Source organism: Camarhynchus parvulus, chromosome 20, assembly GCF_901933205.1.
Source record: "Camarhynchus parvulus chromosome 20, STF_HiC, whole genome shotgun sequence".
Taxonomy (NCBI): domain Eukaryota; kingdom Metazoa; phylum Chordata; class Aves; order Passeriformes; family Thraupidae; genus Camarhynchus; species Camarhynchus parvulus.
The window spans coordinates 14562696-14799631 of NC_044590.1; the positions used below are offsets into that span (position 1 = coordinate 14562696).

At 45.0% G+C, this 236936-nt stretch overlaps 6 protein-coding genes, 1 non-coding gene and 2 pseudogenes across 11 annotated transcripts; 7 read left to right on the forward strand and 2 right to left on the reverse strand.

Moving 5' to 3' along the window:
• Nucleotides 1–1807: 1807 nt before the first annotated feature.
• Nucleotides 1808–1879, forward strand: TRNAE-UUC. The gene has a single exon. It is a non-coding gene; the product is annotated as a tRNA-Glu (tRNA).
• A 2041-nt stretch (nucleotides 1880–3920) lies between these two features.
• On the forward strand, nucleotides 3921–32102 carry RBM39 (RNA binding motif protein 39). Of its 3 annotated transcripts, XM_030963598.1 has the most exons (18): nucleotides 3921–4246; nucleotides 7410–7472; nucleotides 7696–7768; nucleotides 9332–9381; nucleotides 10596–10790; nucleotides 16159–16224; nucleotides 16333–16386; nucleotides 17778–17895; nucleotides 18490–18642; nucleotides 19184–19321; nucleotides 19804–19869; nucleotides 20894–21098; nucleotides 21309–21386; nucleotides 26869–26901; nucleotides 27925–28000; nucleotides 28149–28254; nucleotides 30938–31016; nucleotides 31105–32102. In XM_030963598.1, exons 8-18 carry the CDS (start codon nucleotides 17833–17835, stop codon nucleotides 31203–31205), a joined length of 1098 nt encoding a protein of 365 aa, XP_030819458.1. In that variant the 5' UTR covers nucleotides 3921–4246; nucleotides 7410–7472; nucleotides 7696–7768; nucleotides 9332–9381; nucleotides 10596–10790; nucleotides 16159–16224; nucleotides 16333–16386; nucleotides 17778–17832; the 3' UTR covers nucleotides 31206–32102. The 3 variants fall into 3 exon arrangements, with proteins under 3 accessions (XP_030819458.1, XP_030819455.1, XP_030819457.1); XM_030963595.1 differs by lacking the exon at nucleotides 7696–7768 and having other exon boundaries at nucleotides 3922–4246; XM_030963597.1 differs by lacking the exon at nucleotides 7696–7768 and having other exon boundaries at nucleotides 3922–4246; nucleotides 16336–16386.
• Nucleotides 32103–33315: 1213 nt separating this feature from the next.
• Nucleotides 33316–35904, reverse strand: ROMO1 (reactive oxygen species modulator 1). Of its 2 annotated transcripts, none has more exons than XM_030963600.1 (3): nucleotides 35826–35904; nucleotides 35089–35219; nucleotides 33316–33537 (listed from the first exon to the last, which is right to left on the reverse strand). In XM_030963600.1, exons 2-3 carry the CDS (start codon nucleotides 35217–35219, stop codon nucleotides 33429–33431), a joined length of 240 nt encoding a protein of 79 aa, XP_030819460.1. In that variant the 5' UTR covers nucleotides 35826–35904; the 3' UTR covers nucleotides 33316–33428. The 2 variants fall into 2 exon arrangements, with proteins under 2 accessions (XP_030819460.1, XP_030819461.1); XM_030963601.1 differs by lacking the exon at nucleotides 35826–35904 and adding an exon at nucleotides 35595–35739 and having other exon boundaries at nucleotides 33346–33537.
• On the forward strand, nucleotides 35768–50331 carry NFS1 (NFS1 cysteine desulfurase). Its single transcript, XM_030963599.1, has 13 exons — nucleotides 35768–36068; nucleotides 36166–36233; nucleotides 36971–37087; nucleotides 38431–38514; nucleotides 39180–39332; nucleotides 40233–40326; nucleotides 42922–43056; nucleotides 44458–44615; nucleotides 46024–46129; nucleotides 46301–46382; nucleotides 47735–47818; nucleotides 47946–48035; nucleotides 48648–50331. Exons 1-13 carry the CDS (start codon nucleotides 35930–35932, stop codon nucleotides 48709–48711), a joined length of 1374 nt encoding a protein of 457 aa, XP_030819459.1. The 5' UTR covers nucleotides 35768–35929; the 3' UTR covers nucleotides 48712–50331.
• Nucleotides 50332–55171: 4840 nt separating this feature from the next.
• RBM12 (RNA binding motif protein 12) lies at nucleotides 55172–67169 on the forward strand. Of its 2 annotated transcripts, none has more exons than XM_030963547.1 (3): nucleotides 55172–55300; nucleotides 58038–58120; nucleotides 62555–67169. In XM_030963547.1, the coding sequence occupies exon 3, from the start codon at nucleotides 62577–62579 to the stop codon at nucleotides 65214–65216; it is 2640 nt and encodes an 879-aa protein (XP_030819407.1). In that variant the 5' UTR covers nucleotides 55172–55300; nucleotides 58038–58120; nucleotides 62555–62576; the 3' UTR covers nucleotides 65217–67169. The 2 variants fall into 2 exon arrangements, with proteins under 2 accessions (XP_030819407.1, XP_030819409.1); XM_030963549.1 differs by having other exon boundaries at nucleotides 55178–55300; nucleotides 58070–58120; nucleotides 62555–65216.
• Nucleotides 67170–83677: 16508 nt separating this feature from the next.
• CPNE1 (copine 1) lies at nucleotides 83678–97215 on the forward strand. Its single transcript, XM_030963550.1, is given in 5 exon segments — nucleotides 83678–83939; nucleotides 84598–84681; nucleotides 85131–85172; nucleotides 85174–85221; nucleotides 96505–97215. Coding segments are annotated over 5 exon segments (318 nt in total). The 5' UTR covers nucleotides 83678–83858; the 3' UTR covers nucleotides 96568–97215.
• An 11622-nt stretch (nucleotides 97216–108837) lies between these two features.
• Nucleotides 108838–162245, forward strand: LOC115912178 (annotated as a pseudogene).
• Nucleotides 162246–167708: 5463 nt separating this feature from the next.
• LOC115912179 lies at nucleotides 167709–172520 on the forward strand (annotated as a pseudogene).
• A 467-nt stretch (nucleotides 172521–172987) lies between these two features.
• Nucleotides 172988–200185, reverse strand: ERGIC3 (ERGIC and golgi 3). The gene is made up of 13 exons (XM_030963199.1): nucleotides 200095–200185; nucleotides 199906–199976; nucleotides 199302–199389; nucleotides 199064–199183; nucleotides 197725–197818; nucleotides 196405–196570; nucleotides 194722–194779; nucleotides 182146–182177; nucleotides 181399–181495; nucleotides 179684–179748; nucleotides 178739–178875; nucleotides 177847–177902; nucleotides 172988–175272 (listed from the first exon to the last, which is right to left on the reverse strand). The coding sequence occupies exons 1-13, from the start codon at nucleotides 200180–200182 to the stop codon at nucleotides 175193–175195; spliced, it is 1152 nt and encodes a 383-aa protein (XP_030819059.1). The 5' UTR covers nucleotides 200183–200185; the 3' UTR covers nucleotides 172988–175192.
• Between the last annotated feature and the right edge of the window lie 36751 nt (nucleotides 200186–236936).

A 236936-nucleotide genomic window follows, 5' to 3' on the forward strand; every position in this document is an offset into this window, starting at 1 on the left:
CTGCTGCCACACAGGGCTGATGTGAACTGGGGCTCCTGGGCTGGGCTGGGGCACAAGCCCTAAGTGAGGCTGGCCTAAGGGCTTGTTAGTGCTCTTGGGGCCCTGAGAACAGCTTCACAGACCAGTGAGATTAACAGCATGAGCATGGCCAGTTGAAATTAAGCCAAAGTTCTGCCTCCCCCAGGTCCCGATCTTCAGGGATGGTTGACAAAGTCAAATGCCCTTCCTTCACATGCAATTCCTAAGCAAGCAAAACTGGAGGGGCACTGCTGCTCATATTGACATCTCACTAGGCCTTCTGGAAGGAGAAAGAGATTAATCTAGTTCTAGAAGTAGAAGAGAAGCTGAGGACAGGAAGGTTGATACATAGAAGAAGCTCAAATCTCTCCACCACTGCTGTCAAGTTCTTGGGGAGCAAATTTCCCCCTCATGTCAAGACAGACTAAGATCATTGTGTGCCAAAAAAGCTGGGCTGTCTGGCTGTCACCCAGACCTTGTCCATGTCTTTAGCAACGTCATGGAGGTCAGTGGGCTGCATTTGGGATCCATGCAAGGAAAGAGAATCTGTTCAAATCTACCTTCTGTAGTTACTGTCAGATTAATTTGATAGTTTATAACCTATTCAGGATTTTCTCTGCTGGCATATGGACACGGTCTACGCCACCTTCACATTTTGAAGGGTATTTTATCTTTAATTTAATATTTCCATAACCTTTTTTTTTGGTGCTTTGTAGCCATAGCTTTTTCTTTGTGGTAATACAAGTGTTCTGAGTAATTTTAGAATCTCCATGCTTCTTACAACCATGTTATCCTTTCCATTTATTAATTTTTTAATAAGCTCTTGAGGTAGGAATTTCTTTGTTGATGTTGTTCTTTCAATGTCACCAGATAGAGTACATTATACTCATTGCTATGCATGACTGTTCTCACAGCCCCTCACAAAACTCAGCATTAAACCCAATCACTTCTTTTATGTTCTCCAACCAGCTGTTCCAAAAATCAAACCTTTGTGATATCTAAATGTAGCAAGCACATGATATGCTGATGTAACATTTACTCACTCAGTGTGGGGGTAACTGGAGACTTTTCATAATGATGTTTTCTGCCTTGGTAGCAACTCTGACCTCCTAAATACATTAATGTCACTGCTGCTGGTTTTACACTCTGTTCACTACAATAGTCCTAATTCTCTCCTTTGCCTATTTAGGTCTGAATTTTCCACATATAGGGGTTCAGTTACATCTTGGAAGATTAAAATGGTTTAGGTACATTGATTCTGAAGTTTCTTCAATATCCAGCATTACTCCTCCACATGCTCAATAGTTAGTTCTTCCGGCACATCCGCAGCCAGCCACTTCAGTGTCCACCTGTTGCCTGCCGTGTACCAGTGTCTGATAACGTTGTCCTCGGTCAAAACTGGGTAATGCAGTTGTTCTGCCTGCTTTTGGGGTTGCTCAGATTTGTTTCAGAGCACATCGGTGGCTGTTGCAAAGTTTCTGTGCCTTTTTAGGTCGTACTTCATTTCTTCATCTTCCCATTAGTAACTTCCTACTTCAGTTTTGTCAACTTCCAGCCTCATCTTTTAAGTAAGCGAGGGAGTGGCCGTGCACCCCTCACCCCACTCCCTGATCCTGACCAACGGTGCGAGCAGTGAACAGCGGTCAGCCGGGGGCAGGGGGAAACGAGCGGTGGGCAGCGCGTCGTGCGGACGGGCGGCGCAGACAGGAAGCAGAGCAGACAGAAGACAGTACAAGAACGAAACCATGCAGGAATTGGCTGGCGCAGGAAGCAAAAACCAACCATGCAGTCCCACATGGTCTAGCGGTTAGGATTCCTGGTTTTCACCCAGGCGGCCCGGGTTCGACTCCCGGTGTGGGAAAAACAAGTGCTTTTATTTCCTTCGCCTGCTTGCTTTTTGGTTGTTCTGCGCGATCCCTCCTACCCCTCGCAGCGCAGCTAACACAAACTCCCGACCGCAACCCTGGACCCTGAGGCGAACGAACTTCCTGGCGCGAGTACGGAGCCAGGTTTAGAGTAAGGAACCCCGGCGATAGGTCGGCATTATGTCTCAGCACTGCAGAGCCAGTCTCTCTGAATCAAGCCATTCCACAAACAAGAAAACCTTTTTTAGGAAGTGTGTTGCTGAGAGCTTCCCCTCAGCTCCAGAGGTGAATCCAGCCAAGTGCGTACTGACCACACCAACTGCCCTGCGGAGCTGAGCGTCGACAGCTGATGGGTCAGGGCATTGCTGTGATACGCCGGGTCTGGCAACAGGGCTGGCTTGTGCAGCTATTTGCTACTCCGGATCCCTCATTAGCCATCTTCACCCTCTCCGTGAGTACTGTTAGCGTGGGGCTGCATCCTTTCTCCCACAATGCCTGGGCACCAGCCACGGCCAAGGGGTGTTAGTGGAGTAGATAAAAAACCCCGTATCTGTGTACCCCCTTCCAGAGCCTGGCTCCACAGGCAAATGGTGATAGAGAAAAGCCGGAGGTAAATCCACCAACGTGAGCCTCTGTGCATACTTTAGTCACATTCACAGCAAGGTGAGGGAACAAGGAACATGGAGATGGTTATACCAGACCTGGTGGTTGACTGGAAGCCAAGGAGTAAGAGACAAGCAACCTTAGCAGTGCATGGGAACAAATACAACAAACCTCATTTTGTCTGTAAGAACACTAGTAATTTTGTTGACAACCAAACGGTACAGAAATTATTAGGTTGGAAAAAACCCTATTATAATCATGCTTTGTTTTTAATTTTAAACAGATAATTTTTCCTATATGTTCCAAACTCTACTAGATGACTACTTCATCTTAGAAAGACTTGGACACTCCGGGCAAGAGCCGCAGGATCATTTTCTGCTATTAACATTTCAGAAACTTAGTTAGAAATGAAATTAAATGAGACAGTAGCCTGGGATTTTCAGAAAAATTATAACTTCAGGAGGCAAAGTTTGTTTAGAATTTCTCTTTCAGCTGTTTCATATTTCTAAAACAACAACAACAACAAAACAACCTAAAATTCCCCAGCAACAATTTATTTCATGCTGATTGCAGCAGGAAACTTACTTAATGCTATCTGTCCTACCTTGAACAATTGCCCCAAACTGTATTATTAAGTTTAAATACAAATGAACCATTCTGTGAGCTCTCAGGGAAACAAAGCATTGTTAATGAGACAGCGTGTCGAGCACTGTTAAAGAGGGGCTTTTTTCACAAAACACTACTTCCCTTCTGAGCTAAGCTTCAAGGCTCCAGCAATCTGGCTTGGGCCAAAAGCTGCACCTGAAAAGCAGGTCATTGACAGATTGTTTTACTTGTAATTGAAGCGGCTAAAAAAATCTGCAAGACACTGCCAGCCCATGAAGGGAGGTGTAGTTTCTGGCGGAAGAGTACGGCCGAAGGCGGGCACTGTTAATCTGATCGAACCACATCAAGCCCTCAGCCAAATGGACGAAGATCAGACCACAGACGCTATTTAATCATCACGTCAGAACAATTTCTGGTGAAGGAACACAGTAACTTCATCCTCCTGTCCACTCCATAACCTAATCCACTTTAGATTGCTGGAAACCAAGAGTCTATGAAAGGCCTCGGCATGGGGCTCAAGAATGTCTTTGAAGGATCTGGACACGACTCTTCCACAGCCAGGGAAGGAACGGGTGCTCCGAACGCACCGGAATCCCACAAGCCCGCAGGCACCCGCCCCGCGAGACCACTGCGGCGGCCGCGCCACGGCGGCCTCGGCTCCCTCCTCCCGGCCCCGGCCCCTCCCGGCGGGCGGGCAAGACCTCGCGAGAGCGCAAAGGCGCGTGACAAGGCCACATGGCTACCCAAGTCTCGCGAGCATTTGAGCCACTGTTTCCGGGCGCGATATCTCGCGAGAGGCAGCGAACTCGGGCGTGTAAGGGCTTGTTTGGCAGTGCGTCTCGCGAGAGGCCCCTGTGCGGTGCGCTGGGCGCCCCCGTGCTGTGCGCGGAGCCGCGAGCGGCCGGGCGCCATTTCGGGAGCAGCCGCGGAGCCATAGACGGAGTCAGACCGGCACCGGGATCGACTCACGACCGCGCCGCCCCTCGCCGCCCGCTCCCCGGGGCTGCCTGAGCGCCGCCGTCCATTTAAGATTCAGACGCCTGGAGAAGGTGCTCAAGCCCTCGGGCCCGTTCCCCACCGCCAGGGTAGTGACGCCAGAGCCGCTACTGCCGGACCTCGGGGCCCTAGCGAGGATCGCACCGCCCGCGGCGCAGGTAACTGCGGGTGGGCCTCGGGCCCTGCCGCCTGGCGAGCGGCGGCCTGGTCCACGGGGTGCTGCGGCCTGGGCGTCTGCGCACCTCCCGCTGCCGTGGCTGCCTCGGCCCTGCCCGCCGGGCCGCGTTGCGCCTCACCAGGGCTAGCGCGCCCAGCGATCCCCGCCCCGCGGCCGGGCCCTGTGCGGTTTGGTTATTCCCGTGGCCGCGAAGCGGGAAGGCCCAGCTGCCCCCGGCGTGGTGCTGCCCCGCCCCGGCTCCCCCCGCTCCAGCTCCCCCTCTCTTTTCGTGATGGCGCTGTGCGGAGGGACCGGGCGTGAGCAGCTGTGGGGCCGTTCGCGCAGGGAGACGGGGCGGAGGTGGAGGAGCACCGGCCGCCGCGAGCGGGCGGGCGGGGAGTAAAGGCCTTAGGAAGAAGCGAGGTGGGAGGGCGCCACGGCGGGGCAGGCAGCGCTGGGCATCACTGTTTCTGGGAAAACCGAATTCGGTCCGCTCGATCCTGTCAGGAGTATGTGGGAATTGAGGAAATAGGGAATTGCAGGCTGGGGACCGGCCCGCAGGCGTATGGGTCCTGCTGAGAGGCTAGCTTCTCTTCTGAGGCGTCGGAGTCCTCCCTAAAGTTTCCTGATGTTCTTCCCGGACCCTACATGGAAAACGTGTCGAATTGTCATTCGTTGGATTTCTAAAACAAATTATTTTGAGAACGGGACCCTTTTAATTTCCTTTGATGTAGTATAGTTTAGCAGAAAGAGAATTATTTCTTTCCAAATAGTGATTAGTTCCGTTGCAATAAATTTCATGTCCCTTTATGTGTTCTATAGATCCACAAAGTTTCAAGTGTAGTTCATTCCTTTTTTATTTTGATGTTTTGGCATGTGTTTTTGTTGGTGTTTTTCGTGTGCTTGTTTGGGTGGTTTTGGTTCTTTTTTCCCCTTTACAAACGAGTTAGCCATACTTAGCTTTTTTGAGAAAGCTAAAAGGCTTTTAGGAAAATTATTTGGAGCGTTGTTGTTTAATGAAAGATACTTGAGAATCTGTCAGGGTTTTCTAGTAATTTGAAATTATTAAGGGCTTTCGTTTGCATTTTTTAAAAAAATACTTCGAACTTTGTATGAAGCATGATTATATGCATTACATGTATGCATCGTAGGGCTGATAGCAGGACTGGCGCACACATAGAGAAGGAATTCTGGTAACATGGTATTGTCTCAGTGGAAGTGTTTTGTAAAGAGTACAAAGGGTACAGATTACTGGGGTGAGGCCAAAGGTCCTTGCAGCTCAGGAGATCCAATTATGGTGGCCAGCAGTAAATGCCAAAAAAAGAATGAACAGCGCAGTCACACATTGACACTTCTCTCTGTGTGCGCTTAGTTGTCAGTTAGTTGTAGTTCAGGGTCATGAGGCGTGCCTTTGTTTAATGAAAATCTTTTTCTTTAAACTTTTATGGTTTGGTTTGTTTTTTTTAAACATTGTATGTGCTTCTTTTTCTTTGTTAGCATCCACAGTGCCCTTCAACAGTGAATTCAATGGTTAAATGCTTTGTGTATAAGGACCATTGTTTTGAATCCACTGGATGATAGTTCATTCACTTATTATTTGGGGGAATGCAGTAATAGTCATTCCCTCTGCACTTTTCCATGCCAGTCAGGATTTGGTGGTCCCTATTATGGCCACCCCTCTTCAGGATGAAGAATTCCTCCCCAAGTGTAGCTCGATATGTTGGCTAAATCACACGTCTGGAAATGTAATTTTGGGTGGGAGCTGTCACCAGGGGGAATTTTTTTGTAGAAATCTGGGTTTGCCTTTTTCATGCCTTTAATCATACTGATGTACTATTTATACTACATCCTGGTAGAACAGCTGTGAATTAAATCATGTGCATGTATGTAGATGGCTTGAAAAGCTGACTATAAATACTGTAGTAAAAAGTAAAATTGAGCTATTACACTTAAAGGAAGGACAGTTATATCTGTAAGCGGTAGCACTGTAGCCCAACAGGTAATAATTTGAAAATGAGGTTAGTATGCCTCAATTAAGTATTGAATGTGAACTTCCAGTGTTGTGATCCTTCCTGAGGATGATGTTTTATTCTAGAATGTATCCCCGGGCCAGGGTCAGATGTGCTGCAACTCTGACAAAGCATTCTCAATTACGACATTTTAAGTGACTGGTGTAAAGGATCTTGATGTGTTGGAGCGGTTTTTTACTATTTTGCTGAAGTCTTGGGACAGCACAGTTCTACTGCCTGTAGACAAGGTGCGAGAACTAATCGGAATAATTGAAAATCCATTTTATGGTGCACACACAAATCTTCAGTGTTGGGCTGTCAGACTCGGATCTAGAGGACTGGCCATTCTGGAGATTAAGAAAGAAAAAGAAGAGAAACTTCCACGAAGAGGTTTGAGGAAGTTGAATATCTAAGTTTAATGCCAAGAGTCTTGAGAGGTGCTTAGTAGAATACCTGCATAGGGAGAGGAAATCAAGTGTCAAAGTAATTCAGAGTATAGTGAACATAAAATTATACTGAGGGGTTGAAATTAGAAATAAGAGGGGCAGCTAAACCTGAAATGTCTGTGGTGTCAAGTGTTCCCTGGTGTGATGGATGTTTTTGTTTTGGGATGTGAAATTCCAGACTGGATGGACTTTTTGTATGCTTTAGTAGCTCTTAGTGCTGGAATCATAACTGTTTTCCTGTGACCCCTGTAATGGAGGAAGCTGCATTTCTTAAAGCACCATGGTATCCCCATCCTGAGATTGGTAAATGATGGTGGCAAAGGCTAGGAGCTGTGAACTGGTTTGCCTGATTGTTCATTGTCCTTTGCTGAAGCTCTAGCACTTCTCAAGATGGCCACCAGAGCTGTGTTTGTGTCTTAAATATGCTGTGCTCTTTGTTTTGAAAGAAATTCATGGAATACCTCTGGATTTTGTCTGGCTAATAGTGTTCAGTCACATTTTGTTGTTTGCAGCTGTAATTATTTTGCACACATTTGTTACTATCTCATTGGGCAAAATTTCATTCCAGTTTTTGTTAGAGATACCTACCAAATTTGTAAATGTTTAGTGAATTCGAGCCAATGCAGTGATGACCTCTTAAACAAAAGCTTTTGGAATATAAAGCACAAGGGTGTTTCCCAACCCAGGTGAAATTTGCTTCTTCTTTCAGGTGTCCTGAAAAATGGCTGATGATATTGATATTGAAGCAATGCTTGAAGCTCCTTACAAGAAGGTGAGAAAAAATATGCCAGTGAGGTCCTGTTTACCTTAATTTAGCATTATTCATGAAACTACTGCTGAACTGTAAACTAACATCCCTGGAGCCCTCATGATTTATCTTATTGGACATACATTACATGTAACTTTCAAGTTAATATATACTGTTAATGTAATTATATTGTGCAGTAGTTTCACTTCAGCGTGATGAATAAATGCCCATCTATCTCTCTTTGTAGACTTGCCTAACGATATCTCACCTCTACTCCCATGAATTCACCTTTGATTCCAGTGTGAACTGTCAATCATAAGGTAGTAATTGAGTGACGTATCGCTGTACCGTGGTCCCCTAGGTTAAAAAAAAAAACAGCCACCAAACACAATCAAAACAAAACCAAAGAAATCCACCCAAAAACCAACTAAACAAAACCAAAACCAAACAAACCCCAGAACCCAAAATCCTAAAGCCTTTTCTCTAAAATTGTGAAGTCTAGTTTGGTATAGCAACAAGGTGAATGCAGTGTTTTGGGAAAACAGCGGGGCTCCAAGAATAACCTTTTCACCAGTCCCATGGCAAGTAAATATTTGAACAATCTGCTCAGTGCAAGAAGAGTGGGACTTGCTTTTAATGCAGAAGGCTGCTGGCAGTTAATCTTTCAACAGGGCAGATGAAAATCAATTGCTGAGTGAATGAATTTACAGAAATTCTTGGATCCCTGAATAGAATGTTCTTAGCAAGTAAAAGACAGTATCACAGTCTGCGGTATCATTCTAAAAGAAGCTCTTGTGTTCTTCTGTCCTAATTGTTTAATTAGGAAATGTCAATTTTTCTGTAAAATTTTTATCAATTAGCTTAGTGATGTCCTTTACTTAAACCAGCAGCAAATGAATACTGTCTTTTTTTGTTTTCCACCAGATGGTGGTGAAGTGTTAACAGACTGCATGCTTTAGCTACTGATTTTGGAAGAAATGTATATTAAGTTTAAATCACCTAGGAATTGTACCTTTGATGTAACCAATGTGATTAAACTGTAAAGCCAGTATATAAGTTATATAGCAGCTGTTGTCAGTCTGTTCTGCAGTGTTTATTACAACCATGTCGTGTATTTTTGGATGAGCATTTGTAAGTTTTTAGTGGTATATTTAGTTAATGTAATATTTAGCAGTTACGTTTACATCTTGAAGAAAAATTTGTGAACTGTTGTGTTAAAATTCTTGTGTCCTGGCTTAACATGGATATTTTCCATGTAAACAGGTATGGAAATAGGGGATGTTTAGGCTGGACTGGTGGATTATTGATGGCTTTCTTGGGAGTCGACGTTACTAAAGCAGTGTGAATCCCTGTTTGCTTCAGGGCGAGATGTGTGACAGAGGTGACATCAAGCTCTTACAACCCTTCAACGAAAATGAGTGAAGATCTCGGGAATGGCATCGGTCACAGGAAATCGATAGTAGCTGGCTGCTAGTGTAGCCACGGGGCTTAGGCAGAGATATAGCCTTGGTACTAATCAGAGGGGCTCACAAACACCTCAGACTTCCTCTTAAATTTTATAGAAATAACATTTAGTCGCTTGAGTGCTGAATTCTACAGGATAACTTGCTCTCTAAGCCATGTATGGAAGTATCTACAATTTAATACATACTTTTAAATGATGTAAGTCTTGTATTTTGTAATTGTATGACTTAAATTTAAGCAGCAAAGTGGTTAAACATGCCTACCTAAATTTTCTAAAGCTTTCCACATTAAACTGTAATTAAGTAATTTAGTATTAAAATTTTTGTTTTTTATTTTCTTATTCCTATTCCCATTACCCTTTGACCACTTGAAATATTTCCACTTCGTCCTCACGATGTTCTTCTATCAACCCTGCTTAGGATGAGAACAAATTGAGCAGTGCCAATGGCCATGAAGAACGCAGCAAGAAGTAAGTATTTTCTCAGTTCTCTGCATTTGGGTAGAGGCTGCTGGTTTTTGTGGACTTGTGAATCCGTGTCAGTGGTGTTCAAGGAAATAATTTGGAAAAGCTTGGAATTTGCAGTTGCAGCAATTTGAAAATTTTTTTTTGTTTACAAATGTACTTAATACCCTTTGCAACTGATGTAATCAAAATTGCAGAAACATTCACCTAGCATCAGATAAAAATACAGACTTAGTATGTTCAGCGTATTTAAATTACTTTTGTTAATTTACCTATGCAATGGATTTTGCATTTTAAAAATTATTTGCTGTAGAATTGTGGTTTGGAGCAGTGGAAAGCCGTTAAAGACACCAGTGATTTCTTGAAAAGGTTTAGGGTGTTGAATCGTCTTGCTCTATTCTCTGCGTTCCTGCCCTTTGAAGACATCTAAATTTATAATACAAGTTTTTTAAAAAACAAGAGTACAAGCCCACTTTGCTCAGCAAGCGTAATTCCAGGGTGTGTACACCTGGATGTGATACCCAAAAGGTGTGTAGTCTGTAAAATAAATTCCTTACCTTACAAGCATCATTTGGTGAAGAGGTTATTGATGTAAAGAGAAAAATTACAAAGTTGATAGTTAACAAAACAGTAAAAAGTTAGCTGTGTATTACAGAAATGCCCTGAAGTCAGCATGTATGCTGCTGTCACCTGGAATCATACAGATCAGATGCTTTTACTTGTGTTCTAAATAGTATGAGTGGGAGTAGCAAGTAGGAAGCAAAACTCTTAAACAGCATGTAAAAGACAATTGGCAGGGAGTATTAAGAGGAAACAGCCTTCCTTTCCCCCAGACTTGCCTCTTTCTTTCTGTTTTTGTTGCATTTTGTTTTACTTTGCTGTATAATTTATGCTTAAAATCATGAAGTATGTTCGAACACCAGATGAAGTACTGCAACTGCTGTGTACTAGGTCTAACATAGGAAATGGATTTTTAGTCCTTTTACTCCTCTGAAAGCATTCTCCAGCAATTAAAAAATTTAAAAGAAAAGTCTGCTGTTGCAGACTTCATGTGGTTCATGAAAGGAGATTGCTGACACGCTTAGCCACCCATTTACAATAAAAAGTGCGAATACCATCAGGTACAAACTTTTCCCATCAGTGTCTGTAACATCAGAGGGAACGTGGGGTAGATAACACTGAACTGTGCATGTATCTCAAGTTGCACTTTTCTTTGTTAGGAGAAAAAAGAGCAAGAGTCGAAGTCGAAGCCATGACAGAAAGAGGAGCAGAAGTAAGGAACGCAAACGGAGCCGAGATCGGGAACGGAAAAAGAGCAGAAGCCGGGAAAGGAAACGGAGCAGAAGCAAAGAACGCAGACGCAGCCGGTCTAGGAGCAGAGATCGCAGATTCAGAGGCCGCTATAGAAGTCCCTAGTAGGTTATTTGTTCAGAGTTGCATGTGTGCTGCTTCAATGTTACAATGTGGAAGGTTGAAGTTTCACTCTCTGCTTTCTAAATCGGTCAATAATTATAATTGAAAAGAAAGTGAGAGGTGAAGTTTGAAGAATGTCAGTAAATACAGAGTGAAAATGAGGATAGTAATATTCCTCTTCTAGTTTTCATTCTTAGCCAAGACAGAGATGGGAAAGCAAATGAAAGAATGTGTACAGCTTGAGTGGAAAACTAAGTTTATCACAAAATCAGTATAACAACCAAATTCTCTCTATGTCCTAACTATTTAAAGTATATGAACTTGATGGCTTAACTGCCAAAAAATTAATAGTAGTCTGTTAATTTGGTTCCAGGCTCGTACCCTTTTTTTTTTTGGTATTACTAAAGATTTTTACTGTCTTGCTGTTCTTGAGCATTAACTCCATAAATGGATATTCACACAAACATATTCCATGTTTATGCATCCAGACTGGGAGCGTCTTGTCTTAGTAATGCCCATGTGTTGCAAATTTGCCCTGCTTTTTTCTCAGACTTGTTTAGAGGCTGACAATTCCTCTCAGATATTTAGCTTGATAGAACTTCAGCAGTAGGTGGTTCCAGGCATTTGTAAATCAATTCTGAAAAGATGTTTTTTCATCAGTATTATTTCTGATGGTTTGTACTGTGGCTCTCCCCTGTGCTTCCCATTGCCTCTTTCTGCAGAAGCTCAGTGAGAACTGGCCTGTGTACTTGACTGTCATTGATTACTTGAGGCTGCTGTTTGTCGCTGCTGTTGTCTGGGTCTCATCTCAATTGCTGTCAAATCTTGGAATGAAAGATCATGTTATAAGAAGGCATTTGAAAAGGATGTATTTTTTTAATCATGACATATAATGCCATCCACGATAGAGAAATCTCTTCAAGATGTTTGAGCAGACACTGTTTACCTTCTGATAAATTGTAGGCTTGTGCAGTTTTATGAACAGTAATGTTGTTCTTCAGGCTTTTTGTACTCTTGGACTACAAACAAAAACTTCCTGAGGTCTCAGGGTCTCACTCTTGTGCTAAGTCATCTGGATGTTGGCATTTTCATCATGAAAACCTGCTGCAGTTCCTGGGTCCTCTAAGGTGCAGTGGCATCCTGTGCATCATCAGTCCTGTGTACGTGGGGATCATAATATATCAACCCTGCTTTTCCTTTGTCTTGAGTATCAGAGCCTCTGTACACTGCTCTGGACTTCAGCTGTGAAGATTTCAGCAGTGCAGAGTAGTTTTCCTACAACTCTATTGCACGTGTAAGATGACAGTAGCTGCTTGGGTTATGCCAGTGCCACTGTTGTGGCTCAAGGTACAGAGGACCTTGATCAAAAACTTCAGCCTTCTGTGTATGGAGCCTGCTGGCATCCTTCCCTCCAGTGCAGCGTTGTGTGGAGAGGATGTCCTTTGTTTCATCTTGTAGTTGCCTGGGACCTCTTGGGAGTTGCTGCGTTCTTCCAGCTGTGTTGGAGGGTTTTATTCTTTGTTTTTCTTGTTGTCACTGGGTGAGAACGTTTTTCACCTGGAGAAATTTGGGAGTTCCAGTGTTCTGGTCTTCCAAAATAATTTCTGCAAGTAGAGGTTGAAAGTATTGATGTTTCTACAATAACCCATGCCTGTTTTAATGCTCTGAGATATGTTATGGCAGAAAGGTAAGTAGTTGCAAGGAGTCTTCTTTGCTATCCTGACACTGTCGTAGCTGTTCTGGGTGGTTACTCTGGTGTTGAGATACAGGGAACAAGAAGTAGGGATAATGTAGCATGCTCTGAGGGTACATAGTTGTGCTATTCATTTGATAGCTTGTTCACTGCTTCAGTTGCCAAATCATTGCTTTCACTTAACCAAGTAGAATTCTAGTGTGTTTAGATGGTTTTGTGGAAAACTGGTATAGGGCAAGCACATGTGTCCCAGAAGGTTTGGTGTTGACTGATGGCAGTCAGCAAGCAGTTGCTGTCATTCAGTTGTAGAGGATGAACAGTCCTGTTAAAATGATAAACATGCTAATGTGATTCCAGAGTTCTAGTTTTGGCTCTAAATGTGTGAAAGAGAAGGGATTGTGAAGAGTTCCTGTTCAGGGCTCTTAAAATGCAGGGACCCACCTTTAAATCTGTGTAACAGATGCTGAATTTTAGAGAGGTGAAAACTTTGGTGATAAAGCGTCCTGCATCACCAGCCACCTTTGGATCTACCAATACTGAGCTTTCATTTGAAGAAGTTGTCTCTGTATCAGTGGCATAAGTTCAGTGTTTCAAAAGTGACTGCCAGAGTACTCTTTCTGGCTGGAGAATTTATTTCTGGAATCTCTCCTTGTGGGGCTGTCTGGTAGTTTTGGGTTGGAGTTATTGCTGACAGGGTTGTGGCTAACCACAGTATCTAGATCAAATTGCTTAATGGCTTCTATTTTATCTTATTTTTTACTCTTCCTCCTCCTTGTAATCTTCCTCATGAGCTTTATAAAGGCTCATTTTCAAGCTGATTTTCTGTAAACCAAGATGGTTTTATTACTGGGAGCAATTAGGAGGCATCTGAGCAGTAGTGAGGAAGAAGGTTTAGTATAGATAATTCTGAAGGAAAAGGAGAGGAGACTGCTACAGGGAACCTGAAAACTTCGAGTTTCTCACTTTAGGCTTGAAATGTGGTTAAATGCTTTAATTTTAAATTAGGTTAAAATTAGGTGACTGTCTTGCATTGGCTTAGTGTTCACAGGGGTTTTTTTCTCATGTTATTTTCACATATGTTGTCCTTTAAGTGTTACACAGCTGTATTATAAGGTCTCTTAGGAGAAAGAACTTGACTGAGTAGTCTTGCTTAGACATCTGCTGGGCAAATCCCAGCTGCTGCTAACATAAAGTAGCAGTCACTTAAACCATCCTGTTTCTATTTTGAAATTACAAATTTAGACAAAGCTGTTTGGAAAACAGGTTTATTACAATGATGACTGAAAGTTCCTTGTGATTCTCCTGGACTTTGTTAGCCAGAGTTTGCCTTGTCCGACATTTTTTTGTTGGAATCTTGAATATGAATGAGTAGGTAAAAGCTGATAATTTGCTGGCTGTCTTCTGACCTGACCATTATTGGGCCCTGTGGCATCTCTTAGGTTTTGTGGAAGTGTGCGCTTTGGCTGCACATGGGACTTTATCTTACAATGAAGATGACTCCTAGACATAGAGATTAATGGCTTGTGACATGGTGTTTCTGTACAGGTTATCAGGAACTGGGCAACAATTGTAGAGACAGTAGAAGCAATGCAGAAACTTTACTTGGGATCTGCAGCTTTACAAGGAAGTCTCCTTAGAAAAACACAGGGAGAATACTGTTGAAAAGGGTGTACTGTTGATTTTGAGAAGGTAATTTGGGCTCTCACCTTGCCCTAGCCAGTTTTCTGCTTGGTCTGTTCCAGTGGTCTGGGATTTCTTGATGTTGGTCTCATGGAGTTCTGTAAATAAGATAGTACTAGTCAAGAAAGAAAATGGAGATTTTTGGAGTTGTGGTGGATTGTGGGTTTTTGCTGCCCCTTTTTCCTCCTTCCTCCTCCCCCCACCCCCACTTTGTGCATGCATTTGAAAACTGTTACTTCTTAGTTGTTTGTGTTTTGGTTTTGTTATTCATTAGATTTAGATGAATACTTAAAATATTTCTTTCACCTTTTCCTTGAAAACTCATGGTGTTAACTATTTATTATTGTTTAGTTGGGTCTGCATGTTAGTGTTCTGGAGTCACTGTAATTGGTTTGTCTGTCTGCATTTGAATTAAAATAGAGAGCACCATGTGCTACCTCTGATGTGAAAATGCAAGGTAGTCCTATGTCTGATAAGAAGGTAGCCTCTGGAATTAGTACCAGTATTTCCAGATGCAGCTTTTGGCAGTTGTTCCATAGATACACAAGAACCTGAATGTACACTCCCGGCAATAATTTGTCTGGACTTGAGCAGGAAAGGGAGTAATTTCTCCTAGGCAAAAAAAAAGTCTGGTTTTGATCAATTGTGATCTAATCTCAACATGTGTCTGTGTTTTATGTCTTATTTTCTCTCAGTAAGTAGTTATCTTCTCTTCCAGTGTTGTACAGGGCCATATTTCCCTTGCTTTAACCTGGCCAGCACGGTTTTGGATCTTGGCCCGCTACTTCCACCTCTGTCATGACATGCTTAAAAAAATGGGCATCCTCCTCCTTGTGGTGGATGCTGAGTTTAACTATAAGCGTTGATGCTCCACTGAGGACCAAGAAGACGTTTTTCAGACAAATTGTGTGGCCAAATGGATTTAGTGAAAGACTACTTAATGTCTTCAGCCCGCCGTGTCTTTCAGGGTGTTTTACATCAATTTGTAGCAACAGCAGAAAGAATCAGTTGTGTACAGATGGAAAGCCAAAGCCCAGTGCACAGTGTTCAGTCTGTGCAGAGTGCCTCTGCGCTTGGTGGAGATACAGGAAGAATGTTAACAGGTGTTGTTCTTTGCCTTTTGAACAACTCTATCAGGAGATGAAATTCAGGGAGAGCACAATAGGATGAATCTTACTGCTCATGTCAGTCTCTTCCTGGGTTGCCCCATTAACTAGCAAAAGGACTGTCCTTAACATGGAAGCAAAGGGCAGATTACTGTTTGTTCTAAGAGACTCTGATGCCTGGGGAATTAAATTAGATTCAGTCAAGAGATTGGATTCCTTTTGTGGTTACATGTCTGTATACAGCTGACTGCTGGGTTCACTGCTTCTGTGGTTTGATGGCCATTAGGAATTCTAAGGAAGCTTCATTTATATATTTGCAGCACTTCAGTGGTTAGAGCCGAGACACCATTAGTGAACATGTCCCTTGCAGGTGTCTGCATGGAGCCACTTTGGTTTGCTCTTGCACCTTAAATTTCTTGGAACTTTTGATTTTAAAATGTTACACTCGAGCACTAATCCTGCCAGCACCACTTGGCATACAGCTCTGAAGCAGAGTTCCAGGCCATGAACGTTATGCTTTGCAGTCGTCAGTATGTAGAACTTGCATGTGGACAAAAAGACAGGTGAAAATGGTTACAACAGTAACTGTAGCTCAGAATAGTTTGCATATACAAATGTGCCATGACTGACTGTCTCATGAAGAGTCCTGCATATTCTGGGATTTTGTGGTGTAGGTGAAAGTGGGAGGGGATCATATTCTGTGCCTTATGGTCTGAAGTGCTGCATATATTGGTAACCAGCTGGTTATCTGATGCATGCTGTGAGTGCTGCTAATGGAAATGCTGACAAGTTCAGAGGCAAGGGTGGGTGAGCACTTGGAGTGTCGTGTGAGTACAGACAGGAAATTTTGAATTCAAATACTCAGGTGTCTTGTCTTTTCTTCTGCCATAGTTCTGGTCCAAAATTCAACAGTGCCATCAGAGGGAAGATTGGTCTGCCTCACAGCATCAAATTAAGGTTTTTGACTTTTCTCTGTTTTTCATTGCATCATTAATAGGTTTTGTTTAGAACCAGGAGTGGTATATTGGAAGGTTTTCTTCTAATCTTATTGATCTTTCTTTTTAGCAGACGTCGCTCTAGAAGCAAAAGTCCTTTCAGAAAAGACAAAAGCCCTGTTAGGTATGACTTTTTATCTATGTTTGGGTTTGTTTGTTTTTGTCTAGTTGGAGTTGGAAAAGTGATGGTGAAATAATGTATGACTACTTGCTCTCCAGCTTACACTCAAGTGATGCTGTAATTCATTCAGAAAGCCAGTGAAGAAAGAGCATTGGTAGTATGTTGGTTTCTCCCCATGTCATAAAAGGTTGTAAATAATGTCAGTTTGCAAAACAAGTCTTGATTAGTTTGTTTTTTGTGTTTCTGTATTTTCAATCTTCTCCCCATTAATTATGATTTAAATGAGCTTTTCTGCTGAATCGTACTTAATAATCTAGAGTATGAAATGGGAAAGTACAAATGCTTCTTTTTGCTGTCCAGTATTTATTAGTGTTATTTGTTGAGAGGCTGTATGCCTCTGCAATCCAGGAGCTGCTAATGCATTCTTAGTCTTCTCATTTAAGGGAATAGGATTTTGATAGCTGCTAATGAGATTATTCTCTTACGTTGATGCAGTCAAATTTCACCAATCTCATTTTGTTTTTCAATGACTGGCAAACTCTTACTAAGATAATGATGTTTAAATTTTTATTGTGTTTTCTAAGTGATTAATATCTATGTGGTTAATTTAATAAAAATACATACTACATGGATGGACACTCAATCCAGGATACACCATGCTACTACTTATGTACTTTGTACTTGAGTACAAGTCAGATTTGTTTAGATTTGAAGCTTCAATATGTTAACAGTGGTGCATCTAATTTCAGCTAATAAATAAAATTATTGTAGTTCTTAACGTATTCAAGGATCAAAGTAATTCTACTATTCATTCCAGATATTCAATACTATTCATACTTCTTTATGAGTTAACAAGCTGAAACTATGGAATGAGGACTGCGAGTTCTATTTACATGGCTGTCAGTCTTGTTTTATGTGGTGGCTGTAGTGACTCCACAGTGACTGGGTAAATGCAAGATGAGTTGGTAAAGCCTAGCACACACTGCTTGTCTGAGAATTTGGATAGCCAGTCTGTGCTAGTTTGCCCTGTTTGCTTTTGTATTCTTGTCCTTCCATCTTTTTGATGAAAAGGACATGTAAGCTCCATAGTGGTATCTGGTACCAGTTCTGGACAGTAGCAGAATGGTACCTCAGTTTATACTTTTACACATAAAATAGAATTTTCCAGTTATATTTGATGCTCACAGGTGAAATAGGATATTCCGTCATGTTACAACTTACCAGGTTAATATTTGGTATTCCCTTCAGTTCTTTACTCTGCCTTTTTTTTAATACAGCAGGCATTTTTTTTCCTATCAGAATGTGAAGTACTGGTTGTTTAGTGTATCATGTGTGGTCCAAAGATGAATTATCTTAATTCAGTTGATTTTTTAGCTGAACTTTACTCTTTCCAGAGAACCTATTGATAATCTTACCCCTGAAGAGAGGGATGCTCGAACAGTGTTCTGCATGCAGTTGGCTGCAAGAATTCGGCCAAGAGACCTGGAAGAATTTTTCTCTACAGTAGGGAAGGTAATTGATAAGGAAGTTAAAATAATTTTGAATTTTGCCACAAGCTGTCCTAGTACAACTTAGTACAGGTTTGGTATTTTTTCAGAATTGTAAGCATGTGGCTTTCTGGAGCTTCCTGTGCATGTGCAAAGAGAGATTAATGATGAACTAATTGTTAAAACTTTTGAACATGAAAATGTAGTTTCTCAGTAGTTGCTTGTTCATGTGATGTGAGGCGAAACATGTTGATGCAATTCTGACTCAACTTCATTATTCATATTTTCTTTTTTTTTTTTTAATTAGGTCTGTCAGTTATAGTGTCATTTGAAAATTCATGTAACTTCTAAGTTGGAAAAACTTCATTTGTTCTATCAGCTGTAAGGTTCTGGTGTAAAGCATTAGAGTGCTGCAAGTTCTGTCACATACAAAACAAAACAGCTTTAGTGCTAGCTTGCCTCTGGGATATGTTTGTTACAAAAGGTGTATGCTGCTGTAGAATTAAAGCTGTTGGCTTGGCAAATAATTTTCAGTATTAATATGTGTCTGAGAAATAGGCTGCATTAAGTTTTTTCATCTTTCTTTAAAAGTATTTCCATCTCTGTTGTTGCCTTTCAGGTTCGTGATGTGCGAATGATTTCAGATAGAAATTCCAGACGTTCAAAGGGGATTGCTTATGTTGAATTTGTTGATGTTAGTTCAGTGCCCCTGGCAATAGGACTGACTGGACAGAGAGTCCTGGGTGTACCTATCATAGTACAGGCATCACAGGTAAGGAATTGTAAACCTCATTTGTGTTCATGCAGAGTTATGCTTCTTTTATTTTGATGAGAAACTTAATGTTTGAAAATTTGGCTACTACTGAATGTTTGGAAAACTGTAACAAGGATGATTATTTAAGCCAGTGATAATGGATTTTTGTTGCCAGTAGATAACGGGCAAATTAAAGTGATTGAAAGTTGTGTAAAGGTATTAGGAAAATGCAGATCTTAAGCAATAACAGTAAAGAAATTGGTAATAGTGTTACAGAAGTGAAGGCTATATTGTGTATGCTTTCTAGATAATTTCCTAGATAGAAGTCAGAGTTTTGCATGAAGTTGTTCAATTTGAAGGCTTTTGGAGTCTCTTGTCTCTGTACTTGGTCATGGTCTTGGGTTTTGTAGCTCTTAAGTTCAAGTCTGATAGACTGCAGATCATGCAACAGCTTCTATATGTTTGGTGAATCTTCTAGTTTGGGTCTGATAGGTATTTACTTATGTTAGGGGTTTTTTATTGATTTCTTATCAAAGGTGAATTTTTATTTTCTCCTTAGGCAGAGAAAAACAGAGCAGCAGCAATGGCAAATAATCTGCAGAAGGGCAGTGCTGGTCCTATGAGGCTCTATGTGGGATCATTACACTTCAATATTACTGAAGATATGCTTCGAGGAATCTTTGAGCCATTTGGCAGGGTAAACTTTAATTTGGCATGTTGTGTTAGAGTAGTTTATTTGAAAAACCTAGCTTAGTTGTAGAGCCCTAGCAGCTTCTGGAAATAATTCAGCTTCATCCTCACGAAGCACTTGTCAGGCATACTGCTTTTCTTAGTTTGTAAAACAGAGTGTCTCAGCATATGAAGTGCCATAATGAGTGTGTTTCAATTACGATCTGATCATGTCTGCGTGCTTATGCTGCTAGAATTCTGCATCAAGCCTCTACCCATAGATGAGCTCAAAACCGTTATGTTTACCTGCTTCTCTTACTATCCAAGTACCTATTTAGCTGTCTGTATACTAATTTTGAAATGAGGAAGGAATGAGAAACTAATTTTAAAAAAGTAATAGTTTCACATTCACGTACGTGTTTTTGACAAGGCTGTTTTCATGTTGTGTTCTGGTATCTTGGAGTTTGTTCCAAAATGTCTGTTAATAAATAGCTTTATTCTTATCTTCAGATTGAAAGTATTCAGCTCATGATGGACAGTGAAACTGGGCGCTCAAAAGGATATGGATTCATTACGGTATGACTAGAATTGCCAGGTTTCTAAGATGATTTCTGAGTGTAATCTTCCCATGTAGGAGTATATATCTCTATATGTGAACCTTCCGGTGTATATCTATGTGGTTATATAGTAGCAAACTAAACATAATAAACTAAGCACAATCTAAATTTTTTTACATATGCATGGGAGGTACTAAATTGCTACTCCATAACTATGTATCTCATTTCAGAAGTGTCATATTGCAGGATGCAGCACTGGCTTTTTTCTTTGTTTTCTGATGGTTGTCTGGGTATTGAGAATGGGCAGTGAATATGTTTAGATGGGAATAGTTTCCTCTGTAGTCAGTGCCTGCAAAAGCAAACACTATCTTCTGCAGGCAAAGACACTAGTAAAGACTGGTGTTTTTATAGCTGAAAATAATTTAATTTGAGCTTTAAAGGGAAATAATAGGGGCTGAAACTTTCAGTTGAAAACATCTTTCCTCTTTACCCTCAGGTACACAGTTTTGTGAACTTGAGTTTCTTAACTGACCTGGCAATTTGTCATGAGGAAAAAAGTCTCGGCTGGGACCTCTGGCACATGGACACAAATGAAACCAAACTTGCTATATAGTTCATACTTGACGGTTTTAACACTGATAAAATGCTTGTGTGTTTATTTTGATGTTTCGCAGCATAAAGCAGAATATCTGTTAGGAATAAACTGTAAATATTCCATGGCAGTTGTAAGGTTGCAGAGGAATTGAGTGTCACTTGTCACTCTTGAAAGACAGCCACAGTCATGACTTCTGTTGATAGCAGTATCTAGATGCTATAACTTCAACAATATATTTAAGTATATAGTACCTAACCATGAGAAAGTAAATACCAAAATATGCATGTGTTTAGTTTAAATGAAAAATTCTGAGCACATGTACATTAGCTTGTTGCTGTTATCTTAAAGAGTTTCTCCTGTTTGCGCAATTGTGGATATTACATATAGTAGAAGCGTTGCTGAATCCTGTAGACAAGCATTACTGAATTTGTGTTTTTCCAAACCACAGTTCTCAGACTCTGAGTGTGCCAAAAAGGCCCTGGAACAACTCAATGGATTTGAGCTGGCTGGGAGACCAATGAAAGTTGGACATGTAACTGAGCGTACTGATGCTTCCAGTGCTAGCTCATTTTTGGACAGTGATGAATTGGAACGGACTGGAATTGATTTGGGAACAACTGGTCGGCTTCAGTTGATGGCAAGACTTGCAGAAGGTGTGTGCAGTGTTGGATAACAAGTGTGTGAAGGAGTTTGCAGAATTTGAATTAAAACACTCCACAGAACTGTTTGGATAAATGAATGAAATGTTTAAATGCATGGTATTTTTTATCTTTTGACAAGAGGAATATTTATGATGCTTCTGTTACTGCATCCCTAAATGAATGAAAGGGCTTGCTCCAAGGTCTCTCTGTGTTCTGTTCCAGGTACTGGTTTGCAGATTCCTCCAGCTGCACAGCAGGCTCTGCAGATGAGCGGATCTTTGGCCTTTGGAGCTGTGACAGGTAAGAAATGATGACTTATATATATTTTTAAAAATTTATAAATTTGAGACAGGAGGTACTTAACTGTTTTTTTGTCTTTTAGAATGAAAATGCATTTTGGTCTTTTAAAATGAGGTATTGCAGCATGTTTTACAAACTGTAGAACACGCAAAATCATAACTAATGACAGTATATCACAATTTGGATGGGTGTGATTCACTTTGCATATTTTTCCAAATTTGCTGGTTTTCACCCCAAACCTTCCTCTCTTCACTGTTCTCTGTGCTAGTGGGGATTTGTATGTTCTACTGCAGTATACGTGTTGACTATTGAAAATGGCAGGCTCAGAATTGGAAGGGGATTGACCCCTGTAGAAAAATTAGACCTGTGCGAAGGGCAGGAAGGTTATTTGGACTTTATGGGGGACACATCATAAAGATGGCAGCAGTGTTTTTACAGCGTATGTCCTTGTGAGGAAAGACATTTTATGTCAGGGAATGTGTCTGTTGCTTGGATTTGGCTATAGTTGTATGTGTGTTCTGCAGGTGGGTGTGCTGGAATGAGGCTGAGGGATGTGATTGCTGCTGCTTAGTTCATAGCTGGTCTGAAAAGCAAACTATTCATGGGGTCTTCAGGACTAGAGCAGGGAGTAACCTCCCTGAATGTTTTTTTTTTTTGCTACTTTTGATTAATGCTATGAACAAGGGATATGAAACTCTCATAACAGTAGAAAGGACCTGAATGTCACAAATAACCAGATGCTGGAATGTGTGGGACGTGTCAGGAAAGTAGCAAAGAAAAGGTAGCATTCTTGTTTGCCTTCCAGCAGAACTTGTGATGGAAATTATTCAGGCTTAATAAGATAGGTCTGAATCATGTTACTGAAGGTCAGGTGCAGTCTTAAGAGCATACATATGAAGCTGTAGACAATTGCTAAAAGAATATAATAGAGTTGTTCTAGAGATGTGCCCTTGGAAGGAAAAGGAACTGACCAGTGACAGAAAAATGTCAGTTGCCTGTTTGAGAAGGATGAAAAGCATACAGTAGTGAGGAAAAAGTGTGTCTAGTCCAGAAAGAGAAGGAAAGCTAACCACCGCTGAAGTTAGATCAACATTTACGCAGGTTATAAAGTGGTGTGGCAGTCTCATGTAGAAACATGTCAGCAATTAGAAATGAGAATAGTGTTTTTAAAAAGCACCAGTCCTTTTCCTCCCCTGCATTTGAAACAAACAAGGTAAAAGACATCCAAGCTCATTAAATCAAGAACATGGACAGAAATGTCTGACACAGCTGAATGGTTCAGGTAGTATGCAGTCAGCATGAGAAAACATGATTCTCTGCGGAGAAATAAATGAGGTTGAATACAGGTGTTAGAAGAAGATGCATGTTAGCAACTGTGGAAATGAAGGTGGTAGGGATAGCATTGTTCTTTTCACTTGTATTGTACAAAAGGAATAATGCAGACATGTGCAACTTAAGTAACTTCGGAAAAAGATAAAGCTTTTTGCTGCCATAGAGTCATGAGCTATCCCCAAAGTGAGATTTGGTTATGGATTAAAGATCTCTTTACTCTTGTTAGAGAAAATTACTACCAGGAATTATGTCATTGTGGGAGACTTTAACTTCCCCGATACAGATTGGAGAAGAATTGCTAGTAATAATGGTGGGGCCCAGATATTCCTGGATGTGATATCCGACAAATTTCTTCATCAAATACTCACTGACTCATGAAGAGGGGATGCTATTTTAAACTCAATTTGGTAAGTAATGAAGATGTTACGGATGAGAATAGAAATGACCATTGACTTGAGGGGTCATGAGTTGTTCACATTTAAATGGAAGGATACACAAACAGGTCTAACTGATGGTTGAAGAAACAAGGCAATTAAGTCATCTGGTCTGAGCAACTTGGGTGTTTGAACAAGCAGGATGTTTTACATTGCTAATGCTGTGTTGGATCTGTATTCTATAGAAAGAAGAAAAAGTTCTGTTAGTGTGGGCTCCACACTGAACCTGGGTGATCAGCTACCTCAAAAGAAATAAGGAATGACCACACAGCCTATGAAGAATAGGAAAAATGACTGATAATAAAACAGGATTTTTAGTTTGGGAAACAGATAAAAAGATAATTGTCTGCCAACAGTCAGATTGAGTTAGACATCGTTAAAGTCATGAAAGCAATAGATGAAGGTTTACCAACTCTTGAAGAAAAAAGGAAGTGGGACTCAGGTGAATGAAAAACTACTCCCAAGATGTTTCTATGTATTTAGCTGCCTCAACTTGTAGTGGGGATACTGGTCATAAAGTTTGGAATTTGAGGAAGGTAAGCTAGGAATATGTAGTTCAAAAATAAAAAAGGAAAATTATTCCCAAGGTAGAAAGAAAGCTATAAGTAAGAGGCTAACGTAAACAGTTCAGAGGAATAAAGTCCCATGAAATGAGTGATGGAATACATGTATGAAACACGAGGTCTCATCTCTGGTATTGTTGATAAACATTTTAAGTCCATGATATGGTATATAGCTGAAACATGTGACTAAATTATACTTGAAGTACACTTGAAGGAAGAAGAATGTGGTCTGGCCAGATTCTGGTCCTGTTACTGAGTAGACTTTGCTCCTTCGGAAGGGTAAACTGGAGAGTATTATGAAAGTATAGCATACTGTCAGAAACTGTATTTAAAGACCAACAGTCATTGATTAAATTGCCTTTCCTTGGCAGAGGAGGAGCAGCTTCTTGCTGATCTTTAGACTCCTGTCATTTGGAAGGTATTAAACTGGAGAAGTGAGTAATACAGGAAGTACAAGGTGTGTCAGGAAGCTGGCTCAGAGAAAGAAGGATTTTTTTTACACAGGTGAAAGCTGGGAAAGTTGGAGGCTATTGTTAAAGCCAAAGTTCAGGTGTTGGGCTGGTCTTGAGTAATATTTACACAAATGAAAATGGTCAGCAGTAGAAATGAGGTGAATAAATGCATAGGAGCTGTCGACAAGAAATTCTTGGGGTGTTGTATATTGTTCACCTCTTCAGGGTTAAATAAAATTCCACTCCGCATAGTCTGGGAGCTTAGCAATGGAAGAATGGCCAGGGAGGAGAAAAATATCTAAATGCTTCAGTTTATCAGTGCCAGAACATGACCTGGCAGCATGATACATAGTTAAAATATTAGCTGTGTTCCTAGAGGCAAGTAGGCCTCAGCATCTGAGGTGCAATATATACATCCGCAAACACTTCTGATAATCCATGTTCAAGAGGGAGTCAGTAAAACTCAAGTAGGGAAGGTAAAGAATTAGTTCTAGGGGACACCTGAGAATTTGGCCATCCAGCAGGAAAAAGAATTTGAAGCTGAACAGTTGTCACTGTGTACTCCCTGTTCTCTTTCTCAACATAGGAAATCTAAAATAATCAGCCTATAGAACATTCTTCTAATGTTTGGTGGGACAAAGCATTCCTTACTTGTGGAAGGAGCTGTTTATGGAAAAAATTGTTATGGTGTGCTGCAAAAGAGGAAGAGATAGCTATTATCATCCAGGACCTCTATTTGGTCTCTGTTCTAAGAAATTACTCGAGATGCTAGGCAATGTTTGGCAGACTTCGGCCTATTTAAAGCCATCTGGATTTCAAAATAAACTTTTTATTTTAAGACACAAAATACTCTGATAGATTTGTCTGTATTTGTGCTTTCTGTGTACACTTAACTTGTACTCCCATTGTGCTAAACTTGCTGCTCTTACAGGTGTTACATAAGAATATACTGAAAAAGTTACTTTGATCTGAATTGGTCAGATGTATTAATTTTAGTTTCTGCATACTGTTTAAAACTATGTGTAGGGAAACATGAATTGACTGTGTAGAGTGACAATTAATTTCTTAATTCTGAGTGATTTTAGAAGTGAGAGGACAGGGCTGTTCTTCAGTCATGAGCAACACAAGAATCCAGTTCGTTGATAAAAGATACGGTGAGCAGCAGGTTATGTTTCAAACGTGGTTAATAATTAACCTGTGAAACTGTTGCACAAGATAGTGGTGGCTGACTTTGCTGTGTTTAGAACAGATCTTACTTGGCTGTGGACAGAATTGGCATTGATGATATGTGTAGGTTTACCATATTAGGTGCAGGGATTCTGGAGCATTTGGCTGTAGAGCCCCAGGCTGACCCACATGGGTGAGTTCTGCTGGACATGATGGATTGGAATTGCAGCAGGAAAAGGGTCTGTCCTCATCTAAATTGGGAGTTTGGATATTTGCTGTTTTCTTTAAAAGGCCTTTGTTTTCACAAGAGTCTGAATATTAATTAACTAGGTAATTAGTTACAGATTTGGCCAAGACCATGCCGTTTCTTCAGAGAATACAGACAAAGACAGCCTTTGCTGTTGTGATATTTCTCATTCTATGGAGGTGAGGACTCTGTGGGTTCAGATCTGGATGGAAAACATGCCAAATATCACCAGCTCTTTTTACAACTCAACCTTCAGAGCTTACTCCTTCCAGCCCTTGCTTTTCAGTATGGTTCCTGGTACGTGTTCCTTGCAAAAACGCTTGGAAAGGCACGTGAGGAAAATCTAGAGAAAAACATTTATTTCTGTTGGCTCTTCAGTGTCGTGGAGGAGGTTTTATTAGAAAGGGGAAAAGTATGTTGATACCTGGTGCCTTCAGGTATTTCCAGGTAAGCTTGGAAGCATACTTGGTGCTCATCGCTTTGCTACTCTCTAAATGAGTGAATTAAGGCGATTGTTTGCTCACACCTAGTGTCTCTTAAATGGAACCATGATTGAAGGGGCTTATACTTACAGTTCTTGAATTCTGAAGTTTTCTGTTAGTTCAAAGATGTCATGTTACTTGGAAATGGCTAGAAAGTCTGCATTTGTTTGTTCCCATCACTTTGGAGTGGGACAAGTGTATGTTGTTAAACAAGTAAATCATGTTTTCTAGGCAAATCACATGTTTGGAACACTGGAAAATGTTTTGAATTTGAAAAATACCAAAGTTACTTGTATCATTATGCCATCTGTGTGAAAGCAAAGCAGACAAAATATTGCCTTATTCTACTTGAAATGAGATTTGATAACTGCTTTAAGAATGTCAGGTTTGGATAGCTGTGTGCTTAACTGCTTTCTGGTAGTAAAGATGTTGGTATTGACACACACCTCTAATGCATGTCAGAATTGCTGTAATTATTTTCTTATGGGGTAAAACGTGTCTTTTAAAGACCCCAATCACAGCAAAAGCAAGTTGGGAGCAATACACTGAATTAAAGGCACATGGCATGTCTGTCCTTTTAAGGTATTGTTGCTCTTTAAAATGCTTTGTTGTCACAGAATCTGTCAAGTACAGAACATTCTAGTACAGAAGCTGAAATTAGTGAAACTACTCACAACTAGAGAGGAACAGTGATACTGAAATAAGCTCTTAACCACAGAAAAACAAGCTGAACAACCTGGCTGGCAGGTGATGATACAGTCATGCTAGCAAACATTCTAATTAACTTCTCTGTATCTTTCTTTAGATTTACAAACGAGACTGTCCCAGCAGAATGAAGGTAAACTAGCATTTATTATAACTTGTAATTAGTAGATTTTATTTCAGGTGTCCGTAGGGGAAATTCTTCTGGTATAGGGTTTGCCCATACCTGAGAAATTGTGTTCTCTTAGTTGTCTAGTTGTCTGTGGGGAAGTGGGGAATCATCCTGTGATTTTTTTGACTGCAAATTCTTGGTAGCATTTTCTCCAGTGTTAGTAGCATTCCCCAGCCATGTACTAGTCCCAAGAAAATGCGTGGACTGGTATTTGTGGTTGGTTAGTAGTGTTCTCCCTGCCTTAGAGGGGTTACTTCAGAATCAGAAGTTTGGGTTTACTGTCTCTGAGTTTCTCATTATCTGACTGCACAACCCTTAATGTCTGAAGTATATGGGGAAGGCAGCTGTTGCAGCTCCATTGACAGAAGCGTGAAGCCTATGGAAGGGCAGCCTGTGGGACAGTGTTTAATGCAATGTACTGGCATGATGAGCAGCAATAAATGACAATAATTTCACTGTTATAGGGAAAGAGCAATTTCAGGTGTCAAATGTTTCCTTCAGTCTACGTTTTCAAGGGATGAAAGTGCAGGTACACTTCTGAAGCATAATACAACATGCTTAAAACAGGTTTTAAGAATTCCCCAAGGTTGTCTGTCCTTTGTTGTCCAGTCAGCTGGGGTGGTGCTGTCCTGAGCTGCTGCTGGGCTTCTATGAGGACCAAAACATTAAAGGTGCTGACTACAACTCAGGCAGACATTTTAAATGCAGATGAAGATGCATGCCTTTTAATGTTCAAATGGAAAGTCTGCCAAAATCAATGTACACGATTATATTGAAAACCTTTTCAGGTTCAACTGTGATTCATAGTCTGCTGGCTTTTGTATTGATCATTTTAAATATATCTGTCATCAGTAGTGTCTGGTTTTGAGTTTTGCTTTCCTGCCTTCAATTTCTGTTTAGTCAGAGCTGCTGCTATTATGCTGAATAAATTAGAGCCATGCATAGTGGGTTCTTAGATATGCTAATTTTTTTTTTCCATTACAACAGTTCTGGCTGCAGCTGCTTCTGTACAACCACTTGCAACACAGTGCTTCCAGCTTTCCAACATGTTTAATCCTCAAACGTAAGTGATTTATCGTTGTCTGTTTGGCATTTGTCAATGACTTTAACATGTAAGAAAGAAATCAGAATGTTGCAGGCATGTGTTTAATGGGTTTTGGGGTGGATTTTGTGTGAATGGTCTCTGTCCTGTTTTTCCTTCCCCTGTACAGTGAAGAAGAAGCTGGCTGGGACACAGAAATTAAAGATGATGTGATTGAGGAATGTAACAAACATGGAGGAGTTATCCACATCTATGTTGACAAAAACTCAGCTCAGGTATGCCTGCTTCTGGGGGACACACACTGAGCTGATGGTAGGAGCTCTGTTGCTTTCTTTTGTCTAGGGGGAGCGTTACAAATATGGGGCTTTTCCTAAACTGTAATTAAATTTCTTAGTTTGTGCAGAATGTAGATGGTTCTCTCCTGTTGTGAATCATTGTGTAACTTGGATGAGCAGCTTTCTGGTGCTGCTCTTGAAGGTTTACCCAGCTGAAGTTGCTGTAGAAGAGCAGTGACTAGTTCAGGCATTTGGCATTTCCCTTAAGCTGTGCCTTTTCCCCCAAGTCAGGGACTTCAGTTTCCTCTTTCTAGAGCACAGGCTTCAGTAGAAAAGAGCCCTTGCTCCAGCAGAATTACAGCGTAAGGTAAATGTGTGCCTCATCCCATGCTTAGAAACAGTTGTGGTCTCTCATGACATTAAAGCCTTGCAATGGGCAGTCTCAGGGCCTGGAGTTAGAACAGGGAAGAGAAAGGCCGCTGACTGAATTCCAGATTATTGCCTGCATCTTAAACTGGTGAATATATTTTTCTTCTGACTTCACCTTGTTTACATAAACCCCAGACTGGTTACTTCTTCTCTGTATTTGAGCTCTTAGACTGTATAAACTCTGGAAGATCTGTAAATAGATTAACTCTCTTGAACCCTTTTTTAAAAGAATTCACAGCCCAAACAAAAGTTCAGTTTTCAGATGGTTTCACAGTTGGGTTAATTTCTTTCTCTTTGACCCTAAAAGTATAATCTTGTGTTCCATGCTAAGGTATAAGGCTGAAACCCATGTTCCTGCTGGTGTGCTTTGGTGGGATTGTTCTGCCCTGGTGATCCTCTTAGCACTCAACCATTGCTGTCTTGTGCAGCTGCCCCAATATCACCTACAACCCTTTCTTGTGGGTTACACAGAGGTTAGATAGGAGCTGCAGTCTAGCACATAAAACAATGTGCTGCCTTACCTAGCATCTTGTAATCTTCAAGATCACACCTGTGGTCTTGGACCATTGGACTGGTGAGAGGCAGAAACCTTCCCCATAATGTGTTTGTTATTTAGAGAAAATGAAGTGTTCTTTAACAGGAAAAAAATCCAAAATAACCAACAACCCATAACACTTCCCACCTCCAAAAAACCCTCTCAACAACTAAACACACAAAAAAAATCACTGCACAACCCCCCAAAAAGCCACCACCCCCAAAACTACACCAGCCCTCAGGATACCTCACATAGGTTCTAAGCCCATGGAGCTGCAAAATTCTGTTTCACATAAGCAGGTGGATTTAAAAAAAGAAACTGCAACATACTGAGTAATGAGTTTATGTTTCATAAAAAATGAAATCTGTTTTGTCATAGTAGCACAGCAGTGACACAGCTATAAAATGCCCACTGATAGTGTTTCCATTGTATGATTCTGTTTTCCAGGCTTAGATTCTGGGCACCTTCAGGGCTCTGTCCCAGACTTCTGTGCTGAGGGCTGTCAAGGGTTGGCTTATGAGCATGTGATTTTTTGTGGATTAAACGGTTGCAGTCCCAGCTGAGTGTATGGCTCTTGTACCACATCTGTGTGTTCTGCTGGCTGTTAAGAAAACCACAGCTTTTTGTTCCTGTACCTCATCTGGGCATTTAAGCAGTTTAGGTGCCTTGGCAGGGGGAGGCTGAGAGCACAGCTCTGTATGTTAATTGATTCTTTAGTGCCTTAAACACCAGCCCCTAAGCTCAGGTTCGCCCCATGAGAAAGGAATGAGTTAGATTGCAGTGGAAAGAGTTAATACCGGCTGACTAAAGCTGCTAAGGAAAGGCTGGAATCTATTTTTTAATGTACTATTTTCCTGAAAAATCTGTTTCAGCTAGACTCAGTCTTCCTTGGGTATTACTGATGGTCTGTTTTTAAGCAGGTAGCCAGAAAAATGCCGCACATTACTGTGGGCGTCTCTGTGTCTTGGAGTTGTTGGGTGTGACTGTTGTGGTTCTCTGGATTAGGGAGGCACAGTGCTTGATCTGCAGATGGCAAACTCCAGGTGTCTCTGGTGAAGTTCAAAGATCAGTCTGTCATGTGCCTTGGGAACAATCTCACGCTCTACCTGCCCTCCGGGGATGGGATTTTCCCTTTGCCTCAGTTCTTGTTCAAGTAACGACAGACATGCTGATGTTTATAGAGGAGAATTTTTAGGGACTCTGTCTCCCTTGAAGTGTTGCTTCTGTCTGGGGGAATGGGGAGTGCTTGGTTTTTGTGGAATACAGGCTGTGAGCTTGCATGTTTAGTGAAGCATATGTAGTTGAGGTTTGTGGCTTATAGACCTTGGCAGGTCGGCTGCCTTGGGGGCAGTCAGACCCCTTGTGCTGTTTTCTTTCACGTGGTGTTAATGATTAGGAGCCTTTAGATCCTTTCTGTAAAAGGCTCTCAGGAGCAGATCAGCCATTCATGGCTCAGTGATTGCTGGTTAAATGCATGTTTGGGCTATCTTGCAAAATCCTATTTAGAAAAACTGAAGGTCACAGTAACTGCCACAGTGGAGTAGTGCCTGCCAGTACCACCATCCACTTCTCTCATGCTCATTCTGTGTTATGGATTAATCCCAGCGGGTGCCTGGTGGAGCAGGTGTGGCTCTGTCCCAGCCAGGCCCAGGGGTGGCTGAGGAACAGCACTGGGGAAGTGTCTCTGATTCCCACGGGCTGCACTATTCTGTCTTGCAGGGCAATGTGTATGTGAAATGTCCCTCCATTGCTGCTGCCATCGCCGCTGTCAATGCTTTGCATGGGAGGTGGTTTGCAGGTGAGTGTTCCATGTACACGCCTACATTTAGTCATCCATTATAGAAATGACAAACACTAATGTTTACTTTTTTTCCTCTTGTGATTAGGTAAAATGATTACAGCAGCATATGTACCTCTTCCAACATACCACAGCCTTTTCCCAGACTCTATGACTGCAACCCAACTACTGGTTCCTGTTCGACGATGAAGATTAATTTAGTCAGTTTTGTACATAGGTATTTTTTGGAGGAAGATTGAGTTATCTTTTATTTAGATAAAACTAAAGGAAAGGATTTAATGTCATTTGTGTACACTTCCTGCTATCTTTAAAAATAAAATGAAGTAAGCAGAAATGCAGTGTGTTCATTCTCCCTAACTAGCATTTCCACTGTATACAAAGCTGTTGACTTCTTGTTCTGCCTTGTAATTCTTGTACATTGACAAAGGTGATCTGTAGGAACTGAGAAGTAGCTCATAGATAACAAGTACTCTGTAAAAGGCAGATGGGACATAATGACATTTTTAATGTTTCATAAGCCTTTCTTTTAATGCAGCAAAGACATTTTACATTTCACTAAATGTGGGTGATCTGCTCAAGGGTAGTATCAGAGAGAGACTGGATGAAGGGACATATTTAGTGTTTTTGTATAAATGGAAAATCCAAAAGGCTACTGAATGCTGACTGCAGACAGCTACTCGGCTTGCTTTGTGCTGAATAATTGGTGAGAATAGGAGGATTGAAGGGTTTTATTTCTTGATGGTAACTTTTGATTATTGTATCTGTAAAAGTTTCTTTGTAAATACTGTGAGGTGTGTCTAAGTTTCCAAACAAAACATCTCTGCATTTCCAGATGAGTTTCCACACGTGCAGTGGGGCAGAGCTGGAGGATTTCAGCCAAGTCTGAAAATGGGTAGGAAATACAGAAAAGTGTTTTGTTCTGGTTGCATATAATCTTTGCTCTTTTTAAGCTCTGTGAGCTCTGAAATATATTTTTGGGTTACTTCAGTGTGTTTGACAAGACAGCTTGATATTTCTATCAAAGACTTTCATATTGCAACAATCTTTGTAAGAACCACTCAAATAAAATTCTCTTAAAAAGGCCTTAAATGAAGTTTTATTTCTCTGCTCTCCCAATGTGATTTAGGCAGTGTGTGCTTAGGCCTGGAGGTGAGTGATAGATGCTGTGCAGTGCCCAGGGTCTGGGATACGACTGCACAGTATGCAGGTACGCCATGGGGTGTCATGTGCTCAGAGTACGTGCAGAAGCTGTTCCCAGCCCTCTGTGCAGTGTGGCCATGGTTGCTGAGGATCTAGGCACAACTCCTGTCCTCCTCAGGCATGCTTAAAGTTCAGTCCAGAGACAAAGCCCTCATGCCCACCTCCACTCCCATCCTTCACAAATGGTTGAGAGTCCTGGGGCTGGAGGAGTCAGTTACATTTGCTTTCAATCTGGTTTCTAGAGGGAACCTGCCCCTGTGCTTTGCTCTTTCTATCCCTGTCCCATCTCCCTGGCCTTTTCAAACACTAAGAAAAGACCAAGGTGGAGAGAGTAGGGAGAACAGAACATTCCTTTGCAGCAGGTGAAGGTGGGGCAGGCAGCAGTGCTGCGGGTATTCTATAGTATTGTGGCGAGAGGATCTGCTCTGCAGCCTCTAGGGCTGTAGCTGTCCTTGAGCTGCAGTGGGGCAAGAGCCTGTCCTTAACTTGGAGCAAGCAAAAGGCAAAGGTGGAACAGAAAGAGGCCTTATTTCAAAAGGCAAGTAGTGGAAGACGACAACACCCAATACCTTTCCTAGGTCAGCTGCAGGCAGTGCTGCTGGGGCTGGGGAGGATGAGGCGGGATTCCCATGCTCTCCTAGGGAAGTCCTGACCACCTCATAGGCCTGCTAAACCAGAATGAAAGAAAAGGCTTTGTTTCTGGGAGCACAGCTCTTATGGGAGCTGCCTGGATCCTGGGGTCCCTTACACTGTTGAGGGCACCTGCCCCATGACACTTTGAATTTAGAAATGTGATCAGCTTCAACCCACCTATTTTTGCAAGAAGACAGAAATTTGATAATTAATCTGAAGTACCCACCATCTAACTTTCCTAGACTGAGGACCGCAAGAAGCGACAAAGCAGCTCCACATCCACATTGGCAATGTGAGCTGCCCAAGTGCCAAAGGGAGACACTTTTGTGGTGTACTTTATCTGTAAAACAGGAACTTCAATGTAGTAAAAATGATTATTAATTCTCATTGTTTTGGGAGAAAGAGATGGGAAGAAAGTAGAAATTTTGTAAAAGGTGTGCTTACAATCAGCAGAGCACAGAGGGTAGGACTGTGCTGTTTCATTAAGAGCTCTCACTTCCAGGTATCTAAAGATTTTATTATTGTACAGTGGAGGAATGGCTGGGTGGGGGCACTCTGGGATAAATCCCAAACTCCAGATTAGCAGCGTATTCCCATACCAATGGCCATGAATGTCCCAAACGTCCCACCGCTTTGCATCATCGTTTTGCCAACTCCACCCATCAGCTCTCGTCCTCTCATGCCAATCCTGAGATAAAGAAAATCACAGGGATTATATAAAAGCTGAAACCTGACATCACAGACGTGCAGCAGAAAACATCTGAGACAATCAGCTTATGGTTGCAAACTGAACACATCTTCAGTCTAAATCTGTGCAATTGTACAGCTGCCTCCCCAGAGACTGGGTGCAGTGCCCTGTGCTACTGCAGGGGCTCTTGGGTGGCCCTCAGCTCACATGGCCCATGTGTATTTTTCCTGCAGTGGAACCTTCCTGCCACACCCTTAGCAAGCACAGCTTTGCATCCTGGTCTCCCAAATACCCTTAATATGGGAAAAAAATGCTGACCAAGTATTTCACTTGCCAGAGCACAAAGAGTTGTCTGAGCTGTTGTACTGCCATCCTCTCTAGCTGCAGTGGCAGTCTTTTTAATATCACCAACTTTAAATTTTTATTTACTACTGACTCTGTGTTTTTAATATGGGACACCTGAAAGGCCTCAAAACTTCAAAAAGTGTTTCTGTTCTCCATTTTTCACTTTTCTGAGGTCAGACTAAAACAAAAAGAATTGTTCTGTCTCAAGAAGCTCTTGTAATATTTGGTTTTTAAACAGTGCAGTGATTTAAGGGTCTAAGGAATTTCATGCACTTCATTCTTAAAACATGAGATTTTCTCTCAAAAATAGAACAGCAGAAGTATTGTAGCTGTGTCATTCAAGTACAACAGAACCACTCTCACTGATTCTTCTAAATGCCCTTAATATGTATCTTCTGCCAGCATCATGCTGCTTACCCTCTGGGAACTGAGAGAAATTAGAAAACTTCAAACTCCCATTGGATTAAGATTTGTACCTCTTCCTCCTTCACCTCACTACCAAATCATCTCCCATGTTTAATCACAGGTAAAAAACATCAGAGTTCTGTGAAGTATGAAAGAGCTGACTTCAGTGATTCTTTGTCATAGATGATGTGCAAAGCCAGTCAACAGTACCAGAGCAAACACAGAGCAACAAACACAGCTTGTTTTCATGTCAGCATGCTGAGTCCCAGGGGAAGGTGGAATATTGTCACTCTCCATTGCACAGTGGGACTGTGCCAATGCGAGCCATGGGTGTACCCACACTCCTGCAATTCAGACTCAGGGTCAGTTTGGTAACTGCCTCTATGCAGGGCATGGGACACACAAAGGGACCACGATGCAGACACTGAGGGCTTACAGAGCACCTCAGGAAGCCTTAGGGCCAGGAGAGGGCTACACATGTATCTGCAAAGACAATTCATCTGGAGGTGATCCTCCACAGCCTCAGCTTCCCAATGAACCTTCCCTACAAGAGGCAAGAAAAGGTCTGTGAAACTGTGACCTCCCGGCATACAGGGCACCCAGAGGTGATGCCCTGCCAGCACCACACTCACATTTTGTAGGCCAGGGGCTTACTGCAGTAGCTGGGAGTCACAGACAAAGTTCCACTCATGGGACTGGCACAGGACCAGACCCAATCCCTTCCCACCCCACAGCATGACCATTTCTCTCTGGCTATCTCCCTGTCACCACTTGTCTGTGGAAGCCATTTCCTTGGCATACCTGAGGCAGGAAAATGTGCCGAACAGCGCTCCTGCAGCCATGCCCACTGCAAAGCCCATCATGAAACCCATCTTTATTCTGTCGAAACAGCTGGGCTGCGACTGCCCATATGGGCCCACGGTCACAGGCATCTAAAAAAGAAAGGACAACACCCACATCGATTTACTGCTTTGTCTAACAGACTTCTATAACCAAACTGGGCTGGCAGGCCAGGCTGTGCAGCTCAGAGCTTCTCGTGCGTGCAGTGCAGGAGGTTGTGCTGGCTCCCAGGCTTGTTTCCTTGCCTGTCAGATAGGAAGGACAAGGAGGGAGCGACGGCCTCGTTTTCCCTCAACAAGCTCCTGCGAGCGCCGCTGTAGCTACCGAGGCTGTTTCGGGGCCTCACCCTGTGTGTTGTCAGTCCCTAGCGAGCAGCACACGCGGCACCTGACTGAGCCTCCACTGCTGGCCCGACCTTCCCGGCTGCCGCTTGGTCTCGGAGGCAGAGAAGCGGGCAGTGAACCCACCGTTAAGGAGATCGAGGCCAGGCCGAGGACTTAGTGCAGATACTCAGGCCGTGGAGGCCGTGGACTCCCCGGGAACGGCGGCCATCTCCGTTGCGAGGCACAAGAGCTCTCAGAGGCGAACCGGGGTCCTCAGCGCGCGCTTCACCTCACTAGCGCCCCGCCCCCCCCGTTCCCGTTCCCGTTCCCGTTCCCGTTCCCGTTCCCGTTGCCGGGTCCCCGCCCCGCCCGTACCTCGCTAGGCCGCACCGCGCCTCCGCCTGTCTGGGCCTCGTTTCCGGCGCGCGTCGTGACGTACAGGAAGAGGGGGACACGCCCCGCTCTGTCCGTCGCGCGCTATGCTGCTGTGGCGGCGCTTGGCGGCCCTGAGGGGCGAACGAGCCCCGCGGCGGTTCCGAGCGGGGGGACCGAGACCGGGACCGAGACCGGGACCGGGATCGGGATCGGGATCGGGATCGGGATCGGGATCGGGATCGGGTAAGGCCGCGGTCGGGCAGAGCCCCTGTCTGAGAAGGAACAGCTCCCCCGCTCCTGCCGGCCCCTGACAGCAGCTTTCCCCCTCTTCTCCTCTCAGGGCGAACCATCGATGGAGGCGGTGCTCCTCGGCCGCTTTACATGGATGTCCAGGCCACCACCCCACTGGTAAGGGCCGTACCGAGCACGGGAAGCGGAGCGGGGCCCCCACACTCCCGGTTCTCTTGCCCGAGCCGTCGCGTGTGTCTCGAGCTGCCGTGGGGGACAGAGGCGGCGTTCGGCGCCACTGTAGCGACACAGGCTGTTCCTGTCACCACAGGGCAGTTCGGGCATCCCCCGGAAGGCCTGTGGCTACGCCGGGGCAGCGCCCTGGATAGGCAGCCCCAGTGCCTCAAGGCCGGAGCGGAGGGGCTCGCACCGACCCCTGCGGGAGTGGAGGCAGTTGAGAGAAGCAGGAAGTGAACTCAGCCAAAATACTGATCTGACATTTTTCTTAACATTTTAAGACTTTGGTTTTTTTCTGCTCAGAAGAAAGGCCAGGTTGGATGGGGCTTGGAGCAACCGGACCTAGTGGAAGGTGTGTCCCTGCCCGTGGCAGGGGTGTGGAACAAGATAAGCTTTAAAGTCTTTTCCAACCCACACTGGTCTGTGATTCTGTTTTCTCAAATGATGCTGTTCTTCTTTGACCCTCGGTGCAGATCAGGGTTATGTGCACAGAGTATAACTGCTGAATACCTGTGTTACATGTAACATGTAATAGCCTCAAGTTTTTAAGGTCAGGCCTAAGCTGAAGCAAGACACTGCCACAGAAGTGCTGCTGATACTCTGGCAAGGGGGTATGTCCACAGAGAACAGATGTAGTTTCCCTTCTCCTTTTCTAAGGCTGAGTGGTTTGTGTTCCACAGGATCCCAGAGTCCTGGACAGCATGCTCCCATACCTGACAGCCTACTATGGCAACCCCCACTCCAGGACCCATGCCTATGGCTGGGAGAGTGAGGGTGCCATGGAGAAAGCGAGGCGGGTGAGTTGTTCGTTGTTGGTTGCGTTGGTTTTCCTGCTGCTGAGGAAAATCAGGGTCAAAAGAACCTAACAAAAAAAGGAAGAAAAAAAACCCTGTTCTCTGTGGGCTGGATTTAGCAGCTTCCTCTTTGCTTAGCTGTACTTTAGTAGATTTATTGTAGGAAAAGATAGACTCATAGAACACTTCAAGTTGGAAGGGAACCACAAGCATCATGAAGTCCAACCCTGGCCCTGCACAGGATGCCCCAACAATCCCACCACCTGAGACCATTCTCCAAACACTCCTTGAACTATGGCAGGCTTAAGGCTGTAACCACTTCCTTGGTTCCAGTGCCTGACCATCCTCTGGGTAAAAAACTTTTTTCCTACTATCCTACCTACACTTCCGCAACACAGCTCTATCTGCTTCCTCAAGCCCTGTCATTGGTCACTGAGAGCAGAGAGCTGCCTCTCTGATGCCCCTCGTGAAGAAGCTGCAGCCCCCAGTGAGGTCTGACTTCAGTTTCCTCTTCTTCAGACTGAAAGAACCAAGCGACCTCAACTGTTTGTTTTACAGAGTCTCCTCTAAGCCCTTAACCATTTCATGGCCCTCCTCTGGATGTTCTCTGATAACTTCATATCCTTATATAGATTTGCCCCAAACTGCCCCCGGGACTTGAGGTGCGGCCTCCCCAGTGCAGAGCAGAGCAGGACGGTCTCCCCCTTGCTTGATTGGCAATGCTGGGCCTGATGTCCCCTAGGACAGGCTGACCCTTGGGGCTGCCAGGGCACTGCTGGCTCCTGTTCCACTTGCCCTCAGCCCAAACTTCCAGGTCTCAGATTTCTGTGCTGCTGCTCTCCAGCCTTTTGTTCCCCAGTCTGTCTGGACTCCCAGGGTTCTGCAGTCCCAGGTGCAGAAGCTGGCACTTGCTCCAACAGTGAGATTAGAGCAACTGAAATGGCAGAAACCAATACTTTAAGTGCCACAGTATTATTGGTTTCCTGGAGTCACAAGCACGTTGCTGCAGTCATTGGACTAACTTCATATCTTATCGTTCTTCTGATCTTAGGGAAGGATGTTTTTCTTTTTTTTTTGAAGTAATATGTAATGGGTTCTTGTCTACTTAAACTTTTATCTGTGTTACAACAGGTTAATGCCTTAATACCACTTCTAATGACTGTGGATTCCTTGTGTATTTTATAATTCAGATATTTAGACTATTTTTAGCATAACTTTGTTAGGTACCAGCTGTAATCCTTTGAAGCTCAAGGGAGTATTCTTGAAAACATTTCACATGTATTTTGCTGTAGTGAATTTATTGTATGTTTTCTTAACAAGTCAAATTTGTATTTCTTTTTAAACAGCAAGTTGCAGATTTAATAGGAGCTGATTCACGGGAAATTATATTTACCAGTGGTGCAACAGAGTCCAATAATATGGCAATTAAGGTAAAAAGTTTATACTGGTTCTTACTTATTATGTTAAAATTTTGTATTTAAGAACTGTAGGCATCTCTCAACAGTTTAAATGTAAATAATATGTTGGAGTATAACATATTTGCATTTCTGGATTTACTTTTTGTGATACTCTGTTACATACGTGGAGGAAATACATGGATGAATGTTTTGATGCCCGGGACATGATTTTGAGGGCAGTGTAAAATATTTGATGTTTATCTCGCATGCACTAAATACATTCCTTCTGCTTATGTAATTAAAATCTTTATTGTGAAATATAGTGGACATGCAGATTAGAAACCTTTTTCTTATGAAGACTAGGTTTTGTATGTAGCATGTGGTTGTTCAGACTTCTCAGTGTTTATGACTCCATTGCAAAAGTTTTCAAAAAAATGCTTTGGTTAATGGCTTCTACAGCTTAACAGCAATAAAGATTTTCATAGAGTTTTTGAGAAGTAAGATGCTTTGAAAAGCAGGTACTGATGGAGATATGTAGTGTGGATTATCTGTCAGTACCTTTTAGATTCATGACTTGGGTCAAACAGGAAAGATCCAAATGAACTATATGTAAGTAGTAATTTCTTATTTCCAATCATACTGTGTAATGCCTACTTTCTTCAGTGGCCAATTTCTTTTTCATGGACTGTGCCTGACAGGGTGTTGCAAGGTTCTATAAATCCAGAAAAAAGCATATCATTACTACGCAAACAGAGCACAAGTGTGTGTTGGATTCTTGTCGTTCCCTGGAAACAGAAGGTTTTCGCATCACTTATCTACCTGTTAAAAAAAATGGGCTCATAGATCTGAAGGTAAGTTGTTACTGACAGAAAGAAACTAAAAAAAGAAGAGGTTTTTGCTTCAAATTGATGCTCAAAACCTTGTGTCCTCTAAAAGGATAATAAATATCACAAAGTAGTATGAGAATCATAGTTAAATCTGTCAGATCTGGAGAAGGATTTTCTGTTCTGTCTGACATCCTACACTTTTTCTCAACCAGAACATCCACCTCCTGTCCCACCATTCAGCTGCTGCTGTGCAGGTGGAGCTGTGGAGTACCCTATAAGGAGCCCAGTACTTGAGGCACTGTTTCAGTGATTACAGTACTTCCTATGGCTGTCCATGAGCCAGCCCTTCTGTATGTACTGGCTGCAGCTCTAAAATTTAGAAGTTGTATGTTTTTAGTTCATCATTGATGTCCTGTAGCACAGGGCAGCAACAGTTTTATTCCCAGTCCCTCACCTGCCATGGAGAGCAGTGGTTTGTGATGGGACCAAGGGATCAGCCTGTGGGCAGTAATGAGTGGTATTTTCTGAGCATGTTGCTGCAGATGTGATGTGACTTTGTATAAAGAGCAGTTCCTTTACAGCCAGCCTCACCTTGGGAAGAGGCTTAAGCTGTACTGTGGGTGGTTAATTCATTAAAGAAAATAGTTCAGAGACATATATGGGATATAGCAAAGCCTGTTGAGATTTGATTTAATCAGGTGCATTGAAGGGTTAGGACATGCAGAAACACAATTGATTCGCTCCTCTTCCTACAGGCATTTAATGTTCACATGGGTTAGTGTTTCCCCAGGGCTGTTTGTCAGAACCCTAGGTGTTTGTTGCAAATGAGGGACTGGTGGTTGAGTTGCTGGTAAATTGAAGATGTGCACAGGAATCCTGGTTCTCTGTTAGTCACAACTTTTGTCCTTCTGAATCTTTCACCAGGAGCTGGAGGCTGCATTTCAGCCTGATACAAGTTTGGTTTCTGTAATGACTGTAAATAATGAAATAGGAGTAAAGCAGCCAATTCATGACATTGGTAAGTGCACTGTGGCATCTAGATGCCAGCTAAGGTTGCTTCTGCTTCATTTTAGATAATGTTTTCATCTCCAAATGGTACTGATGCAAAAGCTTAGGTGTAATACAGGTAAGGAAAAAATAATAACATAAATATTTTAAAATAAAAAATGTACTATAAATAAATAATACTGCGGTCCCAAATAAAAATTTATTTCAAAAGGGAAATGGGAATGAAATTCACTACCTTTATGGTGAGCATTGCAGCAATCATTGCTCTGGATGGATCAGCTGCAATTCATTGGATTGTACGATGGATTAAAAAAACAGAATAACTGGCCAAAATTGAGTTTATATACTATAATGATTTATTGAGCTCTTGCAGTGTTTAAGAGGAGAAATGTGCAGGATTTGGAGCGGGAGAGGATAGGGAGCACCACACTTGGACAATCCTTCCCCTAGTATTGTCGTATAGAGTCATGAACAATTGCTTTGTAGGCCAAAAGCCCGCTGAAGCACTATGCTTCTGGAACAGGAGGCAGGGAGAGGGTGAGCCAGGCTCTGAGCTGGCAGGTGGAGTGACAGGGACCTCAGAGCAGATGAAGGGAGACCCTGGAGAACCACGGTTGTTGGAGCAAGCAGGGTGAGCAGGTGCCTCCCTGATGATCCTCCATATCCCTGGATCCCAGGTGATTTGTTGATAGTTTACTGTGACAGTAGCAAAACATATACAGATACCCTTTCTGATCTGGTTTCACCTGAGCTGGCAACCAGGCACCTTGCAGCCACTCAGTCACTCCCCTACCAGCAGGATCGGGGAGACAATTGGAATGGTAAAAGCTAGAAAACGCATGGGTTGAGATAAAGACAGTTTAATATAGAAAGCAAAAACCATGCACACAAGCAAAGAAAAACAAAGAATTCCATACTGCTTTCCATGGACAGGCAGGTGTTCATCCACCTCCAGGAGAGCAGAGCACTGCCATGCAGTGGTGACTTGGGAAGACAAACACCATCACTCCAAATGTCTCCCCCTTCCACCTTCTTCCTCCCAGTTTTCTATACTGAAAGTGTATGGCATATGTCATACGGTCTGAAATATCCCTTTGGTAAGTTTGGGTCACCTGTCCTGGGTGTGTCTCCTCCCAGCCTCTCACATACCTGCAGCCCCCATGCCAGTATGGCCATATGAGGGGCAGAAGAGGCCTTGGCTCTGTGCAAGCCCTGGTCAGCAATATCAGAAACATCTATTATTACCCCTGTGTTCAGCACAAATCCAAAACACAGACCTATACTAGCCATTGTGGAGAAAGTTAGCTCTACCCCAGCCAAAACCAGCACACCTTCATATTCAAGATAGCCTGTCATAAGATGTTTGAGTTTTTGGACAATATTTGGACTGCTCTGGAGTACATACTCCATAGGGTATTGTTTTCTTAAGCTGTGGCAGGCACCTCATGCATCTGGTTTTCTTCCTTAGCTGCTGCATTTATTTCTTTCTTCATTAAGCTCAAAGCAGCATTTTTGCCAAAGTTTTTCAAGGTTGGTTCTGTTTCTTTGTTGACAAGCATTTGACCATCAGTGAGTTGCTTATAGCCCCAAGGATTCTTTTTTTCCTCCTATGCTTATATTGTCAAGGTCCTTACTACGGTCCCATGTTTAAATGCCAGAGACAGCTGGTGCCAGCTGTAGTTCCCCTGGTATGTCCTCCTAACACCTTGAACAGGTCCAACAGGCCAGGCCTGAGGCCTTGCAGAGGGAACCTGAGGCCCTGTTACTGTGTGGCCTGTGGCCTGGTATTGCCTGTGGCCTGGTTGCCTGTGGCCTGGTATTGCCTGTGGCCTGACCTTGCTGGACCACAGGGGGGGTTACTTATCCTGTGAAGTACCGTGTTGAACCTCTTGTGCAGAGGAGAGGCCTCGGATGCAGCTGTGCAGATCCTGTGGAAGATGTATTGTGATTTTTTTGATGACACAAATAAATAATAGTTATGTTTACTGCCCATGAACAATACATTATTTCTTCATATATTTTAGCCTGGTGACCAGCTCAACTGACTTCATGTGGTAGTAATAAGTGTGTGTGTGACAATTCTGAGAATGTTTTTGAAGCTGAGTGTTGGAAAACTTGGAAAATAGAGGGAATGACATAAAAATATATGGCAAATAGAAACTTGAAAGGAAGGCTGGCTCATACTGGACGTTGAAAAGAAAAAGAACCAAGAAAAACCAATATTTTCCAACTATGGAGTAATTTCTGTCTGGAGATTTTGATATTTCATGTAACCATTTGTTCTTAAACTTGTTAGGTGTGGGTTTGGAAATAATCTCAATTCTTAACAGTAGAAGACTTTAACTTCTCAGCTGGAGAAATTCACTGTAGTCTTACCTGCCTAAACCTGTGCCAAGGCATCAAACTACAGTAGCCCCTGCACAGCTTTGGCCACTTCAGTGTAAAAGAAACATCACAGCCCCCATTTCTGCCTTTATCACCTCAGATAGCTCAATAACTTGCTGTTGGTTTAGATTCAGTCATGCTTTAGATCCAGTGCTGGAATCTTTGGGATCATAGCAATTAGTTAAGGTAATCTGGTTTTGGTTTGGTGTTTTTATTACAGGTGAGATCTGCCGTGCACATAAGGTTTTCTTCCACACGGATGCTGCACAAGCGATTGGTAAAATTCCTATGGACGTCAACAACATGAAAATTGACTTAATGAGCATCAGTGGCCATAAAATTTATGGGCCCAAAGGTACTCACTGAAGTGCTTTATAGGGAATTGTTGTTTCCATACCTACCTTAAGGTAACAACACAAGGTGTGAAGTCAAACCCATTTGTCACAGTGTCCGTTACTTAAGCTATAGAAAGCTGTTCTGAATGGTGTTGGACAGACTTCATAGTAGCTCAGGCACTGCTGCCAGTGTAGAGCTGCAGTAAGTAGATCCTCAATGCTAGATGCGTTGAGGTGGCTTCACTGAAAGAAGAAAGAGTGTTGTATGATGGTGGCAGCATAGCAGCAGTGGGTTTTTCAGAAGTCATCTGCTTGGTGTGAAGCAGAACTAATGCTGAAATTATTGAAATGAAATCCCTTGGTTATAGAGCAAAGTTTAGACCAGAGTGTGATTTGAAACAAGGAGACCAAAAGGTAACTGATTGGTGATTTTTGATTGTTATCTACTTCCAGTGGCTCCATTCCAACAATTCCATTTGTGCATTTTCTTTGCAGAATGGGGTTTAATATCCAGCTATACATTTTCTGGTTGACTGACAAATACTAAAAATCCAGCTATTGTTATTGTCAAGGTCTATTTGGCTTGTCACAGTGGGTGTTAAGAGAGCCAGAAATCAGGTTTCCTGTATGCTATACATACAGCATTTTAACTTATAGCATTATATTATATATAACATTATATATATATAATATTATAACTTTTGTTATCCTATTCAGAAACAAAAGACAAAATTCTTATTTTTCAACAAGGGTTTTTTTTTCTTAGTTCTGCTGAGAGCTGAAGACATTATGTCTGGACAAGGACTAAGTTTTCAACTAGTAATTTTGGACAGGTGATAGGCATAAATTTTCACCATTTGTTATGCCAGGAAGTTGCAGCTGTCCTTCCTCTGGTGACAGTCACTTATTAAGTGTACCAGGGCACTCAAAGACATGAAAATTTGGTTTCAAGGTAAGGAGAGTAGAGCACTAAATGACTGACTAGCAAAACTGGCTTATCTAATCCACTGCTGAAAATTGTTGCCACTAATGAGTCTTCCTAATGAGAAGAAAGGGAGAGGACTCCTGGGACTGGTGCTAATCTAGTAATCGAGGGAAAGAATTTGGAAGTCAGTAAGAGAACACTGGTGAATGCCCATAAAAACTTTAGTGCAAGAGGCTGAACTTCAGCTGTGTACAGGAATTGTGGGAAGGAGGAGAAGCCCTGAGTCCTTGGGTGACTGAAGCAGAGTGGAAGAAGCTGAGCTCCCATGGCTGAAGCTCTGCAAGCCTCAACATGGTTATTGGGGACAAACACCATTTCCTAGAAAATAATACTGAACTTGTTCACTTTATTTTTCTCCAGTTAAGTGTCCACGTGTGTGTTTGCTGTAATTTCAGAACTCTGGGCATATGGTAAAACAGCTTTCCTTGTTTCCAAGGGGTTGGTGCTCTCTATGTTCGCCGTCGACCACGTGTCAGGCTAGAGCCCCTGCAGAGTGGGGGAGGCCAGGAGAGAGGACTGCGGTCTGGGACTGTGCCCACACCTCTAGCAGTGGGACTGGGGGCAGCATGTGACGTGGCACAGCAGGAGATGGAGGTATGTGCAGCAAGATACTTTTCCCGAGTTCCAGAAAATAGTGTAAAAGCACCATTTAAGTTTTGGATTTCTTAGGTCTTTTTGCATCCATGTAACTGAATTAAATTTGATTCTCATATTTTAGCATTAAGTGAATGTTTTGAGAATTTAAGGGATGTTTTTGGGTGATTGTAAGTTCTTTCTAAAGTTTCTTTTTTCTTGAACAGTCATAGTTTTCTACAACAAGGCTACAATTGACAGTTTTAGTGAAATATGGTTTTTATGTGCTTGTATTTACTTCTCCATTATGCACCATGTGTATTAGCAACATCTTTGAAATGACTGTCATGTTTATGTAATGTATATTGAAAAAATAAGACTTCCTAGTCTGTTGTTATATGTATTACACCTATTAAGTACAATTTCAAGTTTACTGCAGCTTTGCAACTAAGAATGTGTTTTCTTTTTTTTCCTAGCTTGGACAGTAAAGTTTACTTGCTAGGTCTGGTGTCTGAGCCTCTGTATGATGCTACATTGGTTTGTGGGCACCAATGCCTTCCTTACAGCTGGAATGTAAAAATACTTACAGTGACAATGGGATGCATAGGCCAGATACCTGCACCCAAGGATCGCGCTTCCTTCCAGGAGATAGGCAGAATTCCACCATCTGAGCTGTGTGGTTATGGAAGTTGAGGCTAGGGAGCCTGCAGAGTCTGAATTCTGCACAAACCTCCAATCTGGATTCTCCTCCTTGTCTGGCAGAGTTACGGCATTTTAAAACCAACTGGTGTTGGAGCTAGCCTGGTTTTCTTTTAACTTTTTCAAGTGTAAACAAGCATGAATTGCATGTGTGCATGTGGCCAGTCCTGTGTGCCAAAGCTGATCCTACACCTTGCTGCTTTCTTAGTATAAGTGACCTCATTTTTCAGTCTAGAACAGGACACTGCACATGGGCAATTCTCACCATGCAGGTTACTTATTGTAAAAGCCGAGTTCATAGTCATTTGCAAGTCCATGTCTTTCTGTGGTACAGTTAGAGAGCTCCTGGGAAATAAGAGTCACTTGTAGTAATAGGAGCCCTTTCTTGTGTGCAAAATGCATCATCTTCTGCACTGCCTAACTTGTCTTTAAACCCAAAGAACTCAATGCTGTTATGAAAGTCAGTTTGGCAGCTTGTGTAGGTAGATCTTTCTGAATGGTTTGAAACATTTGTGAAGACTGAGCTAGCTACAAGCCAAGGGGTTATTCTCTTTTAAAACAGTGTCTAGAGCAGGCAAAGTTTAACAGTTTAAGTTTCAGCTATGTTCATTTCTTTGTCTGGCCAAACCCAGTTACCTAATTCTGCTTGCAGCTGGTGACATGAAGCAGTTTGAGTGAGGTCTGACTGTACACTGTTTATTATTTGTGTCTTTTGTGGTTTCTCTGTTAGTATGACCATAAGCGAATCTCACAATTGGCAGAACGATTGGTTACAAAAATAATGAGTGAAGTTCCTGATGTGGTGATGAATGGAGATCAAAAGCATCGCTATCCAGGTAACTCAAGCAAAATTTTGAGCCTGTTAGTACTGTCTGGCTCCTTGGTGTTAATGGCCATGGCTGAATAATGCACTTGAGTACATGATACAAATCCTGCCTTGCAGGGGACAATTTGCCTGAGATTTCAGTTGATGGATTCTTTTTTCTATTTCATTTATGTGTATGTAGGATGCATCAATTTATCTTTTGCATATGTGGAAGGGGAGAGTCTTCTGATGGCTCTGAAAGATGTGGCTCTGTCTTCAGGAAGGTATGTGGAATGTATGGGAAGGATAGCAGTGTATTTTTGAGAGAAAATAGCATGTGCTAATGAAGGTAAAAGCTAAGTAGTAGTTTCCTCTGTGCCCTGTATTCGCATATTCACTTAATGAGTCAGCCTGGCATTGATTACATTCTACAGTGGTGTTTAGGGACACATTTCAACTGAAGGTCAAATTTATTTATCCTGGAAGAAAAAAACAACAAACAAAACTAAACAAAAACCAACAAAAAAATATCCTAACAGAAAGACCCCCACAAAACCACAAAATTAACCCAGAAATTCCTACCTACTAGCCTTGCAAACTGGTTATTTGAGTAGCCTTAACTTCTACTGGTGACACTTTTATTCTAAAGGCCACCAAGATTTGAACAGCTTGTGTCCTTCGGCAGATTTTTACTGCAATTAGTTAAGCCGGGCACATATCTGAATTAAATCAGCTCATAGTTCCTGTGTTAAATGCAAATGTGATAAAGAAAATTGCATGTGCTTTTATGGAGCTCTCCTGACTACAGGAGCCATGAGGAATATTTCAGTTACCAAGACAAACCTGATGTTCAGGATGAAATGAATGGAGTGTAAAGATGCCCCTCCTCTCCTTCTCTCACCTTTGAGAACAAAGCAGTCAACATATCCTAATTAGAAACTGGTTGGCACTATGAGGAGGAAGAGCAAGTCTCCACATGACTGTCCCTGAAGCCAAACACTTCTGGAATGTGAAGGTCTCTTTTGAGTCTCTACTTAGTACACTGGGGAGCTTTTTACGGCTCCCCAATTGGCACTGCATGTCGCTACCTGTAAAAACTGAGTCACAGCTAACTGAGTCATGTAACCAGTTCTGTATACTGCTGCAAAGTGGAAGCTCTCTCTATTGACAACTGCAGTCATCTTGCTCTGGATCTCTCTGTGCACTGTTTTTCATTTATTTGTTCTGCTGCCAAACAGCAGCTTGTGAAGTCTTTTTTTTTTTTTCCTTTTATGTTCCTAGTGTGTTACCTTCTCTGGATAGCTTCTGTCTTTTTTTCACAGCCTCTACTTCAGCTACCTCTTAATCTGCATTCCTGCTGCCTCTATGTGGCATTGTGTTTATTCTTGTGTATTACCTGCATTCTCTCTCCTTTCCTTATACTCCTAATTTATTACTCTCATTTCTCAATAATGCCTGCTTCTTGTATTCTTTTTTTCTTCAGCAGCAGAAATATCACTTTACTTGCTTGTATTCACTTGTGGTTTCTAGGAGGCTGGGGAAGTTGATAGACGGTGTTGTAAAGAGTTAAGTGACCTGTTCTTTGTTGGAGGAGATTAAGCAAAAGTCTGACATTTCCCTGCCTACCCTTTCCCAGTGCTTGCACATCAGCTTCTCTGGAGCCTTCCTATGTCTTGCGGGCAATCGGAACAGATGAAGACTTGGCTCACTCATCTATAAGGTGTGTGGTGTGGTCTGCCCTTATGCTTCCAAATACTTTTCTTTCCTGATAAAAATAAATGGTAGATTTGTTCCACCCTCTTCATGTACTTGTTATTCAGTTCCTTAATGATTTTCTTTTGGTTTAGGTTTGGCATCGGTCGTTTCACTACAGAAGAAGAAGTGGATTATACAGTGCAGAAGTGCATACAGCACGTGAAGAGGCTGAGGGAAATGAGGTGAGATATTGTCTCATTGAACGCAAAGACTTCTTAGGTGGGGTAATCATGGGAAGAATTGGATTTATTTAGTTGCAAGTAATTGTTTGCTTCAAGAATCTGCCGGTGTTTCTCTATATCAGCAACATTGTCCCTCAGATGGGTAGGAGCCTGATTTTAACATGAGTGACAAATTTCTAAGGAAACAAACCTGACACCAAACCTTTTCTATTCAGAGAAAGAATATGAGTAGGGCAGGCACATAGGGCAGTACCTAGGAGATTTTAAGCCAGAGATGGTATTACTGAGTTAATGTATTGATAAATTGTTTTATTCTAATGAAACTGAAAGACTGGTGACTAATCTGGACAGTAAAAATGCTAAGGCTCAGTCTCAGAGACACCAGTGCTTTATGCTGAAAGTAGGAACAGGAAATGAGGTGGAGCATCTGCCCTCTCATCTCTTGTATTTTTGGTTGAGAACACAGTTGAGGGCTCACTGACCTCCAGAAGGGCAAGACAGGCAGATAGATATCTCCTAATTGCTTGTGTCATTGAAAAAAATCTGTTTAATTATTGTTGATGATGTCCTGTGCATTTTAGCTAGCCCTCAATTTTCTCCTTTTCTTTACAGCCCTCTCTGGGAAATGGTGCAGGATGGAATTGACCTCAAAAGCATTAAATGGACTCAGCACTGAGAAAACATTGCTATCCATGGACTAGATATGGATTAAAATGCATTTTTCTGCACAGTCTTGAGCAAATTATGCAGCACTTCTGTTTTCTGACACTTGCAGTTTGACTGGAGAACTACCTTTTCAGACCACAAAATCTAAGAAGCCAAAAATAAAACTAGTTTTTAACATGGAAAAAGGCAGGCTGATACAACACACATTGTGCTTCTACTGACACACAGAAATTTATGCTAAAATGTAATTTATTCAGAAATGAATTTTCTAATGAGAAAATTAAATCACCGTGTTACTCCTAGGCCAGTGAATTCTGGCAAGAGGTTGCTTCTTGGTGTAATTCGTCCCAAGTCACTGTTGTGTTTGCACCACAGACCTGTTGCAAATTTGTTATCTTTGAGGTAGGTATCCTGCAACATCAGCTGGGTTTTGCCTCTCAAATGCCTTGTACTGCAAGAAATTCTCAGATAGGAGGACACTTGGATCTCTAGAGGAAAGCGATGCCTCAGTGTGGCTATGTGCCTTCACAGATAAGTTTTATGTATAGTTAAGAACAATTTTTTTCTGAAATTTAGTATTTTTGGCCTATTTTCCTTGGTTCTTTTGTGTGTGCATCTTTTTGTGTGTGTGTGTGCATTAATTCAAAAGATTCTTCTGTGTTCCAGAGTTTATGATACAATCATGATGCACTTTGCTGTCCCCTCCATTGGTTTTTTTCCATGCAATTTTTTCTTAGTGAGGTTAGAAAACTTGAATGACTGGGGCAGGGGATAGGCAGAATATGTCAACTTTGGTGGCAGCACCAGTTTGGTGGCAGCATGAGTGGTAGAGGTGGTGGGGAGAACAGATACAGTGCAATGTCTTAAGGCAGTCTGGGGTTTTGGGGTTTTTTTCCCTCCCCTTGTCATGAGATCTTTGCTGTTACTTGGTTTGCCTATGGGGCCTTTGGTTTCTGTCGCTGCAAGCAGTCTGCCCAGCTCAGCCAGTATATTTTGACTGGACATAAGAAAGATAAGAACACCTGGCACTGAAGTTTGTATCCGTGTTTCTCTTTTCTTCCCTTTGGTGATCTTTCCATTAAGAAACCCAGCCCTGTATGGCAAAGTGCCTTTTTTTCAATGCATAAACAAAGAGCTCTCAAATTAGTTGTGTTGATTGATGGATGCTGTGTGAGCTGCTGAATTTGGTATACCCCATAGACAACATGTTCACCTTCAGTATGGGATGGAAACTACCTCGAGGATCAACCATGTTGTGTAAAACCTGAAGCTGAATCTCACAAGATGGACTGTGTTACAGAAGCTTGTGCATTTTTCTAACTAAGGACAGATTTAGCTGTTTGTAATGCAAAGCTAATCCTTGGTTGTTCTATTCGAAATTATCAGCTTTAGCAGTTTTAATATTGTAGTGCTGGCACCTTATATTTCATCACAATATTTTTTAAAATACCATATGCATAAATACATTTTAGCGGTGTTGTATGTACTCTTTCTCATGCTTGGGCCCCATGTATTTTCTGGATTAAGCATGTGATAACATGCTTTCTTAGCATGTTTTAGAAATATATGTTTATGACTTGTTCTTTGTGTTTTGAGAGTGATAAAAAAATACACGTAAGAATTAAACTTGGCTACTGTCAGTCTTTTTGGATCCGCTTTTTTGGGTGAACCATGCAGGACAATCAGTAAGTTGCTGTATTGCAGGTTTCATTAGGCAACAGAAAAGGGTAAGCTTTTCTGTGAACATTGTAAGAAGTTTGCCATCATCGAGTTGACATTTGACTTTTGAAGAGTCATTCTCCTCAAACTCAATGCCTGTTCTGAGCTAATTTTTTTTAAAACTCAAATAACTTAAATTGTGGTTATTTTGACAAAAGGGAACCTCAAATCTTGAAGATTCTTACTGCTTTTTATTTGACAAGATTTAAAATAAAAAATCTACATGTAAAGGTTAGGGAAACTCATTCACACTAGTAACAAATGTTCATTTGAAATGTTTATAGGACAAGATGAGGAAAAATGTATAGTGGAGATACTTCCCTCATGACAGAAAGAAGTAATGCCAAGGATGAACATCTAGCTGTACCTCACTGAATGCAGATAAAGCCTTTGGGGAATGGGAACTTCAGTCTATCCCACTCTTACCAGTTGGATGCCAATAAACGGTGGCGCATCCCCCCCCCAGGCTGCACCATGGTCTGAAAAATGCTTACTAGGCCTTGGCCTTGAACAACCCTTGCGTTCAGTTCCTTTTGGAGCTTATCAGAAAAACTGCTTCAGGAACTGGTCCTGTATAATGAGTTCCTGGGATTTTTTGGTGTGGTTGGTTGTTTGTTTGTTTGTTTGTTTGTTTGTTTTGGTTTTTTGTGGGTTTGTTTTGTTTTGTTTTTTGGTTTTGTTTTTTTTTTATAATGGCATAATATTCTCCCACTTTCAAAGAAAGTTTCTGACCTGAAGTGGGGCCAGGATGGTTGTGACTAAAGCACATCTCTTGTGGCCCTGTAAACAGTGGCCCTGAGTGAGACCCTTGGGGCTCTCCTGGGTTGCAGTGACGTCCCTGTGCTGGGGCCTCTCGGAGCTGGGAACTCTCCCATTTTCTGCACTCAGAAAATCCTGAAAGGATGCGTCCTGGGCCAATACCCTACTCCTCAAGGCTCTGCCCTTCACACAGTGAAAAAAACAAAGGTATCTAAAGTGAGAACCATTTAAGTTAGAACCATTCATGTGCCTGCAGGGCTGTGATCTTATTAGCAACAAGGAAATGTGTTGGGATGACTCTTGCGACTGGAGGGTTGGAATGGAAGGATACAGGCAGGGGAGAAGAGAGGCAGTGTTGCTCTTCATGCCAATGACCAGCAGAAGTGCATGGAGCTCCATCTGGGGATGAATGAGGAACTGACTGAGAGTTTAGGAGTCAGGATTAAATGGAGGGCAGGGACAGGTGACATCACAGAAGGGGTCTGCTGCAGGCCACCTAAGCAGGAAGATGAGTCAATGAGGGTCATCACAGACCAACAGGAATAGCCTCATATTTACAAGCTCTAGTTTTCACGGGAGAATTCAACCACCCTGATGTCTGCTGTGGGGAGAACCCAGCAGGGCACAGGCAATCCAGGAGGTTTGTGGAATACACTGATGTCAACTTCTTTCTCCAAGTGGTAGAGGAGACAATGAGGAGAGGTGCAATGTCACCATATTCTCACCAAGGACAGGCCAGTGGGGAATGTGAAGCTCAAGGGCAGCCTGGGCTGCACTGACCATGAAATGGTGGATATTGAGATCCCTGGGACAATGACAAGGGTGAGAAGCAAGCCCACTGTACACAACTTCAAGAGAGTAGACTTTGGACTCACATGAGATCTGCTTGATAGAGTCCTATGGGATAATGCCCTAGAGGGAAGAGGAGCCCAAGAAAGCTGTAGCAGTGGGGAACAAAGCGACACAGATCCCCTCATGCATCTGAAAGAAGATCCCTTTATTACAGAAATTGCCCCTTTTTTATACCTTCAATCGCCACCTTCACAACTGAAACCAAACCGAGGCCTAACAAAACCTAACAGAAACAGGGCACCCATTGGCTTGCTCAACTGCAGTGCTGCTGTCACTCGTCCTGTCACCCAATCAGCTTCCTGCTCATACACTGTCCATGCGTTCCTCCAGCCAATCACAACCTGGCTCCCAGCTGTCACTCAGCTGACTTTCTCCTCACTCATAAGGGCCTCTCACCCCTCCGCCGATGTGCCGCTGCTGGGCTTTTCCCACAGGGCCTTCTCGTGAGCATAAGACTTAAAAACTTTAACAGTTATAACCCAGTATCCTACATCAAACTGGTTGATATCAAAGGATCCGCTCTTTGAACTCAGCAGCAATGCATCCCAGCAAAGACAAAGGCAGCAATGCCAGGAGGCCTGTATGGAACTGAGAGAGGAAGTGACTAAGCACAATTCATCAGTTTGAGAAGTTGTGGCAGTCTGGTGAAGTTTTCACTGACTGGAAAATATCCCCCATTTTTAAAAAGGGAAATATGGAAGCCTTGGGGAGCTACACCTCCCTGACTGACTGGCTGGCAATTCTCTCTCTGCTGTGACATCAGTCATGGGCCAACTGTTTCCAGTCAAATTGTATCTGCTAACATGTATGCTCTGTGCTTTGAAATGGTACAGTTTCCCAGTGCTGCGTGCCAAAAAACTGGCCTGAGACCTCTACTATTGGCAGCTTTGATGAAATTTCAGGCTGGTGAATAAGGTCCTGCACTAGAGGGAAGAAAATGCCAGTTTTTAAAACAGACAATATGAGTGGCTGGGAGAAATGATCCCTCTGACAGCTGATCCAAATCAGTCATAAAAAAGGCAGGTACAAGATGCTCTTATAAGAAGCAAAGCTCATACTAATGAACAATCAGAGTGGGCTTGTGCTAAGTAGGCATAGTAAAACCAACAAAGTGTTTGATTCTAGGAGTACCTACACAGGATCATTAAGCCAGATCATATCTGACAGATTTTAAGTAGAGATTGAGATGAGGAATGAAGAGAGTGTTTCTGAGAGACTCTGTGAGGATTATTTATCTTGAACAGTTTTCTAAATGATTTGGAAACAAGATTTGTGGTTGACATGTAGTTATTGGAAAGGAAAACACAAAGTAGTATGAATCATTTAGCAAACTGAGTTAATTCATCCAAACCATAGATGAAGGAATAGGTTTAGAGGCTGTATTTATGGAATGATACCTTTAGGGTCTGGAGAAGCAAAGAACCCTGGATTTGGGGGTAATACTTCCAGACTAATGGTGCAGTAAAACTAATATTGCAAGGAGGAAAATATATTTATTTCATATGTGCAATTGCCACAGTGGATGCTGGTTTCCTCAAGCTTTACTTTAAAATGTCTTGTGTAAATTTTCTTCCCCTGGTTGCATACCTAACACCTTTCTTCAGTTTTGATTTAGGTAAAGGAAACATAAATTGGTGTGCTCCCAGTGCTTTCCTAGTGTCTAGTAAAGGAAAAACCCATTATTTTCTAATGCTTTTTTTCCTCTGCTTTTCCCCACATGCATGTTACAGGGAAAACACTGGACATGGTTACATGATCCCTTGTCCTATAACCTTCTGTCTATCAATGTTTTGCTTTCCACAGATAGTTTCCTCTTGCTATTGGTAACTATCTGCATCATGCTGCTGACTTGTCTTTGGTACTCTCAGTCCTTTGGCATGCTCCTAATGGTCCACACAGTAAACCTCACAAGTATCTTCACCATACTTTTTTTGAACAACAAAAATTAACGTCGTGACTCATCACATTGCACAAAAGCTGAAAAGTCTTATTTTTCCTCTGACCTGGGGTATTCCAGCACTGTCCTTTTGTTATCCCACACTGTCTCCCCCCTGCAGGGTGGCTGGTGCAGCTTGGGAAGTGCTACGGATGTCACCGAGTGAAGCCCTGAGCTGCAGATGCTCCTGCTACCCCTTGCATGCTCTAGGCAACCAGGTCTCCAGGGAAGCTGGCAAGCCTGGCTATTGATGCCTCTGGTGACTTCAGTCACCTGCTTTTCTGGGCTGTGTCAGGGTGCATGGTGACAGCCAACCCTATCTATTGTCACTAATGCTATAGAAAGGTGAATTACTGGATACTGCCCACACTTGCTTAGACCAGAAGGAGATATTAGCTTGGCAGAACTGGTATTTTCAGGCCATCTATTATCATAAATGCCAAATATAATACAAAATCTAAAAACTGGGGTTAATAGGGAGAAGATAAGCACATGCGCGCTGTTGTCTGGGAGGGGATGAGAGTAGTAAAGTAGAATTTCAGAGTAAAAAGAAGGGATATACAGGGAAACAAATGGAGTGGGGATGATTGTGCTGCTGAGCAACCCCACGCTGGATCCCTCTGCCTCAGGAGAGCACAACCGTGACAATCTGTTGGTTTTCACCCTTTAAGAGAAACCAGGGCCAAAGTTAACTGAGTTGTTGAACTCCAACATTCACTGCAAAAGCATTTGCAAAGGCAGGCAATTATTTATTTTTATCCGTTTCTTGCAGAGGACTAAACGGGGATTTTTACCGTTGGAAATGGCTGGTGCTGCTGGGCCTGTGTCCGTTGAAGCGCAGTGACGGAGAACCCAGAAGAGTCCGGGGGTCCCTGAGCTCAGGGCACTGCCTGGTTACCAGTGTTGCATTCAGTCAAGCCAAGGAGACAACCACAGAACGGGGCATCGGCTCCCAGGAATCTTTCATTTTTATTCTGCAACTTGGTCTTACATCCAGAGGTTAGAAACAGCCGCTCTCAGGGTTGTTTTCTTCGTTATTAGTTCAATGCTCTCCCGAAACACCCGTTCCCTCAGCAACAGTCCTCAGCAGCGCCGCACGCACAGGGCAACCCCGAGCCGGCCCCGCCCGGTCCAGCGCACGCGCCGTCCGCCCGCGCGCGGCCCCGCCTTCGCCGTGCCGCCCGCCCGTCCTCCGCACCGCCCGGCCCCGCCCCCAGCGGCGCCGCATCGCGGCGGCCATTTTGTGCTGCTGCGGTCGGTGCGCGGGGCTCGAGCGCCGCGGGCCCGGGCGGGGTGGCTCCGTTCTAACCCTTTTTCCCGTACAGATCCCTCGGTAAGAGCGCGGCGGCGCCCGGGCAGGCCGGGCCGCCTGCCCGATCCGGCGCTGCGGGCACGCGGCGCGGCGGGGAGACGCGGGGAGGGAGGCCGGGCGGGCGCGTTCCCGCGCACAAAGGGCCGGGCCGGGCCGGGCGGCGCCTCCCGCCTGCGGCCTCGGGGCGCCGAGCGGGGCGCCGGTCCCGCCTCGCCGCAGCCCGGCGCGCTGAGGCCCGCGGCTCGGGCCGGCCCCGGCCGCTCTCCCGTCCCTGACTCCCTGTCGCCGCCCGCGCACGCCGGCCCGCGGAGCTGGGCGGGCAGGTGAGTCTGTGCGGGCCGAACGCAGGCGCCGCGGGCCCGTCCGGCGAGGGGCGGCCGAGTGACCTTGCGGCGGCGCCGGAGCCCGAGCCGGTGCACGGGCCGCATGGCGGGGGCTGTGCCGGAGCCCGAGGCGGGGATTTGACGGGTCCGGAGTGGCGCCCGGCGGGCCTGGTGCGGCGGGGTGCTGTGCGGTCCCGTTGTCGGCGCGGGGCCCCGGTGTGTCTGGATCCCGGGGGTGCTGAGGCGGGGCGGCTGCGCCTTGCCCCACCCCGGGGGACGAAGCGAGGCAAGTACTCCGCACCTTGCGGACGGGAAGGTCCCCGGTGTCTGCGGCGCTACCAACGCTCGTCGGGTGTACCCTATAAATACCAGCGGAATTGCTGTTCAATAAAGTCGCTTCTGCTAGAAAAGATCAGCTCCGCTAAAAAAAAAAACCCAAAACAACCAAACAGCAGCAACCAACCAAACAAAATACCACCCCACTCCCCCAAGATCGACAAACGAAAAAATAAAAAAACCTTAAAGACACTTTTCCAAGAAAAAAAAAAACAAACCCAAAGCGAATTAGCGTTCAAATGAGCCCCGGAAATACAGTGTGAGTTTTCTTTCGATAAAACCTTATGGCTCTGGTTTTACTCACTCCTAAACCTACTTGTTATTCTTAGTGGTTTATTTCACCACCTTGATCTACTGGTGTTAGGCAGGCATATTGGCTGGTTGTTTCCTTGGTGGCTTCCTCTGGTTAAATAATTTGTTGTGTGTCCAGTGGATGCTGGATCTTTCTGTACAGCGGACAGGGTGTTGTGGAGGTTTCTCCAGAGAACTCTCAGAGATGGGGTGCCTGCTCTGTGTGGGAACGCCTGTGCTCTAGCTGGTGCTTGTCTAGTTAATGTGCTCTTGCGTATTCTGTTGATTGGAAAGGTTATTTTTGCCTACAGAAGGTATGGATGGTTTTCTTTAAAGTTGAGAGATGTGACACTTGAAATTAAAAGTAGATGGTATTTGGTGAAGAAAAACACAGCAAAGTGGAGTTTTGCTCCTGTTCTGAATGCTGCCTGGTTTTGTTTGTGTTGTCTTAGTCCACTGCAGATCTTCAGCTTGTTTTCAGTGTTGTGAAGGGGAACATGGTTGCTATACTGGAAATCCATCTAATGATTTAGGCTTTTCTTCTAAATGGGAAGTTCCTTGTGCATGAAGGATTTATCTGCTGCTTGAAGCAGGTGTGGTTGTGCATGAAATGGTTTTTCAGGTGGTTGCATTTCTTTCTTTCTTTGTAAAATGCTGGTTGATGCTGCTATACATGAAACTATGTAGTTGAGTCCTTCTAATACCAGATTGCATGTTTCTCTTAAAGGTCTAATAAACAAAAGTCTTATTTTTCTAAATGTGTTTGCCATTTTAATATAAGTGTAGTTTTATCTTTCTCACTTGTAAGTCTGCCATTAATGTCCTGGAAGATATGTGAATAGTTACGTTTGTTTTAATTCTCTCTGTTAGGGAGTTTGTGAAGGGTTTGTTAGTACTTCTTGCTCTAAGTTCACTTCGGTAATGATGCTTGTAACGGAAACCAGCTTGTTGGGGTTGTGTGAGAAGGAGGCAGTTATCTGTTCTTAATGAGATTCATTCCTCAATGACTTTCCAGAGAATCACAGTTTTAGTGTGAGGTGGTCTGCCAAGTAATGAAAGAACAAAGGTTTTCCATCCTATCTTTCAATACAAAATACTTGTGTTGCCACTTACAATGCTTGGCTTTTTTGTTGAGTTGTAAACCTGGGAAGATAATTTTTATAAAGGAATGAAAAAAATGGGCATTTGATGAGAATTTGAGTAATGAAATGGCAGATTACAAATGAAAGTAGAGTATGTTATGGGAGTTCTTGCTGTATGCTCTGTGGAGTTGACTGCATAGACATGGCTGTGAAATGTCGCTTAGTTTTACCCAGCTAGTGTGACTCTTGAAGAATTCTTGAGGTGCAGTTCTGGGGTGGTTTTCTTAGGCATGTCTTACTCTACCTTACTTGTTCAAGTAAGTAGATGCACCGTTGGAGGAAGGAATACCATTATTAATGGAGCAGGGTTTGGTAAAATTCAGGGCTTTCAAGTATTTAACTCTTGTTCTTTGCCTTTGAAAGAGAGATTTTTTTTCACCTATTGGTGATAGGAAAATTTGAAAGACTCTTAAAATGCTTTCTGGCTCTTTCTGTAGTCTTTGTGGAAGGCATTTACGTCTTGAAACCATACAAAAGCTCTACAATGCAATTGCCAGTAAGTCATGTAGAGATAATCTATAGAAAATGCACCCTTATGATTCTTTTATGTTGCAGTGCCTTGTGGTGGTTGCAGGTTTGAAATTCTGTGTATACAGTTCTTTGTGGACTGTTACTGCTGTTGTGTTGCCTGCATTGATTTTTGCCTCCATTTATTCTTTATTGCAGTCTAAAAGTTGGTTTTAATTGGTTGCCCACAGGATTGGCTTGGCTTCTGCTACTTGTTAAGAAAAAAACATCTGTCTTTGCAGGTAAGAGCTTTTGAATTGAAGACTTCTTTTTATGCATATTGAGTATATCCTAAGAAACACATGAAGCTTTTGGAATCAGTAAATTTGTGTCAAAAGACTTGAGTCAAATAATCTATAGCTTGTCTACTCACCACCGGTGATGGTGGTTTTGGCAATGTTTTTCTTGTAAACAGAATTTTCTGCCAAACTAATGTTCTGTTGTTTCATCAGCATGTGGTAGACTGGAACACTCTCCCATTTATTTTGCACTGTTGGCAAATGCAGTTACTTTGCTGTAAGCCACAGGTCTGTGTGTTTGTAATTGTTGGAGTGTAGAAGTGTAAATCAATTGGTTCTAATTAGGTTTTGCAGTACTTAAAGGGGTCAGATAGTTTTGAATTGGCTCCAGAATGACTATAACAGGTTGATTTTAGCCTTAAGTAAAAGACAAAACTGTAGTTTGCAGTTTTAACTTTTGTGAGACAGTTCATACTTAAAATTCCTCCTACAGTACCAGTGTTCCTGCAGTTCTTAGTCTTCAGTCAAGAATTGCCAAATATGTTTGTGTGTGTGTGTGTGTGTGTATCATGTGGGTATTGTACTTTAAATACTTCCCAGGGACTAGGAGGAATCTTCTGAACTTTTCTATTGCAAAATCCATATATCTTAAAAGGCTAAGCTGGTGTGCTTACAAATTTATATGTATGACCCAAATTATTATTATTTTACTAATGAGCACATTGATGAGATAAATAGTATTGTCATCTTTTACACCTTTTTTTTTCCAGTGTAACATCAACATTTGTAAAGATATTACTTTAAGACATGTTAAAATTCATCAAGTGAGTTGAATCAGATTGGTTGTCCAGCTTTGATCACAGCTTGCTAATGGGGATGGATTGTCCATAGTACACTCGTAGGATGTTGTCTTTCCACAAATATTTGAAACACAAAAAATGGCAATAAAACCCACTTTTGCCTTAAAGTACCTTTTTGTACTCGGAGAAAAGCAGGCAGCCTGAGAACTGACAACCCAACAAAAAGCCTTCAGTGCCTGCTGAAATGATGTGTGGCCTGTTTTGTGTCTGAAGTTAATATTGCCTCTGCATGTACTGGTCTCTGCAAGTCAACAGTGAAATATTTGAGCAGGCTTTGCATTTTCATTACTTGGAAAATTTGAGCAAGTGGATTGTTGTCTCCTAACTGCATTTTGGAAAAAATGTGGTTTGTGAGTGTTTAGAAATTTAAAATTTGGCCCTTTTTGTCCTTGAGATTTTTCTGTAAGTAACAGAACTGACACTACTACTTTGTCTAAGTATCAAAATTCTGAAAAAATGAAGCAGCTGTGTTACATGTCCCTTTATCAAAAATATTTGATTAGTCAAGTCCTTAAAATTCTTTTTATTCAGACCATGGTATTATCAGCTCTTGCTTAACATTAAGCAAGCGTTTGCTTAATACTCTGCATGGAATTAACTACATTGAAGTCATTGCAGATAGGTTTTTTAGTAATTATATGCCTAAGCAGCTCTTTAGATTTTTTTGTCAATAGTGATTTAGTGGATCTGAATAGAGTACTTAGTAACAAGACTTCAAGTACTCTCTTACCATTTATTATGAAGTTTTGAATTTAATGTGAGACTGAAAGATTTGCATTATCCCAGAATTTATGTAAGTGTTCAAATGCTTGAACTCTTCTGTGACGTCATCTGTTGATTTGTCCTCTGGGCTGAAATAATGTATAAATGCAGTTATCTAGCAGGTGTCAGTTCTGTTAAAGAAACTAAGGTGTTCCAAAGCAGCAGACCTTAGTTCAAGGTCTTCCAACATCTTCCCAAGTTGCTTTTGTTCAAGCAATGGCTATATCAGATTATCATCCCTTTTGGATTAAGGAAATAGCTAAAAGCTATTCTTCTGATACATAAAAATTTCTGAAACTAATTTCTATGTATAATAGATAGTAGAAGAAATCTAAATCTCCTGGCAAGATTTGCTTTTAGTAGTATTCCAGTTTTGAAAGCATAGGTGCCAAGCCAGGGAAACTTTTATACTGCTTGCTTGCCTCAGGATCATCTAATTCAGAAGCAATCCTGTAGCACAACATGAACTTTGGGTTTACAATACTCTTTAATATAGCTTAACGGTGGCAGAATTTTAATTTTAACTTTAATTTCAGAGATTGTCATCAATGCTAGGGAAGTTTAAAATAAAACAACAGAATCATTATAAAACACTACTTTTTAAAACAGTTCAAAAAGTCTTAGATATGTTTTTAGATGTTTTAGATAGCATAGGTAGTCCTTACTTTGACTTGTGTTTTTTTTTCCTCATGGGCAAGTTATTTTGTTGTTGGAAAATGATTGGGCAGTGAATTTTATTTTCAGATTAAATGTAATTCCCCTATAAGAGCTAAAGGCAAGATGTTGCTTCTGTTGCCTCACCATGGAGATGAGAAAGTTGCTTTCAAAAAAAATTATCCCCAAAACTTAGTAAAGTATAAGTCTTAGTATAGTATAAGCCTTTCTGTTGCTGTCTTTCCTTGGTGGAATAGGGGTTTTCTTACTGGTGTTTTTTCTCTTTTTTTTTTTTTTTTAATCTTATATTATGAACTGCAAGGATGGTGCAGTAAGGAATCCAGTATTCATGCACAGTGACTAAAGCCGCAGAACTGACCTTATGCAAATGGACTTGTTTGCTGCTTCCTTGAGGGAGAAAGGCCCTCCACATTTTTCTGGTGTCTGGTGATAGTTGTGGGGCAATGCCCTATAATACCCCAGGATGTTGCTTGAGTTCATTAGTGTGTTGAAGGACTTAGCTCTGGTGTGTTGGTCAACAGAACAAAATACTTTAGGACACATTTTAGTAATCCTAGGTTCCATTATGCAAACAAAAGAATTGTTGCTTCTTCACCCCGTAAAAGAATTGTTACTCCTGTTTTCATTAAGTACTGGATTCAGCCTTACCTGATTAAATTGTGGCTTTACCTAGTCATTCAAGAATTGTCTTCTCTAATGTGTTCGGATGACCTGGACAAACAAATGGAGCCAACTTAGAGATTTGACTGTATGCTAGCATATAGCTGAGTTGCTGGGAGATGGTTATTGATTGTGTTTGGTCAGAGCTTTGGTAATGGCTGGGAGTCTTTGATGCATAGCTTTGCGGTGTTGCATTGGGGCATCTGGTTGGACTTGGTCTTTAAGGTCTTTTCCAGCCTAAACAGTTCGGTGATTCTGTGATCTGGTTCATCCTTGATTTCAAATGATGAGTTAACACTACTGTTATGTGAGTTAGGGGAGCTTTGGAGATCTTCCATACAGGTACTGAACTGGCTTGTACTTAGGAAGTCCAGAAGTTTCAGAGATTAAGTGGCTCAAGTGAAGCATGGTGCTATTGCTGATGGTTTAGGATGAGAGACTGGCTTCTGAGATGTTGAATTGTGCTAATATTATTTAATATCATGCTTTCAGCCTTTGCTGAAGGTTTGCCTAAGTGACAACTATCTAGTTTCCTCTTTATATTCAACTTCTGATATGAGCTTGGACTTCTGAGGTCACAAGGTGACTGTTCAGATCTAGCTGTTCAGAATTACCTTAAGCATCTACTAATGCCAGCTGTGGAGATAAAATTCATTTACTTACATCTGAGATGTAAGGGGTCATGGTAGACAGAATATCTGCAACTTTTAAAAAATACCTTGTTTTTGAAAATTGTGAAGGTCATATATCTATCTAGATATGCATGGATGTTAATTTAATTTAGGTGAGGTCTCTGTTGTCACAAAATATCTGGGGCTGGTTTATAATAGTAAGCTTCAGGTCACCTGGACCTCTTGCCTTTGCTAGGAGAAAAAACATCAGGTCAGTATAATATAGATGCTCTCTGTCAAGATGTCTTGTGAGTCTCACAGTTGCTAGTTGTCCGTAATGGGTTTTTGTTCTTTACCAACACACTGTTACGTTTCTAATTGTCTTCAGCTGGCAGGAGGTAAAATCCTTCCCCAAATTAAAGGGAACTGTTTGTTTCCCATAGCTGTGCAGAATTTTTCAGCCACATTGTCAGGTACAGTTGATACCATATCAGGGTATGGTAAATTAATTTTGTTTTGTCTGGCTAAAATACTCCTTTTGCTTACATTCCGTTAATGAACTACTGATGTAATAGTTACGATTTTTGATGTTCCTTTGTTTTTTTTAACTGACACTTGTGGGTCTTAGTATAACAGCTATTTTGGAATTTCTAGTGCAAAATGTATACTGATTGTGTTGATAAATGTTTAATACTTCAGTCTGTATGAAGTAAACAAACATGAATAAGGAACTTGGAATATAAACACGCTTAATCTTTGCAAGATGTTATTAGGTGTATATAAACAAAAATAGTAGATGGTGTCTGTAGGTAATTGCATGGTGCCACGAACAGTAGTCTGACATAGCCGTTGCCTTTTCTCATCTGCAGGTGTGTGTTGTTTCAGCGCAGCATGGCTGTGGTCATCCGCTTGCAAGGTCTCCCGATTGTGGCGGGGACCATGGACATTCGCCACTTCTTCTCTGGATTGACCATTCCTGATGGGGGCGTGCATATTGTAGGGGGTGAACTGGGTGAGGCTTTCATCGTTTTTGCCACTGATGAAGATGCAAGGCTTGGTATGATGCGCACAGGTGGTACTATTAAAGGGTCAAAAGTAACGTTGTTGCTGAGCAGTAAAACTGAAATGCAGAACATGATAGAGCTCAGTCGTAGGCGTTTTGAAACTGCCAATCTAGATATGGCACCAGCAAATGCTAGCAGGTCAGGACCACCACCTAGTTCTGGAATGAGTGGAAGGGTTAACTTACCTACTACTGTACCTAACTTTAATAATCCTTCTCCTGGTGTAGTAACTGCTTCTACTACTGTGCATGAAAGCAATAAAAACATATCCACATTTTCTACTGCCAGTATTGGCACTGCACCTCCAAATCTTGGGAGTACCTTTGGTAGTCCAACATTTAGCTCAACCATACCTAGCACAGCATCCCCAATGAACACAGTACCTCCTCCACCAATCCCTCCTATCCCAGCTATGCCATCTTTGCCACCAATGCCTTCTATTCCCCCTATACCTGTTCCACCTCCTGTACCCACACTGCCTCCTGTTCCTCCAGTTCCTCCAATACCCCCTGTGCCCCCTGTACCTCCAATGACGCCTCTGCCTCCCATATCAGGAATGCCTCCTATGAATCCTCCACCTGTAGCACCCTTACCCACTGGAGTGAATGGGTCTGGAGCAGCAGTGAATATGAACAGCGGCTTGAATCCATTGTTTATTGGTCCCATGAATCCTGTAAATCCTATCCAGATGAATTCTCAAGGTAGTGTCAAACCAATTTCAATCAATCCAGATGATTTGTATGTCAGCGTTCATGGAATGCCCTTTACTGCAACAGAATCTGATGTGAAAGACTTTTTCCTTGGGCTCCGTGTGGATGCAGTCCATATGCTGAAGGATCATGTAGGTCGAAATAATGGAAATGGACTAGTTAAGTTTTTTTCTCCTCAAGATACATTTGAAGCACTGAAGCGAAACAGAATGCTGATGATTCAGCGCTATGTTGAAGTTAGTCCTGCAACAGAGAGACAGTGGGTAGCTGCTGGAGGCCACATAACTTTCAAGCAAACCATGGGTCCCTCTGGGCAAGCACATCCTCCTCCCCAGGCTCATCCTAGGTCCAAATCTCCCAGTGGACAGAAAAGGTCACGGTCAAGATCTCCCCATGAGCATGGTTTCTGTGTTTATTTGAAAGGTCTTCCCTTTGAATCAGAGAACAAACATGTGATAGATTTTTTTAAAAAGCTGGATATAGTTGAGGACAGCATTTATATAGCTTATGGACCCAATGGGAAGGCAATTGGGGAGGGGTTTGTTGAGTTTAGGAATGAAGCTGATTATAAAGCAGCTTTGTGTCATCATAAGCAGTACATAGGGAACCGCTTCATTCAGGTACATCCAATTACTAAAAAGGCAATGTTAGAAAAGATAGATATGATTCGTAAAAGATTGCAGAACTTCAGCTATGACCAGAGAGAAATTCTGATGAATGCTGAGGGAGAATCAGGCTTGCCAAAACTGTGTGCGCATATATCTAATATTCCATACAATATAACAAAAATTGAAATACTTCAGTTTCTAGAGGGACTGGCAGTGGAAGAAAACTCTGTACAAATTCTTCTTGATAATAATGGGCAAGGTTTAGGACAAGCACTGGTTCAGTTTAAAGCTGAAGATGATGCTCGTAAGGCAGAACGCTTGCACCGTAAAAAGCTGAATGGAAGAGATGTTAATTTGCGTTTGATAACTGTAGAAGAAATGAGAGATATTGAGAGAAATCCAGCATCTCAAGGAAAAAAGATCCTGAAAATACCGATCCAGGGAAATGCAGCTGTGCCAGGAGCACAGGGCCCTGGTGGGGATGAGCATGCCTTCTTGGGGGGAAATGCTAAAGAAGCAAATAATGCTCCTCCGTTTAACTTCCCTGGTAATTTCAGTGGGTCTGGCACATTTGGTCCCCCTTTACCGCCACCTGGAATAGGTGGCTTTCCTGATTCTAGACCAGGAATACCAACAGTTGCAGCTAGTGGTTTACCTGGTGCAAGTATTGAGGTACCAGGTTTTGCAGGTGGTCCTGCTAATTTGAGTGGACCAGCAGGTTTTGCAGGGGGTCCTCAGACATTTGGTAATGGTCCTGGCAATTTAAGTGGGCCCCCTGCCTTTGGTGCTGGTCCTCCAGCAATTGCTAGTGGTCTTGGACATTTGAGTGGACCTCCAGGTTTTGGACCTGGACCAGGAAACATACATATTGGTGGACCCCCAGGTTTTGGAACAGGGTCTGGGAAGCCAGGGCCAACTGTCATAAAAGTGCAGAATATGCCCTTTACCGTTTCGGTGGATGAAATTTTGGATTTCTTTTATGGTTACCAAGTGATCCCTGGTTCAGTGTGCTTAAAATATAATGAAAAAGGCATGCCCACTGGAGAAGCAATGGTTGCATTTGAGTCTCGTGATGAAGCTATGGCAGCTGTTGTTGATTTAAATGACAGGCCTATAGGTTCCAGAAAAGTAAAACTTGTATTAGGGTAGCTGTTCATCAAGTAGTTGTAGAATAGATATTCATAGTGCTGTGACAAATGCATCTAGATTGGTTTTTATAGTATTTCCAGGATAGAACCTGTGGATTGTTTAAATTGTAAAACAGATGGGTTTTGATAAACAGAGCACTGGGTTAGCCATTACATGAGAAACACTGCAAGGAGAGAGGTGTGGTGGATTTTCCTCGTACAAATATGTGGAGAAGCTGAACAGATTCTTATTTGTCATAAAAGTTTGGTAAACTCTTCCGGACACAGTGCTTATTGAGAAACTGAGATTGGTTTGACATAGTTTTGGATAAGGGAAGTAGATGAAGTCAGTGAAGCTCTTCAGTGGTGTTCTTGTAAGCCATTGTAAATTAGATAGCTATTTTTAGATTTGGTTATAAGCTGGCTGAATTCGCTTTGTTCACAGGTCAAAGCTTTGTTTAAAGTCCTGATTTTATTCTGCGACTGAATGAATTCTCAGTGTACACAGATCAATTGTTTTGTGTATGTATCTTTATTTTTTCCAGAATTCTCACTGTATGAACAGTTGAATTATGCCCTTTGCTGATGTGTCTACCAAACTAATTCCTATGAGTATGAGCAGAATCGTTCTGTAAAATTCAAGCTGTTCTGTGTGGTATAACCTTTAGTTATTTATATATTGCAATTATAACTGTGCAGAATAAGACTTTTGCCACAAGTATAGCTAACCTCAACATAAATCATATGAGTTTTATAGTACATTTAAAATGTTTTCAGTTGAAAATAATCATTATTGTTTAAGTAGCTTGATTTGTTAGGATTACACAAATCAGTTGAGAAAGGATCTTTGACACTAGTTGGATATTGGTGTTTCTCACATGTCTCTTGAACTCCTCACATAGAGTCTCTGCTAAGAGAACCAAAGTGGTGATTATTAGTAGAAGATTGGAGTCCATATAAAGTTTTAAATTAGGTTATAATGGAAGAAACTTGTATCTTCAGCAACTCTGTTGTGAATTACTGCTGTGGGTGAATTCAGAGATAAAATTTATTTTTCTCCAAAACTTGAAAGTACTGAGTTTACTATATATTTTTGCAATAAAGTTGTGCTGTTGTATTCAAAGTCTGTAAAGAGTTGCCATTTTCTTTGTTGTGCAGTGAAACCTTCCATGGAAAAACAGAGAAATGGAAAGGAAGTAATTACGTGAGTGAAAAGTAGATTTTTTTTGGTTCATCCTTGCTTGGCTTATGATAAATTTTAAGACTTGGGCGTTGCCTGAAAAAAATCCTGCTATTCCCTGCAAATCATTGTACTTAAACATAGCAAACTTCAAACTGTTCTTGGTTTTTTTTGACAAAGAAAAACACTGCTTTTTGGTGTTGCATTCCATGGAACACTGAAGTGCATGGGCAGGCAAAATTGAGAGGTGCAAGTGGCAACAGTTTTATTCATGTGGTGTGTAGGAGAGATTTGCAAACCTGTGCAGCGCTGCGTCCTGAGAGGATTTCACAGTACAGGAATCCATGGAAGGATTGTATAAAGGTGTACTTCAATAAAGAGGCCGGTTGCATTACACAGATGCTTCTGTAATTCATTAGCATAATTTTGTTTTGACAGATTACTAGGTGGTCCCAACTTTGGAAAAGTCATGTGATTTGTATATACTGTTTAAAATTAAGCCTCCTGTTAATAAAACTGTCTGTCTCTGAAGCTTCATGTTATGCATTTCAACAATCTTTGGGAGTAACGTTTCAACAGCAGATCTTTGTTTCTTTCTTTTTTTTTCCTGACAGTCTGAAAGTACTCTTCCTGATGTCAGAAAGATGTGTGTGATTAGGAGTCAAGTCAGTTTATTTTAAAATTTTGCTCTTTGTTTTTTAAGCAACTTTTATTAAAGTTTCATACTATATTGGAGTTTTTTGGGTGCTTGTTTCTTCGTGTTTCACATTAGAATAAAATTGCTGAAAAGGAAAACTTGGCTTCATTGTTCACAGAATTGATTTAAGATATTAGTGTGTGTTGACTCACCAAAACTGGTGATAACTGCTTTTTCAAGTTCAAATGCATCACAACAATGCTTGCCTTGTTGTGAAATGTAATTAAACTACAGGTGTCTGGAATTAGATACACAGTTCTGTGTTACTGTCTTTTGATTTCACATCGTGATCCTCTTGATAATGGATCCAAGGCTTCTAGTGTTTGTGTTAGACACAGCATATGCTGTGAAACATGCTTGTGTGCCTGTTCCTTTGGACTTGCTAAAAGTGCAGGTTTGTTTTGGAAAGCTTTTTTCTGATTCTTGATTTTTCAGTATGGTCTAAAGATGTTTCAATGCTTATCTTGTGCTAAAAAAAGCACAAACCAGAAAGCCATGGGGGTTGGGAATGTTGACTTGGATGGAATGTTTAAATGGAGGATTTGGGGTGGGGCAGGGGCTCTTCGTTTTGCCAAGCAGTTGATTCTCCTTATCTTGTAGCATAAATCAGTTCGTAAATATCCCCTCTTCCTTAAGAGTAGGCTCTTGGAAAAAATAGGAAGTCATAGCATGCTTAGGTTTTCTGTATGTATCAGAAACAGTACATCAACTCAAATAGTTACAGTTGATCCTTTAAAACATAGAGAAAAGTTCATTATCAAGGATCAATGCAAACTGTTTACTGTAACAATGTGGTCTCATGTTAGAAGTAGCCTTAAACTGCATGTTATGCTAAATTATGAGCAATACCCGTAGACTACATGTCTAGACTTCATAAAATTGGTTACTTAGCGCTTGTCTATATTCATGAACAGCCTTAAAAATAGGGGGTAGGACCTCTGAGGTCCCATCTCCAATGTGGAAGGTGTGAAACTGCCATTGGATATAATGCCCCAAGCTGATTGCTAGCGAGAGGTAGCAGTAGACAGAATCAGCTGATGGATGCTGCTCAAATCCCCAGTTGTTTTGACCTTGATGCCTTGAGTGTCAGGAAGTTAACATCCTTGATGTCCCGATTTCTCCAAATAATGGCAAGAAGGTACTTGTGTTTATGTTACTGGCTAAGTTGATATTTTTAGCAGTTGCTTATGTGTGTCTAAGTACTACTGCTGAAAAAAAAAGTTGTGAATGTAACATTTTACCACATGATTTGTTTAATGTATGGGGTTTTCCCCACCCTAAATAGTAATGTAATTAGTCAATGATAAAATTGTGACTTACATGAAAGAACTTCAATAGTTGTGTGACAGTGTGACTTAGTATTACCAAATTTCAAGCAGTTATCCATTAATGTCACAGTCAGATTTTGTTGGCGTTCTGTAATATCAGCATTAAAACCAGTTCTTTACCAGTGAATTGTTGCTATGGTTTGAATGTAGATTTATGAGATGTTTGAGGCTTTTTAGGTTTAAAGAAACCTGAAGGATGATTTAAGTAGCATTCCTTTCATAGCATTTAGTATTTTCCTTGAGTGTGTATGCTCTGAATTTGTGTTGAGTGGAGAGAAAGATCGATGCAAAAATGAAGACTGTAGTTGTGTAGCAGATGACATTGAAGTCTGCCTTTTAAAAATATATGTGTTGCTCAGTTCCCCATTGCTCATGCTGTCCCTAAAGTCATTGCCCATACTTGGTGAAATCAGCAGCTTGTTTTGCTGAGAGTATTTTGGAGTGCTGAAGACTGTAGACTCTATAAAAAGAGTATGTTTCTAGTTCCTAGGCACACCAGTGGTGCATTAAATGTAAATAATGATTATGGTTTCTTTATTTTGTTTCTCCTTAGTCTTCTGCTGTGGTGGTTCCTAAGTTGCTGCTTGTAGCAAGTGCTGTTGACCCTCAGCAGGTTGTTCAGCAGCACTGAACCGTGTTGGCCTTCTGATCTGCAAAACTGAAACTACTATGTATTATGGACCATTTAAAACCTCTGGCTGGCCAATAGATCACTGTTTGAGAGCAGTTGGTTTAGGTTCATTATTCAGATACATGGATTAGACTCTGAAACAAAGGATTGCAATTCCTGTTCAGTATGGACTCAAGTGGAAGAAAACAACTAGTTGCTATATTTGCTAATTGGTTGGAAAGAAACAGTTTTGAAACTGGACCTATTAGGAAACATTTAGTTGGAGTTCAGGGAAATAGACAAATTAGTTTTATGTCGGTTTGCTGCTTTAGATGTGCATGTCTTTGAAAAGAAAATGAGATGCTAAATTCTGTTGCTGTAAGGTTTTTCATAAACTCTGCTTTGGCCTGGAGGCAGAGTTGCCAAATATATTTGGTTATCTTTGCTCTTTTCCAGGTTTGCTGATGCTCCTTGCTGCTCTGTGGCTGTATTTTTTTCATGGCTTTGGGAATACTGAGCTAGAGTTCGTATACAGAAGGAGAGGAAGGGAGGCTGTTTAATGCTTCTGCAGGAAGAGTAACTTCAAAGTGTTCTCTTCCTATCTGTTTTTTTGCAGTGAGAGTGTGATTGCAGTTCAAAGATTTATTTTTTCCGCAGTCTGGATTTTCCATGGAATGAAAACCTGTTGGTTGGTAGTACGCACATTGATTTGTGGCTGTGTACTGAAATCCACCTCTCTTTCCTATGTCATGATCAGGTAGGTCTAACTGTGGCTAGTTTTCTATACAAATGACATTAGTAATTTTCTTGGATCTTTGTTGCTAATTGGAATGTTTGGGTGTTGTTTGTGCAAGGAGTGTTTCCCACCTCCCTGACCTGGATGCTTTTCACTCCTGGCTATAAACACCAAAAGGAAGAAAAAGCATCCCTAAAAGCAGCCCAGTTCTTTTTTGGTAGCTCCAGCCTGAACATGGGTGTCAGATGGTTTGGCTGTGACTCCTTTCCCTTGCTGGTTATTCACTTCTGTGCAGATTCCTTTGTTATCATTCTGGGTTTGTTTGTGTATTCACAGCATGGCAGCTTTGGAGAGAATTAGCCAGATGAGTTCTACCTGAGTTCCTTTACTGCTTCTGCAGAGGCAAAGCTTACTCCTTTGTGGCTATCTTTCTTGTGTGTTCTCGTGTCTACGGCCTGAAATTCAAATGGTCTTACTAGTTGCTTCCCAAGTACCTTAGGTAAGCTTTGAGAAACAGGGAATGTGTTTTCTTTCAGCATCAGTTCCACAAAATCAGTTTGTAACTCTGTATTTGCTATTCTCACATCAGTTTCACCATTTTCCTCAACTTTTGAGTTCTTTTGCTATGAATCAGCAGTGAATTAGACCTGGTTGATCATAGTCAGGAAAAACTTCGGGGCCTGGAGTGGGGATTGCCCTTATGTTCCACAGTACACAGGAGTGCTAATTTAATTTCATTGTAAAGTTTAAAACCAAAAAGTAAGGACTTTTAAGGCTTTCACAGGGAAAATAGGAGTTAATCCTGCCTAAAACTGTCTCTGGCATAGTGTGGCCTTTTGGGCTGGTCACTACTTCAGGAAGGCTGGTGACACGTACAGCTCTTCATGTTGTAGTTACAATATGGTTAAACAAGGAATTGATTGGATTGTATGACTCTGATTTCTGACCATCTAAAGGAAGGTGGAACTTCCAGCTAGCAGTTTCAGAGTTTGGAACCAATAGTTTAATGTCGGCTGTTTTCCATTGAATGCGATACGTGGATGTAGCACTGCTCTATGTGACAGTAGAAAGCTTAGAAATGCTTTCTAGTCACTTAGGCAAATTTGGGGAGGAAAACAGTGATATAGTCAGAACCTAGACTACTTCAAGAATTCCTTTTAGATAATTTTGGTTGAGTGTCTTTTATGATGAAATTCACAGGATCTCTCTCATTAAAATTTGAAGCCTCTGTGTAGCACCCATTTGTTTAGTGTGACCTTGCTGTGGTGACATTTGCCAGAATGTGCTTCTCAATGAGCTTTTTATGCAACTTCTTTGTTTTCAGCAGTATAGCCAAAGCACTGCTACTTGTTTTGACGGGAGGATGGATATGGGTTGTGGAAAGTCCTTGCTTGTTTGATCAGGAAGCTGAGCTCTGAAGTGGAAATGATGGTTGCCAATCCTTTTTCATTATTGGGCAAATGTTTCTAATACAAGGGCAGAATTTATAAACCATGTGTGTTTGAGCAACACTAGTGCAACCAGCTATAAAAGTGAAGAGGCTCATTAAAACTAACATTAGACACTGGCAGTTCACTGACTGAGTGTATGGGAAATCCTGTTCCTTAAGGAGGGGAGGCAAAGTTATTAAATACCACAAATTCATCTGTCTAGAGTTCCCCCACTAGATTCCATTGCTACAGAACCAGTTTTCTGTGTTGCAGGTCCAGTCTTACATGAATACATGAGAGTGTTTTTAATAGCACTTAGAGATCTCTTCAAATACTGACTTGAGTGCTCTTGGGAGGTATGTGTCCAGAGTGGTGGTGGTATAGCTACCACCATGGTTTTGTCTCTCAGTACCCAGTATGCAAGTGGCAGAATGTTTTCAGCCTCACTTTAAGGGGACTTCAACTTTATCATCAGAGATGAGGCAGTAGGGGGGAAATTGAAAGGTTGAGGCCAAACCATCATGCTTTGGCTATAGTGAAAATAACAAGTGTTGCACTGATCTAATGAAGAATGGACATGGGTTCAGAAACTTCAGCACTGAGTTTGTGTGAAAAGGAGCACAATAAATCGGTGACTAAATACTTACATTTTTAAACTGATCTGAAATGTAAATTCAGCTGTTATGATAGAATGGATGAGATAGGTAATTGATCTAAATGGGTTGCTGTTAAACAGTTAAACTTGAGCTCTGCAGAGTCCTACGTTTTCTTAGATTGTAAATCAGAATATTTTTGATGGTAAGTCTTTTTTAAAGTTTTTTTTTAAAGACAACTGTAGTTGTTATCACTTAAATCAGCATGTATATTTATTCTGGATGCATCTCTTCAAAAAGCCTTTCAGGTGTATGTGGAAAATTACGTGCACACCACCACGACCTACTGCACAAATGCCCTGAACTTTTTGAAGGCCTTTTTTTCGTCATCCAAACACTGAGCCCTAACTTTGGATAACTGACACTGTAATTTTGTTAAGCCAATAACCCAGATGGCACTTCTTCCTTGTAGCTCAAGCACTGCATCATGCTACTTCTTTGAATGAGTAGGCAGTGTTTGGTTACTTTCGTGTCTCCAGGATCAGAAGACTTCGTAGTCTTTTCCTTCTGCGTTATTGCTTGTGTTACTTTTTGTATCAAATTTTGTCGTTAGCTAGGTCTGTAAAAACAGCTTCAAACAGAAGCGATAGTAAATTTTCTGAAACTTCAAATGCTTAGTTTTAAACTAAATAATAAGTGAATGTACTGTGAATCCTAATGAATCTGCAGGTAATGTATCTATATGAAATACCAGCTATTTCAGTGCAGTGACTGGAATGAATTTATAACCACAGGATCACTTAATTTTGTTATTATGAAAGGTGAGAGGAATCCCTGTAACTGTGTTCTGTGCTAGCCATAGTGTGGTGATGTAGAAAAACCTTCTTCTCTGTCTTGTTTGGATTTGAAGAAGTAATTTAGGTAGGAAGAACCTGCTTTTTGAATTTCTTTGGGCAGCTCACAGATACTGTGTTGCAGTGTGAAGCAATGTCCTGGTTTTATCTATCCCAGTTCCTCCCAGGTGTAGCAATGCCTCCTCCCCTCCCCTCTCCCTGCCTCCTGCTGAGAGGTGTCCATCAATCTCAGTAGGTCAGCAAGGCTGTCGTCTGATAGGTGAAGTTCAAAAGATGCCTCTCAGCTCAGATGCTTTAATATTTTTGTGCTTTTCAAATCCCCCTGCTACTGCATTAGATTCATTCATTAGATTTGTGATGGACAAATGACTCTGGTGCTGAATTCAGTCTGATGTTTGACCTGACTGCTGCCTGGTTGAGACAAGTTGTGCTCTGCAGTTTGTAACCCAAGTTTGCGGGTTCCGCCTAGTGGTGGTAACTCCGAGTCTCTCTGCTTAGAGGGAATATAATTTCATTATTTTGTAGCTGTTAAATTTAGTCTAGATTTTTCATCAGAGAGGTTGCTTGGAGAATTTGGTCTGCTTCAGTTCAGTCATGTTTCTTACAAATTTATTGAAACTTTTAATTTCATTTTGAGGAAAGAAAGAAGGTCCCTGGTGGGAGTTGCAGGGGTTTTCAGGTGCTTGGCTTGCAGAGATGTGCTTTCTCAAGGGTGTGGAACACCTTTGTAGCAAATTCAAACCTAATGACAACAGATTTCTTCAGGGCATAGATTAGAAACAGGGCGTATACTGTGGATTGCAGACATGGAAGAGCATTGAGGAAATAGGTGTCTGCCTGCAGTTGTGTAGTCTCTTCTCCTTTAATGCAGGAAGATTGTGTCATCATTTGGCCCACTTGTCTCTGACACAAATGGAGTGGCTTGAACCCACAGTTGTAATGGGTTTGTGCTTTTGTGAAGGCACACTGGCAAGAGAAGCTGGATCTGGAACAGAAAGGGAACATGAGGTCTGTTTTGTGTTTGTGGCCTTTAAATTGTTCTATTGCTAATCTGAATGGGCAAGAGAAAAAACTTTTAAAATCTCTTGCCGTATCCTTCCCTTTATCCTACTTCCTTGATGTCAGGCTTTTGTGGTGGTGGGATTTTATTTTTTTGTTTGTTTGTTTTGAAATATCATTATTTTGTAACAGATTAGGATGGAGAAGTTAAGATGTTCGTGTTGTAGATAGTAATTATTAGTGACAGAAAAGTAGAATGAGTGGGAATCTCTTAAAAGGGACCATATACTCAAAAGCAGAAAGAACTGAAAGAGTATTGGCAATTAGGCTGAACTTGCAATGAATAAGTCAAAGAAATAAATTTCCTGGGAGTACTGCAGAATTAATACTAAGGTTTTGGATTTTTTCTGGGTCATATTTCATGAGCTAGATTCAGTATTAAAGTCTATAAAGAGGAAAGCCTGACTTATATAATGTGAAGGGGTAATGTTTTTAAAGTGTGAGAAAATGAAAGGTTCTGCTTTATGTCCTTACTAATTTTTTTAGGCAAGAGTTGTCACTGTGCCATAATAACTTCAGGGTGACTGGGAATAGCATAAAGAATTCCTCTGTAGTATTTCAGTCTTTTCTGGTGATTATTCAACAAGTGCAGTGAAAAGAAGCAGGTATGACAAGCTTGTCATTTATTAAATGGCTGTTGGTACAATGTAGCCACTAAAATTCTTATGTGAATTTGATACAATAGCAAAGATCAGTAAAATGTATTGCTGGCATATTTAAAGTCTTACTTTGAACTCATGCTGTTTACACAGTATGGACTAGTCTAGATAGATGGACTTACTGAATTTCTGCCTTGAAGTCACCATGCCTGGTTTCAGAGATATGGGTAAAATTATATCAATGTAGTATAACTACAGGACAATGGTACTATAGTTTAGATTTCCAGAGTTTGGGAAGGGTAGAGGTTGTGAAGGGGAAAGCAGAATGAATGTTGAGGAATCACTTTAAAAATCATGGGTGCATGTAAGTAAGAATTGGTGTGTGGAGGTACTTGCTGGTGAAGCTGTAGTGCAGTTGAAAAACCAAAGAAGAGGAATATGGTGAAGTCTTTGATCTCAGCTTAAGGAGTTTGGATGGAAAAATGGAAGACTGAGTGATAGCTGGATTTACCTGGGGAATGGGACAGAATGTTTAGGCCTGAAGTAGAAATAGCTGGAGTTTAAGGGAAAGAACAAGATTAAGTTGTTCTTCAGGTTTTAGTAATAAATAGTTGAGAATCATGGTGAGGAGAAGGAAAAAGCAGGTGAATAAATATGAAAGGAATGGGAAAAATATCTTACTTGGTGGGAGGAATCAGTGAACACTTTTAGGATTGCAGTTACTATTGTAGCTTAAGTCCAGTGACTGACTCCAGAGCTCTAGCCTGTGTTAAGTTACTTTTTCAAGGAAATGGGTTTTGCTATTCTGCTATTAAATCCTATGAAGAACTTTGAAATGTTTTCTTTGTATGAAGAATTTGGTTTAGTAATAGGTTTTGCTTAAGTCCAGGTGTTAATTTGAAACCTTTTGTGATTTAATATGTTCCAAACGCATATTTTAAATAGTTTCAATTTTGGCCTATCAGTTGCTTATTTCTCAGAAAAGTGGAGAATAGATGTATAGTGAAGGCATATATGATCATTTCTTTGAGTTTATTTGTTGTGATTAAGAGGCATATTGGTGGTGTACAAGTTAACAGTGAACGTTGTACAGGTGGAAAGGTGAATTTGTAGAAGGTACTTTTTCCCCAGAGTTGGGACTTGTCTCTTGGGTAGGGGGGAAGCTGCAGTAAAGATGACCTGATTGAAGTTCCTGTTTGCATTTTTTCCTGGAAATTACCAAAATTACCATGCCAGTTGTGATTGTTGGGCTTGGTTTCAGCTTCCCCCAGTGTTCTAAGCTTGTTATTTTTGTTATAACTTTGCCTCCTCAGTCAGTTTCTGGGAGCTTCTTGGAGGTTAGATTGTCAGAGCTTGTACCCGTTGGCTGACTTTGGACATACCGCCCCCCCAACCCCCCCATTTTCAGGGTGATACTGGAGCTTCAGTGTTAATGTGGAGGAGGCTCAGTGGATAGAGCCAGGTTGTACCTTCCTGTGTGTTTAGTGGGCCCATAGGTCTGCAGTGGTCAATAAAGTGTTTGATGAGGCCTGCAGTCCAGTTCTGGGGGTCTTACCCTTGGTCATGGCTCAGAGTTTCAGCATCAGCACAGCCTCCACTTGGCTCTGCAGGAATTGTGTCTGTCCTCCCTGGGAGCTCTCATCCCTGGAATTAAGGCTGGCTGATGAACCATGGGCACTCTTTACCAGGACTGAATCAAGTTGACAGCGGTTTGTTTAGAAAGTTTTTCTTCATGGTACTCACCATTCTTTTATAACAAGAGATGCCTTTTGTTTCAGGTTATATGTCAAATTTGTAACAGTTAATTAACCCCTTGTATGTATGGTGACAGCTTGGAACACAGTGTGGAGAATATGATTTATTCCCTGCCTGTAGCAATAGTGATCTTAATGCATTTGCATCCCCGTTGCAAACCGCCACAAATAATGAAATTATAGAAAAAATTGGAGCCATTTATATTTTCTGCAGAACATCTCGAGCTGTGGAATGAGGTTCTGTGGCCTATGGAAGAGCTGAAGTGCTGGAAAAGGCCTGTATTGACTAATAATTTGTGGACTGTGGTCCTTCTCATTAGATTCCCTTACTCTCAGTTTAAAATAAAGATGGATTTTAGTGCATCTTTACAAAACTAGCTATATGATTTCTTTTAGAGCCTTATGGTGTTCAGGAAAGAAGGATCAAATGATAACTTTTATTCTGATAGCATTCAGCAAGTGATCCTGACCTCAGCACTAGGATCAGTTTTGTAATATCAAAACCCAAAATGTAACAGGCTGCCCCCTCAAAATTGAACTAATAATAAGAGAAAGCATTGCTTCTGCTGGTCTGCATATTTTGGGATCACAGCAGAAAAAGAGAGAAGAGCTTTGAAAAAAGTTGGGTGATAACTGGAACATGTGGGATTAAACTAAGCAATAGACGAGGGGGAGAGGGTTTTTGATGAGTACAAGATTAATTAATGGAGATGCTGTGTTACATGTGTTGGGTTAATTTCTTGAGTTGTTGGATAGCAAAAGGCTAAGATGATGAAAATTGCAGTAGGGACATCTTGCAGGCATGATTGCTGACAGTTGTGCTGGGTTTGTAAGCAGAATATAAGGCAGGAGTTATGGCCAATCCAGTAAAGAATAAATTTTTTGGAAATCAGTTGTCCTGGACCATATGCATTAAAACTTCAAGTTTGAGTTAAACAAGGTGCTAAATTAATGTGTAAAATTTGGCGTACACTGCTATAGAGCTGGTTGGGTATTTTGTACAGTATTTAATGTGAATTTATTAGTGTGTCTAAATACAAAAATCCTGTGGATTTTCTTGGGCTGAATCCTTGCTTATATTTCATTTTATGCAGAGCAGCAAAACCAGGCTGGCCCACGAGACTTGTATTCAGTGATAGTACTACCATTTTCTCTCAAGAAGATGCCACCTCCTGGCACTGCTAAAAATACTGCTGATGGTGTTTGATGCCATGAAGTTACTAGATTTTTTTCTTGTTCTCTGGGTGACTGTGGCTACTGTGACTTGCCATGCTGGAGTGATCACAGTGCCCCTCTTGCCCAGTGCTCGCTGTCTTCACCTCATCCTCCCAGCCTGAAGAGTAGCCTCTGCCCTTAAGGCTTACTGAGGGATGGAAGTATATAAGACAATGTAATTCAATAATTCTCACCTTAGAGTGTCCAGCACTTGATCCTTAGTTGGCTAAATGGTGGCACTCATATAGGAGGGGTAAGTAAAGAGAAGTTTATTTATGCTTCAGGCACCCATATGTGGCATTTTGGGGAAATGCAAGACCCTCCAAAGTTCTGAACTGGGACAGTTAAAGCCTTCAGTCACACTTGATTTGGAGTTTTCTTCAACCATAAGTGTACAGTGCTTTCTTCTCTTACAATTGACTTGCTTTAAGCTTTGGTTAAGCTCAATCACTAGAGGAATAATAAATTTAATGTTATAGGCTTGTAAATGTGTTGATTTTCTTTATGTTGGAAGTGTTCTTTTTTGTGTGGAAGGGGGTTGCTTTTTCTGCAGAAATGTGAAAAAATTGGAAGTTCTGAAATGCCTATATGAAACTCCAGAAAGTAGCAGGTAGTTGCTTATTCTTCTGAGTGTGTAGCATAGATGTCCTGTGTAATTTTCCTAGAAAGCAACTTTTTATTTTTCATCTTAGTTTGATTAGGACCATATTCATTACTACTGTATTTCATTTCAGTGTAGAAAAATATTGAAAAGTTGAGATTTATCTTTTCGTATGTATTGTACAGCTATTGGAGTTTATGATCAGCTTTACAGGTAAAAGCTGGTATGCATAGTAAAAATGATTTTGACTTTTTAAACTGGACCTCATTTTGGTTGTCTGAGCACTTCTTAAAGTGTACCTCGTATGGAGCCATTCTGTGTTTTACTTAAACTTCCCCAATAAGTGGGAATGACATCTGGTTGGGCAGTGAAAGACTTCCCTGAAATATGTGCTTGGGATCTTGCAGATTTCTATGGATAGTATTTTGCTGTAGTGTTGGTAGGGATAACATGGGTGATGTATTTTTTTTTTCTTCAAAATGTGGTGTTATGTGCAATTCTAAATAAGAGCGAAAAATAGAGGAACCTGATGGATCTGAAGCTGTATGTTGGAAACTCTTCCCTTGAAGGAGTGTACAGAATTTGGCTCAAGATGAAACTTCACAGGTGATGCCTCTCACCAGTAAGATCCCCAGGTTGTGGGAGCAGTGGATCAGATGTTTGTGGCTATTGTCCGTATAATCGTCGATCATGAGGGTGTAGCACAACCTCAGCTGTATTTTACAAGCTCTTTCAAGCAACAGCACTTACCTGGTGGCTTGCTTATGGTGCCTTTTCGTTAGAAACTACTATGATGAGATGTACCCAGTAGGTCAGTTTTCTGTATTTTAAAGAGAGTTTGAATTTATTACTGCTTTTGGAGTTAATTTTCACCTGGTAATCTGAATTTCTGTGGCTAGATTAGTTTTGATACTTCGAGATCATGCTGTACTTTAATGATCTAATGGCAGTTGGAGGTTGTTAAACTGTTATTGTTGCAAGCTGATCAGGATCAATGTATAATAAATTCTTTGTAAATTAAATGTGATAACTTTTTGGAAAGTAGTTTGCTCTAGCTGCTAGTTTTCCTTTGGAAATACCTACTGTCTTCTGTAAACCAGAAGATTCAAGTCGTAGACATCAATATTAATTATCAAGGGTAGTTGTGAGGGGAAAAATAGGAAAACAGTGCATTTTAGAATTTCTGAAACTGTTGGAAAAATTTTTGTTGCAACAAATATAAATAATATTCTGTCATTATAAATACTGTTGTAAGTCTAAAAACTAAGGTTATTTTTTTGTGTATGAATGAATAAGTATGCTCTATGAAAATTCAGTGATACAACATGAAATGTGGTTTTGAAATGTTGATTCCAGTCTGCAAGCTTAATACAGTTGGTGTTCTTGAATGCATGCTGAGGAAACAAAGGACGTCGGTTAATAAAAATAATAAAACCCCAAGTCCTTTCAGTGTAATTGCAGCAAACTGTATGTTTAGCCTGAGATCAGAGCCTTTGTACACTGTTTGAGCTTAGTAACCACTAGAAGATTGTTCTCTGCTCATGTGTCTATTGCACAGTGGTGAAACTGGTAAGTGGTGAAGTGTTACTGCTCCGACAGTGTCAGCACTGAGTGGTGGTGCTGTAGTGCCTGTCCCTGGCAGTGAGCTGGCATGTGCCAGCCTGGCAGCTTGGAGTAATGAAATGCCAAGATGATGTTGCAGCGTTGTGTGGAAGTGGAGAAGCATCATAGGCTCCAGCTTAAAGAGGAACAGGGTGGGGGGTTGTGTTAGGTGTTGGCGTATTTGAAAACTTTTGGAATTGTCACTTCTCTTATAGGAAAATAACTGGGACTCTATGGAAAGAAGTGGAGATGAAAGTCAGCTGATAAATTTCACATAAACTATTCACTTTTTTATAGAAAGATGCAATCACTATAGTTTACTATGAGAAATGAAAGTAAAGTCTAGAAATCTTACTTTATGGAGGAAAAGAAAAAAATTAAGGTAATATTATCATAATGAAATCCTGTTTAAAAAATCAAGTTGGAGGTAGGTTTTCTAATTGGTGAGGAACTTCACTATTTTTTCTTCCAATTCAGGTTTTTTTTTGTTGTTGTTTGTTTGTTTTGTTTTGTTTTGTTTTTATATATATGTGTCTGGGGATGAAAATATGTTAAGCTTTTAATCTTTCTAAGCTTTTCAAATGCAGGCAGATTTCCAGAGATTTGTGCTGCTCAGTTAACTGCATGAGCAGGGTAACTGAGCAAAGTTGCTTCCCTGCAGACTAAGCAGGTCTTCCAGCTTGGCTGAAATAGATGCTGTGTTTTAGCAGACCAACTACTCATCGCTCTTGCTGCTGGGATGTCTATGACCAGGATTTTCTTCTGCTGCTATTCAAGGAATGGACTGATACTGTAGAACACCATACAGTGTGTTTGGGTAGCCACAAGGTGAAAAGAAGGTTGTGTGGGCTCTTTGAGGACATCCATAGGCAGTAATCTATAAATAATTGCTGGCTGAGGTTCAAACTGGTGTCTTCAGGTTAATTTTTTTTAAAAATCTGAATCTGTTAAGGAGCTCTCCCTCTTTTCATAAGGATTCAGTCTGTAGTTGTTAAACCTGTTTTCTTGTTATCTCCCGAGTTGGTGAGGAAGGGTGTATGGCCAGTTAGGACAGTTCCTGCTCAGCTACTCCAAACAGCTGGCCTGCTTTGTTGTGTCTTGGTTGTTATGTGTATCAGTGAGTGTCCTATGATCTCCTGATGGAGCAAGAGGATATAGTGGGAAAGGATCCCTTGTAGTTTGTGTATGTCCCCAGTGGTTCAGCAGAACATCTGGGCTGTATTTCAAGGGAAATCCTATGCCATTACTAAATTTAAAACAATCAGATGAGATAGCCTTCTGGGTATTAGGGTACTGGAAGTAAAATCTTTGAAACAGTGGACTATTTTCATAATTTCATTGCTGCTGATCTGGAGAAGAGATTCAGGTAGCAGATAAGAGGTGATTGGGTTTGAGGACTTGCGTCCCTTCACCTCCTGGCTTCATTGTGTGGTTTAACAGTTGCTATCTCAAACTCTTCCTTTTTGGTGTCTTTGTAACATGGAATAAATATATATGGGCTTGTTCTGTATGCAGCTTAAGATATGCAGTAGTGGTTTCCTCCCAGAAAGGAGCCACTGCTGACTGGGGATGCTAAAGCTTATGGGGAGCTGTTTCTTTGAGGTCAACTTAACTCCTGATGCTTTGAGCTGTAGTGGGGAGGAAAGGTTCCTCTTGGCTAGTACAGAAGTCTCTGTTGCAGTAGAGAAAAACAGAGGCAAAATGTTGGCAAAGGAGCCCAGACTGGATGTCCTAATCTTGTTGTCAAATAGTGGGTGTCAAACAAAGTTTTGCTGTTGTCTGTTTGCACCTATGTGAGTCTGGGAGATGAAAGCTGGTCTGGTAGGACAATATATGTCAGTTAAGAAAACCTTGATACCTGTGACTTGCAATTTTACAAGAAATGTATTTATTAAAGTCAGTGGTTTCTTTGTGAATCTTGGGGTTGAAGGCAGCTGAGTAGAAAGTGGATGGCTTCTGCCACTAGTTTTAACAGCTGACCACCAGACCACTTCAAACAATTTTTAAAAAATATTCTGGTGTTAAAACAAGTGATGATGATGACCTTAGTTTAATGCTGTGCTATGATTGTCTTTGCCCAAAGCTTTGCTAAATTTTACTGACTTTTGTCCTGTCACTATCACTGGAGCACCATGCACTGGCATGTTAAGTGACTTCGTTAACATTTGTCCAGGGATTGCTGGCTGGGATGTCCAAGGGATTAAATGTTGTACAACAAAAGCTCATCTCTTTGAGTTAAATATATTCCCCCTACAAGTATGAGGAAGCCATGGGGTACTTGGGTACTAAAAAGCCAAAGCAAGTATTTCCTTATTTTCCAGACTTAGAAGAAGAAGCTTCTCTATAAAATAATCCCATTTAAAGCTCTAGTCCTCAAACTGTCCAGTCTCTGAAATGTTTTGGTGCTTGAAGGCTTATCTTCTAATTCAGTTTTAAGAATTATAGCTGTTCCTCAAACAGAAACGTCTGCAGTTTAATGTCTAACAAAATTTAGTTATCCCCTGTTTGCGGGATGATGTTGTGGTGTTTTGGAAGCCAACACGGCAAAGCACGGGGGCTCTGTGGCTCCCGTGGGTGAGCAGGGGGGGCTTTGGCAGTGCTTTCACCGCGGGGGGCGACTCTTCGGCGCGGGGCGGTGGCTGCGGCGCTGGCGGGACGGAGGTCCCAGTCCCTGTGCAGGGCTGTGAGCGGCGGTCCCGGGGAGGGGACAACAGGCCCGGCCCGTTGTAGAAACCTGAGGCAGCAGCACGCACCGTGGCGAAGGGAAGGGCTCCTGCGGGGGGAGCGGGAGCAGCGGGGAGAGGCCGGTAGAACTAGGTGAATTCAAGAGCCGAGGGGCGAGGCGGGCCGCAGTTGGTGCCTGGCCGCGCGGAGGTACCGCGCTCCTCCGCACCCGCCGGGCCCGGGGCGGGAGGGGCCGCGGAGCGCCGGTAGCCGCGGCCCCGCCCCGCCCGCGCGTGCCTCCGCTCCGCCGCATCGGGGGCACGCCGGGTCCGGGCCGGGCCGTCTGACGCTGTGCTCTGCCCGCAGATGGCTGCGTGCGTGTCCCGGGTGGAGCTGTCCCTGGCCTGGCGGAGCCTCCTCGACGTAACCTGAGCTCCAGGTCGGACTCCCTCTGCGTCCTGCGCAGGACGCGGGCGATGGCCGGTGGTGGGCTGAGGTAAGAGCGGCCCGCGCGCTGCTGGTGGCTGTACAAACGCTGAGTCTCCCCTTTTCCATCCCGTAGGTTTTCCTGGCAGGTGTGTGACGTACTTAATTCAGATTTACGATTGGTGAGCAGTCACATTGTCCACACTCAAACCTTCAGTATTTTCTTTAATTGCTGACTTGTTTGCTCAGAGTTGCATCAGGAGGTTCATTTGCCTGTAACGATGTGACTTGCTGTAGAGCACAAGCTCCAGAATACATTTTTTCAGCAGTCTTTTGCCCCTAGTTTCCAGAATTTTCCCATACAATAGCGTTTTTCAATGCCATTTCCTTTCTTGGTGAGCCATCGGTCAGCCCAGTTTGTCGCTGAGCATGAGGCATGGTGCAGGTTGTGTAGCCTTGCTGATGCCTGTGTCCACCTGGTGCAGGTAAAAAAGCTGTGTGGGAGAATATGGGCTTGTTACTCATTGTCAACAGCTTTGCTCCTGTGTTGTTGTGCAGCTAGATCACACGGAAAAGGTCAAGAACTGCCAAGACCCTGAATTCTGCAGGAAACTGTTTGTGGACTACTACTTTGAGAAAGTACAGAAGCTAAAATTTGGCATGTATGATATTGATAACAAGTCGTTTGATTTAAATGATGATGACTACCTGGGACGGATTGAGTGTGCACTGGATCAGGTACGTGTAGACGTGTTAAATGATGTACAAAATAGCAGAGGGAGTTGGGTTTATTATGAAAAATGAAGCGAAAATGTGCTTTGTCAAAGGCTGAAACATATTCAAATTTGGAAACACTGTTAAACATGTTCGTTTGTGTTACCATTGAATGTGGTTAGAAAAATCGTTATGTCGATCACAAAGCAAAGGTTAGAAATACATGTATTTTGTAATTAAGTGCTTAACTTAGGAGGCACTTCAAGAGTAATTCTTTCCTCTTTGTCTAACATGATATTTTTATTATCTGTCTTCTAACCTTAGGTTGTGTCCAGCTCAGTGTTCACCCAACTGCTGGAATTGAAGCAGGAAAAGCCAGCAGGAAAGGGCACTATTACGGTAGATAAGGTTTTTGTTTGAAAAACCTCTCTCAATATGTTGTCTGGGATAAAGTGGCTTTTCTGGTTTCTTGTCAGTATATCTTCAAATGCTACATATATACAGGAGAGGGATATTTAGAAGAAATTACAGTTTCTTTTATGGACAAAATATAAGCAAAACTCTGTGATTTCTTGTTTACATTTTTTCCCCCCTAAATTTCCATGGCAGGGATTTCAGCAGAGGAGATTAAGGATGCCAGGTTTGTGTACCTGGAAATTGAAGCCCAAAACTTGGACAAAAAGGTATTGATTTTTAAAAAAAATATCTTGCATACTTCTCTAGTAATTACATTTTGTGCCTTTTGGTCAGGAATCTCTGTGTTTGCAGACATTAAGCTAAGCCAGTAATCCATTTGTGAGCAAAGGCTTGCTGTGTTTTGTGTTATTTACAGTGGAGTAAGATGGAGATACAATTGCATGTTGAAGTCCACAATGTCAAACTAGAAACTCAACTGCCAGGTTTAGGTTTTAAGGTATTATTTTGGTTTTGGAATATTCTGTATATGAATACCAATCACTTATATAATTGTCTCAAGCAAACTGATATTTCAGAAATTTTGTTAAAGAAGAAAAGGTGGAAATGTAGGTGTTCTGCTCAATGTTATTTTAAGACCAATACAGGGATTTAGTCACCTAACTCTCAGTTAGCAAAATGATGGAATTTGTAGGGACAAAAGTGGTTTGAAGAGGAGATCTTGGAATTGGAGCTTATAAATGCTGATGACTTAAAGAGTGTAGCATTTTTTTAAAGGAAAATAAAAAAGGAAAGAGGAAAGAAAATTAATGCATAGTTTGTTTGACTTCATTATTTTTTGAAGTATTGTCTACTATTTAGTTAATTCTTTACTCATTTTGGTAAAATATAGAGGAGGCTGATTACTTCTGTTTTTTTTGTGTGCAGGATTTCTTAGGTAAATCGGATCAATTTCTGGAGTTGGACAAGCAGAGCAATGCTGGAGCATGGCAGCTTGTGTACAGAGCAGAGGTAGAATTTCCACACAGTGTTTTCCTTGATCAGACAGCTTATTCTTACTCAAAGTGAGAGAGAGTCCCACTACTGGTCACACTTTGCATCAGTTTTGCAGAGAAAGTATCCTATAAAAAGGTATTCTCCTCACAATGGCTGCAGCAAATTGTTTATTTGCTGCCTGGTGACTGGATGGAGCTACCTGAGTAAGGAGTCTGACCATGGACAGCAAGTGAGAAGAGGGTCTCTCTTCCTTCTCGTTGGTGTTGAGCTTGGCTGTAAAATGTAACTTCACTGAGAGCATCAAGCTTTTATTTCTTGCAGAGCTGTTGCTTGGCCATTGATACATGCCAGGATTGAACTGGTTGAAGCTGTTCTTAACTTGCCATGAAGAGTCCTCATGTCATCATTCCTAGTGACTTGCATGCTGTATTCCTCATGTGACATTATGCTGTCATATTTTTAAGGTCATCAAGAACAACTTAAATCCATGCTGGAGGAAGTTCAGTTGTTCCCTTGCAAACTTTCTGTGGTGGAGATTTTAATAAACCTATCAAGGTACAGCCTTTAGAAATTCTCTTTGTTGTTCCAAGTCATCAATTTTCTGTTGATGCTATGAGTTATCACGTTGTCTAGTCATATTTAAGTTATTAGATTGCCTTTCTAGAATTGTAGTGCAGCAGATAAGGGATTATACGTCTGTTTTAAAATATGACGAGTTGTCAAATTGAGAAGTCGCGAAATGCAGAAGTGACACAATTTCCAATGATTAGTCATAAGAAGAATTGTGACTGTTTTTTTCAGTATTTTGGCCAGGGTTTCAGATTGAGCTTTGGTGGTGGTGTCTTGTTTGGTTGGGTGGTTGGTCGTTTTTGGTTTTTTTCATTGCAGCTTTCTAGCACTGTTTCAATGTTAACTGAGAAACTTGCAGATATTGGAAAAACTTAAGCGCCTTGGGATACTAACACAGAGAGGTCTTTGAAGTATCTGTCAGATTTATCCACTCAAGAGACTGGAAGGTTTTCCCAACTCTTTTTCTATCTTTTTCAAGTAGAAATTTAGTTTTGAGTCAGAATTGCATTCCCCTGTGGTCTTGTATATGATAATTAATTCTCTGTGTCCCTGGCTTGTGGAGGTATAGCAGAACAACTACATATTTTAATATGTTTCTACAAAAGAAAGATCTGATAGCAACTTAATACGTTAATTTTTCTTCTAAGCAATGCATTGATAATTTAAAGGCATTTGAATACATAGATTGTTCTGTGTGAGTGTAATTTCTGTCTACTTTTCTAACACGTAAATGCTTTACATTTGCAGAATTTTACTTCTTCATCCTCTCTCTGAAGAGATCTCATGCTGAAAGCTTGATATGGAAGATTTAGCAAAACGCATGCATGCTAATGTTGTTCTTTGTGCAGTATGGTAGTTCCTAATAATTACTGAGATTATTAACCTGGAAATAGGTGTTGTCTTGGTGTAAAAGACAGGTGTCTGCCAAAGAAGGCGGGAACCTCCCTTGGAATGGAAAATATGACCCCCTTTCCTCTGAATTATTATAACTTTGAAATGACGGGACTTTCAGGCAAAGATACCAGAAAAGGAATAGCAGTTCCTTACTAGCGTGTGTGTGTGTATAACAAGGCAAACAAACACCAAGCCCGGCAGCACAGATGAGCAGACGCAGAGCCCCAGGGCCGGCCTTGTCCCGGCTGCAGGCACCTTCCCCTGCGGTGCAGTTCCGGGCACAGCCAGCAGGGGCGCTGCTGGCTCCCGGCCGGGCAGGGCGGGGCGATGATTCCCCCGGGGCTGCAGGGGGCGCTGTGGCGCGAGCTCGGCCGCCTCTCTGCGCACGGCAATGGCGGGCGGGCTGGCGGAAGGGATGGAGAAGGGGCTTCGTTGGCAAACTCACGGGAAGCAGCCAGGCAGGAACCTCAGAACAGCAGGCTGGAACAGCAGAGGTGAGCAGACTGTGGGTGGCGAACAAAGTGTAGCAAAAGCCGAAGCTGTGGCAGGAGCAATGGGGGTCCAGCAGTGGCAACCTGGCTCCCACAAGCAGCAGGGAGGTGCTCCCTCCAGAGGCGGAGAGGGGTACTGGGTTTCCCCTGAGGCACTCAAACACTTGATGAGGGTCTCTTCCAGTGAGGTTGGTTGTTGAAAAGGTCCCAGTTCAACAGCTGCTCTTACGAGCAGAGTCTCACCCAAGGTAAGGAGAAGCAGTGAAGGACAAAACTCCACAGTGGTAAAGCCTTTGGGCAGCAGCAGTCCAGCACCAAAACCACAACCATGACCTCTGATCCCAAGAGCGAGGCTGCAAGAGAGGGCTGAGCCCAGGCCCTGGCCCCCAGCTAAGTCTTGGTATCTCTGCACTTCGCAAGAGAAAATCCCCAGCTACCAAGCTCACTCCCCAGCTAAGAGACTGCAGCCAACTACACCCCTTGTCCCCTCCTCCCCATATTGGCCTCATCTTTTGTCTCTCTTAGGCAACAAATGGGAGGAAAATTCCCTGAGAGAAAGAAAAAAATAGAAAAATCCAAACCTCAAACAGGTGTGCTGGACTTGTTGATAGGTGGCAGTGTTCTAAGTGGTGTTTGTGAGTTGTTATTGGTGGGGAATCAACAGTCTTAGGTCAGAAAGAAGTCATCTTTGTTCAAAGTGTGCAGCAAGCATATAGAGGAGATGACTAAAAGGTGCATATTGTCATTGGTTAGAACTGACATGGCATGGTCAACACATGCTGTTTTGTGGGGCTGTATTTGCTATAGCCCAAAAATATTGCATTGTTACTTTGTTTTGTTTGTTTTTTAGAAGCTTTCTATGCTTTGGAGTCCACTTCAGAATTATCTACTTCTTCAAAAGGATAGCTTTTTTCTGTTAGTTCATTTAAGCCAAAATTCTTGATGTATGGGCAAATAATCTCTGAAATTTCCCAATGCAGCTGTGAAAAAGGATTAAGCTGTTCATATCTTTAAGATGCTGGGGAAGTTAGTCAGGGGAGTCTAGACTGATAGTCAGGAGTTTCACTAACAACACTGAAGTATATAATATTGCACTACTGTTTTATTTTTCATTTGGAATTTGTTCCTTGAAACCTCTTGTTTGAGGCTTCCAAAAATTTACCTAGTGGTGAAACTTTGGGCAGTGTACACCATTTTGGTGTATCCCCTAAACAACAACTTTGCCAGCTCTTCATGAGGATTAAATGCTCAATATGTGTGTGAACATAAATCTTTTGATCAAATGTTATCTACTGTTACGGCAATTCTTTCTTCATTGTGATTCAGAGTGATGTTCTCCTTGTTCTGTGTTAAGAACAGCTCATATTTGTGACGCAGCCTAATCTTTGTTACAGTTTTATGAAAAATAAGTGAAAGCAGCACCTCAGCCCCATAGTTACTTAAATAGAAATAACAAATGTAGGAAATAGAAGTAGCAAAATAGAAATTTGTATTTGTTGGTATTCTCAGGTTTAATGGCATATACACAAAGGCAAAATAATTTTCTGTGGATTTTGAAAGTTCCTCCTGTAGATGAAAGGGGCCTTTTCCTTGCTGACTGTATTCCATGGCTTGTAATGAGTATTGGAGAGTTTATTTGTGAAGAAATAATAAATAAGTCAGTACAGTGTCCTGCAGTATTGGAGGGTTTTGTGTGCAGCAACACCACTCTTTGGGCTGCCTGCAGTGAATCTTGGCCAGTCTTAGAAAAAAACCCTTGTAAAAAGAGTTTGTTTTAAGCCATACCATGTTGTGAACTAATAACTGAACTGGTCCTTGGCATGGCTGTGAGGGGAGTAGGAGCAGGAAGGAGGGGAGAGGAGATGTGTGGAGATGGCAGTGGCTGGATTCCCTGAAGCTCTCCAGGTGTACTGGCATACAGGAGACTCTTCACTGGGAGTCTGCGCCCTGGCTTCTGCACAAGAGAAGGCCTCCCTGGCATGATCCAGTCACTTTTGGGTGATGTGCAAACATCAGAAATGTTGGGAGAAGCTGAGTGAAGTTCAGGGAGGAAGAGTGGGAATTGCTTCATGGTGGAGTGTTTAGATGAGAAGAGCAGAAGTTAGGTGGGAAAGATGGGGGAGGAGAAGGGGGAACAGTCTCTGTGGTATCTTTTGCCATTAAGACACTGGAAGATGCCATGGTGCTTCCCATTTAGGTGACTACATTAAGCCATAATTCACCTGGCTGTTTGCATGGGTTTTCCACTGATACCAGTGGAAGACACCCCGTAGATCTGAATAGTTCTGTAAAGAACCCTGTGTCAAATTCAGATATGTAGCCGTTGAATTTGACATCCTTTTCAGGGTGTGGAATTACCCATGGGTTCATCTTGTCCCATTGTCCTTAGGAGAAAGCTGTCACTGTGGTTTATACTGGAGTAACATCAACTTGATTTCTGAAGGCAGATATCAGAAAGAGAGTTCCTGAATCTGTGTGGCATGTGAGCTTCAGAGGAGGAAGAGGCAGCTGCTTACAACTGTCCCTTAGTTGACTGCTTCTGGAATTACTTGTGTTCTGCAGTTGAACATGTTAGAAATGCTCGTCACTGGTGATTTTGTGGAGAGCTGTGACACCATGTTCCTGTAAACCAGTTATTAATGTATTTTTATTTGTATATGCATTGCTGTTCTGCATTATCTGGTTCTGAAGCCTTCATTCTGACATAAAAATTACTGTTTATTAATAAAGTATTTATAATTTGGTTGGTATAAGATGCAGAAAGAGACAGACTTACTGTTCCATGGAAATTAGAATTTCCTTGTAAATTGATACTCTTGTTGAACAGAAAAAAGGAGCATAGTTTGGATAATAAAGTTTTAATTGCTTGTTCCCATTACCCCAGTTGCATATCTTGTCCTGAATGACCTCATATTTAGACATTTGTACTGTGAAATGTTGGGGGGTTTTAATGTTTCTTTAAAATATTTATTTATTTATTTGTTTAATCTCTTCCATTTAAACCAGGGGAAGATTTTTTTTTTTAAGTTTTCACCATGCATACTTAAATGGGTGAGGAAGTGAACATGTTCCTCTCTTGAGATTCACTCTGGCTGTGTGTCTTTGCTCCTGGGTTTCAGTTAGTGGTGTGGCCAGCATCCCCAGTCCTGATGGCATGGGGGAGTTCACCAGCATTGAAGCAGAGCTGTCAGACAGGAGATGGGGCAGTAAGCCATGGCCAGTCTCCCTAATGCAGGACACCTGCCCATTGCCTGCTTCCGTCTCCTTTCAGGTGCAGTGTGCAGATCATGACAGTGATGGCTCACATGACTTGTTAGGCACTTTGAAAATGACCCTGGAGCACATGCAGACAGCTGGTGCTGCCTCTCTGGTGAACTTCCTCAGCCCCTGCTAACTTAGTTCAGATTTCAGTCTTTCAAACCCTTTCTAATATTGACCTCGGATATGAACTTTTAGTTATTGCCTCCAAACGTCTATTTTTGTATTATTAAGCCAACATTTTAAAATAATAAAAACTGGTGTGGGAATTATATTTCTTTGTTTTCTTTGGGTTCTGTTACCATTCCTATTTCTAAAAATATCCTTGAGCCTGTTATCTGCTGACCCTGTTGTCCGCTAAGCTACTTTTCCCAGCAGTTCAGCTTGCTTTGGCCTCTGCTGAATTAAGTGAAAATAGAAGTGCGTTTTGGTGCTCTAACAGATGAGTCCAGAAGCACAGCTTGTCTCATATAATGTATGTGCTGGAGCTGGTCCCCCTCCTGAGCACTCTGGTCACCTTGCTTGCTAACAGTAGTCCTTCCAAGGGGCACTTGTCTTGGTCATCCAATACTAGAGTAAGTTGAGTCACATGCTGGTGGTGCTGGTTTTGGTTTGTTTGCAGTGAAAACCTGACATCTCATTCTCCTGGAGATTGAGATTCACCTGAATTGAGGCAGCTGTATTTGCACACAGGATGTAGCCCAGGACTACTCCAGTTGCCAGCCAGCTTGACTGAGCATAATACAAAAGCGGGTGGAAGGTTCTTGCCTTTTTTCTAGCCCTTGTGAATTCAGAACCAATGTGAATGAATCCAACCAGGAAAGCACTGCCACTGGGAACCTGTGGTCCAGGCTTTTTTAGCCTCCCCACTCTGAGAGTTTTGCTTCCTCTGCCTAGTGCTGGTGGCAAAAGCACTCTGTTTAGCTCATTAGACAGTGGCCAAAGTAGTCGCAGACCTTTCAAAATTCGATTTCTTAATTCTACTGGGTATTTTGGTAACTCTGAGACTGGGGGATGTGTGGCACTGTCTGTTTCAGTAATTTGCTCTCCTGTAAAGGCACATATTTTGGAACTTGCTTCTGTGCTTGCTTTCTGTAAGTGGAATATGAATGCATTCATCCTGAGAAAAAAACAAAAGAAAAACAACTACAAAAACTCTGGCATTATTAGGATAAAATCCTGCAAGGTAGGAAGATTTTTGTTGGGTTTTTTTTCTTTTTTATTTTCTGATCATAGCAAAATGAGTAGGTGTTACGATGTCTGTTCCTCTAGATTGAGACAGAATATTCATTTCTGGACTATGTGATGGGAGGCTGCCAGATTAACGTTATGGTGAATTGTTCCCCACTGCTTGTATTGGTAGATGACAGGACAAAAGCAGTGAGGTTGTGTTCAGTACTTTTATTGGCAGCATGAGTGACTGCAAATGCAGTATGAATTTGCAGTGATGAAGTCCGCAAAACACTAAAGGGTACTGTATTTTTGTTTTTTGTGATCAAGTAGCACTTTAATGGAGCTAAGGCTTCTTAAACTTCTTTTGAGAAATTGGTTTGTTTGGTCTGTCAGTGGAAAGGATTGGTATGGGTTGGAAATACCTGTACCCAAGTGGGAAAAGGGGTGCAGGCTTGTGTGCATGTCCCTGTGTAGGGTTGCTGTGTGCCTGGGAGAAAAGGAACTGTGTGGGCTTGAGCTAACTCCCTGTTTCTGGATATAGTTTGTTTGTTTGTGCTGACATATCAGTGACTTGCTGCCATCATGTTGCCTGATCAGGTGGGTGTAGACTTCACTGCCTCCAGTGGAGATCCCAAGTCACCAGATTCTTTTCACTACGTCAGCCCAGATGGCATAAATGAGTACCTGATTGCCATCTGGAGTGTGGGAAGTGTAGTCCAGAATTATGACACATATGTAATGATCTTGACTGATCTAGTCACCATGTCAAAAATGTGACTAGAACAGCTTGTTCTAGCCCTGCACTGTTTTAATGATTGAGGGGCTGCCTTTCCTTGGGAGATCCCTTTAGGAGCTGCTACTGTTTCCTCTTGCTTCTGTGAGTGCTAGGGAGGGCAATGGCAGCCCTTCATAATTTGCCGTATTTACTTGGCTTGTCCCTTCTGAGTCCTTTGATGCTTCAGCTGGGCACTGATCTCTTGTTGCAGATGATGCACTGCAAACATGAATGTCCTATTTGGTTCAATGGGAATGAACATTGGGAGCAATGGGAGCAGTCATGTTTGTCTGCTTTGTCCTGTAGCCAGGCTGGGAGTGGTCTGGCTTTTCTCTTGCTGCTTTGGAATCTCCTGAGAGTCCTGTGGGGTGCTGCACTGAGAGAAGTTATCTAACTCTCAAGCCCAAGTCTGAAACCATTGGATACCTGGTGCTAGGCCATGGGCAGCTAGATGATGTACCAATTCTTTGTGGCAGGAATTCTGCCTTGGTCTCCAGCTACTTTTGGTGAAGAAAACTGAAGAGTGAGTTATTACAGAATTGCTCTTTCTCATTTTTATTGTTGCCCTCTCTTTCCAGTGACAAGCTGTTTCCTGCATTTGGGTTTGGAGCTCAGGTTCCTCCTAGCTGGCAGGTAGGGCCTTCACAATGCTGGGCCCTTGCTCTGTCCATGTCTGCATTCCGTAACTGTTTGTAATGTCCCATTTCCCAAGGTATCTCATGAGTTTGCTTTGAACTTCAACCCCAGCAACCCTTATTGCCAAGATGAGAACACCTCTTTATTAATAATGCCACTGAGTGGGGGAGATGTTTGAAGTCCTGTGTTTCTTTCACAACTGGTAGAAATTAAATGCAGCACCAAGACATGGGGCAAATATAGCTTTACTCTCACCTTGATGCTGACAAAAGCAGATGTGTGTTGATGCAGGCAAGCTCCATAACCTTCAGTGAAGGGGTCTAGATTTAATTGATTGTCAGTCTGTACTGAATTTTTTGTTGCTTCAAATTGGTTACTTCTGCTGGGTTACAGGTGCCAGTGGATTCAGCTCAGCCCTTTGCCTGTGCTTGTTAAGATTCCAGAGCCACCATCTGCTGAGGCTTTTAGAAACCAGGATTTCCCCACCAGCAATGTGGATATGTTTGACCGCTCTCTTTTCAAGTTTGTCTTAAAAGCTTGCTTTTCTTCATAGCCATCTTCTTCAGAGGAGGTGGTTTCAGGTTCTATTTGGTTTGTATGACAACGTTTTGGTAGTGGGGGCTACAGGGGTGGTTTCTCTGACAAGCTGCCAGAGTCTTCCCTGGTATCTGATGGAGCTGATGCCAGCCAGCTCCACGGCAGACTCATCACTGGCAAAGACCAAGCCCATCAGTGATGATGGGATAACAGATTTAAGAAGGGGGAAAAAAACCCTGTGTGACAGCACTGAGAGGGAGGGAGTGAGAATATATTAGAGGATCAATACTAGAGACACCAAGGCTAGTAAATAAGAAGGAGGAGAAAGTGTTCCAAGCACTCAAGCGGAGATTCCCTTGCAGACTGTGGTGAAGACCATGGTGAGACAGCTGTGCCTCTGTAGCCCATGGAGTCCATGGGAGAGGAAACACCCACCACCAGCCCAGGGATGCCCTTCCCTGGAGCAGCCTGTTCCTGAATGAATGCATCTTGTGGGAGGGACCTACACAGGCAGTTCATTAAGATCTGCAGCTTGTGGGAAGGACTCATATGGGAGAAGTTTATTGAGGATTGTTTCCTGTGGAAGTGACCCTTTGCTGGAGCAGGGGAGGAGTGAGGAGAGACTTTCCTCTGAGTGAGGAAGGAGCAGCAGAGATGACGTGTGAACTGACCACAGCCCCCATTTGCTGTACCCCACTGAGGGGGGAGGAGAGAGAGAATTCGGGAGTGAATTTGAGCCTCAGAAGAGGGGACGTGAGGGGAAGATGTTTTCATGATTTAGTTTTTACTTTTCTTTATCGTATTCGGATTTGATTAGCAACAAATTCAACTGATTTCCCCATGTCAAATCTGGTTTGCCTATGATGGTGGGTGCTGAGCAATCTCCCTGTCCTTATTTTGACCCATGAGCCTTATTGTATTTTCTCTCCCTTGTCCAGCTGAAGAGTGGGGTGATAAATGGCTTTGATGGGCATCTCATATCCAGCCAGGGTCACCCCAGCACACTGCTGTATTTAAGGGCAGCTCCCAATGCTAGATCATGACTTTTAAGGGCTGAGATCTCTCAGCATGCTGTCACACAGAATTGTTCTTGAACAAGCATTTTTCACTTAGTTTTTTTCCTCTGGTCTTAGGCCAACAAAAAGTTGAATTAGAAATTCAGTGCTAAAATCCAAGCATTTCTTCTCAGTTCAGCCTTGTCTGCCTCACTGGGATCTGGGTCTGTGGTCTTTTAGGGTCTTTGTGCAGCAGTTTTGAGTAGTACCATGCTAAAACCTGATGATGGACAATGTAAACAGTGACAAATGAAGCTCCATTGATACAAGCCAGGAATAGGCCAATTTAGATGGATCCATAGAAGAGTACGTACCATATAAAATAGGACTTAAAAAAATTGTTTGGTTAACCTGAAAAAAGCTTTTTGCATTAGAAAATCCCTTACAGATTTCCATTTCTGTTACAGAAATGGTTGAATCTTCAGTCAGGGATTGTTTTCTCACTTCTGCACAAAGAAAATGAAAAGATAGTGTTCCCAAGAGCTTCTGACCTTGTCTAATTAGGACATAACCAATTAAACAAGGTAAATTGACAAGGTAGAAAGGAAGAGTAAACATAGTCTTCAGCATATCTTTGCTAGGTTATTTTTCCTGCAATTTCATAGAATCAGAGAATGGTTTGAATTGGAAAGGACATTAAAGATCATCTAGTTTCAGATCCCTGCCATGGGCAGGGCTTTTTCTTTCAGATTTAAACCTAACTATTTAAATAAAGAATCAGCAATTGGGTACAGCAATTTATGTTAACTGTGCTTTGGAATTGGAAATTCAGTTTTCTCTTATTTTCATTGTGTTTGCTTCCTTTTAAGTCTGTTAATAGCTACTATAAAACAGCAGTTGCTCATTTCAGAACCAGGTACTAAACTTCAGCTTCTGGAAAATTATAGAAATTATAAACACTTTACCACACTAAGACATTGGTTTGAGGTACTCCTTTCTTTCGGGAAAAGCCCTTGTTCCCTTCATGTTACCTCTAGAACCTCTCATGTTATTTATCACTGCTGTGTTTTGGATGTCTAATACTTCTAATGCTTCTAATTAGACACACCTGAATTAAATTATTGATAAAAAAAGAACCAAGGCTTTTTGAGTTATACTGCAAGGATATTAAATATCTCTAGCCTTTCTGAATGCCAGTCAGTAAAACAGCACCTATCAGTGAATTTCGTATGCAGCTGTGTTTATTTAGTAGTACTTTTTGTCTCTAGTACTTTTTGCCTATTGATGTAACTGTTCTTTATAAATTGAACTTAATAGTTTCTCTTTTTTCTAGTACAGAGAATATTGGAAGTGCACAGTGAAAATCATTAGGCATAGGAAAAATGCGAATGAACATAAGTTTCTTTAATGTTCTGGTTTTGTCTCATGCACAGCAACATCTGATTTCTTTCTTAGCATAAGGGAGTGCTCTATCTGCCTTCAGTTATGTGAGCTCTGGTGTTGAAATACCTAACTGTATGCTTTCTCGTGTTTTTCAGCAATACTTTATCTTGCTGATCATCACAGATGGAGAGATCACTGATCTAGACCAAACTAGGCAAGCCATTGTTAATGCCTCTAATCTGCCCATGTCCATTATCATTGTTGGTGTTGGTGAAGTCAGTTTTAAAGCAGTGGAGTTCCTTGATGGAGACAGCGGTGTTCTGAAATCTGTGACAGGAGAGCCAGCTGCATGAGACATTGTCCAGTTTGTGCCTTTCCAACAGTTCAAAAATATATGTTTTTTTTAAATTCAGAAGAGTCCCATTGCCAGGATGTATGCATCCTAAAAATGACCACGGTCTTGACAAGGCAGCAAGCTGCATGCTCAGAGGGCATGCCTGTGCTGCTTGTTCCCAATGAGAGTTGAGATGTTGGCTTCTGTGTTCAAAGCTGTGTCTTGCTGTCTTGCCGTTCTTGAGAGCCTTCATTGTGTAATTGATTTTGCATACTGCTTCTTGGCTATTGCAGGATTAAAGGGGATGTTCTCTGTCCTGGGATATGAACATTTAGCAAAGAACTGAGATACTACTGTCACTCTCTGATGTTGAGGCCCATGAGTGATTGAAGTTGAGGTCAGTCTTCCCTGCTGTCAAAAGCAGTCCAGTCACTCACCAGCTCCCTGACTTCCTCTGCTGGCATTGGTGTTCATGCATTTTGCATAGTCAATTGGCTTGAATGATTCAAATAAAAACCCAAAATGAGAGACCTTGCTAGTGGCTAGGGCAGTTTTCACTCAGACTGGGGCCACATAAGGGCTATGTGAGTCTGAAGTTGAGGTGAGAACAAGCGGTTTTTATCAGCAGCGCTCACTGAGACTGACTGGAAGTGCTCCTAAAGCTGTAGCAAGCAATTCTTAAAACAGAATGAGCAGGGCAGGTGTTCTGAATTCTCTAAGAGAGTGTTTCACTAGGCTACCAAATCTGTTATTTGTGGCATTTTTGATTTATTCTCCCCATTCTCTTTTCAGGCTTCCCAGGAATCACTTTCCCAGATAGTTCTGGCTGAAGTGCCCAAGCAGCTAGTGTCATAATATGAATGGCCGGTATGGCCCCCCCGAAACTGCCAGAAATCAAGGTGATGTAGATTCAGCTAGCCCTGGCTACCTGTAGCACTGGGGTGAAGGAGAGCTGCCTGCAGCCACACTCTCCCTTACACGCTGTGGATGCTCAGTGCCTTGAGATTGCACCAGTCACACCACTTCTTTCACCTGTTTGCACTCAGTCTTTGATCGTTCAAAGATTTCTATTGAAAGAAATGTAAATACAGAAAAACCTCCAAGTGCTGGAAGTTTTTGTTGCAGAAAGATTGACCTTGTTTGTTTTCTACCTTGCAACAGCGACACTTTGTGACACATCACACTGCACATAGTTGCTTGACACAGCCCATCTGCTGCTCACTATCAGGGTAGGCTTCTGAACTGAGCTGCTCTAGTGCTGAGCTTGGTGATAGAAGTGTTGCACCTGTGTTTGCTGTAATGACACTTACCATGTGCTCCTTGATAGGTGTCTTTTATCAAGCTGCCTTTCAAATGGACGTGACCAAAGACTGTTGGTTGGATGCCTGATGTAGTTCCTGTTGTCTTCATAAAGTGCCAGTATATTTTTTTTATGTTTCAGTGACCATACCTTTCTGATAATACCTTTCTTTTTAATCACATTTTTCTATTAGCAAAATTTTTTTGTGTTTTTTGGTGGGGTGTTGTTTTTTATCGGTGACCGTACTTTTTTTTTTTTTTTTTTTTTTTTTTTTTTTTTTTTTTTTTTTTTTTTTTTTTTTTTTTTTTGTTTTTGTTGTGAGTTTTTTTTTTTATTAATAATATTATTTTTATATTACAGATAATTGTATTTATTTTTTTTTTTTTTTTTTTATTATACATTATAAAAAAGGAAATTATATTTTTTGTGTAACAAACGGGGGAAGGGTGCCCGATGGGTGGTGGGGGGTTTTTTTTTTGTTTTACGTGGGACTTTGGAGTGTGAAATTGGTATAAGATAAAAAAATTTTTTTTTTTTTTTTTTTTTTTTTTTTTGTAGGGGTAGAGGGAGGTGTGTGGTTGTTTGAGCACAACGTGTGTCACCATTTTTTTTAAATTATTTAAATATCTTATTTTTCTTATGTAACATTTTTGGGTTTTTTTTTTCTTCCTGGACTTTTCCCTTTGTTTTCCAGCAATGTGGATGGTGGTGTTTCAGTATCTGAGTGAGCCTAGGTTCAGTGAGATCCAAAAAAAAAGCAGAGCCAGTTGTCCATCATTGTTAATTTTGTTCGCTTTTTTAAACACATCCAGGGATGGTGACTCCACCACCTCCCTGGGCAGACCATTCCAGTACTTTATCACCCTTTCTGTAAAAAACTTTTTCCTATTATCAAACCTATAATTTCCCCTGATGTAGCTTGAGACTGTGTCCTTGGGTTCCGTCAGTTGCTGCCTGGAGAAAGAGACCAACCCCCACCTGACTACAACCACCTTTCAGGAAGTTGTAGAGAGTGATAAGGTGGCCTCTGAGTCTCCTTTTCTCCAGGCTGAACAGCCCCAGCTCCCTCAGTCATTCCTCACAGGATTTGTGTTCCCAGCCCCTCCCAGCCTCGTTGCCTCCTCTGGATGCCCTTAAGCATCTCAACATCCTTTCTAAACTGAGGGGCTCGGAACTGGACACAGCACTCAAGGTGTGCCCTCACCAGCGCCGAGTATAGGGGAAGGGATGACCTCCCTGCTCCTGTTGGCCACACAATTCCTGATACAGGCCAGGATGCCATTGGCTTTCTTGGCCACCAGGGCACACTGCTGGCTCATGTTCAGCCAGTGTCAAACAGTAACCCCAAGTCCTTTTCTGCCTGGGCACTGTCCAGCCACACCATCCCCAGCCTATAACATTGCAGGGGGTTATTGTGGCCAAAATGCAGGGCTCAATATTTGTATTTATTAAACTTCACCTTGTTAGACTCTGACCATCCATCCAACCATTCCAGATCTCTCTGCAGAACCCTCCTACCCTCCAAGAGATCAACACACGCTCCCAGCTTAGTGTCGTCTGCAAACTTACTAATGAAAGACTCAATCCCCTCATCCATGGCATCAATGAAGATATTGAACAGAGCTGGCCCCAGCCCAGAGCCCTGAGGGTCACCCCTGGTGCCTGGCTGCCAGCTGGATGCAGCACTGCTCACCACCACTCTCTGGGCCCAACCAGCCAGTTCTAAACCCAGCACAGAGTGCTCCTGCCCAAGCCACGGGCTGCAGGTTTTCCAGGAGTGTGCTGCTGGAGACAGTGCCAAAGGCCTTGCTGGAGTCCAGGCACACAATATCAACAGCCTTTTCTGCATCGACCAGGTGGGTCACTTGGTCATAAAAGGAGACCAGGTTGGTCAAACACGACCTACCCCTCCTAAACTCCTGCTGGCTGGGTCTGATAGCCTGACCATCCTGTAAGCGCTGTGTGATGACACTCCGTATAAACTCTTCTGTAACCTTACTGGGAACTGAGGTCAGGCTTACTGGCCTATAATTAACAGGATCCTCCTTTCCACACTTTTTGTGAATGGTTGTCACATTGGCCAGCTTCCAGTCATCTGGAACCTCATCAGCGAGCCGGGACTGTTGGTAAATGATGGAGAGCAGTTTCGCAAGCTCATCTGCCTGCTCTCTCATCACCCTGGGATGGATCCCATCTGGACCCATGGATTTATGAACATCCAAGCAGCTCAGTTCTCTGACTGCCTCCTCTTGGATAATGGGGGACCATTCTGCTCCCTGATATCATTGAGCAGCCTAAGAGGACAGTTGTCTTGAAGGCAAGCCTTCCCACTAAAAACTGAGGCAAAGAAGGTGTTAAGCACCTCTGCCTTCTTCTCATCTGCAGTTACTAAGTTCCCTTCTGCATCTAATAAACAACAAAGGTTGATCTTACTCTTCCTTTTACCATTAATATATTTATAAAGGCATTTTTTATTATCCTTTACAAAAGTCAACGTTTTAAGTTCAAGCTGAGCTTTGGCCTCCCTAATTTTTTTTCCCATGTGCTCTAGCAGCCCCCTTGAATACTTCCTGAGAGACCTGACCCTCCTTCCAAAGATAATTCATCCTTTTTTTCTATTCCTAAGTTCCTCCAAAATCTTCTTGCCCGTCCAGGCTGGACATTTGCCTTGTTGACTCATCTTTCGGCACACAGGGACAGTCTGGTCCTGTGCCCTCAAGATCTCTGTTTTGAAGCTCACCCACCCTTCCTGAACTCCCTTGTTTTTAAGGGCTGCTTCCCAAGGAAGTCTCTGAATAAGTCTCCTGAATAGGACAAAGTCTGCCCTCCGGAAATCACATGTGAAAGCCTTATTAATGTTCCTTTTGATTTCAGCAAATATAGAGAATTTTATAATTTTATTACTACTGTGCCCTAAGTGACTTCTGCCCACCATATCTCTGACCAGCCCATCTCTATTTGCAAATAACAGATCTAACATTGTCCCTCCCCTGGTGGGCTCACCCACCAGCTGTGACAAAAAGTTGTCCTCTGCAAACTCTAAAAATTTCCTGGATTACCTTTTTTCAGCTGTATTGAGTTCCCAAAAAATGTCCGGCAGGTTGAAATTGCCAGCAAGAAAAATGGCTGATGATCCAGAAACTTTCTCTAGCTGTTTATAGAATGAATTGTACCACCTCTTCCTTGTTGGGTGGACAATAACAGACTTCCAGTGGGATGTCAGCCTTGTTGGCCTTCCCCTTAATTCTTACCCGTAGGCATTCAACTTCATAAGTTTCAATGCCCATCATATCAAAAGCCTCCCAAAGTTGTAGCCATCCAGTGCAGCACTCCAGCCATGTGGGTCATGCCACCACATTTCTGTGATGGCAATTACATCATTGCTTTGCTGCTGTACCATGGCCTCCAGCTCTTGTTTGTAACCTGTGCTGCGTGTATTGGTATACCTGCACCTCAGCTGGGCTGCTGATTTCACTCCTGTCTCAGGCTTACCATCCTTGGGCCTGCTTCCAGACAGCCCAGATGCATCCCCTTTCCCCTTCAGACCTAGTTTGATGTCCTTTCAACAAGTTCTGCCAGTTCATGAGCTAAAAACCTTCTGTCCTTAACAGAGAGATGGAGCGCATCTGGTTCCAGTAGAGCAGGTGCTGTAAAAGTTGCCCCATGATCAAAGAACCCCAAATTCTGCTGATGACACCAACCTTGGAGACACTCGTTGATAATGTGAGCTCTCCTATTCCTTTCACTGTTTTTCTCAGCCACCAAAGGGACTGAGGAAAAGACTACCTGTACCCCTATCCTATCAACCACTTGTCCCAGTGTCCTAAAGTCCCTTTTAATTGTCCTGACACTTCTCTTTTCAATCACATCACTGCCAGCCTGGAATATCTGCAGTGGGTAATAATCAGAGGGCTGAATCAGCCCAGGAAGTCACTCAGTGATATCCCAGGCCCCAGGGAGGCAGCAGACCTCTCTGTGGGGTGGGTCCCTCTTGACATGTGGGGCCCTCTGTTCCCCTTAGAAGGGAGCCACCCACTACAATTACCCTTCTTTTCTTCCTGATGCCAGAGGTGGTAATCTTTCTCACAGATGAGTCATAATTGGGAGGCTCACTGGGCAGATAATTTTCTTCTAAATCATCCGGCTGACTCTCTAGATAGAGGGGTTCATCCCTATTCTGAAGTGGCACCTGACTTGGGGATGGGGGTCGGGAGGAATTTTCATTATTACCTCCTCAAGTAGGTATCCATTTCCACTCCCCTTCACCTACCAGGTGTCCTTCTATTGTCTGACAGTGAGAGGCATGGGAGTTCTCTGACTCTTGGTGGGCTTGACTCAAGGATGGAAGGGCAAATCCACCCATCTATTTTCCTTTCACTCTCCTTGATACTCCTTAGTCTTTCAACTTCCTCTCTAAGCTCAGCCACCAGTGAAAGGAGATTGTTCACCTGTTCACACTGCAGGCGGGTTTCCTACACAACGCCCCCTGAAACTGCTGCTAAGCTCAAACACTCTGCACAAGAATTGGTCTGGACAGATGCAACCTTTTTCGAGGGTTCCATTTGATTATGTACACTTGTACTAACTACAGTTTTCGATCACGTAAAAACCATTAGTAACACAAACCCCAAAAACCACCAACCAACAGAAACACTGCAAACAACACACAGCTGCACCCCATCTACCATTACGTAGCTTGTGCTTGAAGGGCTGTGGGGCTAGAACCACTGCTGAGCCAAGGTGAATCTATTCTAGTTTTTTATTCAAACCTATTTTGACTATGTTATGTTCTCTCATGTTACATAAACAGCAGCCAGCTTCCTCTAGAGAAAGTTGGACTGTCTTTCTTGATGCCTAACCTGCAGCACCCCATTTTTTTGCACTTCTTGCACTAAGTCTTGCACTTCAAGACTTAGTCTTGAAGGAAACCGAGCAGCCTCTCATCTTGCGTGGCTGTCTAAACTGAAATGTGTTACAGGTGTGGAAGAGAGGGAGGAAAACTGCCAAGTCATCTCTGAGAAACTTCTCCCTTGGTTGAGAACATCCTTCACTTGTGTTTTCAGTTGCTTACCGCCTGTAGACAGAACTCTCTTTCTGTTATACATACAAGAAACCTAAGGCTTTTTTTTTTGTCTGTGTGTATTTTGAAGCCCATTTTACTGCTCCTTGTTAAACCTCTGCCAGTTCCCATGCAAAAGGGAGTGAGTGTTCTTTGTCTGCCCTGTAAAGAGTGAAGTCACTGTTCTGCAGCAAGCTGAGGTATCTCCAGGTATAGGACTCATTTATGGTAGAAGAGACCTTTCCTGTTTTGGGGAGGAAGAGGCCAAGAAGTGTTAGGGGCAGGTCTGAGTGGGGTCTGGGGGAGTTCTTTCCACTGTGGGAGCAGACTAGAATTTGAAGGAGATGCTCCTTACCCACAGGTAAGTGGCTGAAATGTGAGCAAGAAAAGGGACACAAGTCCTGTAGTTGTAACTTAGGAGGAAGAGCTGCATGGGTATGGGCCCATGTGAAAAGCCATGGGAAGCTAAATTTAGAAGCTACTGACCTAGGATGGCAAAATTTTGCCTGTTTTCTGTCTTTTACTCTCCTCGGGGCTCCAGGTTTTAGAGGAAGTGCAGACAGCTGCTGAGCACTTTGGTGGAAGGATGGTAGGTCTGTTTCCTGCCACATGCTGCCCTGGGTGTAGCTGGAATGCAGATTGATGGCACGGCACAGCTGTCAAGTTAGAGGAGAGGTCAGGTTATTTTCCTCAGGACAATGTGTTGTGCATGCTCTCTGTGTCCCCCAGTCACTGGCTTGATTTATCTTCCTGGTGAGCACAGGGAACACCCCAGAAATCTTTTTACCCTCGCCAAGATTAAACAAGCACCTTTATACTTGTGATCACCAAAGGTATTTCAGCCTCGGGGCTTTAAAAAAATCAAAAGCTGTTGCATGTGGGAGCTCAGTAGGGAGGGTTCCTTTTGCTTCCTGGACATGTGGCAATAAATATCGGTGACATTTCATGCCAGGCTATGCCACACTACCCAGCAGGCAGTGGGACATAATGCCTTTTTTGCCTGTATAACTGGTTGGGTTAATGGCCCTCCTTGAGGTCTAAAATACACAGGGGACAGTTTTGCTAAAAATGAGGCACTGTCTTCAGGTGGGTGCAGTCATGAGACTGCTCCAGGTGCTTGAGGAAGCCACAGAAACTCCACAGTGTTATAAATGATCAATCGAAAGCCAAATTATCAAAAATGTGAAAAGATTTTATTTTTCTTTTTCTGTGACCAAAATACAGTCCTCAAAACCACCGCAGCCAAAGAGACAGCGTCGAGCCCGGGATTGGCACTGGGTGAACCTAGATCTGACTTCTATCGCATCAGATCTACCCCCATTCAGGAGCGCTGCTTTTTGCAGGGCTATTTTATACAGTTTTTTTATGCCCAAGACAGAGGAGTCCCAGTTTCTTTTGTAACTCTGCATATTCAAGACAGTTTCTTTCACTGTGCAGAGCTGGACAATTGCTGTTTCCTGGTTGATAGCCGGTGTTAATCGTGTCCAGGGAAGTCATGTATTCAGATGTATCTTTCTGGCGACTCCTGCTATCTTGATTGATGGTATCAACAGGGCAATGATTGTCCTTGGGCATCTTCTGATCACTCGGGATAGCGGTGATCATTGCGCTGGCCACGTCTATTCATAAGTTAACTGAGTATTGTTCTCCTGCCACCTTCAGGAATCTCGGAATTCAAATAGACGTCTATCTTTGGGCTGCTTGTGGTCAGATACTCGTTTGGATTTCACAATCTTATAAAATACATCCTCTCTATGTGAGAAATGCATGTATTTTATGATTGGCTTTTCGCAAATATTAAAATGAATATTATATGTGTTGTGTTAGCAAGTAATGCTGTATTAATTCTCTTAAGTACTGTATAGTTTTAGGTTATAAAAAATTGTTAAAATAGAAACTATGCTATATAAGATGCTTTGTTTAAAAGAAAGGACTCGCAGCGAGATAGCAGCCACAGGACACCTAAATCTTTCAGAAGAGAAGAATTTATTGCTTTCCTGTCAGAAGAAACAAACTGCTTCCCGCCTCAAAGGCGCCATGGGTGTTAGAAGGGAGAAGTTGACACTGACCAGACAAAAACCCTGTGTTTGAATGGAATTTATGCATCATGTATGAAGTGTATGAATATGCAACAGGCTATTGCTCTTAAAGATTACTCCTTTTGTTAGAGGGGGGTCCTTTTTCCCCGGGCTCGTGCTGCCAGGAAAAAGGTACCCGGACGTCTGTAACTCTTTGTCTTTATTGTCTCATATTGTCCTAACTCACCTTGCACAAATTATTATTACTCTAATTGTATTACTATTTTTATAACAATTTTTTTATTACTATTAAACTTTTAAAACTTTGAAAACAAGTGATTGGCGTTTTTCACATCTATAAAGCATGAATTATTTCATAACATATATTACCATAGGGATGTGCTTTCTTCTGACCGGCTTTGAGCAAGTACTGGATCCACTCAGCAGCAGGATAATTTGATGGTGTGGATGTCTCATTAAACTTCCTAAGTTGCACTCCTCACTCAACTCCACTGATGACTGGATGTGGGGTCAGCACATTGAGCTTTTAGTCTGTTTTAAACTGATGAGCTCACTTGGGTTCACAAAAGTTTTGCCAAATGCTGTCAAGTCTGCCATGTTTTGTTGTTGCATGGTCGTGCTGGTTTGGAAGTAAACTGGTGTGTCAAATGAACCCACTCAACAGCCTTAAGAGAGATTGTTATAAACAAAATTCTGCCAATTTTTTTTTTGTAGAAAAAGTTACAAAAGCAAGCAGACCAGTGTTGCTGCTGCAGTGCTACCTGTTGTTATGATAATCACAAGTCGTTAGAGTTAATGGTTCTTTTTGTATCAGTAAAGGCCCTAGCTAGGGCTAAGTTAAGGTCTCTTCTCCCCAGACGGTGAAGGGAGGGTCCCTCCCTGGACAGTGAGGGGAAAGGACCAGACGTGGGAGGGGGGCATCAGAATATGCAAATTAATTTCGGGATCAGCATGCCATGGGAAGTGTCAAACTTACCGAAAAGACCCCAAAAACAATGAGCCAATGCAGAGTTGGGAGATTGGAGTGATGCCTGGATGTGAGGAACAGAATGCTGAGCCAGCAGAGATGCTGTAAACCTTTGTGCCCCTTGCCCTGACTACAGAAGTCATCTTAAACCAGGACCTGGAGCCGGGAGGCGGGTGAAAGCAGAGCGGTCAGGGTTGTGCTCAAGCTTCCCACGAGCACTAGCCCCCCAGCTCTGCCCCTAGTGGGCAAAGCTGAGCTTATCCTCCTTCTCCGAGTCACCCTAAGAAAGAAGACGGAGACTGCAGACCTGTCAAGCTTCCCAGTCTTGAGCTGTTCACTTTTAGTAAAGGCATTAAAAGGAGAAAAGTCCCTTGCCCAGTTTATTTGAGAGGTTACAGGTCAGAGTTAAAATTTATTAAAGAGATGATAATAAATACAATAATACAGAGAAAAGTGGTTTTAACCTACAACGACTGAATACAACCTGGCACCCTGTTGGTCAGGGTGATGGTACCAGTCCTGTCGAAGTTCTGGTCTTCCTCTAAATCTATCAAGTGGTGGTGCCAGAAGTTCCCAGGCCTAAAGATTTTACACACTCATGTTTGTTAGGAAAATTAATCCACAGCGCCAGAGGTTTATGTCCGAAAAGGAAACAGAGGAGTCCTGTAGCTCTATTCATGAATGAAGGGGGAAGATAATGGGGCATTTTCCATAAGGTCTCTCAAAATGATGGAGGATGCAGCCTCCTTTTTATCCTGATTTCCCAGCCAATTTTCCCTCTCTCTTTCCCAATTGGCTGAGGTACTTGAGAAGTACCGACTTCCCTAATGGTCTAATACAGACCCCCTTCCAATGTGCACACCACACAACCCCGAGCCCCCACCCCTCTTTTCTTTATATCTCTGTTCTGTTTCTCTAAGTCCAAGAATTTAGCAAAGCTTGGGTGAGCAACAGTGTCAATTGGTGGAATTCCTCTGGAATTTATGTTTCTTCCCATTGTTTTTTTCACCTATTGATATCTGGCCTTATCTACAATCAGGCCCACAGTTTGTAAAGACACATCCCTCTCATTCCCTTCAGGTTCAGGTGGGGATGCCCAGTACCTCTCTCAGGGCGGAGAGTTTCACAATTCATGAGGTAACACTGTGTGAGTCATGGGATATTTTGAGAGTCCTTGATAGTTTAAGTGTTGCAGCTGCCCATACTGCTGTCCCATTGAGTCCTTTATGGCCCATTAGCAGAGATGACCCCTGAGGCTCTCACCTCACCATCTGGGTGTGACTGTGCTGATGTTTCCTCAGTGGGAGTTATCACAGCTGAGTCATTGGCGTGAAGAAAAAGGAGCTCTGCCCTGTGTCACAGGGTTTGCCTCTCCTTCTTATTTAACACCCGGCTCATAGTTCTGAGGGGTCGGGTGTGCATTGGGCAGCTCCTGCAAATGATCCATCATCAACAGTTCATCAGAAATGGAGGGGTGTAGAATACACCTGTAGCTAGGACAGTGGTAAAACTGCATCCTCCTACAACATGGAGCATGCTTCACCAACATGTACATGCTTCACGAACATGTACAACATACAGCATGCTTCCACCACCCCCAGCACTGCTTTTCAGATGGTCCAGGAAGTGCTTGCGTAAAAGGGGAATAAAGGGAATATCTGCAGGGCCCGCTTCGAAGCAACTGGCATTATGCAGTGTGAAAAACGCCAATCACTTGTTTTCAAAATTTTAAAAGTTTAATAGTAATAAAAATGGTTATAAAAATAGTAATACAATCAGAGTAATAATAATTTGGACAATCAGGATTTAAGACAATATGAGACAATAAAGACAAAGAGTTACAGACGTCTGGGTACCTTTTTCCAGGCAGCGCGGGCCCAGGAAAAAGGACAGCCTTTAACAAAAGGAGCAATCTTTAAGAGCAATAGCCGGTTGCATATTCATACACTTCATACTTGATGCATAAATTCTTATTCAAACACAGGATTTTTGACTGGTCAGTGTCAACTTCTCCCTTCTAACACCCATGGCGCCTTTGAGGCGGGAAGCAGTTTGTTTCTTCTGATAGGAAAGCAATAAATTCTTCTCTTCTGAAAGATTTAGGTGTCCTGTGGCTGTTATCTCACTGCGAGTCCTTTCTTTTAAACAAAGCATCTTATATAGCATAGTTTCTATTTTAGCAATTTTTTATAACCTAAAACTATACAGTACTTAAGAGAATTAATACAGCATTACTTGCTAACACAACACATATAATATTCATTTTAATATTTGCGAAAAGCCAATCATAAAATACATGCATTTCTCACAGCAGGTATGATTCACTCCTTGGTGTTTGTGGAGCTGAATAAGCTGCTCTGGCCTGCTGCAAAGCACTCTGTACAGCATGTGTGGATGGAGTTGTATGGCAAATCACGCTATGAAAAGCCAGTGTCCACAGAGAAACAGAAGAGTCCTGAAACTTTATTTCAATAGAGGGAGAGAGTCCACTTTTCTCTCTTGAGGATTTGCAGGCCACAGCCTCCTTTTATCCTAAACTCCTGGCCACATATTGCCCTCTTCCTCTGCCCGTTGGAAGGTACAGGAAGGTACAGCCCTCCTGAATTGCCTACCACATATTCCCCCTTGAACCTGTCATTTTACAGCAAAGTTCAGAAATTAAGGCTTGTGTAGATCCACTTGTCTGTTTCAGGAGCCAAATTGTCTGGGGTATGCAACAAACCAAAGTTAGTAGAGACATGAAGACCCATTTCAAGCGAACACCCATACCTTCAGTCATCAAATTCTTTGTAAAGACATTAGCACACATCTTTTCAATAACAAGTGTTTGGTACTGGGTGCTGAGAGGGAGAAGCAGACCCTCAGGAGGAAGAAATGCCCTCCAAAATCTGCTCAGCTCATGATTGTTCAACTGCTTTAATCTGGTCTGAATTTGTGCTTTGAAAGAACTCTGGCATCTCTATCAGCTCTCGAGTAGATAGGACTAGCTAGATTAGGCCTAGGGGCTGCATCAGGGAGCACAGCCAGCTTCTGGCACCATGTGCCCCAGGTCTCCCTCCTATCCCTCCTTGTGAGGTTGCCAGCACCCTGTGGAGCAGCTGAAGCTCCCATCCCACTGTCTGTGGATTGTCTCTGCCCTGCAGAGATCTGGCAGCTGGTGTGCTGTCCCAAAGTGCTCTGGCATCCCACCTCCACTGAGTAGTACCTGAGGTCGCTGCTCAGGAGGCTGCTGAGCATGTGCTGTTTCCTCATGTCAGAGGAGCCCAACCCTCACAATCTGAGCTGCCCTTTCCCACCCTCGCTCTGTTTGTTTTGGAGGGTTTTAGCTGCAGGACCTGTGATTTTGTGCTGGGGACAGTGCAGGGCTGGGGCTGAAAGCAGAGCCAGGCTCTGTATTCACAGACGGTGTTTCTCAGTTCTGAATTCAGCAGCCCATGTCCTTCCAAGCACCGGCTTCAACATGGCCATGTGATGGCTTCACTTCCCCTGCTGTTTCCTGCAGTGCTCCCTGGGGGTCCCTGTGGTCCAGGGCTGTCTTAGCCAGCAGAGGTGCATTCTGGGGGGCTCAGCCCGGTGGGTTGAGGGAGGGAGGCAGTACAGTCAGGGCTTCCCCTCCTCCCCGTGTGCCTCAGCAGGGGGTGCCCAGCCCATGGGCCACTGGGGTGTGGAGTGTCTGGCCGGACCGGCTGGGTGAATCGAGGTTGAGTCACTTTGGGCAGTGCACGCTGAGTGAGAGGCAGCAGGGGCCCCCACCAGCTGCATGGCGCTCAGTGTTGGTGTCTGGCGGCTCTCCCAGCTGCCGGGCCATGGCGAGCGGCAGGTCCATCTCAGCTTCCGAGGTGGGCTCAGGTGGCCGGGAGGGTGGGGGTTTGGGGATTTAGGATTGGGGACTGCCTTCTCCTGCCAGCACCTTACACCTCCTCTCTACTTCTCAAGGCTTCACCCAGAAGACAAGAAAGGTCTGCTGTGGCCCAGAGGCCACCTTCAAGGAGGTGAGGAAACTGGGATCATGTGGAACATGTGGGACTGGGATGGGACAAGTCAATGTCTCGGTCATAAAATCATAGATTGGTTTGTGTTGGAAGGGACCTTGAAGATCATCTCATTCCAACCCCCACACCGTGGACAGGGCCACCTTCCACTAGACTGTTTTCTGAGAATTTCTCTGCTGTCTCCTTCTTCCTCTCTGCTTAGAGGGGCAGATGGATTCCTCACATTGTGTATGTGACCTACAAGCCTCCAGGAAAAGAAATTCAACTGAATGACATTGCCTGGAAGCCTGGGCATATCAAAGCTGAAGGCAAAGCTGCCCCTGCCCTCAGAAAGCCAGACTGTCACTGCAGTTGAGGCCTTGTGGGACAGGAGTGGGACTTGTGTGTTTGAGTGCATGTATGTGTGCATATGTGTGAGTGTGCAGGGGCAGGGATGGGGTGGCCTGGGAAGCATGTCCGTTTCTTCAGTGCCATCCCCACTGAAGCCTGTGACAGCCCACCTGTGCTGTGCCAGTGGGTGGTTCCCACCTGTCCCTTGCTCAAGTCCCAGTGCAATGTGCTTCCTGGGGAAAGGCAGTGAAGGTGGCGGGGGCAGGAGGCACAGCCACTGTTTTTGATGTGTGGTGAGTTGAAGCCTCACGAGTGCAGCTTTTCTCTAAGCCAGATGACTCCCTGCCTGGGTGATCACTTCTCCCCAAGCACCTCTGTATGTTCCCATGTTCTGTCTCACTCCACAACCTGCCAGCTCAGGAACCCCAGCAGGCACAAGCATCCTTCTTTTTCCAGGGCAGTGGTGCTCTGACTTCTGTAGCAGCTGGCTTGTGGCTCTGTGCTGCTGGAGGGGCTCTATGCCTGGCCAGCAGGAAAGTAACTTTCCATCACAGCTGCTTTTCATCATATCCATGGACTTGGTCACCTCACAGAGGATCCAACCAGCCATGAGACATGGGAAAGTGTGGCTGAGAATGAGTTCTCATCTCTTCCTGCTCCATTTGTTTGCAGCTCTTTCGCTGGCCACACTATGGGAAGCTTGTCATGGGCGAAATGCTGTCCATTAAGGTTTACAACTGTAGCAAGGTTTTCAGTAACAGGTGGGTCCTTCGATTGTTTGGGTGACCAGTACAGGTGGGGGAGAAGACATACTGGTCTTTACATTGTCTTCCGGCAATAGAAAATGTTTATTGAAAATTTGATGGAAAGCAGATGAGCAGAATGCCACTTATAGAGGAAGGATGGAGCTGGTTGTTCTGGTGGGGCAGCAATACTGTATATATTAAGTTAAATAAGGGAAATTATTTAGCTGTGCCAGCAGTAACAGGGACTACATAAGGATCCAGATCAGACCCTCAGCTGGGACAAAGGTTAAACAAGGCCCTAAAAAACAGCTATAAAGGCACCTCTTGCTGCAGACTGAGGACCTACTGTCATCCTGAACATTCTTGTGACTGTGACCATGCTGCATCCAAGTTCAACATATCTGTTGGTGTAGAAAAGCCCTGAATGCATTGTGTTATTGTTTAACCTTTAATAAGACAGCAATTTCAATTTAAAAGATCAGCCAGAATTTAAAAAGCTTCTAGGTGGCACAGGCACAACATTGTCAACCCAGGGGCTATTCCAACAGTTGTAAAACACTGCAGGGAAACCCAAGAAGGAGATGACAGATTGAGTAGTGGAGCAAGAAAGGCAACAGAGGCACGTTCTTCAGGACATGTGAAACATGAAGATACAGGGAAAGGTGCCAGCTCTGATAAGTGAATTTTAAGAACTGAAGGAAAATGCACCAGCCAATAACGCAAACCTAATAAATTTGCATACAGCTAATAATGCAAAATTTCAAAGATGCCAAAGAGGGCATGGAGAAAACAGATGAGCACAACACATGCAAAACACAGGTGACAACAGAGCATAAAGTGTGGCAGAATGTTGTGTCACGGTTTCCTGGATGATTTTCTTACGGGAGCTGGATCAGAGGAATTGTCTCTGACTGAAATGTCAACAGAAACTGCTGCAGGACAAAGAGATACCACAAACAGTAACAAAACAGTAGGACCTGACAGCCTGAAGCAAAGGAGTCCAGTGGGAAATGGGTGGATTGACACTATATCCACACAGCTCCACTGCTGGGGAGCAGCATAATAGCAGGTGACAAACAGTACAATTCAAAAGCAGTTGGTTTGTGCACTGGGATGGTAAAAGTTAAATAGAAAGAGAGTGTGGAAAGACGGAAGGGAAAAAACTTGTTACATCGCTGTATCTGTTTATGGTCTCTGAACTTCTGTGTGTGCATCATTTCTGTGGCAGCAGCATCAAGCTGGCAAAGATGGAAAGCAGGAGGATGAGCAGACAGACTCCTTCTTTGGGGGTAGGAAGTTGGACAGGATTTGTGTCTCAGAGGAAAGGGAGGTGAGAAGGAATACAAGAGATCAACAGCTCACAGCTGAAATTGAGATGTGTGGGGAGCAGTTCCTCTTGTCTGAGTCCTGGGTAAGCTTTTCCAGTGGTGACGCCCAGATTGCATAGGGAAGCTCTGCTTCATGCAGGGCTTAGCTTGGCCGCCAGCAGAGATGCCATGAGGAGATGGAGGTCCATGTACACACGGGCGCAGACAGTGACACACAAGCCAGGGTTAGGATTGGCAAATGCTGTCTTGCATGCCTTGCTGCCACTTGCAGGAGCCAGAAAACCTTTCTCAAAGGAGAAGCCACTTTGGAGTAGGTAAATTTTGGCCTGACTTGCTGACATTCTTGTGGCCATAGCTTTATGTCCTAGTTCTGTATTTTCTTGTGTAAATCTTCTGTTTCCCAGTTTTTTTCTGAGAAGAGTCTCCCCAGCTCTGCTGGGTGCCCAGACACAGACTGGCTCCTGTGAAGCCCAACTCTGCTGATGGGGAGATCTCCTTCACACTCCATGAGTCTGGATCTGCACAAACCTTTAACCATCAGTGGCAGCTCAGTTGCAAGTAGCTGCATGGGCATGACTGGGGAAAAGGCAGGACCTGCTGCAGGGTCAGTCTCAGGTATTCAGCTGCCAGACTCCCTATGAAAAAACACTTCGGGCAGCTCAGAGGGGCTGTGAGTGGGAGCGTGGTGGTCCCAGTACTCCCCAGGATGTAGGCACTGATGCTATGTACAGTGTTGTTGCAGTCTCTCTTTTTCTTCCAGTGTTAGGAAAATTAATCCACAAACCCCAGAGGTTTATGTCCAAAAAGGAGACAGAGGAATCCTGTAGCTTTATTTGAATAAAGGGAGAGGTCATGGGTGTTTTCCATGGGGTCTCTCAAATTGTTAGAGGACACAGCCTCCTTTTTATCCTGATTTCCCAGCCACATTTCCCTTCTCTTTTTCCCCATTGGCTGGCGTACTTGAGAGATACAGACTTCCCGAAATGCCTAATACCTATGACTCCCTTGTAATTTGTATACCCCTGCCCCCTTTTTTTCCCCTTGTGTCAATCTATGGAATTTCTATGGAATGTATGGTTCTTCTTTTATCTCTCTGTGTCTAACTTTATTTATCAGCAGACTCACTGTTTGTAAAGACAAATCCCTCATTCCATTCATCAATCAATGGAATCCTTCCCATTGTTTCTTTTATCCTGCAGTACTAGTTTTATCTACCAGCAAACCCACAGTTTGTTTGTAAAGACAAATCCCTCATTCCTTTCACCAGGCTGCTTGGTACCCTTGTCCTCAGCCTTCAGCACCTGATGACATCTGGAAGACTAATCCTGCGTGAGTCCCTTGTGGACAAGAGCAACAGAGTCACTGATGTAAGTTCTCCATGGACAGCCTAGCTATCAGCAGTCAGTAAGGCTTTTTGGGAAACTTCACGTGGTAGTCTCCAGGTGGATTGGGGACTGAGGGGGAATCCAAAATGCTGTTTGAGCTGGAAGCACTGTGGCATTTATGCCATCTCTGCACAGACACTTCACATCCACCAAGAGGTTTCTTGGAGCATCTACAAATGCATGGGTTGGGCTGGGGCTCCTGGAGAACTGTCAAGGGCCTGAATGAACAGAGGGAGGCTTTGTAAAAGCTTCTCAACTCTGGGAAATGGATGTAGGAAGTGGCATCTTCTCTGCTTCATGCACCATGAAGTGCATGTGTATGGGCTGCTGCAGTGAATGGAGTGAGGTGGAAGGTGGTAGCGTGCCTTGGAACCCCCAGCAAGCTTTTGGGTTAAACACTAGCACTAACTGGATGGCTTAATGAGTGTCTGGGACAGCATGAGTGTCACTGACACCTGACTGCCCCTCTGCTCTGCAGGTCCTGCTCTCCTCCAGCCCTGGCACTGGGGCTCAGTCAGTCCTTTGCACTTGTAGAAGATGAACACCACCTTAAAATGAGCTGTTTCCTGCCAGCTGGGTGTGCAGGCACAGCTCAGTGGGTTCCAGACTGCCACACTTGTGCCAGGGCAGCTGGCAGGCAGGAAGAGCGGAGGTGGAGGCAGTGGTCCTGCAAGGTGCTGCCTCTCTGCTTGCTCTTCACACAGGCAGTATGACTAAACCACATGGTGGCACATGGTATGCAAGCTCTGTGGCCACCAGACCACCAGCCTGAGTGGCACAGGCACAAGTTGCTGGTGTTACTGGACTCCTGGAGCAGGTCCAGATAGAAATTGGCCATTTCCAGGATAATTTTTAGCCCATGCAGCTCACTGGATAAATGTTCATGCCAGCAAAGAGACAGGGATTAGACTCACCTCTTGGTGCTGGTGATGGTTTGAAGGGACTCCATTGTGTAAGGTCAGAGGTACAATGTGGCCCAGCCCTTTGCCCTGGGTGCCTCTTCCCTTGTGCTAACAGCAACACATGTGTAAGAGCCTAAATGAGAGATGCGTGACTCAAGGTGGCTCTCCAAAATGCAGTTTATTCCATCCAAGAGGTCACAGCAGTCCAGGGTCGTGGGTGACAGAGCTGTGCCTACAGCTCCAGCTGCAGGCAGGCCTGGAGACCCTTTGGTTTTGGCTACATTGCATTCTGTACTTTTCTTTGCTTAGCATCTTAATACAGTAGAACTAATCTATACCTTAACTATTATCTATAGCCTATCATAACTACTGTAATTACCATATTCATGTTACAATTCTCCAATCACTAAAAGTTAGTACATTACAGTTTAAGCTAGAAGTTGTTATTCAGTTTTCTTGCAGTGGAAAATTCTGAGACCTTTTTTCTATTTGCCACATCAGCAGGCTTGTTTGCCTGTGCTATTTTCTTGCTTGGTACAAACATCTTCTTGTTTGAGGTGGGCTTATCCTTTGCTCTAAGTCATAAAAACCCCTTCCAACCAACATACCCTTTGCCTCCTTGGTTATCCAGTAATACTGGCTCAGCAATTCTTTTCTTCTATGTCAAAACTTGCTTCCATCTCTATTCCTTCATCAGACTCTACATTTAAAAATCTTTCTGCTAAGCATACATATTTGTGAGACTTTCTTGTCAAACTTTCATCCTTCCCAACACACATGTGCTGGTGAGCTGCTCCAACAAAAACCCAACCACATTCAGTTTTGCTGGGTTAGTTTTGGATTGTGCAACCCTGGCTGCACAACAGCTGCAGGGAATAGAAATAGGGCTGACAAGACTGCTCATTCAAGAGCAGCCTGGGACCCTCTCAGGTCAGCTTGGAAGAGACATGGCCCCAAGAGAGAGGCTGCTTCTTTAGAAAAGTGGGAATAAAGCCATTAGTCTTCCTGCTAGTTCAAATCCAGTTCTCCTGTGGGACTAGAGTTACTTGCACCTCTTCTTCTCCTGTGATTTGAAGGAGTGTTTTTAGGCCCTTAGCTTTTCATCCAGCTTTGCCTCAGGCTTCTTCATCCTCCAGCCTTTTCTGCTGCCTCTCCTGATCACCGTACTGCTGATTTCTTGGGCTGAATTTCTTTTCCCAGAAATATGCATTTTCCAGGGATTGAGCTCTGAACCCAGAGTACATCCCCTTCAGCCTGCTAAGGAGTGATCTCCTCCATGCTAGTGTTTTTGGCCTCTGCTGGGAAATCATTTGTGGATGTGTTGGTTTGAGATTGGGCTGGCCACCTGCAGACCAAGGGTATTCAGACCTGTGTTGGCTGTGCCAATATCCAGCGTGCTCTGTACGTCTCTGGCTGTGCTTCCTTGTCTCTTGTGATGCAGGCTCTTGATGTGCTGGTGGCTTCTCCAGCATTTTAATCCAAGCTAGGGATTCCTAGCTTGCTAGGATCCTCTGCCAGCTGTCTTGTGCCTCCTCCAGAGAGACTGCTCCAAATCCCTGCATGTTATTGTGCAGGGCTCTCCCCAGTTCCCTTGTAAAAAATGCCTTGAGGCTATTCTCTGGGCCTCTTTATGGTAGATTTGTAAAGTTGAGCCAGCTTTTATTCAATGAAACATGGAGTTTGAGAAGCTGTGGAGGAGGGAGTTTTGTTATGTCTAGCCTATTGGTGGAGGCAGACAATGGCAATCTGGTATAAATATGCTTCTTGTGGGGACGCTTCTCACTTCTTTTTTTCTTCCATGTCCCTCTTTTCTGTGACATTATTGCCTTTGTTTTGTAGCTACCAAACTCTCAGGCCCTTTCACTTTCTGCTTTGTAGATCTACATTGAGTTGGATTTGCGCTACCAGCCTCCAAATAGCTCAGTGGGGAGCTGGGTTGAAGAGGATTTTCTCTATCTTATGAAAGACAGGTATGGAAATCCTAGGAAGAGCAAATTTCCAGGCAGTCTGTACAGCTGCCTTTGTCAGTGGCAGCCTTTGGGATGCAATCCAGCCTCATTTACTCTCCACTTTCTGGCCAGGCTGATGCATCTCAACTCTACAGCAGCAATAAGGGAGCAGGACTCTAAGATAAAGAGATTCCTTGTTATCACAACGAGCCTTTGACTGCAATGATCCACTGTAGGTGCTGGGGGTCCTGGGACTCCCTAGGAGAGACTTGAGAGCATTTCTGCAGCCCTCCTGGCTTGTGGCTGCAAAGTTGCAGAGAGCATGGTTTTGGCCTCCAGCAATTCCATGCACCATGCATGCTGGTAATGCCCAAAGCCAGGGGAGTTGTAGGTTTCTGGGCAAACAGGATGACAGGCAGTAGTAAGGCCTGCAGAGTGTCACTTGTGGAACTAGAGACAAAACAGCAGACGCATGGGGTGGACAGTGGATAAGCTTAGGAAAAAATTGCTGGTGTCCCTGCCAAAAAATAAACAGGAGAGTGTCTGGGGCACTGTTCCTGAAATGAATCAGAAAACAGCCGTGGCACACTGGTCTTTAGAGAAAAGCATCTTTTGTTTTTTACAGTTCGGAGTTAATCATCCACAATCCTGGATTTGAGCAGCTGGAGTAAGTAGCCCTTGAATGTCTTGGCTCACCTCCTGGATGGAGGGCAGTGCACAGCCCACTTGTGAGGGCTGATGTATGGCTCATGGCATGCTGTGGGGCTTGCAGGACTGCTGAGTGGCTGAGCGAAGGAACTGGACAAGAAGGCTGCTGCACTAGGCAGGAAGCTGGCAAAAGGTCTGGAGACTGATGAAGAAGAGGAGGAAGATTTCTATGATACATCTGAGATTGAGGACTCAGGCATAATCTTCAGCACTGTGAAGAGGTATCCATGGCATGGTCTTCTCTCTTGCCCTTGCTTGGGTCCTGGTAGAAAGTGCCATACCCTGAGGAATTCCTGCAGCTCATGACAGTCTGCTTTGGCAAAATGTCAGAAAACTTCCATCTCTAAAGGCCCTAGATAGGGTGTGTTGGGGATTTGCTCATTCCCAAGGCAATGAGCCAGTATTTGTGAGGTTTTCTGTTGCTTCCCTTGGTGGGGACTTACTCAGGGTTCATGTTGACAAGGACACCTGCTCACCTGTGCTTTTTTTTCTGTGCAGCCGCTCCAGACTCTGTTCTGCATGAGACCTCTTTGCCATCCCAATGCCACAGAGTTTCCAGGTACTGCAGCACTGGGTGCAGGTCTCCATAGCTGCCTCTAGCCCTGCAGCCAGTCTCTTACTGCCTTGCTGAAGGCCTGGGCTTCTCCAATTGCCACATACTTTGCCAAGGCCTCTAGCATGAAGACCATCATGCTTTGTGTGACTGCCCTGGGCAAGATGTAAGATTCCCTGCATCCATGAACGGCATGCAGAATGAACTGCATCCATGAGTGCTGGCCACAGTATCAGTAAACCCATGTAGTTAGCTATGGTTAAACAGGAGAAGGGAATCAGCTACCTGTGCCATTGCAAAACACTGCCTGAGCAGAGCTTCAGAGAGTACCCAGGCAGGGCTGGTGCCTGCCAGCTTTCTGCCAGGGCCTTGTCTGACTTCCTTAGGGACAGCTGTGGGACCCAGGGCCGGAGGGCTATGTGGGGGCTTGCTTGGACATGCCAGAAGGCTGTTAGGAAGCTGTTAGGCTCTGGCTGATTATCTCACATCAGGCTAAATTGATTTCAGGGCAAGTCTCCCAGCATGGCTGTGGATATAAATCCTCCTCTGGTTCTAAGTACACATGGACTCACATTTTGTCCTATCAACCAAGCAGGAAGTTTTTGTGAGGGTTGAATTTACTGCCATCATTCTCTTGAATCAATCATTCTGTACCTTAACCATGGTCTAATTGCCTGTACTAAGAGCAAATGTGAGAACATTTCTTTTATATCTTAGACTTGTAAGCAGTTGCAGTAAATGTAAGTAAATGGTAAGCAGCCACATTCCAGTCTCTCCAATGGTGTCCAACTCAGGTGTCCTGTCTCAGCGGGATTCAAAGAGGAGTATTAACAGAAGATACAAAAAGCATCTTCAAGATGCTCTGTGGACCCTCCCATGTGGGAGCAGTGGATTTTCAGCCACTTGGGATCAGAAACTGAGGGTACAAGTGCTGCTGGGAAGGTCAGCTCCTGTCAAAAGTATTGGGGCTCTTACACTTTATTTCCTTGCTTGTCTGAAAGAAACCAGTATCTCAAATACTACTTTGGTCTCTCCTGGCTGTAGCAAATTTCAGCAGGCACGTTTTTGCCTGCCCTAGGCATCCAGCTCTGAATTAAGACTGCCCTGTACATATGCATACTGGTATTCTTGAAACAATCTCAGGATGGAGGTGTAAACAAGGAGAGTGCTGATTCTGACAAGGAGAGTGCTGGTTTTCTCCCATATTTTCTCAGGTTGGGATTAATGTAATTGAAGCACGGAAGTTGGTGGGGGTGAACATCAACCCCTTTGTTGTAGTCAAGGTGGGAGAAGAAAAGAGGCATACGGCGACACAGAAGTCAACAAACTGCCCCTTCTACAACGAAGTATGTGACATGGACAGAGGCTCTGTCCTTGCTCCACCAATGTCCCGAGTGCCTGGGACCATCCTTGCAAGGGATGCCTGGAAGCCTGAGGCTAAGCTGTCTTGCTCTTCTCTTCCAGTATTTTTTGTTTGTCTTCTATGAGCCAAGGGACATTTTATTACACAGACTCATAGAGATCTCGGTATGTATGTCCTCCTCTTCATCTTTCACTGGTTAGTGGTACAGCCTGATGCTTCTGTGTGTAGACATTGGGTGCAATGGGCAAAGCAAGGCTACCAATACCATTGAGGTGTTCCAGCTGGAATCACCTGCCCACAGAGAGCCACAGGGCCTTCCTGTGGCTGCACTGGGGCAGAGACCTAGCCCTGCTCTGATCCAGTGCTGGGCAGTGTTGCCTTCCCAACTCCTCCAGGTGAGGATTTTTCGTCACCCTATGACTGCAGTGGGGCCTCTGGGGCATTTTCTTGCCTTTTGCCTTCTTGCCCTGCTGCTTGGCAGCAATTCCCTACTGCCCCCTTACCCTGGAGTCTCATCCTGCAGGTCCTGAAGGTAAGTGACTGATGTGAGGGGAGCTCAGAAATTATTTGTGCTGTAGAAAAGCCCAAGCAGGCAGAGAGTTTGAAAATCCCTTGGCACAAAGCACAAAGACTTTCCCAAGACACAAGGATATTCTGAAGATAGCTAAATCCAGCCAGCACGCCCTTGCCAAGTGGTCTCCAGTACTTTCCTTGTGAAAAGCTGCTGCAGAGAGTTCAGCAAGAACTGAGCAAGACTTGGGTTTTGGGAGAGATGCTGGCCTGATGAGGTCATGGCTCTGCCCTAACCCAGCAGGATACGGACGCAAGGACTTCCTGTGGGAAAACAGATCTGTCCTATCTCCATTGTTGGGCTGTGGCTTACCTGGGACTGCAGAAGCTGAATTGTTTGCACATGACTGCCTCGGTCTAGGTTTGACTGTGGGCTATGGGCTGGTGGGCTTTGTGGGAATGGTTGGGCAGGAAAGGGTTAGTCTTACAGCTAACACAGATGAGTCAATCTGCATGAAGAGCTTGCAACCACTGCCTCAGCTGTGCTTTGGAACACCTCTTGGCAGCCCTGTGTTCCTCGGAGATACCTGGATGTGTCACCTGGCTGTCCACACCTCATGGTGCTCAGGGGAACTTGTGATGTCTGCAGGTTTTTCATTCAAAGAAGATACCATTTCTGGGAACTTGCATAGGAACGTTCAAGATGGATGTTGAGACAGTGTACAGCCAGCCAGGTATGAGAACTGCACCACATACCTGTGTCTGATCCTGGCTCTGTGTGAAACTGCTGTTTCCTTCATGCTCTGATGGGTCTGGTCAAGGCCCTGGTTTTAAAGCACTTAGTTTGCATGAAGATCTGATCTTACTTCTCCACCCAGCTGTCTGAAGACAGGTGACACCTCCTGCACCTTCAGAAGCAGGGTCAGGGCCAGAGCAGTCTTTGTGTGGACAGAGTTGGATGTGAAATGGTAACCTAGCTGCTCCCTAGGGAACTCCTCCTCTTCCCTCTCAGATCACAGGTTTTTCCAGAAGTGGGCAGTTATCAGTGACCCCATGGACACCCAGGCAGGTGTGAAAGGCTTTGTGAAGTGCAACATCTCTGTCTGTGCACCCGGGGATATTGTAGGTTTCCTTCCCACCTATTCCAGGAACCAGGATGAGGACATCGAAAGGTAGGTGCAGTGGGATCTTGCATGGCCCTGGGGAACACTGCCATGTCTCTCTTCACACAACCTTTTTTCCCCCATTTTCCCCTCTTCTGATGGGCAAAGACCCAGTGAAAAAGACCTGTTGTGAGTCAGGATCCAATCTTCCTGCCGGTCAGTGAATTTCCCATCATTGTGTTCCATGGACTCCAGGAGAAAGGCAGAACATGAATTTGTCTTTCAGGAATCTGCTGCTGCCTAAGACAGTCCCTGCAGAGAGACCCTGGGCCAGGGTCTGCATCAAACTCTATCGTGCTGAGGGCCTGCCCAGCATGATAGCAGGCATCATGGGTGGTATGTCCAAGATCATAGGGGAGAGAAAAGTCTTTATTGACCCATATGTGCAGGTGTCATTCTGTGGGCAACAGATGAGTCTGAGGGGAAGCTGTGTTGGGACAGGCTGATTCTCCCTTGGCTGTGTGGCAGCATGTGGTGGGCTCATGGTGCCAGCAGCCTCCATGAGGCACAGCAATCCCACTGAAAACAGGCTGGGAGAGCTCAGGTGTTGCTGCCTTTAGCAGTGGTCTGGGCTGTGTGGCCATGGCTGTGCGAAGTCTGAATGAGAAGGCTGTTCTCTGCTTTTGTCTCTACAGAGAGCTGCTTATAGGACATCCTCAGCCCCAAGCACAGCTACTGGCTGAGCTGCTGGCCTTCCAGGCAGATATTCATATCCTTAAATATAGGGATAAATGCTGGAGCAGAAGTCCTTTTTCTGTGTCAAGCTGGGCTCAGCCTGAGACCTTTGAGAGACTTTACTGAGATAATGACCCAGTTTTTGCACACAAGGTCAGGCTTTTTGATCCCATAATATCCATTAATATGATAATCAATCCCTGATTGGCAGTATTGTGGGCCTGGAGTGCTCCAGGCAATCCTTAGATACCTATGAGTCTGCTGCTCGTTTGCATTCCCTTGATTGTGTAGGTCATGCCAGGGCCTTGGGACAGCCCCCCATTAATGAAACAGAGAGGAATTGCAGGAACGGGGATAGGAGCAGGGACACTGCCACACCCAGAGCCTGCCTGGCACTGTCTGCAGGTGGTGGTACAAGAGTGCATGCCATTCCGAGACAAGCTTTGAGGCATCCCTTTCTCTGGGCACCAGTTGGGACAGTGACACTTTCACACCTTGTCCTTCCCAGGGGGAAACGTCAGTAGAGACCAGCACCACTGAGCCCGAGTGGAACGAGCAGATCAGTTTCATTGAGATGTTCCCACCTCTATCCAGGAAGATAAAAGTCCAGGTGCTGGATGATGCCAATGTCGGTGATGTGGCCATTGCTACGCACTACATTGACCTGCAGGAGATTTCGGACCCTGACAGGAATGGTGAGGTTTGGCATGGCTGCCTTGGGGCAGGATGTCTTGGGCAGCCATGTGCCATGCACTTTCTGCTTGGCATGCTGATGTCCTGGGGCTGGGGGCAAGAGTGGCTGAAGCACCCTGACACTCTGGTGTCCTGGGGAGTCCTTTTTGGGGAGGTCTTTCTGCAGTGGCACCCTGGAGCATAGTAAAACCCTGTCCCTGTCTCTGCAGGCTTTAACCCCACATTTGGCCCAGCCTGGGTGAACCTGTATGGCTCCCCCCAGAACTCAACTCTGCGGGATGTCCACAAAGACCTCAATCAAGGCATGGGTGAGGGCATCTTCTACCGTGGGTGCATCCTCATGGCCATCACAGTGGAGATCTTCAACAGCCCCAGTGCAGCAGAGAGGAAGCTTGGGTACAGGATGAGAGGTGCCCTGAGAAAAATGAAACTGAAGAAGAAAAGTAAAAAATCCAAGGAGAAAACTAAAGAACTGAGCCAGCTGCAGGGAGAGGGGGAGGGTGGGAGCTCTCAGGAGGCCGAGCAGCCCAGAGAGGTCACTGTGGAGGTGGAAGACCTTCATCCACTCCCTGAGGTGAGTTCTATGCTGACATGGCTGATCCATGCCAGTCTTCGGCATGCACATCTGTGAAGGGAAAGAGGCAAGGTGGGAGGCAGCTGTGTTGCAGTAGCCATCCCTTAGCCTACAACCTGCTCAGTGGCTTCATGCGAGCATCAGCTAATCCATGGCTCTGCACCAACACCTCAGGCTTTCCAAGAAATCTTATCCTGCTTCTGTCAGACCAGTGGTAATCTCAGCAGCATCCTGCTGAGGTCCTGTGGAAGGGCTGGCAGACATCAGTTATACCCTGGTGCTCAGGCAGTTCTTTGGCACACGAGGGTCTCAGGCTGATTTCTGTCTCCTTGCTCAGAATGTGTTGGGGAGAAAGGATGAATTCCTTCTCTTTGCTGCCTTCTTTGAAGCCACTATGATGGACTCCTCTCTCAGCTCGAAACCTGTCAACTTTGAAGTCTCCATAGGTGCGTATTCCCCAGGGCCCCACGTCCAGAAACTATGGGAACAGTGTGAATCTCCCTCTGACAGCCAAGTCAGTTCTTCATACTGCCCTGTCAAGTCAGCTCAGGAAGTTGGGAAAGATGAGGAATGAGTCCAGGGAGTGTGCACAGTGCTTTACTAGAACCCTGAATCTCTTCTGTGGGACTGGAGATCTGCCCCATTTGCGTGAAATACCTGTTTTGGGAAAGTTTGGGGAAACTCTTCTAGTAAGTAGGACTACAAAGAAGTAGAAGGATTTGGTAGCAAGAACGGGAAAAAAAGGAGGGAAAGCTGGGATACTGGGGTTGGCCATGTGGCACTGAGGGGATGTGACAGCAAGTGATGGGGAAACAATGGTCTGAGAGTGGGTCAAAGCCCTGAGCTGCTAACCTGGACGGGTGAAGATGCTTGATGCTGAGATACTACTTGAGGAGCTGATCCCAGTGTAGGGATGTAGATGGTAGTCTGCAGGCACTTGGTGGAGCTGGTAGAACTGAAGAAGGCATACACAAGGACCTCCTTGCAGTTGCCCAGCTCCCTCTTGGACCTCCTGGTTGTCCATGTGATGTGCCAATGGTTGGACACAACTACTAGTTCACAAAGAAGTAAATGCCTCTGTGGCTGTCTTTCTGTCTATTCCACGTTTCTTGGAGCTGTTACATCTTCCCACACTGGTTGTTCCAGGTGTTATTAGAGGTCTGCTCAGCAATGCATCATAGGTTTCTCTTCCTTGCAATCCTGCAGCTTGCCATGGCCTAGCTGGCTGGGATTTCCCACTAGCTCTACGAGCCCTATGGTGTCTGCTTGATGTTTGCAGATGGCCAAGGATGGGGTCCCAAGGAAACTGAGACCTGTCAAAAACAGCCATCCCTTTTCTGCTTCACAAACAAGTGTCCTAAGGGCTTATTTCCAGTGAGGAAGGAGAGGAGTACTCTTGGCATATGCTATCCTATGTTGAGCAGGCAAGACACATACAGAAGCTCTTCTGATGCTTGTTCTGGGAATTATATTGCCTAGTTTGTCGCATAGGCCTGGCAATATCTTAGTCTTTGTGTTGTGAGGCCTGTGCCTGCCACTACCTAGTCCCATAGCAGTGAGAAATCTTGGCAACTTCCCATGCTCCTGTCAGCCTCGTTTGTCTAAGCATGTGCTGCTGTCTCTACTAGAAACCTTCTGTGCTAGTTTGGGATGGCAAAGGGCAGATCCAGCAGCTTGCACCCATGTCCATGGTGCAGACCCCAGAACAGCCAATTAATTCCCTGTGAGGGAGACAAAGTTCAGCCTCTGCTCCCTTGCTGGATGTGCAAGTGCATGTGTTATGATATGGCATTTGCTTTCTGTAGCAGTAGCCATAACCTCCTCTGCCTGCTGTCCTTAGGTCATACAGCTGCCTGCCCATGACACATGAAAAACCCTGCGTGTATGCATGGAGCTGCTGGGAGGATCACACCTGGAGACTCTGCATTTCCAACCGGATTGTCAAACTGGCAGAGTGCCTGGTAGCATTTTCAGGGTGTTTGTCTGTGTCATGCTCCTTCCTGGTGTGCTTTGTTGCATGTGCAGTTGCTGTGCGAGATGTTTGCTGTTCTCACCACCCATGCAAGTCCATGTCTCTCACAGGGCTTAGTCCCACCTGCCCTTTAGACATGATTGGGTAGGCCACATGGACTCATGCTATGCAACTGCTAGTGGTGGTTCCTGGAGGAGTGAGTGATGTGATATGATGTCTATGACAAGTTCCTCTGCTGCCAGTCCTGAGCTATGTGACCCCTGGGCAGATGATTGGGCAAGCAGATTCTCAGGTTGTTGTGAAGGGGATGCAGTCTCTCCCCAAGACCTTGCCTTTCCCTTTTGGCTTGAAAATACGAAAGTAGAGCTTGCCACAGTGTATGTTAGTGGCTGCTTGAGGACTGAGACACAAGGTGTTGTAACAACAAATGCTAAGGTTATCCTCAGGCTCTGGAGAATCCCAGGGAGCATAGAGCTGATCTGCAGCTCATGAATCCCAGCTCTGCAGAAAGGCATAAGCCATTTGTGACAAACACATCCTTGCAAGGTTTTACTGTGACCCCTCAGCCAGGTGCAAGCTTTGTGAATATTGCAATTTTGCTACAGGAGCAGGGGTTGGATGACGTGGAGAAGCTCTTGAGAAGACCAAAAGATAAAGCAGAAGAGCGGCTCAGAGAAGTGCTGGAGGAATTTGTAGGTGGATGCAGGTTAGCATGTCCCTGATGTCCTGAAGATTCTTGTCTTCAGGTTAGGAGGTCGTATAATGTTCTGCCTCAGCTGTGTGCAGCCTTTTCTCTTCTCCTTTTGAGGTGGATGTGCAGAAGAAAATGAGGATGACATGGGAAAAGGACCTTCTCTGTAGCTCTTCAAGCTTGGAGAGGAGACCCCAGTCCTGTTCTAAGAATCAGAGGGGTCATAGATGACAGCTTCAGTGCTCCTGGGCTCTCATGTGTTTCCTAAGTGTGAAGGATATTTCCTTCACTCTTTTCAATCACACAGTTAAAAGATCACTGTTTCAATCCCCATGACTATCCTGTGGGGGCTGTTATGCACTTCAGTCTGCAGTGCTACAGTAGAAAGGGAGCCTCAGGTGCTGAGAATCCCCAGTGTACCTTCTGAACCAACAAGCTTGCAGAAGAGAAGGCACTGTAGAAATGGAGCCACCTGACACATCTGGATTGGAACCAGGGATTTGGAGCTTGTGTCCCTGCTGTGAGCTGTGCTCAACATGCTGGGTGTAGAGGATACAGAGTCTGTGCTGCTTTTCTTATTGCAGGCAATATTCACTCAGTGCAGAGAGAAAAACAATGGGTCATCCAAATAACCTGGACAGATGTTGGACAAAATACCTGATGCGCAACATTGTAAGTAGCGGGGTTTGGTGGTGGTTGGTGGGAGCCTGTGCAATCCCTGCTCTGGGGAAACTTCTGGAGGATCAGCAGGAACTGATGCTAAGAAGGAAACCTGGAGCTAAAACTCACTGTATCAGTCATGGGCTTTTACTACAGCATCTCCCAATTCTGCTCAAAGCAATACAATTTCTGGCACAGGGAAAAGAGATAGAGTCTGGCCATGGCTGCTCCCTTTTCTGTGCAGATGCTGTGCCCTGATACCTTTCTTCATCTCCACTGGGGCATATGTAGTTGAGCACGTGCATATTGCTGCCCGTTAGGTTGCTGGAGGCCTTTTGGTGCACCATGTTCCTGCAGGCAGTTTTGTGGTGCTCAGTGAGATCCGCTACTCCTGAGTACTCAGCCCCTTGGCTGAGTACATATCCAGCAGGTCTACAACAGCCATTCATCTGTCTGTCCTTAGAAAGGGCAACACTTGGGCACTTATCATCCGGCACACAAGACTAGCTAGCTGAATGAGAGCACAATTACATACCCTTCATCACAGCACAGCTGTAGAATCATAGCCCCTGTCAGACTACAAAGCTTTGAAAAACTGACCAAAATGCAGTGACAGCAGCAGGAAATAAAATTTAGGCATATCTGGATCCCAGTTCCCTTCCCTCTGCTTCCTTGCATGTCGTCACCTGAGCTATGGTGAAGGTACTCTGCAAAGCCTGAGAGACTCTGGAAGAGAGAACCCACCTAAGAGATGAGTTTTCTGGCCTTGCCACTCCATAGTGGGTGTACACCCTGGATTTCTTCTGGATTTCATTATTAGTTTTGATTCATCCCAAAGTTTCTCTTGAGATGTGTACACTATCTCTGATATGTACTAATAGTGGTGAAAGCCAAGCCCTGTGTTGCAGTTTCCTACATCTTCATAATCCCACACTACTGTGGCCCCAAGTTGCTCCTTGGCCAAAATCTCCTGCAGGCACTATCTGGAGCCTTAGACCACCAGCTTCTGGAATGTTTATTCCTTAGACAACTTTCTGCCCCAAATGATTTTAAAGCTCATGGACTTCTGTTACCAGATTATATTGGCCAGGCTGATGAGTTACTGTAGTCTCCAGTTCTTGGCACCCTTTGTTAAATGGCTTGTGACAGGTTCATGGAGGTTTGTTCTCAGCAACTAGGCAGTGAGCCATGGTGGACGTCAGGGCGCAATGGGGCAAGATGGACTTGGTCAGCACAATAGGCTCCCTGCAGACCCCCCCATGTGGTGTGGCAGTGGGGCATGGGTGGTTGTGTAACAGCTGTGCTTTGTGTTCAGATCCTGTATGCAAAGCAGGGGCTCCGTGTGAGGCGGCACCTGACCTGAGACAATGTCAAGGAGAAAGTTAAGGAGACAAGGAGGATCCTGGCAAAGATACGCTCCATGGCTAAAGAGGTACAGTGGCTACGAGGGAACCCCTGTTCTGAGCTGGAGAGGTTAAGCAAGGAGACGATACTGAGCTGGTGGCTGGGGCTCTCACCAGTCTGAGCTGAAGCTTTTCCTCTGCTGCTATGTAAAATTCCAAGTTCCAGCTACTGGAAGTTACCATGTTTCCTGTGATACCTCTAATGAGGGATGAGGGCAGGCAGCTTTGCAGGGCTGTTGGTGGCGGAGCAGGGGTCCAAGCAACTTTGTAGTGGGTAGGAGGCAGAGCTGGGCCAGTTCCAGGCCTCCTGGGCCTCTCTGCCCCACCAGCCCAAGGCCTTGTCTGCAGCAGACAGTTTTGCCTCGGAAAACAGCCTTGCTTGTGCTGCCTGCACTTCCACCAGGGTCTGACCCTTGACACTTTCTGCAGATTCAAACTTGCATTGGAATAAGATTCTCATCCATAGCAGAGACTCTTCACGTTCAGAGTTTCACTTTTTCATTTTAAGTAACTGAAAAAATTGGTGTGTTGTGCTGTAGTGTCAACCAGAACGCCATGTTTGCTGACATAAGGTGGACAGGTGCTGTTGAAGTTTGGAGAAGTCTTTCACCAAGTAAAGTCAAATAATTTTCACATCTTTAGCTATGTGAGGGTAGAGTGATGTACAATTGTAGTGATGATGTTTTTCTTCCCAAGTCATCATTTCTGTGATGGAGCTCTGGTGTTCTGGGGATGGTTGAAGACCTGCCTGTCCACAGGAAGAGGGGAATGAATTCTTTGGTTTGCTTTGCTTGTGTGTGAAGTTTTTTCTTTCCCTATTAAACTGTTTTTATCTCAATCCATGACTTCTTTCAATTTTACATTTTGAATCCTGTTTCCCATCACACCGAGGGACAGTGTGTGACAGGCTGCATGGGGCTGAGTTGCCAGCCAGAGTCAAACCACAACATCTCCAGAGCCATATTGCAGGGCTGACTTTCAGAAGTACATGGCCAATATTAGGTCCTTTATTTCTGGATCTCTAAACCACCATTGCTCAGCAGTCTGTCCTGTGGGGAGATGAAGCTTGGAGGGAGGATGACACATGCTGTTCCTCTGCTGTGATGTTCCTCCCTTCCTTCCCTCCAGCCCCAGTGCACTCTCCCTGATGTACTCATCTGGATGCTCAGCAACAACAGGCGTGTGGCATATGCCAGAATTCCTGCACAAAACATCCTCTACTCAGTAGTTGAAGAGGAGAAAGGCAAAGACTGTGCAAAGATCCAGACTGTCTTTATGAAGGTAGGGTTTATACCAAAACAGTGTGCTCTTGCATGCTTCACGCTGTTTCCCCCTCCTTGCTTTCAGCCCTCCTTCCTGAAATCCTTGAGTTCACAAGGAAACACAGCTCTCATTCCACAACTGCCTTTTGCCTCTGCAGATGTGATGCTCTTCCTCCTGTGCTCTTTGGTCAGTCCCAGGCTGATGGTGATCATCTTGGTCTGAGATGTGAAACCTGCTAAACCTTCTGTGCTTTCAGGTTCCTGGCTTACACACTGGTGAGATCTTTGCCAAACTGGAAATCTACATGTGGCTTGGGGTAACCAAATATGCGAAAAACTGTTTGGCAGAGCTGCCTGAGGAGTTCCTTTCCAAGAGTGAGCAGGAGATAGCCCAGCTCTCGGCATACAGCCCTCCCAGCTGGCTCAGCAGGGATGGTGAGTGCAGATACCAGTTCTTCACATAAGCAGGAGAATAGGGAGTTGAGAGGTCCCATCCATGGATTAGTGTCTGTGGTGGTGCATTGTCCCCTCACAGTCCTTCACCTCAGGCCACACTGTGATCTGAGAATTGTGGTATGTCTGAGAATTAGGACCTGATCTAGAGTTGTCTCCAAGGCATGACTGGGATAGGCACATCCAGTTTGATCTCATGAGGCTGTATTTGCACATTCACAGCTAAAGCACCAGACAGAATGGGTGCCTTGTAGGCATTGAATGTGCTGCCAAAGTGGCAATGGGCATGAGTTCTGCCCCTCTGATGAGGCTAGGTGGCGCTCCCAGCAGATGCTCATAGCAGAACACTGCACATTTCACATGTTGCACGTCATGTACTTCCCAGACGTGTCTGGGGAGCCCACTGAGCTTGTCTGGCTTGGCTAAACCTTTTGAGATGTACTGGCCTGAGAACCACAGTCCCTAGAATGTGCCCACTCCTATCTGGCTGGCCTTCTCCTTCAGGCATTTTTTTTTTTGCCTCATACAGGACTTTGTTGGGGACTTCCTCTCTCCTTTTCTTACCAGACTTCAGCTATTTCCAGCTCCGAGCCTATCTGTATCAGGCTCGAGGGATCCTACCTGCAGATGATAATGGCCTTTCAGATCCATTTGCAAAAGTGGTGTTTTCAACTCATTGCCAGACCACCAGTTTAAGTGGTGAGACCACTTAAACTCTTGCCTCTGTCATCTTGGGAACTTGGGGAGAGAAAAATGACCATGCCCTCACTGACATGTTTAAGGTCAGTGCTATGGAAGTCCTCCTGGGACTTTTGTATCTCCAAGGAATCGGGTATCTATGCTCTGAGCAGTGTGATTATGTTCAGGGAATATTTGACAGTCATTGAGCATGGTCTCAAAGGTTGATTGGCATGTTCTAGTTGACCTTGAGTGCTGATCCCACACTTATACCACATCCCTCCTGTCAACCACCAGCTGCATGTGGCTGTGTGAGGGAGGGAATCAGCCCAGAGTTCCTCTCTTTCCTGCATGTGGTTTATTTCCACTGACTGTGGAACACTTGAGCCTTCTGTCTCCATCTGCAGATGCTGGAGGAGACACTGAGCCCTATGTGGAATGAGCTACTTTTGTTTGACCAGCTCATTGATGGGAAGAAAGAAGAGTTGAAAACAGAGACCCCCATCATTATAATCAACCTTTTCAGCCACAATAGATTTGTAAGTATGGCCATGCTGCCCTCCTTATGTTGTTTCTGGAAAAGGGAAGGGATAGGATCTCTGAGTGCTGCGACTTCTCTGTTTGGTTTCCATGACAGCTTGGTGCTGGTCCACTGGTAATAGTGAGCTGTGGGGACTGTGGCTGAGGTTGAGATTTTCTGACTCAGAGATACTCTAAACTCATCAGGGGTTGATGAGCAGTTGTTGGATCCAGGATCTCTTATATTTGAAGAAACATTATGCCTGCTTCCTTGGCAGGCTCACATTGCAGAGGGCTCATATCCTGGGGGAACTGATATTGCTTTTAGGCCTGTTCCTTCCCTGTGTCCTCACATGTCATCAACCATCCTTCCTCAGTCCTTCCTCTTCTCTCTTTATAGTGCTTTAAAGTCACACTGTCTCCTAGAGCCTCTTTGTTATCCTAAGACTAATGACATAACTTGCGCCAGGTTCTCCAGCTGTAACTCAGCAGCCTTCCTGTGGTTCCAGTACAAGACAACCCTGTCATATTCGGATGAGTCCAGAGGAGGACACCAAGATGGAGCACAGGACAGAGCAGGAGAGCTGAGTATGTTCAGCCTACAGACAGAGGTTGAGAGAAAGCCAGTGTCTTTTTGCTGTCTGCAGCTATCTGGTGGGAAAGGATGGAAAAACTCAGTTCAGATTTCTCATGGAAGGTACCAAGGGGCCCAACGGCAAGCAATGAGCACCAACTGGCAAGGAAGAAAATCCATCTTGATATAAGAAAGAAATTTTTACACAGAGTTAGAACGCATACTGGGCTTGTACCTCAGAGAGCTTGTAGTGTATCCATCCTTGGAGATACTCAAACCCTGTCTGGAAGAGACTCTGAAAAATCTGATCTAGCTTTCATGTCCTCTGGTACATGGTGCCAGGCCGTTTGCCAAGTTCTGCATGGAGATGAACCGGGAGTTAAGTGGAGCTGCTGTAAACATGCCTTTATCTGTTCCTAGCTCTGGATGGAGCAGAGAAAATCAAAGCAGAGGATAACATGGGTGGAAGAGTACTTTTGTACTGTCCCAGATCGGCTGGAATTAGTGGTGGTCTTTGAGGTGGTGAGATACCACAGGGATGATTTGAGTCATTCCTCTCTTTCCTGCAGGGCTCCCCTGAGTTCCTCGGGCAGGCCTTTGCTGTCCCACAGGTGAAGCTGGTTGATGAGCCATACACCAAACCTGCCCTTCAGTTCTTTGATTTCTACAGAGGCAGCAAAGCAGCGGGAGAGCTCATTGCCACTTTTGAGCTGATCAAGCTCAATTACAGTGGCTATTTGGAGGTAACAGGCTTGTAGAAAGCTGCACATGGTTGTGAGCTCTCTGAGGAGAGCTATGTGGGTGAGGAGCTGGTTGCATGGGGCCCACCAGAAGTTGGAGGCCATATCTGGCTTTCCAATGAGAAGAGGCTGCAGGGACAGCCTGTGAGCACAGAACTAGAAGGTGGAAGAGAGTGGGTTTGTCATGGCATGGAATAGAAGTGATTTTCATCACCTGCTGTGTCCTAGTTTTACCTGTTCAGCCGTCAGTGCCTGAGGATGTGGAGCCCAAGGAACCAGACTGCCTGGAAGACCCCTGTGCCAGACGGTTCATCATCCCTGAGGGCATCCGCCCAGTACTGAAGGAGTTTCGCATAGACGTGTGCCTCCTTCTGCTGCACTGGCTTTCCCCTTAAGCTGCCCCTGGGTGGAGGGCAGGGCTTGGTGAGGGAGTCCAGTTTGATGGTCTAATGTGCCTGTGAGGCCTGAGCAGATGCCAGAAATGGAAGTGCTTGACCTGAGGGGGAAACCATCTGAGTTGTTCAACAGGCAAAGCTGCTGGGCAGCTGAGCTGGGAGAGCAGGCTTGTGCCTCTTCTGGGGACTGTGTCCTGTGGGTGGGGGTGGTAGCATGGGCAGTGCCGTGGCTGGCATATCTCGGACAGCAGCTTCATGTTGTGCTTCAGATCCTGTTCTGGGGCCTGAGGGACCTGAAGAGAGTGAACTTGTTTGAGGTGGATGAGCCTCAGGTGATCATTGAATGCGCTGGCAAGAAGGTGGAGTCAGAGGTTATTGCATCCTACAAAGAGAAGCCCAACTTCACTGAGCTGGTCAAATACATGGATGTGGTGAGTGGGAAGGTGGATTCTGCCATGCCAGGGTACACCACAGCTGCTCTGCATCATCTCACTGCATGGGACAACATAAAAGGAGAGAAACTGCTTCCAGGATTTTGCTCTCCCATGACCACATGATTCAGCCGCAGAACAAAACCTTTGTGAAATTGCCCACCAAGAGCTGTCTTAGCCATGGCCTGTCATTGCAAGGCTTTGCTTTTTGGGCATAGCTGCAAGGTGCCAGCAGGCTTCTCCTTATGTGATAGGCCTGCCATAGTTTGATAGCTCAACACAGGTTGATCACCTTTACTCCTCTGAACCCCATGCATAATTCTTTTGCAGGAGCTCCCAGAGCAGGTATACCTGCACCCTCCCCTCAGCATCTTCGTGGTGGAAAAGCGTGCATTTGGGCGCACTGTGCTTGTGGGTAGCCATGTTGTGTCCAATGTGATGAAATTCTCTCCCAGAGAGTTGGAGGAGGAGCCGGAGGATGTGCCCAAGGGTAAGCTACTTGGAGAGGTTCTCACAGGGACAACAGGCAGGTTTTGTCAGTGGCAAAGATCCCTGGCTCTTCCACTTTCTCTTAGCCAGGCAGCAGAATCCTCTCCCTGCAATCCCAAGGTCATAGAATCACAGAATGGTTTGGGTTGGAAGGGAGCTTAAAAGATCATTTTGTTCCACCTTCTGCCATGATTATGGACACTTTCCACTAGACCAGATTGCTCAAGTCCTGTCCAACCTGGCCTCGAACATTTCCAGGAATGGGGCAGCCACAGCTTTTCTGGGGAACATGTGCCAGGGCCTCACCACCCTCACAGGGAAGAATTTGCTCAATGAGACCTTCATCTTTAGGGAGCTGGTCCACTAGGACTAAGGATTGAAAAGTTTTCAGTTCTCTCATGTTGTCAGGTCAAAGTCTGTTCATTGGGTAATAGCTTAGCTAAATAGCTCTATGATAGCAATAGCCAGCGCTCCTGATCTGGAAGCATGAAGAAGAAGCCAAAGATTGATCCATCTGTGGCTATTTCTGAGTAGGGAAGGTATATCTCATAATTATGAATTCCTGGAAGTCAGTAACAAGCATATTGATGATGGTGGTTGATCTCAGTACTGTAGTTGGATTTCCAGCAGTATTTTTGCAGGGTCTGCTTTAAAAAGCTTTGAAATCAATCAGATTAGTGTTTTAATAGGGAAGATTTTCCTATGGCCGAAAGTAAGAAGTAGTGGGCAGAAATAAATGCATGGAAACATTAAGTTATTTTCATCTCAGCTTGCAATGTCTCATCTCACTGTCTTCCATCTCAGACTGTGGTAAGCATTGGACTGGCTGCTGGTGACCCAGGTTCCAGCACTCACCCCCTTAGTTTTGTGAAGGTGAGTGATATGTTGCGCCCAACAAATTTTGAAGTTTGTAAAGCCAAACTGTAGATTACAAACAACAACAACAAAAAAATTTCAGAAATTCAGTGTTATATTTCATCCACCAGGTCTTTTTCTGGACTGAAATTCTCCTCTCTCCTGCCTGCTCATTGGAAGTATAATGTGCTGGGGCTCTGGCACAGGGACATTAAGGAGGCCTGCCCTGTGCCTTGAGAATGGCTTCTTTTGCAGCAAAGAACAAAGCTGGAGCCAAGGGCAGCTTTGCACCTCTTGTGCTGTGCCTGAATGCTGAGACTTTGCCAGAGGCACCCAGGGCATTGGAGGAGGGCGCCTGAGTGTCCTGGATGGTAATTTTTCCATCTGAACCCTGTTATCTTTTCTCTCAAGGCTCCTTTGAAGAAAATTCCTATCAATAAGCTTGTAAAGAAGGAAGATGAATATGAAGAGGAAAAAACAGAACTGGAAGGACTGGATTGGTGGTCCAAGTACTATGCGTCCCTGAAAGAGCTGTATAACCAGGTAATATTTTGTGACAGCTGCCAGCAGAAGGGAAAATGGGCTGCACTGGTCTGAAGAAGATATTTTCAACCATGTTGAGTGTCTCAGGAGCTCTCCTGGCATGGATCTGGAGGAAGATGTGAACTTTATTGTATCAAGCATATTTAAGGTAGCCAGGTATCAAGCATCTACCAGGTGGGCTGATTTCACTAGGAGGTGAGTATTGAAACATCCCTGAGACTCGGTGCTCAACTGGTGTGAGAATGAGGCAGCTTCTGTTGAGGGACTCCTGAAAATGTGAGGTTGCTGACTTTAACAGGGACTTTCATACTGCTTACTCTGTCCTGGTTATGTACTAGTATGTGCTATGGGAGCAGGTCTGCTCCAAATTTCCTTCCTTGCACTGTCAACTTAAATTCCAATCAAAAGAAGCTAGAAGGAGGATCTAGGGAGAAGAAAAAAGTCATTGAGATACTCGTTGAATGCCATCCTGCAATTATGTTATTGCAGAAAGATTTCAGCTATGTCTTACTTACCCTGCTGGCAGGAAAATGTCAATGTTCTGTGCTTGGAAGAAGAAGCTTTTTCTGTCAGGGATCTGAGGTGACTGTGTGTGTTTCAGGCATGCAGTGATGAGGAAGATGCTGAGAATGATGACCTGAATGATGCAGGTGAGCTCTCTAGCAATGCCTCACTCTTTAGTGGGGAGAACCAAGATTTTATACCATCCCAGAGGGTACTGGACTTGTGAGAATAGTGTCTGTGCAGACAACACCCTTGCAACATTCAGCAACAACAACATAAAAGTGAGCAGAGAGGCCAAAGACATTGAAAAGGGCTATCAGGTTATTTCAAGTTGAAAACACCAAACTTTCCTGAAAAAAATTTGGAAAATAGTCAGAAAAGTCCTGGAAAATAGTGGAGTCTTGTAAAATGGTGTTAAAGCAAGTGTTTTCCTATGTGAGAAAAATGAAGAAAAATCATCTGCAGGGATCATGGGATTGCCTAGGTGAGACCAGGAAGCAGTGGTAGGATAGAGAGAGGATGATGGACAGGAAAAACTGTCCAGGATCTGGGAATCACTCTGTGCTTATGGGGTACTCGCGTGGGGCGCAGGTGAATCAGGTAACAGGAGGTACCAGAGGCAATGGACAACAATAACAATCTTTTTATGATCTGAGAATACTGTTACAGCTGTAGGTTCAGGTTTGCAGAAGTGTAAGCAGTGACTCATATGGCTCTGACCTGAGAAAGTGTAAAGTATAAAAATGATGTAAATCATCACAATTTAAGGAGAGACTTTGAGGGTACCTGCACGCCATTAGCGCTTGAGGGATCTGGAGCCTTGGGAAATGAGACAAGCACACGCCCACTCTGTCCTTGGTTTGGTTGTGCCCCTGAGAAAGGTCTAGACACGGTCTCTTTCAGCTGGTTGTGCTGAAAGTGGCAGTGATGCTTCAGTTAGCCACCCAAACCAACAGGCCAGCAAATAAGCTCTCATCCAAAGAGGAGGGTGGACTCTCCTCTGTGCCTTCCCTGACAGCACCTGTGAGGTGGCCCAACCACCTTCCTTCATTTGGTTTCTGGCCAATTCCTGTCTGAATGGCAGTCATGCAGCCAAATAGGCAGGTAGGTCTGTGCCAATTTTTGTCCCCCCACCCATCCACCCATGCTGTGCTGGGAAACTGGAGATGCTGGAAGGACACCTGTTACAAACAGCAATAGCTCCAGTTGCCGTGACAGAGGCCAAAGCCCTGGCTGAAAGCAGAAACTGTGGCTGGGGTGATTTCATGTAGAGACACTTGATATGATGGGCAAAATCAGTGTTTCCTAATCTCTTACCATCACTTCTAGATGGAGGGAATTTAAATGCATCTTCCATTGACATGGAAGCAGAGGATGAGGCAGTGATTGAAGCTGAACCTGCTCAACCCAAGAGGAAGCTCATTGCCACCCTTCAGGTGATAATTGGGGTGGCCCAGTCACTTTCAGCCTTTTCCTACACTTCCTGCAGTGGAAGTTATGCTGGGAGGAGAACCTGCAGTGTGTGCTGAGGCCACACCATTGCTTACCTTTGATGCAGCTAGTAAGACCTTGGAGCCAAGCTGAGATGTGCATCCACATCTAAGGCTGGCCCTAGGGACATGCAGGAAAATCATTAACATCCTGCCCTGAGTAATACAGAAGTAAGGTAGGACTAGGTGAAATGATTGAAACAGGGAAAGGATGATCTTTCTGACTCTCCTTCCCTTTGAGATGGCAAGAAAAGGTCCACAATTACTTTCTACTTATTTCAGATCTACAACTCTGAGCTGGAACATGAGTTTGGTAGTTTTGAAGACTGGTTGTGTATTTTCCCCCTTCATTGTGGCAAAGCAAATAAAGATGAAGATGGAAATGAGGATGAAAATTATGTGGGGAAGTACAAGGTACTGTTTCATTTGGATCACATTTATGCTGCTTGTGGAAGAAGATCCTTATAACATGTATTTCAGAGCAAGCCAACACCAGTAAAACCTTGCAGAGTGCATGGGTGTGCAGTTTGGGCTGCAGCACAGCCAGGGTACCGTTAGTGCCTGTTGAAGCAATTGTACTTTGGTCCTATTGTTTTTATCTTATAAATAAATCCAATTTAGATTTTTTAGCTGCTACAAGGAGAAAGCATGAAGCATAAAGGACTCATTCTGGTTGCAGCCTCTGGGTCTATTCAGTATGCATATAAGTACTATATAAGTAAGCTTCACTGGTTTTAAGGTTAGGAAAACTTATTTAAAAGAGGCATCATCCTCCCATCCAGGAGCTCTTGAAGACTCTGAAATATCAACTACAGAAGTTGTAGCTCTCCCTAGAAAACGTTTGGTGTCCTCTGTCTTTGGCAATCCAGAGTGCCTAGAAGTGCTCATATCTGACATTGGCAGAGGCATGACCACCTGCAGCCTAAATTGCAAGCAGGGATTGCCTGGGCCATGTGGACATGATTTGACCTTTGGAAAGCACTGTCCCCATGGGCACAGAGTGTCTGTGGTCTGCACGGGGGAAATGGCTCTGATTTTCTAGTTGGCAGGTGAAGCTGGTGGCTCCTGTCCTTTCTGAGATATCCCCATGTATATCCAACTGTTCCTTGAAAAGTGTTTTCTGCAGGGGTCCTTCTATGTCTACCCCAGTGAGGAAGCTGTTACAGAGCCCAAGGTCTCCCAGGGCATTCCAAGGAACAGACCCATCAAGGTTCTTGTAAGAGTTTACATTGTTAAGGTAAGTCTCTGGGAGAGGTGACAGTATTGCTTGGTGGTCTCTTCCCTCCCTGTGGACCTTCTGCCATTCTCTGCTCAGTAAATGCGAGCAGCGGTGCTTGTGAAAAATATGATGCTGGCTTGAAGCCTCTGCCAGTGGAAGGCACCTACATCCTGTCCATGGAGTCTTCCATGCTTTGCAGCTTGAGGATGGGCAGATGGGCATTTCTTGGCTCCTCACATCTGCCTTGAGATCATGAGCAAGTAGGTGGGTCCACAGCTGAAGATATTAATGGCTCGTAGAGTGAGGATTTGTGTGGGATCAAGTGCCTGTTTCACTGCTGCGGTGGTTGCTGGAGGGACCTGACCAAGCGGGCTTGGGTGGTGTCAGGCCTGTGCAGTGTTCCTTGCTCAGGCTGCCCTCCACAGCTGTGTACAGCAGTATCCCTTATATATTCCAGGCTACAAATCTCTCTACAGCAGACCCCAATGGCAAAGCAGACCCATATGTGATGGTGACTGTGGGGAAGCAGCAGAAGGACACTAAGGAGCGATACATTCCAAAGCAGCTCAATCCTGTGTTTGGAGAGTATGCAAGAAGGTTTCATCTAGTGGGTTTAATAAGAACAGTGCAAATCTGGGGCTTGAAATGTGGTTCAGCATGTAAGGTCTTCTGTTCCTTTCTGATGGAGAATCTTGTGCTTTTACACAAAGCCCTTGGGCATGTCTCTTGCCTCCAGCTAACTCAGGAGCCATCATGCTTTGGGTTAGGAGGTGAGCATACCCAAGGATTTGATTTAAAATTGGAAGCCAAGCATTCCCTAACTCCAGGCCCACTACCTGAGCCATACATTCCCGGAAAAGGAATTCCTTTGTTTGAGCATGCACACTGAAAATGTCACATACTGAATTTAGAGAGAACCAAAGGTTATCAGAGGCCTTTAAGTTGTCAAATACAGTTCTTAAATATATAGGATTATTGAAGCAGAGCATGTGTTTAATTTCCATTCTCTTTGCTAATTGTGCTTTCCCTGTTTGATTCTGTCCAGAGTTGTGGAGCTGACAGTCTCCTTTCCCATGGAATCAGAACTCACTGTGGCAATATTTGATCATGATTTGGTTGGATCTGATGATCTGATTGGGGAGACCAAGATTGACTTGGAGAATCCATTCTACAGCAAGCACAGGGCCAACTGTGGAGTGGCTACACAGTATGACTTGTAGGTAGCAATGTGACACGTGAGGACCACAGATATTCTTCTCACCTGCCACATGTGCGTAATAGAGCTCCTCCTGTTCTGTGAGACAGAATATGCATTTGCAGGTGCTCCACAGATTCGCTACAAGTTACATGGATAACTCTATCTCTTTAGACCCCTACCACCTTCCTGTGATAACTCTAATTCTTACTGCAATCTAATATACCTTGCATAAAATAGCAAAAAAACCTTTTCTATTCCTTATACATTGGTGTTCTGTGAGAAAAGTGCTTGCTTGACTCCGACCTCTTTAAGAAAGTACAGCAGTTTCTCTCGCAGCATTTTGTAAGCAGCAAACTCAGGACATCTGATTTCCTTTGGCCTCCTTCCATACGGATTCTCCAGATCTTCAGCCAAATTTCAGCAAATTTCTCTTCTCCTACCCTGCTATTGAAAAATTAGCTGTGGGAATGGAGCTGAGTACTCAGCACAACTAAAAGTTCTTTCTCACTTAGGAACTGCATCTGGAATTGCTCCTGCTCCTAGCATTGCTTCTGCTGCTCAGAAGCTAATAGTTCTGTGGAGTGCAAGTCCAGCTTGTTTTCTGTCAGGAAAGAATTTGTTTAGCTTTTCATTCATTAAGACTTTTTGTAACCTCTTTAAGCCCAGTAGAAATCTGAGCAGGGTTCTAGTGATATAGCCTGTGCTTTGGGAAGGAAGGCTGTTTCAGAGCCTAGAAAAGAAACTTAAGCTGAAGAATTTCCTGATGTTTTCTTTTTCCATGCAGAAATGGCTACAAGCATGTGGCAACATGCTTTTAAACCCACACAAATCTTGGATAGTTATGCAAGAAAAACTCAATCCCTGCTGCAGAGTACAGATGGGAGGAGATCAAAGTGGACAATAAAATATTCAAGGTCCCTCCAGAGGCTTTTCCTGAAGGTACAGAGGGCTTGTTGCACTGGTCCCTTAAGCAGCTGCCTGTGCTCAGCAATGCACGTGTAGGTGGGTGGTCTGTGAGCCCACAATCCTCTCTTCCCTGAGGTGTCCAGGCTGGCTTCCCCACTAGGTGCCCTGCATGGCCCAGGTTTTGGGTCACTGTGAGGTGCATCCTTGGTTCAGTGCCCTCGTTTCAGTGGACATTGTTGCACTGGGAGAAGATGTGATCCAGGCCATTAGATACCAAAGTGGCTTCCCCGGCAGTGGGTGGAACAAAGTAAACCTACTTTCACAGCAGTGCTGGTCATGGAATTTTGCTGTATGCCAACTTATTCTGGTGGCTGGCACTATCACAAAGCTGTACCTTCATCTGCTTATGATCACTATCAGCAAGATAATGAAGTCCTCTTTGGGGTTATGTGTGTTTTGCAGTTTTTTGGGTTGTGGATTTTTTTTGTTTTGTTTTGTTGGGTTGGGTTTTTTTGTGGTGATATTTTTTTGTTTGTTTAATGTTCTTTGGGGTTTTTTTTGTTTGTAGGTATTGTTTTGTTTTGTTTTGTTTTGGGTGTGTTTTGGGGTTGGGGGGGAGGGGAAAGGGAGCGTTTTTTCAGTCTTCTTCCCTGTTTCTAGCTGGCTTTGTCCAGGAATGCTCTGTGCTTCCAGTGGCTTCAGGTGCCTTGAGTGATTCCACACTGCCCCTCTCTACTGTTGATCTCAACCTTGTGGGCAGCTTCTGCTTCTCATTTGCTGTTTTCTTTCCCTCTACCTGGCGTTACAAACCCTTAGCCAGGGCCACAGATGTCCAAGAACACACCAACCTTTCACAGTCTCTACCAGCAGTGATGGAGATCTTCTCTCAGCAAAGGCCAGACCCTGCTGCTGCCAACACCTGTGCAATTGAATCCAACTTTGAGGAAAGACAGATGTGGCAGATGTGGCCCACATGTGGATGGCTGAGTACTGCAAGGCAATGCTATGTAGCCTGTAGGAAGGATGATCCCTGGCCTTACCTGCTCAGAGTGAGGACAGCTACATGTATGGCCAACTTTACTTTCTCCTTGTTTCAGTGAAACTGTTCCCCAGTTTCCTGGTGGTTTCTATGACTTATGCAAAGAAGGGAAAAGAAATCCTGCTCAGGAGAGGGCAAGGAGCCTCCAGAAGCCATTCCTCCTTTTTTTTCAGGTCACTGGATAGCTGGGGAGGGAGAAACAAGGTGCTCTCCTGGTGTTCCCTGACAGCTGGCTCTTGTTCCAACCCAGCTGCAGCTGGTGCCCTGTGAACCTCTGCTATGCTTGAGCACTGCTTGAAATGGTTTAGGTCTCAGACTGATATCCAAGGGGCAGTGGTGCTCCATAAACCCAGGAGTGAGTGGGTCATTATGCCCTCATCTGTTGGCTCTGGCTTATCTCCCACCAGCAAGATTTGGTCTTTGCTATGCCAAAGGAATCAATTACTAATTGTGTTCATTAATGGACAGCACAGCTGTATGTCTTGAGACTGGCAAGTAATGCTTTCCAGTAGCACTTCTCTGGCAAAAATTAATCCACGGATCTGTTGGCACTACCACAGAGATGTGGGGACTTAAACTGCCCCAGAGGATCACGTCCTCCTCAGTGTTCCTTGGATCTTTTTCCCAGGGCCAGAGTAAATTAGTTTTTGCCCTTTCCATTGCATTTCTCTTGGCTTGTTTTTTTCCTGCTTGCCATTTCTGTCATCACTGCAACATACTGAACTCACTCCCTTCATCTTTGCCCTCCTGCTTCTCCCCATTTGTTTTTCTGGAAAGGTGCTTATTTGCCCAGTCCATCATCTCCTGTTGCTTGTGCTAGTGACTGATGTCCTGACATGACTCTTGCTGACCAGAAGCCTTCATTTTCTCCCTGGCTGTGTCCTGCTGCAGAGGATTCTGTAAGGAACAAGAGAGGAGTGGCAGATGAGAACTTGTCACTGGATGTTGAACATAAGGCTTTGTACGTCCTGCAGCACTGGAAAGAGATGCCAGGATATGGGTACAAGCTAGTACCAGAGCATGTGTAAATCCGGTCTTTGTACAACCCGGAGAACCCCGGGCTTGTGCAGGTGAGATGTGTTTCCATGCTAAACCTCAACATTGTTTCGGGGAAGGACCTTCTGGACAACTGGTTTCTAGCCAGCTGTCTGGTCGCCTGTGAATCTTACATATTGTCCCCTTCCTGGGTGGGTGACTGGAGTTGTGTCTGTGGATGGCTGGCCCAGCTATGAAGTGAGGACATTGGCCATGGTTGTCCTTTGCTCACACCTACCCTCTGACCTCTCATGATGCTTCTGAATACCCTTTCCTCAAGGAAATTCTGTCCATTGATGTTGTGTTCACAGCGTTGGTGACCCAGAGTTCTTCTTGTCTCCACAGGTCATTTAGCACTGGCTCTGATGAGGATACTGTGAGGGTAGCAATAGATCTGCTCTGCTTTTGAGCCTTGCCACCAGGCACCCCCATGGGTGATGGTATCCTTGCCTATACCTGCCTCCTCTGCATTGTCCCTTATCACTGCTGTTTTCCAAGAACCTTGTTCTCCACCCTTGGCTTCTCCATCCTTAGTTTTGTGCAATGCAGCCATCTGAACTCATTGTTTTAATGTCCTGCACTGAAATCTCCTGTTCTCTTGGGTACTGGAGGTTTGAACAAAGCAGAGTCCTGCAGTCATGCTGGCTTTCTTTGGCATTGGAAATGCATGAGTCAGACCTATCACTTAGTTTTGTTGGTTTTGCTTAAGCATTGCATTACCATATGCTCCTTATTAAGACAGAGGGACGTGTTTACCTCTTGTCTTGGTTTGGAAAGACAGGAGTCTGCTAAGGAAGGCAGGAGCCTCTCTTGAAATTGAGAATGTAAACTCTCTCTACCTCTCTGAATTGCTACAATTTTAAATTAAGGGGCTCTCAGGCAAAGATATGGGAGCAGGCAATAACAGTTCTTTAATAGGGAAGAAATAAAAAGGATAAAATAAACAATACAGTCTACTGGAACAACACTGACAGAGTCAGAACTTAACTTGACACCCTGTGGGTCTGGGTGTTGGTGGCAGTCCGATTGAAAATGTGGCTGCAGTCTTCTGAAGTATCAGGCGTGATTCTGTTGGAGCAAGGGGAATCTGTAGAGAAGGATGTAGTCTTCCTCTGAAGATCCAGGAGGAAAAGGCAGCTGCTGTTCTTCTGGGGAATCTCGTGGAGAACAAAACTGAACTGCAATTTCAGAATCTCAGAGTATATGGGGTAGCAGTGCTTGGCTCTTCTTTCTGGGCGGAGCATCTCACAATGGGATGTTACAGTTCTTATCAGTCATGCACTGATATTCAATAGTCTGTTATCAGCGGAGGTCCCCTCCCGAGGAAGGTGTGAATGTGGTCATTCAAAGAGAGAGATAAGGCAAACTGCTCACTTGACAAGGTAATCAGCCATACAGATGGTAATGGAAAACATCTTGCATGCAATCTTCAACATTATCTACCCCTTTTCCTATTTCTATCTGTATCACAAACAAAAACTAAAACTTAAACTTTACACACAGTCTTCACTTAAAACTAGGTTTCTCTGTGGCACACAACGGCTTTCTCTATCTTTCTGCATTACTTACTAAGTGCAACTAGGTCTTTGAGCAAAAACAATTCTACGGATGGGTTTATCTTTGCCTGAGGTGGGAGTAATCTAAACAGTCTTTCTTAAAATACTTTTCATGTGTACAACAGGGACTTTATCTCTATCTACTGTGTGCAGTGGTTCAGACTGGGCAGGACTAGCTCGATTTATGGACTTTCTGGTGTTGACTATCTAGGTGGCTTTTGCTAGGTTCATTTCTCAATTTCTAAAAGTCCTCCCCCTGAGTGCTTTCAGGGTAGTTTTAAGTAGTCTATTGCACCGTTCAACTTTCTCGGCAGCTGGTGCATGATAGGGGATATGATATATCCATTCAATGCTATGTTCTCTGGCTCAGGTGTTGATAAGGCTATTCTTGAAATGAGTCTCATTATCTGACTCAATTCTCTCAGGGGTGCTATGTCTCTACAGGATTTGCTTTTCTAGGCTAAGGATGGTGTTCTTGGCAGTGGCATGAGGCACAGGGTGGGTCTCTAACTATCTAGTGGTGGCTTCTACTATGGTCAGCACGTAGCGCTTGCTCTGGCGTGTCTGGGGCAGTGTGATGTAGTCAATCTGCCAGGCCTCCCATACTTGTACTTGGACTACTGCCCACTATACCAGAGGGGCTTCACTCGCTTGGCCTGCTTGATGGCAGCACACGTCTCACAGTCATGGATAACTTGTGAAATACTGTCTATGGTTAGATCTACTTTTCGGTCTCGTGCCTACTTATAGGTGGCATCTCTACTTTGATGACTTGAGGCATCATGGGCCTATCGAGCTAAGAACAACTCTTCTTTATGTTGCTAATCTAAGTCTATCTTTGACACTTTTATTTTTGCTGCCAGATCTACTTGCTCATTGTTTCGGTGTTCTTCATTAGCTTGACTTTTGGGGACATGGGCATCAACATGACGGACTTTCACAGGTAGTTTTTCTAACTGAGCGGCAATGTCTTTCTATTCATCAGCAGCTCAGATCGGTTTTCTCTTACGCTGCTAGTTGGCTTTTTTCTACTTCTCTAGCCATCTCTACAGTGCGTTGGCTACTATCTATGAATCAGTGTAAAGGTAGAGCTTTGGCCACTTCTCTCTCTCAGCAATGTCTAGGGCCAGCTGAACAGCTTTGAGTTCAGCAAGTTGGCTTGATCTACTTTCTCTATCGGTAGCTTGTGCAACTTGTCGTGTGGGGCTCCATACAGCTGCTTTCTACTTCTGGTTCATCTTTACGATGCGACAGGAACTGTCAGTGAAAAGAGCGTAGCGCATTTCTTCTGGGGGCAGCTGGTTATATGGAGGAGCTTCTTCAGCACGTGTTACTGGTTCTTGTTCTTCTTCGTCAGTCAGACTAAAGTTCTCACTTTCTGGCCAGTTTGTAATTATTTCCAGAATCTCAGGGCGATTTGGGTTTCTAATACGGGCGCGCTGTGTGATGAGAGCAATCTACTTGCTCCATGTAGCGTCAGTGGCGTGGTGGGTGGTGGGAACTTTCCCTTTAAACATCTACCCCAGCACCGGTAGTCGGGGTGCCAGGAGGAGTTGTGCTTCTGTGCTAATCACTTCTGAGGCAGCCTGGACTCTTTCATAGGCAGCTAAGATTTCTTTCTCTGTGGGAGTGTAGTTGGCTTCGGACTCTCTGTAGCTTCGACTCTAAAATCTCAGGGGTCGGCTTCGAGTCTCTCTAGGCGCTTTCTGCCAAAGGCTCTAGGACAAGCCATGGTTCCCGGCTGCAGAGTAGAGCACGTTCTTCACTTCTGATCTTGTCTTGACTGGGCTAAGGGCAACTGCATGAGCGATTTCTTGCTTGATCTGGGCAAAGGCTTGTTGCTGCTCTGGGCTCCAGTGGAACTCGTTCTTTTTGCGGGTGACTAGGTAAAGAGGGCTCACAATCTGACTGTATTCAGGAATGTGCATCTTCTAAAAACTTATGGCACTCAGGAAAGCTTGCGTTTCTTTTTTGCTAGTTGGTGGAGACATAGCGGTGATTTTGTTGATGACTTCAGTGGGAATCTGACGCCGTCTGTCTTGCCACTTCACTCTTAGGAACTGGATCTCTCGGGCAGGTCTTTTGACTTTGCTCTTCTTGATAGCGAAGCTGGCTTCTAGCAGAATCTTGATGATCTTCTCTCTTTTCTCAAATACTTTTATTGCCGTGTTTCCTTACACAATGATGTCATCGATGTACTGCAAGTGCTCTGGAGCTTCACCCTTTTTTAGTGCAGTCTGGATCAGTCTATGGCAGATGGTGGGACTGTGTTTCTACTCTTGGGGCAGTCGGTTCTAGGTGTACTGCACGCCTCTCCAGGTGAAAGCAAACTGGGGCTTGCATTCTGCTGCCAGAGGAATGGAGAAAAATGCGTTAGCAATGTCTATAGTGGCATACGACTTTGCTGCCTTGGACTCCAGCTCGTACTGGAGTTCCAGCATGTCCGGCACAGCAGCGCTCAGCGGTGGAGTCACTTCATTCAAGTCACGATAGTCTACAGTCAATCTCCATTCTTTGTCAGACTTGCGCACAGGCCAGATGGGACTGTTGAAGGGTGAGTGAGTCTTGCTGACCACCTTTTGGCTCTCTAGCTCACGGATCATTTTGTGGATGGGGATCACAGCATCTCGATTCGTCCTGATACTGCCGGCGGTGCACTGTTGAGGTGGCAATTGGCACTCGTTGCTCTTCTACTTTCAGGAGACTTACTGCGGATGGACTTTCTGATAGTCTAGGCAAAGTGTTCAACTGCTTGATGTTTTCTGCCTCTACAGCAGCTATGCCAAAAGCCCATCTGAGTCCCTTTGGGTCTTTGTAATAGCCGTTCCGGAGGAAATCTATGCCCAGAATACACGGGGCCTCTGGGCCAGTCACAATAGGATGTTTTTTCTACTCTTTCTCAGTCAGGCTCACCTCGGCTTCTAACAGGGTCAATTGCTGTGATCCCCCCGTCACCCCGGCAATGGAAATGGGTTCTGCCCCCACATGTCCCGATGGTATTAGGGTACACTGCGCACCAGTATCAACTAAGGCATTGTACTTTCGTGGTTCTGATGTGCCAGGCTATCGGATCTACACCGTCCAGAAAATCTGGTTTTCCCGTACTTCTCCTTGGCTAGAGGCAGGGCCCCTCTAACCCTGGGTATACATGGTAGAGGTACTTTCTAGGGGATCTGACAGATCATACTCAGCAGCTCGGTCATGGGAGGTTGAGGCTACTTTTACTTTACTGGAGTTCTCTCGATTAGTGTTTCCCTCTTTGAGTTGACGCACTCGTGCTGCCAGGACAGAAGTGGGTTTTCTATCTCACCTTCCCATGTCTTCCCCATGATCACGCAGGAAAAACTACAGGTCAGCTCGTGGGGTGTACCCTCTCTCTGTAGTTGGGGAACGTTGGACTCTGACTCTGGGGCTTGTGACTCGCACTGGTGCCATATGGGAACTGTTCTTCCTCACCTCTTCCCTCATCTCCCTCATCTCTTCTCTGAGTTCTTGGACTACGGCAGAGACATGAGCCTGCATTGGGCCATTAATCATACTTTCATAATTCTTAAGCTTGTTGGCCACAGAACTCACTGTCTCTCGGTTGGTGTCAGCATTAATTGTTGCAATAAAGGTGGTGTATTGGGATGGCTTTAGATTTGCCAGGCTCTACAACATTTGCCCCGTGCACCTGACTTTGTCGGGGTCATTATCATGCTGTCCATCCCTCCCAAAAAGTACTTCCAACACTGCCACTTCTCTCAGCTGTTGGATCTTTTCTTCAAGAGTCTTCCAGCGCATTCTATGGTGGTGCTCTTGCATTCTTTCTCTGTGAACAAACCTCTCTCTGACACTTATTAAAAGCCGCTCTCAGAGGGAAAGGGACCCTGGCTCCCTTACAAAAATCTGATTGATACTTGAGTCTTGGGTCAAGGGTGCCAAATTCCTTGCCTCACCACCATCCAGCTGGACACCTGTACCCATAAGATCTCAGACCTGAAGTAGCCAGGTTGTATAAGCTTCACGTCCCCGTCGTACAATGTCTTTGTGCAGATTACGGAGACTTTCAAATGCGTCAGGGACTTCGGTGATGATCGCAACTTCTGGTTCTCCTGTGGCTTGTGAGGGCCCTCTCCTATCTGGGTGCTCTGCTTTCATCTTAGATCTCCTTGTTTCTACAGGGGCAACTGCTGCTGGCTGTGATTGCCTTTGCAATTCAGCTGGAGCTTGGACAGTTGTAACATCTGTGGGTTCTGCTGCTGCTGCACTGTTAGACTCTCCCTCTTCAGGGTGGGGGGAAGGCCTCTCACCAGCTGGGGAAGTGTATTCTTTCAGCATCTGGCCTATCTCCTTCACCAAACCCCCCACCCAATCTGGGTAGTTCACATCTGGAGTGGGTTGTGGGGCAGGGTCAGGCTCTGGGGCAGCAGCATCCCTAGCTGGGGTGGGCTGTGGGGCAGGGTCAGGCTCTGGGGCAGCAGCATCTCTAGACTCTGGTGGCGCATTAGGTTCTGGGGTAGGTGTCATGGTAGTTATCTAGGTAAGTCTCCCCTTCTCTCTGAATGCTAAATAGAGCAGGCTTATCAGCAACACCAGCCACTGTATGATATCATTAATATTTAGAGTGGATCTGAACCCTTCAAAAACTGGTGGGGCAGACTCAAAGAAATGGCTAAAAGGTTGGGAGAAGATTTCGCCTGGGGTCATTTCCTTACAGCAGGTGCCATTATTAAAGTAACCCCAAAAACACACACTTAATGTGTGATAGCTGTGAATCTATGTGCCTGCTTTCCAGAGGAAGTTAAAAATCCATGAATTCCTCACCTTATTCACCCATAACACAAACCGGATAACAGACACAGTAGCCTTGGTTATAGGACCCATGTTTAGATAAGGGCCTATAAATGGGAGAAATACAGCCACGATCACGTGCCACCCAAACCGGGGCAAGTTGGACCACATGGTGTCGCTTAATGAGGTTTCTATAGCCACACACAAAAGTTAGATTACTCAAGAACTGTTATTCCCTTTTGGTTTCTGTGCCCTCGAGCCCCACGTTGGGCGCCAAAATCTGTCTTGGTTTGGAAAGACAGGAGTCTGCTAAGGAAGGCAGGAGCCTCCCCTGAAATTGAGAATGTAAACCCTCCCCACCCCTCCGAATTGCTACAATTTTAAATTAAGGGGCTCTCAGGCAAAGATATGGGAGCAGGCAATAACAGTTCTTTAATAGGGAAGAAATAAAAAGGATAAAATAAACAATACAGTCTACTGGAACAACACTGACAGAGTCAGAACTTAACTTGACACCCTGTGGGTCCGGGTGTTGGTGGCAGTCCGATTGAAAATGTGGCTGCAGTCTTCTGAAGTATCAGGCGTGATTCTGTTGGAGCAAGGGGAATCTGTAGAGAAGGATGTAGTCTTCCTCTGAAGATCCAGGAGGAAAAGGCAGCTGCTGTTCTTCTGGGGAATCTCGTGGAGAACAAAACTGAACTGCAATTTCAGAATCTCAGAGTATATGGGGTAGCAGTGCTTGGCTCTTCTTTCTGGGCGGAGCATCTCACAATGGGATGTTACAGTTCTTATCAGTCATGCACTGATATTCAATAGTCTGTTATCAGCGGAGGTCCCCTCCCGAGGAAGGTGTGAATGTGGTCATTCAAAGAGAGAGATAAGGCAAACTGCTCACTTGACAAGGTAATCAGCCATACAGATGGTAATGGAAAACATCTTGCATGCAATCTTCAACACCTCTGAAATGGATTCAGTGTAGGCGAAGTGGTTTTTCTTGGAGCAGAAATAAGCAATCTTTCATAGCCTTAATTTTTTCCCTGTGTAAAATCGAATCTCATGTCACTCTCAAGTGCTGGGAATGGAGAGAACCAAGCAGGGGCTTTCTGATGAGAACTTTCCTTGCAGGATCAAGCCTTTGGTCCTTGAAGAGCTGGAGAGTGGTCTATCTCTTGAAGTGTCTTTGCTCTCTTCTCTCGTCAGGGCTCCTTGCACATGTGGATTGACATGTTTCCAAACGATGTCCCTGCACCACCGCCCGTCAGCGTCAAACCACGACTGCCTGTCAGGTAGCACCTGTGGGGGTAGACCTGGGGCTGGTGGGCTGCAGGGAGGATCAATGTCCCTTGCCATGGCTGGTGGGATGTGCCACAGGGGACTGGCTGAGGGTCCGTGCTAGTGTAGCATGTAGACCTCTTTCCTCCAATTCTGACCACAGGATGTTCTCTTGAGTGTATCATGTTGGGCCCTAAGAGCTTCAGCTGCACAAAGGTTTGGGGAAGGGTTGGTCAATGTCTCTATGGCTGGACATAAAGATAATAGAAACCCAGGCCAGAGTTACTCATCAAACTCTCTTCTGGCTAGTGGACAGATGTCCTTGGGAGTCTGGAGAAATGGAGTTGAGGGAGGAAATCTGCTGTTTTCAAGGATCTAAGGGTACTTTTGAGATGGAGGATCCAGGTTATTCTCTGACGTTCACCTGAAAGGAAAAGAGATAATAAACATGAATTTCAGCAAGGGAAACTCTAGCTGACTATAGGGAAAATATCTTCCCAGTGAGAGTGAAGCCACCCTGGAATAGGGACAGAATGACTCAGATGTGCTAGGATGTCCATCCTTTGTGATATTAAAAACTGATGCAGACAAGGCCCTGCACAATTGACCTACTATGAAGCTAGAGCAAGAGCTTGGAGCAGAGACTGCAGAGATCCCTTCTTGCCTAAGCTTTTCTGTGCTCCTATGGCTTAGTAGAGCAGGGTGGATTTCCCATGCAACGGGGATTTGGTTTGCAAAAGCTACCTGTATTGGCTGTGGGTGTTTGTCTTGTAGGGTTGTAGTGTCCAGAAAGGGTTTTATGCCTAGCAGTGAGACTGCTGGGCTGTGCTTGGCGGGAGGAGCAGAGGGAACCACACTGCTGGGAATTTTCAAGTCCTGCTGCTCTGGCGTTGTGCTCAGGGCTTGATCTGCCCTCCCATGCACCAGGGACAAGGGAATGTGTCTCACCTCTGTGTCCTTCCCACAGCTATGAGCTCCGTGTGATTATCTGGAACATGGACAATGTGATCCTTGATGATGTCAACCCAGTAACAGGAGAGCCTTCCAGTGACATCTACGTGAAAAGGTCTGGTGGGAATGAGTGGGAGGCCAGAGCCTGGCTGCCCTGCTCCCTGCCCTGGCCCACATGCTCACTTGCCTCCTCTGAACCTCTGGTGTGAGGTGCCTACTCCAGTCCTCTTCATGGGCTGCTCTAGCCCCAGAGATGTTGTCCAGGTGTTGCTCTGGTTTGACCCTTTCCTGCTACCCCGTGGTGTTCAGTGCTTCCATTCTTCTGCTCTGCCTCTCAGGCTGGCTGACAAGGGTAGAGGATAACTGAGTTTCTCCTGCAGCTGGATAAAAGGTCTTGACCATGACAAGCAGGAGACAGATGTTCACTTTAACTCCTTGACTGGGGAAGGCAATTTCAACTGGAGGTTCATCTTCCGCTTCAATTATCTCCCAACTGAGAAGGAGATCACCTACAAGAAAAAGGACTCTGTCTTCTCCATGGAGGAATCAGAGTTTCGGGAACTGGCTGTTCTGGTCCTCCAGGTCTGGGATTATGACAGGATTTCAGCTAATCACTTTCTAGGTATGGTGTTACCTGCTGGAAGTGGGGTGACCTGTCCCTTACCTTGCTGGAGCATTTCCCTGGGGTTCAGCTCTCTGAGAAGGGACACTAGGACCATCAGATCAAACTCTTCAGCTCAGCAGTCATCTGAGCTGTTTTTTCACACCTGAGCTACAGACAAAGCCTGGAGATAGGCACCTCCCCTACACAGACATGTAGTGCTTACATGCTTGTCCCAGGGCCTTGGTGTATTTTTTCAGGGCCTGTCACATCACAGGACTTCCAGGTTCTGCTTCCTCACAACCTTTCCAATAAACTTGCTTGTTTTCTGTGCTCTTAGATATGCAGATCTCAAAGTCTGGGCTTAAGAACACTTTTCCCAGGACCTTATGTTGTGGGAACAGGGACAACCTGTGTGAGACTAGACAACCTTTGTGAGACTATTGTCACTTGAGTTGCTGGGACCTCAGAGCTCCCTGGATGCTCTGAAACTTCCCAGTAATAAAACCTGCTGAGCTGGGCATGCAGCAAGGCCCAGTGCCAAAACAGAGCTAGTGGTGATTCCCCACATATTATGCTAGCACAAGTACTGCTGATTGTCTCCCACTTCTGCTGTCATCCCCAAGATTATAGCACTCTGTTCAGTTGTTCCTCCCTTCTTCAAATGTTAACCTCCCTACTAAAAAGCAGCCCCTTTCCCCTACTATCTCCTGGGCATGTTTAAACTCTCCTTATACTTCACCTTTCATGGTGTATTTAAGAGGCTTTACTGCTAGAGGAACTTCCAGTGGTTCAGCCATGAAGAATTGAGGCACTGAAGAAAGCATTAACAATTCCAATGATTTCTGGCATGTATAATCTCAGGAACTTCTAGACAGTAAGAGGCTTCTGCAGGGTTTATTGCAATCTCCTGCCCCAAGACGGGCTGGATGCACTGTAGGTCAGGTTGCTTAGGACATTTTCTGGGTGGGTTTTGATTATCTCCAAGGATGGATTCCTAGCATGCTTCTGGAACCCTTTCCCTGGCTGCACCTTTCTCACAATTCTCAAGTTTTCTTACTTGCAGCATTTTGTGTCTGTTGCCATAGGTGCTTTCATTACGCATTTCTGAGAAGGGTCTAGCTCCATCTGCTATCTAGCTTCCTTTTGGCTGTGAGGGATGCAGTAAGATCACCCTCTTGACCTCTCTTCTCTGGACTGAACATATATGTGTCTCTCACCCCTCTAGCTGTGGCACCTACTTCATACTTGACTATCTCAGCCAATAAAAACTATTTAGTTGACACCTTTCTTGTATTGGGGGTCCAAAACTGGGCACAGTATCCAGACGCAGTCTCACTTGGAAATGAGAAGGGAACACTCACATCCCTTGTCTGCTTTTACCAGTACAGACCAGGACGTGGTAAGATTGTTTTGTTGCAAGAGCTCAGTGCCAGAGTGGAACAGGAACTCATTCCTGTTGTATTGCATCTAGCTGTCCCCTCCCATACCTGGTTCGGTGGGCTGTCCCACGGGTGGTCCCTCCCCATTGGCATCCCATTGGCCATGGTCCTCTTTCCTCGCCCCCTCTCCCCTGGACAAAACCCCATAGCAGGCTGTCTGGGGTTCTCTTTCTTCACCTGGGTGGCTGCACCACCTCACGTCCTGTCTCAAGCTAATAAACGGATACCTACACCCACGTGGAGGAAGAGCGCTCCTTGTGTTTTGTCCTTCGTCTATGCTGGTTCCGTGCTGGGCTTGGATTCGTGCTGGCCAGATTGGACTCATATAAGCCCAGAAACCCACGGAACGCAGCAGGTGGCTCCCAACGTGTTTGTCACCCACGACGACCACGAAGAGGCTGGTACTCCCCACTGGTGGATTATGTTAGCTTTTGGGAATTCCACCTTCCTCTGCCTTTTTGTCGCATTTTTGCTGGTGAAAAGCCTGAGGTTGGACCGACATCCCGCCAGCGCCCGAGGCGGACCGGTTCCGGCGAGGAACTTTTTACAGCCATCACAGCCTAGACACAGTCCCCAGAGCGGGGTGAGTATTCCCCACGGCTGTTAGGGGACCCCGGGGGGACCCTCAGAGGGTGGGGGGGCACTCCCGGTGCAGGGAAAATCCAGTCCTAAAGAGGATTTGCGGTTTCCGCGCGGCTGCGCGGCAGCGCGGCTCCGCCACTCCGGCAGTGCCTGTGCACGGTTTCAGGGACTCCAGCAGCGTTTACCCACGGCGAGCGGCTCCCGGGGCCGGTGGCACCGCCGCCGGGGAGCATGGGTTCGCAACACAGGCGAGATTCGCGCGTTCCACTGCTGCGGCAGCGCGGGCGGAGGGGCAGACTCTGCCGCTTGTGTTTTCGCTGGGAGCGGAGGACCCAGAGCGGCGCCGGCACCTGGCACGGAGGAGCTCCAGCCGACCACGTGGCAGCCACGTGGTGGGGGGTTGCCGAGCAGCTGCTGCTCACCCTTTTAAAAAGCCGCGGGGGCTTACGTAAACAGCTTCGTCTCCCCCGCAGAGGCGGCGGGGGGCGGGGGGAGCTGCCTGGATTCTTTCCCGGTTTGGCTGTGGACTAAGTGCTTTCGGTTTTCGTTTGTACAGGCTGTGAAAAGGTAGATTTACGTGCTGCAAAAAGCTAAAAATGGGTGCGAAGTTTTCTGTAGCGCAGAGGAGCATTTATACCCTACTTTTAAAACTCCTAAGTAGTCAAAAGGTTACAGTTTCCAAAGCAGTTCTGAAACAGTTTGCAAGTTGGTTGTATCTTCATTTTCCTGAGCTTACCCAGCACAATGTTAACTCTATGTCTACCTGGAACAAAATTGGAGCGGTGTTAACAGCAAAGGTCGAACAGGGAGATAAAACAGTGTCTCCGTTTTTCCCTGTGTTCCTGGTCATTCGGAAAGAGGTTTCACAAAGAGATGTAAAAGGAAAGCCAGAGGAAATCTCACCTGCAGTTTCCCCTGTCCCCAAGCCCAAACCCTCCGCCCCTGAACTGAGAGAAAGTGGTGTTTCCCGGCAATTACGGGGTGCCTGGTGCTGCCAATGCTGCTGCCCTCCCTCCCATTCCCAAAATGGCTGCGACCACATGGTGGGCATGCATAATGCTGCTGGCCGCATGGCTGGAGCCCAAAATGGCGGCAGCCACATGTTTCAGCCCCCCACTCACCCTTCTTCTTCCCACAATCCCTTTGGCCCACCTGTCCCCTCCCCCAACCCCTTCCGGTCCAACAATCCCTTCCTTCCCCTAGACGCTCCTCCCCCTCCCTTCGGGTCTCCGCCCCCCATTGCATCATCCGGTTCCCACGGTTGCCTCGCCCCCCTGCCTGCAGCCCCCTTACCTGGGCCCCAAGAGGGTCGAGGGCTGGGGGGATGCGGCCAGGGCCTGGGGGGGTGGGGCCCTGCCCGGTTCCCACGGGGGTGGGGCAGGGGGAGGGGAGGTCCCTCCTCCCAGTTACCAAGGTGCCGGGGTGGGGGGGGCAGAGGCAGGGGGTGTAACCCCTCCCAGTCTCCAGGGGGGTGGGGTAAAGGACGTTTCCCTGCCTGCTTCCCAACGCAGTGGGGGAGTGCGTGGTCCCCTTCCTGGTCCCCAAGGCGGTGTGGCATGGGGAGGGGGTAGCCCCCCCACCGGGTCCCATGGGGGTGGGGCTGAAGGGACAAATCCTGGAGTCCCAAACCGGGAGGAAGGATTTATCCCCATGGTAGCCCCTGTCCAATACACAGGTGGTAGGACTGGTCCTAGAACATACCAGCCCTTCTCATATCACTCTAAGTGTGAGTTATGTAAAAGTCAATTAGAATTTGGAAGAAATAGTGAAATTTTTAGAAGCATGATGAAAGCCACGTTAACATCTCTTGAATTTGTTCCTGCTGACATTGTAGATCTTTTCCGATGCTTGCTTACCCAGTCAGAGTTCGACCTATGGGAAAGCTCTTGGAAGAGATTGCTTAGGGATCTCATGGAAGAACTTAAACAAAACCCCCAGGGTGCCAAAGATTTAGAGAATAATAACATTACTTATGAACATCTGTGTGGTGAAGGGGAGTGGGCTAAGCCGGAGGACGAGGCTCGGGTGTTGTCAAAATTCAATAAGATGAAATCCTCTAGATAAGATTTCAAATATTGCACATAAGGCTTTTAACCAGCTACCAACTGCTGAAGCTAGTGGTAGCTTCTTTGACAATAAACAGTCTCCTTCAGAAAGTTTCTTGCAGTTTGTCGACCAGCTCCGTGCACAGGTTGAGAGACAAGTTCGGGACCCCAACACACAGATGGAGATAGTGAAAGAGATGGCACAGAGGAATGCCAATGAAGTCTGCAGCAGGGTACTCCTTGGACTGCCCCTCAACCCCCCACCTACACTGGCAGAGAGGATGGAAGCCTGTGCTAGGAAGGCGGAACTGTTTGCTGCACGGGAAACGGGGTCAACGCTGACAAGCCCAGAGATGGTGGCCGCTGCAGTCAGGAGGCAACACATGTCACCAGAGCAACTTCATCTGCTTCATATGCAAGAAACCAGGACACTTTGCCCAGGACTGCCCCCAAAGCCAGCAACTAAAGACACCCTTCACACCAAAAAACCCCGATGCCAGCGCCCACCCGCTCGGCGCCTCGACATAAATGCAGCGGGTTTCCCTGAGGGGGAGGCCTCCCCCAAAACAGGACAGGGGGAGGAAGGGAAGCGGGATGCGGGAACACAAAATAACCATTTACAGGGTAAAATCTGGTGGTCTCACAAGCGTTTCAGGCTTGTGACCACCAAAGATTTTGCTTTCAGGTCTACCCAGTGGATGGTCATTGGAGTGGACTTGCCAGAAGAGTTCCAGAACTTGACCAAAGATCATACAAGATTGTACAGTGAGTACTTTGTCATTGGGGACACTGCACACACACCTATGGAGATTGAGGTGGCCCCCATGACCATCAGAGGGGACATACCTAACCTCATTCTCCTGGCGCGCTGTCCACAGCCACCCTTCCGTTTGGCCCAGGGGCAAATCATCGCCCAGGCCATTCCTGTTCCAGCAGAAATTTCAGTAGATGACAAGGCACCAGGTGTATACTGGGCAGAAATAGTTGGCGAGGACAAACCCATTATGGGATGCAACCTGAAGCGTGGAACAGAACACCTCCACGTGGAAGGGTTACTTGACACTGGGGCAGATGTGACAATCATACCTGAAATGTTGTGGCCGTCACATTGGGATCTGCAGCCCGTGGCTGGTCAAATTCAAGGTGTAGGAGGATTCACATTGGCAAAGATATCAAAGAGCATCGTGCAAATTGAGGGACCAGATGGAAAATTGGCCAATGTCCGCCCATTTGTTACTAATTACAAAGCTCCCCTGTGGGGTAGAGACACCATGTCCCAGTGGGGGGTCAAATTGGTCATCCCTAAAACACCCCAGGGTTTTTAAAAGCAGCCACTGTCGAGCGCCCCGCCCACAAGTTAACATGGCTGAGAAATGATCCAGTCTGGGTAAAACAGTGGCCACTCAGTAATGAAAGGATAGAGGCGCTCGAGGAGCTTGTGGCAGAACAATTGGCCAAAGGACACATTGAAGAGACATCTAGCTGCTGGAATTCCCCAGTCTTTGTAATAAAAAAGCCAGGGAAGAACAAGTGGCGGCTCCTCCATGATTTAAGAGAAATAAACAAGAGAATTGTGGACATGGGGTCTCTCCAACCAGGGATGCCCTCCCCAACGATGCTCCCCCAGAATTGGCAATTGGCTGTCCTGGACATCAAGGACTGTTTCTTCCATATTCCCGTACACCCAGAGGACGCGCCACGGTTTGCCTTCTCGGTTCCCACCACCAACCGAAAAGCCCCAATGAAGCGCTACCACTGGAAAGTATTGCCTCAGGGCATGAAATGTAGTCCATCCATCTGCCAGGGGTACGTGGCTTTGTTGCTGTCCCCAGTGTGCGCCCAGAAAAAAGAGGCAATCATCCTACACTACATGGATGATGTGCTTGTGTGTGCCCCCGATGACATAATACTCCAAGACACACTTGACCTAGTGGTTAAAGTTTTAACCTCTGCTGGATTCCAACTGCAGGAAAACAAGGTTCAGAGAATGCCACCTTGGAATTACCTGGGTTTACAAATCACTGCGCGGACCATTGTTCCGCAGAAATTGGAAATTAAGATTGATCCCAAAACTCTAGCAGATCTCCATTCCTTGTGTGGGGCTTTGAACTGGGTCAGGCCTTGGCTTGGTCTCACTAACAGAGACCTAACTCCCCTTCTTAATTTACTGAAGGGAGAGAGAGAGCTAGCCTCTCCCAGGGAACTGACCCCAGAGGCAAAAAAACCGCCCTCCAAAAAGTGCAGAAGGCTTTGGCCGAGAGGCAGGCTCACCGTTACAAGCCTGAGCTGCCTTTTGAATTCATTGTTTTGGGGAAGTTACCACACTTACACAGGTTGATATTCCAATGGTTTGAAGTACAAAAGGATCCACTTCTAATCATAGAGTGGGTTTTTCTCTCTCATCAGCGATCCAAAACCATCACACAGCCACAGGAGCTAATAGCTCAGCTGATCTGGAAGGCCAGGGTAAGATTGCGTGAGCTGGCCGGTTGTGACTTTGAGTGCATTCACCTTCCAGTCAGCCTTTCTAAGGAGGGAAAGAGCTCTCCCGAGAGGCTGACCAGAAAATGGTTCGACAACCTGCTCCAGAGCAATGCCAGTCTCCAGCTATCCCTGGACAGCTACAGTGGACAGGTATCAGTCCAGGCCCCATCACACAAGCTGTTCCACGAGGAATTCCACCTCATTGCTCCTGAGAAAAGGAGTCTTAGGCCACTCAAGGCGCTTACAGTGTTCACTGATGCATCCGGAGCCTCCCACAAGTTGGTGATGACTTGGAGAAATCCCCAGACCCAGCATTGGGAAGCTGATGTTGAGTTTGTGGAAGGGTCGCCCCAGATTGCTGAGCTTGCGGCGGTGGTAAGAGCCTTTGAGAGGTTCTCAGAGCCAATCAATTTGGTTACTGATTCAGCCTATGTGGCGGGGGTAGTGTCCAGGGCGGAGCAGGCAGTTCTCAAAGAAATCAAGGATGGGCATCTCCACAGGTTGCTCTCAAAACTAATTTACTTGGTTTCGCAGCGGGAGCACCCCTTCTATGTGATGCACGTGAGGTCACACACTGATTTGCCAGGCGAGATCGCAGAAGGTAATTGCAAGGCAGATGCCCTTGCCACTCCGGCAGAAATGGCACGCCTTCCAGACATCTTTCAGCAGGCAAAGCTAAGTCACCAACAATACCACCAAAATGTTCCAGGTCTAATCCGTCAGTTCCAACTAACTCGCAGTCAGGCTCGAGCCATTGTGGCCACCTGTCCCAATTGCCAGCTTCAGGCAGTGCCATCCCTGGGTGTTGGGGTTAACCCCCGAGGCCTTGGGAGCTGTGAAGTGTGGCAGACAGACATCACACACATTCCCAGTTTTGGTCGCATGAAATACGTACATGTCAGCATAGACACATACTCAGGTGCGGTTTATGCCTCTGCCCACATAGGGGAAAGGGCTGCGCATGCCAAACAGCACTTGCTGCAAGCCTTTTCAGTATTGGGGGTCCCTAGGGAAATTAAAACTGACAATGGCCCAGCGTATGCCTCCAAGGAGTTCCTAGAGTTTGTCCAGCAGTGGGGAGTGGAGCATAAGACAGGCATTCCCCACTCCCCCACAGGTCAAGCTGTGATTGAGCGTGCCCACCACACGCTCAAAGAGGTCCTGGCTAGGCAGGGTAATTCTGCAGCGTGGATGACACCACAACAAAAGCTCTGCAAAGCCTTGTTTACTATCAATTTTCTCAATTGTTCCTTTGAAAACATGAATCCTCCGGTAATATGTCATTTCAATACTAACAACCAGTTTAAGTTGTCACAGCGTCCACCAGTTCTCATTAAGGACCCGGAAACCAAGGGTCCTTATGAGCTCGTCACCTGGGGTGTCGGGATCTCTAGCTGGTCAGAGTGACCCCGAGAAAAGTTCGAAAGTCTCTTTTCCCAGCCCGGCGCTTGAAGAAGGAGTCAGGGCTCTTCATTTCTCGGTCTCAAGGTTGTTTATTTTATCTTATCTATAAAAAGTTTTCTCCTGCCCTGCCGAGGTCAGCTCAGCAAGACAGTTCCAGGCACTCTCCGCCCGCTCCCAAGGCTGTGTCGTCTTTTATACTACAAATCACGTATATCATATTTACTTTTACTTTCCAATACCTATCACCCATGTTAGACAGTGCACCTCTATTCTAAACCAATCCCCAAGTGCCAACATCACAGCAGAAGATGGAGGCCAAGAAGAAGAAGGAGAAAGGCTGGACACACCCAGATTCCTCCATCTTGCCTCCTGAACCCCCATACCAAAAAAGCCAAAATCTTCTTTTCCAGCCCATGATAATTTCACTATTATTCTACCTAAACTGTTGTGGCTTGCTGATCTTCATATAAGGTTGGTAATTTGCTCCATGGGTCATAATCAAAACCACAGGTGTCTTGGGCTCTGTGACAGGGTCTCTGAGACCCCTAGCAGGGGTCCTGGTGTCCTGGACAGCCAGAGGTGTGTCCTGGGTCCTGACACTGGGGGTGTGGTTACGCGTGTGTATCCACCCCCTCAGGCCTTCGATGGATACCCCAAAAGTGGGTAAAACCTTTTGTCCCCAAAAATGCAGCTCCAGCAGATGGGGAGAAGAAGCAAGCAGCTGTCGCTTCCAAGAGAAGACGCCGCTGGAAGAAGAAGGAAGAAGCTTCCTAAACCAGTTAGCTGTATTCTGGCAGACCCATGAACTTGTATGTGTCTTGTTCAAAAATGTTTGTTTTCCTTTGTAGAATAGAAAATCTACCTCCCACCTAACCTCAAGATGAGCCCTGCCCGAGTGGTCATCCTGTTCACGCTGAGCAGTCGCACAGCTGCGTGGATCGTTTCTCAGCCACGCCAAAACATCTGGGTGACCCTGGCACAGACACTCCAATATGCCTGTCCACAGCAGCAGCAAAGGAGATTTCCTCCTGCTGCTGCATGGACACGAGTGCCAGGAATTTGAGGGACTGTGCTGCATGAACCTAACATCAAAAGCACCCAACGTCCACGCAGCTCTCTAAGAAATGAAAGGCCTGATCGGACGAGTTGAGCAGGAACTCGAAGACTGGTTCTGCGGATTGTTCAGGGACTGGGGTTTCTCGGGGTGGTGGGCCTCTATAATTAGGACAATTTTGTTGTTTCTTGTTGTTCCTTTCCTAGTCATGTTAGCATTTGGGATTCTACGCCGCATAATTTTAAAGGCTATTAATGGTTTGGTCTCCAGCACCACAGGAGTCAACTGCTCAGAGTTTGTGGAACTAAAGCAAATTGACAGGCCCGCAAACTATGAGTGGTGGACAAATTCATAATCAGCAGCAGAAATAGTCTGGTACATTTCCTTTTAGTTTTAGTTAACAGAAAAGGTGGAGGTGTTGTATTGCATCTAGCTGTCCCCTCCCATACCTGGTTCGGTGGGCTGTCCCACGGGTGGTCCCTCCCCATTGGCATCCCATTGGCCATGGTCCTCTTTCCCCGCCCCCTCTCCCCTGCACAAAACCCCATAGCAGGCTGTCTGGGGTTCTCTTTCTTCACCTGGGTGGCTGCACCACCTCATGTCCTGTCTCAAGCTAATAAACGGATACCTACACCCACGTGGAGGAAGAGCGCTCCTTGTGTTTTGTCCTTCGTCTATGCTGGTTCCGTGCTGGGCTTGGATTCGTGCTGGCCAGATTGGACTCATATAAGCCCAGAAACCCACGGAACGCAGCACATTCCGAGCAGGACAGAGGCACAAGACCAAACAGGGAGATGAACTGAGGCTGTTGCAGATATATGATAAACTTGAAACACTTAAAGCACTTATAATTTTAAATCATTATTATTTTATAAGTTTAATTGACATTTCCAGGAATTAGAGAGGAAGATTGTCTTGGACATGTGAGGAGAGCAGGGTGGGACATAATAAAGGGGTGAAAATAACTCACCATAGGAACTTACCAAACAGCCTTTATAAAAAATGAGATGAGACCTGGGGCTTCTGCCTCTTAGTCTCTAACTCCTAAGCTAGTAATTTCTTATGCATAATTTCAGGTTCTCCATCTGTAAATGTGCAGGGTGCTGCTAGATAATTGCAGCAGCTGGGACCTGCTTGTGGCAGTTGGGAGCCTGGCAGAGACAGCCAAATGTTGTGTGGGGCTGACCTCAAGGTTTTACCATGTGGTCTCCTTTTCCCTGTGCCTGCAGGCTCCATCGAATTGAAGCTGCATGACATGGTGTGAGCAGCCAAGAGCTCTGAGCATTGCACCATCAAAATGGCCAAGGAGAATGCAACACCTTGATTCTCCATCTCCCGATATAAGCGCATGAGGGGCTGGTGGCCCTTCATCAAACTCAGAGATCAAGAAGATGACGAGAGACAGGAAAGAGAGTACAAGAAGAAGAAAACGAAGTGGAGCAGCTCAGTCAGACCAGAGGACATGGAATTCACAGACCCCAGTGGGAACAAGTATTTCCTGACGGTAAGGTGGGGAGCTGGCACTGGTGAGCACAGCCAGTGTTTTTCCTCTGCCTTGATGTGGCAGCCTGTCCTACACGCACACAATCTACAAGGGAAGCAGTGACCCAGCTTCTGCAGGATCCTGAAGACTTCTTCCATCTACTGCTGATCCAGCACTTTGTCTACCCCTGAGAAACCAGGTGCTGTGGCATGCAGAGGTGTCTGACTTCATGTATTCCTCTGAGCTTTCCATAGAGCTCAGCTCCATGAGGGGAGCTGTATTGGTTTAGGAATTTAGTATTCCCACTAAAACACTTTAGACCATGTTCTCCTCACTCACTCCTACTCCAAAGCAAGAGGCATATGGCTCCCCATCGCCAGTCAGGAGAGCAGCAGAAGCTTGTCCTGGGGTCTCTGCCTGCCCAAGAAAAGCAGGTGCCAACTGACCAGGGACAGACTTGCTCCTGATACCCCTGCTACTGGACCACTGTGTGTCTCCAAGGGTGAATTTTGCTCATTGCCACTGTGGGAGGGTAGAGACAAATCAGGTAGTTGGGGAGTTCATTAAAATACAGTTCCTTGTCTGCAAAACAGTTTCTTACCAGGCCACAGTTTCCACTGGCTGTGACGTAAGACTATAGCCAATGGAGAAAAAAAAGCTCTGAGCCATCTGTAAGTGGAACTGGGAGAAAAATACCCAGTTGTGGCAGGATGCGTGGTCATTGCACTGGTTTGTGAAGCAACACGTTCAACCGTGGCTCAGACATATTGTCCCTCCAGGGTAAGGTGGAAGCAGAGTTCCAGCTGCTGACTGTGGAGGAGGCTGACAAAAGTCCCGCTGGCTTGGGCCGAAAAGGGCCTGAACCCCTGGAGAAGCCCAAGTGAGTATATGTATTATCACCTTTAGGTTGAACAGACAGTGCCATGTTCTCAGCAGCTGTTTGTATGGAAACCAGGAGTATTGGCTTGTCTGGAAGCCAAGAGCAATCTCTGAGGTCCTGGGCATTGGGGTCTGCAGGACCAGGACTGCCAGAGTTTCCCAGAGCTCAGGTGAGTCCGCAGGACTTGAGGCTGCAGCACCTGACCCAGGATTGATCTAAGGATGATACTCAAGCCAGCTGTGCCATAACATTGCTTGTACAATGGTCAGATCTGTCTGGGTGAAGGGATCCCTTGTGTACAAAGGTGAATGACAGCTCTGGGGACACTGGGGCACTGTTCCAAAGAGTCCCATCCTGTTGTCTCTAGTGTTTCCACAGGCCGTGTGTTTACTGTAGCCCCTGGGCTGATCCTGCCTGGAAGCAGCAGGAAGAGCTAGTGATTCATGAGGGTAGCAGGACACCAAAGCAGAAGGGCCAACGTGATGTTCTGTGGATTGAGCATGTGCTTATATATTCTTCTCTTCCTGTTCTAGTTGGCCCAAAACAACTTTTAACTGGTTTGTGAATCCCATGAAGACCTTTGCGTTTTTTATCTGGAAGCGGTACAAGAGATACATAATTGTGCTGTTTGTTGTCACTGTTCTGACAATCTTCCTGGTTCTTTTGGTCTACACCATGCCTGGATACATCAGCGAGAAGATCATTAATGGATAAATGCTCTTCAGCAGAGAACTATTCAAGGATGGGTGATTGTGGCAGGTGTCGCGGTGCGTGCGGTTTGTTTTAAGAAGTTTTCGTAAATGTTTAGTGCAGTTCTGCAGAGGTTATACTGAGTTTTATAGGTTTTTCACTCGCCTAAGATGGCGATTTTTTCCAAGGCTCCCCCTCCTTCCCCCCTTCTTCCCCATGCGAGCCAACTGTCACTCACCCCATCACCTTGGTTTCTCCCGCCTTTTTGTAACAATTCATATGTCCATCAGTTGCCCCCTCCTCAGTTGCCCCGGCGACCCTCCTGTCCATCACCCTCTCCCCACTCCCTGTCCCCAGAATCTTCCATCAAGGGCTGAGGGTGATTGGTGCAGGGTGGGAAGCCACTCCTTTATTATGTTCCCATTTGCTGCCGTGTCATGTCTATTATTTGTACGCTTGTTCTCATTGGTTGTCTGTGCCTCCCCCCTCCCCTTGGAGTTCCTTTATCTGCCCCCTCCGAGGGGTGGGCGGGGGGCAGTTGCTCGCACTCCCTACCCGACCTATCCTTCCCTTTCCCTAAATAAACCCGGTTCCTTGCTGCGAGCTTCTGTCCTGCTTCACGTCTCTTCGCCTCGCTACTTTGTCGCTGCCTTGCGCCTCTCCTACCTCAGCTCTCACAGGGACGCCTTTCCCTGCCAGGACGCAGGGAAGGTCCCTGGCAGCCAGCCACTTCCCCAGCCGTCTCTACGGAGCTAGCGCTGTTGAAGGCAAGGGGCTGGCCCCACCAGGCTGTGTGCTGCGGGACACTTGTGGCCGCTAGCCGGGGTCAGACGCCCGCGCAGCCGCAGGCAGGAATCAAGATAAGATCAGAAAGTTTGATGAAAACCTGCAGGTGCAGAGACAGCCTAGAGAGACAGAGACCTGCAGAAGTGAGCTTTGTTTTCCTTGTGAATACAAACTCCTTAGCTACTCTCTCCGATGCTTGCGTTTTTTAGCTGCTTTCTGGAGCTGGGGGACAACCTGTTTCTTTGTGTGGTACAGGCTGATCCTGGTTCAGCAGTCCTCACTGCTGCCCCTTTGCCCTTCCTCCTGAGTAGTACAGCAGCAAGGACTACACTGGGACAACATGGGGTCATGAGTGTGCATCTGTGTTTGGTGTTGGGCTGACGTAAACCAAATGAGAAAATAAATTCATAAATTGTTCTTGGCATGGTTTGTGGTGCACCAGGTTTCCTGTCATCTGCACAGACAAGCCCTGACATGATCTGATCCCAGTGGAGGTGTTTCAACCAGGGTTTTGAAAGGATGGATTCCTTCTGAGTAGTGCAGGTGATGCTTAGTGGGACCACAGCTTTTCCAAAGAATTTATCTGACTATGCAGTTTTATAGCAAAGGTGCCTGTGTCATGGCCTTTTGAATGGGGCAGGAATAGAGTATGTTTTGTGGACAAAACTCTCTGGGCAGAGCCAGGCAGGTAGATGTGAAGCAGGTGAGGACTCCGGCTGGACATGAACCCAGAAGTCAATGTGGGGCAGACATGATGTTCCCCCAGTGAGTCTAGAGTTCAGCCATGGGGTGGGGACCCCAGAATGGCAAAGAGGAAGGCCTCTCTCCCTCTTGGGGACCTTTGGGCTGCAAGGTGGGGGTGAAATAGGCTGCAAAGGGCTCAGGTCATGCAACACCTGTTTGGGGCTACAGCAAAGTCCTGGGCTGTGACAGTGCTGCATTGCTCCCTGTTTTTCTGCAGGGCCTATTTAGTGGGATGTTGCCTTCATAAATAGTGCCTGGTCCTCTCCGGCAGTGCCCAGTGAGCCCCAGCAGCGATTGCTCCATTCAAACAAACTCAGTGCGCTCCAGGACATCCAGTGCACACCTCCAGAGAGCCCTCTTGTCTCTTTCAGCCATGCTCAACCACACTTCCCACCACACCACCTGTTGAAACACTGGCATTGGTCTCCTTCTCGTAGCAGATAAAGCTGGCGGATTTTGGTGTCCTTTCTTTTGTTGGTTCTGCTTTCCCCGAGGTCTGGGCCGGCGGAGCGGCTCCCACAGCTCCTGGCCGATGGTCTCCTGTCGATTGTCGGATCTTGGACCAAAATGAAGGAGAACAGTTCAGGATAAAATACCCAAAAGCCGCTGGAGGATTCCTGCCGCAGTCTCGCCCGGCCAGGGAAAGGGGAAAAAAGAAACTTGTTACTTAAGCTAACAAAAAACTCAAGCTAGCTAAACAACAAAGTAACGTCTGGTCCGCGGGGCACCCAGCACACTCCGGAGTGAGGCTTTGAACAAAGCCCACGGCTCCCAAGGCTCCCAAGGCTCCCACACCCCGCTCACCGACTCACCTTAAAGTTACAGCAAACTTTTCTGGGCATAAAGACAAGACACGCAGGCTTCCTCAAAATACTTCTGTTTATAATTGCTGCTGTGTGCCTGGGATCTGCAGGTGTGTGTCTGTGTGCACAAAATGAAAGGAGGGTGGGGCAGTGTCTGTTCAGGGTGTGAGTTTGAGAGCCAAGAGGTTCTGTCCTGCCTTTGCTGCTGGCAGCAGAGTGACCCCAGGCCTCTGCCCCAGACCCCTCCAAGCCCAAATGTGACCATGATTCATACCAGCAGTTCCCCTTCTGGGTCAGCACCATGGCTGCCCTGATCTCAGTGTGCAGCGGATGCAGGAGGAATTCAGGTCACCCACCACCTCTGCTTTCATCAGCCGCGTGGACCACTGCAAGGCTACTGACAACAGCATGGAGAAGAAGAGCAGCAGTGGAGTGCTACAGGGATGCAGCCTAGAGGCGCGTGACAGGTTATGGTGGCCAGGGTTGTCAGAGACTGCAGATGGGTCTAAGGCCTGACATATTTGGTCGGCAGTTATGCATGTTGACAAAATAATGTAGAAGAAGAACTTAGTTGGTAGGACTAACCTTCAGAAATGCAGCCATGTACTGGTCATCTGGTGGGATTTATCTTGTGAAAGGGAAAAAATACAATAAAACTGTTGTTGGCATGGAAGTGTGATCATGGGCCGTTGTGATCTCATCTCATGCATTGACCCCATGTGAGATGATGTTGAAACTGGCCACTCCTAAGGAGGAGATATAGGGTGTGGTCCTGGGGTGGAGAGAGAACGACATGATGCACACCATGTTGATCCAGGGGACATCCTGAAGGTGTGCTGCCCTCCTGCCTCTCCTGCTCAGGAGCCATGCTCTATCTCCCTCTCCTGTTTGGTGGCTTCTCCAACATCCAGGGGTCAGTATGTATTTATTGCTAACACGATAAATAAAATTGACTTCCTTTGCTATTCTAACTGTGTCTCGAGTTTTCTGTGCATGGGCATCTTCCCGAACCCATAACACCAGGTGACAGGCACCTGTCAGCTGAGGACAAGAGCAAGGGGGGAGATGTTTGTACGGGAAACCTGTGCCTAGTTCTGGTCCCACACCATGGGTTGAAGAGAGGACAGTTCTCACATGCCCAGGCAGGGTGGCAGGCTGAGGGCTGAAGCAAGGTCTTCCACAGCACAGATCTTTGACAAATGTGTGAATGCTGCCAGGAGCAGCCCCAGGGTGTCCAGGATGGATATCTGGACAGCTGGAGCCTCTGGGTGCATTGAGGAACCAGCCTCATCCCAGCAGGTCTCAGCAGTTTGGGAAGCATGGCGGCAATAAAGGGTGCCAAGCACATGATGATCAGCAGCTGCACCCTAATGCTGGCAGCTCTTGGACCACCTTGGAGCTGCATATCTCCCACCTTCTGGTAACATACTTCTCATTCAAACCTCCATGCTGTGTCCTTCTGCTTCCTGGCCATGTCCCCTTCCCCTGCTGCTGCTCTCCACCCTGTCCACAGTCCCTGCCCTTTCCAGTTCCCAGACTGATGGTGTGTTTGTTGCTCGCATCATACCATGGTGGAGGACCAGATTGCACTGTGTTGCCTGACAGCAAATGTTGCTGTTGTCCACATGTGATGAAAGGTGTTAGATGATCAGCCTGATTGTTGTTGTGCCTGAAAGTCATGGACCCCATCTGCACATCTGACCAAGCACAGTGGAACAGTCTGGCCCACACCACTTCCTCCAGGAGCCAGATCCATGTTCTGGCCATGCTTGGGATGTATCACCCCTTCTTCCTTGAAGGAGTAGTTTGGTAGGTGGCCAGAGGCCAGGATCAGCTCAGCTCCCACATCTGCCAGTATTTATCCCCCTTAGTTTTGACCTGAATTGGTGTTGGCCCTAGCAGTTTCTCTTTTCAGCAGTGCTGTGATTCCTTGGCACTGACATCTCCCTGCTAATTGCAGGGAATGCTATCCCTGTATTGTTTATAATTCCAGGTTTTTAGCAGGTCACAGAGTGAAATTTTGGACATGGAGAAGATTGCAGTGTCTACAGTGGCCCTGCTTCTCTGGGCTGCAGGAGACATCTTTCTTCCTGAGGACACTGCAAAGGCAGAGCCCTTTCCTTAGGGACACCTTGCTTGATCTTGAGATCATGGTGAGCAGCACTGCTGGCTCCATGCACAGACCTGCCCTGGGAAACTGAGACCCCATATGGTGCACCTGCACATGTCTGGGGTGTAGTGCAAAGAATCAGCTGCCTCCGCAAGGATGCTCAAGCAGAAGGAGGCATCTTCTGGATCCTTCTGTCAAACTCCCCAGAGATGACCTGCTACCTCAGCACTTCCTCTGCACACAAAACCTCCCAGTCTCTCATTTTTGTTCACAGCATTGCCAGGGGCTTTGGGATCAGGTCTGTGGAATTAGTTTTGGTTTGTGTCTGATGAAGAAGTTCTCTCCTTCTTTGATTCCTCCAGAATCAACTGCTGCTCCGCAGAGTTCACGGTCTTTATAAGTGTGGTAAGGATTGAGCGCACTGGAGCTTGGGAAAGCAGACAAGTGGAGCCAGCACCGTAGAGGCTGTGCTGTCCCTAATTCCTCCCACCCATGTTTCATTCTCTGTGTGATCCAGAAAATGTGCTTCATGACAGCTCAGGGCACAGTCCCTGCCTGGCTCCCCAGTAGTGGCGCAGAGGCCCTTTGAGCCTGTAACCAGTAAATACAGACCCTTTGCGTTTTCCAGTGCTGTTCTAGTTTGAGTTTCTAGATCCTTCATCTTTGTGCCAAACTTCCTTGCAAAGCAAAGTGTTGACCTCCCCTTGGATAAAATAATCACTGTTCAGCTTGCACTGCTTTTTCACTGGTTGTACTTTTCTAATTGCTGAGCACATTTCACAGTGCTCTGTCCCCTCTGAGCCAAAATTACATCCAGGTGTGCAAGAGTCCTGGTGAGGTGCTGGATGTACAAGGCTGTTGAGAGCTCTGCGTTGCCGGTGTCAGTGAGCCATCCCAGCAGGACACACAGGGGCAGGAGGGCACCTCCACTCCAGGCAGATTTTCTCACCCAGAGGAATTTCTTAATCATTAAATTCCTGATTTGGCCTTGGGAACCTGATTGGGGCATTCAGCTTCTGGGCTGCATGGAGAGGCTGTGCCACAATGCCAGAGTGGCAGGTACTGACGAAGAAGGGACAGCAGCTCTGACCTTACTGTACCACCCACAGTTCTCCCCCACAGCATGGTACAACACTGCCTCTTCCCTTCACAGTTGCTGCACTTGCAAAAAGCACTGAAGAGGCTATTGAGCCCAGTAGCATCATCTTCGCCCGTTCATGCTTAGTGGAGTGGGTGCTTGCAAGAGTACAAAAGATTAAGTCATAGGAACTTGTGACTGCCAGCAGGGAAAGTGTGGGGTCTCTGGTAGCCACCCTGTGGGGAGAAGAGCTGGCATTTCATGGCATCTTCCTGCCTCGGAGAATCCACATCTGGGTTTCCAGTTGCACTGGTGATGGCTTGTTTGTGCTTCCCCCTTTAATATGGGGTGATGGTTCCTGGGCTTTTAGAAGGGACAGGCTATTAGAAGGAACAGCAGGCTTCAGCCACCTAGGATCATGCAGATTCTTGTTGCTGTTATGTAAGAAACTACACAGACTCACCAGAAGGCTGGTTTGCACAGCATCTCGCTTTACTTCAAATTCTCTCTTTTTATACACTGTTCCAATACAGATAGACCAGATTGGTCAATTATCAATACATTTCACCTGATTGGCTAATTAACAAAATGCCTTTCTTATAAACAATCTTTGAGAAAAACAGGAAAACCGAGAGCAGGAGAACAACATTGCTAGTTGTTTACAATAAGAAGTTATCATTGTTTATCTTCAACTCCCTAAAGTCTCACAAGCCAATTCTGGGAAAACTTATCATCTGTCGCAGACAACTTTTATGAAAAATCCTTTCCTTAGGACTTTTCCTCCTGAGAAGCTGAGAGGCCTCAGGAACAAAATGTAAACAATGGTTATCTGCTGCTGTGGAATGCAACAGGTGGATCTGTGATTGGTCTCATAGAGTTGTTTCTAGTTAATGGCCAATCACAGTCAATGGGCTTGGACTCTCTGTCTGAGACAGAAGCTTTTGTTATCATTCTTTGCTATTCTATTCTTAGCTAGCCTTCTGATGAAACCTTCTCTTCAATTCTTTTAGTATAGTTTTAATGTAATATATATTATAAAGTAATAAATCAAGCCTTCTGAAACATGGAGTCAGATCCTCGTCTCTTCCCTCATCCAAGAACCCCTGTGAACACCGTCACACTTATCTCATTTTCTCACTCTCTGACCAGGCTGTCACATCCACAGATTCTCCCATTCTGTTCTGTCTCCCATTTCTGTTGGTTGACTGGACCCCTGGGACAGCAGTTTTGCTGTCTGGGACGTGTTCTGGGGGTCAGATCTGAGCACAGATCTGAGTCAGCCACCATGGTGAGCAGGGATGTCCATTAGGGCTCTGTTCTCCAGGAGCTGCAGAAAATGGTTTCTATGGAGAAATGGAGCTAGTGTTGACACATAGCAACTGAGGGAGGCACAGGGTGCTACTGTGAGAACATGAGGGATTTTCTAGTAGAGAGGGGACACCTCCACAAACCAGCTGTGTTCTCTTCTGACCCTGGGATGAAGGCTGCCATGAAGCTCTGCTCTTCGCTCTTGCCTTGGGCCACAGAAGCCAAGTCCTGTGTCACTGAGCACTTAATGAATTCCCTGAAAAACAGAAAATCCTTTTCCCTCTGACCTTAGACTACATGAGAGCTTTTTGATAGAGAGCAGATGTTCTTCCTGGCAATGACTTAATGCCCTTGATACTGCAGAACCCCAGGACTGCTAGGGTGGGAGCTGAATGGTGCCTGCATGGGCTCAGCCGGGCAGACAGGTTGTGGGGCTCCTCTGCCCCAGCTTCTCTTCAGGCATGGGGAAGAGGGCTCACTGCTAGCACTGTGCACTTGGTAGGTGAAGGTACACCACTTACGATGGGGAAGCTGGTGTTTGACTCGTGGCCAGGGTGGTGATGATGCTTCGCTGCTAGTTCACAGGTCAGTTTACAGATCCTAAATGTGTTGCAGGCAGAGAGAAGTTTCTTGTACAGCACATGCTTCCAGCCAACCATGTCTGGCCCGAAGTAAGTGGTGGCAGTGGCAACAGCAGAACACAGCTATAACATCATTGAACACTTAGAAAAGGAAATTAATATTGGGCTATTTCAGTTCCCTCAGGGTGGGTGAGCATCCAAGGGGTGTCCTAGGAATCTGGGCAGAGAGGGTGGGTAAAAAGGCATCCTGTGATGCCACTGCCACTGGTGTTTGTGACACATCACTGCAGGTGGCTCATGGGCTGCTGTTGCAGAGGTACACAAAGGTGGTGCTGGCCCTGCGCCCTGTGCTGCCTGTTCTGTGGCATTGTTTCTGAGCCCTCACAAATGGCATTGGTCCTGTTGGGTTCCCTCCCTCCTCCACACCCCTACCGCCCACTGCACTGCCCCTACCAACAGCTCTGCATGGTTCAACACCCGCTACAAGGCAGCCATAGGTCCTCTGCTGACAGGTGCACACCACGAGCTCTCCTCAGATGTAGTTCAGTGGTGGCTGGTAAGTGAGGCAATGGGCAGGAGCTTGTTCCTCTTCCCAGGCTCCCTGAATCTGTTTGCAGTGGGGCAGGGTCAAGAACAGATATGATGGGGATAGAGGGATGCAGAGATCCCAGCTCAATCCTTCCTCCCCTTCATATCCTGCCCCCTGGGCTGTTTTGCACCCTTTTCCTAACATCCCATCTGTTTTTTCTGTCCTTTCCCAGGTCTCTGCTAGGAGGAATGGGGCTCTGTCTCCCTTTGGGCTACTGGTGGAGGTGCTAATGCTGCATGTCACTGTGCTTGTTCCCCTAGACCCTGCAGGGTCCCAAGTGATATCCAGCTCCAGGCCATAATTCAGCAGCTCTTCAATGTCTTCTGGGCCCTGACAGTCGATGTGTGGGACCCATCTCACTTCAGGACTTGTGCAGTGGTGGGAAACTCCAGGCAGCTGAAAGAGTCCAGTCATGGGCTGCTAATTGATGCTCATGACTGGGTGCTGAGGTGGGTGACCTAAAGGGACTTGGTCTCTCCCTGTCTTCTGAGAACCCCAGCATGCCCCAGTCCCTGTCCATGCTGTTGAAATCTGCCAACACAAACCCTGCAAAGGAGGTGGCTCAGGCTGGCTGACCCTGCTTTCCGGAGCCCTACATCCTGGGACACACAGGCCTTGTGTCACCCATATCCACTCTTTGCTGGCTAGGGTGGCCTGCTGTCCCTGCCTGGTGGGACCAAGAGCCTGGGAAGATGCACCTTTGTTTTGGGACACACCATCCTGCTGTCCTTTAGGATGAATGACGCAAAGACCATTGGCTTTGAGCTGGATGTTGGCATGAGAACAACCCATCTCTTCATGTGTTGCATACAGGTAAAGCCTTATAGAATAAGAGCCTTGTTACCCTTGTAAAATCATAGATTAGGTCTGCTGCATCAGCTGGGTGTAGCTAACAGCTAGGCTAGGAAGTTACTGTGAGAAAGGAACTGTACCTGTGAAAACAGAGGCTCTAACTGTGAGAATAATTCTGTACCCATGAAACAAGAATGTAAACATCATTAGAGAGGAAAGTTTTTGACGGACACATACACTAGCAACTACTAAGCAATGAAGTGATTTGCAGTAAGTTACCAATTAGAATGAAACATGATGCCTTTAGAACTGTGATAAATATGATAAATAGGAACTGTGAACAATAAGGATTGGGCTATTGTGCATGAAGAAGTGTCTTGTCCATTTCTACAGCGACATTCATGTACCCAGCGGAGTGCAGTGAACCTAAGGCCTGATGTTCACCTTGTCCTTGTCCCCTTCAAACCTCCGGACCTGTAGCGGGTGACCAGTGTCTTCTCCACCGGAGAACTCACACGGTGTGTCAGCACTGGAGGATGGTGTCTTTTGTGCTGGAAACCCTGTGGATGGTGCAGTGTGATCTGGGGATTCTAGTGCCTCACTGGAGACCTGGCATGAGTCCTGATGGCGCAAAAGGTACTGAGCATCCTTCTGCCCTGCACTTTGAGATAGCTGGGCACTGACCTGTCCCCACAGGGCTTAGGCAACCTGCAGTACCATACTCCTATGAGTGGGATGGCAGCTGTGCCCACATTGGGGCCATGGGCTTGATGCGTCCCTTCCTACAGCCAGGCCAGGGGATGCTGCTTGGCCAACTCAAGGGGTGAGAGATGCCACTGGGCTGGGTGCTGGGAGACAATGGATACCCTCTGCAAAGAAATGGGCCCCCTCAGCAGTGGGTGTACTACATGACCACTGCTCGCCTCTGCTTTTGAAGCACATGTGAGAGTTAAACAGTTCAAAGGAACAAGGTAATGGCTCCGTGCACTCCAGCTCCTCAGGGGCAGGCAGAACTCTGTTGGGCAGTGAGCCAATGGCTGCACTGTGTTGGGCTGACTGTCCTGTTCCAGCATGGAAAGCACCATATCACTCCACTCCCCACCCAGGTTTTGATCCTGAGCCCAGCTTTCCTCAAGTACATCCATGACAACTGGACATCATGGGTGATAGCCCTCCACTGGCTTCACAGCCCTGCTCTTTGCCTTGCATACCTGCCATTAGGTGAGCACAGCCAGTGGTACCAGATGCTGCCACTGTACCTCCCCTTGCATTGCTTGTCCATATGCTTGTAGGATGCCCCAGTGTCCACATGACATTGGCTCGGGCTGGCATGCGCACAGGTCTCAATGTTTGGCTTTGGAGCAGACAGTGAAGGGAACTGGCACCACTACTGGGAAAAAACCCACTGGTCTGGAGCCTTTCGCAGGATGAGAGCCCATGACACTGATGTTGAATTCAGCCTCTTTGAGAGATGGGTACATGAAGGCAGGATTGTATTTTACAACTGATGCATTTCCAAGAAACTGGAGCCAGCTGTTTGGCCAAGAATGGGCCAAAGGACACTGCCAGCAGCTGTCCTGGCTCTTTAGCTTGCTGCTCCACCCCACCACCTGGGCTCACAGACCCTGCAATTCGTAGGGTTTCAGTACTGCTTGTGCTGGTCCTAACAGCTGGGTACTGTGGGTGCCATTCTCCCATGGCAGTAGCAATGTTGTGTTTAGCTAGACACAAGGTGGGCACAGTTCTGCCCAAGCTGGTTGGGAGGGACAAAGGGGAGATGTTGGGGCTGGAAGTGGGCATGGAGCCTGTAAGCTGTTGTGTATGGCCCTGCAGGGCTGTGAAGCCAGTGGTGGACAGCAGCTGCTCAAATATGGCTGTCCACAAGACAGAGCTGGTATTTCCACCCACAGATGGCTTTTAGGGGAGGTCTGTAGTTGGTCTTAGGAAAGGAAGATGCCCTCCTCACCCTGCCCAGTCTTTTACTAAGACTTTTATTTTTACAGTCCTTAACTAAGGGAATATTTTTTAAATTGCATCAAGGAAGAATAAAAAGGGAAAAATCAAACATGGTGACAAGAAGACAACAGAATCAAATACATTTGAAATGATCTTATGTTGAATAAACTTTGAAAACACATGAACCACCACTTCCTTTGCTTTTTGACCCCTTACAACTTTGAAAAGGCATCCCTGCAGAACATGACCCCCCTGCAGATCAAGACTGCAGACCCTGGGCACTGAGCTCCCCAAAGAAGGTTTTTGTCCTCCAGAGCAGGATTAGCAGGATTTCTTTTATCACTTTCAATCACTAACATCCTTGATTCAGACTCAGCTTTATCATGGTTCTTAGTCACTTGGGCTTTCAGTCTATTAAAATCACCAGAACTCTTGGACTCAATATCCTCCCTACTGATAGCAGAAGCCTGTATTACTTAACTATTAGCTTCATTAATTTTCTGTCTCTCCAGATAGAATCTCCATTTTGGTGTCTTCGATTTCTTCTCTCCACTATTTCCAGTTTCCCATGATGAGTACAAGTATTGCACCTTCACCTTCCCTTCACCTTTCTTTAGGTCCTCAGGTCTGCTCTGGGCAATAATCTCCAATGCTTGTCCACTTTACAAGCAATTGGCTTTCCTATCAAGGATAAGCCAGTCCTAGATAGGAAACAGTGATGATAACTGTTTCACTGTGGGTTCAATTCTTGCTGCATTACTTCCTTTCACCTTCTCTCTCCTCCTATTCCTATAAATTTAGTTACAAAGCTGACATGCACTGATTAGCAATTGAAGCTGTTCAGGTCACTTTTTGATCCAGAGAAACATACAGATACTGTGTTCCATTCCTCATCCTGTAGTAGTACTATGTGATCCTGACCCACTGGATTCATTAAATAGCTTTGTAAAAAATACATTTAAAACAAACCTGCTTTTCAACATTCTTGCTTGAAGATGATCATTCTCCTTACCCACACCACAAATTGCTTCCCTTTCCAGCTGAAAAAACAGTTTTTAGACTCTCCGGTTTATAGTTCAACTAATTAAAAACCCCAACCACCTACCAAAACCTGCTTCAAAATAAATTGTAAAACAGTATCTGATCCTGTGCCTGTCCAACTGCTTGGACCAATATTAGAGTCATACCAAAGCAAATCTAGATCTGAGATTTAAGAGTAATCAATCTGTTTTACATCCAATAGGCAAGAATTCACAATTTTTTTTTCCTCATTATTTTCAAATTTCTCTCAGTATAGTTTCAGATACCAAACACTTTACTCACCTGTGTAATCATTTAACATAAAAAAGCCCCATCATCATCACAATCTCTACATACTTTGCCACAATGCAATGTGTCTTTTAATTCTTATTTCCAATTCATATCAGGACTAGTTAAAATAATTTAATTATTCTTCCATATGCCTTACTAGAACAAGAGAGGATGGAATTTATTTGAAAATATATACCAAGGGGAAATGAAAAAAAAATCCAATTAAAAAAATCAATTAAAATTCTGGACACCTTTTTTTTCTGAAACATCAACTTGCATCTTTCAGAAGAAGAACACTGGGAGCTCCCCCAGCACAGAAAGTACATCCCAAATGCTTAGGCTCCCCATACATTCCAGGATGGCTGGAAGGCAATAGATGGGATTCAGCATGTTTTTACGAAGGTCTGACATACAGCATCAGCGCACCCTGAAACATTTAATGGAAAAATTAAAAATCCCTGATGGTGTTGCTAGAAAGCTTATTTGATAGCAACTTCAATCCATTACAGGTCTCTTGACAATAAAGTACATTATTCCCAGAGGCAAACAGAATGCAGTATCTCCAGCATCTCTGTTGAGAAGGGGAATAGAACTGGAGGAACACGGACTGACACAAAAAGAGTGTGACAGTAGGGCCTGCAGAGCCAGATATGATAGCTAATCTTTATAGCAGCAAGGTTCAAGTTGTTCCATCCACAAACTAAGGCCAACGAATCAGGGCATATGAGTAGTTAGGGCCATCTGGAAGTTCCAAACCTCTTCTGTGCACTCTCAGAAGATCACTTGTGCTTCAAAGAGCCTGTTCAGTTCTCCTTGGAGGCTTGAGTGGGTTACTTTGTTTTGTTTGTTTTTGTTTGTATGTTTGTTTGGTTTTGGTTTGTTTGGTTTTAAATGGGTTGATGCCATTGCTTATTTATGTTGTCTTCCCAAGTTCAATTTTCTTCTGGATGGCACGTGCTGAGTGATAGATCAAGGAGTCAATGAAACCGGCAACTAAAGGAAAAAACCAAAGGGATGAAGTCAGACATGCCTCAAAGACAGAACAACTCCCAAAGATAGAAAACACAAACCCTGCTGCCAGAGGAAAGGAATCCCAGGTCCATTAGACAGAAAAAGGTTCTGCTGCTGCTGTTGCCCCTCAGAGCAGTAAAGTCCTCATCTCTTCAGGACAGACAAGACCCACCCTACAGGACAGAGGTGATCATGCTTCTCCAGAAAAGATCCCTTTTCCAGAAATAAAAGAGACAGGCTGCATCATGCATGTTTACTGATGACTGAGAAGAGTTTGGAGAGGAAGCTGATGTGCTTTACGCCACTTGTTGCCTTGACTCAGCTTGCAAAGGACTTGTTTCCCATTTCTTGCTCATTTCATAACAACTCTAAAAGTACCATATGCTGCCCTTTGAAGGATGCCCTTTATTGGAGATGGCAATGTACACCTACCAGACACAAAGCAATACAAACCACTACCTTTAATTCTTTCTGCAGTATTTTCCTCAAACCTCTCTAGCCCTGAAGAAGCCTATTAATTCAGTGTTTGTTTGTGATCACAGAAAAACTCAGAGTGGCCTACTGTACCACAAACCCCAGACAACCAAGGTTTTCACAGGACAGGAACCTTGAGCTCCTGCCAGGGAAGGAACACAAAGGTTGCTAGGGAGGTATTTTTCAATGATTGGATTTTATAAAGCTTCATATTCTTTCTTTTATTCAAAACTTCAATCAAAGGAATAAGTAAATGATTACCTGGCTGAATACAAAGACATTTCAATATGATACAAAGCATTGCAGCTAAAATGGGAACTCAATCCTCTGTTTATTACTATATAATATGATATTCTTGGACTTAATATTTCGTCTATCATGCTTCAGATAACTCTTGTGTGGTTGTTTTGCCCTGAAATTATCTCTACTTCTGGAGTCAATTTGATACAGTTACACGAACACTGAGGTGACTTTAGAATAGCACCAAATCATCTAGGTCGGAAAAGATCTCTAAGGTCATAGAGTCCAATTGCCCCCAGCTCTGCCAAGCCCACCACTATACCACATCCTTAAGTGTCACATCTACACATCTTTTAGATTCCTCCAGGAAGGGTGACTCTACCACTGCCCTGGGCAGCTTGTGCCACAGACAACCCTCTCCATGACAATTTTTTTTTTCTAATATCCAGTCTAAACTTCCCCTGGTGCAACTTGAGGCCATTTGCTTTCATCCTGTCCCTGTTAGAAGAAGAGACTGACCCTCATCTGGCTCCAACCTCTTTTCACATAGCTGTAGAGAGCAAGAAGGTCCCTCTTGAGCTTCTTTTTCTGCAGGCTGAGCACCCCCACCTGCTCCTTATCAGACCTACGTTCCTGCTCCTTCCACAGCTCCATTCTCTTCTCTGGACTCGCTGCAGCACCTCCATGTCTTGCTTGTCATGAAGGGTCCAGAACTGAACCCAGGATTCAAGGTACATCACCAGTGTGCAGTGGGGGACAGTCACCGCCCTGGTCCTGTTGGCCACGTTATTGCTGGTACAAGTAATTGACCTTATTGGCCACTAGCTGATTTGATCTCTAGAATACAGAGAGTCTAAGCATGGTGTATGGCAGAAACATGAATTGGCTGTCAAACCCAGTCAGTGCTAAGGGGCACTAGAATTTGTCATGAAAATAATTTCTGAATTACTTTTCAATTCAGAGATGAATAGGATAAAATTAATTGCAGACAGAAATTCTGTTTAATAGTATCAGGTTAATTGAGCACTGTGACACCTCAGATGATGGGAATCTTGCAGATAAAGGTATGATGTTATATACGTAATTGATACAGAAGTTATGTGACACAGAAACTGGTTTCTCAGGTCCCTGACCACATCTTCAGGCTGGCCCTTAACACCCACATGTCTGACTATGAGCACCCTGGATTACTACCTGGAGAGCATGGCTGCACCAAGGCTGCTCCCATGCACAGAGCTGAGCAGATGCTGATTAGCTATTCCAGATGCCAGCACTAAGAGTGAAGTGCAGATACTCAGATGTATCTGCAGGAACCTCTGAGCCTCTCCTCACAAGACCCCATCTATTCCTTGCAGAATACTAGCTGGAGGTCCTATGTCTGTGAGCAGTTTGATGTCTCTCAGATATATATTATGCCCATGGCAACCTGGATTCACACACTTCAATGGTGTTGATTCCACATGAAAACAAGTATCTACTTACAGACCCAAGCTGGCCAAGAATGCAAGTACAGACACTTTCATATGGTCTGTGAAGAACAGCTTTGTTAGAAAACAAAATGTCCTGTAGATCATCAAAATGAAATATTATGACAGGTCTACAGGTCTAATTAAATGAAATGCTGTAATAGGTCTATATTATCTACAGCATCTTGTAAGCCTCCAGTGCTAGCTACAGTCTGATGCCACTCCTGCAGCTCTGCAGAACATGTATCACTTCCCAAGGGCTGAAATAATCTCTCTCAATTGAACAGAGATTTATTACTAGACATGCAGACTTTAGAAAGTGTAAGATAGTAAATATTTACACTTTAGAAAGCAAAATGATTGAAAGGTGCAATACCTGTAAATATGCCTCCAACAATGGCACAAACTCCAGTGAGAAAGTGAGTAAAGGACCTAGAATTTGAACAACCAACATGAGCTCAGATACCAATGTCAGGTATGTAACAATTAACTGATAATTCTAATAATATTTATCATGTCATATAAGTATGCATTACCTAAATAGTCATAGCTAACAATTCTCAAATTAAGGAATTAATTAACCCCTCCTGGCTACAGAATGGAGTTTGTCACTGCTACTTTTAGTCATCAGCACTAAAAGAAGTACTGAATTTATAAACTTGAAAGATGGGCTTTCAATCCCTAAGACATTCCTACCCAGTGAGAATGCACAGGAGGGTCACGCAACACAGTAATTAAATCCTAAGGACACATTAATACATTTTAAGATATAGACATTTTCTGCCCCCCATTACGAACCTCAAAGACTGGACAGCTACAACCCCTTCCCTTCCCCTGCAGTTGCATTGCCAGCCATTAACCCAGAGAGAAGAGGAGGTTCCACACTGGCTGGAAGATGTAGAAAAGTGATAGCAAATTCAGACTAAAGAACCAGTTGGACTGTGTGGGTGCTGCTGGTAAAATGGGTATGCTATGTAAATCTAATCTTCCCATTAGAAGTCTGAACCAAGAACCATTATACCACACTTCTGCTCCTTGCACCATTTTCCTTTTCCATCTTGATACATAGCAACAGAAAAAATCCAGACCACAGTTCACATGGAGAGGAAGGGCATTGGTGAGCGCCTCTTCCTTTTCACTGGTTGGGAAGGGGCTTGGATGAATTTCAGGCATTTGCACTATCATGTCAAAATGACGATGAAGTTCCGAGCTATGCAAAATTACAAAATCAATGAAGGATGAACAAAATAGAACGAAAAGTCTCTTACCTGTGTTTCTCTGTCAGCTTCACCATCATGGGTGAAAGCTCATACAGCACAAAGACACCAGGCAGACCCTGGTCTCCCAGTAGCCCATTCGCTATTTTCTCATGTCGTGTAACTGAGAACTGGTTAGTTCTTACCACCTACCAGGAAACAAACACAGTAAACATTGTTTTGCCAACAGGGAATAGGAAAGGCTACTAAAACATGCGTTCAGTGAACCACATCAGTGTGGCCCTGCCTATGTGGGCAACCTGACAGTGGTTAGAAAGAGTCATGAAGAGCTCTATCAGGATCAAGTATTTGCTATCAGGTCTATTTTTACTATAGGCTACTGGTAAAAGCTGCAGCTAGCCCATGGTATGAAGGAAGCATATGACCCAGGCTGGACTATTTGGTCTCTGCTGGCACACAATAGCATAAGCTGTCCCTCTCAACCCCGAGTCTATGTCATCCTCTGCAGGACCAAAATGCAGTCTTGTCAAGCATGCTTCAGGAGACAGCACTGATAACAAAAGGCCATAAATAATCAAGAGTGAGAAAAAGGAAAATAATACATAGAGGCAGGAGGGTAGAGAAAGACAGAGATAGCCTGTCTTCACATAAATTAAGATCACCCTTCAGCATTCTTCTGTGCCCTGCCATTTTTCTACACATTGTTCATACTAGCCCTATTCTTAGAGCAATTAAACTGTGTTTCTGTAAAATGAAATTATGTTCTATCATCCCTACTAAGTTATCTGACACAAATTACAATCCAAGTGGAGAAAGATACTATCCAGGTTTCTTTACCGAATTCCACACTTGGGGTTTCCAAGTACTGAATGTACAATATAGCCCCTGGTATACATCTGGCAACACATCTGGATCCACAGTTACTGTCAGCATCAAGAATATGAGAAGAAAGTGAAGGCTTTCACTTGTCAAAGTAGCAGGGAAAAAGGTACTTACTTCACCATCTACTTTCCTATACACAGTGGGGACCACTTTGACAAAATATTGAAACATCATAGAAGCTATAAGCAAAGAAAGGGAGAGACACAATTAATATAAAGCCATAAGCTGGAAGCTTTTCACTGACAGGTCAGGTAGACACAAACTAGTTTTGTTCAGCTTGTCAGGGAACATCTTTCTGCACAACAGCTGCTGGAGGTTTTCAAGGACAGTAAAGTTAATGTCTGAAATGTGTCTTCCTTTCGCCAAAGTGAATTTCATTTCTGCTCCAACCAAAACCAAAACTCATGGCAATTTGGCCTTGAATAAATAGAAAAACTAATTGTACAAACTTGCTATAGCTTTACCAGTAAAACTTCTTGCAAATTCAATTCTAGTCCAGGAAAATGTCTTAACAACATAGCCCTAAGAAAACTTACTCAGATCTAAACGAGTATGTCATATCAACTTCAATTAACATTCCAGTTTATTTTTGTAGAAGCATGGCATTTATTGTATCAGAAGATGAAAAGGAAGATCTGGACGAGTGAAGAAAAAATAGAAGAATCCCTTCTGTTGCCCCAGACCAGCCTGTTCCTTCAGTTCTCTTAAGGATAACACAATGCAAGAAAAAAGCTATTTTCTATGAAATTCCCTAGAGAAGACTATCCACCCATTTCTACAGCAGAAGTAATTCTTGCATATGGTATCTTTAGCTGCAATAAACATAAATTTGACCTGCAATCTACTGCTCCTACTTCTTTACTGGAGCACGTCTTCAGAACAAATTCTTCAAGAATTTATCAACTGAGGTAAATTTCCCTGAGGCTCAGGATGAAAAGCTTGAGCTTATGCAGAAATTTACCAGTCAGCTACAGGTCCTCCCTCTCAGATAGTTTGTTACTTCACAGAATAACTACAGCATCATAATCATACAGAACATTATGACACCTTTTAATTTTTTTGTACTTTTTTTCAAATGCCATCCTCTGATTTGGGTACAAGGATCAAAATCAATGGTAGAAAACTTTAAAGAACAGATTCAGGTAGGACTAACAATCCTATCACCACTTCAAAGCAAATTACATCTTTCTCCAAGCTTTATTACATACAGTTCCAATTACCTTCAAAGAAAAACTATCCAGACTTCAGTGGATCTAAAAAAAACCACCTCTGCAATGGCATGTAAAGGACCTTTCATAGAAAAGCAGGCTTGTGGAAATAAACTTAAGCACAGCAGCAGCAGGAAGAAAAAATTGTCTCACAAGCCAGCAAATCTGGAGCTATCAAGAAAAGATCAGCAATATTTCAACTTCATTGCAGCTTTTCAAGTTCTTACTGTTGGGTATGTCAAGGTCAGGCAGACACCACAGCTCTCCAGCAACTACCAATTAGGCCTTTTTTGTCTACCTAGCATCTTCTGGTTCTCTCTCACGGTAAGCAGTAGTTAGGCCTGAGGTAGGCCTTTAATAATGATACGCTGTACCTGCTGTTGTGCATTCATGAATGCTGAACAGAGATACCTTTCAGAAAGGTCACAGAATCCAAACATGTTGGCAGATTTCTTCCAGGCGAATGGAGACAGCTGCTCCAGAATGAGCAAAAGGTGGAGGAGTCACATTTCACATAATACTGTCAGGGTTTTTGTTGAAACTGAGAACTTTGCTCCCGTTCTCTTCTAACACTTATTAATACAGACACTTAAAAACAGACTTCTTTCAGCTGTCTTTTACCTTGCTGTGCAGTGATGGCTGTCCCATCCAGAGGGTTCACAATGCCTGGATAATCCCTTCCAAATGAGAGATGTTTGATATAGTGCGTCATATTGATCTGAAATGGAAATGCTAATAACTCAAATAGCTGCGCAGCACATGAGGGGTAAGGTAAGGGGCCTGAAGGTCATAATTGGTATATTTTTCTGAGCGTGGCTCTAGAACAGAGACAGGTGCTCCTTTTCTCTGTGTATCCCAACAGTAAACTCCAACACATTTGCTCTTCTTTTTTATTCATTGGAGATTTCAAGACAAGGAATTTCTCCTTCTCCTGCTCGAAATCTACAGATCTCAGTGCCCTTTCCTCCCATCTACGGAGCAGGCTCTCCCACCCACTCCTCTCCCTGCAATAGGAGCACATACTATCAGCTGCCTTGGAGGAATAAGTATGAGCATTGTCTGCTTTCCTCCCAGCACAAGATAAACTCCAACAGATCCAGCAGCAGTTGTGACAATATCAACCTTAAGAAACTGTGAAGCATAGATTAAGGAAAAAGGCAGGCTCAGGAAGAGAGACACAGGCTTGCCAAGCAGCATGCAAATGTCATAGAATGTATTTCAGAACCCTCTGTGAAAGCAGGACCCAGGTTTTGCTTAGACCCATAAAGCCAAATCTGCAGCAATCTAGGATCTCAATGTGGCAATGGCAGGGAATTCCAGAAGGAAAATAGACTAAAAGAACTAGAACACTGCCGTAGGAACACTTACATTATCAAGTCCAAAGCTCTGCAGATCGTGAACTGTAATAGAAAAATAGTTAGCAATATAGCTCACATTGTCATAGCAATAATATCTCTCTCCCATATTCTAGCAATAAGGCAACTCCTTTCATTTCCATCACAATCTAAAATGGCAAGAAAATTGTCTGGGTTTCTCTCTTGCTTGCATAGTAGGGCGTGTGACAGATAAAACTGCTGTAATACCCCTCCTTACACAGAGCCACCGCTAGAATGAAAGAAAATAAATTTAATTTGGGGTTACTTCAGCTTAGGTATTCAATCCTCACCTTCATGTATTCTTCATCTAGGGCAAAAAAAGACCCCAGAGGTCAGAAAAGAAAGCTTTGCTGTTAGCTACACATAACTTCTCTCACTACTGTAAAACACAGAGGCACAACAGATCTAAACTAACAAATGAGCAGAGCACATGCTTTAATATAACATGCAAGTGCGCTTAAAAATCATCATCATCTTGGTAACTCTTAGCACTCTGCCTATCAGTCTTGCTACTGCTGCCCAGAGAACATACTAGGAAAGGAAAAGTCTTTGCAGGAATGGTCCGAGCAGGTATTTACAAACCTCTAGTAGGGCCACAGTGACTGTCACCAGTGCTGGGATTTGGGGAATTTGGCCTGCACCTCTGCCCTTCCCATATGTAGCAATGTGACAATCCTGGCAGCACCACACACCCCTAGAAGCGATCTGGCAGATATGGTATGGGGATTTTTGAAAGAGTTTTGAATGAGTTAGAGACTGTACCTCTGAGTTTTTTAGATTATGTGATTTATTCTTCTTATCTTCTACATAGGCAGGAAGGGTGAGTTTGGCTCACATCTTCACTGCATGGCTCAGAAGGTCACAAGACCTCTAGTTACAAGACTTTTAAAGAATTTATTGACTAATAAAACACTACCAACAAGGATATTTATGTTTTTGACCCAATCCTTAAATATTTTGTCTTATGGACTCATGCTACAGTGTAAACTTTATTAGCCAATCATGTTATGACACATAAACCTACAGTACTGCATGCTAAACCTCTTGTTTACCTTTGTAACTACTTTTTTTTTTTGTATCTTAAACTCCAAAACTCTAAACTGTCTTCTATTTAGCTTAACGTGTCTCTGCTTTAAACTATAAATCTGCATTCTCGCTCCCAGCACCTAAGTTTGGAAACCTTTTCCAGGGTCTCAGATCAAATCCTGGGTTTAATTCTAAGCTTTGGCTAACAGGCCCAAAGTTCTGAGAGTTCCCTGCATTTTGGATTCCAACATCTTCCCATTCTTTTAGTACTAAGAATACTCTTTTGATGGCTTATCTTTTGTGCACTGGAGTAGGTAAGGTACTGCTATAAGTATAACTATGATGACAATCAATATATACATGCTTATCTTTAAAATCTGTGGGAGGCAATGGTTATCTTCTAGTTTGCTACTTAAATGACTTTATGCAATACCAGGAGCATCAGTCTCAGGATGAAAATCTAGATTGCAACTCCATTTCAGTATCACTCCTACCAGGTTTATCCAAAGTTATACAATCAACTCAAAGAAGCTAGAGTCTGTGGCCATTTTAACAGGTAAATTCATGTGCTCAGGAAGGCAGACTTCACCTTTCAATTTAGCAAAGTAAAACACAGTTCAATAATCGTGGGCTATTACTTTAGGAGCTAATGGAGTCAGATCACCAAGTGTTTCTACATTATTAACAAAGATTAGAAATGCGGCTCCCTTGAGAGCCTAGCACAAGAGACAAGTTGCTGTGTTGATTTGGCTCAGCCTGGTTTTTGGTAGTGAGGGGAGGGCCACAGGAGTAGGTTCTGTGAGAAGCTGCTAAAAGCTTCTACCATGTCCAACAGAGCCAATCTCTGATGGCTCTGAAGATGGACATGCTGTTGGCCCAGTTAGAGAGGCTGGCAATGCCTCTGTGATGACATAGGTAAGAAGCAAAATTTAAACACGCGTGCGCGCAGCTTTCTCCAGGGGTGTTGAGGCGCCACGGCTGCTGCCGTCCTGGCGCAGCGCGTGGCAAGCCTCTACTGCCTGGCCAACCCCAGCCAGCCGTGTCGTGGGAAGAAGGGCAGGGGCAGTGGTAGCAGCCTCTCCTTCCCAGGCCCTGCAGGAAGTGAGGGGTTAAATAGTGCGGGGCCATGGTGGCCGTCACTGCCGGCTTGGTGGTGGCGGGGCCGCGTGGCCAGCAGCAGAAACATGGTGAGAGACTCCTAGATGAGATTGACCTCTCGGAGCTGCGGGATCCTGTAGGAATCTTTGAATTAGCAGAACTGGTTATCAAAAGCACCTATGAGCACCAGTTTTACTTCCAGTCAGAGAAGAGGAGGAGGTGAGCACATGTGAGGGAGAACAACAGGGCAACACCAAGGTCGGTGAAAAAAGAGGGGGAAGAGGTGCTCCAAGTGTTAAAGCCAAGATTCCTCTGCAAGCCATGATGAGGACTATGGTGAAACAAACTGTCCCCCGTGAGGCACGAAGTTCATGGGGGATGCAGAGATCTACTCGCAGCCCATGGGAAAAGTGCTCCTGTCCGAGTGGATGGATGCCAGAGAAAGATGTGATCCAGCGGGAGACCCAAATGGAGAGAGAGCCCCTGCCTCCAGAGATAGAGGGCCCTTGCTTCCAAACTCAAACAGACTATCCTTAGGGGACTGCACCCCATGGACAAGTGACATGACACAATAGTTTTGGGAAGACTGTTTCTCCGCGGGAAGGATTCATGCCATAGCAGAAGAAAGACTCTGCTCCCTGAGCAAAAAGAAAAAGATCTCGGGTGATGAACTGATCAAAACCAACATGTCCTGTCTCCCTGCACTGTCAGTGGGAAAGAGGGAACAGCCATGGGCAGAAAAAGATGGTTTAAAGTCTTATTTTACTTCTCATTATCTTCTTCTGACTCTGTTAATAAGAAACTTACTTTATACCTTTATATTTGAACCTGTTTTGCCCTTAAGAGTGTTTTCTCTCAGTCCTCATCTCACAACTCAGGAGCCCTTAGTTTTTTCCCCCTCTGCCCAGCTGAGAGCAAGAGAGGGAGAGCAAATAATTTTCATGGGTCCCTGGTGTTTGGCCAGTAGCAAACCACAACAGCTGCAAAGCTAAAGATCTGATTTGAACTAGCCTCTCCTTTAAAACATCTACTTAAGTGTGCTGTGAACTCTTTTTTTTCAATTAATATTTTTCAGTAAACCACCAGAAGCTGTACTTGTATTTATATAAAAGCCTTACTAAACCTAAAGAGATAGGCATGAAAAATAGAGAACGTACAGTTAGAAAAGGAAATGCTAAAGTACACTCCTCCTAAGGCTCTGATGAAGGGAGAGGTCCTCTTGCAGCTAAATGCCCAGAGACTAGGCTGCAGTACTTGGAATTAAGGCAATGGGTCTGCATTTCAAAGAGCTCAGAGATGCACTGACTTCAGATATTCCTTTTGCTATCTCTGACTGGAGTGCAGACCTGTCACTGCGACTAGCATGATGACAGCACACAGGTTTGTGTTCCTGTGCTGACAACTGTATCAATGAACTTTAAAAAAGAAATTCCTAGTAAAAATTTGGAAGTATATGTGATGATGGGCAGAGGAAAGAAAAAGAAAGAAAGAAAGAAAGCAAGAAAGAAAGCAAGAAAGAAAGAGAAAGCAAGAAAGCAAGAAAGCAAGAAAGCAAGAAAGCAAGAAAGAAGTAGCCTTGGCATTATGCTATGTTATTCTTAACAGTTAGCAGCAACACTAGGCTGTTTCATGTTGCACTTATTATTTGCACTTAAGTCAAGAGTTCAGTGCCTTAGCTGCCAGTGAAGTGTCAAGTCTTGCTGCCTTTTGTACAGACACTAGCTGGCTAACCTTCAGTTATAACAAAGTTCCACAGAGATCCTGGCTCTGATGGGTCTGCATTTAAACTGGACCTACATGAAGATCCTTGTGGGTCCCTTCTATCTCAGAATATTCTATGATTCCATACCACCAAAGGAACAAAACTTTCTTTGTCCCACCATCTTTTGGTCCCTCAGCTCATTCCTATCCCACCCACCTTTCAGTCATGAGCCATCTCAGACTCTGTAAAAGGCTGAAATGCAAGTCTTGCTTTATCTGAGGCTATTCTTCCAGTCAGAACAGCTCCAAAGTAAGGTTAATCCCACAGCTGCACTGGCACAGTGATGCACAGAGAGGGAGAGGGATGATCCTTGTGGTAGCTGTGCTCCTAGAACCCTTTGCAGGATTATGGTGTTTATCAGATTTATCACCTGTGTAGTCACATGTGTTGGTTCATGTGAAGTTGTACTGAGGACTAGTGAGCATGACAAAACTTAAAGGAACAGCACAGTACCAGAGAAATCCCAGGGCATCACTTGAGAAGGACCAGACATTAACTAACATGTTACACTAGATTTACATGGTGTGTGACCCCTATTACTAGTTATGGCTACTGAAAAAAAAAATGTCCCCGGAGTGCTCTGCTATGCTTTCCACAACTAAGTAGTTTTTATAAAACTCCCCTCCAATAAGTGATTTACAACTCTGCAGTAGAGCTGTTTAGTTTCTAAAAGAATCTTCCACCATCCTGCAGGTTTATTTCCCCTTGATCACTGATGATTATGCTAAGCACATATGTACATACTCTATGTTGCAGATACATGTTTAGCTTAACATTAACCAGTAGGCTATTAAGCCTGCTAAGATAAGGAACAGGACAAGGAAAGAGAACAGAAGATCTTTAAAAGACAGTCTGCTAGGACCAAAGACTCTTATTTCTGAAGAAACAAACACATTTTTTCATTTCCTTAACCACACCTAACAGGCAAAATAAAGATACCTGCTAAACATCTTAAGTTTGTCAAGAACTCTGTCTGCTTTATAGAACCAAGATTTGTTCATGGTTTTAGTAACACAGTTTTAACTAATGCTGTCTATCTGAAGAATTCTCCCCATCCTGCATTTCTGACCTGGACAATCACAAAGCCTCCTTGGACTTCGCAAAACTCAGTTCTTAACCCCTAAAAGAGGATTAACAGCACTTACAGCCATTCAGAACTCTGTCAGTAAACATGTGAAGGTTCCAAAAAACAGAGACTGCCACCCAAACACATTGCTCCAAGGTGAGATAGGACACCACTTTTCAAAGTGGGGACGAATTTTATGGAGGAAAGTATCTTACAGGAGCACAGTGGCAGGAAGATGGAAGTGGCATAAAGATGTGCTGTGAAGAGGGGAATGAGGCAGCGAGCAACACAGAAAATGCTGCGGCTAAGCAAAGCTGAGAGTCAGCCCTCTGCCAGATGCTACTGACTTGAAACACCACATCTCAACCTGCAACTGCCACGATTACCCACAGAAAAATCCAATGGATTACTAACCCTTGTAAAAGTTCCTAGAAACTAGTCACAGATCAGCTGGCTTGGTACATGAAACTTCAGGACATATTCTCTAACGTGCTGTACAAATGAGATTAAGCGAGATAATTCTCTCATCTGACTTGAAAAGGCAGAAGTTGCTCTAACACATCAGCACATTCCCTTCAAGCACATTAGCGGCACAGTGCAGCTAAACATTTGCCAAAACATTATCTCCAACATGGGGATACTAAAATAATTTAAGACAAGGATTCTTCACCTTTTTCACCTCGTTTACCACAGAAGAATGACCTGGCACAGCTCTCCTATTAGCTTCCTGGAAACCTTCTCAAATCCCAGCCTAGATCAACAGCTCCTTCCAAAGGAGATTTATGAGCGCAGCAAACAACAAAAATCATGTTAGTTCTGTAGTCCAGAGGAAAAAAAAAAGGATACAGCAACACCTAATCTCAACAGCATACACTGGGAAAACAAGTAAAGTAGAAGAGAAAAGAGAAATGTTCATATTCTTACAAAGAGATTCAGGTAGAGTAGTATTTAAAGTTCGTACCATAAAGGGAAAGAGAAACATCTGCGCTTATGTGCTTTTTAGGCCATATAAAATCACCCCCTAGACAGCTAAAGGACTGATATATGGTCAAGTAACCATTTAAAGTGTAACAGAGAACTCAAAATGCAGTAATTAATCACCAAAAGGAAAAACACAGTGGGATGTGCGTATATGTTAAATGAACTCCAAAGCAGCATGCCGAACAACAGTACTGGTTATATTTAGATTATTTTTCAGTCGTAAGATAAGAGAGATAATTTTAGGAGCAAAGCTATTCAGAAATGCACCCAAGGTTTATATTTACAACATATTAACATTCAAAGCTGTGTAATAGGTTTTTTATTCTTAATCAGTCCTGTGCTATTTTCATCCCACCTGATATAAAGAGGAAATAACAAATCATGAGGCTGATTTTGTTCATTCTGTTGCAAGATCCTGACAAAGGTGAATACCAGGAAAGACTGGGGGCAGGGAAACGCATGTTTGAACAGCATATCTCAAGGGAGGTACAGTAAACTCCTTTTTTGTTTGTTTCAAAAGCTTGTTCATTTGTACTGAACACTGTGCAGTATATACATTTAACACTAATCAGTAACTGTCATAGACTTACAGGGCCTTATAGTTGTATTGGCCTCTGAATCCTTCCCACAGCAATTTGATCCCCTCAGCTACATCTCTGCTGGGGCTTCTACAGTAGTATGATTTTTGGTATGGAGAAGGAAAGGCAGCTCCAGAGGGCTACTTGACAAATGTTAATCATTCCCAACAACTGGTACAACTTGAGCTCTGATGGACTATAGTGAAGTGACAAATGAAAATGTCATTTTTGTTGTCTCCAAAACAGACTTGTTATAACTTGAAAACAGTTTGTCCACCATAAATGGGTGAGACCTTGCATCTTTCAGCACCAAGACAACCAAACTCTGGTGAGAGGTCACTAGGGTAAAAAGAGAAGTCCTTAGCAGTGCTGAGGACGAAGTAAGACTCTCAGGGTTCAGTATTCAGTATGGGGATAAAAACAGTTCCCTAACAGACATTATTTTGGGACAGAAGTTAGAATGAGCTCATACACACCTCCTCTATGGAAGGAATAGTGTACAGGTGATCAGAGGATTTGGATCTTCCCACACTGAACTGGTGTCCGGATGGAGACTGAGTCCCACATCATTTTTTTTTAAGTATGTTGTTGGGCAGGAGAAGAACTCCGATAAGTAACTGCTACCTGTAGAGGCCTGTGCAATAGTAATGAGCCCACAACTACTTGGGCTATAGGAAAGGAACAGAGAAGGAGACTGCAGTCTCTGCAGAAAAAGGAGCTAGTGTAACATGCTCTTGCCTGACACTGAGAAGGTGCCAAGGGACTTGAAAAATGACAACCAGTCTGCAGTCAAAGACTTGGTATATTTTCACAATTCATTAATCAAAACACTAAAAAGTATGTAAATAAGAGAGACTATGTGGGGTCATCCACAGCGTCCAAGAATGAGTTCAAATAGGTTCTGGCTGTCAAACAAGCTCTAGCAGAGAAAGAAAGAAGCCCTTTGCTAAATACATAAACAGAACACTAATGAGGATGTACAACTGACCAGTGGATCTGACTCCTAGAGAGCTAACAAAGCTTCACACCTTTCTAGGCAAAGCTTGGTGGCTCCAAGGAGAAGACTCCTTTTCCAAGACTATCATCATAACAAAGAGCAGCAAACCTGTATTTTTTCCTTCCACAGCCATCACCACAAAAGAGAATGAAAACAAACGGTAATCTCTCCAAAACAGCATCTTCAAAGATAACTTTGTTCCTCCAGCTAACATGTAGGGTGCAAGAAAACCACAAAATTTGGACCACATACAGACTGCTTCATCCACAGAAATTGTCACAGTTATTTAGACTGTGTCTTCAGGACAGAATGTCCTGAATGATGCCACCAACACCATCTTCTTTTTAAGGAATTGAAGGAGTCTAATGAGACATTCTAAATAATCCTGAAAAGCTCTCTGGCTGTCAAAAAAGCATGATGGTCAATGTCTTTTCTAAAAAATACTGATGATGGTGTAGCCACATTTATCTTCACAGAGAAAAGCAAGGCACAATATGACAACATGATGGCACCTCAGCAACAGAGTGACCCAAAGACAATCTAAAGGAGGAATGAGAACCCTCAGCCTTTTCCCCTGACTATAAGAAACAGAGCAAGAAAGATGGGAAGCGATATAGATAATATCACTCTCCTCAGGAGCCTACCATTAGGTAGGTGAAGTTTCCACAAGCAGGAAAGTCACTCTCAACTACTGCAGAGGAAGCAGGAGATGGCTGCTGCTGTACAGGCATGGACAGACATGACAGCAGCCCATGAAGCACAAATCTCAGAGGTTAAACAACCAAATCACCCAATCATTCCTCTTTCCTCTGAGACAGGATGGAAAGACCGCAGGTGTGAATTGCTGCAAAAGAAAACAGATACAATATTCAGAGTCACAAATTGGCCCAGCTGATGGTGGAGGCTGTCCTTGCAGATGCAAAAGTGAAAAAGAGAACTTCACCAAAATCTGCAGCACATTGCATGAACCAAACATAAAATCTCAGTTTAGGATTCAAAGTCTAAACAGACAACAGTGAAGCAACCCCAACCTCAGCAAGAACCAAATGAATAAGCAGGGCTTGAAGCTGTGCTGCTTAAAACAGAAGACTCTAAGTATCGGTAATGTTTGATTCTGGCCTCCCTCAATGCAGGAGAACCAAAGTTACTTGTTTCAGTGATAAGAATTCTGATTGGAAGTGCTTCAGTCCTCCTCACAATCTCTTTCAATCCTCCTCCTAATGATCTGGGATTTCTTAGTGCAACTGAACAACAAATGACCATCTGCAGCCAGTATGACATTCCAGAGTTGGGGGTCTTCTCTGACACTGATGCTGTCACATCACGGTGCAAGCCTAAAGTGACCAATTTTAAATGCTTCCAATAACTTGGAATGAAAAGCAGCATCACCGCTTGCTTCAAAAACAACACATTTCGAAAGGTTTAGCTCAGATTCTCAGGGAACACAAGATGCGAAGAACAGAGACGGAGTACCTGTCCAAGAAGTTCAAGCATTGTATTTATGCACTAGCTAATAGGTAATTAACCATTTTATCTGGCACAAAGGCATAAGATCAGCCATGTGAGTCATCCTAGACAGGACAATTCTGATGACCTGAGATGAGGAATGAGTAGCAATACACACTATAACATAGTAATGGTGAAAACTAAGATAAAATACTACCTCATAGTAAAGTGCTCAGTCTCTAATGGAGAGCTGAGAACACAGAGCTTATGCAAATAAAGTTATATATAACTGAAGTTAAATAACTAAACAGAAATAAAATTGCACCTTACACAGTGCTGCCACGTGTATCAGCCCCTCTTATTCTATTTTCTGAGATAAAGCCATTTCAACTTGCTTCTCCCCAGGAAAGAAGTTACAGTTTCAAGATCTTAACACCAAGCACACAACAAGAGCTCAGAAGCTCAGATCAGGATTACATCTGTAGTCAGATCTACAAAGTGCTGCTTAATAGGACCCTTGGGACAGTCACAGTGATGCCCACGTCCATTTTCTGGCTGGAGATCTATGATACAACAGGAACTTCAGCATAAGAAGAGAGGAACAATGCAAGAAACTGAAAAACTGATATGCAAGCTTCAGTATTTCAATGACACCTCAAAATAAAAATCCAACAATCAGCTGTACAAACGTGGTACAGACTCCAATAGGAGGCAAGAAAAATGGTGCAGTGGACTGAACTTTCCACACTACTCATATTCTTGATCCTCATATTCTCTACTGATTCATATGAGTAGGGAATAGAAAGAAAAGCAAAAATACTGTCAGTCACTAGAGTTCTGCATCAAGTAGGTCTAGTAAAATTATTTAGTGAATTGTTAATGTGACTTACAACTACAGTTTGGAATATTCAGACTTCTCTTAGACATTCAACTTCATCCTGTGTGACATTCTGTTAAATGTATTAATGGGACTGCATGCTAAAGCAGACCCTACTGAAAGAATCAAACATCACAAGCACTTAAGTTCTTGTCTGGAACTATGATCCAAACGAGATACACGTTCTGGAAATATCTCACAGAACTCTGTCCTCTAATACTAGTCAAATTCTTTACCTGTAATTAAAGGGAAGAAAAATCCCCAAAAGATTAGAAAGAAAGGTTACAGTGAGTCATGTACAAGAAAACAACCATACTATGAGCAGTCCATTTTCCTTACGGGTCTGGAAAACTTCCTTGTTTGTTGGCTAGTGCAATGAAAACACTGCCAAGGAAAGGGCTGGGTAAAAAGAAAAATCCCACATTATGAATAACTAGGAAAGCAAGAGAGAACAAAAGGAAGAAAATCATTAGGCCACTGCTTCTCATGCTTAGCCTGGACCACAATTCTGGATGCAGTCTGGTACCTTCAGACAGAGTTGAACTGAAAGAGGTTCAGAGAAATCCTGCAAGGAAGCTCAGAGGTTGACTGGCGTCCACAAATGAACAGCTTCATAAGATGTGACTCTTCAGCAGGGAAAGATATGCCCTGAGCCCTGTACAGGAAAGGCCTATGAAATGCCAAGGGGCAAAGAGAGAGTGGGAAGCAACTACGCTCTTTTTCCATAGACAAAGAGAAGGCCATCAGATACAGCCAGCAGGAACAAGCAAATGAGTGGATGAGGTTGGCAGTAACTACACAGCCCTTTTGGGTTTTATTTGTATTTTCTGAGTGAATTTTAATTCAGCTCTGCAGCATTTCTGGAGGACATGGAATTAGAGAGCTATCCTGACCTCTGTACACAAAGTACTTGCTCTGAGGTAGCCAGCCTGAATCCCTGTCTGTTACAGAGAGGTGTAATACAGACATGCTTCTCCTTAACATATATGCCATGACTTTGTTGATTCTGGCTGTAGTAAGGTTGCTGTTGTCATGATAGTTTAAGCACACAAAGGAGATTTTGCCACAATAAGTGAAATATTTTTTTTATTACAAATGATCAGTATTATGGGGGAAACCAGGCTTTTCTCATTATTGTTGTTTGTACAAAAGTGCTTCTGGGCTCAAAAGTTTGTCTGTTGTTCTCCAAATACACCAGTTACTCCCACCAAGCACATTCATATTCTCCCCTGACCTTAACCTCAGCAGTACAGACTAAATTGGAGTGAGTGATAAAAGGAAAAAATACAGATTTGATGTATGGACTCTTCACTGGATAAGGAATTGCTTGGATGATCATGTGCAAAGGGTAGTGGCCAATGGCTCAATATACAGATGAAGACAGAACAAGTGGGGTCCATGTTAGGAAAAGTACTGTTGAATACTGTCATCAATTACATGGACAGTGAGACTGAGGGCACCTCAGCCTATCTGCAGATAATAGCAAGTTGAGTAGTGAGGTTGATGTGCTTAAGGGGCAGAACGCCATCCAGAAAAACCTGTACAAGCTTGAGAAGTGGGGCCAGTGAACATCATGATCAAGTGGAAGGTGCTGCACCTGGGTCAGGGCAACCCCCGGTACCAATACAAGTCAAGAACTGCCCAGGGGAGATGGAATTGGGGGCGTTAGTGGACGAGAAGCTTAACATGACCTGGCCATATGCACTGGCAATCCAGAAACCACTTGCATATTGGGTTCCTTCCCAGCAGTATGCGCAGCAGGTGAGGGGGAGGACACTCCCTTCTCTATTCCACTCAGGCGAGACCCCACATGCAGAGATGCCTCCAGCTCTGTGATGCCCAGCACAGGGAAGATGTGGACCTGCTGGAGCAAGTCTACATGAGCACACAAAGATGCTCCAAGAGCTGGAGCACTTCTACCATGGAGAGAGGCTTGGAGAGCCTGGAGAAGAGAAGGCCCTGGGCACACCCAAGAGCCCCTTCTAATAGCAAAAGGGAACTGTAAGAAAGATGGGAACAGACATTTTAATAAGGCCTGTTGTGATAGGACAAGGGGCAATATTTTTAAACTAAAAGAGTGCAGATTCAGACTGGATATAAGAAATTGTGTATGTTGAAAGTGATGAGGCATTTGCACAGGTTGCCCAGAGAGCTGGCAGACACTCAGACCCTGAGAACATTCAAGGCCAGGCTGGACTGGGTTCTTAGCAACCTGCTCTAGTGGAAGGTGTCCTTGCTCATTGCAGGGCGGATGGACTACATGGCCTTTAAAGGTCCCTTCCAACTCAAACCATTCCATGATTCTGTAAACTACCACTATTGTTCTCACCACGCTATATTTATATATATACTCAAGGAAGTCCTTCACAACATAATTTTACTCTGAACCTCATGAATAGAGAAAAATATCCCTTCTAGAGGTACTTGTAGTTAGGTTCAGGACTGAAATTTTTTCTTGAGGTTGTTTGACTGCAAAGCAGCAAAGTTTTGCAGAACTGAGAGACTACCCAGAAACATCCTCTACCAAGTTCTTCCACACTCATGCGGCAGCACCCCTAGAAACCACTTTTCTGTTTGTCCATGATAGTTCTAAACCACTGTAACAAAACTTCAACAATGTCCTCCTCACTGAAGCAGTGATGTTGTTACTACAGACAGTAATGCAAAGATATTAAAAGAAAATGGTCAGACACTTGAAACCAAAAGGTCCAATAAACAGGAAAAGAAAATACTTCACCATGTACATGAGACTGTTGAAAACTTTTTCCTGGTGCAAAGTGAAAATTTCCAGCTACCTGCAGGAGACAATAAACATTCATTAAATGGTCTAAATCTATGTAAGCAAAACAGTTGTACTGGTGCTTGGATTTTCAGGATTTTGTTTACACAAGACAGACACCAACTGACTCATTTTCACAGGGGACAATAGCAGCAGACATTATTCTAAGAGAGGTATGAATTTCCCATGTTCATTACAGCCAGTGATGCTGAAATCCATAATTAAATACTGATGTGGATAACAGCTGTTCTATCCAGATTATTTTGTGGGCATAAAAAAGAGAAAAGGAGGAATTAACTCCAAGTAGGGAACCAACTGGTCCTTCAGAAAATACAAAGCACTATCAAAGAAAAAGAGAGGAGAAAGTGAGGATGAACACTTATAACAATAGTCAGCCATGATCCAATGTATAAACCCATGAAAAGAAGAGCATGCAAAAATAAAGCACTTAACCTACTAAATCCCTGTCTCAAAGCAACCTAACCCCCCAAAAATCTGCAAAAGACAAACTGGTAAAATTTCATCCTGGACTCTGAAAGGGATATGGATATTAGGTGCCAGTCCTCCCTGACACTTACTAGCAATCACACGCACTCTGCCTTGGAAGATTTGAATGTACCAAGCTCACTCATTGTATTACATCTTTGATGCCTGGGCAAACCTATGCTTTATGTTAACTGCAGACCTGTTGAGAACGAAGATGCACAAAGTTCCAAGTGCCTAAAAAAGGCACCAAAAACTTCCCCAGTGACACTCACACTTGGACCATTCCTACATCCAGAATTCCCCCTGGAATCTTCCTGCTCATCATATATTGTGAGAGAGGGTCCCATAACAGTTCAATACCTATGATAATGCTCAAATCACAATCTCTGGATATGAGAGTACAAGGTCTATTTTCTAGAAATAAAGACTGTGGTCTCCAGGAAGAATACACCAGGATTAAAAAAAAAAAAAAAAAAAAAAAAAAAAACAACAGAGTTTGAAGTTAAAAACAAACAAAAAATAGCCTGGGTCTGACTTCTTCTAGAGGGTACTTGGGTATGCAACCTGTGTGTTTGTGAGGGTAACCCACAAAATGACAGGTTACATAGTTACCTGGTGCATCTTGTGTATTTTCATACATCATTTGCATAAACCACTTCTCTGAGCATTTTCAGCCTTGACAACCAACTCCAATAGCCTTGCTTACTGTTTTTCTAAAGAAGATAACATTTCACTCTCTCCAACACCTCTGTACGCAAATTGGTTACTGCTATCTCCAGCACCCACTTGTGGCCTCTGATTTAAAACCAGAAGGGCAGGTGGAACCATTCAAGCTCAAAGAAGCTGCCTCTCCTCCTCCAGAAATCTCAGCAAAAAGACTTGGTACCCAGGTGGGAGGAAAAGATGAACTTCTCTAGCTGCCATGACTTTCTACCAGCCCACAGAACACAAACCAGAATTAGCCTCTTTTCCACTGCTGTTCCTGACTGTCCACCTGAACCCCACGACAAGCACAAAGACGTTGCTGACCCCAGAGGTTATTCTGTGATAGTCTTCTAAGCACCTAAAACTGGAAAAGGAGAGGAATGCCCCAACTCTGCCTTTTCACAGTCCTCACCATCATGCAGCAGGTTCATAGCAAAAGCTCTCTCTCACCTTGTTGACCTCTAGGAAACCATACACTTGGCAGCCCTCATTCTTCTGCTCTTGCATTTTCTGGCTAAACCCTTCCCTCTTGCACTGCTCTATGCTATCTGGGTTCTTGAAGGCCCAGCCTCGCCGCCTGTATGCTTCTCTGACATCGTCACAAGTATTACAACACCTGCAAAAAGCACAAGCACCATCTTACCATCTTTATCATTAAGAAGAGATGCTCCAGCTCAGGACTTGAATCCTTGACAGATTCTTCAACAAAGCAGCAACACAAATATTGGGGACTGGACCTTGGAAAGTGGCCTAATGCTCCTGAATGAGAATGATCTTCTTGATGTGCCTTTTGAGGTTTGGAGGTGAGGATGCACACTGTTTGAATACAGGACTGGAGTGCAAAGAGGGCTCTGCCTGGCCATTTACACAGCCAAGGCATCCCTTGGCAAAGAAATTTGTCACAAAAACAACATCGGTGTCCCTCAGTTATAAGCAGTTTGGAACTTCCTCATGTGAACAAAGCATCTGCCTGTTTCTATTGCTCCTTTCCTCTGATTTTAGGCCAAGACATTGGGCTAAAGGGGGGCTTAACTACAAACTTTCTTTGTACTTTTCTACCTCTGGACAATATCTTGGTTACCAGAAAAAACCCCAGGTTTCTTCCTTGGTTTCATGTTTTGGTGGACATGTTGAACGAATTCCTGCTGTTGAAGGCAGCAGTTATGAATACCTCAAGATGAAAACATCTCTGAGAAAGGATACAACTTGACAGATGGGACAAACCAAATTATCACTGAGCCAAAAATAGCCAAAATTAGTCCAGAACCTATATGGACTATCATGGATCCATTCTTATAGTAATTTCCTGTTCGGAGGAATGAGAAATACGAAAAAACACCTGTTGTTGTGAACCATAGATGTCTGGTCTTTTCTCCTGTAAGGAAACAATGCCACCAGCAGCAGTGAGAAGGCAAGGCCAAGGCATAACCAGGTTTTACGTCAAGATAACTCGCATAACAGTGAAATAATTCAAACACCTCTGCTCTGGACACCAAACAAGCCCAGAAAATCTCTCACCTGCTGAGATACAATTTTTGTACTGCTTAAACAGGCATGTAGACAATCCAAACAATCTACAGATGCACCTTCTCAACAATCTTGAGTGCAGCTTCCAAAGGCATAGCCAAACCACAATAGCTTTTATCACTGAACATGTGCCTGAGAGCAGGATTTCATTGCACAGACCTTCACAGACATTTGGAAAAAAATATGCATATAACATACCAGGATTCAATCGCTAAGAAGATAGGAAAAAGGTGTAAAGGTTACCGAATGTCCTCTGACTCTGCCCCATAACAGCTCTCACAGCGATCAGCATCCAAAGAATTTGGATCAAACACTTTTTCTTCTTCTTTTCCCAGCTCTAAGACAAAACAGGATTCAAAGTGATGAGACACATCTAGAAACTCTGTCTTGTACTCTTGTTCTGCTCTATGCATAACGAATACTCTGCACACACAATGTACTACTGCACATCCTGCACCCAACACCCACCTAAAATGGTATGTATGTAGCCTGCTGAGGTGTGGAGTAAAACCAAGAAGGAGCATAGTATTTGTCCTCTCAAGAACAGCCTCCATGGAAAGAACTGGCTATCTGTAAGCCTTGTTGAAGCATCAGACATTACTTGCATAAAGGCTTTGCTAAAACGTTGTCTTAAGCAGACCCAACCAGTACATTATGAGCAATACAGGACTTGCTTAAAAACTTGTAGAATGGTTTTTGTCCCCAAATAATAATTTTTAAAGTCACAACCTGTGATGGCTGCTAAGTGACACAGCAGTAAGAACACTATCACCACATTCCCATGACAACCAGAGAAACCCTTGTGCCTGCCAATTGTTCAGCGCTTGGCTTAGTTTAGCCTTTCAGTGTCAACAACAGAAATGTTAAATATAAAGTGATACAAAGCTAAAAATTTGGTCATGTTGATACTCAGAACTACACTGTCTCCCAGAAAACAGAGTAAGTAACTCATGTTCTGGAAAGGAAAAGTCAAAATAGTATTACTGTGCGACTGAAAAATGCTTTGTCAGAATCCTTTCTGGTTGCTATCAAAGAACAAGGATGAGTCATAACATGTAAAAAATGTAGAGAAGAGGTTTATGTAGCCAAGGATCACTTATTACAGCTTGCAAACAACAGATCAACTCACATGTATTTATGCAGGTGTGCATTAACACATACAGAGTTAATGGAGTAAAATGCAAGTTTAGGCTTAAAGGTTAAGTCACTGGAGCCTTCCCCAGAGAAAGGCTCTTTCCTTGAATCACACAGTCCCATTTGTTCGCCCACTGTGATTTAAAGCCAAATTTTGCAAGAACAGCTGCTTGATTTCTAAAACCAAAAGACCACCAACTGTGCAACTTTATTCCTCAAATGCATCCATGGGTCTTTATCATAATTTCAGAGGGACTGGGCAAAGATTTTCTTGCAAAAGTACTGAGTGTAAGAGTAGTTTAATAGATCTGCATGCTATACGGTATTCAAGACTTTGTGGCATTTACACACTCTACAGCTGTCACTTTGTCTCCACAAATCTCAGAACAGGCATACAACGGAAAGACTAACAGAGCATCCAACCAGGACAGGTAGAAGAGCATCTTACCATGTCTCTCAGCCTCTGGAGTTACACGATTCCCAGCTTTATCCAAGCGTTGTTTAAACAGATTGTGCTCTACATCCAGCTGCTGCTCTCCTGCAACATCCATTGCATCAATGCTCAAATCTGAAACCAGTGCACAAGGAAAGTGATCTATAAGCATACATTTGTTATGGGCACACTGAGCCTCCTGAGCCCCTGCCAAGGACAAAAATTATCATCTCCATTCAGAAGTCTTACTCACAAGCACAAGGCATATGTGGAAAAGTAACATCTAGATTGATCTTCAGTTTATCTCCCCTTGATTTATCAACGTATAATTCTGGATGAACCTGGGAACAAAGGAAAAACAGTCTCATTTTACTTGTAAGCAAATCAAAAGGCCCCTTTCCCTTGGTGCTGTGGCCCAGGAGCTGATTTTTAAGACAGAAGAGGTTTGCCAGACAGCTGAGCCACTGCCCTGCACAGCCCAGAGCATGCCATTTGCAATGGTGTTAAATAACTGGGGGACCTCTGAACGTGGGGAGGGAACAGGGCTTCAGCGCTTGCTTTCCCTTCTCGGCATGGCACGGCTGCTTGCAGGCGGCGTGACGTACCGCCGTCCCGACAGGACGCCACAGACGGGGGAGGGCAGCCCGCCCCCACCGCCGCGGCGACCGGACAGGGCACAGAAAAATAACGCGAACCGCAGGTCTATGCGGGGCGAAGCTGCTGCCTGGGAAGCCCAGGGGGGCGGCCCGGCGGGGGCAGGGGCAAGGGCGCTCCGGCCACCCTGAAGGGTTGCCCGCCGCGAGTCGGAGGCAGCAACGGGGGACTGGGGCCGTGTCCGCTCTGTCGGCGGTACTTACCTCCTTGGTGAGGTAGTACTGCAGCTCCGAGAAGAAAAGCAGCACCATGATGAGCCCGCTAACTGCCGTCACTGCCGGGGAGACGAGAACCACCGTCAGCCCCGCCGCAACCCGACCGCCGCCGCCCCGAGTCTCTAAGGAGCGCCGGCCCGCCAAGGTCCCCCGGCCACCCGCAGCGCCCTCGCTCACCCAGCGCTCCCCCGCATGTCTTAACCCGAAAATCTTCTAGGGTCTTCGGAAAAGCGTCGAACCGCTTCAGCCGCCACAGCGACTCCATGACGCCGCGGAGCCCGGAACGGAACCTTTCTTCCGGCGCCGGCCTCGCCCCCGTTCCCGGGCCCGCCCCCAGCGGGGAGCCGTTCTCTGTAGCCGGCTGAGATTCCGAGGCCCGGCTGACATTCCGAGGCCCGGCTGACATTCCGAGTCCCGTCTGTGGCCTCAAGCTGCCGGAGGGCTGGAGTAGGGCACTGACAGCTTTTCGAGAGCAGTCGAGCTGTCCCCTGGGCCCGCTGTGGCGGCAACAGTGCGGGAAGAAAAGCGTCTCGGCAGAGTACCGAATCATGATTTTAAAGGGTTAAAATTTTAGCTGAGGGTTAGAACCAATTCATATTGAAGTTAGATACACCAATAATAGGTTAATGATTATTAGATGCTTAAGCTAAAGCTAATTGTTATATTATGAGCTCATTTGTAGCAAGAAGTGGAGCAAGTGAACCATTATAGGAACATATTGAAACCAGTAGAACAATGTCCAGCACCAGGACTCTTATGTCAATCCATCACGAAGCAGAGGGCCCTGGATCATGCCAGAGGGTTACAGAGACCTGACAAAGACCTTCCTGACTTCATCCCTGGGACCACTGACCCAATTCAAGAGAAGAATTGTGCACGCATGAAAGACTAATAACCTCATTTTAATACAAAACAGAGATGGGAAGTGCTGGGGTTATGCATATGTATTATTTTGGGAAATAAATAGAAGGCAAAGTACGTTGTATCACTGGCCAGGGGCTATGTACAAATCACGAACATGACGGAACTGCTAGGAACATGTCTTGAGCTGTATTATTTTCCAGCATCTGTCTCATTACGTGATTATGACAATGGGAAGATGCCATCAGCTCCCATCCCAGGCAGCAGACCAAGAATTTAATGTTACAACTTACTTTCTAAGTTTTTTGACCAATCACACGAAGTAAAAGCATACTGACAATAGTTCCATCCAACCACTATAAGCAGATGAAACACTGGTTAAAACAATGCTTACTTATTTCAAATACAATACCTGCTAGTAAGCCTTAAAACACAATAGACAGATCTCCATTATTAAGCTTGGAACTTCCTAACATATGGCTAGATATACTTTTCTGCAGCTTAGGGAGTTATTCTAGACAAACGTTAATAAGAGACAAATGTTCTATTTGTCCTCACTTTTCTACATCTTAGATAATTTTTCTGCTGACCAATCTTATGGTTACTGCTTAGCTCGAATCACAGTTCTGCTGTCACTGAGGCCTGCCTTTTGCGACTTTCCCAAAACCCTCTGATTTTATGGATTCACACGCTTACTGCCCCACTGTCTGCAAGTGTGACTGGCAACAAAGGAAAGCCATTTTCCATGGCAAAAAAAAGTCATTTCACCAGGGCCTGGGTATCAGATGAAAGGTGTCGTTTGGGGCTCTAAGGACTTGCAGGGTGATAGTTGCTGGCAGCTTTACTTTTGGAGAAATCCAGGAATGTTTGCCAACATCTAGCAGGGCACTGACCTGTTGCCCAGGGCGAGTGGCCACAAATGGAACCCATTTTCCATGGGAAAAAGAAGTCCTTTCCTCTCGGTCTGGGTATCAGTTGAAAGGTTGCCTTGGGGCTCTAAATCCTTGCAGGGTCCTAGTTGCTGGCAGCTTTAGTTATAGAGAAATCCAAAAAAGCTTGCCAATTTCGTGCTTTGCACCACCCTGTTGAACAGGGCCAGCAGCCACAAAAAAGAGGCGTTTTTCCATGGAAAAAAGAAGTTCTTTCCTCTTGGTCTGGGTATCAGGTGAAAGGTGACGTTTGGGGCTCTACGGACTTGCAGGGTCCTAGTTGCTGGCAGCTTTAGTTATAGAGAAATCCAAAAAAGTTTGCCAATTTTGAGCTTGGCACTGCCCTGTTGGCCTGGGTGAGCGACTGCAAAAAAGAAGTATTTTTCCATGGAAAAAAGAAGTCCTTTCCCCAGGCTCTGGGAATCAGTTGAAATGTGGCCTTTGAGGCTCTAAAACCGTGCAGGGTCCTAGTTGCTAGAAGCTTTAGTTTTGGAGACATCCAGCAAAGTTTGCAGATTTCTAACCAGGCACCGGCCTGTCAGTCAGAGCAAGTGGCTTCAAACGGAACCCATTTTCCATGGAAAAAATAAGTCCTTTCCACTGGGTCTGGGTATCAGATGAAAGGTGGTCTTGGGGGCTCTATGGACTTGCAGGGTCCTCGTTGCTGACAGCTTTAGTTATAGAGAAATCCAGCAAAGTTTGCCCATTTCAAACCTGACGCCACCCTGTCGGTCAGAGCGAATGGCCTCAAATGGAGGCCATTTTCCATGTGGAAAAGAAGTCCTTTCCCCAGGGTCTGGGAATCAATTGAAAGGTGATGTTTGGTGCTCTAAAACCTTGCAGGGTCCTGTTTGCTGGCAGCTTTAGTTTTGGAGAAATCCAGCAAAGTTTGCCAATTTCTAACCTGGCGCTGCCCTGTTGAGCAGGACGAATGGCCTCAAATGGAAGCCATTTTCCATGTGGGAAAGAAGTCCCTTTTTTTGGCGTCTGGGTATCAGTTGAGGGGTGATTTTTGGGGCTCTATAGCCTTGCAGGGTCTTAGTTGCTGGCAGCTTTAGTTTTGGAAAAATCCAGCAAAGTTAGCCCATTTCTAAACTGGTGCCGTTTTGTCGGCCAGAGCGAGAGGCCTCAGAGGCCATTTCCCATAGGAAATAGAAGTCCTCTCCCCTGAGTCTGGGTATCAGACGAATAGTTGCCTTGGGGCTCTAAAGCCTTGCAGGGTCCTAGTTGCTGGCAGCTTTAGTTATAGAGAAATCCAAAAAAGTTTGCCAATTTCGCACTTTGCACCACCCTGTTGAACAGGGCCAGCGGCCACAAATGAAGGTATTTTTCTGTGGGAAAAAGAAGTCATTTCCCCAAGCTCTGGGAATCAGTTGAAAGGTGGCCTTTTGGGCTCTAAGGACTTGCAGGGTCCCAATTGCTGGCAGCTTTAGTTTTGGAGAAATCCAGCAAAGTTTGCCAATTTCTAACCTGGCGCTGCCCTGTCGGTCAGAGTGAGTGGCCTCAAATGGAGATCATTTTTCCGTGTGGAAAAGAAGTCGTCTCCCCAGGGTCTGGGTATTAGTTGAAAGGTGGCATTTGGTGCTCTAAAACCTTGCAGGGTCCTAGTTGCTGGCAGCTTTAGTTATAGAGAAATCTAACAAAGTTTGCCAATTTCTAACCTGTCACTGCCCTGTTGGCCAGGACGAGTGACCTCAACCGGAGCCCATTTTCCATGGAAAAAGAAGTCCTTTCCTCTCGGTCTGGGTATCAGATGAAAGGTGACGTTTGGGGCTCTACGGACTTGCAGGGTCCTAGTTGCTGGCAGCTTTAGTTATAGAGAAATCCAAAAAAGTTTGCCAATTTTGAGCTTGGCACTGCCCTGTTGGCCCAGGTGAGCGGCCCACAAAAAGAGGCATTTTTCCGTGGAAAAAGAAGTCCTTTTCCCTGGCTCTGGGTATCGGATGAAAGGTGGTCTTTGGGGCTCTAAGGACTTGCAGGTTCCTAGTTGCTGGCAGCTTTAGTTTTGGAAAAATCCAACAAAGTTTGCAAATTTCGCGCTTTGCACTGCCCTGTCGGACAAGGCGAGTGGCCGCAAACAGAGGCATTTTCCATGGAAAAAAGAAGTCCTTTCCTCAGGGTCTGGGTATCTGTTGAAAGGTGGCCTTTGGGGCTCTAAGGACTTGCACTTTCTTATTTGTTGGCAGCTTTAGTTTTGGAGACATCTAGCAAAGTTTGCCAATTTCGCACTTGGTGCTGCCCTGTCGGACTGGATGAGTTGCAGCAAACAGAGGCATTTTTCCATGGGACAAAGAAGTCTATTGGAATAAAATCCCAATATTACCAGGTGGAACGTGCCTGGGCTTGTCTGGCCCTCGCTGCATGACCAAAGGCGGCAGCCGTGGTGTTTCACCCCAGAGACACCTTTGGTTAGTTTTATGCTGCAGCTAGGCTCTTGGAACAAGTCCAGGCAATAGAACTCAGGCTCGACCTCTGATGAAGAAGCTTTAAGCGAGGCAAAGAGGAAAAGGAGACGGATCCGGCTAGGGGGTCATAATCCAGAGTTTATTCCTGGGCACGCAGGCCTCTGAATGTTGCGACAACTCCAACCGAATCCGACCGCATGGTCCTGTGTCTTTTTAAGCTCAGGGAAAGGGGGAGGGGAAGGGGTAGGTGAGCTACCAACCAGGTAGGAGGGGGGGAAGCTCAGGAGACAAATGATACTTGGATGACCCAATCGTCCCCAGGGCTGAGAGGCATCTTTTGAACTTCACCTATCAGACTACGGCCTTGCTGACCTTCTGAGATTGATGGACAGCTCTCAGCAGGAGGCAGGGAGAGGGGAAGAGGGAAGTGGGAGGAAGTGGGAAAGCCAAGACAGGACATTGCTTCACACTGTAACATCAGTCCTTTCCTCAGGGTCTGGATATCAGCTTAAAGGTGACTTTTAGGGCTCTAAAACCTTTCAGGGTCCTAGTTGCTGGCAGCTTTAGCTTTGGAGAAATCCAACAAGGTTTGTCCATTTCCACCATGGCACCACTCTGTTGAGCATGACGAGTAGCCTCAAACAGAGGCCATTTTCCACATTGAAAAGAAGTCCTTTCCTCAGGGTCTGGGTATCAGATGAAATGTGGCCTTTTGGGCTCTAAGGACTTGTAGGGTCCTAATTGCTGGCAGCTTTAGTTTTGTAGAAACCCAGCAGAGTTTGCCAATTTGTAACCTGGCGCAAACAGAGGCCATTTTCCATGGGAAAAAGAAGTCCTTTTGTGGGAGAAGGGGACAGGGAAGATAGGGTGGGAGCGCCCTGGGCCGACTCTAACATCAGTCACCTCTAGCCCACTCCTTCCCTTCTGGTAAATTCCCCGTTCCCCACTCCCTTATTGGACCTCGCCCCAAGACCACCCTCTCCCCACATTCCTATAGGTGTACCTCCGACCACTCCACCTTGTCTCCTCCTCTGAGTCCTTTCCCCACTGGTTAAATGGTACCCCAACCCCACCTACCTTCTCCCCTTTATAAACCCCAGTCCCACCCCGGTTCGGGGCTCGAGCTTACCCCGACACCGGCTCCCTTCAACTGTGGTTGCACCCCTGCTTTCCTTCCCTCCTTCAAGCCTCGGACCTTCCGCTAATAAACCCAGTTGGATTTGCACCGGTGCCTCGAGTCCTCCTTCCCTCTGGTCGTGACGTCTGATATATATCTGGGACTGTGCGCGTGTGGAAGAAGTGTAACCGCTCCAATGGGACCCGTGAAGGAGTGATCTGCCCACACCCACACAGAACATTCCCTTGTGAGGAGAACCCACCCAGCATCCTTTCCCCAGGGTCTGGATATCAGATGAAAGGTGGTCTTTGGGGCTCTAAGAACTTGCAGAATCCTAGTTGCTGGGAGCTTTACTTTTCGAGAAATCCAGCAAAGTTTTCCAATTTCAAGCAGCAAACAGAGGCCATTTTCCGTGAAAAAAAGGAGTCATTTCCCCAGGCTCTGGGTATCAGTTGAAAGGTGACTTTTGGGGCTCTAAGGGCTTGCAGGGTCCTAGTTGCTGGCAGCTTTAGTTTTGGAGAAATACAATGAAGTTTGCCAATTTCGAGCTCGGCACCACCGTGTCGGACAGGGCAAGTGGCCATTGCAAACAGATGCATTTTTCCGTGGGAAAAAGAGGTAATTTCCTCAGAGTTTGGGTATCAGATGAAAGGTGGCCATTGGGGCTTTAAGGACTTGCAGCATCCTAGTTGTTGGCAGCTTTAGTTTTGGAGAAATCCAGCAAAGTTTTCCAATTTCGAGCATGGCACCGCCCTGTCAGGCCTGTTGCAGGAAGTGGAGCCCTCTTTCCGTAGGAATAAGATGTCATTTACGACCATCTGGGTATCAGGTGAAAGGTGGCCGCTGAGGCTCTGCAGCCTTGCAGGGTCCTAGCTGCTGTCAGCTTTAGTTTTGGAGAAATCCAGCAAAGTTTGCCCATTTCTAAACTGGTGCCGCCTTGTCACCCAGGACGAATGGCCTCAAATGGAAGCCATTTTCCGTGCGTAAAAGATGTCCTTCCCTCAGGGTCTGGGTATCAGTTGAAAGGTGACTTTTGGGGCTCTATAGCCTTGCAGGGTCCTAGTTGCTGGCAGCATTAGTTTTGGAGAAATACAATGAAGTTTGCCAATTTCTAACCTGGCACCACCCTCTCGGCCAGAGAGAGAGGCCTCAAATGGAGGCCATTTTCCGTGTGGAAAAAGACTCCTTTCCTCCGGGTCTGAGTATCAGTTGAAAGGTGGCATTTGGTGCTCTAACACCTTGCACCGTCCTGGTTGTTGGCAGCTTTAGTTTTGGAGAAATCCAGCAAAGTTTTCCAATTTTGAGCTTGGCACTGCCCTGTCGGGTGGGGCCTGTGGCAGCAAACGGAGCCCACTTTCCATAGGAATAAGAAATCATTTACCACCGTCTGGGTATCAGATGAAAGGTTGCCTCTGAGGCTCTGAGGACTTGCAGGGTCCTAGTTGCTAGCAGCTTTTTTTTTGGAGAAATCCAGCAATGTATGCCCATTTCTATCCTGTCGCTGCCCTGTCAGTCAGGGCGAGTGGCTGCAAACGGAGGCCTGGGAAAAAGAAGTCCTTTCCCCAGGGTCTGGGTTTCAGTCGAAAGGTGACCTTTGGTGCTCTAAGGACTTGCAGGGTCCTAGTTGCTGGCAGCTTTAGTTTTGGAGAAATATGGCAAAGTTTGCCAGTTTCTAAACTAGCGCTGTCCTGTCGGTCAGGACGAGATGCTGCAAACTGAGCCCATTTTCCAGGGGAAAAAGAAGTTCTTTCCTCAGGGTCTGGTATCAGTTGAAATGTGATGTTTGGAGCTGTATGGACTTGCAGTGTCCTAGTTGCTGACAGCTTTAGTTTTAGAGAAATCCAACAAAGTTTGCCCATTCCTAGCTTGGCACTGCCATGTCGGGATGGGCGTATGGCCACAAAACGGAGTCCATTTTCCTTTGGAAAAAGAAGTAATTTCCACAGGTTTGGGGATCAGTAGAAATGTGACGTTTGGGGCTCTAAAGACTTGCAGGGTCCTAATTGCTTGCAGCTTTAATTTTGGAGAAAACCAGTAAGGTTTTCTTATTTCAAGCTTGGCACCTGCCTGTCAGCCAGGGCACGATGCCCAAAACAGAGACTGTTTTCCATGGGAAAAATAAGTAATTTCCCCAGGGTCTGAGTATCAGATGAAAGGTGACTCTTGGGGTTGTATACATTTGCAGGGTCCTAGTTGCTGGCATCTTTAGTTTTGTAGAAATCCAGTAAAGTTTGCCAATTTTGAGAATGCACCACCCTCTCGGATATGCATCTTTATAGAATGACCACAGCAAATGTGTGAAAGGAATTAGGGAGAGAAAAATAATAGAAAAGAAGGGGAGTATGGAATAATATCCCAATATTACCGGGTGGAACATGCCTGGGCTCATCTGGCCCTTGCTGCTTGACCAAAGGCGGCAGCTGTGGTGTTTCACCTCTGAGAAACCTTTGGCTAGCTGGAAATTGCAGCTGGCACTTGGAACAAGTCCAGGCAGCAGGAACTCAGGCTTTACCTCTGATGAAGAATCTTTAGGCGAGGCTAAGAGGAAAAGGAGACGGATTCTGCGGAGGGTTTAATCCAGAGTTTTATTCCAGGGTCACTGATCTCTGAATCTTGGTAACAGCTCCACAGAATACGGCTGCATGGTCTCAGTGTCCTTTTAAACCTGGGGACAGGGGGAGGGAAGGGGTAGGTATGCCACCAACCAGGTAGGAGGGGGGAAGTCCCAGGGGACAATGACACCTAGACAGGCCAATTGTCCCCAGGGCTCAGAGGCATCTTTTGAACTTTGCCTATCAGAAGATGGCCTTGCTGGCCTACTGAGATTGATGGACAGCTCTCCGCAGGAGGCAGGGAGAGGGGAAGGGAGAAGGTATTGCCACACCTGTGAGGGACTGGGATAGGTAAAACAGGAAATTGCTTCACACTGCAACAGGGGAGAATGAGAGAGGGAGCATAGCTACCAAGTGTGGAGAGACGTAGTCTTCGTTGTCCAGCCAAGAGAGTTTGCCTAGTCATGTTGGCAAGATCTCAAAGTCTGAGTTAAGGTTCTATTATCGTCCATTGCTGAGGGGGAAAACAGATCATGAAATGGCTACGGGGGAACAGATACAATCAAGAAGTCTATTGAAATTGCTGAGGGGGAAAAAGGTATTGAAGACGGCTACACACAGTTCATGATCTCAGCAGGATAAGTCAGTATCAGCAGTGAGTGGGACCCATTGTTTCAGGACTGCTTTCTATGGGAAAGCACTCTAGGTGCAGTGAACACATCTGTAGGCAACACTTAGCAGGCATCCTGCTTCAGTCAGGCCAGCAGCCCTGCATCAGAATGACGGGGGTCTCTGTCTCAGTCCTGGCTAGGGGTCTTCAATCTCCATCCCTCACGGTGGGAGTGGACCAGATGAAGGATTTTCCATGATGGGGCTACCAAAGGTGCCTCAGCAAGTTCATCTGGCCAAGAAGTGGGAAAATTCCTGGCCTATTGTCGCCAAGCAGGTGCAAGCATATAGGCTGTGTCGCCCTTTGGCAGGCCCTGCTAGAAGCAGTCACTATAAACACAGCTGTGAACAATGACTTGGAAGCTCAGAATTCTGCTCAGGATTTTTAGTGTTCATCCACCACCGGCAGGCGAGAATTCCCATCAGGGTCTTTAGGGTCCCAATGTCTGTCCTGGTCGTGAGGCATATGAGGGGAACTTCAGACCGTCTTTCACACGTATCAGAAAATCTATTGACTGAAAAGGCCAAAAAGAATGCATGACATGTAGAATTGAGGGGGGGAAAAAAACCAAGCTCAAAAGGTTAGAGCAATATCATTCTAGAGAATGCCATCTATCTAGGAAAAATACAAAAAACTTCTACTTTCAAAAGTGCCTACAAATCACCAGTTTGCATCTTTTTTTCTTTTTTTTTTTTGTTTTAAAGCTCTGGCACTTATCTGATTCCTTTTTGAGCTTGTTCAGCTCATTAATCTGGTAAAAAACAGCTAAATATAAACAGAAAAACCTACGGGGAACAGGATGCCACTTCAGCCATGTTGTAGGGAAGCATTAGGTTGGCCTTCTGTGTTGTAGAAATATGTCTGTCATCCATGAAAACCAATGTGTAGTGCTATCTTTTGAGCTTTCTCATTGCTACTGTGTTCCTGAATGATCAAGATGGTTTCAAAGCAAACAACAGCCAGCCCTCTAAGCTACTCCCCAAACTATTGCAATGGAATAACTTGATCAGGTGAAGAGCTCGCTATGCAAAGCTGAAGATGATGTCAAGAATGCTTTGTGGTGGATGACCATTGTTTGGGATCACTTATCCCTTACCCTCCCATGTAGGTCTAGGAAAAACTGAAGTAGCCACAAGGCTTTTACAGCTGTTCTTGTCTTTTGGGATAGTAAGGACTTAGGGGAGTAAACAAAACTGTGGTGAGTTTTCCTATTAACTTGATGGCTGCTTCACTCGGAATGAACTGCTTTGCATTTCAGCTTCCCCGTCAGTAGAATGAGAAGAAGAATATCTTCCTTCCTGCCCAAAAGATGTTGAATTATGCCTGTGATGTCACGGACTTAAAAACGAAAACCATTGTGATTGAAAGGAAGTACTGGCATGCCACAAGGTAACTGTAGTGAGCTGTGTTTCCTCCTCAGCTTCGCTGAGATAGTAGAATTTGAATGAGCAGCTCCAAAACTTTGTCTTAGCATAGTCTGGTGACATATGACAGTAGAACAGTGTCCTAGGGTGGCTTGATGATGCTTGTATCCCCAGTCGTCTGTTCTGCTAATGCTGGATATGATATTGTCTGCCTTCAAGACTGGTTCTGAGAGCAAAGGTGGGGAGAAGAAGAAGCACGGAGTTTGTTATCAGAGGCTGCACTCACTCTTCTAAAAGCAACAGTGCTCCACATTCTGTGCTGCACTGCGTTGTCCGGGCACTGACGAAGCAGAATAGAGCCTTCCTTTGCTTTTCAGTTGGTTTAGCTGGCTGAGGCAGAGTTTTGCCTGGACTGCGTTTGTTTCTTTCCCTTATCTTGGAACTGTTCAAAGCTGCTGCGGACTGGGACCTGGGGAGAACTGAGAGCTTGTACTTTGTGGCCTATGGGGGCCTAGTCTGGGCAGCAGCCTTTCCCAGTGCTCGAGGGATTGATAGGAGAGCGAGCATCCACAGGAGAGACTTTCAGAATTTGTCGTCTCTTCAGAGCGGCAATTGAGTTTTGTCGTCTGGTACTGCTCAGTTTTTGTGCTGGGGAGTGCTTTGCCTGTTAAAGAAACAGGTTTTATCCACTTCTCTCAGAGGAAATTTTTCCCAAACCAGTTGAGGGGAGGGGCCGTGTGGGTGGGCGTTCTGGCGGGGGGGGAAGAAGGGGGGCTTGAGACATAAACTTGAAGGAATTTTGGAATTTTAGAGGAGCTGAGGTTTTACTTCGAGATAAGCCTTATTCGAGTTGATCAAAAGAAATAGGTGGGCCTTGATGAAGTTAAGAGTTATTGATTGCTTGCCAACATCATGTTTGGTTAGCTGGGTTTCTCATGAAGAATATAGAAACTGATCAATAGCTTGTAGCAACAGAAGACAATTGTAGGCCTCCTTTGTTCTGAAACCAATTAAAGATGGGGAATGGGAGTTCTACCAATGGGTTCATTTGTCATATTTGCATTGGAAATGTCGAAAGTTCAGAAGGAGGAAGACTTCATTTATTTCCTCATTTTCGCACCCCTCCCCATGAAAGGGACCACCAACTGATTTTGAGGAACAAACTAGGCATGCTTAATAGCTTTTGAACTAATTATCCTAGCAAGTAGGGGATGGGATGTACTGAAATGATGAAGATGTATTTGTATTTTGGGTATTCAATACTTGTAGAGCTAAAAGGACTCTGGAATCACCTCTAAATGACAGTGTGTATTTGGGAGCTATCCTGCACGCTGCCTGGCCTTGCAATAAACATACACTTGCTAACTTTCAGCCGTTAGAGAGTCTTTGTCCGTCACAGATGGATATCAGTACTAGAGCAGTATTTTCAATCAATCACCCCTTCTTGAAGTTTGCTGCCAAATTTGCCCTGAAGCAGGACAAGCAGGATGTGCGACTTGGAGAATGCTGGAGTCACTTGGGTTGGAAAAGACCTTGAAGAAGATTGAGTCTAAATGGAATTAGCAAATCCAACCATCAAGAAATGTTTTGCTGTCTGAAGAGAACATGGTTTATCGGGTCAGCTTTGCAAGTATTTGTGTCATCACAAGCACGCATGTCCAATGCATTAGATGGCTATAGAAGAAGAAACCTGTGCAAATCAACAGAATGATTCTCAGCGTAGGATAATGGCATGTTTCATCCTTCTTCCCGACTTCTTCCAATGAATTCTTTTGATCAAGTAATGATTGGAATTGTTACTCTTTTGACGGTTCTTATGGTATTCCTGACATTTTTGGCCTAGGAATGCCAAATGGGTTAATTGACCTAGTTTTTCAGATAAAGACCAAGATTTAGTGTTGCTTAAGCTGGAGGCAGAACTATTGAAATCCTCCAACTTCCTTCTTACTTAGTACCTAATTTCTATTACAAAATCAGTGCACAATCTTGTCCCTTAAGGTCCAGCTAGCTCAGTTGATAGCAACAGGGTGACATGAGTAGGGCTCACCTGATGCTTCACCCAGAAGCCCTAAGGGTGCAGCTCTAGCACACAGTAATTCCATGCACTTGGACCATCCCAGTGCCGACTTGGGATCACCAGAAGAGTAGAACTAGAGAGATTTAAACGAGACCTCTCTGCAGGAAGTGGCCAGAAGAAGACAGCAGAAATCCCATCTGTGTGTTTGTACAAATCATTTCAATGCCATTTACAGGAAAACATCTTCAAATCGAGCCAGCTTTTCCTGCAGATTATTTACCAACTATATGCATTACATGGACAGTTTTCTAGGAGTTTGAGTTATGAATTTTCTGGGAGTTTGCCAGCAGCGCACACACTGCCAGCATTGTGCGGCTTGCTTCATAGCCTTTCGGAAGCTGCCACACTCTCCGTGTCCCAGAGGCGAAGAAGAGGCTATTTCACGTGCCGGGCATTGTGAGTGTCGCGCAGAGCATTGTCACCTACAGGTTAGCAAAAAGCTTTCCCACTATGTCTCGCAAGGAGAAAGTGTGCCAGGACAGAAAACATCTCCCCTCGTGTTCTGGAGGTTGCACGGAGGTCTGCAGAGTGTTTTGCACGCAGGAAAAGAAAGTTGTCCAAAAGTCCTTCTATTGCCATAATCATGTGAATGGAAAAGGCAGAAGAGTGCTAAGGGACTGTTTTCTATCAGTTTGCAAGCTGCACCCACAATGCCAGTGTTGTGCTGCTTCGTTCCTCACCTTTGGGAAGAAGCCGCTCTCTCCGGCTCCCGGAGGCGAAGAAGCGGCTTCTTCGCGCAAAGAGCATTGTGCTGGTCGCGGTGCGCTCCGGAGAGCGGCTTCTGCCGAGAGACACCCGGGACCGGCACTTAGCTTCGGGGAGAGCCGTATCTTCGTCTTTAGCGTCACCTGTCACCTACATGTTAGCAAAAAGCTTTCCCACTATGTCTCGCAAGGAGAAAGTGTGCCAGGACAGAAAACATCTCCCATCATGTTCTGGAGGTTGCACGAAGGTCTGCAGAGTGTTTTGCACGAAGGAAAAGAAAATTTGTCCAAAACTCCTTCTATTGCCATAATCATGTGAATGGAAAAGGCAGAAGAGTGCTACGGGACTGTTTTCTATCAGTTTGCAAGCTGCACCCACAATGCCAGTGTTGTGATGCTTCGTTCTTCGCCTTTGGGAAGATGCCGCTCTCTCCGGCTCCGGAGCGCCGAAGCGGAGCGCCGGTTGTGTCCGGGCGGACTGCCGAACTTAGCTGAGCGGTCTTTAGCGTCCCTGTCACCTACATGTTAGCAAAAAGCTTTCCCACTATGTCTCGCCAGGACAGAAAACATCTCCCATCATGTTCTGGAGGTTGCACGAAGGTCTGCAGAGTGTTTTGCACGCAGGAAAAGAAAGTTGTCCAAAACTCCTTCTATTGCCATAATCATGTGAATGGAAAAGGCAGAAGAGTGGTAAGGTACTGTTTTCTATCAGTTTGCAAGCTGCACACACAATGCCAGTGTTGTGCGCTTCGTTCTTTGGGAAGATGCCGCTCTCCGGCTCCGGAGGCGAAGAAGCGGCTTCGCCCGCCAAAAAGCATTGTGCCGCGCGCTCGCGCGTCCGGAGCGGCTTCTGCTGAAAGACGCCCGGGACCGGCGCTTAGCTTCGGGAGAGCCGTATCTTCGTCTTTAGCGTCTCCTGTCACCTACATGTTAGCAAAAAGCTTTCCCACTATGTCTCGCAAGGAGAAAGTGTGCCAGGACAGAAAACATCTCCCCTCGTGTTCTGGAGGTTGCACGGAGGTCTGCAGAGTGTTTTGCACGCAGGAAAAGAAAGTTGTCCAAAACTCCTTCTATTGCCATAATCATGTGAATAGAAAAGGCAGGAGAGTGGAAAGGTGCTCTTTTGTTTAATTTTAAAAGCTGTCGAAAGTAGAAACTCTACCAGAACATCAAACTTTCCCTTATTGTGCCCCCGATCTTTCATTTGCTGCACGTTCAGGAACACCCCTCCTTCTTAGCTAAGCTGCAAGTTGTTTTCACATCGCCGGGCTCCCTGTCCCCCCCTCCCCATTTTGAACCGACACAAGCACATTACCTTCCTGTAAAAATGTCCAGGTAATAGATCCAGGAAAAATATGCTTTTACTTTTGAACAAAATCTTATCTACGAGGAAAAAGATTGTCCATTCTTTGAGACCCAAGATCACACATCTTTGTGCGGGAGGAAGAGGGCTATCTGCATGTGTGAATGGCAAGTGTACCTGCCCACAAACCAGAGCCAAGATTTAGTAATCGACATCTAGCAAGTGTGGATGGATAGAATTTCTTGCTCTTTTTTGGATCTTTTTCCTCCAATGTTAATTTGCTTTTCAAGACTTTCTAGTCATTTGAAAAATTCTTCTGTGTTGATGTGAGAATAGAAATCTGCATCAAGCTTACTGTGTAAAAGCAGGGTAATCCTTTGGACTAGATGATGACTTTTGGAAGATGACATTTGCATCTGCATCAATCAATTCCCTTGTTTTGGAAGTATTTTTGTTGCTGAAAGTAGTAACTCTCAAGATGTGTTTTTCGAAGGTGTAAAAATTGAGATCCTCATTTGTGTCACAGAGATACAAAGAATATCCCTTCAAACCATCCATTCCATCATTTCAATTTTGTATTTTTGAATTTTCAATAGCTAATTCTCACTTTAAAAGTGCTTTTAAATGCACTGTTTTGACACAATTTTCTTATTTCTTCATTACTAAGCTTCAAAATGATATTGAAAGAAGCGGAATTGCCTGTAACTACTCGACAGTTTACAAATTAACATCGAAGTGGAGGGAGGGAGGGAAGGAAGTAGCAGAAGGACGTGGCGGAAGGAAGGACGTAGTGGAAGGAAGGAAGTGAAGGAAGGAAGTGGGGAAAGGAGGGAAAAGAAAGAAAGAAAGAAAGAAAGAAAGAAAGAGAGAAAGAGAGAAAGAAAGAAAGAAAGAAAGAAAGAAAGAAAAGAAAGAAAGAAAAAGAAAGAAAGAAAGAAAGAAAGAAAGAAAGAAAGAAAGAAAAGAAAGAAAGAAAGAAAGAAAGAAAGAAAAGAAAGAAAGAAAAGAAAGAAAGAAAGAAAGAAAGAAAGAAAGAAAGAAAGAAAAAGAAAGAAAGAAAGAAAAAAAAAAGAAAGAAAAGAAAGAAAAGAAAAGAAAAAGAAAAAGAAAGAAAGAAAGAAAGAAAGAAAGAAAGAAAGAAAGAAAGAGAGAAAAGAAAGAAAGAAAGAAAGAGAAAAGAAAAAGAAAGAAAGAAAGAAAGAAAGAGAAAAAAAAAAAATTCCCAAATGTCAGAAACGTTATAAAGTATTAAATAGTTGTGTGTATGATAAAGAGCGAAGACTAGCTACTAGCTATAGTATTGCTCAATGGAACATATATGTGAGATCCAAACAGTTCAACTCCTTGGATAGCAGTTTCTCAGAATGAATAGTCTGTTCTTTCTATCTTCAACTACTTACTGCTACTGCACAGAATGAATATTACCACAGAAGAATAGAATGTTTGGGTTTGGAAGGGACCTTCAATTCACCTAATTTCACCCCCCCGTCATTGGCAGGGACACCTTCCACTAGACCGTCTTCAGCTCAAAGACCCATTCAAGCTGGCCTTGAACCCTTGCAGGAATGGGTCACCCCTAACATGTTGCAGTCTCTCACAACCCTCCTGGCAAGGAATTTCTTCCCAAAATCCAAAGGAAACATATACTCTTGAGGTTTTAAAGCTGTCCACAGTTTTCCTATCACCCCGTGCCCTTGTGTAGCTCATCTGCCTCCTTCTGCTAGGCTGTCTTCAGCTACTGGAGAGCTGCTCTAACAATTTGCCCAGAGTCTGCTCTTCTCCAGGCTGAGAAAACGCCGGCAGGACTCTGGCTTGATGACAGACTCCGTGTGCTGCACTGGGGGCTCAGAGCATTCTTCTTCTTGGAATTGTTGGAGGATGCTCAGCCACTGTTGCTTGTTCTTTATTGCGGCACAGGGAAGAAATAGTTGATTGTTTTTAAAAAGACACACTTGAAATGATAAGAGCTAAATTTTAAAGCAAAATGAATTGGAGAAAGATTCCTAAAGCTGTGGCCTGTTCCCCCAGCCCATCTATTGATTGGAAATGACATTCCTTGCAGATGTTATGATGCATGAACCAAAGCCAAGTGATGGATACCACTTAAGACAGATGTTCTACCTGCTTCCCGGAATATGTTCTAAAACAATCCCGTGAACATGAAGAACAAGAGATGACATCATGAAGGAATGAAGTGCTTTGGTTGAGAGTAAAATGCATTTGAAGGAAATGGGTTTGGGGGCTAGCAAAGCAAGATCTCAGAAATGGAGTGCCAGCTCAGTTCTCTGCTTCAGAGACAAGTGAAGCAATTGAGGAGTGTCCTCCTGTGAAAAGAGTTGCCAGATCTTTCTGCACAACAGCTAACAACCGGCATCAGAAATGTGTGCAAATCAAATCATAGCCACTACAAGTTTGTCATCCAGGAGTGGGAAGGCCGCTCAGACTCCTAGCAGTGCTCTTGCTGCTGTGCCTGTTAGAATAGACAGAAAAGAATGAGGAAAACCATTTTTTCCATCTAGTTTGTTTCAGTCTTGATCCAAAGACTATTTTCCTGCCCTCAGGAGACAGCAAAAACTGTCAACAATTGCAATGCTTGAGAAATGGAAATGATCGGAATCCCAACTATTTCTTTTCACATCAAATTGAAAGCCTAACTCATAACTGTAAAACAGATAGAACGATTGAAAGATGAATGTACCTTACATACTCCAATATGCCCAGAGATAACTCTTGTGTGCTAAGTCTGTCTAAAAGTCTCGAGTTCCTGGTAAAAAACTTGTACACAGCTGAGGTAGCTCCATGAGATTCTCTTTTCAGATTCATTCTACTCTTCAGTCGCACCACCTCTACCACTTGATTTCCGTAAGTCCTTCAAAAACAGTCATTTCACTTTTTGCGTTCTAGGAAAAAAATGACAGTGACAAGAGTGATTTGCACTCCCTATTTTCTGAAAAGCCTGAACATCAAGCCTTAAGAACTTGAGCATGACTTTTACTTCATAGCAAAGTAAATTTGAAGGGAATGGCAGGGAGCATGGGAGCCTCAAGTGAAAGAATTTAGGCTTCTAAGTCTTGGATTGTCTTCTTACTTAGCTAAGACAAGAAGTGGAAAGAGAATAGATTCCAGTTAGCAGCTGTTGAACATTTGCACGTACTCTTCCACTAAAGAAGAGGTCAAGGATGGTTTTCTGGCCCTCCCTCCACAAGCTGCAGCTTCCTTCAAGGCACGTTCACCTGCTGTGGCGCGGAGCCCTCCACGAGCTGCAGTGGAGGTATGCGTTCCTCCAGGGACTGCTGGGAGACAACGTGCTTCACCATGATGTCCTCCAGGGACTGTGAGGGATTCTCTGCTCCGTCAACTGGAGCACCTCCTCCTCCTCCTTCTTGTCTCACTTTAGTATCACCCAGTTACTTCTCATACTCTTTTTTTCCCTCACTTGTCACTGCCTAGTCGTATGTTTTGTGCTTTTGACAATAGATTTTCACAGAGACTGATGGGCTCAGTTGAAGCAATGTGTCTTGCTAGAAAATGGGATGTTCTACAAAAGCAGGATTTGATAGAAAAGAAGAGTGGAAGTACAAATCTACTGTTAAAGAACCAGAAACTTGGCAATGCTTCCTTGTAATATGTCCCCTCATTTTGCCTTCTTTCTCCTTAGGATCTGGAAAGACTACTGGGCAGGAGACAGTGTTGTTTCAAGGAAAAGACTTTTTCAGGATTCTAGGGTGTGTGTTTGTCTAAGGTTTGGGAAGACAGGAGTCTGCTAAGGAAGGCAGGAGCCTCCCCTGAAATTGAGAATGTAAACCCTCCCCACCCCTCCGAATTGCTATCATTTTAAATGAAGGGGCTCTCAGGCAAAGATATGGGAGCAGGAAATAACAGTTCTTTAATAGGGAAGAAATAAAAAAAGAATAAAATAAACAATGCAGTCCACTGGAACAACACTGACAGAGTCAGAACCCAACCTGACACCCTGTGGGTCAGGGTGTTGGTGGTAGTCCGATTGAAAATGTGGCTGCAGTCCTCTGAAGTATCAGGTGTGGTTCTGTTGGAGCAAGGGGGTTCTGTAGAGAAGGATGTAGTCTTCCTCTGAAGATCCAGGAGGAAAAGGCAGCTGCTGTTCCTCTGGGGAATCTCGTGGAGAAAAACCCAGTTGCAATTTCAAAATCTCAGAGTATATTGGGGTAGCAGTGCTTGGCTCCTCCCTCTGGGCGGAGCATCTCACAATGGGATGTTATAGTTCTTATCAGTCATGCACTGATATTCAATAGTCTGTTATCAGCAGAGGTCCCCTCCCGAGGAAGGTGTGAATGTGGTCATTCAAAGAGAGAGGTAAGGCAAACTGCTCACTTGACAAGGTAATCAGCCATACAGATGGTAATGGAAAACATCTTACATGCAATCTTCAACAGTGTTCCAATGTCTTGAGAAAATGGAGAAAAGGCACTTGGTCTTCTGTGAGAAACATCATTAGCCAGTAGTGACAAAGTCTGAGCAACAAGAGCAGATCAAAATCTGATGAGACCAGGCTTGAGCGGCCAGGACAGAAGCATCGAGTGGCCGAATCAGTTGAATTGGAAGGGGCCCATCAGGATCATCAAGTCCAACTCTTGGCGCTGCATGGGACCATCCTCGAGAATCACACCATATGCCTGAGAGCAATGTCCAAAACTCAGACAGGCGTGATGCTGTGCCTGCTCCCTGGAGAGACTCTTCCAGTGCCCAGCCATCCTCTGGTTAAAAACTTTTTCCTGATACCCGACCTAAACTTCCCCTGACTCAGCTGCATGCCATTTCTTGGAGTCCTGTCCTTGTAGACCTCATTTGAGGACTTTCTAATACCACGCTGAGGCCGCCCTAGAGCAGAGCAGAGCAGAACAGAGCAGAGCAGAGCAGAGCAGAGCAGAGCAGAGCAAAGACAATGCCCTCCCTTGCCCAGCTGGCGATGCTGTGCCTGATGCACCCCAGGACAGGCTTGGCCCTCCTGGCTGCCAGGGCACTGCTGATGCACATTCAGCTTGCCATTGGCCAGGAGCCTGGCTCCCTTTCTGCAGTGCTTCTCTGCAGCCTCTTGCTCCCTAGTCTGTACACACACCAGGACTGCCCTGTGGCCGGTGCTGAATCCAGCACGTGCCCTTGTTCAACTCCATCTGCTTGCTGATGGCCTGTGGGAATGCTCAAAACCAGAGGGCTTTGGGAAAGCTGCAAAAGGCAGGCCTCAGAGACAGCAGAACTGTCATTGAAGCTAAGCAGTAGTCATACGGTTTGTCAGCAGAAAAATGAGATGAGAAGTAGAAAAGTAAGGACAAATAGAACAATGGTCTGTGTATCAATGGCTTGTCTAGAAGAACTGCCAAAGCTACAGCAAAGTAGATCTAGCCGGATGTTTGGAAGTTCTAAGCTTAAGAATGGAGCTCTGTGCATTGTATCTTAAGGCTCACAAGCAGGTCTTTTCTTCGAAAGAAGCAAGCATTGTTTTAACCACAGGTACGTGTGCTTCTAGCGATTGGATAGAACCACTGTCAAGATGCTTTTGCTTTGTGGGATTGGTGAAAAAACTTGGAAAGGAAGTTGTAACATGAAGTTCTTTGTCTGCTGCTGGGGACATCAGCTGCTGGCAGCTTCCCATTGTCATCAGCATGTCATCAGACTGATGCCGGAAAATACAACAGCTTGAGACACCGTCCCCAGCAGTCCCGTCCCTTTTGTCATTTGTGCATAGACTTCCGGGCAGTGAAAATTGCCCATGTCTCCTCTTTGGCACCATCTCTCTGCAAGGTCTCTGTGCCCTCAAAGGAGTTAGTTCACAGCTCCTCCCAGTTTAGTGTCTTTGGCAAACTTGCTTCATATTCCTTCAAGTGCTGTGTCCAGCTTGTTCAAAAGATGTTGAAGAGAACTGGCCCAAGGATGATACTCTCTTAGCCACTGAAATTAGCGCTTCCTACTTCTTCTTGTTCCTTAGTGCAGAAATGACAACAAATGTCTTCTTTGTTTCTTTTCTACCCATGCAGGTATCTTTTCTTATGCTCATGCTTTTTATGCCAACAGTAGCTGACACAACATTTACAGACACAGCAACAGCACACTTTTCCTGCTGCTACTGGACTTCACAATTTTGCAAGCTGTCAGTCAGTGACCTTTGCAACTAAAGTCAGAGCTTCAGCATTTCTCATCAAATGAATGTCCTCAGAAGAATACTTGGCTGCATACTCTGTACGACTGAAGAAGAGATGATCGTGAGTTAGCATCACAATCATTTCAGCACAGAGCCTATATTTTAGCAGGGAAAAAATTCAAAGAAGAGCTATTTGATGCACCAACATAGCTGAGAAACAAAACAACTAGGATCTTCCAAACGGTTCCCTGCAGTAGAAATGGACTTGTATGAATAGAGAAGAGATGTGCTTTTGAAAGGCTATATCCTTGCTAAGCTAAATTGGATCTCATCCTGTAGATGAAAGATGAAGGAGCTGAAAGCGGAGCTAGAGAGAGACATGTCCAGATCATGAGATACAGCAAAGCATTTTTCAAGAGAATTAAGCATTCTGGTGGACTGGGCAGTTAGCTTAAATCTGTCACACCCATACACTTTCGGGGACTGAATTGTGGAGTGCTAAACCATATCTGCTGCTGTGCAAAGAGATCCATCCAAATGGTATGGTTAGTGTCAACACTCTCCCTCTTGATTGTAAGACACTTCGTAAGCTATAAATCAGGAACAAAATGAAATCAAGCCGTTCTACCATCTTGCAATGGGAAAACATGTTCAAAATATTCTTCTCCTTATGTTTTCTTCTTTTTTCTTTTTCTTTTCTTTTTTTTTTTTTTTTAATTTTTAATCCCACATGATGTGATTCATAATTTCAACCATTCTGGAATGCTTTCAACAGATGAAGCCAGCATAGTAGTTTTATTACAGGCTCTTGCCCCTTCCATGCTTCACGACAGGTTTGGAATATACTCCACAGTCAACTAGTGGTTTTTTCTCTCTTTTCCCAGAGACAACTTTGAAAGGACTCCTTAACCCCGCAAAATCATAATTTCTCTGGTTTCTCCAAGCTTTTTGACAAAGTCGTTTTGTTTTCTCTTTGTTTTTTGTTTTGTTTGTTGTTGTTTTTTTAATGACATCATTCCTAATGTCTTCAGACCTACTGGAAGAAGAAATTAAAAGTTACTCTTATTTTAAAGAGATTGTTAAAGCTAATGAACTGCTAGTCTTGGTATTTGTATGTTTCTAAGTCCTTTTAATTCCAAGCTTGCCTTCGGGAATCCTCAGTTGAATTAGAAAACAAGGTGTTTATAAAACAGACCCAGTTCAATTGCTTCTGCAAATTCACCTTCATTTGATAGGATTGTACTTCAAGAAATCTTGTTTCATTCCAACATGAAAAGTAGAGATTTGACATCAGATGTGACCCTTCCATCTGTCTGAACTGTATTTCACTGTCAGTTTCTCAGTTGCTTCAAATAAGGACAGAATCTTTGCCATTCGCATAGCATGTTATCTGAAGACCTCCTGTCTGCTTTCTTCATTTGCTTGAATGGGAAGACAAGGCAAATACATGCTGAATATTATCTTTTAGAGTCTACTTTTACCTACCCGTGTGTTTCTATGGACTAGAAGCAATTTCAGCTTGAAAGAAGGTATTGTCACCATCCGCTCATACCAGCGGGGGTGGTGATGGTTCCTTAACTGATCTCGGAGTGCAACAGACAAGAGGCAAAGGGGATTGCAGGATCCAAACAAATGCACCTTTACAGAATGAGCACAGCAAATGTGTGTAAGGAATTAGGGAGAGGAAGAGAATAGAAAAGAGGGGGAGAAAGAGAGAGGCAGTTGTCCTTGCTTGACTAGATGATGCTTTTATCCCCAATCATCTTGTTCTGTTGATGAATAAGAAGTCTGCTGAATAAGAAGTCTTGCACCTTTAAGACTTGTTGCAGAGGGTGAAGGGGGGAAGAAGCATGCACTTTGTTTTAGACACTGCACTCACCCCTCCACATTCCTGCTCCTGGACTGTGTTGTCTGTGGATGAACAGACAGCGGGCCAGAGCTCTCCTTTGCTTTCAGTTGGTTTTGGCTTGCTGAGGCAAGGACGTTCCCTGGACTGTGGTTTTTGTTTCTTTTTTCCCTTTTCTTTGGACCACCTCTTGAAACCTGCTCTGGACTGAACACCCAGAAGGGCAGCGGCAGCTAGCACCTGTGGCCCACTAGGCCGGGCCTGGCCCGTGACATTTTGTCATGCTTTGACACTGGTGCAATACCAGTGGCCCCATGAAAATACCTCCTCCCTGGTGTCTGCTGGGAGATGTGACCAGCAATAAGCAAAGCAAGCTTCTACTTAGAAATAGAGGAAAGAAAGCTTTCTTAACTACACTACTACTAGAAATCCAAAGAAACACACGCAGGGAAAATGAAAACTTGACAGAAACATTTCCTCCTGGCCCCCACCACATTTCCAATACATCTATCTGCCAACTTTCAACTCTCAGTCCATCATCAGCCTGTAAATACTCCATTCTCAATCCGTCAAGAAGAGAGGAGTCCTTCTTGTGCCATGCTGACCCCTTCCTTTCTTGTCCAGTGCTCTCAGCACTGCTCATGGACCAGAGCTGCTTCTAGGCTTGTCCTTTGTAAGGCTGCTTTGTCCAGTTCCACAAAGGGCACAGTCTCTCACTTTCGGGACACCTGTGTGTGGCAGGGACAGGCGCTCGGAAGTTCTCGGGCTGTCACGGAAAGGCACAGAGGCCCTCTTTCCTCCTCTCTCCCTCTGCTCCCGAAGATAAGATAACAAACCACTGAGTCAGCACACCCCCTACCTATATAAACCCCCGAAATGTAAGAATAAACGCCTTTTAACCGTCTGCCATATTGGTGTCTGCGTGTTATCTGGCCCGAGTAGCCCTGGGGGGGCTACCGTGTCGTTTCCGTGTGGAACCAGGTCGCCTTGCTTTCCAAGCAGAAAGCAACATAGTGGTGCCGAAACCCGGGAATCGGAAAGATCTCGGGGTTTCGGGAGTACTCCTGGACCACAGACGACGGCTGCAGCAGCGGGACTGACTGCAGCGCAGGGGGGACGCCCCCGGGACCGGCGATTCGTATGGAAGCTATCGCAAAGGTCGTAAGCTCGCTTCATACTCAGTGGGGGATAAAATGTGAGCTGAAGTACTTAACTCTTGCTGTGGCAAGACTCTTACAGCTCGGGGCCATAGAAAAGCCCGTAGATATATTGCATGCTGAGGTTTGGGGGAAATGCACCACAGCCCTGGCTGAGGACACAAAGTCCACAGGCAGTGGGAAAAGTTTAAAAGCGTGGGGGAAAGTAGAAACAGTCTTACGTAAAGCTATTGAGGAACAGGAGACTTGGAAAACTGCAAAAACGTGTTTATTGGCCGTGCCGCAACTCGGGGTTAGTGCAGCGACACAAACCCCCCCCGCGACCGAATCCGGGGGAGAGCGGGACCCGGGCGCGATCCAGACCCCCTCCGGGAGCGGTCCGGCAGAAAACGGGACCACGCGGGAACCGGGCACGCCCCGTTCCTGCCCGTGCCCGAGCCCGGACCCCCCGAGAGACCCCCCTATCCCCCCGCGGGACCCGCCGGGTCCAGGACCCCCCTTGGAACCCTCCGAAACACCCGCGGTTTTTCCGCCCGCGCTCCCGCCGCCGCCGCTACACCCCCGCCACTGCCCCACTCCCTCCTCCCGTGGTATCGTCGTTGGCGCCCCAGCCTGCGCCGCCGCCGCCGCCCTTTGCACCCCCCGCACCCTCCGCCCCGTACCCGGTGCCCGCTACCGCGCCGGGGCCGTCCGGCGCCGGCTCGGGCGTCCCGCTCCCGCCGCTGCCGCCCAGCACACAGGGCGCCGAGCAGATGCAGGCGGCGGAGCTGCGCGCGCGATCCTTTTGGGGCGATCTAGCCAGAGCCGCCCGCGCCGCGGACAAGGCAGCTGCCGAGAGCACGAGTCCGGCAGAGCTGCCGCTGCCGCCATGTTGGTTCCAAGATGGCGCGGACGGGCTCGGGGAGGGGCGGGGCCAACGTAGCCACGGCGGGAAAAGCTCGGAGACAAAGGGAGACGCGGATGCGCAGGCGCGGGGGGGCGGAGGGGGGCAGGGTCTCGCCTGGGAGTCGGATCCGATATCACCTCCGTATAAAGGAGAGATCCTCCCCTGCGGGAGGCGGGGCAAGCCCAGGGGGCGGGAGCGGCACCGCCTCCGAGGGGAGGAGCGGGGTCGGAGCAGAACAAAATGGCTGGGGGAGCCGGAAGCTCACAACCAGTTCACTTCCGATTCTGAAGAGAGTAACAGCTCCGGTTCTACAGACCGCTCCGGGTTTAGCAGCGATCCAGAGCCGGAAACAATAAAATCAGTGCGGTTTCGGGCGAAACCGAGTAAATATTCAAACAAAGATAGAAACCAGTCGCGACACAAACTCACCGACTGGGGAAAGATTAAAATAGCTTGTGCTGATTGGGAAAACGTGGACTCTATTCACGCTTTTCCCGTTAGAGTTACAGGCGCCCAAGGTAATCAACAACGAGTATATTCGCCTGTAAATGTAAAAGAGATTCAGATGATTGTTAAAGCTATTTCAGAAAAAGGGATGAATTCAGGGGTGGTTTCCACACTTATAGACGGTCTTTTTAGCAATGACGACTTGCTGCCTTTTGATATTTGGCAAATAAGCCGAATGCTCTTTGACGGAGCAGGGAGAATTGTTTTTAAACAAGAGTGGGCAGACCGGTGCACCGCGGCATTAGCCCAGGCGTCCGGGGAGGGACAGGCATTGCATGGGTCCAGTTTGTCCCGTCTGCTAGGGAAACATGATGAAGTGACAACCCCTCAGCAGCAAGCTGCGGCACTTCGAGCGGAAGAGGTTAGAGCCACTTCCCGAGCGGCGAGAGAAGCCATGCAGATTGTCTCTAGGGTAGTGGTTCGACCAAAGCCATGGTCCACCATCAAACAAGGGGAGAGTGAAAGCTTCACACAGTTCGTCGATCGCTTAAAGGCTGCGGTGGATTCATCCACCCTGCCTCCTGAAGCGAGAGGACCTGTGGTAGCAGATTGTCTGCGCCAGCAGTGTAATACTGTCACCAAAGACATACTGAGGTCCTTGCCTGCGGGTGCTAACCTGGCAGATATGATCAAACGTGGTGAGAGAGGAACAGCTCACTCCCATTCAGGCTGCAGTTAATACACTAACCAGTGCAATGGCTTGTTTTAAATGTGGTCAGGCAGGTCATATCGCAGCAGGCTGTCCCCAGCCAACACAGCCGCCCCAAGCAGCACCCTCGGTCCAGCAACGGCCGAGAGGGATCTGCTGGAGCTGTGGGAAAAAAGGTCACTTTGCAAGGGACTGCAGATCTCGGCCCCGGGGAAACGGGAAAGGGAGGGGGCGGGCGGGCCCTATCCAGCCTCCTCCCACTATGTATGCGAGACGGCCCATTTATGCCAACCCTCAGTGGGGCGGGGAACCATTATACCCCGTGCTTCCACAGCAGGTAACCAACATCGCACCCCCACCAGCGATGCAATGGCAAAGCTGTGCAGCACCACCAACAGTATCTGTGCACCCCCCACCATCACAAGCTGCACAGGCGCCACAGGGTCAGCAGCAGACACCCCAGACCACAACCCCTGGGTGGCCCTGGCCATGAGAATAGGGAAAGAACCCCTGAAAGTGTGGGGAACATGTCGTCTCTATGGCAATCAGGACTCCCACACCATAGGGCTTCAGTTTTGGGCAGACACTGGGTCAGACTGCACAATTATTCCCCAATCACATTGGCCTGGACATTGGCAATTTAGAGAAGTCCCTCCAGTGAACGGGGTGGGAGGACAAACCCGGGCATGGAAAAGCACCCAGCTGGTGGCTATAACACTTCACACAAACAAGGGACCAGAACAAACAGTAGCAATTTACCCCTACATTTTGCAAAATTCTCCTCCCTTGATAGGGAGGGACGTCCTTGCTATGCTGGGAGTCAGGATTACAAATTTATCATGAGGGCCACTGCTGTCCATCCTCTGCTGCCCATCAAATTGACTTGGAAATCATCAGATCCTGTGTGGGTGGAGCAGTGGCCCCTGTCCGAGCCTCGAGTAGCAGCCTTGCTGGAACTGGTTAAACGCGAACTGCAAAAGGGTCACATAGAACCCTCCACCAGCCCATGGAATACCCCTGTGTTTGTAATCCCCAAAAGGTCCGGAGAAGGTTACCGTCTCATCCACGACCTGAGAGAGGTGAACAAAACAATCCGACCCATGGGTCCAGTTCAGACACTGCTTCCTGCGAACTCAGCCATTCCCGAAGGACAGCCGTGCGCAGTGCTGGACATCAAGGACTGCTTTTTCTCAATACCCCTGCACCCGGAAGACAGAGAGCGACTTGCCTTCTCTGTTGTGTTCCCAAACGGCCAGCGACCCAATCTACGCTTCCAATGGAGAGTGCTCCCACAAGGACTTGTAGACAGTCCCACTATCTGCCAGATCACCGTGGACAGAGTGCTGACGCCAGTCCGAAATTCCTACCCCACCGCGACCGTCATTCAATACATGGACGACATTTTAGTTGCAGCACCATCAACGAGCCAAGTAGATCACCTGGTGTCCACAATCACAGAGACCCTCCAGGCCAACGGCTTCGAGGTCGCAAGTGCAAAGATAAAGAAAGGACCTTGCGTGACCTTCCTGGGAGTGGGGATCACAAGCTCCTACGTGACTCCTCCCAAAGTGAAGATCCATCGAGACGTCAAGACACTTCACGATGTGCAACGCCTGGTAGGATCACTGCAGTGGGCTCGCAACATCATCCTGATTCCTCCAGAAGTCATGGACCCTTTAAATGACCTCCTGAAAGGAAAGCATCCCTGGGAACCCAGAGAGCTGACACCGCAAGCGACAAGCTCCCTCGATTTCATCGAACAGCAGATGTCCACTGGCACGCTCGCCAGGTGGAACCCAGCTGTGCCCCTGGACCTGTACGTCCACTTTACGCCAAAGGGAGGCGTGGGGGCACTGGCCCAAGGACCTTCCAAGAACTCCCGACCGATCCAGTGGGTGATCCTCGGGGGAACCGCTTGTGCATTCTCTCCAGGAATCGAATGCATCGCCAGCCTCATCATGAAAGGCAGGAAACTCGCATTGAGACACCTAGGAATGGAACCCACAAAAATCTGCCTTCCCTTCCGCAAGCAGACAATCACGGAGTCAACCACAATTTCAGAACACCTGGCCCTTGCTCTCACCGGCTTCGGAGGAGAAATCTCCCACTCTGCCAAACCACCCTGGACTGAGCTGCTGACCATCGTCGACATGGATACACCGCCAAAGGTCAAGGACCGACCGCAGCCAGGACCAACGGTCTTCACGGATGCTTCCTCCACAACCTCCACTGCAGCAGCAGTGTGGCAAGAAGGGGAACAATGGCATTGCGTCAAAGCATGTGACCCCACACTGTCAGTGCAGCAACTGGAAGCAACAGCAGTGGTCTTGGCATGCGGGCTCTTCCGAAACGAACACCTCAACATTGTAACGGACTCTATATTCGTGGCAAGGCTCTGCCTAGCCATGGCAAGACCAGGTGTGTCAACATCTACAGCGGCCCTGATGCTGGAAGAGGCACTCTCCTCACGACAGGGAACCGTATCCGTCATCCACATCAACAGTCACAACCCAGTCAAAGGTTACTTCCAGATTGGCAACGACAAAGCAGACACTGCAGCGAAAGGTGTGTGGACGTTGCAAGAAGCTCATCAGCTGCACGAGTCACTCCACATCGGAGCCAAGGCACTGGCGAAGAGATGCGGGATCTCAGCAACGGACGCAAAACACGTGGTGGCTACCTGTCCCCACTGCCAGAAGTCACCCCTGTGGGCCAGTGGGATCAACCCGAGAGGTCTCAAGCCCTCAGAGATCTGGCAGTCAGACTTCACCTTGTGCCAGCTGCTGAAGCCTCGAGCATGGCTTGCAGTGACAGTGGACACTTTCAGCGGAATGATTGTAGCCACACAGCACCCCAAAACTAACTCTAAAGCCACGATTCAGCACTGGCTGACAGCCATGGCATGGCTTGGCATCCCCAAGCAGATCAAAACCGACAACGGTTCAAATTTCACCTCCAAACCAGTGCGAGAATTCGCCTCGAAATGGGGCATCACATTAGTGCAAGGTATCCCATATAACAGTACTGGGCAGGCCATAGTAGAGCGAGCAAATCAGACCCTGAAAGCCAGGCTAGAGGTGTTGGCAAAAGCAGAGGGCTTTGCCAATTCCATTCCCCAGGGGATCAAGCACGTATACTAGCAACCACTTTGCTAGCACTGAATCAATTCCCTAGAGGGGATGAAACAAACAGTCCCATTCAAAAACACTGGGCCTCCTGAGCACTAGAGGAGGGCCCGCAGGTTATAATCAGAAATGAGCTGGGCGAATGGGAACAGGGCTGGAGGTTGATGCTCACAGGGCAAGGGTACGCAGCTGTTAAAAAGGACGGCAAAATCAGGTGGTGTCCGCTTAGGTCCATCAAGCCCGACCTCCGCAAAGGGTCAGGATGGAGAATATTAGAATTGTAGTTTCTGTTTACAGGACATGCTATTGGGTAGTGCGCCCCGGTGTGCATACTCCCCTTCTCCTCTTATTCCCCTTCCTTCTTCCCCTCCAGATTCTAGAAGAGTGACAGACCAACGCCAGCCCTGTACCGGTTTTTTTGTTGGGGTTTTGAGGGGAGAACCAGCCCAGAATACTTCACAGTTTTCGTTTTTTTTTTTTTGGGGGGGGAAAACAAAAGGATACCCCCATCAGCCATTCAGGTGGGTCATGCGACATCTCACTGATGGCAAAACGCTCAGAGACGTCACCACACCGAACACCCCATACTTCATACTTAGCATTACCGACCTGTTTCCAGGGCAACCAAAGCCAAACCCTCATTCCCTACATGACACACACATGTATATATCCTATTGGTGCCCAGCTTCAAACCCAGGGAAAAGTTACTGCAATTCCCCAGGGTGGGGATACTGTGGGCACTGGGGCTGCGAGACAATAGTTACTGATGCCAGGCCGTCAGGGCCTGGGTGGGACCCACAAGAGCCCGACAAGTTCCTACAGTTCTCCTGGGGACCCAAAGGTTGCAAACCACCCATCTTCCTCATGGAAAATTTCCATCGACACCAACATAAAATCCCCAGAATTCGGAAATGCACTCACTACAAAATGACAGTCTTACAGCCAAATCACCCCAGCTGGGCCGTGGGCAAAGCGTGGACAGTGGTCCTTCAAGGGTCAAAACAGTGGGTGAACGTGCAAATTTACGAGGCTTCCACCGTCAACATCCCGGGCGGTTGGACCCAACAAAGTGATTAAAAGCGCGCAGACAGGGAGAGACACGATCTACCCCAAGGCCTTGCCCACAAAGGTCACCAGCGTCCCGACAGGTGACATGGAAACCTTTCAGATAGACCACTTGACCGGGTCAGACACGGACCCAATCCTTCACATGTTAGAAGCTACCTTCCTATCCCTAAACGAAACTAACCCTAACCTAACCGACTCCTGTTGGCTTTGTTATGATGTTAAACCCCTTTTTATGAAGGAGTCGCTTTAGACACCCCCTTTAGATATTCTACAGCCAAAGCCCCTCACCAGTGCAGGTGGGACACCCCCCACAAAGGAATTACCCTGAGTCAGGTCACAGGTCGAGGCAGATGCTTTGGCAACGCAACACTAGCCAAGCGAAAGGGCGATATCTGTTCCAAAGTTGTCAAGCTCGACAGGAAAAATAAGTGGGTAGTCCCTTCTGCATCAGGTATGTGGGTTTGCCAGAAATCCGGAGTGAGTCCCTGTGTGTCTCTTGCCAAATTCGACAGCTCTAACGACTTTTGTGTCCAAGTTCTGATTGTTCCTAGGGTCCTGTACCACTCAGACGAAGAGGTGTACCACCTTTTCAAAAAACCCAGCCGACTCCACAAGAGAGAAATACTAACATGTATAACTTTCGCAATGCTGCTCGGACTGGGAGCAGCCGGAACGGCAACAGGTATCTCGGCCCTAGCAACTCAGCACCAAGGACTGTCACAGCTGCAGATGACCATCGACGAGGATTTGCAGAGGATCGAGAAATCCATTTCCTTCCTGGAAAAATCAGTCTCCTCACTCTCAGAAGTGGTCCTGCAGAACAGGAGGGGACTGGACCTCTTGCTCATGCAGCAAGGAGGCCTGTGTGCCGCCTTGAAAGAGGAATGCTGCTTCTACGCAGACCACACGGGAGTCGTTAGGGACTCCATGGCAGAACTCCGAAACAGACTAGCACAAAGACAGAGAGAAAGGGAATCCCAGCAGACTTGGTTCGAATCCTGGTTCAACCAATCACCTTGGCTAACCACTCTGATTTCTACCCTAGCAGGTCCATTGGCAATGCTGCTTCTAGGTATCACCTTCGGGCCATGCCTGCTGAACAAGCTAGTCTCATTCGTTCGGGCCCGTCTGGAACGGAATAACATCCTGTTCATAGGACAGCAACAAATGCTGTGAATTCAACAGGGATCTCTGCCGGTCGCAAGAAAACTTGCCTGGCAAAAACTCAGGTTTCCCAAACCCTTTTCCCTAGTCAAAACCTAACCTTCTACCTCATTTTAGAGCATATATATATATATGACTACCTCACCCATTAGTGAAAGAGAGGGGGGAGGTGTGGCAGGGGCAGGCGCTCGGAAGATCTCGGGCTGTCACGGAAAGGCACAGAGGCCCTCTTTCCTCCTCTCTCCCTCTGCTCCCGAAGATAAGATAACGAACCACTGAGTCAGCACACCCCCTACCTATATAAACCCCCGAAATGTAAGAATAAACGCCTTTTAACCGTCTGCCATATTGGTGTCTGCGTGTTATCTGGCCCAAGTAGCCCTGGGGGGGCTACCGTGTCGTTTCCGTGTGGAACCAGGTCGCCTTGCTTTCCAAGCAGAAAGCAACACCTGTGCCCCCCAAATTTGTTTGCCCCTGGGGCCGAGGGGCACCAACACTGAACCTTCTTGGTTCTGAGGCACTGCCCCGCCCCGGACGCAGTCTCTGGATCACAGGAAAAATGCTCCTGTCCATGGCTATGCAAAAAGAGTCCAGCAAAAAGCCACTCCATCATCTCTTCCAGCCTAAGGTTCTTGTCTATTTTTCCAGCATCTCTCACTGCTCAGACTTTCATCACTTGCCCATTTCCTTCTTCAATCCTCCACTCCATCTCCCCTCCAGGAAAGGTCAATGCTCTGCAAAGTTTTCATTGTCCAAAGAAAGGCTTAAAAGCTCCTACAAGTGGCCAGACTCTTCTCAGTGCACCCCCCTCCCTCTTCTCCGCAAGCCGGGCTGTGCCGCCAGCGCGTGATATCAAATGTCAAGGTTCAAGTCCAGGCACCGGCTTCTCTCTCTCTCTCTCCTTCTCTGTCTTCCAGAGGGCTACTGGGCAGAGGTACTCTGCCCAGTACCTCCCGGCGCTTCTCTCTCTCTCTGTCTCTCAGGCTTCCTCCACCCTTCCATCCTCACACCAGGCCTACCTCCCATCTCTGTCCAAGGCCCGCTCTACCTCAAGGCCGCGTGGCTTTCAGCTAGCAGCTGGGCAGCGGAAGGTCTGCACTCTTCACTGACCGGAACTCCAAGAGAGACTTCTCCCGCCTGCTTTTAACCCCTGTGTTCTCAGAGGCGCATCCAATGCTCCAGTGGCCAAACCAGGTGCCAGTATTAAAATCTGAACAGCTATTGGTGGCCACAGCATCCCAGAAAACCAACTTCCAGTCAAAGCACGTCACATTTCCAGCAGCGGAGGGACTGAGAAGAGCCTGAGTGAGCTGAACTGCAAGCCGGGGAGGGGACTTTCTAAGTTGGTCATCTCCTTTGGAGCAACAAGGGTTTTTTTTGTTTAATATTGTTGAGGTTTGATTGTTTAAGAAACAGGTTTTTTCCATTTCTTTCCAAGGAGCTATTTTCTCCTGGACTGCTTGGGGCAGGGGCCAAATGAATCGGCTTTCCTAGAGGAGACTCTCTGGGGCTTCACTCCAAAATTTACCCTGAACCAGGACAGGAGTCTAGCTATGAAACGTGGAGAGACTATGTCCTCATAGGCCAGCCAATAGAGTTTGCCTAGTCACCTTGGGAAGATCTCCAAGTCCTGGCTAACTCAAGGATCTATTCTAGTCCATTGCTGAGGGGGGAAACAGATCTTGAAATGGCTGAGGAGGAGCAGACACAATCAAGAAGAAGAAATCGATTGAAATTGCTGAGGGGGAAAAAGGCATTGAAGACGGCTACACACAGTTCATGTTGTCAGCAGGATAAGTCAATAGCAGCAGTGAGTGGGAGCCATTGCTTCAGGACTGCTTTCTATGGGAAAGCACTCTAGGTGCAGTGAACACATCTGTAGGCAACACTTAGCAGGCATCCTGCTTCAGTCAGGCCAGCAGCCCTGCATCAGAATGACGGGGGTCTCTGTCTCAGTCCTGGCTAGGGGGGCTTCAATCTCCATCCCTCACGGTGGGAGCGGAGCAGATGAAGGATTTTCCACAGTGGGGCTACTAAAGGTGCCTCAGCAAGTTCATCTGGCCGAGAGGTGGGAAAATTCCTGGCCTATTGTCGCCAAGCAGGTGCAAGCATATAGGCCGCGTCGCCCTTTGGCAGGCCTTGCTGGAAGCAGTCACTGTAGACACAGCTGTGAAGAATCACTTGACAGGCCAGAATTCTGCTTAGGGGCCTCAGGATTTTTGGCATTTATCCGCCACCGGCAGGCCAGATTTCCCCTCAGGGTCTTTAGGGTCCCAACGTCTGTCCTGGGAATGGTCGTGAGGCATATGAGGGGAACCTCAGACCGTCTTTCACACGTATCAGAAAATCTATTGACTGAAAAGGCCAAAAAGAATGCATGACATGTAGAATTGAGGGGGAAAAACCACCCAATTTTTTTTTTTTTGTTCTAAAGCTCTGGCACTTATCTGATTCCTTTTTGAGCTTGTTCAGCTCATTAATCTGGTAAAAAACCAGCTAAATATAAACAGAAAAACCTACGGGGAACAGGATGCCACTTCAGCCATGTTGTAGGGAAGCATTAGGTTGGCCTTCTGTGTTGTAGAAATATGTCTGTCATCCATGAAAACCAATGTGTAGTGCTATCTTTTGAGCTTTCTCATTGCTACTGTGTTCCTGAATGATCAAGATGGTTTCAAAGCAAACAACAGCCAGCCCTCTAAGCTACTCCCCAAACTATTGCAATGGAATAACTTGATCAGGTGAAGAGCTCGCTATGCAAAGCTGAAGATGATGTCAAGAATGCTTTGTGGTGGATGACCATTGTTTGGGATCACTTATCCCTTACCCTCCCATGTAGGTCTAGGAAAAACTGAAGTAGCCACAAGGCTTTTACAGCTGTTCTTGTCTTTTGGGATAGTAAGGACTTAGGGGAGTAAACAAAACTGTGGTGAGTTTTCCTATTAACTTGATGGCTGCTTCACTCGGAATGAACTGCTTTGCATTTCAGCTTCCCCGTCAGTAGAATGAGAAGAAGAATATCTTCCTTCCTGCCCAAAAGATGTTGAATTATGCCTGTGATGTCACGGACTTAAAAACGAAAACCATTGTGATTGAAAGGAAGTACTGGCATGCCACAAGGTAACTGTAGTGAGCTGTGTTTCCTCCTCAGCTTCGTTGAGATAGTAGAATTTGAATGAGCAGCTCCAAAACTTTGTCTTAGCATAGTCTGGTGACATATGACAGTAGAACAGTGTCCTAGGGTGGCTTGATGATGCTTGTATCCCCAGTCGTCTGTTCTGCTAATGCTGGATATGATATTGTCTGCCTTCAAGACTGGTTCTGAGAGCAAAGGTGGGGAGAAGAAGAAGCACGGAGTTTGTTATCAGAGGCTGCACTCACTCTTCTAAAAGCAACAGTGCTCCACATTCTGTGCTGCACTGCGTTGTCCGGGCACTGACGAAGCAGAATAGAGCCTTCCTTTGCTTTTCAGTTGGTTTAGCTGGCTGAGGCAGAGTTTTGCCTGGACTGCGTTTGTTTCTTTCCCTTATCTTGGAACTGTTCAAAGCTGCTGTGGACTGGGACCTGGGGAGAACTGAGAGCTTGTACTTTGTGGCCTATGGGGGCCTAGTCTGGGCCGCAGCCTTTCCCAGTGCTCGAGGGATTGATAGGAGAGCGAGCATCCACAGGAGAGACTTTCAGAATTTGTCGTCTCTTCAGAGCGGCAATTGAGTTTTGTCGTCTGGTACTGCTCAGTTTTTGTGCTGGGGAGTGCTTTGCCTGTTAAAGAAACAGGTTTTATCCACTTCTCTCAGAGGAAATTTTTCCCAAACCAGTTGAGGGGAGGGGCCGTGTGGGTGGGTGTTCTGGCGGGGGGTGGGGAGAAGGGGGGCCTGAGACATAAACTTGAAGGAATTTTGGAATTTTAGAGGAGCTGAGGTTTTACTTCGAGATAAGCCTTATTCGAGTTGATCAAAAGAAATAGGTAGGCCTTGATGAAGTTAAGAGTTAGTAGTTAACTAAGAATTGATTGCTTGCCAACATCATGTTTGGTTAGCTGGGTTTCTCATGAAGAATATAGAAACTGATCAATAGCTTGTAGGAACTGAAAACAATTGTAGGCCTCCTCTGTTCTGAAACCAATTAAAGATGGGGAATGGGAGTTCTACCAATGGGTTCATTTGTCATATTTGCATTGGAAATGTCGAAAGTTCAGAAGGAGGAAGACTTCATTTATTTCCTCATTTTTGCACCCCTCCCCATGAAAGGGACCACCAACTGATTTTGAGGAACAAACTAGGCATGCTCAATAGCTTTTGAACTAATTATCCTAGCAAGTAGGGGATGGGATGTACTGAAATGATGAAGATGTATTTGTATTTTGGGTATTCAATACTTGTAGAGCTAAAAGGACTCTGGAATCACCTCTAAATGACAGTGTGTATTTGGGAGCTATCCTGCACGCTGCCTGGCCTTGCAATAAACATACACTTGCTAACTTTCAGCCGTTAGAGAGTCTTTGTCCGTCACAGTTGGATATCAGTACTAGAGCAGTATTTTCAATCAATCACCCCTTCTTGAAGTTTGCTGCCAAATTTGCCCTGAAGCAGGATGTTGAAGATTGCATGCAAGATGTTTTCCATTACCATCTGTATGGCTGATTACCTTGTCAAGTGAGCAGTTTGCTTTATCTCTCTCTTTGAATGACCACATTCACACCTTCCTCGGGAGGGGACCTCCGCTGATAACAGACTATTGAATATCGGTGCATGACTGATAAGAACTATAACATCCCATTGTGAGATGCTCCGCCCAGAGGGAGGAGCCAAGCACTGCTACCCCATATACTCCAAGATTCTGAAATTGCAGTTTCAGTTTATTTTCTCCACGAGATTCCCCAGAGGAACAGCAGCTACCTTTTCCTCCTGGATCTTCAGAGGAAGACTACATCCTTCTCTACAGAACCCCCTTGCTCCAACAGAACCACACCTGATACTTCAGAGGACTGCAGCCACATTTTCAATCGGACTGCCACCAGCACCCTGACCAACAGGGTGTCAGGTTGGGTTCTGACTCTGTCAGTGTTGTTCCAGTGGACTGTATTGTTTATTTTATTCTTTTTATTTCTTCCCTATTAAAGAACTGTTATTGCCTGCTCCCATATCTTTGCCTGAGAGCCCCTTAATTTAAAATTGTAGCAATTCGGAGGGGTGGGGAGGGTTTACATTCTCAATTTCAGGGGAGGCTCCTGCCTTCCTTAGCAGACTCCTGTCTTTCCAAACCAAGACACAGGACAAGCAGGATGTGCGACTTGGAGAATGCTGGAGTCACTTGGGTTGGAAAAGACCTTGAAGAAGATTGAGTCTAAATGGAATTAGCAAATCCAACCATCAAGAAATGTTTTGCTGTCTGAAGAGAACATGGTTTATCGGGTCAGCTTTGCAAGTATTTGTGTCATCACAAGCACGCATGTCCAATGCATTAGATGGCTATAGAAGAAGAAACCTGTGCAAATCAACAGAATGATTCTCAGCGTAGGATAATGGCATGTTTCATCCTTCTTCCCGACTTCTTCCAATGAATTCTTTTGATCAAGTAATGATTGGAATTGTTACTCTTTTGACGGTTCTTATGGTATTCCTGACATTTTTGGCCTAGGAATGCCAAATGGGTTAATTGACCTAGTTTTTCAGATAAAGGCCAAGATTGAATGTTGCTTAAGCTGGAGGCAGAACTATTGAAATCCTCCAACCTCCTTCTTACTTAGTACCTAATTTCTATTACAAAATCAGTGCACAATCTTGTCCCTTAAGGTCCAGCTAGCTCAGTTGATAGCAACAGGGTGACATGAGTAGGGCTCACCTGATGCTTCACCCAGAAGCCCTAAGGGTGCAGCTCTAGCACACAGTAATTCCATGCACTTGGACCATCCCAGTGCCGACTTGGGATCACCAGAAGAGTAGAACTAGAGAGATTTAAACGAGACCTCTCTGCAGGAAGTGGCCAGAAGAAGACAGCAGAAATCCCATCTGTGTGTTTGTACAAATCATTTCAATGCCATTTACAGGAAAACATCTTCAAATCGAGCCAGCTTTTCCTGCAGATTATTTACCAACTATATGCATTACATGGACAGTTTTCTAGGAGTTTGAGTTATGAATTTTCTGGGAGTTTGCCAGCAGCGCACACACTGCCAGCACTGTGCGGCTTGCTTCATAGCCTTTCGGAAGCTGCCACACTCTCCGTGTCCCAGAGGCGAAGAAGAGGCTGTTTCAGGTGCGGGCATTATGAGGATCGCGCAGAGCATTGTCACCTACACGTTAGCAAAAAGCTTTCCCGCTATGTCTCGAAAGGAGAAAGTGTGCCAGGACAGAAAACATCTCCCCTCGTGTTCTGGAGGTTGCACGGAGGTCTGCAGAGCGTTTTGCACGCAGGAAAAGAAAGTTGTCCAAAAGTCCTTCTATTGCCAGAATCATGTGAATGGAAAAGGCAGAAGAGTGCTAAGGGACTGTTTTCTACCAGTTTGCAAGCTGCGCACACA

Excerpts from the sequence above, each read along its gene's own strand:
- RBM12 (XM_030963547.1), top strand. The coding sequence starts at position 62,577 with ATGGCTGTGGTCATCCGCTTGCAAGGTCTCCCGATTGTGGCGGGGACC.
- RBM39 (XM_030963595.1), top strand. The coding sequence starts at position 7,422 with ATGGCTGATGATATTGATATTGAAGCAATGCTTGAAGCTCCTTACAAG. Across the intron at positions 19,870-20,893 it reads AAGGATATGGATTCATTACG|TTCTCAGACTCTGAGTGTGC; the intron begins GTATGACTAGAA and ends TCCAAACCACAG. Across the intron at positions 31,017-31,104 it reads GCATGGGAGGTGGTTTGCAG|GTAAAATGATTACAGCAGCA; the intron begins GTGAGTGTTCCA and ends TCTTGTGATTAG.
- NFS1 (XM_030963599.1), top strand. The coding sequence starts at position 35,930 with ATGCTGCTGTGGCGGCGCTTGGCGGCCCTGAGGGGCGAACGAGCCCCG. Across the intron at positions 44,616-46,023 it reads TGGCACAGCAGGAGATGGAG|TATGACCATAAGCGAATCTC; the intron begins GTATGTGCAGCA and ends TTTCTCTGTTAG. Across the intron at positions 46,130-46,300 it reads TCAAAAGCATCGCTATCCAG|GATGCATCAATTTATCTTTT; the intron begins GTAACTCAAGCA and ends ATGTGTATGTAG.
- ERGIC3 (XM_030963199.1), bottom strand. The coding sequence starts at position 200,182 with ATGGAGTCGCTGTGGCGGCTGAAGCGGTTCGACGCTTTTCCGAAGACC. Across the intron at positions 197,819-199,063 it reads TCCAGAGGCTGAGAGACATG|AGCTGGGAAAAGAAGAAGAA; the intron begins GTAAGATGCTCT and ends GTTTTGTCTTAG. Across the intron at positions 179,749-181,398 it reads AGCCATCACTGCACAGCAAG|CTTCTATGATGTTTCAATAT; the intron begins GTAAAAGACAGC and ends CTTTGCTTATAG.
- ROMO1 (XM_030963600.1), bottom strand. The coding sequence starts at position 35,219 with ATGCCTGTGACCGTGGGCCCATATGGGCAGTCGCAGCCCAGCTGTTTC. Across the intron at positions 33,538-35,088 it reads GGCACATTTTCCTGCCTCAG|GATTGGCATGAGAGGACGAG; the intron begins GTATGCCAAGGA and ends TCTTTATCTCAG.